We start from the raw sequence: 243,793 nt of genomic DNA on the forward strand, positions 1-243,793 counted from the left end.
ATTTGAAGTGTTAAGTTCTACTTCCAAGATAATACTTGTAAGGGTGACTAAATACTGACATATTATTGCACTCATTCTTGAAGACTAAGAATTTTAGGAATTGTCCAGAATGCTAACAGGACCCTAAGTACAAGCTCAATGATAAAAAGTAATGAATGCCCAAATAAATACATTTCTCATGCTAGAAGTCTTGCAAATAAGGTTTTTGGTTGCTTAGCACAATATAGCACAGGAACAGATGGTAAGGATCTTTACTCCATAACGTTAAGCTGTATACCATATGCTTGTTATTTCAGTGTGCCTCCTTTTCGGCTCAGCAGGCTTGAAAAGATTTTTCCGTAGTTCAAATTTTTCTTCCTACTTTGAGTTCATGTGTTGACTGGTTGCTTAGAATTCTTAAGCTGATACATTTCAAATGGTCTTACTTAACTTTAAAACGTTGCCACAATATCAGCAGCAATATAGATTTTCAAAGCTGATACAGCCCGTTTATGTGCCTATAACATAAATTCGGGAATTTAAAGGCATGTGACTCTAATTTCAGCCTTGTTGAAGCTTTGGTCCTAATTTCCCATTCGTGTTTCAGAATCAACAGTTCTATTGCGATTGTTCCTCCTTGCTGATTCCCAGATTGCTTCTGCCATGAGAACATAAGAAACAGCCCTGCTGAATCAGGCCAAAGGCCCATCCCATCTAGCAGCCTGTTCTCACTGTGGCCAACCAAATGCTTATGGGAAGCCATCAAACAGAGCCTGAGTACAATAGCACTCTCCCCTGAGAGCCAGTGTGGTATAGAGGTTAAGAGTGGTGGACTCGTAATCTCCTGAACTGGGTTCGCGTCCCTGCTCTTCCACATGCAGCTGCTGGGTGACCTTGGGCTAGTCACACTTCTTTGCATCCAGAAGTGAAGGTAGAACATAGTTATTATTATTATTATTATTAATAATAATAATAATAATACCCCACCCATCTAGCTGGGTTTCCCCAGACACTCTGGGTGGCTCCCAACAGAATGTTAAAAACACGATAAAAAAATCGAACTTTAAAAACTTCCCTGAACAAGGCTGCCTTCAGATGTCTTCTAAAACTCAGATAGTTATTTATTTCCTCGACATCTGATGGGAGGGTGTTCCACAGGGTGGGTGCCACTCCCAAGAAAGCCCTCTGCTTGGTTCCCTGTAACTTCACTTCTTGAAGTGAGGGAACCGCCAGAAGACCCTCAGAGCTGGACCTCAGTGTCTGGGCTGCACGATGGGGGTGGAGATGCTCCTTCAGGTATACTGGGCCCAGGCCATTTAGGGCTTTAAAGGTCAGCACCAACACTTTGAATTGTGCTTGGAAACATTCTGGGAGCCATCACACTTAGTAGCCATTAATTGCCTTTTCCTCTATGTTCAGGGAAAACCTGCATGCCATCATTCCTTAAGATGATGCAGTTGGCTCCCTTGTCAAACAGGGGACACATTGAGATGTTATTCTTTGTAGTATCTACCAAGTACAAGGCAGGGTCAGGAGAGGCTCTTTTGGTGGGACAGTGCCATGGAGCAGCCCCCTTTGCAGTGGCATCAATGCCGCTTACTTGGATGGCCTAGGTCTGTTCCCCCTGCCCCCCCGCCCCCATATTCACAAACTGTAATTCAGTGGCAAGGCCCATGAGTACATAGATTAGTAAGCAGGGCTTTTCTCAGCCAGAATTTGCTGGAACTCAGTTCTGGCACCTCTCAAGTGGGCGCCATTGCCATTATAAGTGAATAAGGGAGGCATTCGTATGAGTTCCGGCACCTCTTTTTCTAGAAAAAACATTACTGCTAGTAAGAGAGAATAGAAGTATAAATTCATGATGGGGAAAAAAGGTGTGCTAAGGGTCCTGGTGCTTCCGGAGATTAACATCAGCATATGGTTCCTTTCTCTTCCCAATTACCGGCTCAAATCCAGCTAGATCAGCATTTACCATCTGTTTTTGTTACCATCTGTTAATTTATTACCCCAGAGAAGTTAACTGGGGTTCTCAATCCAGTTTAGAATGGACAGGTGGTCATAATGACAGCTCAACTCTGCAGTCATTAACGTGGAGATCTGGCTCAACTTCCTTGTGGGCAGCCAAAACTGACCACCTCAGCCAGGAGGACTTTTCCTTAATTACATTTCGCTTTCTCCTGAGAGGCATTTTCCAATGCGTTTTTCCAACTAAATAGACATTTTCCACTGAAGGAAAAAGTTGCCTCACAAATCTATTAAGCTCTGTTCTTCATCTCCAAATTTAGTACTTGTGTCTCCTTAATGCTTTTGCCCCCAAATGATTTGAAGAATGGCCAAAATCTTTATATTATCAGAAGTCTGTACTAAATAATACTAAACACAGACATGGTATTGTATGAAAAACAGAGTGAATCTGAATAGTTAGGACTCAGGCTGAGTTGAAAGTGGGGAGCTCATATTGTGAAAATTATCTTTCGGCTATTGTTCAAGCAGGAGTTTGCAAAATAAGCTAAAATTTCAAAAGAAGAAAAAGAAGCACTTATTTGGTTTTGTGTGATCACCACAAAGCATAATTTGATGGTTTACATGAGGCATCAAAACAAGGCTTCCTGTCCTCACTCCTGACATTGTGAAGTTAGCATGTATCCAAAATTTTATTTGCTGTTTAAAAATTTGCTGTTTAACTCCATGTTGCCCACATGACCCCTGGATTGGCTGGGATAACCTCAGGAGGAACCTCCTTCCCTCCAAGGCTTCCTTTGCACATGAAGTCAACAATAATTATAGAATCATAGAATCATAGAATCATAGAGTTGGAAGAGACCACAAGGGCCATCGAGTCCAACCCCCTGCCAAGCAGGAAACACCATCAGAGCACTCCTGACATATGGTTGTCAAGCCTCTGCTTAAAGACCTCCAAAGAAGGAGACTCCACCACACTCCTTGGCAGCAAATTCCACTGTCGAACAGCTCTTACTGTCAGGAAGTTCTTCCTAATGTTTAGGTGGAATCTTCTTTCTTGTAGTTTAGATCCATTGCTCCGTGTCCGCTTTTCTGGAGCAGCAGAAAACAACCTTTCTCCCTCCTCTATGTGATATCCTTTTATATATTTGAACATGGCTATCATATCACCCCTTAACCTCCTCTTCTCCTATGAGAGGAAAGTGTTTCTGAAAACAACATCATGTCTTCACAATAACCGAAAGCGTTTGTATGGGAAGCCATGTGAAAAATCTTTCGATTTAAGTTCTCCCACCTGCTGCACTGTGCTATTTCCTCAGCCACAGCAGAGTACTTGCTTTTCACCTTTGCTGTTCACCTTTACACCTAGGCATTTTACCTCAACTATACCTTATTAAGAGTGATGTCAAAGCCAGGTGTCCTGGATAGTGGAGTCATTACTGATCTTTGGCTTAAAACCAAACAACCACACAACAGTGCTAGATTTAAGAGAGAGAAAATGCAATTGGGGGAAGGAACACCACACTTTCTTTAGTTTAAAGGAATTTAAAATTCCATTGGAAGAGATTAAAAAACACACCAAGTTGTCATGGTAACTGCGGAATAAAATCTCTGTTAAGCTGACAGGCTCTGTCCCCTCCTCTCCCCTCCTGAGGCTGGGAAAATGTATGCTGTATGATTTCCCATAAGTCAGATGAGCTCCTTTATCTCAGCTGATGGCAAATGCTAGGTTAAATATAGGCTATTGCCATGCCAGCAGCTATCTAACTAATCAAGCATGAAATTCAATAGGCATTTGCCACAAGTTGATTGATCCAAACATTAATCAGATGATGCGATCTCAGCAGTGATAAGTCGTAACAGAAATGTACATCAACTCAACGAACACAACAACAAAGGGATTCAAATCTTGAATATCTCATCCCACCACAACTGATATCATTAAACAATAAATAAATAAATAAATAAATAAACAGACAGACAGACTATTGTAAGAGGAAATGAAGCATTGGGTGTGTGAAAATTGCCTAAAAGTGTGAGTGCTTATTTAGATATGAGCTTATGGGTTTTTTCCCCTTCAACTGTGGGACACTTCTATTTGGCTGTGGATTTATATAAATCACACATAGGATGATTGCAAACTGTTAAGGATTAATGGTTGATATTTATATACCTAAACCAGCACAACTGGGCACCTTCATCTGCCCAGCTGCAACAAAGCATGTCTCTTCTGTATTGGTTTCTAAAGCCACAGCAGGCACTATAACTCTCCAATGGTTTAATGGTTTGGCTTCACCCCCAAAGGCACACACTTCCATTTTCTCCTGAACCAAATGGATGCCAACACCAGGGGGTGATTCCTTTTCTAGAAGGAGTTAACTGCAGGTTTCTGGACATCTGTTGCTGATGCAACGTGCTAAAGTCAGACTGTGTGGGAAGGGCTAAATCATGAGCTCACAGACAGGCCAAATCACCTTGGGTGACCACGGGCTCCCTTTTTGTCTCTCAGGTCCCCTGCCAAGAAGGAATTCCATCCAACTCCCACATTGATTTATGTATGGTAGCACGGTCGAAAGTAAACTGGGATTATGTGAACTGTCTGACAGAGAACGATCTAAATTCACTTATGGTTTGAGACTCACAGAAGAACAGAAAGCTACAAATGTTTGCTGTTTACACTAAAGTATATACTAAAGTACAGTGGTACCTCGGGTTACATACGCTTCAGGTTACATACGCTTCAGGTTACAGACTCCGCTAACCCAGAAATAGTACCTTGGGTTAAGAACTCTGCTTCAGGATGAGAACAGAAATCGTGTTCCGGCGGCACGGCAGCAGCAGGAGGTCCCATTAGCTAAAGTGATGCTTCAGGTTAAGAACAGTTTCAGGTTAAGAACAGACCTCCGGAACAAATTAAGTTCTTAACCCGAGGTACCACTGTATACTAAAGTTATACTAAAGTATATACTGAAGCCCAGTAGTCATGGTCCATAAGCTAAGTAGTTGCCCAGGAGCCCAGTCCTATGCTTCAACTCTGATTTCTACATCAGTAATAGAGGCTTTTTAAAATTTCAGCTACAGCAGCATCCCGTGCTAATCAAGTGGGTTTGAGAGTTTTCTACTTCCTATTGGACCTGCTAAACTAGATCTATACAACCCACTAGGTCCAAGACTCAGTCCACTGGTATGGCACATATGCGAATTATTCTAATAATTTATAGCCTTGCCATTTCAGGAGATTTTCTGGGGGCTGAGCACTGCAATCTATATCTATATCTATATGTATATCTATAATCTATATCTATCTCTATAAATATATATATATAAATGTACAGAAAATGCAATGAATATCAACACAAATATCAATACAGGAGGGATCAAGAATTCAAGATTTAAGTACTTGCCAAAATGTCTTCAATTTACATTGAAATTTAAGATCAGCCAATATTGTGGAGCCAGGTTAGAGAAATGTGGGTGGGTGTCATGTCATACGTCTCTAATTAGATATTACTGTGAGAAGAGGGCGAATGAGAAGCACGGCTGCCATTTTGGGTGACAAATTCTTAGTTAACAGAATGTCTAGGCTGAGCCTGTTGGAGGACACAGACCCCATATAGATCTTTTGAAGACCTTCAGTGATCACATTCCTCCATTGGTGTCTTTCATATCATCATGATTAAATTAAATTCGCAGTCTGACCCACAATTAATACTTGGAGTAATCCTGGTTGCAAGTAGAGAGCCAGTGTGGTGTAGTGGTTAGATCAACGTGGGGAAGAAGCAGGGAGGGAAGATCAACATTGGTAAAGAAGCGACTTTGGCTTCTCCTCCTCCTCCAGCTGCCACTCTTCTCCTAATTCAGCAAAAAGAAGGCAGAGTTGCTGCGCAGGGGTCTCTGGGCAAAAAGGAGGCAGAAGCTACATACAAAGCCAAGCTGGAAGGCAAGGCCAGAATAAGAAAGAGGTGGGTGGCAGATCTTGCCTCCCAAGGTAGTTACCTCACATGGCCTCACGGTCTGGCTGGTCCTGGACTTTGGCATGTTTTCTTGCTCCAGCCACTGAAGGGAAACAGGAAAAAAATATTACAGCTGGAAGAAAAACAAGTGGCTTAGAGGAACCTGCCTTTTCTTTTAAAAACCACAGATTTCTGAACATGCCAGCTTGCCATTTACGAACATCTTCCAGTTTTCCATTGTGACACAACAATTACTGGGAACTTTCCAACTGCATTGTCTTTTTTAAAAAGGAGCACTTGTCAGGAAGCTGTTCCAGGTGGCAGATTGGCAGAATCCCTGTCTTGAAAATGAGATGCAATTTAAGTGGCATTTGCTTTTTTTCTTCCTGTCCTGTTATAAGTACCAGAGATGCCACTGGGCTTCTGGAAGCAGTTCAGGGACCCTGAATTCAGCTGGTAAGTGCATAAAAATTGTAGTACAGTTCTCCCATCTCCACCAACACTGATTTATCTATAATGAAAACATTGTCACATTTCTTTCCCTTCTGTGTGTTCTATAAGAGTAAATGCACGAACAAAACCTCACTGTTAAAGTTGAAAGAGAATAGAATGCAGGTGAAATGCTGAATTTATCGACCACTGTTGGTTCAGCCCCTTTTGTTGCTGAAAAACCTGCTGCTTTTCCATATGCCGTTTCTGCTTGGAAGTCAGCAAAGGTCCACTGATCCTATTTAGGGAGCTCTTGCAATCAAACTAGATTACAACTTGTGTGCTGATGGGACTAAAGGAATTGTATTGCCTAGTCTTAGTTAAGATAGTTGTACAATACTGAGAGCTACTTAAGAAGGAGGACAATTAATTCTGTTACTGCTTACACATCTTGGAAGCCACGGATAATGTAGCTGATAAAAGGTCCCTTCAGACTAGTGGGGGCAGGGGTTGGAGATGTATTCTGCAGCATGATATTGATGCAATAATAGTGCATTAGTGGTGGACTTAAATGTTATTGCAATATCGCTGTCTGGAGGGTATTCTTTCACTTAGATAAAGGTAAAGGGACCCCTGACCAGTAGGTCCAGTCGTGACCGACTCTGGGGTTGCGGCGCTCATCTTGCTTTATTGGCTGAGGGAGCTGGCGTACAGCTTCCGGGTCATGTGGCCAGCATGACTAAGCTGCTTCTGGCGAACCAGAGCAGCACACGGAAATGCCATTTACCTTCCCACTGGAGCGGTACCTATTTATCTACTTGCACTTTGACGTGCTTTCGAACTGCTAGGTGGGCAGGAGCAGGGACCGAGCAACGGGAGCTCACCCCATCACGGGGATTTGAACCGCCGACCTTCTGATCAGCAAGCCCTAGGCTCTGTGGTTTAACCCACAGCCCAACAAATGAAGGACAAAAACAAATAAACTGGAACATTTGTGGTACAAAAAGTTACAAGCTTTCATCAGGAACTTAGGGAACACGCACTGATGGGAAACAAAGCACAATGTCTGCTCTGAAACTTTTGCAGGCAAGAACAACATTGAAAGGGATTGTGTATAAGTGTCCTGGTACCATCATGAGCACAAATAATCATGAATGCACAATAAAAATGGCATCTGAAAGGCACCTGAAGGTCCATAACTCTAGATCAGGAATAAAGGGAGAAATATGCTTGTGTTGTGAGAACCTTCACCAGTGGAAGATGAAGTTTGCTTCTACTTCAGTTTGCCTAGAAACTGTACAATCTTATCAAGTCTCATTTTGTGGAAAGCTGACAGAGCAAAGACAAAAAAGAATTTTGGTACTCAGAACAGATCAGTAAATCTCCACTTTTTAAAAAGCATGCTGGTTGTGCTAGGGCAGCTGAGTGCTTAAATCTACTTTAATCGAGCAGAATTGTATTTCCTGATATGCGTTTGATTCCATCCTGGAAAACAGTGACAGTCAGGAAGCACCCTTAGTCCCTATCCAAACTGACTGCAGCTGTTAAATATATTTCTGAATGCTCTTATTGCTGTGCCTTATAAATATTATTTTGTAGTGTCCACATGTTTAATGTTCTATGTACACATAATACTTTTCTGAAAATCACAGCATTGTTGGGGTTTAATATTAATTCTTTTTGGCATATGTTCTTTTTTGAATACATTCTTTAAAAACAATAATGTTTAACATTTGGATCCCTTCAAACATCTGTCCTTTATTTACAGCATCTCACTAGAGGGCAGTAGAAGCTCACAGTATTATATCATCTTGATCACTCAAATCAAGAGATATGCAAAAGTGTTAGCTTAAATGTATCCTTAGTATAGATCAGTAACTGATTCAGAAAAAGGAAACAGAGAGTAAAAATAAATGGACAGATCTCTCAATGGAGGATGTGGAAAGTAGTCTCCCAAAGATTGGTATTGGGACCAGTGCTTTTTAACTTGTAAATAAATGTCACCAGCTAATGTGTTTCCTCAAACAAGACCTGCAGCTGGAACTGAATTGCCACAACCATCTCCAGTACTTTGCCCCCAAAGGAGGTTTTTGCAACTGGATTGTTAAATACTGTCAGATCCAGAATGGTACCTCCTACCCCAGAAATGGCCACAGTACTGCCTCCTTCAAAGTGGAAAGCTCCATCCCTTCACACAAAGACATGTTCACCAAACCCTGGACCCACCAGTCATGTTCTTCTGACTACCATGTAAGTATGCGCACAGCAATGTTCCATCTTGACCTTCATAGCTGATTGGTCAGGATGGAACATTGTGCGCATACTCAAAAGCACCTGGTCAATGTTTAAATTTAGGCTAACTTAAGTTATTAGTAATTTTAATGAATACTTTATGTAAACTGCTTTAAGCTTTCAATGATGAAGCAGCATGTAAATACACACACACACACACACACACACACACACACACGTAAGATAACACCAACAGGCTGCAAAAACACAATGTCCCTGGTTTAGACATGGAGTCAATACATAACCAACCACCACAAGCCACAATTTCATTAGGCAACTCAACCATTTGATGAAAATAGAAGCAATGGACCCTCCCTCAAAACTGGAAAGTCTATGATGAATCTTGATACAAGGTAAACAAAGACTTTATAAGCAAAATATGACTCCTTTTCAAACTAAAACTCAGCTGCCTGTTTCCTGCTACTGCTCTTTTCTTCTAGAGGAAACCCTGCTGCAGGCCTGTGTTAAGAGACCTGCAAGGTAAAGGACCGACTCTGGGGTTGCGGCGCTCATCTCGCTTTATTGGCTGAGGGAGCCGGCGTACAGCTTCCGGGTCATGTGGCCAGCATGACTAAGCCACTTCTGGCGAACCAGAGCAGCACATGGAAACGCCATTTACCTTCCCACCGGAGCGGTACCTATTTATCTACTTGCACTTTGACATGCTTTCGAACTGCTAGGTTGGCAGGATCAGGGACTGAGCAACGGGAGCTCACCCCGTCGTGGGGATTCGAACCGCCGACCTTCTGATCGGCAAGTCCTAGGCTCTGTGGTTTAACCCACAATTCTACCTGTGTCTCAGTAAGAGCCCTGTTAGCGAGCTGTTAATAAATCTGTGAAATTATTGGAGAAGCTTGTATTCCATTGTCAATTTTCAACAGACAAAACAAGTTCACTGCTGGGAACCTCTCAGCCTCTGAGGGTCGGAGTATTGTTATCATCACAGCTTGCGTAAGGCTATGGCAACGAGTACTGTTGAGGACTTGGGGATGAAAAGGAGGAAAAGTGCTAGTGCTGTCAAACCCTTTTAATCAAGCTCATTTTATTTTTGCGCAATGTGGTAACATCTGTACATATTTGCAAAGGGCACATCAGGACATTTTATACTTTGTCTCAGCTTGTGCTATATAAGAGTTCTGGGTCTCCCCCCCTCACCCCCCGATTTAATATAATCATGCTATTATGGGAATGTTAACAAGTTAAGTCTCCAGGCTAAAAAAGAACAAGAAAATAAAAAGAAACTGCTCTAAATACCTTACTTATATGTAATGTTTCTTTCCATTCAGATACGATGGGTGAATGAAAAAAAGTCTCGCTCAAGTCTCATTTTAACCACGACACATTCTCTGGTTGTTCCAATATATCCTGGCAAAGAGTTTTATGACTTCACACTTTGCAGTTCTCAAGCGCCTAGCAAGATGATACGGAATTTTGAATTTGTTACTTGTGGAGAAGTACATAGAAGAATGTGCATTCCAGAATAAGCCTCTCTTTTCCAAACGGAATTGAATCTTTTGCATCAACTATGCAGAGGTTTTCAACCTTTCTGAGTCCACAGCTCCCTTAACCAACTACATTCTTTCTGTGGCACTCCTGTGGGGTTTATGTCACTCCTTGCCTGCAGAGCTGGCAGCCCCTCACTCCTTTTCGAACACCCTCCCTTGTGGAGTGTTCCCTCAGCCTCCTCTCCTCTCTCCTTGAGAGTCCTCTGGACAGCCGCTGCTGCAGTCCCTGGTCTCTGAGCTGCCCCCCACCCCAAAGAGAGATGCCTCCAAGAGGCACCATTTGCCTGTGGAGCTTATAGCCAGGGCTGCCACAACAAACAGCTGTGCAAGCCTTTGGGAGGCAGAGACTTGAGAGGGCATCAGAGGAGGGAGGGAGGGAAGGAAAGAGGGGCAGAGGCCAGTGTTGCCTGTGGCACCCCTGACCATCATTCAAGACACCTCAGGGTGCCATGGCACACTGGTTGAAAGCTACTGATGTAAGGAAATAAAAGGGCTGAGAATGGCACAGCAGTGGGTACTGGGAGCAGTAGAGAAAGATATGGGGAAAATATCAGCAAAGGGAAGGGCAGGTGGAGAAGATATTCAAATAACGATGTTGCCCACTGGCCCTTTATTGATGAAGGGGGATCTACAGCACAATTTGAGATCCTCCTATAAGGAAATCCATTGAAGCAGAAACAGTTTCCTGTTTCACTGACAGTGGAGGGAACTATGCGTTGCATTCCAGCCCAGTAAAGACGCACAAGGGGAAGGAAACAACAACAAGCCTTGCAGCATTTTGAGGACGAACATATTTACTATGACATCAAGTTTTAGGGACTCCAGCCCGCCTCATTAGACAAATGAAGTGTTATCCTGAGTCATGTGGTTGAAAAGGGGGGCTGTAAATACTGTGGTCAGAAGCAAAGGAAATGTAGAAAGTACTGCGATAATTACATTGGCAATGCTGAATTTTCAAGCACACAAATTGTTGATGAAACAGACATGCTAACATTGATAAGCCAGTCAACACATGTGGTGTGGCAAGCATAATTATAAAGATGGTTAATAGCACTGATTTGTACTGAATCAGTCCACACATGATGGCACTGAACCTCTTGATAAATTGTAATTGTGCAGTTTTATTTTCCAGTCTCCCTTTGAAGTTCCTTTGTTCAAGAATTGGTGGTTTTGAGGTCCTTTACAGAATGTACTAGGGGTTTTAAAAATTCCCCTACTAGTTTTTGCATATTCTCATTTCTGATGTCAGATACATGTCCATTCATTCTTTTGAGTAGAGACTGGCCTGTTTGCCTGAGGGAGAATGCAGAAGGGCATTGTTGGGAGATTTTGGCATAGATCCCACCAAAAGATGAGCAGCTGAATGAATCCCTGATGTTGCAGATGACATTATTGTATCCTGTAATAATCTTTCAGGATTAGACATGGAGACAGAGTGGGCATCTGAGTCTGCTGCGGGGTCTGGTCCCTGTGCCTCTTTCCATATATAAAACATGATTGTACTAAAACATCCAAACGGTTTGCAATAAATATTAAAATTATCAATAAAACAGTCAAAAACATTTCAAACCAATCAATGTATTTTATTTAACAGAATGTAAAGCTTCACACTAGTAGCCTAAAGCTAAACACCAGTCTTGCCCATAAGTGCTTATATATAAAGCAGCTGCTACAGATGATTAAAACAACTCCCATGCAGTATCCAAACAGGTGAGAAGGGGGGAAGCAGAAAATACAGAGTGGATGGAATCCCTGCCTGCCTACATGCCTAGATCACTTGCCTTAAATCTATCCTCAACACAGTTGGTTCCAAGCTGTATCTTCCATCAGTTACAAATACAATGCCATACTTATTTCCAATGAACCGTCCAAAGTTTAGGACTTCATCACTTGGCTAATACTTTGGTGCACTTGCCTTTTCAATTATTTGTGACTATCGGCAATTCTGATTGCAGTGCGCATAGCCCACAAGGGAAAACATCTGCCAGGATAGCCTTTCCAGGAAGAGATTTGTTCAGGCCCCTTCTTATTCCAGCAGGCGTGTTTGGGTTTCTGCTTGGTTTCATGATGGATTTTCATTCTATTTTCATTCTCTTTATGGTCATTTTTAAAATGTACACCACTTAGAAATGCTAATGATTAAGCGGTAGATAAATGCCTTAAATAATAAAAAAAATTAAAACAATCACCTGAGCCCTCTGAACTGTTATTCCCATTTCTTGCTGTTGCTGCCTGTTCCCCTTTAAGTGAATGAGGAGTGACAAGAGCAAGGAGGAGGAGCAGGAGGAGGAGCTTCCACTTGCCATGCTCTCTCCCTCTGGGATTGGGCCCAGAAGAGCAAGGCAATTGAATGGGCACCAATGGAAGAGAGGAGGCGGGGCTACTCAGGAGGCAGGTCATCTGAAGGCACCTTGCCGAAAGGACTCACAAAACACGGAATTAACATCATACTGCATTCTGCCTGAAAGCCTTCAGGGCTTGAGACAGGTGGTTGTTGGTTTACAGCACGCTGCAGGTGATGTGACATAGTTATTATTAGCCACTTTCTCCTATGCTAAGCAGGCATGATAGGAATTCACATACCTGCAAGTCTCTTTGAGCAGAAATGACAGTGCAGCCAAAGAAATGTATGTTGACTATGGGCAACAAAGCCTCTCTTATTCCATTTTCAACTCTCTTAAAATTGTTAGTCTGTGTCTAGCCCAGATGTTAGCTAGCTGTTAAGCAGAAGTCTATCTTCTACCTATCTTTCTGTTTCTCTTTCACTCGGTACATCAATAGCAAGTCTACCCAATCATGGTTTGGCATCAAATCACCTTAGAATATCGCCACACACAAGGGGGCAATTCTTGGTAACCCATTGACGGACCCTATGATGGACCGTATCTATTCTGTTTTGGTCAGACCCCACCTGCAGAACTGTGTCCAGTTCTGGACATCACAGTTTGAGAAGGATTTTGACAATCTGGAATTTGTGCAGGGGAGGGCAACCAAAATGATAAATGGGGGGGGGGTCCCATTGAACTTGTGGGACTTGTTGATTGTTATAATATGATTCAAGTAGTAATGGGTTACTTTAGAAGTCAGTACTTTAGAAGTATTGTAGACAGAGACTCAACATATCTGTGCTGTCTGTAAGATTTACTAGTTGCATAAATAATCTTTCTAGGAAGGCAAACCGCCCCCCTAAAAAGCAAAAACCCAACCTAATTTTTATATTTATCTGCAGTTTCTAAGTGCAATTCACACAGATCATAGATAGCAATGAAAACACTTCCATAAGTATGTTGGTAGGTTCAGATTGGCTTCACACTGTCATTCCATTCTTGTCCAGTATTTCATATTCATAACTAGTCCAATGTTCATCAAATTCTGCCTGCCTCTTCAAAGAAAAATCTGACTTGAATTAATCTTATGATTATCTTCTTTGTGAGTAAGATACTGCCTCAGAGGAAATTACATAAGAATTTCCTTTTTTCTTAGTGTGGCTGTTAGCATGATTACTTGAATGCATTTTATTGAAACCATATTGATAATTATAGGGTTGAACAAAAAAGGGGGTAATATCCTGCAAAGCAGAAATGATTCAGTCATTTAAATTATCATACTTTTTAATGAAAAAGTGTCCTATCAAGCTTCAGATCCAATTTATCACCCATCTTGTGTGTGTGTAGCTGCAGACTAGCTTGTGATGTACATATTTGCAAAAAGATAAAAAGATAAAAAGGGCCCTAACTCAAGTAAAGGGAAAATTAGAATGGATGCAAACAAGGGGAACAAAACATTATGTTGAACTCTGTTCATAACCATTCACTCTTCCGTTTTTCTTTGTATGTCTCCTTCCATGGGCATCTGCAACACATTTCTTTAGAGTGTAAATCCAGGGATTTTTATTTTATTTCAAAAAAACATTTCAATGAAGGCTGAAATAGGGTGATGATACCAGAAGAACAAATAAGGACAAGGAAGAAGTAAAGTAAAATGTGCGGGGCCACCTCAAGTGAAAATAAGACTCAGGACATCAGTATTGGGTTGAATTAGGCCACAAATTTTATTGATTACAGATGTAAGTAGGCTTGGGCAAAAGCATTGGGTCTGCATCAGGCAGCCCACCTGCAGGTTGATAAGAGGTTGGGTCAACCCTGTATAAAGAGTCACCCAGTGGCGAGGGGTGCGGTGAGGACGGCCCACCCCTGGTGTCATCTAGGATGGGGGTGACAAAATGCCCCCTGGGCGGATCGCTGCCCTTCCCCCCGGGACGCTCGCCTCGCCCCACGGGTAGCTAGCCCCACCCCTGTGTGCGCAGCATGTGCGCCACGCCGGGTGCCGGAGCAGCTAGCTCCGCCTCTGGAGTCACACTATGGCATACATCTAATTGGGATGAACCCAACAGGGCCACCACTTAGCCCTGCTTGGTCTCCAGGACAGAGGCACCCCTTCCCAGACCCACCCACCTTTTGAGATTATTAGGCAACCAAATGTATCATTCCATAACACCTCATACAGGAATTATTTCTTCCTGGGGAACATGTTTTTTCCCCTCCCAGATCAACTACAAGAGCAAGACCACAGCTTTAACAAAATGGCAGCCCAAACAGGATGACACCTGGGAGTAATGGTACTGCTTTGAAGTGTTCCGGATCCATTTCCTGTTCTCCCAGTGAGCAGGGCAGCTGTGGGCAAAATTGTAAAGAAGAAGTACAATACTGTAATGATTTCATTCTTAGTCTTAGGATCTAGTAAGCCTTTAAACTCAACAGTTGTAATTGCATAATTTCAATGCTTTAACCATAATAGGGAACATGTATAGTTAGAAAACAAATTGCTAGTTTTGTGAGAAATAACACTTCACTGAAGTGGATAACGCTTTGGCCAAGAGCTCACTTTTGGCAATCTTCTAGAACATGTTGCATATGTACCAGTTCTTTCTAGCTAGAGTGAAACTGAAACCTGACATTTACAGTATCAGATAGAATTGTTCTGGAATGTCCTGGCTGTGTCTGTAGTACAACAGTTTTGGAAATCTGTAGGAGAGCATCCCACCAATCTCTTGTCATACTTCACTGTTATCAACTAACAATCAGAAGTGCTAAAATTTTAGCTACATTGGCAACAGGTTGTTGGCTAGAAGCAACTGGAAACAGTTTGGTTTTCTGAAGCTAAAACTTACAATTTTGTTCTAGGAGTTACTTGCTCACAATATAGAACTATTTGTTTATTCCTTATGAGTTTTACACGTGATGAAAACGTATACTGAAGCAGATACTTTTATAATCACTGTGCTATACTGTAATACAGTGTATAATGAGCATCCACATTCAGTTAGTCTGTGTGTCATCCCCCTTCAGATTCAGCACAGAGTGCACCAAGTGACTCAGAAACAAATCAGAATTTTAAAAAGTCATGATACAAAATGAGTCTTGGGGCCTGTGTGCATACCTAATAAATGGATCATAATATACATTTATATACATGCAACTCCCACTTACCAAACACAATCCATTCCCAAGAAATCATTCTTTAGGCAAGTCTTTGCATAACAGGCTGACAATTTCCATTATCTCCTATGTAAACATTGTACTCCAACAATGGTTTCTTCCAAAAATAGGTGCAGCCCACCCGTAAAAGAGAAACCAAGTAAAAACTTTGTCAGATCTCCCTCCGTCCCTCCCTCCCTGCATGGTTTCTGCCCCTAAATGGCAGCCACCAATCAGCTAAGGACAAACATGTAAGGAATCTGATCAAACTCTGGCTGCTGGGATATCTGAATGAGTCATGCATATAATGAGGTTTAGGTATAATTATTTGTGTACAATTTGTGCACATTGTGGTCGGATAGTGGGACCTACATGTATTATTTTGAGAGAACTACATATATGAATACAGTATGCATTTTCAGAGAAAATACGCATTTAAATATATAGTAACAAATGTATTTAAATGGTATATTGAGGGTTTTTTAAAATTCAAAAATTAATGTAGGGGTGGAATAGAATTGTAGGTAAAAGCATGCAAAAGTCACGCAGATCAGAAATTGACAAATTAATTCCTTCTCATAAGGGATTGCTACTTTAATGAGTTTTTGCTATCCATCCTGGAAGAGTTTGATCATAATAGACTTAAATAATAACCATTACCACTTTTGATTTGTATAATTTATTGTAATTGTTGTCTAAAGCTGAGAATAAAGTATGGGGAATAAGCAAGTGATGTATTCTTATTGACCCTCGAAACCAAAAAAATGACAGTCCAATTACAAGTATGTTGACTTGGAACAAAGTAATTCTCCTGATTTAAGTAGGATCTAGGTGGGATTTCATAGGATTGGAGGCATCATAATAGATGGGAATGAAGAGAGAAAAGACATCATGATATTACATATACAATACAATACAGAGAAATAGGACAGTTCAGTAAATCTCCACTCTATTGCCCATTCTGAGCACTTTTGCCAATACTGCAAATCTTTACAAATTTACTGTCCAACATTTAGCATCACAAGAAGTACAACTTAAGTAGAAAAAGACAAAGTGTGCTGCCTTTCTGTAATACCATACCAGCTGTGATGCTCATTTATAGACTTGGCCCATTGCTGGTGACATTTACTGTAAGACAGCTTTCCAAATACCACTGTGATGGCCAACTTTTCCCTCTTTCTGTTGCAACCAGCTCAGTCTTTTATGACCCATTTTTAATATAAGAAGCTGATTGTTAAACCATCTTCTTGATATAGGTATCCTGGACAATGTCAAGCTCACTGTCGGCTAATTATTTTTGGGGTTGTTGCTTTTTTAATGCTGTGGCATAGTTAGTTGAGCTTTTCATTTTTAAAAGGGCAAACACTATGGAGGTAGAGGGAACTTCTAAGTGCTGCTCGCTGTACAGTTCTTCACACTTCCTGTGGGCACTCGACCATCCAAAGTGTGATCCAGTACATACACTCAAACGTCTGTTCCCTTCAACTCTGTAATTCCCAGTGGGTATGTGTAGGAATGCAACCTAAAAGTATTTGCCACAAGGGTGGTTTCATTCTTTGCAGACCTATCATATGGCAAACGTTTATTGGATCTATTTGCAGAGGCCAGGGTGGAATCTACACACATATAAAAAACATTCTGAAAATGCTTTAAAAAAAAGCACTTAAAAAAATACACTGATTTTTCCATAAGGCTCACCATTGTCATCTAGTATCACATTGTATATTGCACTTAAAACACACTTAAAACGTTTCATTTGCAGCTGTATAGCTGAGTCCCTAGTAATACTGGTCTTCCTAACTTGGGTTTAGCTACCTGACACTTGCTGTAAGAGAATCCCATAAGATGTTGTGTACTACAGTGGTACCTTGGGTTAAGAACTTAATTGTTCCAGAGGTCCGTTCTTAACCTGAAACTGTTCTTAACTTGAAGAACCACTTTAGCTAATGGGGCCTCCTGCTGCTGCCATGCCGCCGCCACGCGATTTGTGTTCTCATCCTGAAGCAAAGTTCTTAATCCCAGGTACTATTTCTGGGTTAGCGGAGTCTGTAACCTGAAGTGTTTGTAACCTGAAGCGTCTGTAACCTGAGTTACCACTGTAGTTGCTCCTTAGAATAAGCTCAGGGATTTAGTTAAGTGACATCCGATAGCCCTTTTGTAATGGCTGCCTGACAGCCGCCTCTGCAAGTGTTTGCTAATTTTTACAGATAAAGTGTGGATAAATGGACTCCAGAATGGATTTCTGAAGTTTAAGCTAAACTACATTGTTCAGTATGTGGCAAAGATTCCCAGAGTATTCATAGCCTTTGTAACGCAGTGACTCCTATGAGGTTGAACCAGAAATCCTAGTACAACTCTGATTCTCCATTATATGGCTCTTGGCATCAAGTAAGTTCTGTCCTCTAGGTTACCTGTGTTTAACCCTGGGAAGTGCCACAGGTCACTGGTAGAGCATCTGCTCTTCATGCAGAAGTTGCCAGGTTCAATCTTCAATCTAGATAGGGTTGGGAGAGGCCCCTGTCTCAACCCCTGAAGAGAAGCTGCTAGTTGGTATAGACAATATATGGACCAATGGTCTGCACTGGTGTAAGACAGCTTCCTACAGTCCTAACGTTTTCCCCAAAATGGGAGAATAGGAACTGTCCTCCTGTTTAGGATGTAACAGAATAGACACCACGTTTTGAAAAACATGGGAATTTCAGAGGGGTACCAAACAAGAAATCGAAAATAGGCTTAATCTCAAGACCAAGGATGGGGAACCTGTGCCATGTTGGCTTAGGCTGGAGTCTAACAACACCTGGCGGACAACAATTTTCCCATCCTAGCACAAGCAGGGAGCCTCTTGGGTAATATATTTACTTCAGGGTTCTACTCCTGTATCAGGTTTATACTCAAGCCCTGACAGTGACTCTAAACATTGTCAGTTGCAATTAGATGTCCAAACCCAATCTTTGTTGACCGCAGGTAGCCAGCCATGTCAACACTCAACAGACATTGAAGTAAGCATGTTGACTAAACTCAAAGATACAGATACCAGGATTTGGTTTATGATACTTCCCACTATAAATTTGCCAAACCATTTAACTTACTGAAACTCACATCAAAACAACTGGGTACAAAGTCATTTTAATACTTCTCTGAAAACAACTAAAGCCTAAAGAACATTAGTGTATAAAATCTGAGGTTTGAAAATGGTATTTTCTCCATATGCTAATATTTTATTCTGTAAGCCTGATGTGGATTCAGAAGCTGACATGTTAACGCTACTCTGTCTTCAGTTTGTGGGATGTTTTCCAGATGTGGAATCCCAGAATATGTTTTTTTCAGGCTCAGAATTCTCCTTTTTTAAAAAAGCATGGTTGTTGTCATCATCCTTGCTGTGATTAGTGTACAGTGCTCCTGTTGAGGGTTCCTGACAGCCACATCCTCTCCCAGCATGCTCCATTCCATTCCATCCATCCTCTTTTCTGTTTTTCCCCTCTCCAACAGACAGTTGCCATTCTGTGGCTCCTGAATATTCTCAGTCATCACTGGGTTGTATTGGATATTTCCCCTCCTTAGGTGTTTTACCCCAGTCTTTCTTTCATTTTCTGTGCACTTTGGCAAACCTTGGAGCTCCCCTAGGTCTGCTAAACACCACACTTCTGTGTAGATTTTGACTGTATAAGGATCAGATTCAGCGCTCAGTGAATGAGTTCAGTATTTGTACATAGGATTAACACTCGAGTTACTTGTGGAGAACAAAGAAGAAAGTATCAATAGACAGGAGAATATACTTATCTAATTTTTTAATAATGAAGACTCGCAAATGTGCACACAGGTTTTCTTTATTGAATAGATGTTCAGAAGAACTTGAGACCATCTCTGATCATCTTCACATATATAAACTTACTTCACCCATGGACCCAGCCCTGAGCAGGCCTTCTCTTCTATACAATTTACCTCTGCCCACATTAACAAAAAACTTCAATTTGAGGGGTTTCAAAACAGTGTATGACTCTTTTCCAGGAGATGTTGAATTTTCCCAAAGATGATGTTGGGTGGGAAAAGACCCACTCAAAAATTCTAAATATTAAAAAAGGGTTCTAGGCATATAATATTAATACATGACCTGTTTTGTTGTTGTTGTTGTTGTTATCTAGGCTCTGAAGTAAGACGTTTTGTGGTTGGGGAGGAAATCAATTTGGTTTAGCCTGACAGGACAAAGTGATAGTGCATGAAACAAGCAATAATTATTAAAGGTACTGAGGGAGCAAAGGGAGCCCAAATGCAGCAGCTGAAACAACACTGACTGGGAAAGCTTTGAAAGACAGGACTATTATAAATCGTTTACTTATGAGATGACCCTAACAGAATTCTGTTGCCAAGATAAGTTTCTGTAGCCCTTATATCCATTTGCATTGCTTACTGCTTTTCCTTTTTTTTTTTCAAAGCTGTATTTCGAGATAGTATTAAGGGCTGTTATGAAATTATTAAGCTAAAGCATTTCCCTCTAAAGATAGGTGATGAGAGGAAGAGTGAGAAACTTAATTTGTTTATGTGTTGACACATGCAGTCATTTTACATCCTGGTTTGCTTGTCTATGTTCTTCTTTTATGCCAGCCCTAGCGCATTCAGTTTACTAGAAAATAGTGCCCATGGAGCCACATAACTGCTCCAGGAAGAGCATTAAAACACCATGGCACTGTGGCTCGAGTGATACACCAGAGTAATAACAATATTTGAGAAGAAAATAAGAATGCACATGAATTCTCTCTTAAATTCATTTAAAAGAGAAAATTCCAATTGCTTTAAATCTTAACCTTAGTTAAAGAGAAACATTTTTACGTCAATACTTGTAATTTTTCATAAATGCATCTGGAGACTTCTGCTGTTTTCTTCTCTGCGATGTTAATCTATTCATTATAGTCTCTTTCATCTGCATTCACTTGTGGAAGAACAAAACACAATTGTTGTTAGTAGAGTATAATAGGTCTGTGACAAAAGCCAGGACATTTTCAAGGCTTCACTCATCCATGTCTTTGTTACTACAACACTGAATATCCGTTACACAAGGAGCAGACAGATCAGAGGACTTTGCATTGTCTTGTCAGTGGAGGAAATGAGCAGGTTTTTTTAAGGATACTGCTGGCTGCTGCTCCAACCGCCTCAAGGACTAGCACTAGGGGTCTCACTGCAACAGCCATGTGGCAAATAACAGGCTGGTGCTCTCGAGACTCCAGTAGTCGACAGCATCCTCCAGACTGTGGAGGACCTACCTCATAAATTACTGGGCAGGGGTGGAGTGGGAGAAACACCTTGTAAGTGACCTTTCTACTGGGTCTCCTGTATTCATACTTGAGAAATATCACAGTGTAGTTACAAACAACACTGTCTGGGGCAGATGGCAGCAAAGAATCCAACAGCACCTGTAGAGATGCAGGTTTCCCATCCCTATGCTACATAAATGACTCTCTGTTCTACTCCACTCTAGAAAAGTCAGTCCTAATGGAGTCACATCTGGGCTGGGCTGGTGGCACAACACCAGTGATAGTGCTGTTGACTGAGCCATCACTTATGGTGGATTCAGGTCCAACAAGAGGGAGCAAGTTGTGCCAGCATTGAAACACATACAGTAACAGACTGGGGTGAAGGTGCCTGCTAGTGCTCATGACAGGTGAGTTATTGCTGCTTACCAGGATGTGGGGGCAGCAGCAAGGCCAGTGCAGTGCAAACTCGCCAGCAAGAGCACAGGATTCACTTGGCTGGTGTGTGTGCACCACACTGCGCCAACCTTGCCCCTGGCAACTTACCTGCTGGGTGCTTAGATAAGTGTTATCTGCTGTTGGACACACAGGTGTGATTCTAGGAGCTGCAGCCTCAGTTACTATTGTGTCTCTACTGATATCAAAACTAAACCATATATATTGTCTGGCAGCATCCATTCAGTAGATAATGGAATTTATTACTAGATTTCTATGGCTGCACATCAACACATGTTCTCTTGGTGGGAATAATAGCTAGCATAGCTATATGGCAGGCGGTGGAATAATCAAGTCAGTGATAAATCAGGGCACAGACTAGGAAAAATGCGGTAGAAAAGGGGCATCTCCTAATCTGAATTGATTGTGAACAGAGCACATCCACTGGCACAGAAGAACGAAGAATAAAGAGAGTTTTACAATGGCTAAACATTTCAATATGAGACTTTAAAATGGGATTTAAAGTTGCTCCAAAACTGGGTAAACCACAAGGCTCCCAGGTTCTCCACAATGTCTCTTACAAAAATGAAGCAACGTCATTCATTTAATTTTATATAATTCACATAATTGAGGTTTTTAAATGCTAAAACTGTAAAACTGTCACACACTTTTTTCACTGCATTTCGAGCCATAACCAAGTATATTGATATAAAACTGGTTCCTTAGGAACACATTCAACATATACCTGAATAAAATATCCCAGGGACAATAGGCACTATGGCAGGGGTCAGCAACTTTTGGGGGGCCCATGGGCATATTTCAAAGTGGAGAAACTATCATGGACAACTGCCCCCCTCTCCCCCAATCTAGCACACACTGCAGTCTGTTCTACTGGTTACAATAGAATGTTTATTTCAAGCCTAATTTCAGTGTGGGCACCAGAAAAGGCCTCTGTGGGTGCACATGGCCACATTGGTGACCCTGCACTTTGGGAACTAATCTTTCCATGGTTCCCAGCAGCACTTGGATCCTGATGCACATGCTTGTAACAGGGCCTAGGACTTAACAGATCATGGCACCCATTGCAACCAAGCCATCAGCACGAGTCTTTGCCATCAACATAACCTCCAGGCAGGGATTAGGATCCTCCAGAAAATGTTGAATTGCAAATTTGCTTCAGAATTTTTCATGAACTGAAAATTTGTGATAACCTAGACAGTGATTTGTTTTAGTATGTTTCTTTTATTTGCATTTTGGAAACAAAGCAAAAACCTTTGGAAACTGCCACACCTGCCTGATACAATATCTGTAGTTAGCATCCATTCACTGTTACGAATGAACTTGGAAGATGGATATTTCATAGCCTCCAAATTTTTTACCTTAGAATCTGGGTCATAGCCCCACTCCCACATGGGTCCTGTCACCTGCACAGGATCAGGGAGCCTCAAAACATAGGTTTTTGGGCTAAATGTGTGGGATCACGACCTCACACAATACCATGGAGCCCAAAATTGGCGGTTCCATTGAACACTTAATATGGATTCCCCAGCAGTGTCGTCCACGATCTTCTGATTTGTTTATGCAAACAAGGTAATGGCCCACAAAATCCTCACCAGTGCGAATTAAACATTTCTTGTTTGCAGGGTTTCCTTCGTGCTTGGGGATTACTAATGCATAGCTTCTTAATCACCCCTTGAAGATCCTCATTCTGTTGCTCCAATGTCAGTTTCAGTTCCTTTACATTGGGTTTAATTACTGGTTTCCTTGCACTATTAAAAATTATTCGTATATGCGTACATGCATGTTTCCCTTTCTGTCGCTCGGTTCCAGGGGAATGATTCACAATGGGAAGATCAGCAGGGTGTGGGGTTTAACCTGCTTTCCCCTGCATGGCAGCCCTGACCCAGATCAATGGCTCCTGTAGTCACTATGGAAGATATCAGGAAATCTCATCACAGACCTTCCATGTCATGTATACTTTGACCCTTACAAGCAGAAATTATATTGCTGTTTCTGTATACCTTCAAAGTCTTGTGACAAGTGAAAGTCTGACCCAGTCCTTCTCCTGGAGGGAGAAACTGACTAGAGAAACTGACTACAAGCAATGGCTGGCTAGCAAGAGGAGCCAAAACTTGTAGACCCCTACTGATTTCAGGCACATCGAATTCAAGGCTTATAGGCTTATATTTGATATCATGTGCTTGAATAAAACCATCATATAAAAGTCTGAATTTATGAACCTGACATAAATCTCTCCTTTATATTGTGTGTCCCACTCTTTACATAGTTGTGGGTTTGCCATATTCAGCACTTTCCTATCCAAGCATGGAACAATCAACAATAAATTTGAAATGTGTGGGAGGATATGAAGAAACCTGCTCCATAATAAAAAAGGCTCTTTTAAACTATTCCATTGCTTACAAACAAAGGTTTTTTGCCAGGCTTTTCAAACTTCTGACAAAGCGGTGCCAGACTTAAATGGTAATCATCTGCTGTTTATAGCATAGTAATTCTTGAATTAAATAGGGTAGCTAAAATTTTAAGCCTCTACTAAGACAGCAAATGGTCAGAATGCAATTCTAGGAAAAGGAGCTGTAGCTCAGGCCTTTGCATGTGCAAGGTCCCAAATTCAAGTCCTGTAACTCAAAAGGTCTCTTTCTGAGACCCTGGAGAGCTACCAATGGCTAGAATCCAGTGGTTAGATAAACAAAGCATTTGATCTGATGAAGACAGCTTCCCAATTTTTGTGTGTAGCTCAGTTGGTAGAGCATGATAATTTCTCCTGTAAGTCCTTCTCTTTAGTGTTTCAGCTAGACTGGTAAAGAAAAAGTGATTAATATATGTGATTAATATATGCAATATAACATTGTGTCACCAGAAGGCGCGTGGAGTCCCGTTTTTCTCTACCTATTTTCCCTGTTTAAATTTACAATGCGTTTAACTGAAATGCTTCTTTGATATGTCCAGATCCAGCCTCTTTTATTACACATGCATCCCACATGTGACCCTAATCCATACTTATGAGAGGTGGGAACTATTGCAGGAATCAGACCTGACGCTTGTGTTCCAACCGTTTATTCATACCACACCAAAGGCTTCTTTAGACACAAGAAGCATCCATTTACTATAATATACCAAGAGGGTAGGACTCGAACCAATGGAATCAAGTTACAAGAAAGGAGATTCCAACTAAACTTCAGGAAGAACTTTCTGGTGGTAAGAGATGTTTGACCATGGAACTGACTCCCTCAGAACGTGGTGGACTCTCCTTCCTTAGAGGCTTTCAAGCAGAGGTTGGATAACCATCTTTCACGGATGCTTCAGATGATATTCTTGCATTACAGGGGGCTCGGATACCTTCCAACTCTACAATTCTATATTCTGTAACATTAATAGGAAGAGGAGCAAAGCTGTACTTTCCTCAGCTTCTCGTTAGAGCAAGCCTGCATTTGGATGAAAGGAAGGAGATCAGGAGCCATGGTTAAGATTGAGAATTCCATGCTATGAGAGTTAAGCTCACTGCATCTTCATTAACAGGCAACCAGGCAATAGAGACCTTACCCATTCCTTGGTCTGCTGTCCCCTGAAACATTAAAGCTGTTCCTTTGAAAGTGATGCAAAGGTTTGTGTTCAGTAAGCCATGTAAAACCTCGACCTTCCTCAGAAGATACCAATTCTGGGGGGACAAACATTTATTCTCTCATACCAAGGACATTTCTCCAGTGGGTAGCAGGATCAGAGTACTGGGTGATTTGATCATTAGGTACATAGAAGGTTGGGTGTGCAATGGGCATACAGACAACAGGGTGAATTGCCTACTTGGAATGAAGACTGTGGGTGTTGCCAGTTGCCTAGATAGCTTGAGAGTTAATGCTGGGGAGGAGTCAGTAGTCATGGTATGTGTTGGCATCAATGATGTGAGATAATGTAGCTATGAGGTCCTGGAAGCCAAATGTAGGTTGCTAGGTAGGATGTTGAAAGCCAGGAACTCCAAGGTAGCTTTTTCTGAAATGCTATCTCTTCCATGTACAGGGCCAGTGAGACAGGAGCAGCTTTGTGGTCCCAATGTGTTGATGTGATGATGGTGTTGGAAGGAGGGGTTTGGATTTGTTAGGCGGTAGGGAACATTCTCTTTGTGAACTGCTTTGAGGGTTGTTAATAATAATAATAATAATAATAATAATAATAATAATAATAATAATAATAATGTATTTATTCCCCGCCCTTCTGGCTGGGTTTCCCCAGCCACTCTGGGCAGCTTCCAACAAAACACTAAAATACAGTAACCTATTAAACATTAAAAGCTTCCCTAAACAGGGCTGCCTTCAGATGTCTTCTAAAAGTTTGGTAGTTATTTTTCTCTTTGACATCTAATGGGAGGGCATTCCACAGGGTGGGTGCCACTACCGAGAAGGCCCTCTGCCTGGTTCCCTGTATCTTGGCTTCTCGCAATGAGGGAACCGCCATAAGGCCCTTGGTGCTGGACCTCAGTGTCCGGGGAGAACAATGGAGGTAGAGACACTCCTTCAGGTATGGTAGAGGTAGAGACACTCCTTCAGGCTGAGGCTGTTTAGGGCTTTAAAGGTCAGCACCAACACTTTGAATTGTGCTCAGAAACGTACTGGGAGCCAGTGTAGGTATTTCAAGACCAGTGTTATATGGTCTCGGAGGCCGCTCCCAGTTACCAGTCTAGCTGCCGCATTCTGGATTAGTTGTAGTTTCCAGGTCACCTTCAAAGGTAGCCCCACATAAAGCACATTGCAGTAGTCCAAGTGAGAGATAACTAGAGCATGCACCACTTTGGCGAGACAGTCTGCGGGCTTTTTAATCAAGCATATATTTTATGCAATATAAATAAATATATTAACAAATTGGCTAAATATTGACTAATGGAAAAGTACCGTCCAAGCGAAAGAACTCTGACTTGTGTTTGAGACCAGCGAAAAAGAACGCTGGGATGCTTTAAAGCACTCCTGTCACCACAGCATGCACTCCAAGCTGAGATAATGGCTTTGAATAAAGTATGGAGATAGCAAGCCCTTTTGTTTTGTTAATTGTGAATACTGCCTGTCACAGGCTGGATGAGAACTGTTTAGTCTGAAAGGTGATTGCTTTGTCTAAAAGGGAAAATATTAATTGATGACAAAGATCTGAAAGTTTATTCCAGGAAAGAGAAATACCTTTGGCTAATATATGCATGTTCTTTTTTTGTTAATCTCTCTATTTATCTGCCTTTGCAGAATGTGATATGTTTGCTATTGACAAAGATGCTAATCGCTAATTCCAGGAAAAGAGAAATACATTTGCTAACACAAACAGTTACCATGTACCTTCTTTTTGTTAATCTGACCATACAGAGAATGTGATGTGGGCAGAGGCAGTTTCAGGGTGCCGTGACCACAGCAATGCTGTAAAATGGAGTGCAAGTTTCAGTGGGCACAATATTTTAGCGTTGCATAAGGCGCCCCTGAAATATGAGAGCCCAAAGTCTGCCATTGATAGGGGCTATCCATACTTCCTTAACAGAGCTTTATAAAGCTCTGTTAATGAGCTTCCAGAACATGATTAGTATTGCATGGAGACTGTGGAGCCCCCGAACTATATTTCCCAACAGCTCTTGCTGTGTCTATGACCTGGAAAGAAGAGAAGGCTATGCCACAGCTCCTAAGTTGGCCATCAAGGCCATTTGGCCAAGCCAAGACTCCTGTACTAGACCTGATGTCATATGTTATGTCCAGTGTGGGGCAGGTAAAGATGCAACTGAGTCAGAAGGGAATTGAATCAGTGGTGCCCACAAAGCATTGGACACTGGACTTGGCAAACTCCAACAATCAGCTGATTTTCAGTGCCTTCGCCTGTGTGGTTTGCTTTCAACCTGTGTGGGCGAAAACAGCATACATGATGTCATTGTGACCCCACCTGTGAAACTTGGCCTGCATGGTAGGCGGGTGAGGTAAAAATCTGGCCTGCCAGAAACACTCAGTTTCCTGTCCCTGGACTATACAGCTTTACAACAGCACCCAAAGAAGCAGGTCTTTAATGCCACTCTGGAAATACTTCAGTTCCACCTGGAAGGCAGACTTCCAGCCTGGATTTCACTCCATATCAAATATTGTATATTAAAAATGCAGGGTATAGTTTCTAAAACAAGATGTAGAAATTCCTTCCTGCCTATTAAAAAAAAAAAAACCAACTGGGAGCCATTATCACAGATTATCCATAATCCAAGATGTACGGATTATGAGGGAAAAGCACTCTGCATATGTTAACAGCTTTTAAAAATTATTAATACATTTTTTTACAAAGCAATGAAAACAGGTAACAGAGCTCGGCCTGAGGAGCCCTGGCTCAAATTAACCCATTACAAAACAACTCCAAGCTATCTTGATTTAGCAGCTATGAGAGAATTTGTACACCGTTCTCCAGGCTGATTTTAAATGACAGACACGAAGCAGCTGCTTGGTTTGACATGGTTTTCCTCGAGCAGCTGCTCCTGTGCTAAGAGAGTGTCGTTCTGCTTTGCCTCCCAGTGGAATTGTGCCATTTTATAACCTGGCACCCCTACTGTGCAGAGCTCTCTTGGGTACATGGATATATAGCACTGTGAAGCAGCCAACAGTTGCCTCTGCCTTGTTATGGAAAACATCTGAAATGTCGCTTTTGGTAGTTTACAAGTGCTGCACACCTCAGGCAGGGCAGGGCAGGGCAGTGTGTTGCTGTCTTTCGGCTTCTTTCATTCTCTTTCCACGTTTTATCATTCTCCTAAATTCTATTTTTAAGTCGTATGAGTTAAATTTGTTCAGGAGCGGGGCCAATTATTTTGTTCTGTTTGTAAGTTAGGCCTATTATTAGTAGGCAAGGGGCCTGTTAACATCCTTTGGGCCAACTGTGGCATTAGTGGGACTTACAAGCGAGACATAAAGACCGTGTGCAGCTTGGAAGGTTCTTCAGAGTGTGATTTGTTAGGCTCCCAAGAATTGCAATGCACATTTGTTTTAAAAATATGCCATAGTTTATAAAGTCCTAAAAAAAAAATCTCTCCCCTCCTTCCTTCTCAAACTTTGCCAGTTTAACCAGAACTAGCTCCCACCTGTGTCACAACTTTTATCCCACCCCTCTTGATACACAACTTTCTTTATGGTTGATGTTACAGTAAGTTCATAGACACCGTGGAGGCCAATAAAATTTAAACCAAGGATCGAAAACAATGAAGCTAATAAAAAGGACCATAGACTTAGTTTTTATTTTAGCATTCATGACTGTTGCACCACATCCATCAAGTGTTGAAGGAATAATTTTCATTTTTCTTTTTTGTATTTAAATAAAACTGTGTGTTGGGAAGCGGGTGGTGCTGTGGCTTAAACCACAGAGCCTAGGACTTGCCGATCAGAAGGTTGGCGGTTTGAATCCCATGACGGGGTGAGCTCCCGTTGCTCGGTCCTTGCTCCTGCCAACCTAGCAGTTCAAAAGCAAGTCAAAGTGCAAGTAGATAAATAGGTATCACTCCAGCGGGAAGGTAAACGGCGTTTCCATGCGCTGCTCTGGTTCGCCAGAAGCGGCTTAGTCATGCTGGCCACATGACCCGGAAGCTGTACGCCGGCTCCCTCGGCTAATAAAGCGAGATGAGCGCCGCAACCCCAGAGTCAGTCATGACTGGACCTAATGGTCGGGGGTCCCTTTATCTTTTATAACTGTGTCAGAAAGATAACATACATATCTGACATGTTAATCTCTACTCTGGTATAGCCAATGTGCTGAGAAATATAATGAATCAGGGCTAGAATCCCTCTCTCTGAAATACTAATTTTGCGTGAACAGGGATTACGTACAGAGGCAGTCAAACGTACATTCCCACACCTGCAGTCTCGTGTGAGTAGTCTGATGTGTGTTTGTGGCCCCAGCATTTTGTATTCAGTCACATTCCATGTCTTGACCATGTGCTAGGATTTTTCTGCTAACTTCAAAATAGATCCAGAGGTTTTTCTGTTGACCAGCTTCACAGCAACTTACAGTTTCCAGACCCAGTGAGAGAATTAACGTAGGGCTGGCTGTATATTGTAGGCTGCATATAGACAATTGCCCATGGAACTTAGACCTAATTTCTGATTTCCCCAAATTCTAAGTTATAGCCTAGGTGGGCAGCCAAGCTAACTGTACTGTGCACCACAATGTTTCTGTTCCTCTAGGACTGTTATTATTTGCCATCATGTACTAAAGAAAAAGAATAAAAAATAACCACTATGTTTGTGTGTATAGCAGACCCTCCAAGTGTCCCTGTTTTCCAGGGATACCCCTTGTTAAGTTGTGGGTGAACATCTCAGACGATTCTTCAGACAGCTCTTGTTTATTCACAGGCCAGAACAGAAGAGAACTATAGGGTTCAGCCAACCTGCTTATATAGAGCTCAACTACAAGGCAACAGTAACAACTTTCTGTAGCTATCCAATCACTGAACGTCACTTTCAATTCCTTATTTGCATATGTGGACCTGAGCGAAAACTATCTACAGTATCCCCCTGCTGGCCCAGGGTGAGAACTTCAGTACATAACACCCCTGATTTAGAGAAGCCATTCCGGTTTCTGATTTGATTCCAGAATGTCCTGCTTTTCCTTAGGATGTCCCTATTTTCATCAGAGAAATGTTGGAGGGTATGGAATTATCCGGCCCCGGAGCTGTAAGAAGGCAATCCTGTATAGGGAAGGGTTTTTTTAAAAAAATATATATATTAATGATTTATTATGTTTTTATTTATGTTGGAAGCTTCCCAGAATGGCTGGGGCAACCCAGTAAGATGTGTGGCGTATAAATAGCAAAGTTATCATTATAGAATGGGACGTCCCTATTTTCAACAGAGAAATGTTGGAGGGTATGGTATAGGCAGTGCTTTAGAAGAGGAAAGGGTAACGAGGTAGATATTTTTTCAGATCACTTTTTGGGAACTCTTTATTTTAATAAGCATCAAAGCCTGCTATGCTCATCACAATAACTGCAGAATAAGCAAACTTTTGCTTCTTATTGCAGGAAAAACAAGTATGCTTCTTTATTACTGGCTGGGTAGAGAACACAGCTGAAACTGAAAATCAGAGCAATGGAAAGTCCAAGGGGTGGAGTCTAACTCTAGCACATACTACAAAGTACTAATATTTTACTCTTCAAGAGTCATGTCAATTACCCCATGATTGTGATAATGAAAATTCCACTCTCAAATCAGATTGAGCAGACTTTTGGAGACTCTTCCAGGTGTGGCTTTCGTTGTGCGCTCTCCCTGCCTTAGTCACTGAATTTTTCAGAGGGTTTGATTCCTAAATTGCTTCTGTTCTTAAAACAAGCTGTCATTCTTTAAATGGAGGCTGCCATTGTATGACATATCACAAATGAAAAACACATGTTTTTTTTTTAAAAAAAAATTATGGCTGGTGGTAAAGCACAGCTCTGAGGCAGGGGTGCACCCATTTGCCTCACCCTGACTACATTGAGGGTTAGATACAATGGTTCCTGCCCCATATCCATTGCCCCAGTTTTCCAGATAAGTGGCAATATTTAATCGCATCAGTTCCAGAGACTCCTGTTTCCCCCTCTGCAATAGGTGGAGATTCTCGTACACAGCAGCCTCCTTCAGCATCTGATGGGCGGTGCCTTAAGATCAGAAGTGTGACTTGAAATATTTAACCTAAGATGGGTCTACCAGGTCTCCTGAGACAAATACTAGTCTTTAATTACCATTACTGCTACACAATGTTTTATTTTGAGGCTGAATTGGTCTCAGATTAACTTCCAGTTGCTGAATTCCATTTTGCTTGGAAGGAGCTGCTCCTGTCAGATGACTATTCTATGTTAAGAGCTATGCATAACATACCAGGATATCTTTCAGCCTAATATTTGATCAATTCTAGAGACTGAATTATTTAGACCTCTTATCAGCAAGTTTGTTTCTAGACTTTAAGGCTAAAATTATGCACATGCTTTCTGGGAAATAAATTTGACTGAATTGATTGGGAATTTTTTCAAAGAAAACATATATTGCAGATCTCTTATGAAATGATCATCTGCTTGATCTTATTTTCTTTCTTCCTTTTTTATTACTGTTGTTGTTTTAGCTGTGGGTTAAACCACAGAGCCTAGGGCTTGCCGATCAGAAGGTTGGCGGTTTGAATCCCCGCGATGGGGTGAGCTCCCTTTGCTCGGTCCCTGCTCCTGCCAACCTAGCAGTTTGAAAGCACGTCAAAGTGCAAGTAGATAAATAGGTACCGCTCCGGTGGGAAGGTAAACGGCGTTTCCATGCACTGCTCTGGTTCACCAGAAGCGGCTTAGTCATGCTGGCCACATGACCTGGAAGCTGTACGCCGGCTCCCTCGGCCAGTAAAGCAAGATGAGCGCCTCAACCCCAGAGTCGTCCGCGACTGGACCTAATGGTCAGAGGTCCCTTTACCTTTGCAATATGTGTGTTAGCCAGTAACAAAACAGAATTTTTAATTTATGTGGCAAAACATTTCAGCTTCCACTTTTAGCTGCTCTGATAAAAATGACACACACACAAATGTTACATTTTTACAACAGATGAAATCACTGTATGACATACCTGTAGATGGATATTCTGAAATTTATCGTTCCAAAATATAACAAACAAAGACCAGTTTTCTTAAAAATCTGTTAGCTTGTCTTCTATTACGTGTCAGCTTTGTTGTAATTACTATAGCCCAAATTTTCTCAAACCATTCTGAAATTAAGGGAGCAGTACTTTTTCTTCTGGACTTTAGCAATATACATATATGGCACAGATAGTAAATCTAACACAACTTCCACAATCTACCTACAGTCCCATATTTTTCAAATAGTCAAACAATAATATACTCTACCAATAGAGATTAATCAAGCACTTTCTGTTTCACCTTTTAAATGCCTGCTGAAACCTTTTTTATTCTGCTAGGCCTACACAAGCTGTTAATAACACATCATTCCTCAATGGGTAATTTCTGTCCGTTTTTAACATTTTAATGGTTTTTAGTCTATGATTTTATGTATTTTGTTGTAAATACTTCAGATATTTTAAATGAAATTATGGCCACTATGAAGTGATATTTCTTGGGGCTTGCTCACACCAGAGTTTATTGTGGATTTGAAGCTGCTTGTGTGTGTGTCCAGACTCAGCTACATTAGTAAACAAAAAAGCACTTTATATACATAATAACGCTATGACAGCAGATGGCGCTGGGGAGTCCCATCTTTCACCAACAGAATTTCCCTTTAAGAAGCTTACAACATGTTTAACTGAATTACTTTTTTGATGTGTCTAGATCCAGCCTCTCTCTCTCTTGCAGTATTCACATCACATCTTCTTCCTGTCAGGAGTGTGTGCAGGAGCTGGGCCCTGTGACCAGTAGGGTTTTGCAGGACTGGGGCCTTCCTAAGTTTGTTCTGGAGAGGCAAGTTGCGGCCGCACAGGTGAGGCCACTTGGTAACTCACTGCACCTGGTGGCTAGAGCCGGGGAGGGATATAAGGTCAGCATTTCCCTTCGGCTCTTTGCCACAGCAATATGTTTCCTGCCTTGCTGTGTTTTGTTTCTTGCTTCCTGATCCTCGGCTTCTTGGCTCCTTGCTTCTCGACCCTCGGACCCTCGACTTTGTGACTCCCTGCTTCCTGATCCTCAGACCCCTGGCTTCTGGACTCTCGTTCCTGCTCCCACCCCGCCATCTTGCCCCCGGTCCGACATCCTCAGCCAGGACTTCGATCACCCGTGGACCAGACCATGACAGTAGGTGTACAAATGCATACGCAGAAACATTGACTCAAATATGCATTAATGTCCTAGTGCAGACATGGCTTTGGTATGGGGGAAGTGTTGTGCTTTCTACCAGATTTTTTTCCCAATGAATCCGGGGACACTTCAAATAAACAAACAAATACATAAATATTACACGTTTGGGACGTTGATGCTGCAGCGATAGCAATGGCAGAGGGGCAGCCGCTGCCTTGACCTCAACTGCCACGTTTCCCCTTCATCCGAGGCTTCTATCTTCTTTCTCCATGAGCCTGGGCAGCCCCTGAGTTGTTGGTTCTTTGGTGGTGGTGGTGGGGAAGCGGTGTGCGGTGGGTCAGGAATGGAAGGCAGAGGAGGGCCAAGAGCGGCGATGGCAAGGGTTGGGCAGCGTGATGCCTCTTACCATCGGAGCAACCCCAATCCCATTCCTACTTGCGTGCAAGCAGGAGGCAGTGGGGATCCCACAGCTGGGAAGGGAGGCTTCCCGTTGCCTGAGAGATCCCTGCCCCCTCCGATAGACAGCATGAAGCCTCCCTTCACAGCTTAGTTGCTGGGGTCAGGGAAGGTGGAGGCAGCCTGGAAGCTGCATCTTAATGCCCCTGCACCACCATCATATGGGGACCTCCTAATAGCTCCTGAAGCCAGCCAGAGCCAACTGCTCTGGGCTGCTGAGGCTGCCGCTGCTGCATTTCCCGGGGACATTAGATGAAATCCGGGGACATTCTAGAAATGGAATTTGTCCGGGGACTTATTCACAAATCCGGGGACTGATCCTGGGGAATGGGGATGTCTGGTAACCCTACCTTAGAAGTGCAACATAGTATTTCTTTAACTGTAGCTCTCACAAGGCCTTTTTAGGTGAGAATGAAGTGGGAATTGTTCATCATAAATCGTGGGTGGAGGTGTTTTGGTCTGAATACGTATGTTGGTATGGCAAATACTCCCATTAAGAAGCATTTAACATGTGAGCTTAAAAGAGTTTTTCAAAACAAGCAAGGAATGTTCCAGGAAAACCATGCTATGTGAGCACAGTGTTTGTTTCACTGTGTGCCAGGAAGATTTCAGAGTTCTTAGTTGGAAAAGTAGAAAATCTGAAAGGCATGATTTAATTCTGTTTAATAGCTGTAATTGTCGTGGCACAAGCTAGTTCCAGAATTGTGGTGACATCATTTTCCTGTTGTGTAAAAAGAGACATTAGATGCTTCATCTTTTAGTATAGTAGCCTCGCCTGCTCTTTCTGAGTGTGCGAATGAGCTTGAATTGTATATCCATTGCTATATACATGATTTCTTTTGCTCTTATTTTTCCTACAAAATATGTCCCATGTCCCTTCAGTGACTTTGGAGATAGATCCATCAGTAGATAGATAAAAATGGAAATCCATTGATGTCCAGTTTGGGCAAGGCCTTGTATTACTGTTGGGCTTTTTAAACTGCTAGTAAGGTGAATGTGTTTCCAAGCTGGCTTGACTCTTCATTTTCACTGTTAATATAATAACTTCTCAGGCAAGTTATAAATGGATACCTTGTTGGATATGATTCTAAAGAGGAGAGTATAACTCATTTATCCTTAACATCAATCCATAGTGGATCTGGTTAGCGTCTGTCTTGCATGTCTTTGTAAACTATTCTGTTGGCACACTCTTCTGAAAGCGAGTTGGAGTCCTAGAAACAAGCAGTGCAATATCCATATGTTGGTAAACAGTTTAAATTACTGGCACATCTCTCTTTTCGCGGTTCATCATAAGCAGCAGGTGTCACACTCTGTAGTGTTAAGAAATTATGACACAATTTTGTCTCAGCTGCTGCTCAAAGCTTTTCTTTGAGCCTTTAGGATAACACTTTCAGAATAGAGCAAACTTTCAGAATAGAGCTTTGCGGAATTGAGAGGTAATGTTAAAGGCCAACCATGCAAGCTAATTTGAGTAAGAATGTGTGTGGCAGCTGCGCACTTGGCTGACATACAGAGGGACTGAAACACAGACCTCCTGACTTCATCTTAAACAAAAAAGCAGCAGGCTCTCTACGTTGTAGCACTAGAGGCACACTCGGGGTCAGATCATATCACACTTGTGTTCATGCAAAGTCCACTTAGTACTGTTTATTTTTATTCTGTGGTGAAAAAATGAGCTTGTGGTAGAATGGCTGTGTAACCAGCATAAGCACATCTTGGCTCTGTGTGACACTGCTCAATGTGCATTAGGAAAACAGAAACTGGTGTGCCAAACTGGAGTCTGCATTGTTCACTTCTCATATACCATACTTGACTTGCTAAGAGTTTCAAGGTACTTTCCACTTCTATAAGTCTCTCATAATGTAATGCAGGGAGTACCTTGTGATCCTTGAAGTGTCTCATTCCCGATTCAGGTGGGTAGCCATGTTGGTCTGATGCAGTCAAAATAAATTAAATTGTCCAGTAGCACCTTAGAGGCCAACTAAGTTTGTTCTGGGTATAAGCTTTTGTGTGCATGCACACCTCTTCAGATACACTGAAACAGAAGTCACCAGACCCTTCTATATAGTGGGAGGGTGGAGTGGGGTTTTTCTCAGAAGGGTAATAGATGGATGGGTATGGTAAACCTGTTGACGACTGTTGACGACAGTCAACACCACCCCACTATATATAAAGGTCTGGTGACTTCTGTTTCAGGGTATCTGAAGAAATGTGCATGCACACAAAAGCTTATACCCAGAACAAACTTAGTTTGGCTCCAAAGGCTCCTTTGGCCAGTAAAGCAAGATGAGCACCGCAACCCAGAGTAGTTCGCGACTGACTGGACCTAATGGTCAGGGGTCCCTTTACCCTTACCTTTTAAGGTGCTACTGTACAATTTTTAAGCCTCACTCCTGTCCCTTTTAAATTTATCCTAGTGTTTTGAAATGTTTTAATTCGTAATGCCAATAAAGGTATTGGTATTTGTATTTTGTAATGCAGGGCTAGCCAATTTGGTGCTCTCCCAATGTTGCTGGACTCTATCTCCCATCAGCCCCAGCCAGCATGGGCAGTGGCCAGGGATGATGGGAGCTGGAGTCGGACAACATCTGAAGGGTGCCATGTTGGCTAGCCCTAATGTAACATAATGGAAACAATGGGTGGACTCAGCTAACTTTTACTCTCCACTGAAATTAATCCATTAACTTAGGTCCACTAATTTCAGTGGGGCGTCTCTGTATAAAAGTTGCTGGCTGTGACCCAGAAGCCCCATGTGCTATGACGGATGGAGCTGAGTAACCGCAAATGAATCTTTTTTAGCAGAACAATAAATGAAAACACTTCAACAAGTAGCAGAGCTGGCCCACCAATGAGGTGGGATGAAACTCCCGCCTCAGGCTGCAGAAGCGCAAGAGGTGGCCCCCCACATGCCCTACCACTTCTAGCATGTGGCTCCCTCCTCCCCACGGCAGCTGAGAAAACAAGTGGCAATGCTTTGAAGAGTGCCCTGGCTCTTGTCAAGTTTGGCACTGTAACTGCAGTGGTTTAATTTTATTGGTTTTTAGAGAACCATTAGACACTCGTACAGCAGTACATCAAATAGGGTTTGTTCTATCCATTGGCTTTAGACATAAATTTACACATTCAATGTTCCAGCATATTACTTAATGTAACCTCTCTGTTGAGAAGACTGAACGGTTGGTTTAACAAGGTCTTTGTTTTGGCCATTAACATAGTTAAAGAAAGGGGTTCATGTTTCTTGGAAAGTGTCTCTTTTCGATATGTTTAAATTGCCCTCCTGTGTCTGGTGAGACACTCACCCAAATAGTATGCTGACAACAGTAAGAAGCCTAGTAGTTCTATGTGGTGCAGAGTGGAACCCAAGTCTATCCAAAGAGGCAGGATTTGGAGAGAGAGGTTGGCTTGTGATTGTGGCTATAATGGAGAATACTCTATTTCAAAAGTTTTTAACATGGGGGCATTCCCACCAAGCATAATTAAATTAACCAAGCTTTCCACAACCCTTCCAACATAGAGAAAAGGGATTAATTTTTGACTTGCATCTAGTACCAGCGGAGGATGACCTTGAACGAGGCCTCCTGAAAGCAAGCAGAGATGGCTTTAAGGTGGGGAGTGGCCCACCAATGGCCCACCCGTCCATTGTTTCTCTGTACAGATGGATGCTAACATTATGGCAAAGTTACAGATATCCCTACCTAAATTTATTAAGCTACAGTACAATTTTCAGTAGGCAGTAAACGGCATCCACTTCTCAGTCAACACAACTGGAGTGAATGTAAGTTTTCCTTCCCCAATGCAAATAGCAGGCATAGGGGCCCTCGGCCAGACTGAGATGGCTGCAGTGGACAAAGGGTTAACTTTCTCTCTATACACACACGCACACGCACACACACACACACACACACACCCTGCCAAAGGCCCTGCTACAGATTGGAGCCCAATAGCTGTGATTTACTTTTCAGCAGCCGTTTACACAATTGGTTGTTGCTTGAATTGAGCCTCATCTAGTCTTGCCCTGTAACACCTTTCTTCCCTGTACTTATCCAAAGTACGGTAGTTTCATGCCAAGCAAGTCCCTCGCATCAATTGTCACATATACATTTAATTGTTTTTGAATTGTTTGTTTTCCATAAACCCTTGAGGATTACAGCTTGACTATGATTAATGAAAGCAACTTTCTGATGGCTTGAGTGAGTTTTCATTTGTACAAACAACTTTGAATGATGTAAATATTTGTCCTGAAAATGTCTGCATCCTTTTTCAACTAAGGCTCAGAAACAGTACCATGTGTGCATCAGATTAACTACACGTAAGTAGTACAATATTGCTTTCATGTTTTTCCCAACTCTCTCCTGGAGCATAAAAAAACTGCAAAGTGGTTTGTCAAAAACATCTTGGTGGCATTCCATAACAGAAAAATTGGGGGAGAGGATATTAACCCCCCTTTTTTCTCTCAGATACCATCTCTGCCAATTACCAGTAAAAGCTGGGAATTTTATGAATGGAAATAATGGCATTTTTATGTTGGAGGAGCCAGAACCAAATTTTAGGCCCAGAGGTTTGGTCTGAACAATAGAAAAATGTGGACAGCCTTCCAGAACTTCATTTGCCTACTTACTCAGTTTGAAATTATTAGAAAAATGGGACATGTGAGAATTCCAGCATTTCCCAATTCTGGCCAAGTCAAAACCCAAATGGGAACAGCCTTTTAAGTGGCATTGTACTGCTTCCAGTTGAAGCCTCAACTGAACCCCATAAAGCAACGTTGTATAAGATGACAGTGGAAAAGAAAATGGCTGTTTTGTACGACTTTCCTATTAGCATGTATATAGTACCAGACAGTTCTGTGTACGAACTTTATTAAATATTAAATCTTAGGTTCAAATATCGAACGCAGATCTTGGAGCATTGTTATTATAGCCCACTCCTTAGCTTTTTAGTCTGGGCTTCTCAAATGGTTCACAATTCTAAAAAGCAAAATGGTTGCAGTCCTGTTGGCAACTTCCCTACCTAGCTCCCTTTGTTTTGTTCATCAGATCAGCTTTTTTACCACTTGGGAGTTGCTATTGTACAGGGCTATGGATGGCAGTCAGCCACTGATGGACAGAGCTATGTAGGGATTTTAACCACAGGCACAATTGGGCCTTGTTCTGCAGTGGGGCAGGGTTCTTCCTCATAGCAAAGGGGGAGAAGTAGACCTGCTTGACATTGTCGCAACTTCCTTCTGGTGGGAAGGATCCATAGTCAGATTAAGCAGGGGGTGGGCACATCCCTTTCCCAAGGGGGTGGATCCCCATAAGGGATCTTGGGTGCTGCCATATGCCCACAGCCCCAGCTTGGGGGTGGTGGTGTTGACTGGCTACAAGGTCACCACACTCCCAGGTTTCCTGAAGGCACTATGGAAATTATTCACTCAGTGATGGACTCATGAATCATGCTCACTCCCCTAAAGCTGAACCCCAGCACTTGGGTCAGTACTAGAATATTAGCCAGAAGTTGGGTCCTCATCCAATGCGATGTTAAACTTGTGTAGTTGCCCAATAAAGAAATGGCTGAGGTAAGCCCAAGTTTAACTCTGTGGTATTATTTCTTCTTCACCAGGGGTCGCCAACCCAGTACCCATGGGCACCATTATGCTCCTGAAGGCTTCCAGTGGAGCCCTTGGGCAGGTTCCCCAGACTCGGAGCTTTTTATTTTATTTTTTAAAGTTAACCCTCTAGCCATCGTGGAAAGGAGGTTATGGGGCAAAATGTGCAAGTACTTTCTAAGTGATTTCTGTGAAATGGGAATATTATGGCTACCTTGTATATTTTCCTGGGTGCTGATAAATGCTCCCTGTTGTTATTAGACAGGAACAGGAGCTCTCTCTGTGAACACGAGAGAGGGAGACACACACACACACACACACACACACACACACACACACAGAGAGAGAGAGAGAGAGAGAGAGAGAGAGAGAGAGATTTCCATAATTAAGACCAGCAGAATGATATAGCAGAAGTTATGTCATGAACTGGCAGGACAATGGGAAGGAGAAAGAGGAGGAAGAGGACCCTGGTGAGGGGTGTAGCCGGGACTGGGACACACTGGGGCAAGCTAGGGATGGGGAAGGAGAAGTTGGTGTGGGAAGTACTCACGGGGGAACAGAGGATGATGAGGAAATGGGAGTAAGGGCACTGGAACCAGAGCAGCAGGCCCCTGTCTCTAGGAACATGGTGGGCTCTGAGGCATAGGGAGCAGCAGGCAGGGTGCTCCAGGAGGTTGAGACAAGCAAGGGCCCACAACCCAACTCCTTAGCTGGCCATGTGGGGCTCATTAGCTCTGGGAGGCAGAGTGTGATTCCTCAGCTGGAGTAGGCTTGGAACAGGTGACGGTCACTTGCCTCATCAAGCCCAGATGCTGCAATCAGCATGTAAAGTCTAAATGGGCAGCAGAGCTGAGGTGCTGTGTCTACTCAACTGCCCATGTTGATGGATCTCGACTTGGATGCTCCTGGACCTCCATGGGACTGTGCTTCAGGTTTGACTCTAGGCTGCATTCTTTGCTTGTGTGGATCGACCCTTGGGCTTTGAACTTTGGACCTGGCCTACTGACTTGCTGCCAGGTAGGCAAGGCGTTCGGGACACTTTCTTTGGTAAACATAAGGTTGTTGAGGGTGGTTGTCTGTTTAATTTTGTGTCATGCCATTTAGTGGTGCAATGGCTCAGTGGGTCTGACTGTTAACCAGAAGGCTGGTGGTTCAAGCCCACCCAAGGACTGCTGTGGACAGGATTCTTGCACTGCAGGGTTTAGAATAGATGACTTCCAACTCAACAATTCTGATTCCTCATGGCACCCATGTTGTGACTGATGCCCACATTGCTCTCTCAAAATTCAGAATGTGTCCAATAGCCCCCAAAAGCTAGCAAACTCTGCACTACATCCTGCCTTTATCCAGGTTCACAATATGGTATCATTCATTTTTTGTTTTCTTTTATAGTTTTATATTATTGTAGGCTGCCCTAAACACTGTGACACTGTGATCTCAGTGGAAGAGTGGGATATACATTATTGTGATTAAACAACTGAACAAGGTGTATCACAAATCATACTGAAATAAACTAGGATAAGTGAGAAGTGCCTGGATGTCTTTTAACACACAAAAAAACAGCACCGTCCTATCCAAAAAGGTTAGTCTGTAGCAGAAGGTGGCAGAAGGAGAATTTGTATTAGAGAGAGAAATGGTGTCTGGCTGGATTTTGTGATAATTTATCAAAGTTTTGTTTAATAGGATTGGTCATATATGACAAAACGGGCGTAAGTAAGTTACCAGAGATGAAGATTTGGCCTGTGAGAGTCAAAATGAGTGATTATTGCCACATGGAAAGGTGTTTTCTTGTACTGATACTGCGGTTTAAAATATATTGTTTATATAGTATTTAACACACTGACGGGGAAAATGAACAGCGGTGCAGAAACGAGCTATGAACAAAGATCAACTCAAAACATTTTCTTAAATGTTCCTAATGAAGTTTGTTTTATCTTGCAGAATTCTTATAGTAAGATAGTAGCTAAAGAATTGCCCTTCCTGGATAAGGTTTTACTTCTCCTGCAGTGAAATGAAAACCAACAAAGTTTTAGCCTTTCAACACCAGCTGATCATGCTGTCATGTACAACACAAAGTAACAGCTGTTGGTGTTCGCGATGAAAAATATCTAGAAACCCAAAACGAATTCACCACAGTCCAGGACTTCCTTGTCTGTGTGCACACAAGGGATTCAACATACCTAATGCAGCTCTTTGGACTAAAGCCAATAGCTACAATATTTAACACCCTAGTCAGGGTACTTGCCAGAAGGGTTAATTAAGTCAAAACAGAAAGTCTAGAGACAATCATATAATTTTAACTAGAGCTGAATTTAAATGTTGTGTTTGTTTGAAAGTGGAATGTTTAGCAATGCAAGCACCCTACATTTGGTGGCCAACAGAAGAAAAATGCTAGAGTTTTGAGATTTTTTTGGGGGGGGAGGGAGGTGGTTCTCCAGAGTTGAGAGGGTGCTGCTGTTTGGGCACAGTGTGGGCTGTTGATGGCTGCTGCTTTTTGACTTCCCAGCATGACTTAGAAGCCTAGGTTGAATGAAACATTCTAGCAAAACTTAGGTTGTCAGAAACAGGTTGCTGACCTTATGCCATGCCACTTGACTCTGTGAAGCTGTATCCAGTAATGTTTGTGGCCATTATACACTCAGTTTCGGTGGCCATTGCATGTTTCTTCAAAGAGGCTTCATCCACCATGCTTCCGCCTGTGGAGCACAAGTAACCTGTCTCTGTAGTTCCTGTTAACTTTTATGCAACAGTTGTAGAACTTGTATGTAGAACTTGCTGTTCAGAACGTTGAACAGAATGTTAACAGTACAGGGTTTAAATTTAGAAACACTACATTTCCAAGAAGTATAAACATTTTAAGAAGTTGACAAATTTGTTTATCCTTGCATGCACTTTCAACTTTCCTCCATTAACTAGAGAATGAGCCTGCGTGTGTTGAAACTCTTATTTAAAATGTCACAATGCACTTTAAATAAGGACAAAAGAAAATTTAGGTAGACGTTAGCTTTTCAGAAATGGATAATTTTGGCTGCCTAAATGAAGGGCAGCTCAGTATGGCTCAGCTTTTATGAGCCTTCTCAGAGACTGGAGAAAAAGTTAAGTTGTTTTCTCCCAGCTAATGTTAGTATAACCAAGCTGGTGGTGCTAAATACATGCATTTTATAATATTCTCCAAGAACTTTTTTGTTTTACCACTCCTACCCCAGAGCATTTGCATAACCCTAACCCATATGCATATCTTATTACATTTTTTGAAATAGCCTTTGAGAGAACTGACACAAAGATATTCCCAAAATGAAAGGCTGCTATGAAGGATGGTCTGATCATATAGTGCATAGCAACCAATGAGAGCTTAATTTAGAGTAGTGGGTTAAAATTAAATAACTTAGGTGCATGTTCCCACATAGCAGTTGTCTAGTCTGCTGAATGAAGACAGGAGTGCCTGGCGTGCTCTGGTCCATGGGGTCACGAAGAGTCGGACACGAATAAACGACTAAACAACAACAGTCTGCTGAATGCTGATCACATAGGTGCAGAAAGTCCTTTAACATTCTGAGCAGGAGCTTCACGACCAGATGAAAAGATGTTCCGTTCATACTACACCTGAATTTGATAAATGGGACCATCACAGACATAAATGTTTGGTTGTCTTGACTTGCAATGTCTGAAATTAATAGAACGTATGATCGGATACAAAGATTTGTGAGGCAAATGAAGGAGACCACAGTGCAACAGGCTCTAAGTTCAAACAGGACACAACTTTAAGATATTTTACAAGCTAGTAGGCACACTGTAAGTGACATAACTCAGGTTCGCTGAGTAGCACACAGAACAAAGATAATTGAGTCTATTTTATTTATTAGATTTATATATAACCCTTCATGAAAAAAATTTCAGGGAGGTTCACAAGATCAAAACATGCAATAAAAGCACAAATAGTTAGAAACAACAAAATAATAACCACCCCCTTGACAAACACTAATTTTTATTTATAGTTTTGTGAAGTCCTAGCGTGTGGTAGGTTTGTCTACTTTGTTCAGTAATCTGACCTCAACAATATTGTGACCCAAGATCCAGTCATTGGAGTTTGGAAGAATTTAAACTGTGAATTAGTTCTTATGATATTGTCTTTGAATTGTCTTTGAATTCCTGACTTGTCTTCTGCATGCATGCCTCTGTGTTACATCAGAATTATGTTAGTTATGATTTCTTTATGGCTATTTGAAGAGACAAATATGACCTTGTTGAAGCGTGGAGCGCTCCTGTTCAAGGTGCCAGCCAGCCAGCTTTCTTCCAAGTTTCTCCAGTCTCCCCCTCTTGGTTTTTTCATTACCCTACCCTGACAGACAGTATTCTGTTCCAACTGAGCATGGTCAGTTATTTGGCCATTTTAAGGTTCCTCCCCTGAGTATTTTTTAAAAGGTTTTTGTTTGGGTACTATTTCAATTTTTTTGTTTTCCCTCAGGCCTGCTGATATTTGCCCCTTGTGCAGGGATGATAAAGTTCTGACTGCATAAGAGTCCACACTGGGGAAACCCAGCCAGATGGGCGGTGTATAAATAATAAATTATTATTTTTATTATTGGAGAATTTTGCTATTAGTATATAGGATGGTTATGGATCAGCTGTCAAGTGCACATTTAGTTAGACAGAATATGAATTTTGTCATACGAATTCTGCCAAAGCAGAGGTTTGTAATACTGCCTTTTAATGCCAGATGCATCTTGTGCTAACACATGTTGGCTGTCTACAACGGGAAGTGTACAATACATTTTAAATGAAGTTGATGGGTTTTGGATGGTGGAAGGAAATTTGATGTACAAGCTCGACTGGTAATATCCTTCCCTAGTAAGAAGATGCTATATACTGGAAACTAACATGGCTGAAATGTGAAGACGTCACTGTCAAACTTTTGGTTTAGCCATGTACGTGACTTACAAAGAGGCTCACATTCAAGCAGAACTGAATGTTTGCAAATATTTGAAATGTGCTAAGCATTACAACCTAATAATTCGAAAGTATTAAGCAAGGAATATGATATAACCATCCATAGGGAACCAGGGATTCTGTGGAAGCTAATTGGGAATTCCTTAATTAGGAGAACAACTGAAAAGACAGTACGTTGACCACATTTTTAGGGTCTCTCAGTTCACATTTGGCAATTCTGAGGTCCAACACTGAACTCTAGAGTCAACCTTGGCAGACATCAGTGTGGATGTGTTGCATAGGAATGTAGGAAGTTACCTTATACTGACTTAGATCATTGGTCCAAGTAGCCTGATACTACTGACACTGGCTGACAGCTGTCGTGGACTGTCTTGCTGCAGAGGAGTGGGAGGAGGCACCTGCTGGGGAACCATCAAGGGAACCCCCACCACTGGGAGGAGCGCAGAGAGAAGAAAAGCCATGGTGCAGCTGCAGCAGCATAACTGGGCGCCTTCATCTGCCCCAGCTGCAACAAAACATGTGTCTCCCATATCAGTCTCTACAGTTACAGCAAGTAACTTTGTGGTCAACTGTTTGACCACAAATGCGTACTCCTCCATTGTCTCCCAAGATACAGATGGCAACCGTGTGAATGTAGTGTTCCTTTATGCCACCCTCCCCAAAAGCACCTCCACCAAATGTTCCTTCAGTTCTTTCGTGAATGCTTGCGGCAACAGAAGTTAACTGTGTAAGAAAGCTACTATATCTGCCTTTCCCATGACTTCCAGCAAGAGCACAGGAAATGTAGGAAGCACTGGGCAGCAATTTGATTCCACTGGGGGTAGTAGTCAAATACTGAAATAAAATTATTTTATGCATGAATAAAGCATGGCCTCCCAAGTCAGATTCATGTGATATTTACATGGATTTGGGGAACTGTTTTTATTTTGAGCTTACTGAAAGTAATGTTGGCTTTTTAAAATCCTCCTTGACCTGTTAACTGTATTTCTTGATGTCAGTAACCATTACTTCATACAATGTCTCTATAACTCAGAGGCTTCTTTAACATATGGAGGACATTTAAGTGAAGCTGCTGAAGAGATGAAAGATGGTGTTCACTAAAGACATGGAGAAATAGAAATGATTTAGGAAAAGTATGAGGACAGGAACATAGCGACAATGGTGACCCTGTTGCCTACCCAACATGCAAGCTTCTTTACATCAAGATAGCTGGAAAATTACTAGTTGTAGAGCAGGGGTGAGCAACCTTTTTCAGCCGTGGGCCGGTCCACCGTCCCTCAAACCATGTGGGCAGGACTATATTTTGAAAAAAAATATGAATGAATTCCTATGCCCCCAAAATAACCCAGAGATGCATTTTGAATAAAAGGACGCATTCTACTCATGTGAAAACACGCTGATTTCCAGACTGTCCGTGGGCTGGATTGAGAAGGCGATTGGGCCACATCTGGCCCATGGGCCTTAGGTTGCCTACCCTTGTTGTAGAGCATATGCTTATTTGTTAGCCATACTTAAAATAAGCAATTGAAAAGACTTGGGCCATCCCAATATAATGTTGTTTATTATGGTTTCTGAAAACATTATGTGGGGGACATTCATAGAATTGTACCTGAATGCTAAGTTCAACAATAAATGTGGATAAAATGATTTCCTGGAACTGTTATGTGCTGGTTCTCCATACCAGTCCCTTCCTGCCGCTTTTGTGGAAGCTACGCTTTATGCAGGCCTTACTCGGGCCTAGTTTTTCACTTGCGACTGTTTAAAGCTCTGTGGAGGTGGTTATTTGCTGTCAGTTGTTGATAGCATGCAGCTAAATGAGACAGAAGACTTTCTAAATCCCTATTCTTTCCCACCACTGCCATCAGATTTCTTTTTTTAATTGGCATATCAGAACCCTCTGGCATTGTTCACAGATCAAAGCATGCTATTAGAATGTGTTAATTTATCATTCAAAGCTCTTTTATCTTTTAGGGATTAACATTGCAAAGAAGGAGAACATTAGAATTTGCAGTAAGTGTTTCTAGATGTGTAGGCTTTGACTTTTTGGAGGCAGGCCAGTGCTACATACAGGCCAAGAGGAGTGCAGCATTAAGACTCTCTGAATTCTTAAACATATTTTCCAGATGAAGATCAACAAGTGAAAAACAACAGTCTTAAAATGATTAGAGCAATTCATGGAGGATGAAAATAATACTTAACCATTACTCTTGACACTCAAGAATTTCTGCCTCTTCTTCCTTTCTTCTCCCGTTTCTCTGGTGCTTCACTTTTGTTGTCCTCCTGCTGCTGTTGCAGTTGCTGCATCCTTTTTCTACTGCGGTAAAAAGTGGTGGAGGTTAGATGGTGTGCTTAGAGTGGCTGCTTTTGTGGTATCTGCTCCAGCCACACCGCTCAATCTCAAATGCTCTCCCTCCCCCACTCTGTGCATGAAAATGGCAGGGGCTGTTTGGGCAGTGGGGGGAGGGACAACTACGGAGGGGACCCTGCCTGCAAGGTTGGGAGAATCTGCAGCTAATGAGGGCAGGCAGCTACTGATGCTACAATAGCATTAGGAACAAGCTGTTGCTGTGTGGTTAGGCACCAAAGACCTTGTGCAACCAGGGCTTAGAGCAAGAGAACAGGGGGCAAGTGAGAAATGGAGGAAAGAAAAAGACATTTTTGGGAGGGACAACTGGAGAGGAAACACGAGAAGAGTATAGACCCAGAGGTGGAGAGTGGGGAGGAAAGAGTGATCCAGGAGGCCATGGGGGTGGAACACCTGGATGAAAAGGGAGGGGCATAACTCTGCCTGTGAAATGCCTCGCTATAGAATATTTTATGTCAAAAACAGTTCCTATTGTGAGAAGTTTCTTACGTGGACTTACAATGAGACAAGGAGACACCGAGATAAGGTCTATTACTTCCCTTTTATTATAACGCGTTTGCAAAGGCGGGCTCCTCGTCCCAGGGTGGTACGAAGAGCCCCGAACAATGGACGGGCAAGTGTATTTATCCCTATTGCTGCCGCCCTTCATTCGAAGCTTGGCTTACAATCTATCTAATCATCAAAGACATGGTACTAATACATCATCCATTCTACGCTCTCTAAACCTAACCTTATTTAGAGACTCTTTCTACTTCCTTATCTTGTTGACCTGGCTCCCCTGCAGCTGAACCCACCGCTGGAATTTACAACAGCCCAACGCTGGAATTTACGACTGAGTTCGAGGCACACCTTTTTACTCCTTCTCACAATCCCCCCTCTTTTTGTATCTTGTCTCGAACTCACATAATAATTCTTGGGCTGCTATTTCTGCTTCCTCATCGGATGTGGGTACTGAGGCATATTGCATCTTCATAAAATATGTGGATACCTTCCGTTCTGCTAGGAGGGACAAAGAATTATTGATAGTTCTAACGAAGATTGGCAAAATGCATGGAATTAAAACGCATCCTGCCGCAATTAACCCAATTAGGGCCACTATGGCCTGCAGACCAGGTAATTTAGGGAACCATGAACCAAACATATCCTTAAAATTTAATCCATCCCAAGTCTGGACCGGTACATGTGCTAACTTTACCATACGGTCTGCTATGTCTTTCACCACCTTCCCACTATCATCTATTTCAATACAACAATTAGTAAGATTAAATTTTCCACAAACCCCGCCTTTTTTTGCTAATAAATAATCCAAAGAAAGCCTGTTTTGCATAATATATGTTCGGCTTTTAGCACTTTCCTTAGCTAATTTGGTTAACGCTGCGGCTGTTTCATTAGTAATTATTTCTACAACTGCCTGTAAACGGATAATGCGATTCAGCAAATAGATGGGATCTCTGCCAAAGGATCCGGCTGTGCCATCATTTGCCCAAGTGGCTGGACCATAATATTGGATAATTCTCTCTGGGGGCCATTCTGTATCTGTCCATTTTCCTATATGGATTCCCCGTTTTCGTCGTGGTCCTATTTCATCATATACTGGGACTCCTAGTTTTGCTTTAGTATGCAAAGGGAGTAGGAAGAAACTAGGTCTTAAGGTTGCCAATACACATGAGCTGACCCAATTTAAAGGTAACCTATTGTAAGCATAGCTCCCACAAGCCCAGTAAAACCCATCGGGGGTTTTCCATTCTAGCATTCTGTTCTCCGGGTCTAGGAGAAAGCTCATATTGGTAATATTTCCGAGGGGAGAGGGCCAAGTTTTATTATTATTCCCTTGACTCCACCACTGTTTGTCCTCCCATTGTCCTATACAAGGGAGTGTCCCCACATGCGTTCCATTTATTCGGCTGGTGTTCCTGGTGAAGCATTCTGTCCCAACTAGGTGATTAGAGATTTGCCATACCTCGTTACCCAAATGCTTATAAGTGTAATTGTTTTGTGTTTTATATACCTCCGTATAGTTTACTTCATGAGCCACCCATGGCCACTGATCCCCCATATTTGTTCCTCCACATACAAAACAATTTTTCACCGTTAATTCCTTGGCTATAGTCTCAGCTAAACTTAGGAACATATTATGGGCTTTAGGGGGTAGGGGAAGGGTATTTAAATGCTGTACTTCTTCCTCAAAATCTTCGAATACTGATATGGGTTGTCTTGTTACCTTAGTTGTGTGTATTTGTATGATGAGATATCCATAAGGATCTTTTCCAGTCCCATCAATGCCTATACCTATGTGCACAAGTTTAGGCGAAGTAGAAGGTCTCTCGCTCGCCCATAGACATACTGGGTTGCATTTTCCTGTGGAGCAGTCGGTGGAGGCAGCTCCCCTAGTGAGATTTATTCCCTCAGGGCCTCTATAGGTGGGCTGCTTATTAACTCCCTCTGTGTACCAATAATTATATACCCCGGCCCCAGCCCCCACGTTGCTTCCTTTTATTCTCTGGAAAAGGTACTTTCTTTCCTGTAAATATGATTGTTCCCATCCACGATTTCCACACCAGACCCCTGCCCCTCCATTTGGGCCCTGTCCTTTATCTATTGCGATACAAGCATCAAAACAGACCATAATCCTGCCCTCTCCCCTTGTTGTATTATGTGCTACATAACCCTGTCGGTTTTGGGCCAAGGAAAACATACTTCTCCCCTCACCAGCTTGATTAGCGGTTCCGCCCTTATATCCGTAAACATATATACTGGAAGTTATGGGTCCCACCACCAGGGGTTCATAGCATTCCGTCTTGTTTCCTTTTACCCTACATCTATAATATTGAGTTTGGTTGTGAACACAAGGATCTAACTGTTGAACACATTCTGGGGCTATATTATAATACATTAGGGTCTGTGTGATTTTATTGCCTGTTCGGGTTGTCTGGATGCATTCGGTGCACTGGGGTTCCGATTGGGTTGCCCATGAAGTGGCCCATCCTATTAATACTATTCCTAATACTTGCCAGTTACCTTTCATGTGTGGGGTTCAAATAGATTAAAGCTTGCCTCACCGTTGGGGTTTCTGCTAATTGGCACGTTACCTCCCCTCCTAATTTCACTTCACAATATTGGAGTATAACGTCCTCTATAAAGATGATGCTGCACCTTTCAGTACAATGCACACACTGCACACACCCTTCGCAATGTTGACAGCAACAGCACTCGAAAAAGCACACACAGGTACAAAACAAACACATCACAGTCTAGGTGCGCCCTTCTGGATCCCGGTTCCTGATTTGGTAAGCGTAACTTTCAGCGGATTATTTGGACTAGTCACTGCTGTCCAATTTTCAGGTGGAGCTCTTTTCACCCGGTGGTAATGGGTCCATCCATGCTCTCTGGTCCGTACTGCTGATTCGGTTGTGAGCAGGACCTGGTATGGGCCTTCCCAACTCGGGCTGAGTTTCTCCGTCCGCCAAGCCTTTATCAGGACCAGGTCTCCGGGCTGAAAGGTGTGCTGTTGCTCCAGGAGCGGGGGCCGCTGTGCTAGTATGCCTTGTCTGTGGAAAGATAACAGAGACTGGGACAGTGACTGCAAATATTTCCTGATAAACTGATCCCTGAACTCGATTTGAGGGTTTCCTAATACTACCAAATATGGGTGACCCATCATCATCTCAAAAGGGGACAGACCAGTGTCTTTTCGGGGAGCTACCCTCATCCTTAATAGTGCCAAAGGGAGATTTTTCGTCCAAGGCAGCCCATTTTCAAGATATAACTTAGTCAAATGTTTTTTTATTTCCCCATTCGCCCGTTCCACCTTTCCACTGCTCTCAGGGTGCCAGGGCGTGTGGAAACTCCACATAATCCCCACAGCTCTCATTACCTCCTGCATTGCTTTTTGGGTGAAATGAGTTCCCCTATCAGAGTCTATGACTTCTATTATTCCATACCGAGGAAGAATGTGTTCCAGAATGGCTTTGCTAACCACCTGAGCTGTGGCCCTACGGCTAGGGAAGGCCTCAATCCAACCTGTCAAATGATCTTTAAATATCAACAAATACTTCTGCCCCCCCCCCTTTCTGGCAGTTCGGTAAAATCTACTTGTACTCTCTGGAAGGGCCATACCGCTAGAGGCCGCCCACCCCTTTCAGTTTTCCTTGCCCGGGCTTTGTTAACCTTTTGACATATCAGACACTTCCATGCGATGGCGTGCGCCATCGGCCACATGTCTCTACTCCAATACACTGACTTCACCAAATTCACCATTCCCTCCGTGCCTAAATGACTTCCTTCATGTATTTTCTCCAATATATTTAACATAGTTGATTTTGGAAGGACCATTTGCTTTTCCGGAGTCTCCCAACTTTCTCCTTTTCTTTCCCATCCCTCCTTTTCCATGTATTCTTTCTCCTTTTGAGTGAACACTAAATCTTTTACATCCTGCGGGTCAATCACAGGTACTTGCAGGACACATTGTTTAAATATTTCCTTCCTTGGTTCCCCCTCCGCCGCTTCTCGCGCTCGGAGATCAGCCCATGCATTTCCCTGTTCCTCCGAACTGTGTCCTTTGGTGTGGGCGAGGATGTGCACAATGCCTATCTTCCGAGGTCCCATCAGGGATTCTAGTAGCCGCTCGAGTAAAGCAACGTGTTCAATTTGTTTCCCATCCGCCTTTATGAAGCCCCTTTCTCTCCAGGTCCGACCGAAAGTATGCACCACTCCCCATGCATATCTTGAGTCAGTCCAGATTGTCACATCTAACCCGGTTGCCAATTCCAGGGCTCGGGTTAGCGCCATTACTTCACATTTCTGGGCTGACCACGTGCTAGGGAGGGCCCCACTCTCTATCGTCTCCCCGTCTTCCTTGACCACTGCGTATCCCGACCTTCTTTTTCCTTCCCTCACATGACTAGATCCATCTACGAACCATCTTTCCCCTTCCGTTAGAGGTACCTCGCTTAGATCTTCCCTAACTTTGGCCATTAATTCTATATCCTTAAGGCAATCATGCTCCTCGAGTTCCCATTCTTGCCGCTCCCCTCTTAGGAATTCCGCTGGATTCAAATTTCTATCTGTCCCTATGGTTATATCATTTCCAGTTCTGAGTATCCCTTCATATTGCACTAGGCGCCTGTCCGTCATCCAGGTGGGTGCAGCACCTGTCAGTACTGCGCCTATCTGATGAGGGCTGTGCACTATCAGTGCTCCCCCAAAGGTCAATTTCCTGCTTTCCAATACTAATTCGGCCGCTGCAGCCACCGCTTGAATGCATGCCGGCCATCCTCTAACCACTGGTTCTAAGGTTGCGCTTAGATAAGCTACTGGCTGATATCGCCCCCCTCTTTTCTGAGCCAGGACTCCTACTGCCGTCTGAGCAGCCACTGTCACATACAAGTGGAACGGCTGCTGTAGATTTGGCAGGGCCAGAGCCGGACTAGTTATTAAAGTTTTCTTAATTTCTTCCCACCTGGCCTTATCTTCCTCGTCCCATTGCACCTCCTCTTGTTTTCCTGTCAGTTTCCTATTCAAAAACTGAGTCAACTTTGAATACTGATCTGTCCACAATCTGCAATATCCCAATAATCCTAACATTCTTCTTACATCAGTTTTATCTTTAGGTGGTCGTAGTTCCATGATCCCTTTTACTCTATCTGGGTCTAATTGCCTGGTTCCCCCATCTAAAATATGTCCCAGATACTTAACCCTCCGCTCAGTGAATTGCAATTTTTCTCTGGATACCTTAACTCCTAAATCACCTAGCCAATTCAATAGCCGAATAGAATCACATTTAACTTCCTTCTCTTTTTCCCCAATCAATAGTAGGTCGTCTACATACCGCAGAACCTTGTTGGATCCAGTGGGTTTAAACTCCCTCAATCTTTCCCCCAGTGCCTGTCCAAACAACAGAGGACTCTCTGTATATCCTTGGGGCAAGACCGTCCACCGGTACTGCCTTTTCTGACCGGTCTCCACATCCTCCCACTCGAAGGCAAACAAATCTCGACTGTCTTTGTCCAGAGGGCATGCCCAAAAGGCGTCCTTTAAATCAACTACTGTATACCATCGAGTGGAAGGAGGGATCCGGCTCAATAACGTATAAGGATCTGGCACGGTGGGAAATCGGGGTACCACTATGCTGTTTATATTTCTCAAATCCTGTACCATCCTATATTTGCCATCTTTCTTCTGTACGGCCAATATGGGTGAATTAAAAGGTGACATCGTAGTTTCTATAAGCCCCTGATTTAAAAGGGCGTCGACCACCGGCTGCAAACCTATTCTCCCTGCTCGTTTCATCGGGTATTGTGAGGTCCATAGATGAGTAATGCCAGGCTTCACTGTGATTTTTATTGGGTCCATTTCCATCTTCCCCATAGTTTTCCCATCTACCCACACTTTAGGATTGATTTGTTTCTCTTCTTCCAGCTGGAGTGTATACATTGGAGTTCCTTTTTCCTCATCCATTAATCTATACCCCAATGAAACCATGAGATCCCTACCTAATAAATTTATTCCTGACTCTGGTATGAACAGCAGGGATGCTTTGATTTCCTTTCCCCCCCGAACAATTTTGCTTGGTTCTAATTGGTAGACTTCGGTGGACTTGCCACTTACCCCTATCACTTTGACTGTTTTTAAAGTTTTCCTTACTCCTGGTATATTTACAGAAACAGATGATCGGGCTGCCCCAGAGTCCACCAGAAACACAACGGGTTTCCGAGAGGGACCCACAAACAAATTCACCAGTGGCTCATTCCGGGTCCCAGAGCATGAGCCGGAGCATCCCTAGTCTTCGTAGAGACTATACAATTCGGTCCCCGTGTCCTCATTATCTCGGGGAGGTCCTTGTCTCTGTCTGACAGGCGCATCGGGTATCTGGTCCCGCGGCGTCCTACACTCCCTAGCAAAGTGACCCATCTTCTGGCATCGGTAACATATTATTGTTCCGGTCCTAGGACCAGAGCCCCTGCCCGGTCCATAAGACCCCCTGCCTCTGTAACCTCCATTTCCTCGGAAATTCCCCTTGGTCTGAAATTCTCGGTTCCCATTCTGTTCTCCGATTTTCTTTTTCTCCTCTCCTGCCTTTTGGATAGCCGCTACCATCATCTGGCATTTTTGCTTTTGTTTGACTACCTCACGATTAACAAAAACCTGTTGTGCCGTTCTTACTAACTCTATAGTCGCGGCATCTTGCCAATTCATCTTTTGCAATTTCTTTTGAATATCAGGCCATGCCTTGGTTACAAATTGCATCTTTAACAGGTTATCAAATGCTGGAGAGTCCGGCGTAACTCCGGAATATTTAGTCAAATGTTCTCTAATCCTTTGTATAAAATCGCCTGGTGACTCGTCCCTCATTTGATTAACCTCAAAAGCCTTGGTTAAATTGGTACTTTGAGGCACTGCCCTCTTGATACCCTCCAAAATCATTTCTTTTAAATCTGTAAGCTGGACACGATGGTCTGGGTTATTTATATTCCAATTTGGGTCCCCTATAGGAAATTTGGTCTCCGGCGGAACTGCCGCCGGGGCCCCCTGGTTACCCGCGGGCGCAGCCACTCGCGCCTGTTCCCTTACTTCCCAATATTCCATTGCTGCCCTCCGTATCATTGCCTTTTCTTCTGGAGTGAATAAATGTCCCAATATATACATCAATTCTGTATATGTATATAGGTGTGGTCCCATCCACATTTGTAGGAGGTTTGCTACCTCCTGACTATTCTCATGTAGTTTAGGCAAAGTTTGCTTTAATTCTCTGAGTTCAGAGGGTTTTATAGGGCTGACCACATATACCATTACGGGCTGTCCGGCTGCATTGATTCCGCCAGGGGTTTCCCTCAGGGGATAATTTTGTACTATGCATGGATTTCTCTTTCTCAAGTTAGTACTGCTGTCTGAATCGTCATCCGGCAATGGATATTCTTTGTACGGTAAATTCTCCAAATCTCGTTTACACTGTTCCAATTCTTTTCGTAGCCTTGAATGCCTTAACATCTCATAAAGAGGGGGACTAGACATTACACCGTCGTTGGGCCTCAAAACATTTGGGCCGGATGACGGGGCTGTCTCATATGGGGGTGCGGTCGCCCTGACTGCGGGGGTCGGACTCACACGATTATAGTCCGGAGGCAAATCACTGAGTCCTCCACGACAGCCAGGCTGTGGTGGCGGAGGCAGTGGTTGGGGGAGGTCGGCCAATCCAGGCACTGCCAGGGGTGCACCGGTGGGTGGAGGTATCGCTGTCTCTTCATCAGACTCTATTTTCTTTTCTTTAAGTGGAAATTGTCTCAATGGTGGTGGATCTGGCCCGTAAAAAGTTACATGGGACCATAATTCTATGTATGGTCTTTCTTTATCTTTTTTAGATTTGATCATATAGAATTTCAACTGCTTGATCCAGTATGGGTTTGTTTCCCCATCTGGATCCCAACGATACCCTTCATCGGGTCCTATGGGGTATTCTGGCCACCTTACTCTACACAGATTAATCATTGTCTCTTTGACTAATCCCCTACTATAGGGTCTTATGTCCTTATCATCCCAAGCCAACAAAACCTGTCCCAAAGGACTATTGGGATCTATGGGGTCCTTGGTCCCATTACTGGGGCCCCTTCTACATGTACTCTGACTCTTTCCCATACTCTATTATGTCTCTTTTTCGTTCACTCACACAATCGCGCGGAATCGCCTGGCCGTTTCCCTCGCGGGAGAACGGAACCGCAAGCTAATCCTCCCGCCGGGGTCCCAGGCCCCCCGGTCCACACTCACGCGTCCGTTTGGAACCTCTCTTTCATACAGAGACCACACACCAACAACACCCAATATTCCCCTTCCCAGGGATATATTACCAAGATACTCACCCCCTTCAGTCTAGTGCCTCCTTCTCGGTGGCTGGTAAACTGGCAGGCGTCCCTGCAGGGCGAGGCAGTCCCCGACTGCGGCGGTCCCAGACCACCAGTCTTTCAGAATATCTTAAGTCGGTTCTCCGTCCTTCCAGCTCCCGGAACCTGTCACCGCGGGCCCTGAGCAACAGATCTCTCCGAAAGTCGGAGTGCCGGCTGATCCGTTCCCCAGCCCCCGCCGAGCAGGTCGTCGAGAGCCCCACGTTGGGGGGCGCCAAAAATTGTGAGAAGTTTCTTACGTGGACTTACAATGAGACAAGGAGACACCGAGATAAGGTCTATTACTTCCCTTTTATTATAACGCGTTTGCAAAGGCGGGCTCCTCGTCCCAGGGTGGTACGAAGAGCCCCGAACAATGGACGGGCAAGTGTATTTATCCCTATTGCTGCCGCCCTTCATTCGAAGCTTGGCTTACAATCTATCTAATCATCAAAGACATGGTACTAATACATCATCCATTCTACGCTCTCTAAACCTAACCTTATTTAGAGACTCTTTCTACTTCCTTATCTTGTTGACCTGGCTCCCCTGCAGCCGAACCCACCGCTGGAATTTACAACAGCCCAACGCTGGAATTTACGACTGAGTTCGAGGCACACCTTTTTACTCCTTCTCACACTATCCTTTGTCCTAAAGTCTAGATGACATTCAGTGTGACCTGGGCAAGCCAACCCACTTTCCCCTGCTGCCGAGTTTATCAACCATAAACTGGGTGGCAGGGGGGATTATGACTGTTCCTGTGCCATGCTGGGACAGTGATCTGACCTGCATTTGAATTGTTGAGGGGTGTAGGTTAAAACCTTCTCTCCCCAGCCATCCTGCGGCAGCTGTTGCGTGTGTACTGTTGGAAGGCTGTGTGGGTGTTTGTGAAGAATGTGGGGGTGTAACAAAGAAATGCTGGGCCTGACCACACCCACAGTCACCGCTGGCTCATCTGCATGTCCTGCTTGGGGTCAAAAAGGATGCCCACCCCACCCTAGTGTGACCAAGAAACACAATCCAGGAAAGAGCTATGCAGATGGGAGCAGCCTTTCATCTTTGTAACTATAAAAAAAATAATAAATTTTTATTTATACCCCGCCCTCCCCAGCCAGAGCCGGGCTCAATGTGGCTAATACCAATAAAATAAGACGCAAGAACTACCTACTCTGTAAGAATGGCAATCGAAGGTGACGGAATATATGGGACTGGCAGAGATGACCGGCAGAATCCGCGACCAGAGGAAAGAGACAGTGGAAGAGGACTGGGGGAAATTTAAAACATATTTAAAAAACTATTGTAAAATTGTGGACTGATAAGATGTGAAGGGGTAAGAAACAAAGAATTACAGCTGTAAATCATAAACTTTAAGAAAATTCAGAAGGGACTTGACTAAAGATCGATTGACGAGTTGCTCGAAAAAATGGCAAAACAAGGATGTGGTGAAGGGGAGGCATGGGGAAGTCAATTTTTGTTGTTTGTTTTTGATGTTTGTGTCTGTTTTGTATTCTTAATATGTGTAAAAACTAATAAAAATATTTTTTTAAAAAAATACCAATAAAATAAAATCACAATAAAAGCATAGGGGGAAAAGAGAGAGAAAAAAAAACCCAATTTAAAATACAAGTTAAAGTGCAATTTAAAATGCAGCCTCATTTTAAAATAGCTGATAAATCAAGACCATAAGGGGAGGGAAACATAAGGGTCAGACTGCGTCCAAACCAAAGGCCAGGCAGAACAGCTGTCTTGCAGGCCCTGTGGAAAGATGTCAAGTCCTGCAGGGCCCCAGTCTCTTGTGACAGAGCGTTCCACCACGTCGGGGCCAGTACTGAAAAGGCCATGGCCCTAGTTGAAACCAATCTAACCTCCTTGAGGCTCGGGACCACCAAAGTGTTGTTATTTGTGGACCTTAAGGTCCTCTGCAGGGCATACCAGGAGAGGCGGTCCCGTAAGTATGTGGGTCCTAGGCACAGCTGTCAACTCCCCCCCCCTTTTAAAGGGAGATTCCCTTATTCCAAATAGGATTCCAAACGAGAAAAGGGAAAAGTTGACAGCTATGGTGCTAGGCCATATAGGGCTTTAAAGGTCAAAACCAGCACCTTAAACCTGACCCTGTACTCCCCTGGGAGCCAGTGCAGTTGGTAAAGCACTGGATGAATGTGATCCCACAGCAAGGACTAGAATTAAAGGAGGCAGGAGCTGGTTGAACATCTATCCAAGTGTTGCCCTGAATGCAACCCTAAATAAATGTTTTAATTCCCAGCAATATTGCATTTGTGCCTTTTTCAATTGGACAGAAACTAAACTCTGCTAGAGAGCTTTTTAGGTATGGGAGAAACTGAAACACAGATGTTAAATGAAAACTGTGCAGAGTGCAGCATAGCTGTTGAACTAAACGACCAGACGCACTCCTGCCCTTCCAAGGAACTGACTCCTTCATCTCTGTGTCAATGAAAGTCCAATGCCATAACTCATTTGGCTGCCTGCGTTTGTTGTGCCTCTGACAAATCCCATTACTAACTGCAGGCTCTATAGTACTGTTCCCCTAATCATCTGGTGCCACTGACACACATTTCACCTTGACAATGCTGAAGTCTACTCATCATCATCTAGCCAGAACTATTGTAGCGTTAGTGGCCAGGTATCTCCTGCACCTCCCCAGTTATAGCTTTACAGGGCTAGGCAGAGGGAAAGAATTTAGAATATGAACAGCTATACATAAAGCAGAGCTTGAAGGGAAGAAGTAGATGTCATTGTTTTATTTAGAAAATAAACTATCGCTATGGTATCAAAACTGGATCTGGGTGAGCTTGGGCCCGTCTCCCACTTGTCTCCTGCTGAGCAAATCACTGGGAATACCTCCAAGCACAACATGTGGGATAATTCAGCTGAAGAATTTATTTCATGGATATATATAAAAAACCCAATAACCCCACAAACGACATAATTGGAAATCCCCCTGTCTTTTGCCAGTAGATTCCCCACTCGCTTCACTTCAGGGAAGTACAACAGTGCAATTATCATACTAGTACAATTATGGTAATGCTTTGTCTTTCTGAGGGGAAAAGAGTGAGGCTGTTCGGTCATATTTCAGGGATATTTTTGATGGGGAATGTTTCCCTTTCTGAGGAATCTTGGTGGAAAAAATAATTACTTCTATGCCCTTTCCATTTTTCTAAAGCTCATACTCTGCAATAAAAGAATGAATGTCTCAAAGACAGTAGATAATATTGTCTATTTTAGATTTTAAATGAGGAATAGTTCCCCAAGAATGGAAACTAGACATATAAAATATAAGTTATGGCATATTTGAGCAAAAGTTCTCAGTGTGTGAAGTGGACTTCTCCAAGTTTGTATATGTGGCTATATAGGGAAAAGCACAAGTGATTTCTTCTTAGATTTTTGAAATGAGTGATACCACAAAATTGGGAATCATACAACTGGATGGGTTCAAAATGCAATACAGTCAATTAGAATAGGCTGCAGAAAGCATGAGATATATGGTGGCCATGTGTCCTGGGTAAAGCCTGGGTAAAAATCCTGGGCAGACCCTGGGCAAATTGCGCCTGCAGCTCATCTCGCACCACTTGTTTGGGTGGAGTGTAACAGTACTGACGTTCTAGAGTTTGTAAAGTGGGATATCTCAAACAGAATCACAATAAGATGTGCTGACTGTGCATAACAAGTCAGAAGTGTTAAGTCACACAGGTCCTATTGAAATCCACATTAAAAACTTAGTCATAACTAACACATTCCATTAATTTCAATGGGACCTAAGTGTGGATAACTTTGTCTGGGTCTGAGCCATTGTATGAAATGGTCTACAAATAGCAGTATAGACATTATGTTACAGTCTAGCAAAATTGTTTGTTTTTAAAAAACACATATGTGATCAGTTATGCTATCAGTGCTTTCCTAAATTTGCAAAATACTGGCTGAATGCATCTGGATTAAGGGCATGTATCCATATGTTTCTCATATGAGCCACATATTTCCTATGCTAGTAAAATCAACTCCACAATTGCTTTTCAATTGTATTTTGAAGCAGTTCATACACTATAGAAATAGTGTGTGATATGTTACAGGAGCAAGGCAGTGCTCCTATAGTTAAGGTAGATAGATTTATTATTAATTTTTTTACTGGCACCGTCTCTCTACCACCATTTGGTGACTGGTAGACCTCAGTAATTTTTAGCCCCTTCTCAAGTGCTCTCTGGGGGTAGGAAGTATGGGAATCCCTGTTGAAGAGGAACAACCTGTTTTATGCTTTGTCTTAAAACGATGGCAGTTTGGAAAGAGAAGAAGCTCTCATTTCTAAAATGTTTCACTTGTGGATTTGTAATATATCAAAACACCACAGAACAGATAACAAATTATAAAACTGTTGCACGTCACCCCAATATCCGTGTGGTGTGAGATTCCAGGGGTTCCAGGCGCATACCCAGGGTTCATATTTCCTTTTGGAGCGATGGTGGTGATATAAAAATCTGGTTTATTTACACATATGTACAACCTGAGCCTATGAAGGAGAGGCTCACAGCATTAATACCCCTAAAGGGTCTTGTTTCTTCTATAGCCACAGTGTTGGATTCAAACAGAAATCAAGCATTGCTCTTTGCCTCACTGAACACTCAGCTCTTGCCTTTGTGTTTTTCCAACTACCAGCAAGGTTTTTTTTTGGGGGGGGGGAATGACACCCATTTGCCATCTCACACAGATCCACTTCCCTTGTTCCCTTTAATGGCCCATCACCCAGTCAATCACCTCATCAGGAAGCTAGCTGGCTTAACACTTGCTGTATCCAGGGTTTAGAAGCGTCTCGGCAAACAGCCTATTCCCCTCAAACTCATAGCAGTATGTTTTTTAAAATGGTCACAGCATTCGGGGGGGGGGAGATCTGTAGTTCACATTAAATAAGATTTTCCTAAAAAGCAAAATTGTAATGGCTCACTGGAAAGTCTCGCCTTACAGAATGCTGAGGCAAATGGCAGTTTGACTGACTGAATTGCCTCAGAGGTCCAAAGAGTTCTGAGGTAACTCTGGACATATAGCTCCAAAAGCCTTCAGTTTCTATTGGCAAACCATTTTTTTTTTAAACTTTTGTCTTTTGTTAATTAAGAAATAATTGTAAATAATATCATTTGTCTGTAATTCCATGACCTGAATACCAACCTCCTATTCTTTGTCCCTATAATAAGGATATCACTACACAGCAAACGATAAAAAAAATTATCACAGCAGGCAGCTTCCTCAGGATCTTCTGAGGTAAGTGGATATAGGGATATACGGACTGTTAGGTTACATTTCAGTGGGGGCGGGGATTAGACTTTTCATCCCTTTCAGTTCCTTTTGAATATTTACCAGGAAAAACAAATGCAACATCACAGCAATTGCATTCCCAGAACAGCTTGTAAAACAAATAAACCCAGTTTCATTTTTTCCCATAGTGTTATGTACAAGTCTTGGTTGTCACAAACAATTCGTTTTTATATTTGATTATAATTAACATATGTTATTTAGCTAGCATAGCTTTTATATTCTTTTTAAAAAATAAATTGAAGAAGGTGACAGAGTTCATCTTGACAAAATGGAGTTTCTTGCTGTAGAACTATTTTAAACCTTTTAGGGTCCATGGTACAGGTCCCAAACCGAAGAATTATTCAGGTAGGTAGCTGTGTTGGTCTGACGTAGTCAAAATATATTTTAAAAATTTAAAAAATTGTCCAGTAGCACCTTAGAGACCAACTAAGTTTGTTCTTGCTATAAGCTTTTGTGTGCATGTACACTTCTTCAGATACACACAGATACACAAAGAATTATTGTTGGTCTTGCATTATATTGGAACGAATGGGATAAGTTAGTCACAAAAGAACCATAGCTGCAGTCCTGAACCAGCCAAAGATCCTCTCAGGAATCATTGGATGTGACACAAGTCCCACTTCACAGTAGGAGTGGGCAGCCCAAAAGCGAGTTGACATTGAAGGCCCCATGGTACATTCATGGAAATTTCTGCTGGTGTCCTGCCAGCAGTGAGGTGTTCTTGAAGCAAGATGGATGCTCAGGATTCTAAGCCTCATTCCCCTGACATACGCACCTCCTGGAGCATTGTAGTCAATGGGGGAGAGGAGAATGGAAGGCTGAAAAAGGGACAGTTCTCCCACACCCGTTGTCCAGGCTCCATCTGCATGGCAGGAGATTGGGTGTGCCAGTTGCTCTGATATGGATTTCTGTCCCACCTCCATAGGGTAAGTCTCATGGAATTTAATATAATTTCTTGGGTTTGAGGCTATTTTGTAGTTTATTGCACTAAATCTGTTTTAGTGAGCTGTTATCATAACAGGGTCATGTGTTGTGTTATACTGATTGGCATGGGGAAAACATTGCGTGGGCTGCTGAGATTTTGTAGTCCTTGATGTTACAGATTTTTACTCTGGGCAATCAGTCAAGTTCTTAGAATTTATAGGAAGATGCTTTCTATATCAACATAAAGGGCTGCTGACACAAAACTTTCTCTTTTTTACTCTCATCGAAAAGTAATTCTATTTAGATGCAACACATGCTAATTTATAGGCCAAAGGAGGAGACACCATGAAACAAGATTTTTCTTGTGAAAAGTTATATTTTCAATAATTATTCACATTTGCATGTAAACTTGCATGCCACGATCTTTCAGATGGAATGAGATACTGGGTATTAACTTCATGTGGTAATATGGTGTCAGGCTGGAAAAGCCAACTGACACTTTATAATTGGACTTCTGCTTTGAATCATTTGGCCATTGGAAGCTTGGGTGTGAAAGTTAATAATTCAAGTATGAATTGAATGTGAGACATAAACAATTTTAAAGGCTTGTTACCCAACTTTAACGCCCATTCACATGTTTAGCTCTGCTTATCATTAGCATCGCCTTGGCCTTCAAATGTTTTTGTTGATAGACTAGGGATAGGTTCATCAAATTTATAGAATATGAAATGGGACTGGGACAGGACACCAGCGAGCGCAATGGCACTTAATTATTTTTTTCCCTATCACCATTGGACCTGCTCTCACTTGGTTATGTTGCACCCACCTCTCAGAACAACCATTAACCCACAGGCATACAAACATTCCCAGAATATAATGTTGGGGGACCTTCGTGAGGGGAAAACTAAGAATTGGAGTCTCAGTCGGGTTTTCTTTTTAAATAAACAAGAATGCTTTATTTAAATCCAAGGTAGCATAACAACATAGAGGGATAAAATTTAGGTACTGCTTTAGAGTTTGGCTCCTTTTCAGGGTTTTACTTCAGATACACACCCCTTTAAACAGTCCTGCTCCTGAGGTACCTTCCATATTACACTTAGAGTGGATGTTTATCTTGAACTTTCTCCTGACTGTCCCAAAATCTCGACCTATCTCCCTATCTAACTAACCTCAATTCCAAAACCCACCTCTGAACCAACCAACCTCACTCCCTTTCCCTCCTCACATCAACCAACTTCCCAAATCCAACCAACAACCAACCCTCCTTCCTGACCAACCTACTGTCTCTCCAAAATCTGTTCCTTTTATACTTTCGCTCCTGGAACCTCAGCCAATCAGAGGCTGCCATGCGTTAACCCTTTTTTAAACCAACTTTTCCGTCACAGGGGCAACCTGACATTTTTTAAAATATGGAATTAATACCATACACTTAAACCTTAGAGGTAAAGGTAAAGGGACCCCTGACCATTAGGTCTAATCGTGACCAACTCTGGGGTTGCGGTGCTCATCTCGCTTTATTGGCCAAGGGAGCTGGTGTACAGCTTCCGGGTCATGTGGCCAGCATGACTAAGCCGCTTCTGGCGAACCAGAGCAGCACACAGAAATGCTGTTTACCTTCCTGCAAGAGTGGTACCTATTTATCTACTTTCACTTTGACGTGCTTTCGAACTGCTAGGTTGGCAGGAGCAGGGACCGAGCAACAGGAGCTCACCCCGTCGCAGGGATTCAAACCACCAACCCTCTGATCAGCAAGTCCTAGGCTCTGTGGTTTAACCCACAGTGCCACCTGCGTCCCTTAAAAGGGTTAGAATAAAATTAATTAAAGGAACTTTAAAAACCAAACATTTTTCTCTACATATCTATGTGCTGCTGCTTTCATGGGCTGGTCTGTTCCCACCGCAAAGGCCATCACAACCAAGTGACTTGAGAAAAAGCAGTAGGGCCCCACTGCTGAGGTACAACATCTGGACCCCCTTGAACCTTTTGTCCTTTGGAGGGAACAGTTGGATGTTGGCAGATTGCAATAAGTCCTCAAATGGCCGAGACCAAAAGCCTGCAAGGCTGAGAGTCCCCAACTTGGCTCTGCCAGAAGTCCAGAAGTCCAGCCGACTCAGCCAAAGCTGGTCCAACCAAAGTTGGTGTAAGTCTCCCGAAGCGCATCCTGGAGGCAGGATAGGGTGAGACTTAGACCAAATTGAAACCTCTTTCAGCTCAGTCCCATGACCTGGCAAACTGGCAGAACTTAGCTTGGCAAAAAGGATGGTGCTGGCAAAAGGGAATGCAGCCTAAACGTTGCATTTTTTGCCAGATGTCACAAAACATGTTTCTCCCATAATATACAACCTAACCACAGAGTAACTAATGCTAGGCATATTTTTGTTCCCTGGCTAATATTCTTGTACTCTGCTTGCTTCTCTTTTAATGTCATGATTTATGGCTATTTCAACATGTGTATTTCTTCCAATAATACCATGTTAGCAGTTTGGATAATATTTCTATGTACATACACCATAAGCCGTGTGTGACTATAAGAGATTTGCCGCTTTTATTTGAACAAGAGTTAGTGACATGATGAAATGAAAAATGTACGTAATAGTGTTCTTTCCCGTCCCCTCACATTCTTTCCATGGAAATTATTTAAATGAAACACATTTGGAAAGTTTTACCAGTAAGCCAATACCTTCTTTTCCTGACTTTATAAGTTACTTTCAAAACAAATTTTCTTTCATTTTACTCATTTAAATCTAAAAGGTCACAGAATTGTAGGACAGTCAAATTCTTTTTGACTTTGTAAGGTCTCTGTATGGTACCCAACAGGATGGTATTTACTTGCACAAGACAAATTGGAAGCGTAGCAGGCAGATTTTAAATAGTGAAGGATCTCTGAAAACATTAAAAATGCAAACATAACACCAATGCATTATGAGATAGAACTATGAGGTGAATAATACCTTTCCTCTTAAGTCTCTATTCTCACTGAATAGTGTATGACATTATGGAATTATGAAAGTGCAGTTTACTGGACTCTTAGTTGTAGCCAATATTAGTCATACTCTGAGAAGACCCTTTAAATGTCAATAAATTTAAATGTCAGGCAATTTCAGTTTTGCTTTTGAGCTGTAGGTTTTCATTTTTCTTTTTTCAGTCAAAGAAACTACCGGTAAATTGGGGGGCGGGGGACGGATATGTTTATTACAAACTCCTCTGGAAAGTCCCTGTGAGCTCTGCTTGGTTTTTCTCTTGTTTCACTTGATTTTCAGAAAATACCTTCAAGTGTTGTGCTCACAATGGATTGTCAAAGGACTATTCAAAGGGCTGCGTTGTGTGGACTGAGTTCCATATCATGACCAAATATTTCAATACTTGCATGCATTTACCAACGACTTCCATCTGCAAACATAACATAATGTATGAAAGAAAACCCACATATCTCAATTTCTGTAATCAGCTTTTAATGCCATTCTCTTTTGGAGGACAGGGAGAATATTAACATTTCTATTTTCTATTCATTTTTAATGTTTCAGTTTTAAAAAAGAAATGAAATTGTGGGGTGGGGAAGGGAGGATAAATCACTCTGTTTCTAGTGAGGCATTTCTTTGGATACCTTAGTTTTTTCTTTTTTTTTTCTTTTTTGACCATGGTTGAGGGGAGGCTGCAAACCCCAAAGTGAACAGCATTTTCTGCAGCAGTGGGTCCTTTAACATAAGCACCCGCAAAATGGAGCAAAAGTTCTGTTCAGCTGTAGAGCAGAGATGAGGAACCCATGATGCCCTTCCCATGTTTTTGGACTCCCCTCAGCCAGCATGGCCAAAGATCAGGGCTGATGGGAGTTGGCTTTTGGGAAAGAGCTGTGGCTTGGTGGTGGAGCATCTGCTTTGCATGCAGGCAGTCACTGGTTTGGTCTCTGACAGCTCCAGATAAGGCTGGGAGAGATTCCATGCCTGGAACAGTGGAAAGCCACTGTAGATGGGCCAGTGGTTTGACTCAGTGTTGCGCAGCTTCCTCTGTTCCTACACCATTGTAAATGTATTTTAGGGTGCAGACAAATAGCCCAATCCAATGCATGTTTACTCGGAAGCATTCCCTACTGGTATCAAATGTGGTTATTTCTTAGCAAGTAAGCCATATAGCAACCATGGCTGCCGGACAGAGTCTTCCATTGCAGCAGAGGGCAGCAGGCTAGTTTAGGCACGGTAGGGCAACTTGTGTGGCTCAGTTGCTCAAGAGTACTGGCCAGTGGGCTGCTGCCCACTTCAGCATCTACTGCCTGAGGCAGCCACCTCACCCTGTGTAATGGTAGGGCTGGCCCTGTCAGGCACTCAGAATGAAGAATCTTGTCAAAAGTTTTGATAGAATAGTACTTTTAAAGCTGTTTTATGGACCTTAGATGGTATATTTTCCCATAGAACCATGAACCCATGTTGGCAGCAAGGTATGGACAGCTTAGGGGATGAGCTCTGCCTTTTCTTTGTTGGCTTTGTTGTTTTCTCCTAGCCAACAATAGCATGAATGGACAATGAATCATTCTTTAAGTACCACCATCCTTACAAGATGCCTTCAAATAGATTGTGATTCTTGGATGGAAAGAACTATAAATGTCAAAACTATATTAGTAGAATTTTACTATGTTAATATTTTAACATGGTCTCCAGAGATGCAGCAATGTGCTTGGCATATATAATATTTAGTTTTCGCACAAATTTACATAACATATGTTTGTTTTTTTAAAAAAAGAGAAGTTAAGACTGGTTTAGGCAAGTGTTTACAGTAAAATGATACTTTTGTGTTTGTTTTGTTTTATGTGGTAACTTTTGTTTTAATTCATCCAAATCATGCATGAGCTGTTAAACAGTAAGAAATATTTGTAGCAATCTCTTGAGAGAAAAAGGATGGGAATGAACTGAAAACTGAACGATGGTCAGGAATGGCTGCAAAATAAATTTTCAGACTACCCGCCACATTCTTTCAGAATAAACTAACCCCCCCCCCCTTGGATTAAAGTCCAGAATTTCTGGTTGCATTAGAATGTTTTTCAAAATTCTTCATACGATTGTTGGCCTTGCTTAGGAATATGTACATTGGTTTTATTTTTCTCTCTATAAAATCTTATCTTGGTTCTACCGTAGCGAAGTGCTTTGAACAGAAATGTCTGCAGAAGACATTTTCGAAGCCATGGCCATTCACAATGGGGAGGAGAGCACAGATGCATAATTTATCTGTTATCCTTGCAAACATCCATCATGTCTGGAGTGCGTCGCCAAGGAAATAATTTCTTTCTGGAAAGAAGTTTGGTCCAACAGTCAAATCATCACAGACATTAAGAGCCCCTTTTCAAATGGAAAACACTACGCCCCCCACCTCACCCAATTCCGTGGGTCTCTCCATTTTCTTAGTGGCTGAGAACTCCTTCTTGCCTCAATAGCAATTTACAGAAATCATGTTTGCATTTTGTTTTAGTCCATTCTCATCTTTTCACTTCCCCGAGATTCCGTATGCAATAACTTCCTTAGGGACTTGTTGCAGAATATCACATCTGAGCAGAATCTTTTCGAAAGCTGTTAGTTTGATTGTGTGAGTCACCCTGTACAGCAGAACCCATTTACTCGTGTAAGCCTAAGGATGTGACTCAGCCCAAAAAGAGCCAGTCCCTGTCCTCTTGCACTGTAGGGGATCCAAGTTTCATGCCAGGAACAGGGAGAGGCCAGAATATTTAATGGATACTCAGTTCACAATGGAGATGATTGTGTTGATATGGAAGAGTTGCAACTCAAACACCTTCAGCACCACTTACGATCTAGAAAGGCAGTTATGAAGGCATGAAGTGTAGCTAGTCACACATGCTGTATCTGCATTCATTGAATGGGTGGATGAATAGTGTGGGATCACATCCATTTCCCCCTTACTCTCCACATTCAGACAAAGGTTTGAATAGAAGCTACACCCAGATGCATGCCCACAGGCTACTTACATAAGACTGGGGATCATGTCCTTTCCAGCTTTCCCAAAATAGTTATCTACATGTATATATCTACATGTATCATAAGCATTCAGAGCTCAGCTTCAAATCAATGCAGATGTTGTGCATAAAGCCCAGTCTTAAATAGTAGAAGTGACAACAGCACTGTTACCATAAAGAAGCAATGCGGCAGCAAGCAAAGGCTGTAGCAGCTAAGTCAGCTGCTGGTGGCTGGAAAGCCAGACAGGATGTTTGTGACTGTTGCCATGGGAACATAGGGGCAGTCCATTCTGTACTGAGCACCGGATGTTAGCTCAGTGTGTGTGTCATATGACCCGTACTGGAAGTACATGGGTGGAGTTTTATTCTCACTGTTGTTGAGTGCAGACATGTTTCTCTGTACTGATGTAAGAGACAGAAATAAAGGATGTAAATAGATTTCTGTCTGCTTCTTTCCCCTCCCTGGGGATACCAAAGGGGAGAGAGAAGAAACGGTGTGTTCTTCTCATATCTGGGAAGGATCGCCGAGACCTCGCCTGCTTATCTGCCGGGAGTAGCAGCGGGGAGGTCGACAAGGAATATCTGCCGGTGCCTACGTTGTGGCACATTCCTCTGACCCAGGCAGAATTTTAACAAGCACAACCCCTTTCTTTCCACCTCTCCAATGGTCTTTTGTTGTTGCTGCTGCAAGTGACAGCACCAGCCATTGGTAACCTGGCCACCATTTTGTTGTCATTCCAAGGGGTGGGAAGGAATGGCAGCTGCCACAGAAGAACGGTGGCCAGTATCCAGATAAAATTCTGCAAAGTGACAATCTCAGAAGTTTTCTTGGAAAAATATATTTCAAGACATTGTCACTCCACTCAGATATATTTTATGTCTCAACAACCATAAAGGATTTCAACCAAAATAAATTGATATTTACTTTAATAAGCATCTTATAAATGTGATGAATTGCCTGGTTTATTGTTTTAATGTGTAGTTCAACTGAAACTAAAATTCATTTTGTTTCCTTTCATAAATGCATACTAAAATTTCCTATACATTCAAAACATATAGTTTAACAAAGATCAGTAATATTAATACTTTTCTTAAGCTTGCTGTGTTTATAGAAAGTATTTAAGGATAATTAATTAATAATCTGCAAGATTCTTTTTTTATGAGAACTGTTCCTAATGCCTAAATACTACTTTGATGTTGCCCTCTAGTGTCAGAAAAGCTTGTTTCTGTCTACAAATTTGATGTTATTGTGATCAGAATATGGAAATAATGATAAGCAAGTTCTAATTGATGACATAGTTGCAAAGCAAATACCTGGTAACAAGACTGCAATCAGGACATAGCAAAGAACTGAAAATAAGTGTTGAAAAACAGGTTCTTAACTTGGTTACCACACAGTATTCTCTGAAATCTCTTCACAAGCTATTCCAGGGGCGGGCAGATTTTAGGCTTTGGGGATTTGTTTAGCTTTTTTGCTAGAGCCACAAATTCTTTCAAGCAAAAGCGAAAGATGCAAAAGAAAATAGGGTGCCCCCAAGTACGTTCTGGGTCTAGGAATTTGTTTTCTGCACTAGTACTGAACTGAGCTCACAGTCCTCTCACACAAAAATCCACCCTAGTTAGCCTCCTTCATATCAGCAGCCCTAACATAGGTTGTTGGGGTTTTTTTGTTGTTGTTGTTGCTATTTGCTATCAGATCTTCTGCAAATCAGCCAGAAATCTAATAGTAGATCCTGATCTACCTTCAAGCTGGCTAGGAAATTTGCTTATGTATAAATGCACTCATTTGCTTTGTGTTTAATTGTCTCCACTACCACTAATACCTACCAGGCATGGCTATTGGCTGGTCAGTGGCATTGTTTATTTAGATAGTTGAGATCTATGTATGCATGCATGCTTTTCTGTCTCTTTGTGTGTAGCATGTATATGTCTAGTTATCATTAGCTGACAAACACAAAACTGCCCCATACTATGTTGCCTGCTAGGAGCCTTGTCACTGGTTGGTTGGCATCCATCTGTCTTGGGAGACAATGGAGAAGCGTGCCTTCGAGAGTGAAGTCAAACTGTGGGAAGGTTACAGTGCCTGCTGTGGCTGTGGAGACCGATGCATGAGGGACATGTTTTGTTGCAGCTGGGGCAGATGAAGGTGTCCGGTTGTGCTGCTGCAGACTCACCATAGCGTTTCTTCTTTCTGTTAGCCTCCCAGTGGTCATTTCTCCTCTAGTGAACAACAGAGAGTTAACTCACTGAATGCAACACAGTACATGCTTCCTGATGTAAAATGTTTCATCCACGTTAAGCAAAGCTGTTTACTTCCTAGGGTAGGAAGTAACAATGCTGGATGGAACAGTGTGCTAAAGTGACTCACTATGTGTGCACAGTTGGGGGGGCGGAGCCACACCCAGATTTCCAGCTGTAGCCCTGGGCAAGGCTTTTCCTTTCAGCCCTGCTCAGATGCACAACATGGATGAATTTATTGCCTAGCTCCAGAGACACAATTTTTCTTTTACAGCAGTTTTCCAAAGCGGCAAGTTTCCAAAGATGTGAGCTGTAGTGATAAAAAAAGAACCGCACAGCAAATCACAAAAGCAATTTATCCTGCCACCCTCCAATCCCCATGAATCATCCATGCCATCTCTCTGTAGAAGAAGACTATGCACATCTCATTTACGAGCCATTTCAAGTAAACATTTCCTCATTCTCAACAGCGTGGCCGTTGCAAAAGGAGGCTTTTAGTAAGTGATGCGGGCTTAATGGCAATTGACATTCCCAGAGCTAGGAATGCGGATCGAACCTGCTTGCCGGATGCATGATGGTGAAACCGAGAGTAAACGTGGTGTTGGCTGAACCCATTTTGGATTGTGCCAAATTCCTACATTGAAGGGGCCAGGTGATTTAAAGTGCAGTATAGGAAGCAGGAAAGCTAAGCTGAACCTTTCCCTGCATAAGCTTTCCTTCATGCAACCCAGTTGTTCTCCCAGCAGGATTTTCTTCCACCAGGATTTTCTTCCACCCTTGGAAGCAAAACAATTTGGATGAAACAATGAGGGCATGTGAGGGAACACAGGCAGAAGTGGGATTAACATCTCCTTTGCCTCTACTCCTGCTGCCCTTTAAAGGCATACTGCTTTAAATTGCTGTTTATATATATCTTGTGTAGGAAGTCAAAGAAGCTGTTTCAATCAAAGCAAGAGTTGAAGAAAGTAAGGTTTTGCTGCTTGTTGGCAAGTCGTGGTAGTCTTGGGCTGCTGCAAGAGTATGCAATTGCTTTGGGGAAACTTGTGGAGATCTGCTTTAAAGGCTAGCATGATCTGTCTGGAAGTTTTTCTTTGTCAATATCTCAGAGCCTCAGTTTCAGGGGCTAAACATGGCCCATCAGGCATCTTTCTCTCTGGCCTTTGGGCCATTACCCGTCCTCATGCCACACCTCTTGCCAGCCCTCTTCAAGTGTTGGAATGTGTCCTTGCAGTGTGGTAATCTATCTTATTGCCTGGTGGAGGACAGAACATAAGAAAAGAACCCTCTGAATCAGGCCAGTGGTCCATCTCACCCAGCATCCTGTTCTTGCAGTGGACACCCAGGTGCCAGTGGGAAGCCAGCAAGCAGGATCTGAGCACAAGAGCACTCCCACCTTCTGTGGCTTCCAGCAACTGGTACTCAGAAGCATGACTGCCATGGAAGGAATTGTGGCTCTCAGGCTGAAAAAGATTCACCAATGCTGGTCTACCTACTCCACCCTGCTGGCCTTGTATGCTTGTAGATAAACAGATAGTAAACATCACAAGTCACCAGCACTGTCATTGCAGAAAGATACAGATCTTTCAAAGCTGATCCCTAGTACTTACCACCCTGAGCAAGTGCAGAGCATGAAATATCAAACATTAAGATTGAATTATGATTTAAAAAGACAAAAAACCTGTGAAGGCCAGTTTAAAACCAGACAAGCAGCAATACTATGATCACTAAATCATATAGTAGGGTATATATACCAACTTTCCTGCCCTGACTGTTACCAGTGCTTAAAGGGGGATTTAAGGAGCACTTTTTTCAGAGCAGGGGCAGCAACGTCCTCTGCAAGAACCTCAGGGTAATTTATGGACCCTATTCTTCTGGCAAGTGAAAGTGTTAATGAAGAAAGTAATCAAGCAAAGACCTGGATACTGCTGCTTATTGGGTTCTTTGAAACTTGAAGTTCACATAGTAACACTTACTGGCAAGGTTGGCTGCATCTCTAATTAAAAGTTAAAGATCGCATTTCAGCTGGCTAGAAAACCTTTGTTAAAGTTGATGGTGTTTTTACATGTTGAATCTGTGTATAAGTTGTTCTAGCCAAAGGCCAGAATAAATTAACACTGGAGTCAGAAGTAAGCACCACTGAGTTCTATGGAGCTTCCTCCCATGAAGCTATGGGCAGATCCACGGTATACCTTGGGTTAAGAACTTAATTTGTTCTGGAGGTCCATTCTTAACCTGAAACTGTTCTTAACCTGAGGTACCACTTTAGCTAATGGGGCCTCCCACTGCCACCGCCACACGATTTCTGTTCTCATCCTGAAGCAAAGTTCTTAACCCGAGGTACTATTTCTGGGTTAATGGAGTCTGTAACCTGAAGTGTCTGTAACCCGAGGTACCACTGTACATTTAAAACATATGACTTCCCCCCAAATCCTGGCATCTGTAGTTTACCCTTCACAGAGCTACTTTTTTCCTGCACCTCTAACAAACTACAGTTGCCAGGATTCTTTGGGGAAATCATGCCCTTTTAAATTTGTACTGTATTCAGTATGCTTTAAATTTATTGTTTGGATCTGCCCAAAGCATAGAATTGAAGCCATGCTGAACCTAATAAATTGGGTGGCATACTGCTGCTGTCTTGGTGTATTATTATTATTATTTAAATATTATTAAAATTATTAAAAAACTGGCTAAACACAGCTCCTTGTGTTTTGAACTGCCCCTTTGGGGATGGTTATGATACTTGTCAAGAACAGCGTTTCCGTGCGCTGCTCTGCTTCGCCAGAAGAGGCTTAGTCATGCTGGCCACATGACCCGTAAGCTGTACACTGGCTCCCTCGGCCAGTAAAGCGAGATGAGCACCACAACCCCAGAATCGTCTGTTACTGGACCTAACGGTCAGTGGTCCCTTTACCTTTATGATACCTGTCATTAGAACACTAAATCACTGCTTCCTAAATAGCTTCTCCCCCCCCCCAAAATAATAATAATTCAAAAGGTACAATACAGAAACAATACAATACATTTTCAATCGATATATCCCCTCCACAGACACCTCTGTGATTATGGTGGCATTAAAATATCCTGTTCTTCAATAAAAGATAAAAAGGGAGCTTCTGAATCTGCCAAGGACATTGGAAGGTCATGCAAATCCCAGTGAAACCAAATGATGCGATCTCCAGCCTCAGTCTGGTAAAAGTGCTCTGATATCTGCTCCAGATGCAACTGATACAGAATGGAGTCTGGGTCAATCAGCTTTCCTGACTTCCCCTTCTGCTTCTTACTGTACAGAATGGTAACATTCTTAGAAGTGTCCGGCATGAACAGCTATGCGGAATGGGAAATATATTGGTATTTGCTCTGGCAGTATTTGTTCACTAGTAGAAAAATGACACCAAGAATGTGTGCATGGAGGGGGGAAGGGAGTTGCTCATGGCATGCTGCCATTAATCATGCCAGCAAGCCCAGCTTTAGAAAGTGGATGAAAGCTATGCTAAGATGCCAGTGATGCATTCTGCAGGAGTCCTATATAAATATCTCTGCAGGATTTATTGTGATATACTGCAGCCTTGATAAAATTTGGATGGAATATACATACACTGAAGAGGGGAAAAACAGTGCTTCTTTTTTCAATTATAGGCACATTAAGTTAAGGCAGACCAAGTTACCAGTATATAGGGAAGAATATCGGCTAATCCGAGGTCCTTCTCCTAGAGTATTTAGCCTTTATTTAATACTGTACAAACTCAAGGACAAGCCATATGACAGCTAATAATAATGTTTAAAACAATCGTGCTGTGGAATGTGCAGCTACTGAGCTTCCCTACCTATGATAGGGAGTTTGGAATGTCAGAAATTACCTTCGACTTTGTATTATGGGCCCATCCTGCTGTGACAGGCAATTGTATGAACACTCTGCAAAAGGTCTTGTTTCAGTTAGGATAAATGAAAGGAAATGTTCTACACAGTGTGTTGTAAGCCAATGGAATCCACTGCAGCGGGAGGTCATGGAATGCTCTGCTAGAAAGGGCTGGACACTTTTAATTGTGATATCAGTGCCAAGACTGACAAACATGTTTTGGAGAATGAAAAAACCAAAAACTGCCACATAGACACAGAATTAAGACAGATGATGTTCCATCTCTCCCCTCCTTTTTTTTTTTTTTTCTTAACGCGCTCAAAAATTGTCCATAGCCACTTTTCAGTCTGCTTAGGCATGCCATTATGGAGTCCTAAAGGATGTATATATTTCAAAAAGCAGAGCGAGGAAAATAAATGCAAGGCAGACTTTAGCACTGATAAGGATGAACTAGAAGAGGAAGTACTCACAGAAGGGAGGAATCTCTAATCACTACCTGCTGCTTTAGTGCAGAAGATATGACTAAGTGATCTTAATATCTCTTACATCCCAATGATGTTAGAAACAGGATGCTTGTGTGAGAACGGAAAGTTCTATACTGACTTTTCTAGAGATGAGAAGAAAGGCCTGCTTTCATTCTCAGGTGTAAAGACTGATGAGGAAAAATGAATGTGGATAGCAGCACTGCACCAATAGCAAATGTAAATTTCTCAGGAGAATATAATGGGAATAATGCTAGGCAAATAAGCTATTAGCGGAGATTTAAGTTGCCAAAAAGACAAGGGATGGCAATCCATTAGGATAATCAAGCCAAACATGTGATGAAAACATCAGGATCCAATAACAGGGCACACAAAAGTTCACAATGCAGAGCAGCTTCAGTAGGGTAAAGAAGTTGCATTTCAGTCCAAGACTCAAGGTCTGTAAAATAATTCTTAAAGTAACATCCTTTCTTTAAAGCACTTTATCAAGTCTATTTGTCCTTCCACCTGACAGTACTTTGACAAATCCATCTTTGTCATTGCTTGGCTGGTTTTCAGAGTTACTTCACCTCATAAGAATAAAAATATGACCTCTTCTGTCACTGTCTCCTTGTTCCATATTGTTCTGCTTATTCCTTCCTCTTATAATATTTGTGATACTTGGTTCAGAGAGTAAACACAAAAATGGAGAACACTCTCTCTCTCTCTCTCTCTCTCTCTCACACACACACACACACACACACACACACACACACACACACCTCTACCTTTTCCCCTGGTGGGATTTAAGGCAACTTACAGGTAAAGCCAAGAATTGCTGAAAACATAGAAAATACAATAGAACCTCTTCCCCTTCAATTCTGGCATTCTGGAAGGTCTATTGCATTAAGAGAATTATGTATCTCTGTGTGTTTTCCTGCTGTAAAGTAGAGCATATTCACACTTCCTCTTGTCTTGCTGCTTTCACCCAGGGAAAACTGCTCTTTAGCACTCAATCAGAGCAAATGGCAGTCGGGTTTTCTGCAGATTGCCATTTGCTCTGATGTATAGCAAAGCAGCAGGCAGGGGTGCCAACTTGAATAACATATTACAAGGGCCCAGGTAAGCTTCAACCCACATAATCATTCTCATACTGTTTGAATGGCAATGTCCATCAGGGGTGGGGCAGCCCTCTCAAATATTTTAGGGGGGGAGGAACCTCGGCCCCTAAGGGTTTGCTCCTATTACAGGGGGTATTACTGAGGTCTAAGAAATATTATTGAGGTCTAAGAAATCCGTAAATTTTACAACAATTCTGCTTCCACAAGTACTAGATGTAGCTGTGCAGTTGCTTAGAGTAAGGGAATAACGAAGCAATTTATGGATTTCGTTGTGAGCCTTTTTAAAGGGTTTTCTTTCTTTCTTTCTTTTTGGTAGCAGATCTGAGACAATGTTCTTTGGCATCTCAATTTTCCTGAAAACTTTCAACACATCTTGTGACAGATTTATGGCAAAGATAAGAAGTCCAATAAATGAGTCATATACTATGGAAGCCTCATACAACTGAATGTTTATTTAATCACAAAGTACCACAACATGTGGGATTTGTAATATACATAGAACAGGAAGTACAGTCAAGTCAACTTTGAAGGGACAGTGGCAGCCAGCTGGTAGATATCATGCGCAGCTAAGACGAAAAAAGGAAATCAACTGAGTGATGAGAATTGTACAACTTGTAAATTAGGTTTACTAACTCTTGAAAGATAAGATTAGGATACCCAGACAGGTGGACCTCAGGGAGATGTGTGTTAAAGACATGGTGTTCAGAAGGGATTGGGGGCAAGAGGCTGTTGGTGTCAAGAAGTAGAACCAAATAATAATAAAAAAGTAGAACCAAATGGCAAAACCCAGCATAAATGGCAGAGCCCACAGAAAATGCTGCATTTTAAGAAATCATTTTTATTAAATTTTTATACCACCCTTCACCTGAAGATCACGGAGAGGTTTAAAACATTCTCCCATTCTCGTGGCACCAAAGAACTCATCCAATATATAAGACTAGCCCCCAGGCCAGCCAAAGACATTTTGCTGCCTGAAGCAAAGGACAAGATGGCTCCCCTTTCCCACTCCATGGGCAGGCAGTTGAATCTCCAAGCCAGATTGGAGGCGGGGAGCAGGAAACAGGCATATGTGAACAGAAGGGAATCAGCCACCTGAGACCATTGCCTCACTCTGCCCAATGGTAGGGCTAGCCACGTTATGCCAAAGTAAACAGCAGTCAAGATCCCAGTTATGCCACAAGCATAAGGAGTAAAAGTACATAATATAAGCAGATGAGTTGTATATATGCTGCAGATTATGGAAGAACTAAGCATCTAGAAGACATTCTAGGGGAAAATATTTGGTGAATCCATGGACAGAACTCCATGTGCAAAGCTGCTAACTCCAATATGAACCTAAGGGCAAGACAATAGGTGAATTTATGACAGAACTGAAAACAAAGGCAGAGCAGATCACTCAAGAAACTGAGCCAATTCTTTAAGGTCCAAAACAGAAGTAACATGGGAAATTTATGATTTGATGTTAGAGCTTTTTAAAAGTGTTTGAAGCAGATGCAGGAAGCTCTGATTTTGATAGCAGTAGCAGCCCTGTTAGAGGAGTGGTCACTTAATCCCTTTTCACTGTGCCTTTTTGATGATGCTCGTTTCTTAACCCAAGTTGCTTTGCTGAAGATACTGTGAACCCCATAGCAGAAAAAGTATAGTCGTATCTTGGAAGTCGAATGGAGTCCATTCCAGAAGTCCATTCGACTTCCAAAATATTTGGAAACCAAAGCGCAACTTCTGGTTGGCTGCAGGAAACTCCAGAAGTCGCGGAAGCCCCGCCGGGCATTCAGCTTCCAAAAATAGTTCACAAACCGGAACAGTCACTTCTGGGTTTGCGGCATTCGGGAGCCAAAATGTTCGAGAACTAAGCTGTTCAACTTCCAAGGTATGGCTGTACTGCTATCTGGTAGCTTCTCACACAGGTAATAGCAGCTCAGGATAGCAGTTTCTTTCAAAATAATAGCATGGGGGAAAGGAGTTAAATGGAATGGGGAAAAGTTTAAACATCCCTTTAGCTGATTCACCGGACAAAATTGGGTGGAATGGGGTGGGGGAGGACAAGATTTCTGCTATATAATTTATACACACACCCCTCTCTTACCTCACCATCTCTTTCTCATTCATTCATACACACCCACCCCACTGTTTTTCACTGACTCATTTCAGCACACTCACACTCCTGAACCCTATTCCAACTCTGGCTGATTTGGCTGCTGGTAAAGATGTTTCGGCCTGTTTCCTCTTCCCTGGACTGCACAGCTTTCAGCTGAGGGCTAAACAGCAGGCCTAGCTCCCATGGCTATGGAACCTAAACACGAGTGGAGAAAAACTCCAGTAGAATGTAATCAAACACTGGTGAGGGCTCATCATTGAGTCTATTTAGTGGCAGTGAAGGTAGCAAAGAAGGCATGCTTTGCTGCCTCCATTGCATCCTTGCCAGAAGCAGTTTCGTCATGCTGGCCACATGACCCAGAAAGCTGTCTGTGGACAAATGCCGGCTCCCTCAGCCTGAAGCAAGATGAGCACCGCAATTCCATAGTCATATTTGACTGGACTTAACCGTTCAGGGGTCCTTTACCTTTACCTCATTGTGCCATCTTACAGAGCATTTTTTTGCAGTGCAGGGCCTTTTACAGTCTGGCCCGAAGGAGGTGACAGAACTGACTTGTATGCAAAGCATTTTGAGGATAAAATCACTTGCATCCATTGGGACCTTGAATCTCAACATGTGTCCAGAGCACAGTCTAGTCCTACTACAGTGGTACCTGTACGCTTCAGGTTACATACGCTTCAGGTTACAGACTCCGCTAACCCAGAAATATTACCTTGGGTTAAGAACTTTGCTTCAGGATGAGAACAGAAATTGTGCAGCGGTGGCACAGCAGCAGTGGGAGGCCCCATTAGATAAAGTGGTGCTTCAGGTTAAAAACAGTTTCAGGTTAAGAACAGACCTCCAGAACAAATAAAATATGTAACCCAAGGTACCACTGTATACTGGATGAGTAGTAAGGCTTGAAGATGTGGACAAGGTGCTTGGATTGGTCCAGGTTGACCACTTGTGTTCTGGACTCTTGCCTCTCTTGGCTGATAAAAACTGGTAAGGAGGGCTGGACCAGGAAGATGGTTAATGCCTTCTTTCAGGGGGCATGCTTGAAGGAAGCAGTGGTAAGATCATTCCTTAAAAGGTAAAGGGGCCCCTGACCATTAGGTCCAGTCGCGGACGACTCTGGGGTTGCGACACTCATCTCGCTTTACTGGCCGAGGTAGCTGGTGTCCGGGTCATGTGGCCAGCATGACTAAGCCGCTTCTGGCGAACCAGAGCAGTGCATGGAAACGCCGTTTACCTTCCCACCAGAACCATACTTATCTACTTGCACTTTGACGTGCTTTCGAACTGCTAGGTTGGCAGGAGCTGGGACCAAGCAACGGGAGCTCACCCCATTGCGGGGATTTGAACCACCAACCTTCTGATCGGCAAGCCCTAGGCTCTGTAGTTTAGACCACAGTGCCACCCGTGTCTGAAGACCATTCCTTAAGAAGCCCTAAATGAGGAAAATCTAAGTAATTATTGGCCAGTTGCCAATTTCATCTTCTTGGGCAAGGTTCCTGAGTAGTTGGTCTTGGACCAGATCCAGGCACTCTTGGAGAAAACTGATTTTCTAGATCCATTTCAATCAGGGTTTAGGTCTGATTTTGGCACAGAAAGTTCTTTGGTCACCCTGTGTGATGACTTACGTCAGGAGAGAGACAGGGGAAATGTGTCCTTGTTAATTCTCAATCTCTCAGCAGCTTTTGATACCATCAACCATAGTATCCTTCTGGAGCAGTTGTCCCTCTTTGCCATTTAGCTCTCTGGCCCAAGCTTGGGCCAACACTAAATGTGCTGGGCTGCTACTGCTGCCACCTATCTGCACTTCTAAATGTTGAGTCTGAAGCAGCACACATACAATAATATAGCTTCTTCTGGGCTAATTCTTCCCTATAAATGCATGACCATCCAACACGCATGCCTGTAAAATAAATAAATTGTAGGGAGGGAAAACAGCTTTCCCCTTTAAACCAACACCTCATTTGGCAATCAGTCTGTCTCAAACCTGAACAGCTGGCTATGCCAGTCAAAAGCATGGTCATTTGGGAACCCTGCTAGTTAAAGGATGTTCTCCAGCTCCCCAGAAACACATCATACCCAAAGTAGGAAAGGATGGAAGGTACCAGAACAGAAACAAGAAGAGGAAATGTTAATGACGCTCTGGAGACTCTTCATTGGAGTCAGCTAAAGCAGTTTCTTCAGAAGAATGGCTTGAACAGTCTGGTATACTCAGAGCTGACTGAAGACATTTTACTGCCTGTGGTGAACTCAAAAATGGTGCCTCCCTGGAAATCGTAGTTTGTTAAGGGTGCTCAGTTACAGCGTGGGTAGGGAATATCAGGCTCAGGGACCAAATGCAGCCCTCCAAACCTCTCTGTCGGGGTTCAGGCCACCTCAGTTCTGCCCATGCTGTTCTTTGATGATGGAAGACCATCTCATTGTGCTGAGAGGGTGCTGGTGTTCAGGAAGGCTACACTAAGTGAAACCTCAGTATCAATGCCTTCAGTATTATCAGTGACATTGAAATATCACCACCCAGCTCATCAGTTACAAAATCCAAGGCTAAGCAGCATTCCTCTTTTGGAATGACAACAAAAAGAGGGATACGTGTGGGGGGGACTTCATCAAGAACCTCCTTTTGACTCAGCTTGTGTTCAATTCTCATACTACATTCCCCTCTCCCTGCCCCTCACCAGCCAGTTCTGGAAACACTGAGGTGAGTCTGTCTTTGTTCAGCACCTACTCCTGGATAAGGTGGTGTTAAATGATTCAAATGACACCTAGGTGTTTGGGTTGATGCTCAAAGAGAAGATTGGGAACTCTCTGACTCTTACAGGTACCAGTCTCTGCCCTCTCCACTTGGCACATTTTGTTCACAACTCACTTGAGTCAAGGAGGTCTCAGATTTTGCCTGTCTAGTGATTATTACTATAGTTGTGACTTTGTACCTGACTTAGGTCTCATTGAAATCAATGAGTCTTTAGCATGCCTATGTTTTGGATTATGTTTATTAACTATATCTTATCTGGCTGCATGCTTCTTTTGGTTCAGAGCTCTAATTTGATGTTACTTTTTTTTTTTTTGCACAGATTGGTTGTTTCTCTTCATTTACCACTTCATATTAATGACTGTATTCATTAAGCATGTTGCATTGTTTCTTGAGCACATCTGCTTTGTATCCACTAATCCTCCCTCTTTCTTGTTAAATCAATTAGGTCAAGCTTTGTTTTCTATGTGCTTGAAAAGTCTGTTTCCACAGACTTCTACTTAGTCTCCTTAAATACAGTAACATATCTTCCTTGTATAATTATTCCTGCCAATCTAAACGGGAAGCACAAGTGATTGCACGTTAAGATTTTGTAAATCTCTGCGATGGAGTGCTCAGTTGACAGCAACAGGAATTCTGTTTCAGGCAAGAGATTGATAATATCATTTGTATTTTAATTCTCTTCTCATTTCAAGTGAGATGGTGTGATGTCATACTGTCTCCTCCCACAGTGTAAACTAAACTCCTGTCAAAGTTTTGCTGCCTCTGTGACAGAGAACAGTTTTGCAGCTTGCATTACCTTGCATGACACCCTCAGCATCTTTAACTGTACACGTTTGGGTTTGAAAGCATGATATCAAGGCTGGTCTTTCTCCTTTTCTGTGGAAATATTGCACTAAACCTTGGAAATGCTCAGAAATTGCCAAGAGGCAAGTAGATGTGATATTTTTATACTTTATTTGAGGGTGAGGGGGGAGTGATTGGTCTTAATGAGACAATCTTGTTTTCAGCATGTGTGAAAGGAAAGTGAGAAAGAAATGTAATGGGGGAAAGGGCAAAAATCATGTATGAGAAAATAGCTTAAAATTCTTTCTCAAAACAAAGCAAATGATTTGTAGTTTCATGATTCCAGTGAGGAAATCTGTGTTGCAAACTAATGAAAACTGATTTTGCTGGCTGTTTGCACATTTACTTCTTATTCACACTGGTGATGTGACCACTAGGAAATGTGGGTGGGGTGCACCCCATCTTTGTTAGAAATCTGTTTTTCAAAGTGCTTATGTTTTCTACTGAAATGCATGTTTGGAAGAGGCAAGGGGGTGTTACAAGAACTGTACTTGATTTCCTTCTCTATAGTCTGAAAGAAGATATGTAAAATCTAAGACATAACCCCAACCCCAATTAATTTAATTTTATCTATGTTGTTCAGGCAGTTGGCAAGTATTCTCTTGCTACAAAAACATCCAGCTGTAATGTAAAATTGATACCATATTTCTAAATCAAGATCAAGAAATACTTTGCAACACCTTGGCACCAAAGCAGCATGTTTCACTACAGTTTGTGGACTAGACATTTTTCTGTTGACTTTGCTGAAATGCTTTTTAAGTACACAGTGTGCTTTGCAGATGATTCAAGAAGACAATTTATACGAGAAACATTATTTTCTTTTTCTTTTTAAATGTTCAGTTGCTTAGAGGAATGCTAAGTCAGAGAACAGCATCCATGAAGATGTCTGTATGACCAAGTTGAGGTCATAACAGCAATATTCTTCCACCTGCAAAATACTGAATAATCCTTCATCTTGACTTTCCTTCTGAAATTTTGCAATTTTGGAATGCTATCCCATTTATCGTTGAATGGAAGTTGTGTTCATTATCCTTCCTGATGAAATATATTGAGTTGTTACATAGACTATATTTTTGCACTCCTCCTAGACAAGTATTCCTGTGGTGTGGGGCTATACCTCAAATTCTGAAGCATCTAGACATTAAAAAATACATGAATATAGGTTAGCAGTTAGCAGTGTCATTACACTCTGGAGTTAAATAGTATGTATTGTCTGCATTTGGAATATGGATCTTTTCCAAGGCACAAACCTTGCAGATGGTTTTATTTGTCTTTCCTATCCATTTTTGTGGGATGATAGCCATAACTATCCTTGAGTGTAGATTTCTGGCAAGGAAAAATGCTTTACATTTTATGCTCGAGTCACTGGAGGAATATTCCCCCAGTATAGTAAAACAAAGCCACAAGTCTACCTCTCAAATTATGTCAACAGCTGAGAAACTTGTGTATTATTCTTCATTTGGTTTCAAATGACTCTCCCTTTTGCAAAGAGTAAGTGTGAACAGCCACTCCAACATCTATAGCTGTAACATGAGATTATTTTTTATTGTTGAACACGCTGCACATTTTAAAAAATTATTATTTTGCTGTGTTAACTATTCAGAAATATACTGAAGGGTTGTGTCCTTTGTCAAAACACTTCAGTATGGCTGGAATTGCATTCTAGAAACAAGATTTGTCTCTTTGTTCCACTGTCTTGTCAAATAAAAAAGTCAAGGCACACTGAAGTGCAAACAATGCACACTTTTCTCAGTATTGTTTAATCCTGTTCACAAGGCACACATATAAATTCAGCATAAAGACTCCCACTGAAGAGAGTGCTTTCAAGTCACTTCATAATCCCTATGAGATTCTCTTGCCAGATTTATTTCTGGGTAGACTTAACCATTCCAGTGTCTGAACTTTCCCACTCTATGGTTGTAGAATCCCAGTACTCTGTTTTCCATGCCAGGATGTGAAATCTACTTCTTCCTGGCCTTATGTCATGAAATTGGATTTCCTTTCCCTGGTACAAGCAAGGAAAGAAAATTTGCTTCCTGCAGCTGTAGGAAAGTGAGCCAGTGAGACGTTTGTATGCCAATTGCTTGCAGAGCCATTGGAGAAGCTGTTTGCACAAATATGCTATTCCTGAAGCTTACAACGTGAAGGTTCTACTTTCTGAGGTGCTGCCACTTCCACAGGCACCTGACTGAATATCATGATGAGAAACATCTGTTTTAAAATGTCAGTTTTGGAATTGTCAGCAGGGAAAATACTACTTTCTGTAGGAGTTCTTGGAAAGTTGGTTTGTTACTTAGAGAAATGCAGTGGAAAGAGAATTAATAACTGCACTCGTCACTGCATGAAAAAACAAGTTATGTGACTGCAAAAGCAGGTGTGCAAAGGTTAGCTCATTATGTTTGCACGTGCATGATTTTGACAGACTATCCTAATGCCACATAACTGGTCTGTGACTTTTTGCAGTTAGAAATTACGGTGGTTAATGCTGGTAGAAAAAATTCTTTTCTTCCACCCTCTGCCTTCACTTTAAAAATATCAAAATCACTTGTGTCTTCTGACACTTTATTTTAAAACTCTCCTGGGCACCTATGAATAGGATGGTTCTGTTAAACAAATGCTTTGTAATTTACACTGTTATTACTTACTCAATTTCAGTCCTGCCCTTCCTTCTTCCCACAATAGCTCAGGGCAGCAAACACCAAAATGGTAAAACAGCAAAATTACAAGTAAACAAATCCATATAAAACAAGTAAAAACATTTTTTAAAAACATGTAAAACGACATAGCCCCACAGCTTATAATTTTAAGGTTGCCAGGAACACTATTCAGCCCTCAAATGGCTGAATAAATAGGAAAGCTTAAAAATTACTACTCTCAAAGTTAATAGTGAGGGAGACAGAGGCACTTCACCAAGGAGGGCATTCCATAAATTGGAAACAACCACCAAGAAGGCCCTGTCAAGTTCAGTGCCAACAGAGCAGCACCAGTTGAAATTTAAATATTTTTATGCACAGGCAAGGATTTTCAATTGAAGTCACACATAGTTTAGCTGTTTATGGGTATTTTGAAGCAAGATATGACTTTCTCAGAGGAATTAAGCAACCAGATAACACAGTTACCAGTCCAGAAAAGATCTCTGCCACTGTGCTAGTCAGCAAGCAAAGTATGTGTGTATATATGTGTGAGAGAAGTAGTGGGAAGGCTGTATGAAGGCTGTCAGGGGCTAGTTTGGTGTGTGTGTTAATGGCCCCACCCACCATTGGCCACACTCTGCCCATTGCCAGCCACACCCTCTCGCCACTGCATGTCACCTTCATGGGCAAAAAGCTTGCCTAGTCCTACTTTACATAGCTATGATCAGAGCATCTTTCACCAAGACCCTGAGCGCTTGCAGGCATCAGCGTAACTAATAAGCCTGGTGAACCATGTGGCATTGCAATCTACGAAATGTTGACTATGGTATGCCATTTATTTAGCTTTTGGGCATGCATTAGTGCCAGCTGCTCTCACTTATAGTCATGGCAGCATTCATGCTGAGCTCACCATTGGCAATGCTGGTGCTGTTGCGTAAACTTGGTAGCAGATAAGGCAAGTGCTCTGTGCACAATGGAATGCAGGTAGCTAAGTTGGGTGAAAAGAATTGATTTAGTATCTTGGTGCCACACAGGTTTAAACTGGCAGGTAGATTTTATCAGCTGTTCAGATAATTCAGGAAGAGAGTGTCGCCAATAGGAATGAGGTGTGGTTTTCTCCCTAAGCTATTTTGGGTTATGACAGAAGGGGACATATTGCTGCCATTCTGAAAACCGAGGTGACACAATCACCAGCTCTGGCCATTTTTGCAACATCCTACAGATTTTGAGGAGCAGTACTACCATTGCTTTTAGATGTGGCCATTCAAGCCTTGATGTCTGCCAGCTGGATGTGTGCATGAAGCAGAAACAGCTTGTAAATATGAAGGTGTGGTGACAAATAAAAAAATTGGAAAGGCTAGTGCTGGTTGCTGTCGTAGGATTAAATGTTGGCTGTATGGACAACAGAAAAGGGGACCATGCAGGGATACTTTTTCTCTTAATTTTAAGGACAGGGTTTCCATTAGGCAAACTGTTACATCACTCTGGGTGGCAGAAACAGGGATAGTCCTTCTTAGAGCAAGACATTTTGATTGAACTGGCCTGGGATGAAACAGTTGCTTTTCCACAGCAGCTAGAAAATCTCTTTAAAAATCACTTAAAGGTTCAAAGTGAACTTTGCAACTTTAAACTAAACATAGATGATAATTTCTCACACTTGCAGAGAAATGGAAGTGTTGCAGACACTCCCCAAGGCCACCTTACCCCAAATGCTTTGCTGTGAGGAAGGACCCTCCTTGGGAAAGCAAGGCAAAGAGGGAAGGGAAAGCAGAGAGGCAGTCAGTGTTGCCACACATTTAGCAGCAGCAAACCACTTTAAATAAGTATGGGATGTGGGGAGAGGTGCTGCAGGGGCAGTGGCAATGTCCGGCATCAGCCCTGATGTCCATACTCTCCCAGCTGCCAAAGCTAGCAATAATATTAAGAACATACCATGAGCCTTCTGGATCAGGCCAGCGACCCATCTAGGCAAGCATCCTTTAGTCACAGGGCCAGACAGATGCCTGTGGGAAGCATGCAAGCAGGACATGGGCACAGCAGCACTCCCTACCTGCAATTTCCAGCAACTGGGAAGAATTCCTCTGGCAGTGGAGGAGGAAGATGGTCATCAGGGCTCGTAGCTACTGATAACCTTATGCTCCATGAATTACTTCTTCATGCAGCACATAGTTATAATGTGGAGCAGGCATCTACAGGAGGCAATGGTGAACCCCAACTTGAATGGCTTTAAAAGAGAATCAGAGGAATTCATAGAAGATAAGTCTATCCATGGCTCCTAGCCATGTGTCCTGAGCCCAGGGGTAACCCATGAAATGTGGTCCAGGACCAGTCCAGAATCCGAAGGTTCTGCTGGGAGTCAGGCCGTCAGGGCCAAGGCAGGACAGCTACAGGATCTCAGGCAGGATCTAGCATACAGCAATATTGCTTCCGCAACCTGGGGCGGGGTCTGACAGCCTTTTATCTTTGTTGGGGTAGCGGCCGGTCCTGATCCGCCAGTGACTCACCTCCCTGTTTCGCCCAAAGGCGAGCACTCCTCCTTTGAGTACTCAGGTCTCTCCTTCTCTCAGACCTTAGTCTCTGCAGCTGGGGAGACGTCAGTGGGTTACTAGACCCAGGGGCCGCCTCAGCCTCCCCTGACCAAACCGGTAGTGGAGCAGCTGTAAGTGATGGCCCAGCTGAAGGCAATGAGGTAATCCCCACATCTGAAGCCAGGGCAGGCTCAAGCCCCTGACTCGGCCCAGCTGGTGTTTGTTGTAGGGGAACCTGTGCAGACTGGGACTCTTCAGGATCAGGCCCCAGACTTGGTTCAGATGATGCCTGAGGCAAAGGATCCAGTGCAGAGCCCGAGTCCCAGGCCATAACACCATGATGTAACCTATGCTCTGCCTGCATGACCAGAGGCAGCATGCTTCTGAAAATGAGTTGCTCAAAACTGCAGGGAGGTAGAGTGTCCTTGTGCTTGGGTCTAGCCTGCAGGTTTCCCACAGGAATCTGATTGGCCACTGTGAGAACTGGATGCCAGACTACCCTGATTCATCAGTCTCTTCTTAGGTGCTTATTCTGGAGGCAATTTTGCCCCACACCTTCTTGGCATGGAATGAGGCACCATGGGATCTTTTTGGACAGGGGCCACCAAATTAGTGGTAAGGGAGCTAGCGTTTATATGGTCTATCTTCTCCTAAATGTGACATCTTCATCAGACACTTCATCCCATTTGTAATTGTGGGTGTAGCTGGTTGCCTTCTGGAGGTCGTATGATTTTATAAATAAATGATTGTTGGTTTTTCCATGGTTTGGCGGCAACCATATCTTTTTGCTTTCTCCATGCTGCTTGATTCAGCTGGGATGCAATGGCATATTTCACTTGCCATTCAGTTTTGTCACTTGTTGGCAGGTAGTGTGGGCAAGTAAGAATAGGCGTTGGTGAGCACTAGGAGGCATCTCACAGAAGGTGGAGAGAAGTCTTCTCAACCTACCTCTTATTGCTGGCTTGAGGGGGGGAGGGGAGGCCTTTTCTCACTGAACACTGAACAGTGGAGGTGAGATGGAACAGCATAAACACAAACTCAGGTTGCATTTAAAGCAGACCCACAATGTATCATCCAGCCTTACAGAGCCAGGGCAGTGTTGCCCAAGGCAGAAAATCTGGGCTTCCTTGGAGTTTCTTCCTGCTATTTATTCCTGCTGGGAAGAGTTAGACTTTGAGTCAGCCCATTGCAGATCCTTGATTAAATAAATATGATCCCTTAATTCCAATGGTTGTCTAGTGTCTTCATTCCAGGGGTGTGGTGGCAATGAAACCTTTAGCTGAATTGATACTAGAGCACTCCTTATTTTTCACATTTTGATTTGATGATTCTTTATTTCATTGAGAAGGTTGATCACCTTTTGGGATTATTTTGTCAGCAAGTTCAGGTAGATCTTCTGAACTGATTATGCTTATTCTGCACTGGTGCTGAAACAGTGTTGCTCTCTGAACAGTCAAAAAGGGCAGTCTAATTCTGATGCCAAAGTGCACCAGAAGGAAACTTTGTTATTACATGTTCCCCAGTGTATTGAAACATTACTGTGAACAGTTTGAAATAAAAACAAATGCTCCAGTTTTTCCATAGTGCCTCATATTCTTATTAGCCTTCAGGCTGTTCTTACAAGGGTACCTCCCAGAACTGTATTCAATAAGGCAAGACTAACTCATCCAACCCCAAATACTTTCTGGGTTTGAGGGGACCAGTCAGCAAAGTAGATCAGATGACAGATTTAGCTTTACCTGACTACAATGACAAAAGAGTTCCAGGCTTCTTGAATTAAGTCTCAAACAGTATGCTGATTATATGCGACTCTGTAAAATAAAAACATTCGCTTATTGACAGAAATATAGTGAAACAGAAAACACTTGGCATGATATGGAACTTGGTACACATTGCAGAGTAAATACTATGCAGCTAAAAAAAAAATCTGTGATGTAGAAACAAGACCAAACAAGTTGGGTCTTAGAGTCTGTTTTAGACGCTTTATTGTGCAGCAGACTATTGCTCTGTTTCCCATTTCCTGGAGCTTATTTTGTAAAGCTGGTGAACTTTACCAGGTAAAGAAAACATAATGCTTTTGCTTTTATGGACGGCGTAGCAAAAGATGAGTTTACAGATATTCATTCTCTAGTGTATTGTGGATGTTGTGTGTGGTGGAATGAGCCAAGATGCTGTCTGGAAGTGCAGTGGAAGGCAGTCATGTTAGAACTGGAACCCATAGGCAACAAAATGTAGGTCAACTTTTTTCTTACTCTCCCCAAGGACAAGAACCAGCCAGCATTTTAGAATTAACACCAGATGACTAGCCTATTCCTTTTCTCTTTTGTTTGCCATAACCTTCCATTTTCATTGCTATTCCACATACCCCTTTCTAGCATGGCAAGAAATCTATATTGGTGTTAACAAATGCTCTTAAACTTGTATCATCTTAACCCTTTTCACCATTTTGCAATGTAAACAAAAATGTGTGTGAAGGTGCAGCAGACTCCAACATATGCGCCTTCAGTCTGAAGAACCTCCTTATTCAAGAAGCCTGTAAAAGCAGGTTCCCAAAGGCAGAGCCCATTATGCATGTATGGAGATGTCTTGTCAAATGGTACAATCAGTGGGTTGTATCCAATGTTGCCATTCCACTCACACAACAGATTTCCACTTGCACAATGGAACTTCCCCCTCTCATTGCACACAAAGGAAGGTAATGGATGGTTGGTGAAGGACCCTGTGTCAAAGGCAGGGAAGGGAAGCTCCCAGGTGAGAGCTGGGAGGGTTCACCTCTTTCTGTGTGGGAAAGATCTACGAGAGAGAGAGAGAGAGAGAGAGAGAGAGAGAGAGAGAGAGAGAGAGAGAGGACTTTGTTTGTTTTTTATTGCAATATACTATGAAAACTCTTAATAAAATCTTATTTTTTACAAAGGAACTCTCCCCCCCTCTATATTCCCTGTCCTGTGCAGGCCCTCATGGATCCTCAAAATCTGCCCCAGAGGGTTAGGAAGACCCTCCAAAGCAGCTTTGGAGGCAACATGATGAAAAGAAGGGAAGGTTCTGCTGCACAAGTTGAATGACATTTGCACAGCACTGGTCAAAATCCTATCAATATACATAAGGGAGATACAGTTATGAGGTTGCCTTCATTACAGGCATCTTCATTGTTGTTGTTGTTTAGTCGTGTCCGACTCTTTGTAACCTCATGGACCAGAGCACCTTCATTGTACCCATGGATAAAAGATGAGAAATTACCTTGTGGTGAATATAAACCTAACTGATGCAATGGTTAACTTTGATTTTAGCAAATGGAGCAAGGTGAACTGTGTGAAATAATCAATATAAATAGGAGAAAGGTCAGAATGGATTACCTATGGCTTTCTCAGTGAAATTACCAAGTCTAATGCTATCCAACAGTATTTCAGTTTACTAACTGGGATATTGATGGTGCACTAGAAAATACTCTCAGGCTGAGGTGTGTTTTGTTTTTCCCTTTTGAAAGTTCAGCCTTTGCCCCAGTCGCTAACCCTAGAAGATGCACTTCTGTGCCAATGCCTGGCAGCCCTGTGCCACCCACTGTTCTCCATTACAAATCGCTTGTTATTTGGCTCTTTCAAAGAGTATAGTTAGTTGTAATCATTTCTACATTTGATCATCTGTGTTGCATTAGGTAACACTTGCCCTTAACCTCAACATGTGCTTTCATTTATTTTTGTCAAACAATGTAATTTCTTACAGTGTATTCTGTGGCAGCTGATAACTTTGACTTTTTACATTTATTTTTTGCTAAAGGTTTTCTGGCTTCCACGTAATATTTATAATAATTGGTGGCTGTAAGCCATACATGATCCTATAAAATTGCAGCACAACTGTATTCTAAACACCAGCCCCAGCAGTACAAAAGTCATACAGAATTCCATGGATTTGCCATTTACTGATTTGAGGGGAGACTTTTAAAGCAATGTCAGCTTCCTGAAAATGGGCATTAGAGTTAGGAACATAGGAAGCTGATACAATCAAATGTAATATAATAAATAAAGGAAGCAATACAAATGCAATTAAAAATCATACAGCATCTAGTACAGCACAATGCAACTATACAGCAGGCAGAAAAATAATATTAAGTAGTCCTCCAAGACCATCAGCAGTTTTCAAGGGTCCTTGCGTGGGGGCACTTTTGGGAGCCACTGTCCTCAGTCAACCTGAAAATGCTGGGAACTGCTGACATGCAAAGCTGAGCTGCAGCCCTTTCTGTTAAAATTACCTTGATTATTAGTTCCATGGCAATTGAAAGAACAATCCTATATAAGCTTACATAGAAGTAAGTCCTACTGTATTAAGTGTGGCTTCCTTGCAGCTAAGCATGCATAGGATTTTACCCTTAGACACAACATTAATCTATATCTTTGAAATGAAATCATTGCTTATTTCTGAACTGCCTACTTTCCATTTCCATTTTCAATTTTAATCTATGCCTAGTTTTGCAAATTATTTGTTGAAGGTGAACTGCAAGTGCTCTTCGATGTGACACTATACTGCCATTAATACTGCAGTTGAGTTGGTGCCGAAGTCCATGTTACGTTCATTTATTGGAACACAAGGACTGTTATTCTGAGCCTGAGGTAATCTAGCTGAGGATTTTCTTTCTGGCTAAGGATAGCACTAGATGTTTCAGAGTAGTCACATGATGAAGGAATGATTTATCCCCTCTTGTATGTGCTCCATGAAGTATTTATTTAAACTTGTCCTGTGACTGAATGCTGAACTTGAGAAAATGGCCAAGAGCACAAGTAAGAACCTTTTCCAGCAAGGTTTCAGTAAGAAAGTGCTAAAACTTCTCTTGTTAAAGGTATTCCAGACACTGCCAAGTTGAATTTGAAGAAGCTTGCTAGATCAGCATAGGAAGAAGCTTGCTAGATCAGACCAAATGTCCATCACCTCAAGCATCCTGCTCTCCACATGGGGCAGGCAGATGCCTCCAAGAAGCCCACAAGCAGGGCATAAGCTACCCACTCTGCAGTTGCTTCTACCAAATTGTGGGCATGACTCATTATGACCAATTGTCATTCAGGAACCCGTTAACCAAATATTTGTGTAACCCTCCTCTAAAGCTATCCAAGTTGTTAGCTGTCACCGTATTTTGTGGCAGCAAAATCCATAAATTATGAGTTTCTTTGTCTAGTCTGAATCTGCTAGCAATAAATTTCATTGAATGACAGGGATTTTCTAGTATTACACTCCACCAGCTTTTGTGCCCTCTTTGCTGTGTGTCTCCAATTAAAATCGCCCACACAAAATTACAGCAAAGCAAATGCAGCACCATAAACACATGTCCATAATTGCTCCTACCAGAGATCTCTATAAACTTGCATGCCACAAAACTGTGACATGCAGTGACTTTACAAAGGCAGTTTGGATTTGATATCCTACTTTATCAATACCCGAAGGTGTCTCAAAGTGGCTAACATTCTCCTTTCCCTTCCTCCCTCACAACAAACACTCTGTGAGGTGAGTGAGGCTGAGAGACTTCAAAGAAGTGTGACTGGCCCAAGGTCACCCAGCAGCTGCATGTGGAGGAGCGGAGACACGAACCCCGTTCCCCAGATTATGAGTCCACCACTCTTAACCACTACACCACACTGGCTCTTGCATCCTTTGCAGGGAACCCTTGAGTCCTTCCCTTATCAAGCAGAATTAGGCCCTTTAGAGTAATGCTCTTATAGCTTTGGAGTGGCAAGTGAGACAAAGGCAGGCAGCTCTGCACCACTTCCTCTGCTTTATTTAAGATGATTTCCACCCTTCTCTTTCCTACAGTCACTGGACTCAGGTCAGCTTACAGCAATTTACAAATCAATAAAAGCATCTTCAAAATAATCAGGATCAGTTTTCTATTTTTATAAAACCCCACTCTGCTTGCCCTACAAGTCCATGCACCCCTTGCTCTGCAGCGGTCTTTCAGGCAGGCCTGAGGCAAAATAAGACAGTTGCCTCTGGTAACAGAAGCTGGGAATGGAGAATTGGTGCAATCAGCCTTTGCACACTTCCCTCACTATCTGGCCAGCCGCTGATGCTCCTGCCACCTGCACACCCATCCTGTGAAACTCCTGTTCAGTATGGGAAACTCCAGTGCACCTGACCAATCCCCATTCCTAGTTCTGAGGAAGGACCCCATTCATTGGAAGTGAAGGATGGTTCTACTCCTCCTACAGCTGCTCCCACACTCCTCCGCCTCCTGTAATAGTTGTTTTGCTTTTGCTACCATGGCAACCCTGCCAACATAAGCTCTCTTCTCTCCTCCTCAGAAGGGGGTCCAGATTGCCTAGGAAGAGACGTGTCTGTGCTGCTTTGCTGCAGCAACTTGAAACATCTTTTTACAAAAAAAATTCTAGCTACAGCAACAAAGCAACGGCAGGTCACATAATCTTGTTGGCTGCTTCACCGACACAGAACACTGCTGGTGTGGCCACCATGTTAGCAGCAGCAAAATGGTTCATTGTAGAGTAGGATCAGGGTGGTGAGGGGCAAGGGTAGCAGCAGGAAGTGGTTAGAGACCATGAAGGACAAGCTTTCCCATCTACTCTGCCTCCATCTCTCTGCCTTGGATTCTTCATAGCTGCAGGGAAGAAGCTGTGTTGCGATGATCAAAGGCATCACCTCTGCAAGGATGCCTTTCAGAAAGCTATTCCTTCAGCTCTCCCTTGATGGGGCTTAGCACAATCTTGCCAATTTAGCTGCAGTAGTGTCAGCCTTCTTTTGCTCCAGTACAGTTTAAGTGATGTCTTGGCATGCGGCTGTAATTCAGTTTTGGTAACGCTACTATTACTATAGCAACAAGATAAGAAGTTAGCACTGAAGTTGTTCCTTCCTAGCACATAGAGCCTGGCTTTGGATATGGAAAAATGTAACTATTTGTTGCTGGGTTAGCTTAGGGAAATCTCTCTTATTATGTATATTCAGTACATTCCGTCATCCACATTTTTGTTATTACACAAGACTGCTCCTTTTTTCGGATAAAAGGAAATTGTGGTTAGTACCAAAACACACACACAAAACCGAGAATTCCTAGAAATGTGCCTTCTCTTTTTGAAGTCATTTACACATGTGCTGGAAAAGTTTTGTTTATTCCATGCCTCATTTCAAGCCTGAAATTAGCAATTAATAAGCACATCTTTGTAAAATACTAGCTAGTAAGTATTCGGGGAAAATGCTGGCAAGGATGAGCAAGCCAAAATAAATCCAGGGAAGACAGGTGAGTGCATCTGTTTGGGAGAAACTGCCTCCTCGAAACAGGGTCACACTTTCCATTAAAGAGCAGGCTGAAGGTGGGATGTGCGCCTAGATATGGATTGCTTCTGTGTGTCCTGATGACAACTGTGACAGGAGTACATTTTATCAACTCGAATTCACTTGCTAGGGTTGCCATGTTTTGAAGAGCTAAAAAGAGAACACATTCTGACGTCTACTTTTAACTATGATCGCGATGACTCTCATTTTAAATACCCCTACTTTAATGATAATAATAATAATATAGTAAAAATCCAAATAAAAATTAATTGTAAGTTATATTCCTGTTTTATTGATCCCGTATAACTTCAACATTTTGTAAACTGTTTTTGAGAGGTTGTGTACTTGAAAAATGATGCATCAATGCTTAAAAGTAAATCATGACATAAACTACAGTCATACCTCTTGTTGTGTTAGGTTCATGTTGTGTCTTTTCATGCGCACGCACAGAAGTGTTCCGTGTGCTTCACACATGCGCAGAAGCGCCGCTCTAGTTGCGGATTTTTCAGGGCGCGAAAGGCATCCCGGAACTGATTGTGCTCGCAACTAGAGGTACCACTGTATTGTGGTGTAAAGCCCCCTTTATCTGATGCATGATGTGTTATCCCCAACTGACAGATTATACTCACATATGTGAGTACAGTCAAAAGAAGGATGGTGGGGAAACATGGTTAGAAAATGAGTCCACCAGACTCTCTGTTGTTTTTGCTGACTCATACTAGCACAACTACCCCTTTTGAATTCGTTGTATTCAGTAAAAGTAGCGCTCTACATATTGTGTGAAGGTTTGCTGAGATTTATTTTATCTTCACCACTTTATTTATTTAAAACAGTAAGTTCCTTACAGCAAACATAAGAGGCAAATAGCAAATTTTGTAAATGGTGAATTGATAGTGAAGGACTGTTGACTCTGCCAAGGACAGAGTATATGATTGTTCAGCAACTGCTGTCTGGATTCAATTCCAATATTTTATCACACTTGCTCCAGTGCTAGAACTGAGCAGTTGCTTCCTTGGCCTTATTTTTCTTGTTTATACAGTTTATTTACAACTATTCATATCCTGGTGTTTCTCCCTAAGGAGTTTAGAACATTGAAACACTATAAGATATATGTAAACAATAGCCTTTTGACTTCTACTCAGGCCCGGAGCTGAGGAATGGGCTGTAACTCAGTGCAAGATCTGTATGCTAAAAGTCCCAAATTCAGTACTTGGCATTTCCAGGTAAGGCTAACGAAAACCTGCCTAAAACTCTGTAGAGCTGCTGGTCTTTCCTTCCTTCTTTTCATTCTCTCTATTGAGGGAATGGAGGAGAAATTTGCTCGGTCCACATCTGACTTAATTCATTATTCACCAGTCCCTGATTTCTGTGCAGATTGTTCAGTGTTTCTGTCAGTCAGATTAGGCACGTTACTGAATTTTGCAAGGCAGTTTTGGTTAAAAATATATGTGCACAAAATGTGTATTTTAGAGCAGTGGTTCCCAACCTTTCCCCCCCTTCATTGACCACTTGAAAATTGCTCAGGCCCTTGGCAGACCACTTAATGATTTTTCTGCCTGTTGTAGCAATTGTAATGCTCTGCGCTAGATGTTGTATGAGTTTTAGTTGCAATTCTTTTACTGTTTGTGTACTGCATTCCATAGTGTTACAATTTGAATTCCAATTTTTAATACAATAGAATACAAGAAATAAAGGAAGCAGTAAGACTGTGGTTAAAAATCAATAAGAAATTTAGTGCAATAGATGTGCCATTTCACTACTTCAACCACAAATCCACAAACGTGCAATGGTAAAGGTAAGGTAAAGGACCCCTGGACGGTTAAGTCCAGTTGAATTCACTTTCAGGCCAAGGGAGCCAGCATTTGTCCACAGATGGCTTTCCAGGTCATGTGGCCAGCATGACTAAACCACTTCTGGTGCAATGGAACACAGTGATGGAAGCCAGAGCACATGGAAATGCTGTTTACTTTCCTGCCACAGCGGTACCTATTTATCTACTTGCACTGGTGTGCTTTCGAACTGCTAGGTTGGCAGGAGCTAGGACATAGCAATGGGAGCTCACCCCAACGCAAGTATTTGAACCACCAACCTTCCGATCGGCAACCCCAAGGGACTCAGTGGTTATCACATGAGTGAAGCTCATGAACCACCTGTGGTCCAAACAACAGGAACCTCTACTTACAGAAAGGCATACAAAAACACATGTTTCAATGCATATACAATGTGTATAATTTAAAGACATATTTTTGTGAGTTTAAAAAGAAAATTTGCAAAAACAGGCCTATGATTCAGTGCCTATGATGCTGTTATGAGACGGAAATGGGCTGATCCATCCATTGTTTTCCCTGCTGTCACAATGTAGATGGTAAACTTGTCAGGGCAGAGATATTTCTTTATCTTCTTTTTCTTTAAAGCTCTGTGTGCATGTTGAATAGTGCTACATAAGTAATAATAATAACCTTTTATCTTGCCATCTGGTCTTTTCTCTGTCGAATGGCTGAAAACCTGTCTTTCTCCCCCTGCCCCATTTAACTCCACTTAAAGCGAGATTTGTTCATACTTGATTATTTCCTGCTGCTAGATCCAACCTGCATATTGTATGTGAATTGGAAAAATATTTTTCGCTCTAAGTATGAAAGAAAACATTGTCACTGAAACAATTAACTTTGTTTCTCCAGAACACTGTGTTAATTCCTTTCTTCAGTTACAGAGTAATAGTACTTCAGGTTTACTTAATTCTTGCCTACAATAGTTTCTTGGTATTGCAGGGTTTTGATGTGTGTAAATTTCACAGGAATAGATTAGAATACGTAGAAGAACAAAATGGTCAACTCTCATTGTCTTACCTGCAATTTATCTAAGAGGCCAGGTCATCAGTATTCTGGGACTCATTTTCTCTTATGCAAGATGGAATAAATTCTTCCAGCTGTTAGAATCATAAGTATTTCAAGCCAACACTTACAGAACACAAATGGATGCAGCACATGTAATTCATGTGTGAGTAGATTCAGTTTAATGGAGAGACAGATTAAGTTTAATTTATTTTGTAGTTACCCTTGGAACTACAGGGTAAAAATAAAATAAAATTTATATTCATAGGACCGTAGATGTACAAACATTCCACTAGTGTACTTACTACAACCTGAGAGATCTAAGTAAAAAACAGATCGCTGCTTTCATTTCAATATTATTTCATTTGTGGGTTATTATGATAGAACTGATAAATCAACCAAGCAGAAGTAACTTGTATTTTGCCAATTTTGAGATTTCACCAAGATCAAATTCAAAATGAAGATCTTTCACATAGAGCTAAGAAGTGTAATTGCTTTATCAGAAAAAAAACTGAATTAAAAGTAGGACACAATGTCTCAATGGAGGATATGACACACCACCCATATTAGTGTCATCATGCTTGGGGTTTTTGTGTGTGTGTTTTGAAATGCAGCAAAAAGAAGTAATAGAACTCAAATTGCTACTGGGACTTGACCTTATTCCAGTAAACGTGCAACCTGTGCTTGTAGTCAGAACAGCAGAAAATTCCTAGACATTTCTGGAAGGCAATAAATTTTAATAGCTACAATCTCTTTGCTTTCTTCTCATTTTCCAGCTACTGTACAAGTTTCCAAACCATGAATCTTGATAAAGCAGGGGTGGGGGTGGGTGAATGATGGGCAGATATGGATAAGCATTGCTTGTCTCTTGCCAGGTATCAAAGGAATTCTTGAAAAAGAATGAGCCCCAATGAAGGACGAATGAGAGTGAAATGTCAAAACCCCCAGAAAAGATAAATTACCAAGAAATATCTCCTTTGTGGTCAGAAATAAGTAGTCATAATGCTTTCCAAAGAAGCATCCCATAGGCAAGCATTGTCAGCCAGGCATCTTTTCTTTAAAACCTTCATGTCAGCTTATTGCCAGATGTACCTGGGGAACAACGATGAGTAGTTAGTGGGAGAAGAGGTAGCAGACTGGGAGGAGGGGGTGTCGGAAGCCGAAGAAGTAATGGGGTTTAGTGAGCAGGAAGAGGCTGTGGCAGAGGCAGAGATCAGGCAGGCTGCTGAAGAAGCCTGGGGGCCTCTCCCTACTGCTGCGATCAGCTTCTCTCCCTCCTGGACTCCCAGAACACGTAGAGAAATGAAGAGGGTGGAGTAATGAGAGGCAAGACAATGAAGCCTTAGGCTGCTGAGGAAGGAACCAGGGCAGGAGCCTTAGAAAGCAATGGGAAGGTGGGGACCTTCAGTCCTCACAACTGCCTCATTGAGGGCAAGACCTACTAGGAAGAGTTGCTGTGATCACCTGCACTGTTTTTCAGTTCTTTGAATAAAGAGTAAACTTCACCAACACCAGTGGGTTTTTTTATTGCTGACCTTTTCCTGGCTCTGGCTCCTGACAATTACTCATGTAGACTTGCCCCTGGATTAATCAGACATTTAAGAATGGCACCAGGTGAACCTAGTTCTCTCAGATGAGCTGGTTTGATCGGTTTAGAAATGTCATTTTTAAAGAGAGAATTCCAGGGTGGAATCAGAATCTGAAACTGGTATCAAATATGTGGATATAATCCTGGAGATTTAGGACAGGCAAATGGAAGTACGTAGTAGACAGAGTTAATTTATGGGATTTGCTTCCAGAAGGATATGGTGATGTCCACCAACATAGATAGCTTAATCCTCCACAAATTTCTCCTTTAAAAGCTATCAATGACCACTGGTCAAGATGGCTACATATAACCTGCAAGATCAGATGGACCATGCTCTGGATACCAGTTCCTGGAAAGAACAGCATTAGAATGCTATTGCCCTCTCATTCTGCTTGCAGGCTTTCTAGAGATACCTGGTTAATCACTGTAGGTCTGATCCAGGAGGTCTTCTATGACTTAAGGCATGGTAAAGATCAGTTTAGTTTCCTGGGCAGCAACTCTTAATTATGTCCAAATATAGATATGCATAGCACAAATACTCAACCCATACTACAAGATGATTCAGCTAAAACAACAACACAAAGTTGGAACTGGACCTAAAGTTGTTTACCTAAGAGCTCTCATGCAAAGCTTTAGGTGGAGCTGCTTCAAACCACATATGCTGTTACTTAATTGTTCGTTGTTATTATTACGAAATTCAGAGTTGTGGAAGTGTAATTTATTGTGACAGCGCTTGGGGATAGAGATCCTATAGAACTTAAAGGAAAGAAATTGGAAGAAAGGCTCCATTATGTTCTGGAAAACACTTTTTGAAAGTGTGCGTACTTTCTAATATCATATGACCAAAGTCTGCTTTCTAACTTAGTGAGCAGTATATACAGGATCTCTCCTTTGAAATCATCCAATTTACTTTGAACCTATACCAAAGAGAGAGAACATTGCCTTTCAAATGTACTGCACCATGGATTCTAAAAACTGAGCTAAATTTAAACTAATGGAAATGAGATCGGTGAATAAGAGTTTAATCTTGAATTCAAGCAAAGAGATTTCCATGCAAGGTTTTTCCACCTTCATGAAACTTATGCTAAGTGTTTCTGTTGAAAACCACCCAAGGCCCAATCCTCTCTTGTGCTCCTCTGTATTAATCCCTTGTGTCAAGGACAAAGATTTTCTGGCACGTTGTGTTAACTAATACCACATGTTCCAACTCCTTAGAGAGAATGTATCTTGTAGCACTTGTTTTTAATGTTGGGAACTTTACATGCTGTTCGTTTTGTTTAACAAAAAAGAACAACATTACATGCAGAGGGTAAAACTGTGCTGTTAAACTTCTGTATCCTGTATGTGAAATGGATGCCATGTGCCAAAATAATGTGCCAAGACTGGTGTTAGTGGATGAGGCCACTAGGCAGGAGCAAGCTGCTGCTGTTCATGATAGAATTTAAACGAGGACCCCCAAAATAAATGCTGTGCTTAATTTGAACTATTTTTACATCTGTTCACTGTTTGTAAAAGAGCAAAACTGCTGTGAATGTGGCGTCATGAATTGTCCTACCAGAGACACTAACTGGCAAATTCCTTTGCCCACTTTTTAAACCCTGACTGCTCTTTAATGCATGCAAAACTGGCAACATCTTGTACCTGAGATTGTGGTATACTCAAACTCATAAGCAGAGCTGGCCTTCAGGTGGCTTCCTCATGTGGCAGAGGGTAGGAGGGAGGCAGGTAGTCATGGTGAGTTGCTGGAGGTCAATGTTGTGTGTCAAGAGGTCCATGCTGCACTCACTAGCCTGGTGCCCTGGAGGCAGCTAGTTCCAAAGTGAGGTTCAGCTGCTGGCTTTGGTTGCCCTGATGGATGACTGTTACAGGGAGCAGGATAGGTTGGGGAAATGGCAATCCCAAACATCTGGAGGACCCCAGGTTGAAGAAGGCTGTTTTAACAAAGGGTGGGAAATGTGTGGATCATGTCTATCTATAATTGTGTATCTAGGTAGCACTGAACTTACTGTATTTGGATGGAGTTGGGCGTTTCCTGCTGTTGCTCTGCCTTTTTTGTTCTTGTCTAGCTTCCTATTGGTGTGCCCTAAGCCTTCCACAACAGAAGACTTGGACTACATGCAGCAGCCAATGAACTAAATCAGCTATCGTTGCCATAGAGGCATTTCTCCCCACACCCCCCATTGCTCATGCAGAAGTCAAGCAGAAAGAGAGTGGTACTTTGGGCCCAAAAACTGTTGCATGCTTCTTGTTCTTTGGAGCATATTGTGGAAAAGCCATCGCAAAGACATCACCCTATATTATTACAAATATACTAGCCCATAATACTACTATAATTAAAAAGCTGGAAATGGGAAATGGCAGGAGCAGTTTCCTCTTTGACTATGGCAACAAGAGGAGTCCTCCAGCAACAAGGAGCCACAGGTATTGTGGCTTCTGTTTGCTGGACTTGTTCCACAGCTGTTGTCTCTGCTTGTGGCTCCGTGGTTATATACTTATCATTGTAAACAAAGGATAATATCTGATAAGAGAAGGAATGGTGTGTGAGTTAGAAAAGAATGCCACATACGCATTCCCAGTATGCACTTTGGTGATGTGTATCTGCAAAAATGCAGATATGTTTTGAAAGATTTTAAGAGAAGAGAGCTCTTGCATCAGTTTATAACATTAGGTTTGCAGCTTGGTTGCTAGATTCCAAGTTGGAACAGGATCAGTTTTCCATCACCTAGGTAAACAATCCTTAAATAAATTCTAACAGTGCTAGTAATATAAAGTTACCCGCCATGTAGAAAACATGGAAATAGTTAGCCTGAAGTCTTGCTTTCTGCTATAGACTGTGCCTTTCTTTATCCATTTAATTGTGTTCTTGCAGTCCAGATAATAATGAACCAATTTCAGGGTATAGTTGAATGAAGCCACCAACCTGTCTTTTCCCAGCCTTTGATTGGTTGCAAGAATGGAGTTCTTCAGTTGGGTCCTGGGTTCTCATCCTAATATTCAGAAAACTGCCGGTGCTAGCTTAATTACTGTAACTATCCTATACTGAGGTTTCAAGTAAGTGAAATTTACTGTAGTGCATTAAATTGAATCCAGATTTATAAAATGCCTTATGTTTTCAGTTACATATAAAATGAAAAAAAATGGCACAATTCAGGCTGTTAGTATCCATAATTAGATAACTATTTGTCATCCATGTTTCAGTGATGAGGTATGTTCTAATTATAGCAAATAAGTCTTCAGCAGTTGTTAATATCTATTTAAATACAAGGCCAAAAATGTCAAATGGGGAATTGTACGCAGACTATTAATATTTTATTTACTAATGGATTTTGAGCCTGCCTTTCAAGGCATAATGGTCCTAAGGTGGCTCACAAAATTAAAGCAGCATAAAACAATGAAATGCTCAATAACTCAATCAAAATCTAAACTCCAAAAACAACAGCAATTTAAAAACCCAACATGCCACATGTCTTTCTTTCAGAAAGAAGACAGAAATAAAAACCTCTTTCAGAGTTTACTTAAAGGCCAATGCAGAATGGGCCATGCATTCCTTTCCAGGGTAAGAAATCCTTACATGTGGGAGCACCATCAAAAAGGCTCTGGAAGCCACCCACATAATGAACCTTACTGTTGTGCTGAAGAACAAAGCCCAGGAGGCTGGATTTGAGACCTAGGCTAACTCATACGTACAGTACATGGGAATCCTTCAGATAACCTGCTGTCAAACTGCCAAGGGCTTAAGACCAACACTTAAAAATGGGAATGGAAATAAATAGGCAGTTATTGCAGGTGGCAGGGTGGCCAATTTAACATTTCCAAAAAAGAGGAAAACGTCACCAGAAAAAGGACATTTGCATAAAATGCACATATTCTAATACATATGCACAGATGCAAATCTAGAAATAATTATGATGGAAGAAACAATACCAGGAAAGGCTGTGACCAGGTGACCTGTAGGCCTGCTCAATCTGCTCTCCATGTGCTATCTGCAGATAAGCAACAACAAATCCACTTCTTAGGATTCTTTATCTTTAAAACAGACTTGGACCAAGCCACCCATCAAATAGCATAAACATAAGAAGTACAATCTGTACCACTTGACATTCCTAAACCATCTTTAAAGACAACCCTGTGTAGAACACATTACAATATTTCAGTCTGGATGTGATAGGAGCATGTGTAACTGAGGCCAGGGCTACAACTGGTGACACCATCCCCCCACTGCATGGCTATAATATCTGAAGAGCGCTACTAATTCTGTACTGTGTTACCAGGATTATGATTCAGTTTGTTTGCCTTCATCCATCCCAAAACTGTCTCCAAACACCTGTTAGGAATTTCCACTGCCTCTCTGGGATGAGCTGATGGGAAAGAGAGAATGAGCTATACATTCAAGAAGGATCTCAAGTTGACTTTGAGCTGGCTCATGAAAATGTTAAAAAGCATAGAGGCTATGAGGTGGACCTGAGGTCCTGCAGCACTTCTTTCTAGGTTTATCTCTCCTGAAAGAACCAGTCACCATAACACCTCCAAGTGTCATCTTGGAGAGAGACTCCAGAAGTAAACCATGGTTAATGGTTTCAAAAGCCACTGAGAGGTTATTAGAACCCAACAAGGTTGCACTTCCCCCAACGTGGATGGTCCACCAGAGTAGTTTCTGTCTCAAAACCAGAGCAAAAGCTAGGTTCATCTTCTCTCCGATTCTGAATCAGATGTTCTGCCACCTCCCCTGAAAAACAGGTGGTTGAAGAAGTCCATTTTTGAACCTCACAAGACTGAGTCTGATATCTCAGTGTTCAGTAGAGATATCTAGACCCTTTCTCTCCTATTTGGTAGTTTTTGGTTTTAACTTGAAATGTAGGATTGTGTCCTGGATACACTTGTGAGATTTCATGGTAGCAGCTCTGTTTTTAAAGGAGATTACAAACTAAGAGAAAGCCAAACTGTGGAGTTAAACCGCCTCACTTTGTTCAGTCTGTTAAACAGATAGCATCATTTACTGATTTGGTGTGTGGTGTTAATTTATTTCATACTCGGCTGTACAATAGGGATCTTCGGAGAAAAGGCAGAAGAGGAAAAATGCAAAAAGCCCCCAAATCTTAACTACAACATGAACTTTAACATGCTAATTTCAGCTATGATCATGGGAATTGTACAGATGGACTGAAAGTGATGTACAAAGTGCAGATGTCCCTTTTGTTCATCTGGCTCTTCGATGACGAGGTAGTCACAGCTGGACAAAATTCCCCAATAATTTCTTTTCAGTGATTGCAGGCCAGCCCCATTAAAATGAGTGGGAGTTTTGCCATTGACCTCAATAAGATGTGGATTGAACTTTGCATGTTTTTGAAGAAATATGTCTTGGCAATAATATTTTTTTCCAGCGGGTGATCAGCTACTTGATTTTACATGCAGGTGCAAAGGAAATGCAGGCAGGCCTAGGATAACATAAAGCTGAGCACATAGTCTGGATTGAGTTAATTGGAACTTCAACTCAAAGAGCCAAGCAGCTTATAGTATATTATTAATTAATTAATTAATTAATTAAGGTATTAATAATAAGATTTTATTACTATAAATTACCTTGGTCCTCCTGATGCTAGGCTGGACAAGGGGCAGCAAACAGAATGAATCCTGCTAAGAATGAGATTCTGCAGGCAGGCACTTCCCAGATCCAGGGGTTAGGGAATTCACTAGTTCCGGATAGGGTTGCACACCCATTGAAACATACGTTGTGTAGTTTGGGAGTGCTCCTAGATCAATCTCTGTCACCAGGGGCTCTGGTGACATCTGTCACAATGAACACCTATTATCAGCTTAGGATGACATGCCAGCTATACCCTTTCCTTGACAAGGATAGCTTAGCCATTCATGCATTGGGACAATTCTGCCCATGAAACCACACCCTACAGAATATTGTAGGTCAGTGACCCCAAGCAGACATTTTCTGCTGTTGCCCCTCTACTGTAGAATGCCCTTCTCTATCATTCATGAACCATCATTTGCTTCAGATGCCTTGGGAAGACTTATCTTTTGGTCCATGCTTACCCTGACCCATAAGATTCGACCCTGTTTTGCATGTTTGGATCCTCTCAATTAGTTTTATTTGTTTTTATGTGCTTTTTATGGGTTGTTAGACTGTTGTTTTATTGGTGCAAATTAGGTGAGTTAATTTTTAAATGTGAACTGAATTGGAAGTTTTACGTGTAGACCACCTGGTTACAGTCTCCCACACTATGTTTTTGCATTTATATTTAAATTGCCATTGTTTCTTAGTTTGCATCAATACATCTACATTATGCAATCAGTGCCCTTTTATTGGTGAAGCATTTTCCTCTTTTTGGCAATAAAAAATAAGTGACCAACCTATAAAGAACAAAAATTCTTCTTTAGCAGAAGTCCTGCTTTAACACTATGTTCAACTGATTTAAAGTGGTTAAGTAATGACTTATACCTGTATCAGATTTGTCCACTGGAGATTTTAAAAAATAAAAATAAGCATTAACCAGCTAGTATGAATTAGTTATTTCTCTCTGGGTCATCTTGACATAACTGTAAAGTTCAAAAGCAGAAGTCTGAGGAAAGCAAGGAATCTGACATAATTTAAGACACAATATTTGGGGACATGCCAGAAGTGGAACCAAATGCCTTATACAGTATCCTTAGAAAGCTTTCTATTGACTCTGTGTGATTGTGTGCCTGAAAGGGGAGTAGTGCCAATAAAATCCTAATACAGCAAAATTATCACCTTTTAAGAGTAGGCTAGAAGACCTAAAGTGATTGCTACCTTAGAAATGTTTTTAGCTCTTCTGCAAGGTAAAGCAGGTTATTCCAATTGGTACCTTAATCAATTTACTTATTCAAAATATTTATAACTCTCCCTTCATCAAAACTAACGCCAGGGCAGGGCATATCATGCTACAACTACAGTGGGTGGAGCTTTAAAGGGAAACCATGTGGAGCTGTGAGAGAAGAAAGAAATGAGGAAATAGAATGACCAATGAGCAAAAGGAGAGCTAAACTGGGAGCTGTCCGACTGGAAAGTTGGAAGCCAGGAAGTTTTGCAGTAGGAGGAAAAAGCCACTGGTGAACACTGTCCTTGGCTGGAGGACTATTAAAAGGCAGGAAAGGGCAGAGAGTGTATCTGTTCTTATTTAAAGTACAACTGAGATGAAGACTAAGGAGTTATAGAATGGAAGGAGAACTAAGCCAATGATGCAAACTTACCTGGCAGAGAAAGTACTTTAGTTGGGCCTTCTTATACTTACCTGTGCCCTGATGTCCCCAGAAAAGAGAGAACTGTAAAAGAAGGAAGAGTGGAACATGTGTGACTCTTACATTTCACTGCATATGTCATTGCATATGTCAGGGTTGCCTTTACACTCTTTTTGGGAGCTTCCTTGGAGCTTCTGACTGGCCAGATGTGGAAACAGAATGCTGGATTAGACTCCTGGCTCTGACCCAGTTGTTCTCTTATTTGTCCTTGTTCCCTGCTGTAGCTCTTCAGATTGCAGGTGTGCAGCTGTTATATTTTTGAATGATTCTATGTTAAAAAACAAAATTTAAAAATCTCCCTGCTTTATAATAAATTTAGCATATTGGGAAGAGAGTTACACCAAACCTGTCTCTCAGATGTATTATTGACTTTACTACATGTAGGGAATTTTTACTTGGGATAGTAGTCAAAATTTAACCCCTCCTGTGTAATATGAAGCGTTGCATTGCAGAATCCTGCCACTTCAATGCAGCACTTCATTTTTGCTGTATTCACCCCATAGTTTATTCCATTTCCCCGTTTCCTAACAGTTAATATCTGCATTATATGTGAGCTTTCACATGATGTAAAAACCGCTTTCAGAAAACTAAAGGACTACATAACATGTTTAAGTCTGGTATCCTTTTTAGTTGATTCCAGATAAAAATCTGTTTGCGCCTTAAAATGATGGTGCACATTTATAATGTGTATGCTACACATGTCAAAGAAAACGCATAATGAAGAGTTGAGCTGAACAATGAGAGCACACTGGCTTGGACTTGGCATTTAAGGACTTCAGTGTGATGACTATACCGCTGTTGGCAAGCACAGTGACATTTTGACATAGATTGAATTATACCTGTTTTATGACAAGAGCATTTTCTAGACGAGTAACTGTGACTACCTGTCATTTTGTTAATAGCAAGCAGACTCCAATGATTTGTAGGGTGTATGTGACAGCATATTTTAATTAGCATGACTGTTTATGTAAGCACTAGCTAAGATGGGGTAATGTTACTAAGAATTACAGCATTGGCTCTGGACAGGGTAATGTGTCAGGATGAGGAATCTGGTCACTGTAATGCTATTGTGGTTGTTTATCAGTCCGGTTTTGATGCCACAAAGCCACAGTTGCAGTAGTGAAAATATAGCATACTAACACTGTTTGAAACCCACTGGTATTTTGTTTTACTATAATTTGCATTTTGTTAAATATACAGTTTCATTGGGTTTGTTTTTATTGACCGTACATCACTTCAAGCACCCAGATGGTGGGAAATATGACTGATATGTGGATATATAGCAAAGAACTCAGAGAAAAAGTGGCAAAGCTTAAAAACTATCAAGATCAGGCTATGGCTAACACTTAACTACAGTTGACAAACACAATGGAATGACCGCTCCCCACATCAAATGAGGGAGGTTTTGTGTGGTCGCGTGCAGCCCCCCAGATCCCATGCGGCTCCAGGTAGTTCGGGCTGGCTTCGCCCTCCCCAGGCTGGATACTTGGAGATCTCAGCCTACCTCAACCAATTGCCCAATCCCACCTGCAGAGGCGTTGGCAGGGGATCAGCCACTTAGGGGGAAGGACGGTCCTGCCCACACAACAGAGGGTGGATCTTAACTGAGAATCATCAGTTGGCTCCAGAGCTTCTCCCACCCTGCCCTCCCTCAGTGAAGCTTTCTTTTGCAGGTTAACCTCTTCTCCACAGGTACGCGGACGCTGCTATATCATGGTCACTGTTGAAGGGCCAGAAAGGAATTTTCCTGCATTGGCAGGTTTTGTCTTCCCCATAGCAAAACGTCACAGCTTTGGCAGTTTCAGGCCTTGGGTGGAATCCTTTAGTCTATCTTCCCTAAATGGGGGGTGGGGCATGAACCGGTGACCCACGCCCCCCTTGCGGCGGTGATCCCAGGGTTCCCCATTAAAGGGGTCTTGAAGGGAGGCATTGGCCATATGCCAAGAGGTTGTCATTGCTCTCCCCTGCGACAGTGGTGAAACGGGAGGCAGGGTCTCTGCTTGAACATGTGTTCTCCAGAGCCAGCCCAATCCCCACACATTCTGGATAACCCTGATGTCCCCCAGGTCCATTGCTGGGAACTGGGAAGGATAAACACCCAGTGCCTGAGCCAAGGTCTCCCTACATCTGAAACTTAATAAAGTTGTGGCCAATTTTAATCCCATAGCATGTTGTCTTGAGTGATTCCACTCCGAGTGATTCCACCTGGGGTTGGGGGGACTCTGCCTGTCCATGCAATGACATAGTGCTCTTTTTAATTTCTCGACTGTTCACACTGAGTGGACTTAACATAAAGGACAAACAGAATTGGGCCTTTCTTAAATAAATTTTGGGTTTCCCACAGGCATCTGGTTGGCCACTTTGAGAACAAGATGCTGGACAAGATGGGCCATTGGCATGATCCAGCGGGCTCTTCTTATGTTCTTAATGGGACCCACTCTATTCTTTCTCAGAGCACATCACTGCGGCACCATAACAAGATTATTGTAAACGATTGTGATGCAACGGTGAAATCACTGAAGACTTTTGGGAAATTACTGCAAATGGCTTCCTCTAGGCTGGCTTTCATGTGATTGCAGCTGCCGCTTTGCAGATGTTTGCTTGCTTTACAAATGTATTATCTACTCCACTGTGTAAGACATAATACAAATAAGGTAAAATACAAAAAAACCTACAAATTCTAGAAACAATTAAGACTATTCCTACAGACTCTAAACGTGCCATCCCTGTAGATGGCCAATTAATATTTCATAAATGGCGGGGGTCACACCTCAGAGAAAGCCTTCTTAACTAAAACAGTAGGCATCTAAACATTATGATGCAGGGTGCCTTTGTAATTTCAGCTGGCCATTGATTCCAGAAAGCTGTAGCTTCAATACTAAAAGCCTGATTTCTAGCACAATCTAGTTGCACCTGTGGGGCATGTGGTACTCTCAGCTGTGCTACTACATGATGCCACTCTGAAGCATTAGTTGAGACAGCATTGGCTACCACACCTTTATGCTGTTGAAAGCATGTCCTATATGTATGCTGAAATGTTTGTTCTGCTTGAGTTGGTAACATCCCATATTTTTCTGCTTTCTCTCCCCCAACCTCAGTTAAGAGACAAAGCCTGAAAGTTCAGATCAATGCAACTGGTGATGCAGTGTGCATGAGATACATTCGACCCAGTCCAAGCACCAAACTGGAAGGCTTCATCTTGGGGTACGGCAGCAGCTTCTTCTCTAACCAGTATATTCCTCTGCCATCAGATGGGAAATCTTACATAACCGAAGTTGGTAAGCCAATGTCCAGATCTGAATCTTGGAGAGATGGTTGTGGCGTCTGAAATTGCATTTACTTGTGGTCTGGATGGGGATACCGAGGCTTAAAACCAAAGGAAATATCGAATTTCAACAGTGGCAAACACGTCTGTATTTTCTGAATTGTTTGTTATTTTGTTCCCTTCTTTGCAATTTTCAGTTACTGACATTTTCCAGAGGCACTGAATATGTAAATGAAAGAAGCTAATTTGACACAAATGTAATTGAAATGTTGAACAGGCCATCCAAACAGATCTTTAATATAAGCACTGCATGTTAGCCAGTTACTTGTTGATTTGTAGCTAAAGCTGTGGGTCTTAGCACCATAATCCTTAAGAAGTGAATCTAAGCTTTTAGATCATCATTCATTACTATTAAGTCAGCTTGCATATTCTTTTTTTCACTGTTCAAGGATCTGTTATTTCAATATTAATTCTAATGTGGAATGAAATATCACCCTCCAAATTTTGCTGAACTACAACTCCTATCACCATTGGCCCTGCTGGCTGAGGCTGCTGGGAGCTGTAGTCCACATCTCCTAGCCTAGCGTGCCAAAAAGATTGGTGTAGTCAGAAATGTCGTTGCTTGTTGTTGCTGAGACTCAGATCAGTGGGCAGCGATGACAGTAGCCAATATTTGGGAGAAAGGCAGAGAATAATTTAGGGAATTTAGTACCAACAATTAAAACTATGTGAATTAGGAGAATGGGGCCCTGCACATTTGCCCTGTGCTCACCCCCAATGCAAGTCCCTCACCAATGCCATACTTAAATACCTATTTTATTGCAAAATAGGTTTTTTTTTCCTTTTATCCCACTGTATGTACTTCTAACTGTATGTTATCCTGAAATGCACATTTTTATGCATTTTGGTACATTTCTTGAACCAAATTTTGGAGAATTGAATAGTATGAATAATAATTCTAGTCTGCTCCATGTATTAGTCTTGGGAGAAGTGAATTAGCTCAGTTCATTTATGCCTGTGGGCAAATAAAATTCTCCCTCGCTCCGTAGTTGCAGCTCACAGGAACTGTGCATGTTGGCACATTGCCCTGCTGCAAATATACTTCCAAACATGTGATTAGTATTGAGGAGGGGTGTGGGCAAGCTGTAACCATGGGGACCAGGTGGGAATGGCCTTGTTCTTCTGCCTCACATGTTAATTGTATGGGCTGATAACCCAAATAGAGTTGTTAATCCTACTTGGTACAAGGTAAAGGTAAAGGACCCCTGACAGTTAAGTCCAGTCGCGAATGACTCTGGGGTTGCGGCGCTCATCTCGGTTTACTGGCCAAGGGAGCTGACGTTTGTCCGCAGACAGTTTTTCCGGGTCATGTGGCCAGCATGACTAAGCCGCTTCTGGCAAAACCAGAGCAGTGTACTGAAACACCGTTTACCTTCCCGCTGGAGCGGGACCTATTTATCTACTTGCACTTTGACGTGCTTTCGAACTGCTAGGTTTACCACTAATTTGGAGTTTTGTCTACTAACATCAGCTTGGCTTTCAATTCTAGATGCTCTTACCTAAAGTGCTATAAATAGTGAATTTATTCATTAGAGATGTCTTTAACAAAGGCATGATCTCTGCTTCTAGATGAAAGTGCAGCTGCTTGAAGCAGCTCTTGTTCTGGTTATTTTGTTCTGGTGCCTGCTAGGACTAGTTCACACATGACATTTCTCTTACATGAAGATAATCTATGCAATGTGTGAAGGGGGGAGAGGAGAATTTTGTTTGGCCCACCTTTTTAAGCAAGCAGAAGTAATTTGCATAGTCCCACACTAGTTTGAATATAATTATCATTTGGATTCTGCACATCTTTGAATCCGGCAATACAGTTCTCAGCCCAAGAAATATATCAAAATGTGTATTTTTAAGGTAACTTAACAATGCATATACTGAGATAAAATAGGTATTCAAATGCAAATTTTGGTGGGGATGGAACAGATGTTTGAATGACCATGTGCAAAACTGACACAGTCCAGAAATAGGCTGATCTATCCTTCCTTAGTGAAGAACATACAAGTATTTATTTTGTTGCACTTAGATTTTGGGAAGGCAAGTCAATCATTCATACATATGTAAAGTAACCATGTGGCAGGAAAGTCTGTGACATCGTTATTCTAGGATAACCCCAGGAAGAACAAGGACATGCGTCAAGATCATTCCTAGGAGAAAAAAACAGAACATAAATTCAGAAATGTAAGACAACAAGAAAACAGGATAGTAAAATAAAGTACTGACTTAATGAGGATATTAAAATGGTTGTAAGATGGGCCAAAATCATTTGGAAGCTCCTAAAGTTTATTTTACTTAACACATGGCTTCCAAAAAGCAAATCTGTTTCTGGCTTAAAGATTCAGTTCATTTGGATAAGCTGCTTTGTGTCCATAGAAACAGGTACAGCTGAGCAAAACTGATCACACCCTCTGTGAGGAAAACAGGCCTTTAATGGGAAAAAGATTATTTGACCATACTGTCACACTTGTGCATGTCCAATTACAAAAGTCATTGCTGTTATTTAGTTTGCACGTTAGACACAAGAAGAGTAAACAAGCTAAGGAAACTCTGGTTGCTCTTATAGTCAATCACCTTCATCTGCCATTCTTCCACGGTGGGTAACTCCTGTGTCTTCCAGTATTTTGCGATGAGTATTCTTGCTGCTGCTGTGGCGTACATAAAAAAAGTTCTATCTTTCTTTAACACCAATTGGCCAACCATGCCCAGGAGAAAGGCCTCTGGTTTTTTAGTAAAGGTGTACTTAAGTACCTTCTTCAGTTCATTATAGATCTTTTCCCAGAAGACCTTAATCCTAGGGCACGTCCACCAAAGGTGGTAAAACGATCCTTCCATTTCCTTACATTTCCAACATTTGTTATCGGGCAAATGGTATATTTTAGCCAGTTTGACTGGGGTCATGTACCACCTATAGATCATTTTCATAATATTTTCTCTCAAGGCATTACATGCCGTGAACTTTATCCCGGTGGTCCATAACTTTTCCCAGTCAGCAAACATAATGTTATGACCAATGTCCTGTGCCCATTTAATCATTGCCGATTTGACCATTTCATCTTGTGTATTCCATTTCAACAGCAGGTTGTACATTCTTGACAAATTCTTAGTACTGGGTTCTAACAGTTCAGTTTCTAATTTTGATTTTTCCACCTGGAAGCCAATTTTCCTGTCCATTTTAAAGACTTCCATTATCTGGTGATAGTGAAGCCAATCTCTTACTTTCCCTTTTAACATCTCAAAGCTTTTCAATTTCAATCTGTCCCCCTCTTGCTCCAACATTTCCCAATATCTCGGCCAATTAGCCTCCATATTAAGTTTTTTAACGGCTTTTGCTTCCATTGGCGACAACCACCTCGGAGTTTTACTTTCCAACAGATCTTTGTATCTAATCCAGACATTATATAATGCTTTCCTGACAATATGATTTTTAAATCCTTTATGAACTTTAACCTTGTCATACCACAAATATGCATGCCACCCAAAGAAATTATTAAAGCCTTCCAAGTCCAATATATCAGTATTCTCAAGGAGTAGCCAATCTTTCAACCAGCAGAAAGCCGCTGATTCATAATACAGTTTAAGGTCTGGCAGGGCAAATCCACCCCTTTCTTTCACATCAGTTAGTATCTTAAATTTTATTCTTGGCTTTTTGCCCTGCCAGACAAATTTGGAAATATCTTTCTGCCACTTCTTGAAACAATCCATTTTGTCCAATATTTGTAATGTTTGGAACAAAAACAACATTCTGGGCAATACATTCATTTTTATAACAGCAATACGACCTAACAAGGAAAGCTTCATATTTGACCAAATTTCTAGATCTTTTTTTACTTCCGTCCAAGTTTTCTCATAATTATCTTTAAATAAGTTCAGATTTTTAGATGTCATATTTATACCCAGATATTTCACTTTCTTAACCACCATTAACCCTGTCTCGTTCTGAAACTTTTCTTTTTCCGTTATTGTTAAATTTTTCTCCAAAACCTTCGTTTTACACTTATTCAGTTTAAATCCTGCCACTTGACCGAATTCTTGAATTAATTCTAAAACTCTTTTAGTACTGGATTCAGGCTCTTGTAATGTAAGTACCAAATCATCTGCAAATGCTCTCAGTTTATAATGTTTCGCTCCGACCTGTATTCCTTTAACCAACTGGTCCTTTCTAATCATATTCAGCAAGACCTCCAGGACCGATATAAAAAGTAATGGAGAGATTGGGCATCCCTGTCGTGTTCCTTTTTCAATGGTAAACTCTTCTGTGACCACATTATTTACAATTAATTTTGCCTTTTGTTCAGAATATATCGCACTTATACCGTTTTCAAACCCTTGACCTACCCCCATCCCCTGTAGATTTTTTATCATAAAACTCCAAGAAATATTATCAAAGGCTTTCTCCGCGTCCACAAATATCAGAACTGCTTTAGTGTTAATGTTCTCTTCCAACTGTTCCAAAATATCGACTAAGTTCCTTACATTGTCTGATAAATGTCTTCTCGGGAGAAAGCCTGCTTGATCCCCATGAATCTCCTCCATCAAAACTACTTTCAGTCTTTTTGCTAAAATGTCAGCAAAAATTTTATAATCCACATTCAATAGGGAGATAGGACGGTAGTTTCTAAGTTGAGTCTTTTCTATCTCAGTCTTCGGTATAAGTGTGATAAAAGCCTCTTTCCACGTATCTGGTGCCCTCTTTCCCTCCAATATATCATTACAAACTTCCTTCAAAGGTTGTATCAACCACTCTTTCAACACCTTGTAATATTTGGAAGTCAGTCCATCCGGTCCTGGAGATTTGCCTATAGCCATATTCTGAATGGCGGCTTCTATTTCTTGCTCTGTTATTTTCTGGTTCAAGATTCTTTTGCTTTCTTGTGTGATCCTTCTCAGTCCGTTTTTCTCCAAAAACTGTTCTATCTCAGTCTCTTTCTGAGGCCCTTGTGTGTAAAGTCGTCTGAAGTATCTCTGGAAGCAGTCTCTAATTTCTGTTGGTTTATAGATATTCTTTCCATCCACTTCTAAATTTGTAACAGTATTCAATTTTTGTCTCTTTTTTATCTGCCAAGCCAACAATTTGCCACATTTGTTAGCTGATTCAAAAGACTTTTGTCTCATTTGTTTAATTTTCCATTCTATTTCTTGGTTCGTCAGTTCCAAGTATTGTGATTGATAATATTTAATTTCTTTCAAAATGTCCCGAGATTTTGGATTTGATCTCAATTTCCTTTCTCCATCCTTTATCTTTTCCAGGATTTTTTCTTTCTTATAATTCTGACTTTTCTTTTTAATTGTGTTCTGTTGTATCAAAAATCCTCTCATCACTGCTTTACTTGCATCCCAGATTATTCTTTTTTCTACTTCAGTCCTCATGTTAATTTCAAAGTAGTCTTTTAATGTTTTTTGGGCCTTTTTACAAAACTCCTCATCTCTAAATAATGAGTCATTCATCCTCCATCTGAAGGTACCAGTTGTTGTAACATCCATCACCATCTTTACCGCATTATGGTCGGAGCATGTTTTGGGGCAGATTTCAACTTTTTTTATCTTCGGTGCCATTTCTCCAGTAATCCAAATCTGATCAATTCTGGTCCAATTCTGACTATATGAGCCTGGCGGAGATGACGAGTAGAATTCGAGACCAGGGAAGAGAAACCGCGGAAGAGGACTGGGAAAAATTTAAGGACTATTTAAAGAAATATGCAAAAATTGGTGAAAGATAGGTTGGTGCTGAATGGGAAGATAGGGGTTAATTGCGGTAATAGATAAGAGAATGAAAATGAGAGTTATTAAGATTAAGTTGAAACAAGCTGGGGATTTGCTTAAAATTTATTGACAGGAGAATGCAGCAAGGGGAGGTATGAGGAAGTCGAGAAAGTAAGGCACATGAAACTAAGATTCAGAAGTATATCTGTTTTACGTTTAATTGTTTTGTATTTGTTTGTGTTGAAAATGTTGTGGAAACTTTAATAAAAATTAATTAAAAAAAAAAAAAGGAAACTCTGGTTGCTCTTATCAGTCCTCATCTCAAGAAGAGAATTGTATTCCTGCCTATCAGGAATATGGTTAAAATTGACCAAAAAGTCAGAAATATGTACTTAGAATGCCTCCTGAATAAGGGTGGATTTGCCACTCTTTTTAAAGATGTCATTTGACTCTTCATCCCTTTTAGCTATACTATTGCAGTCCAATGCTGTTATTGCCTACTCAGAAGTAAGTCGCATTGAATTCAGTGGCACTTATATTTCCAGCTAAGAATGTATAGGATTGTAGCCTAAACTGATTAAGATATAACTTTTCAGGAACTATAATCTCTCTGTAGATAAAAGTGTTAATGCCATTGGGCTCCATTGGAGAGCTATGGTACTGGAGCCAAAGGCAAAGGCATCCATATTGTTAGGTGTACTCAACACCATTTCGTTCAGTGGATTTAAGAACACCTGACAGTGTTGGCTTGTATTTTCCATAATCCTTATAGCCTATCCAGTTGGCTTTAACAGAACATGTCATTTGTTTTCTCTAGTAGGAATCACAAAAACGGAGAGAAACTACATATACAGTTCAGCAGCCGACTCACATTTGCTTAAAACTATTGCTGTTAAAACAGATTCATGGAACAGTGAAAATTCAAAACAAAAGATTAAAAATAAAATTACACAAAGAGTTTGGAATGAAAAGCTGTATACTCCCTAACCTAGCCAGACACAACAAAGCATGTTGATGACCTTCACAAAGTGCTTTGTTCTGCTTCAGTTATAGAGTTTGTGTGGCCATGCTTCACTAAGATTAAGTGATACACTCTGATATAATCTGGTGGTGCACTGCATTTTGTTTTGAAGTTGTGTTTTAAATCAGCTGGATAGCTCAGTTGGTTAGGGCATGGTGCTGATAACACCAAGGTTGCAGGCTCGATCCTGCATATTCCTGCATTGAGTGGTGGCAGGAGTTTGGACTAGATGACCCTCAGAGTCACTTCCAATTAAAGAGGTAAATTAATATACACTTAATATACAGTGGTAACTCGGGTTACATATGCTTCAGGTTACAGACTCCGCTAACCTAGAAATATTACCTCGGGTTAAGAGCTTTGCTTCAGGTTGAGAACAGAAATCGTGCTCCGGCGGTACGGCGGCAGCAGGAAGCTCCATTAGCTAAAGTGGTGCTTCAGGTTAAGAACAGTTTCTGGAACAAATTAAGTACTTAACCCGAGGTACAACTGTACTTGTTTATTTGAATATAAATACAGTGGTACCTCGGGTTACAGACACTTCAGGTTACAGATTCCACTAACCCAGAAATAGTACCTCGGGTTAAGAACTTTGCTTCAGGATGAGAACAGAAATCACGCAGCAGTGGGAGGCCCCATTAGCTAAAGTGGTCTTCAGGTTAAGAACAGTTTCAGGTTAAGAATGGACCTCCAGAACGAATTAAGTTCTTAACCTGAGGTACCAGTGTATTCACGTTTATGTTTCTTATTAAAAAATAGGCCTATTGAAGTCTTCCCTCATATTGCAACATGCCTGCTTAAAGCAGATTACCCTAGGCCAGGACTCAACGCTTGATGCTCTGTGAGATAAGGAAAACACATAAAAGATTGCTAATCCTAAAATCAGCTGCTGGCACACATTAGAACAGCCACAAGGATGTTAATAGCTTGAATAGTTGCCTGCAAGGCTGTATCTGACATTTTTTTCATACATGGAAGAGCAGCTGGTCTGGAGATTTTTAATACCCTCTGGTGATTTGGGGCAATTTTATGTCTTTGTACTCCTGGGGTGGGCTTCCTACACACACAGTTTCTGGGAAGTGACTCCCACTGAATTTAGTTCTGAGTAAACACATTTAGCATCACACTGCATGTTTCTTAATCCTGTTTTGTATCAAAATGGTGAGATTGCTCACAATCTTCATAAAGAATGCAGATTGCTTTGCTAGCTTGCAATTTGAAAGTGCTGCAAGTCCCTTTCTAGTAGAAATAGCTCTACCATGGTACGTTCAAATTATTTCCATGAAGAGAGCTCATTGTCATTGCAAAAACATCATAAGAAAGTATCATTGACAGGTGGAAATTAGAAGAGCACAAAAGCTTCTAAAGTCTCCTGCTGTGTTTACATTTAGGACAGCAGCATGATTGAAACTGACACTAAAAGGAAAGAGCTGTGTTGATCTTTCAAATATGATTCAGTCAGAAAGAGGATGCCCAAGATCGGATTAAAAACTACAATTAAAAACTGAAATAACTTGAAAAAATGTGATAACCTCCAATTTTAAGACATGTCTTTAAGCCTTATTAAGCAAAATGTGCAGACTTCATGACAGCATCTGTAGCATTTTTTACATTGCACTCAAAAAAGCCATTAGACAAAGTTTGTGTTTATGTGTTTGTGCACACACATGCACAACAATGTTTGCTTCAATGTAACAACAGTGTAGTCTGTAGTTGTGCCACCTTTCTGCCCTTTACAGAAGTACAGTGTGAATCCACAGAGAAGTCAAATTCAACCAATTCAGTCTTATAGTTATTTTCCAATCAAACTCAATAGGTTTTGTTTCCAGGAAGATATCAGGCTGAATGACTTACCTGTTTCTTCAGTAATGATCATCCCATCTCAAAAGAGATCCTGGAAGCATGGAGGAGTCTTAGAGAAGAGAATGTAACAAGTTTGAGGACATCGTGAAATACTCATACGCTGTTCCCTGCCAAGTCTCAAGATTTTCTAGATGGGATAGATAGTGATTAATGTCAGCTTTGGACAAAACTCAAGCAGAAATTGTGTGCTTCTTCCAAAGTTGGAAGTCAACCATTGTGAATTGCTCAGAAACTTTAGTTGATCAAAGTCTACAGAATGCTGTGTTTCATACCTTTATAGTTATTGTTCTCACAAACATTTACTGACATGACCTGTGCACAGTTGAAACTGTGCGATTTCCAGCTCTTTATGGTTTGATATGCATATATAATCATTGAATTTTGTGTATCAAAACATTTACCCCTTCAAAAACAAAAACAAAAACAGAGAGAGGAAGAATTGGGTCACTGAATGAATTTATAGCTTGCACCCACCCATTCTTATGAGCAACAGTGTGTGTGCTGTTGCATGCAAGAATTTCTGCATAAGAATCTCTTAAACTGGCAGGTTCTATTATGCTGGGTTGGGGATGGAGAGGTTTCTCTAGGGAAACCTATGTCCACAGTCACTGCTAGCAGACAGGGGTGCAGGAAGACAGGGCAGGAGGGCAGTCCACCCCAGGTGCCATCATGGAGGGGGGTGACAAATGAACAAGGAAGCATTACTGCCCTACTAGGGCAGTTCATAAAAAAATTAAAAATTAAATGCCTGCTCCAAAGGTCTTATCTTACTACACTAGGGATTATATAGCTACATATGAAATTTCATGCATATCAGTTAATATCTTGACCCTTCTCCACAAAAATAGCTGTTTACTTGGCCATTTTCCTATGTCATGAAGGCTGAAATTTCAACAAAGCACGTTCCTTTGCCTAGACTCTTTTCAGTCGTCCACTAAAAGCATTCTTCTTTAGGCAAGCATACCTAGATGCTTAGGAAGTTGAAGTAATTTTAATCTTAATATGTTAGCTTTTGTTTGTTTTAAAGTAGGAATGTTAATTTTTCTTTATTTTACTGCTGTGGTTTCTTTTGTTTTTTGTTTTGGTAAACCACTTTGTAGGTTTTTAAAAATAAATTTTATTAAATAAAAATAAATAAATAAATATAAATAAAGTAACACAAGCCAAAACACAATCCATCCTGTGGATTTAAGTATCTGTCCATAGTCGCCTACTTGTTATCAGAGGCTCAGAATCCACATTCCTTTGTAAGAAAATATGAAATAACATAAAACCATTTTTGCAGGCCAAAAAACCCCACAACAAACCATGTGGGGGGGTTGACAATAAATTTTCCGCACCGGGTACCACCTGACCTTCCTACGCCTCTGCTACCACAGAATTAGCACCTGAGCTTAGCTGACATGCTTTCTCCTCAACAACATGCAAGCATGGCCCTTAGAATAATACTAATATTATCACTAATACTACTACTAATAATAATACAAATAATACTCAGTGGAAGGACAGATCGTGAAGCTGAGGCTCCAACACTTTGGCCACCTCATGAGAAGAGAAGACTCCCTGGAAAAGACCCTGATGTTGGGAAAGATTGAGGGCACATGGAGAAGGGGATGACAGAGGACGAGATGGTTGGACAGTGTTCTCGAAGCTACCAGCATGAGTTTGACCAAACTGCGGGAGGCAGTGGAAGACAGGAGTGCCTGGCATGCTCTGGTCCATGGGTCACAAAGAGTCGGACATGACTTAACGACTAAACAACAACAACAATACTAATATTGCCCACTTATCTCTCTGCTGCTGTTCCATAAAGTGCACTATGGACAGATACTGAACAAAATGTGAAAATAGTAGAGTTCCTGCAAAAAGGTTTACAGCATAATAAAAACAAGACTCAGAAGGATAATAATAATAATAATAATAATAATAATAATAATAATAATAATAATAGACCTAGTTGAAGTGATATAATTTAGAGATGGTGAAGATTAGTTACAAGGATGGAAGCTGGGTTGTTTAAAAATTAGCTTGCAATCTTCTAGAATACTTCAAGAAGGAACTGCAAGGAAAAATGTTGAATTGCAGCTTGTAATAATCATTTCAAAAGGACAAAGAGCTGCAGCACTGTGAATGTAACAATGGAAAGAGTTTAAAAGACGCCGAGAAGCACAAGAAAAGAGTGAACATGAATCAAAGTGAATTATAGGACTGGGACAAAAGTTGCTGACAGATTGAAGGGAATAGGTAGAAGAATGATGAGAAATTAGGATAGACAGAGAAGAACCACCATATAAGTATTAAAAGGTAAAGGGGAAGATACATTGAAAATGAAAAGGAGCATGAAAACAATGAAGAAAGCAGCAATTGATGTTAGCAGCAGATCAGAGAACAGAAATTAAAGGTTTGAGTTGTGAAACATGAAGCTAGTGTAAATAATGTTATACTACGAATGAAAGCCTTGGATAATGGTTTTACATTCCTGTTTTGTCCTGTAAACCGCCCTGAGACCTGTGGGAATAGGGCAGTATATAAATTCAATAAATAATGATGATGATGATTTATTGGTTCTGATGGAGACAAAAGGATGAATTGAGGTTATCAAAGGAGAAGGGATCAAATAGTTTTAGCAGGTAGCATTTATTAACCTAGGAGAGGGAGGAGGGAGAAGAATGTGGCACCTCACAGTGCCAACAATCTTCTTTCTGCCACCTAAACAGATGCCCATAATCTGTACTGGAGGGGAAGGGTCATCTGGGCAAGGCCCCTCCCTGCCAGTAGAAGGAAAAGAGGGAAACTGGGTTAGCCCTGAACAGTAGGGCGAGAAGCGTCTCCCTTCCTCATTCTGCAAGAAAGGAAGAAAGCGAATTGGTATTCAGCTCCAGTCCTACATGAGAGCATTCTGGACCTGCGTGCTAAGTCGCTGCCCACATCTGTGATTTTTCACAGATTGCATTTTTCTAAAATATTAATCAATGAATAGATACCAGTTTAAAACTTTCTTTTATTGTTTTGTTTTTTAAAATCTGTTTGAGGTTTTGTTACACTCAAGTCTTTTAAAATTCAGTAGTCATAGAATCATAGCATTTTTTTATATTCAATTTTTAAAAGTCTGATTCAAATATTTACACCTTGAAGACTTTGGTTAGGCCAAATAATTTTGAATTTGCACAACTAAATATTTGAAAAGGCCAGAAAGATCCTTTTATCAATGGAGGAAATAGATATATTCAAAAAGCAAACAAAAAAACCTTATATTTTTGCAACAAAAAAGCTTTTCTCATAAGCATTGTTTTAATCAGTTTATTATGATCAACTCTTGGATGAAGTTAGCTGGTTTTCACTAGAAACATTTACGTGAACTTATGGCCTCTAACCACAAAAGCATGTGTTCTTCCAGAGCATATCAAATGTACTAAGAATTTGTTAGCTAGTGCGTAAAAATATCAGTGAGTTTGGCTTTCGTTTACTTCATTTCATTGTTTCCGACAAAGAACAATGTTTCTGAAACAATTGCAAGCTGGTTCTCAGAAAATACACCCAGACAGCAATTTATTCTGACACTGGAAAAAATGTGGTTAGGTTTATAAAAGAATCCTCTGCTTATGCAAATTATTACTATTGTAACAGAGTTGTAAAAATATCGGTATGTGTGTATTTTGACATTCTCATGTGGCCTAATTTATCTGCAACTGTTTCTAAAGAATTATTAGCTATCTGATTTACAGCTTTATCTTTATAGAAATAACATTTCCACAGCTAAATTATATACCATCTATAAAATACTCTAAAATTTAGCTTTTTTCATGCTTCCTTATGTGTCAGTAGCCCAAAGGGCAGCATTTTATAGAGACCAAATCCACACAGAGTTAGGCATGGTCCCATTGAAATGGACTTAAGCATGTCTAACTCTTTAGACCAATGTGTTTTCAGCAGACTTGGTAATAAAGAGGTGAGATACTTTGTTGGCAAAGAGCTGCAACGGATTAATTACTGCCTATTAATGTTAAATCCCAACTTCCAGTATGGGTAACTATTTGCTGTAGGCATCATTTTACTGCCAGTAAAGCCCAACTTTTACAGCAAGCTCTCCTCAGCTCAGTTGATTGATATATGCCCTGATCCTAGCACCTTCAAGGCCCACGTGCTAAGGTGTCATGGGAGGGTCCTGTCCTCATCACTGTCCCGTGAGCTTCAGATGAGTGAGTTCGAATGAGCTCAAGAAATTCATGTCCCATGTTGCCCCAAACTATTAAGACTTTGGCTTATCCACTTAAAAATTGAAATAATAGTTAATTGACTCATTGCTATATGTCACAATAGCTGCTTAATTCAAAGGCATAAATCTCTAAACTAACAAAACAGTCCTGTTTTAATATCTTCAGAGCTTGTTGCTTTAGATGTTCTTTCCTTCTTTTTCTTCTTACTTAAAAAATTTCTTCTTACTTAAAAATGTATGCAGTGGTACCTCGGTTTTCGAACATCTCCATTGACAAACGTTTCGGTTTTCAGACTCCCAAAACCCAGAAGTAAATGCTTCGGTTTTTGAACACGCCTCAGAAGTCGAACATGCCATGCGGCTTCCGCTGAGTGCAAGATCCTGAGGCCTAGCTGTCAGCTATTGATTTTTTGGTTTTCAAACGTTTCACAACTCGAATGGTTTTCTGTAACGGATTACGTTCGAAAACCAAGATACCACTGTATATCACTATTGTGTTAGTTCAGGTATTTCTATTCCTACTTAACCCTCAGCTTTTTCCCTCATACCTTTATTACTTGCAGGAAAATGACATGACTACTTATAATGAGGTTGATCTAGGGAGCACGGTGAAACTCTGCTTGTGCAGTGGGGTTTCCCTGCGTCCTCTCCCTCCTCCTCGCAGCCCCCTATGTCCCTCAAAGTCAACTCCTAGTGGTTAGAGGATGCTGTGGAGTGGTATAGGATGGAGTGCAAGGGGTTGCAGTGGATTAATCAGAATTGAAGGCAAGGAAATGCCTTGCCTAAGTGGTAGTGCCCTCCCACTGGTGAAAGGCACATTTGGATCCAAATCAATAAGTAGGTATGTTTTTGTTTTTAAAACATATCAAAATCTTGTCATCTCATAGACTGGGAACAGAGAGAGTGGATGTTCTTCTATAGCTCTCATCATCACTAACCATTGACCATACTGACTGGGACTGATGGGAATTTAAGTCCAACATACGGTTCTCCATCCCTGCCATACGTAATAATAAGGTGCAATGTACACTCTTAAGTTTGTTGGATTTTACAAATGATCATCCTAATGCTTTCCAGACGCAGAGCCAAGATACTTGATTGCAGTGAGGCCAGCACCTGTTCCAAATTACAAGAAACCCTGCTCAGGTATTGTAACAGTATTAAACATTTTTTTCCATAAACAGTTAGAAGAGAAAACATTTATTTGAGATGGCAGATAATAATTCTGCTAGTTCTGTGTGTTTATGTCAAGATATCCCCTGAGCGTTGAGATAGTGCCATGAGGGAGTCAGGGAGTGTGCCTGTGGTACAACACATTTCCGCAACGGCCTTTAATGTTCAATGATGATGATGAAATGTCTATCTGCCATAGATAAACAGTGATGGAATATGTACTTTCCTAGGCCCCTTCACTCTGAGGAACGCCATGTTGTGCTTCCTCTACTCATGCATGTAAATTCATGGGGGGGGGGGGCAATGTGAAGCATTGGAATGTTGAATGGTGATCCTGAAATTTTAGATGCTATGGAAATAAATACTTGAGTAACGGAAGGTGGTATTAACCTTCTAACCAGGTTACATGGTTATATGCTATTGTAGTCTTTCTGGCAAGCACCATACACATCAAATTGCATACAAATCTATTAGGTGACACACTAAACTGAATTCAGTTTACAGCTATGCCACATTCTACACACACCCACACCCACACACACCTGTTTGTGCAGTTTTGGGTGATCTGCCAAAAAAATTAAAAAGGACCGGTGAACTGCTGGAAGACCACAGTACATGGTTGGGTCAAAAGTTATGCAGGCCCTTCAGATACATCTTCTAATATATAAAATTGTTTAAATTTTCTATGTTTTCTTACATAGGTAAAACAAATACACCAAAGCCCCTCCAGCTGGTAATAGGCACTTTAACTCCAACTTCGGTCTTCTTGTCCTGGGGGATCTTAGTCAACCCAAAACATGATTGGACCACAATGAATAACTGTGCAAATGACAGGTAATCAACTGAAAGATACAGCTAATGAAGATTAGGGGATGGTGTTTTGCCCATTTGGCTTGGATTCCAAGTTGCTGCTCTTTAAATGGAAGGATTCTGCATTCACAGAAGGATAGTTGAGCTTGTGGTTATGCCACCTGCTTCACACACACTCTATGCCGTTTTTGATGGTCACTCAGAACAAAACAACTGTTGAAGGGGTTCTTCCATGGGTGCACACAATGCCTGTTGGCTGTGGTGGTCCACATTATTTTGTCAACAATGCTACTGTGGAATGATAACGTTACAGGTACTAATAAACAAATTCACATTGCTCATGCCAGATGAATTGGTGTGAGACTAAATGAGGGCTGTGAAATGAAGATGAAGGAAAATGGGAGCATTAGCTGAGCAGTAGCAGCAAAAAAATGTGAATGTATGGCAGAGTAAGTATTTTTCAACAGTCTGATCAGCCATGGCAAACATACTACTTTTTGAGATGACTATCGAAAGTAGAGAACATTGACACAAATAATAGTGTTGGAATAATTCCTGTAACAGTTTTGGACTTGCTGTCTCCCTTTCCTAAGTCACAATTCTATGTTATTTATAGTTTAATTTATCAGGTGGCTGTTGCCTAAGAGCTGTTGGCACATTTATCCATATTGCTTTCCTTGTATGAACCTCATATTGCTCTCAAAATGCTGCCAGGCTTGATTTTAATCTCAATTAGATCAAGCTAAATCTGTAAGAACTGCTGAATTAAGTGGCATAGTTGGAATAAGTTGAGAGGACATTTAAGATTCCTTCATGTTTTTATTCCTGGAGGCCAATCAGTTATGAACATGATGCAGTAACAACTAAAATCAATGCTGATTCTTTCCCCCCTTGATTGATTGATTGATGAGTTCCATGGAAGAAATAAAATAAGCATATTAGAAAACTAGGGCATATTTTTAAGGTGGGAAATTCTAGAGAAGTCATGTAGTTGAAACAGATTTACATCAAGCATTAAAGTAAGCTTTAAACAACTATCATTCTGTTAGAAAAGTAGTTTATGAGAGCTGTTGCTTTACTTAGATTTTCAGGTCAAATTTATCAAAATCAAAAATTCTAATTCTGGATTTCTTAAATGTTAAATCTGTGATATGTTGCTTAATGGTGTCTGTTGATTAGACAGTACAACTGAGTAATGTTTTAAACCCATATTTGTTTATTCTAATGAACTGTGGAGCTTGGTTTTACTATAGTGGCAATAAGCAAATAGTCATTTTGGCTGCTCAGAATAGTCACTTTCCAGTGACTGAAATGAGTCTAAACTAACAGAGAATCAAATATTTGCATAGAGAATCCTCAGGAAGGCTATAGTAAATTTCAGTCTTGAATCCCAGAAGCAAAATGATACTGACTACATCACCTATTGTTCCTTAAATGAAAAAAGCACCACAGTACCTTATTTTAAATTGTATTTCCCCCTTTGATTAGAGGTATCCATTTTCTTTTTCTCAACTAGGTTTTATACAGTCCGCTACAGAGAAAAGGACAAGAATAAGAAATGGGTTCTCCAGCTTTGTCCAACAACAGAAACTGTGGTGGATAATCTGAAACCCAACACAATTTATGAATTTGGAGTGAAAGACAATACAGATAATGGGGTCTGGAGCAAGATTTTCAATCACAAAGTGGCTGTGCCTGGTAAGTAATGTGTATCTCTTCCTGAGCAGAACAAGATGCTACAGGGTAGGCATTTATGCACATGTCAGCTCTTTTCAGACATAAAGTAGGTGTGGCTTCTATTCTTTACCCCCCAAAAATGAGCACATGGGTGAAAGAAGTGAAACCTTCCATTTCCTGCCTTGCTGTACTGTGTGCTATTGCTTTCAGCAATCTTCCCTCTGCCAGGCTCACTTCCATTATTTAAATGCAGCAGAGCAAAGTAAGGTATGGCCAGGCTGTGCATGGGTTTCACTCACATCCCCTGTGCTCTCTTTTCTTATTGCAATAATAGACTCCCTACATCTATGCATGATGCAGACTTAAGCACAGCTGTCTCATCATGTCATAGTTTGGCTCTATGTTATTGAAGGGAAAGGTCAGATTATTGGCATGTTATGCAGTCGTTAAAATTATTAATGTCAAGACTTGCACTTGACTGTACTGCATGTTGAGAATCAATAAAAATTTAGAGATGGTTTTAAATTCTTTTTTTTACAAATCTGACATCACAGCATGCCTCCAAACAGATTTAGTTTGCTCTCCAGTATTAATCTGCACTATGAGACATTTCATGAACTCACACCTGCCTTTTTCTCTAGGGTTTCTTGTAGTCAAATCAGTGCAGTGCAACATGTCATATTTTAATAACCTGCTTCATTGTTGTTGTTCGCAATAACATGTAGCACTAGCCTGTCCAATGTGAACAAAGTCCTGTTGAGGCTGTTCAGGGTGCGTGTACCTTTAATTAGAAGTTTCCTGTTTGCAGATCTTTCTGGATTTCTTTCTTTCTATTGATCACAACTAGCAGATTAATGTTTTAATTGCACTTTGAATAGCCTTTCTTAATTTGACAACTATTGATTTCTGCTCCTGCAAAATCAGAGTGGATGTCTCTAATTCCTGTTCTCTAATTCCCTTGGATTGCTTTCTCTCCCATTTTATGTGGCAAAATAGCATCATATCCATTTTGTTACATCCATCTATTCCTACAGTACTAGCATTTGTTAGTGCTTGGCATTGTCTTTCATACATAATTGAAGATTCCCTTTTTCTGCTCATTCACCTGAAAAAACTACCGTACTTTTCCGTCTGTTAGACACCAGGTGTATTACCCCCCCCCCCATTTTGGGGGACTAGGTTTTAAGAAAATGAGGGGAGATGGCCCAAAGTTGTAGAGCCTCTCCCCCCATGCAGCTGCGGACAGGAAACACTCCCTAGATCGTTTCCCCTGTGCAGATAGGGAGTGCTTCCCTTTCTCAGCAGCATCGAGGGAAGTTGTGCTTCAGCCAGCCAGCCAGCATCCCCAGATCGCTCTTCTTGCAGCAGCATCTCCCTCCATGCCACTACAGTGGTACCTTGGGTTACATACGCTTCAGGTTACAGACTCCGCTAACCCAGAAATAGTGCTTCAGGTTAAGAACTTTGCTCCGGCGGTGCGGCAGCAGCAGGAGGCCCCATTAGCTAAAGTGGTGCTTCAGGTTAAGAACAGTTTCAGGTTAAGTACAGACCTCCGGAACAAATTACAGTAATTACTTAACCTAAGGTACCACTGTATCTGTGTATTGGATGACCCCAGTTTTTTTACATGATTTTTGTGTCAAAAAACCTCGTCCAATACAAGGAAAAATACAGTAGGTTCTGAAGCAGCATATTTGCTTCCTTAATTTGGGTTATGGTTGTTTCATTTTATTTATGACATGCATTTTTGTTTTATTCTGATTTAAAATCTTTCATGCATGCAGTAGAAAACCTTTTGTGTTTGTATGGAATGTTTCTCAAGCTGTGTAATGTCCTCTATTTTCTATATTAATTGCTGAGCCCACACTACAATAATCTACATTAATTCAGATTAAAATAGAAAATTTACAAATACTTCAAATACAGTTTACAAATACTAAACCAAAAACAGGTCTTTGGGCTTCGTCCCAACCAGCAAACCAGCCACATGTATAGAGCTCCCAATCTCTGCAGGCCTGCATGCTGTCTTGTCACTTGTCACTTATATGCCAGTTCTATAGTTAAGCTTTCAATGTGGATTTTGTGTGCAAGAATAAATATTTTGATGGAGCAAGAGGGTCAATTCCCTATCCTTGAACTGTTCTATATGTCTGAACTGGACAAAAAGTGGGAGCTCTATACTGTTGAGAATGTAAATAGAAGGAGAATAAATAACAGTTTGATCGTTAACAGCCATAAACACTGGGGACCAACTGGAGTAGATCTCCCTATGTTTGAATATTAAAAGGGGTTTTGTGTGTTGAAAAACGCAGAATAATTTTGTTGTGTTTTTCAACCAGGTAAAAACAAAGAAAATGGACAACTCCAAAATAATTACAAAATACCAAGAATCCCAACTCAGGTATGAAACTAAGCTTATTTTAGGGTCTAATACTGTATAAATGACTAATATATCAAATCTGGTAGTTCTGGGGGTTTTGTTTTTTCTCTCAACTAACGTTATGCAAACAATATTATTACATCCTCTCAAGGAACACACAAGTACTTCTCACTTCCTCAAATCAGAAAAACACCCTGTCCATCGCAATTTCACAGAAAACTGAATTGTCCTAGTAGCATTTTTGGGTGCAGTTTATCAAATTTATACCAAATCCAGCCTTGGCAGATGAGAATTATTTTTGGAGATGGAAAAACGTGGTATTTAATTGCTTTATCATTGCAATTTGATACACAAATACTGTTCTCTCGGGGGCAGGGGGCTTTTACAGTGTAGAAAGACTTTGTTTGATTCTATTTCTGCAACAAGCATGGATAACAGATATAGATTATATCAATTTCAAAGTTTTCCCCACTGTTTCTGTCAAAAACATTTGAGTTGTTGATAGAATCAGCATAGCTGTCAATTTACAGATATGAAAATAAGGGACCAGCAGCCTTGAAAATAAGGGACCAGCAGCCAAAATAAGGGACCTGCAGCCTCATCTGTTCCAGGCACTCCAGTCTTCCTGTCCTCCTGCAGTCTGGTCAAACTCATTTTGGTAGCTTCGAGAACACTGTCCAACCAACTTTGTAACCAGAGGTTCAACTGAATAGAATCTGAATCACATGCACCACAAGGCCTATGCAGCCTCAACTTAAGATGGCTCCCCGGCCTGGCTTTGCACTGCAAAGTTTGCAGCAGCACGTGCAACAAAATGGCATCCAGCATTCAAAACCCCCCTCAGCTTGCATTAACTAGCCACACACAAGGCATGCAAGCTCCACCTCCAGTCGTTCTTAGACTTCTTATTGGGTGAGCAACACAGCCAAGCAACACAGTTGGAGCCTCCCTCCTCCCTGGACAGCAGGGAGGAAAGGAGAGGAGCTGCTTCCTTTGAAATTTAAGGGACATCATTTAAGGGACATTTAAGGGACATCCATCAATAAGGGACAGCAGCGGGACATGGTTCTGGAATAAGGGACTGTCCCTTCAAATAAGGGACACTTGACAGCTATGAGAATCAGTGTTGGGAGTAAATTAGAAAATCAGGTGTCAAACTGATTTTACTCTGCTTTTCTGCCTAACAATGCCAGAACAGAATTGCATAGTTAGATAGAACTGCTAATATCATAATCAAAATGAATTTGCCATCATTACAAACCTACTGTGTGACTTCACTTGGAATAGTATGTACGTTTCCAATCACTTCACCTCAAAAAATATATCGTCGAGCTGGAAAAGATTCACAAAAGATCAACTAAAATGATCAAAAGGGTGGAGCAACTCCCTTATGAGGAAAGTTTAAATATTTGGCAGCTTTTTTGTTTAGGTAAAAAGCAAGTAAGAGGTGACACATAAAAGTGTTTAAGGTTATGCATGTGTAGAGAAAGTGGATAGAGCAAAGATTTTCTCCCTCATAATACTGGAATTCACAGCAGGCCCAGCACCAGTGATTGGTGAGATTAGATCATTCAATGATAGATAGGCAAATCTCCCAACATTCTATCTCATATGTGGATTGGCTTGTTAAGAATACTGCTTATTGCAATGTTCACTGTAAATATTGCATTTTCATACTATTCTAACAATTAACTAAATGTAACTAATAAAGAACTAAAGAGAGTGCCATTGCATGTGAACTGAATTTCAGCTTCGTGGCTCATGTGGGAAAATGTTAAATCATTTTGGGATGTAGTTTAACTCAGAGGTTTGAACCAGAGACATGTCCTATTTTTCAGTGTGTGGTTGTGCATTTTTGGAATCGGGGTACGTTTGTCTGCATGTATACAAAATGTCAAGTTTCTAAGTTGTGTGAGAAAGAATTAAAACATTCTTCATCCAGTTCTGCTCTCTTAACCTCATTGCAAGCCAGATACAGGGTCATAAAGGTAAAGGGTAAAGGGACCCCTGACCATTAGTTCCAGTCGTGACCGACTCTGGGGTTGCGGCACTCATCTCGCTTTATTGGCCGAGGGAGCCAGCGTACAGCTTCCAGTCATGTGGCCAGCATGACTAAGCCGCATCTGGTGAACCAGAGCAGCGCACCGAAACACCATTTACCTTCCTGCCAGAGTGGTACCTATTTATCTACTTGCACTTTGAGGTGCTTTCGAACTGCTAGGTTGGCAGGAGCAGGGACCGAGCAACGGGCGCTCACCCCGTCACGGGGATTCGAACCGCTGACCTTCTGATCGGCAAGTCCTAGGCTCTGTGGTTTAACCCACAGTGCCACCCGCGTCCCTATACAGGGTCATAGGAAAGCTGTAAAAATTACATGCCATCCTTTGGTCTGTTGTTTATTTTATTCTATAAGCCATGGGTATGGAAGAGGCAGAAGGAAACAATGTCAGAAGATGTATTTCACTTCTGCTTGATTCTGATGCAACAGTCTTATAATGTCAAGTTCCAAGGTGGAGTCCTTTACTTGATTCTCTGACCAAGAAGGCGGGAACTTTAGTTTCTTCTGTTTGTTTATCTCCAAAGAAAAACAAGATTTTCTCAAAGATTTGTCCAGTCAAATGGAGCAGGCCTGACTTAAAAGAGATGTCTTGCATCTTTAAAATGTATATATGTTATTTTGGCCGTTTCCCAAAAAGTCAGCAAAAAAGAAAGAAAGAAAAGACTGCCAAAAACTACATGGCTACTTCCTACTCTTCTATGTTTTTGCCAAACCAGAGGAACGTGAAACATAGATGGTTAAGTGCATTAGGCATACAATCAGGAGTCAATATGTCTGGTTTCTGGCACTGCTTGTACAACTAATCTTCTCTTAGTTATGCAGTGCTCACTTCCATTAATCTCCCATTTTTCTGTCACATATAATCTTATGGCACATCAATCTCCGTCTGTATTCTGTGTAGGACAGATAGGTCAGCAGTCCCTATGCAAATGAATAAAAGAACACAAATCTTACAGTAATGTTTAGCCAGCTCTAGAATCTCAGGCCTGGGACTCTCCCCAGGCAAAACACCCTCCTGGGCCACTCATCAGTTTGTTTTGCACCTTCCATAAGTGATTTTGCCTGGCTGGAATGTGTCCTTTGACAATGCTCCTTGCTTGTCTGAGTGGAGGATAGAGAGGATAGTGAAGAAACTCGTAGTGTTCAAAGCCAAAAATCATATTTATTGCTCCAGCTACATTTGCCTTTAGCCCTTCCCATCTCTGGCATGTGGCCCCCAGAAGGTTATCCAGAAGGGATTGTGGCCCTTGGGCTGAAGAAGGTTCCCCAGCGGAATGGATGTCTGGGGGGAATTTCTGAGAAATTGATGTTAATAATTGTTTAATAATTGTTTTATTACTATTATCTTTTGTTTTTTAAAAAAACAACCAACAACTTTTGGGGTGTCCTGGTTTTTACTTTTTGAAATATGGCAACCCTGTTTATGGCCATCCTTGAACAAATGAACTTCAATAGGAAACACCAGCATGAAACTGCTAAATTACAGCTAGGAGAAATTTGATTCAGTTTGCATTCAAACCTAAATCCATGCAAGTCACACTTTGAAACAATATAAGAACTGAAACACAGCCATCCAAAAATCACACTTGAATTTTGCAGTGAAATTCTCCAGCCAAACAAGATTTACAAAAATGGATATATTGGGTAAAAAATTATGCAACAAAGGAAGATATTCGTGAAAATATACAAAAATGGACTATGTTGTGAAAAACCACATACAAAAATTGTGGGTTAGGAGAAATTCACACTCAAATGTTGAAGAATTTTCATGAGGTTTTTTTAAAAAAAAATCACAGAAGTGATTTATCCACATCATAGAAATGTGAAAAATTAATTTAAGATCAGAAATATAACAAACAGAGAGAACAAAAATTGGCAGATCCTTCCATCCCTAATTAAAACTTTTCAAAGATTCTATTAATTTGGTCCTGAATATTTTTTTTATAATAATAATAATAATAATAATAATAATAATAATAATAATAATAATAATTATTATTATTATTATTATTATTTAGTATTTATACCCCGCCCAGCTGGCTGGGTTTCCCCAGCCACTCTGGGTGGCTTGCAAAAAAAATATTAAAATACTGTACTACATCAAACATTAAAAGCCTCCCTAAACAGGGCTGCCTTCAGATGTCTTCTAAAAGTCTGGTAGTTGTTGTTCTCTTTGACATCTGGTGGGAGGGCATTCCACAGGGAGGGCGCCACTACCGAGAAGGCCCTCTGCACGGTTCCCTGTAACTTGGATTCTCGTAGTGAGGGAACCGCCAGAAGGCCCTCGGTGCTGGACCTCAGTGTCCGGGTAGAATGATGGGGATGGAGACGCTCCTTCAGATATACTGGACCGAGGCCGTTTAGGGCTTTAAAGGTCAGCACCAACACTTTGAATTGTGCTCGGAAACGTATTGGAAGCCAATGCAGGTCTTTCAAGACCGGTGTTATATGGTCTCGGCGGCCGCTCCCAGTCACCAGTCTAGCTGCCGCATTCTGGATTAGTTGTAGTTTCCGGGTCACCTTCAAAGGTAGCCCCACGTAGAGTGCATTGCAGTAGTCCAAGCGGGAGATAACCAGAGCATGCACCACTCTGGCAAGGCAGTCCACAGGCAGATAAGATCTCAGCCTACGTACCAGATGGAGCTGGTAAACAGCTGCCCTGGACACAGATTTGACCTGTGCCTCCATGGACAACTGTGAGTCCAAAATGACTCCCAGGCTGCGCACCTGGTCCTTCAGGGGCACAGTTACCCCATTCAGGACCAGGGAATCCTCCACACCTGCCCGCCTCCTGTCCCCCCCAAAACAGTACTTCTGTCTTGTCAGGATTCAACCTCAATCTGTTAGCCGCCATCCATCCTCCAACTGCCTCCAGACACTCACACAGGACCTTGAACGCCTTCACTGGTTCTGATTTAAGAGAGACGTAGAGCTGGGTATCATCCGCATACTGATGAACATCCAGCCCAAACCCCCTGATGATCTCTCCCAGCAGCTGCATGTAGATGTTGAAAAGCATGGGGGAGAGGACAGAACCCTGAACCACCCACAAGTGAGAGCCCAGGGGTCTGAACACTCATCCCCCCCCCCACCACTTTCTGAACACGGCCCAGGAGGAAGGAGCGGAACCACTGTATGGTTTTTACTCAGCAATGCTAACATACTGTAGTTATGTTATCACTAATTACTGCTACTGTGAAGGGTTCACTCAGGAGGGTTCTTTTTGCATGAATCTAAGTTCTAATTTAATTGTCAGACTGTACTTTTTCAATTTCATTGCCATTTAATTCCAACTTTCACTTTTTAATATGTGCCTGAGGATTACATTTTATGCATCTGATGAAGTGGATTGTAGTCATGAAAGCTTAAGTCATAATTATTTGTTACTCTTTAAGATGCCACAGGATTCTTTGCTTTTTTATATACTTGCAGTAGTGTCTTTAAGTCCTTCATTTCTCATATTTGTTCTCTGTGAAATAAAAGCTTAACAAACCTCCCATCAATCAGTAAAGCTGTCAGTTTAAATTATGATATTGCATAATGTATCCTCTCTTTGCGATAACCATGTTTGTTTAATTTTTAGATGTCTTCTGAACATCAAATCATGCTTTCATTGCACCTTATATTGTAGGTAGACTTAGTTACACAACCTGATTTATAGTCTGGGGTTGAGTCAGGTAATTCTTACAACTACAGTATCTACAGCCAGGCTGGTGCCTGATCCCTGGGAATGCCAAAGGTCTTTTAACATTATGTCAGAATTTCCTTTCCCTTTAGGAGGAAATGAGATAAGTAAATAAAAATTAGGAGCTGCTTCCAGCTTTGTTACAAAGTTCCCTAAATAATATACTTAACTATCAACTGGGACTAAGAATGAAGGAAACATTTTCAAGATTGAAAGAGTCTTTTGAGCAGAAACTGGGTTAACACAGATACTTAACTTCTGCTCCAACTATTGATATATAATTCTTATTATTTCTAGTGTAAATAGTTGTTTCCTATGCTTTTATCATTTTTTGAACCTGCGGTCTCATAACCTAGCTGTTTTGGAAGCCTTTTTGACAAGCTTCTGAAAACCAGATGTAGAAAAACAACCATTTCCCTTCTGCCCATATGCCTGCTGACCACAAATAATTATATTAGATTCTTGTACAATTATCACCAAGTTATGTGGCAGTTTTACTCTCATTCTGTGCTGGGGTCTAACCATTTCAGGCCTGTTTAAGATCAAATTGCAAAATCTTGATTCTTCTGTTAAAGCTGTTTTGTAATTGAACCTGCCACACCCTTTGCGCCTCCTTCCCAAAGCCAGGTGCCTCCTTGCCCACCTGTGGGTGGGGGGCAGAGTGAGGGCAGGGTTGCCAATTTTGGACCATGCATGGGGCACCATAATTCCCAAGTCTGCCACGTGGAAAAGTTAATGAAAAGTGTAACAAGTGCCATACTCCTGGTGGATCATGCCCAGTGCACTTGTTTCCAAATTATGGACAGGATCTAAAGGAGCACCTGGGCTATTCCAGATCCCTTTACCTCTGGTACCCCATAAAAAGCTGCTCTTCAAGGCCAGGACAGGGTCTGTTTGGACTGCAAATCCATATAGAATTATAGTTCTGGTGCATGTGATAAGTTTGCCATTTTAATGTATACACATCCCCATACTGAAAAATGGACAGAATGCATGTGTTCCCTTACATTCTTACATTAGCCTTATACTCAGAGAAGAGTTATTGCTGTTTTCCACATTTCTGGCATTTCTTGTATTTTCCAGACTTTCTACAGTTAAAATGTTGACTGTGGGAGCTGCCTAAAGCAGTGGCTATCCAGAAGGTCCAATAGGAGAGAGCTGAAGTTTGCCACTTCTTTAACACAGAAAGCTAGTTTTTTAAGACGATGGATCTTATTTTCCTTGTAAAGACAAAGAGTTTTTTATTCTGTTGGAAAGCAATCATTATCAAATAAAAACACACTATACAATTGCCAAATCCAAAATCCAGTTTCTATCATGTCAGGTGGGATGTTGCCTCTGTGTGGTTGAAACTTCAAAGCAACAATATATTCCTCTGCCTTGTCTAAATTGGGTGGTAGCATAAGGTTACCAGACGTCCCCGTTTCCCAGGGACAGTCCCCGGATTTACAAATCAGTCCCCATACAAAATCCATTGAAGTTGAAAAGTGTCCCCGGATTCATTGAATAAAATCTGGTTACCTTATGGTAGCACTTGGGTATGAAATGCACATCAAAATTTGTTTTCTGGTGCCAAAGCTGAACCCCTGTTTTTATGGCTATCCACTGCATGGATAGTGCATTGGCTTGGCAGATTCAGCAATCAAAAGCCATAGGTTGTCCTGCTAGGCTGTTAGCAGCCAGGACAGCATGGGTCATTTGTATTTATGAAGTTAAACATGTACTGGCTGTATAGCTAGATAAAACTGAAGCAGCAGTATTATTTTGCTTTGCACTTGGAAGATATGTCCATTCTTGGGACAACTGAGCTTTAGGAAAAACTTATTTTGCCACCTCAAGAAAAAGCGAGTAACATTCGTATTTTTATAGAATGTTTTCTTTTCCTCTCCAGTTTATACCAGCAGATTCAAAAGTTCAGCTTCCTTACACAGTAATCAAACAAGGTAATGTGTATGACTTCTCATACTTGATTTCCATAGAATGGAAGACATTTCTTTATACATGAAAATAATTGGGGTGTGTTGGGGGAGGGTCCGTGAACAGAAAGGAATATTCTTGTTTTAAGACTGGAGGAAACATTCTGAAAACTAATCCTTTTAACCGAATTCCATTGTCACACTGAATGCAAGACTTAACTCATTCTGATCAGTTCTTATAACATGACTTCTTATCCCTGCAGAAAAGAAAAAAAAAAATCTTGGGTTAAATTAATATTTTTGGCAACAACCAAGTCCATATCCTGTTGGCAGTCTGCATTATATCTTTTGGCTGCAAAAAAAGGAAAGATTTTGAAGATGCACACCAAACTGTCCTAGGGGCACAACCCCAGGGCAATACAGCATTTCATATGGCTAAATCCATTCCAAGAGCCCAGTTCTGTATAGGTCAAATGGAATTTTGGAACCTGGAAACATATTGTGGGACACCTAAAGTTAAACCTTGAATAGGAACAGAGTAATCTGGATTTGATTCCTTTGAGAGGACAGATTACTGGAGAATAAAAGCATTATGATATACTTCAGTTTATTTACACATGGGACATAAGTAGAAGACCTCTTAGATACTCCAACAGCAGTCACATTGCCCTACATCAGTCTCCCAAAGAGGGAGATCCAAAAGGCACTTTCCAGAACCGAAGACTGTTACCTCTTTTGAAGACCCACTCTCTAAAAGCTGCTTCTTTGTTTCTTTCCATGCACAGGCTTAGATCACATCAGTCTTAGCTGGGGTACTTGAAACCAACAATGTATTCCTTTGCCTTCTCAAAAATGGGAGGTATGAAGTGCACATCAAAAGCTTGTTTCTGGCACAACAGCTGAATCACTGTGTTTGTGGCTATCCAACATGTAGTCAGTGCATTGACAGCTTCAGCAGTCAGTGGCCGAAAACTGATTGCAGACTGAGGCTCATGGAGGAGTGTCCCGTTTCGCCTAATAGATTAGCCTCTACTGCCCTTCTATCCAACAACAACTTTATTGATGATCTCATGATGCTAACGTCTTTAGGAGGAAACACAAAGGCTTGGCCGCCTGTCCATTTTAAATTCCTACTCTCCTTCTCTTGGCCAGGCAGCACATTGATCTGTGCATCATCTAATAATAATCTATGTTTCTTCTCTTCTTTTGATGTCCTGTGAAGGGCCCACAATCTGCTTGGATCCTTGTCTCTTTCAGTTAAAAAATGAAGTTATTTGTATTAAGCTCTTTACCTACCTTTCTTACTATATTGCTCCTGCCTACTAGCCAGGATGGCTATGGTCCACCTCCATGGGAGAGTACTCTTCTGCTTTCATCCTGCTTGCAGGTTCCCACAGGCATCTGGTTGGCCACTATGGAAGCAGTGTAGATGGCCTCATCCAGAGAGGTGTTCTTACAATCTTGGATTCCTTCTGAAAACCCCGCCATCTCTGAGAACCATTTATTCCTTGTATGGTCAACCTTTTCAGACCCAGGACCAGCTTTTAACCCAAACATGTATTTTGGGCCCCATTTCTTAATATTTTCTCATGTATTTGCATGGTGGTAGTGCTCCTGTTGTGATGGCCACACTTGTTCCTTAGTTTAATCTGTCTTCAATTCCCCTTGACCCTTTCCACTCCTATCAGCCATCTACTCTGTGGTTATTCCACTACCACACCAGCAACCTGTCTCTTCTCTCTTTCCACACTTCCTTCGAATACACCACCATTTCCCCCATTCTTATGACCCCCCTTCAATCAGTTAGAAGGGAATAATGGATGGAGTTAATGAGGTTCTATCTGCATTTATCTCAAAACACCTGACATATGGTAGTGTTTTATGGAATATCTCCCCCCAGAGAGGCTCACCTGGCATATTTGCTGCCTTTTCATTATGAGCCATTGGCACTTCACTTGTACACCAAGTTTCCAATTGCTGGTTTATGTGCTGGTTTTAATTGTTTACATTTTTTTTAGCTGCTATGTTTTATGTTGATTTTAGCTGAAGTCTTTCTCTGGACTTTTTTTGCTTTGGAGATTTGTTTTGGTTTCTGTATTTTTTATTTGTGAATTGTATTTTATTTATGTTAATTGCCCTGATAATTGTGGTTGGATCGGTGACATGCAAATGTAATAAACGAGCAAATTTATGCAGCCTTGACTTCCTCTCTTCCAACTCTTATTTTGATCCCTGCAACCTGGCGTCTGCCTTTTTTTCTCTCCACTGAAACTACTTTCATTAAAATCCCCTGTGGTTTCCTTATTGCCTAATCAAATGGACTCTATTCTTCTCATTGCTGACATTTAGATCTGTCTCTTTACTTAACTTGATGGTATTGTATTAATGGACCTTACTGAAATTGGCTGCATATTGTCACAAGTACTGATCATGTGTGTGAGAGAATTTGATTTGTAATTTTGCAGCAACTTAGAGACAATGTAGATAATGAGAATTGTTCCATTCCATTCTTGTTTTCACAGTACTTCAAAATGTCACACATCGGGCACAATCTAAAATCCCAGAGAAGGCTCCATTAGCAGGACCAATACTAGGTATTCCAGAATATTCCAGACAGGTGCACCAGGGTTCACCTTCAACCCTTATCTTTTAGAGTTTTCTCTTTTCTTATAGTTATTTGCTTTGCATCTTTCTTACTACTACTGTATCTGAGCAGAGAGAGATAAGGAAAGGTATATTCTTAAAACTGCTGGTAGCTACATTGTTGTTATCATTCTTTAAGAGTAAAGTGGGGACAATCCTTTACATGTCTTCAGCAAGTAAGTAAAAAATGTTTTCCATAAAGGTAAAATGCTTGCATGGGAACTTGGTTGGGGCTGTTAAGGAGGTTGTAGTACTTACAATATGAAACTAGTACCTTCGTCATGATTATACTTCTTTCCCTACTGCTCTCTCTCCACACCACTAACACTTTATATTAGTTTTTATTCAAAAACATCAATTTTTAAAAAGTACTCCTGAATGAACAACTCCTTTACCTTCCTGTGTAGTGCACCTTATTGTACCAGATTTCAATGGAACACGACAGAAACTGCCATCACTGGATATCTCTGAAAGACCAGAGAAAAAACCGGGTAAGCAGAAACAAGTAGCTGGATTTGGGAAGCATGTAAATCAGGTCTGCCCAGCTTCTGACGTTTCAAGATGGCGAGACATCCATGTTTGGAAATTGAGTGGGAATGTTTCACCACTGTGGGTCTTCCTCCATTGGTCACTGAGACCATCACACAGCCTGTTAGCCTTGTGTTACCAAGTATTTGAAAGTGCCTAGGGGGCAACTGGAGCTGATCCCTGCTGAAAGTGGAATTTGCAGCTGGCACTGATTTGGCAAACCAGACAGGGATTGGCCGCGCTCAGGAGTTCCTGATCCGGAATCACCAAATGGAGCTGTTCCCTGCCTAAAGCAAAGTTCATAGCTGGCACCAATGAGCTGATCAAAGGTGGCTGCAAAGGGGTGTACAAATCTTTAAAAAGGTAAATAAATTGGAAAGTTTAAAATATAAATCTCTTTTTACAAAATTAAATTGTCTAAAATACATGAATGGTCTAAATATATGTTGTCCTGTTTAGGACCGTATATCAAAAATTCTTCCCCCAAAACTCTTCTTTTTCAGGTAAACCCACTTGACCTGCAAGATCAAAAGCTTAGTAGATGACAGACTGTCTTAACTAGGAGGAAAACAGACTAGGCAAAAAAAGCACCATTCAGAGATTTTGCTCATGAAAGATGAGGAATACCGAACATAAATGGTATCACGATGCCTCACACTTAAAATAATCCCTTGATGGCGCATCACATTTGCCTGTTAAATTAACTAAGTCAATAGATTCAAAATGTTTGGAAAGACTATGGAATCTTAGGTGAACATACCCTTTATTTAGTCAATTTTGTCTAAAAGATTTTACGGAGATGGAATTATATTACAAGACAACATTGTTGGGGCTCCACATATATATTGCAGCAGAGTACAGAAATAAACAGTCTGCTAAGAATGCTGTTTGAAGGAATAAATAAACAAGGTTTATTACTCCTACATTCTGAGTAGAAGCTTACATGTGGAGTTATGAGGTTAAACACCAACTGACTAGGAGAAGAAGCAGGAAGGAACTAAATGTCTGAGAAACAATACAGAAAGATATTTTGGTGTGAAAGGACTTACAGAAAAATAGGGGTGAATCCCGGTGATTAATTGACTCTACAGGGTTCTTGAGTTTGTTGTGGTTTTCTGAAAATCAGTAACGTGTTTTTTTTAAAAAATGACAGTATTTGGGAAGACCATCTTCTGTTCAGGCTTCAAAGTTGATGAGACACTGAATTGCCATTTAATGAGAAAATTCAAAATAATAATTTGCAGATGAAGTTCAGTATCCTGAAATTTGTGGTTGTGGTATCCTAACTTCGTTTGCTAATGCTTGCCTTCTGAAAAATTGAAAATTAGTGGTTTTGAATTTTTCCTTTACTCACTTGTGCATGTACCAAGGTCCATCAGACTAGCTAATGTAAAACACTATTATGATGTGGTCTGGTTTGGAAGGGGTGTTCAACTGTCTCCCATTTTGAGACCACTGGCGACATCAGGGATGTTAGTGTTTATGGTAGTCATGCTGGGTCAATTATTATTAAGAAAAGCAGAACAATGAGAAGTTGGGAAATTTACTTTCCAAAGATTTAGATCCTTTGCTTCTTGTCACAATCTCTGTAGTTGTAATGGATAATATATGTGTTTACTAAATCCTACATTTTCTTTAAAAAGCTAAGAATGAAACCCAGGAATGGCCTGCGGAATCCAAGACACCAGAAGTACAAGAAATCTCTCCCCAATCCCAGCCTGGTGATTATTTTTTTCTGTTTATTTCTATTGTTTATTTTATTTTAATTAGATTGTGTGCTCAATTAACAATTCATTCATTTATTTAGACCACATTAATAAAATACTACATAAAACTGAGCTTACATCAGTTAGGCAAAATGTATTGAAGTATTCTCATTTTCCTGCATGTTAACTATTTCCCTCAGCATCTCTATACAGTGGTACTTCAGGTTACATACGCTTCAGGTTACATACGCTTCAGATTACAGACTCCACTAACCCAGAAATAGTACCTCAGGTTAAGAACTTTGCTTCAGGATAAGAACAGAAATCGTGCTCCGGCGGCGCAGCAGCAGCAGGAGGCCCCATTAGCTGAACTGATGCTTCAGGTTAAGAACAGTGTCAGGTTAAGAACGGACCTCCAGAACGAATTAAGTACTTAACCCGAGGTACCACTGTACAGCCGTATTCTTTTTATATGAGTTATAAACTTCAAAAATTTTCTGATTTGGAAGCTCATTTAATATTCTGTTGGTGTGTTGCACTTATTAAACCTTTACAGAGGTCAACTGCACTCCCATCTAATACTCTTACACTTCTGTATACTGAACAAACTGTTACAGATGGAACAGCCTGCTTGATAGCTGAGGTGCCTGCACTGCTAGTTGTTTCAGTAACATGGAAGAGGCAAACTATGAAGCAGAAGATGATGGATATCTTTTAGAACACTGGTTTAAAAAAGGGGTATACAGGGAAATTGGACACATTAATCAGACATAAACAGCTTGCGGCTGGTTTTTAGATCCAGCATTGCCATTGGTTATGTAAATAACATCCAATAACTTGGTAGTTATTTACTTGGTAGTAAATAACTTCCAATAACTTGGGATATAGCTGCTGAACCAGCTATATCCCTTCTTGGAGATGGAGAGGTGGGCAGGATGCACTGTTCTATCTTTTCTACAGAGTCTTAGGTAGCCACTACAATTATCCAGATATTTTTTCTTTAAGGGGAAATTGAGTGAATGGTTTTCAATCACAAGCTGAAAAAACTATTTCATGGAGTTTCAGTGACCGTACATTTCTGGTGAAATACTGTATACAGTGGTACCTCAGGTTAAGTACTTAATTCATTCCAGGGGTCCGTTCTTAACCTGAAACTGTTCTTAACCTGAAGCACCAGTTCAGCTAATGGGGCCTCCTGCTGCTAGCACGCCACCAGAGCATGATTTCTGTTCTCATCCTGAAGTAAACTTCTTAACCCGAGGTACTATTTCTGGGTTAGCAGAATCTGTAACCTGAAGCGAATGTAACATGAAGCATATGTAACCTAAAGCGTATGTAACCCGAGGTACCACTGTATGTGCTTTTATGCTCAGTGTAATATTCAGTTCACTATCAAGTTTTTAAACTTATATGAAAATGATGTTGGTGACCTTTCATTAGTAGAACAATTTCATCCTTTTCTTATTTGTTTTTCAAAACACAATAAATGTACTTTTCCATTATTTGATCTCTTCACGCTTTCTGATATTTCTTCACTCCTCTAACTTGGTCTCTTAAATTACTCAAACCACCAATGAATTGTTCCCTTGCATAAATCCAAAATGATCACTGGAATGGTTTCTATTTGACTTGCATGACAGTGGGACTGGCTATTGTTAGCTATACCCTTGCCTATTTACAAGGAGAAATTACTTTGAAAGAAAGCACAATATGCTGTGTTTTATAAATACTTGTACATGCCCTTACTTGATTGAATGATCAAAGGATTTTAAATGTCTAACAATGATCTTATATTCTGAAATGAGGTTTCTTTTATTACATGCTGCTTGACCTAATTCAATTATACTTGGATATCCTACCCTACACTAAGAATTATGCTGACTTTTTAAAATCTTGCAGCTATGACTGAACTAGACTGGGGAAGCAGCAAACCTACAGCTGCCAGTGCCTCAGAAGAAACAAAGAGCTCTCCAGGTAAAATACAACCTTCCTGTGCTGCAAGTACTATTTAGTGAGAGAGCCCCTGCAGAGATTTAAAATCACAAAACATGCAGCAAAGTAAAGCGTGAAACTATAGGCTATTAGATCTTTTAAATGTTCCCTTCTAAGTTTCTTTCAAAACTCCCCACTTCCCCTTTGCAGAGAAAGAGACTACATGTTTGGTAAGTTAAAAATGGTTTACTTACAAACTCTTCAAAGGTCAGATCCATGTGCTTTTCCATACAGCAGCAAAAAAAAAAAAAAGGACAGTACAACTTAGTTTCAAAAAGTGGTAAGAGTTTCTATATTTTTTGTATAGCGACACAAAGATGGCTTGCAGAAGCCTTGCTAAGTCAGAGCATCCATCTTAGACATCCTTACTGGTCAGGTTCATATGGTGGAAGTAGAAAAAGAAGAAGAATTTGGTAACATTTCCTCCCAAGGTGAGGGAATGTGACCTTGCTTAGCCTGGCAGGACAGCTTACTCTATGGTCTTAACCCCTTCATGCATTAATTACAGTTAAGCATGTTGGTTATATGAGGCTGCATAATACCCCACATACTCAATGTGACCAACTTTTGATAACAGCGCTTTAGGAACATTATGGTAGAATTGTAACTGCTGTGCTAGCAGAATGTGGTGTCCTCGTTCCAATAAAGAAATAATATTAACCCTTTTCTCTTTCTTTTTTAAAGCTCATTCTGAAAGTGAACCAGAATCCTCAAAACTTAATAAAACTCCTTTGCCTAAATTGCCACTTGACACACTGGGTAAATACTTTGTTTATGGCATTTCCATTGCAGACCTAGGGCTACTGAAGGCTACCTCTGATATGTGTGGGTGCATACATATGAAACAGAATCAACTGCTACATAATAGATAAGCAAGTAGTTACTGCCATGCAGGGGAATGCAATCAGTTTTGCACCAGCTTCCTGTATTCTTGGAGCATTCTTGAAATATAGTTGTGATCCTATACCTGTTTGCTCAATATTGAATTTAGTGTGACTTAAAGCTAAGGAAGCATGCATAAGATTGTGGTCTCTGATGCTTTTTAGTGTCTTCTTCAGTGTTTCTTTCAGTGATTTTGGAAAACATGCTTGCTAGCTGGGAGAGATATTTAATGTCTTTTTGTATTGTCAACTAAAAAAATAAATTTTTCTTCAGCAAAATACATCATGGCTATTCAAGTAGTGAGACAAAGGATGCTTCTGGGTGACCTGTTTATTGAACATTTATCCTGATGTGTTTGCACATTGCAGACAATGTTGGCTATTTATTGAGTATGCGTTGTGATTTGTTCAAAGAGTTGCATTAAGCAATCATTATCCTTCCTTGTCGCTAGCAGTCTGGTTTATTTTATTTTTTGAGGAGAGGAGCAGGTTTGTTACACAAGAGTAAAAAATCAGCTTTAATTGTGCAACCTGAATCTGCAGGTATGTGGCTGAATACCACCCAAAGATAGTGGAAGTCTGGAAGCTCCATTGAAGACAAAATATTATCTTTGTGAAGTTGTCTTCATCAACCTGTCCTGCTTTGCATAATGTGGCCATAGTATCCTGTCTAAAGAAAGGATGTCAACTCTCTCTTATTTAGCTCACACTGAAAGGGAAGTGGAGTCTTCAAAACCTTTGGTTGAATTGCCACTTGACACACAGGATAAATACTCTGTACATAGTATTTCTGCTGCAGACACAGGGCTGCTGAAGGCTACCTCTGGTATGTGTAGGTGCATATATGTTAAAGAGATTTTTTTTTATTGTATTACTGAAGTCATGACTGTTGTATAATAAGCAAGTAATCACTGCAATGTGGTGGTGGGCAATGTATGGACATCAATAAGTAAACCTGTTTCAATTAAAGCTGATCATCACAACTTTACAAAGCCTGCAAAGCACCTTTCTCATTCATTATTTTAAAGATAATTGTTCTAGTTAAATAAGATGAGTATATAAAGAAGAATATACTTTGATGGAATTAAATGTGAAGCATAATGGAGAGTTAGGAATCTTACGAACAAGTGGCCTCTGAGAAATTAATTCAAAGCTATTATTGCTGAATGGAAAGGAAAGCTTTGGGTATCAAGGTGAATCTATGGTTCCTTACATCATTGATGTCAGACAAGAAAAATAAGCTCATATAATATATATTGCTAGCACTTGTTTAAAATTGTAAGGAATTATACTGAGTATGAACAGAAAAGGATTTAAAGTCAAGCTCACTGGTTTTTTATTGCTCACAATAGGAAATAAAGTAATCTCCAAGAAAGGTATGCCCCTCTAAAGACAGAATTGGCAACATTTATACATAACAGTTGGATTCCATGTATATTAGCCTTTAATATTACAAAAAGATCCAGCAACATTTTACTTGCAAGTCTGTCTATATGAGCTATTCTATAGGCAATGATCTGAATTCATCTGCTAATTTTCCTTTTGTTTATCTATACTACTTTTTGTCACAAAAATAATATTATAGAAACCTTTTTATTTTATGGTTGACTTAATAGAGTATTAAATTAAGCCAGAGGGAGAGGGAGGACACTGTGGACCATAAATACCATGCAGATCACAAAGGTTCACTCATAAAGAAAAAATCATAAAGAACCAAAAATAAGGTTTAAGAGGGTTATGTGTTAATTCTTAAGAAAAGGTGTCTGGAATCATTAGAAAATGTAAGACATAAGCCATAGAGTACATCTATAGGTTTCTAGATACATATGAAAATAATCACAAATAACCAGATAATTAACTTCCAAAATGTGTCTGTGTTGTTCTTATATTTATAGTAAAAGATAATGGTTTGGGTATATATTATCACAATCTTTCTCACATGCCACATCATCTTCACCCTATGGCAGGTTTAGGGAAGTTTGTAATGTTTAATGTTTTGTTGCAGCATTATTATTATTATTATTATTATTATTATTATTATTATTATTATTATTAACATTCTGTTGAGAGTTGCTCAGAGTGGCTGGGGAAACCCAGCCAGATGGGTGGGGTATAAATAATAAATTATTATTATTATTACTATTGGCACTTTCAGCTATTTTGAATTAAAACCTCAGTTATGATTCATACCTGTGTGATCAGTCCTGTATTCGGCTCAGTCTTTGTAAATTTGCTCCTTGTAATTTGGTCAGTCTATATGTGCAACTGGTTTAGGCCTGTTTTGTCTTGCTGTTTGGTATTGATTCAGTGGAGCTTAGCAAACAAAATAGTTGCTTACCACAGCCTAATCAAGCGAGGTTGTCGACCATCACCGAAACATAGAGATGAATAAGATTTTCTGTCTGTTTGTTACACCAAATTACAAAATAGTAAGTATTTATTTTCAGTATTTTGAATACTGATACATTGGGCTTCTTTTTCTTTTTCCAACTTCTAGCTCCACACGAGTTGCCAGAAATTCCTAAAACTAAAACACCTCACACACTTCAAATGCCCACGGAAACATTGGGTAATGGCAAGCTTTTTAAATACAACTAACAATCATTTTAACTTCACTTCTTTAATATTTCATTAAAAAGCTATATTGCAATGGTAATGTTTTCTTTGGTTCTGTACATGATGGATTATGATGCAACCAATTTCCACTTCTTTCAATTATCTTTCTATAATTTGCAAAATTATGTCCCCAGAAGGCCCTGTATGACAATGGGGTCTTACAGACTTGTAAGGTGAATTTTGCACCGATGCTCTTTATAAAGGTTTGGCCATTTCTTTCACTATAGCTTCAAGTGAAATGCTGCCAGTTCCTTCAGCACCCCAGCCACCTGCTCCAAAAGCCACACCAACAAGGCTGGGTAATTATTATTATTTTTCTCTTATGTTGCCTTTTTCAGGACAGATGTTATTTGAATAGTTTGATGCTCTGGACAAAAATAAATAAGTAGGTGAAATGCAACAATAAGCCTAAATCTCTCAAGTTCATATGCACATAAGCAAAAGTAATATGAGGAGACCACACAAATTTGGTGCCCATAATCATAAGCACATTCAGCTGATCAGCACTTCCATAGTTTCTACACATTGTGGGTAATGCAGAGGAAGAGGACAAGATTTCAGTAGGCTCAGACAGGATTTCTGGGCAATTTGTGGCAGCTCAGCTGGCAGCGTCAAACAAGCTGTCCAGACTAGATTCTACATTAGCTCCACATCTTTGCCCTTAAGTACAAAATTGCCAGTGCAGGAGGAGCAATCTGGATTAGAATTTTAGCATGGAGGGGGTAGGTGAGCTTTGATTTCCCCCCTCTGATATGACTCTGATGCAGATTGGTGGCCCCACACTATCAATTTGCATAGGGGGAAAATTCTATACATAGGCACAAATTCAGAAGGGAAAAAATCTAGAATTTAAATAGAAATACATTACATCTCACCTTAACGAAGAAGACATTAGATGAGTTGTTTGTCAGTCTGCTGACCAGCAAACTGCTGATGGGCATTGTCAAGAATTTTGCTCTCCCTTTTTATAATTACTTATCTTTGAACCAGATTTGGACTAGACAACCCTCACCTAGCGGGTGTCCTAGAAACAGAGGGTTGTCCTCCGGCAGCCCTTCCAATAGAGGACCATCCTCTGTAAAGTAGAATACATGGCTACCCTATTAAACAGTTTTTATCTGCCTGCAAGCTGCTTCGGTAGAAAGAGCTGTAGGTCTTTGAGACACCTTATCCCTTACATATTGAACTGGCAAGAAAGAAGCCACCAGAATGCTATTGTTGCTGTGATAAAAGTCCTATTGAGGTATTAAGAACCCCCTTTTATCTTAGAAGGGAAAACGGTATGTTTGCAGAACATGCTGAACAGGATCTTAGTGCCCAAGACACAGTTTCAAATAATGTGATTGAGCATGGGCCAAACGACACAACATGCAATCACATGTTTTAACAGTGCGTGTATTGTTTTTATGGTAAATAAGAGCCACTGGAGAGCCCAGTCAGAATCAAAACCTTTCCTCCTACACCTACCCCACAAAGCTGTACTTTAACATTGGAGGGAAACTCCTGGTGGTGCCAGTGGCCAATAGTGGGAGCCAGCACATCTGGGTGGGTGTGTTCCATCAGCGCTCCTGAACTGTTTGTGAACTGCTAGTCTCGCGCTTGCATGGAGGCAAGCTGGATTCCATGCCCCTTTTACATCCCAAAGAGGTGATCATCATTGTCAAATATGGACATGCCGACAATCTGGCAAATCCTTGAATGGGATCTCCTAGTCCTTCTGGCTTATAGAAGTTATGGCTTATTTTGATTACAGATTTTTGGTATGTTCAAGTTTCCAAGGCAGGCTTTACTCTTAATGTGGATATTGCTCAGATAACAGGAACAATCACCTTCATAATTTATTTTTTCTTTTCTTAAATTAACTTACTTGAGTCTGAGATCCACAAATTCCTTCATAATTTCAGAAGTCAGTCCATCAGGTTTTACTATTTACCTGGCATTTTAGTTACTATTTCAAGCACAATTTCTTGGAAGGCTTCATTGAAATTTTCCCTGGATTTCCTCTGCAGCATTTAAAGTATACCAGAGGGAGACATTTCTTTTCATTTAGAAACACTCTGGGTGGCCAATTTATGGTGAGGTTTAAGTTTCTGAAAAGATGCCTTTGTTAAGATGGTTGTTATATTTTGCACAGAACTCTGATAGCTCTTCATTTATGCAAAAAGGAAAAACCTAGTTCCTTTAGCCAAGAGCTATGAATCATACAACTTTTTCCTTGTAAAATCTCCAAGGTTGCTTGTGTACTTTCTGTTGGCAATGAACCATTTATCCAAGTTTGCCATATTTGCAAACAAATCCTTTAATTCAATTGACATAAATTAATTTGGTTTGCGGATGGTGGGCATTTTCTGTATAATGCATGCAACATTATACAGAATTCTCCCTTCCATATGTTTTTAGAGTTTCTTCTAAAAAAAAATTAAGATTTTTAAAATCACTTTTTCCTCTAAAAATAACAAAGTAGACATCACCCTAAAATTATATGGAAAAGGGTTCCTATTTCATGTAGTGTACATGACTTGTCCCCATAATTTTTTCCTTGTTGGTCATCCTATTGATGAAATTATAATGTTGGAAGGACTCACACTCATGTCTGCTCATGAGCCAAGCAAATATATGTTTCTATAACTCTGGCTTATGTCTAGACATGAGTGTCTGTCCTAATACAGATTTAATCATGGGAGTAACTTGTAGCTTATTCCCAGGAGTGAAACTGGTAATATCAGATGTGACCTAAAGTCTATTCTTGATGTTTCTTGGACGTGACCCCTCAACACAGGGGCTCCCATTCGCTTCTATGAGGAGCAGTGATTTTTTCTGGATGTACACAGTACCAGCACCATTTTTTTCTAGAAAAAAGCAATGGTTAAAGTTGTGGCACTTAACTGTAACAACTTTATGGTGAGTACCAGCACATTTTTTCTAGAATAAAAGGACTGATGAGGAGGGAAATGCTCAGCACAGTATATGAAGTAGGAAATATTAACTCCAAAAGTTAGTGAAGCAGATCGTGAGTTTATGTGGTGGACTGTTTAGTTTTTTATACCACTGAATTCAGATTGGAGATGCATTTTTAAATATCTTGCTGTCTCTTGTCAAACTTAAACTTTCTTTGCTTTCTTTATGGAACATATTATGAAATTTCCTATTAATAATAATAATAATAATAAATTTTATTTATATCCCGCCCTCCCCAGCTGAAGCCGGGCTCAGGGCGGCTAACAACAATAAAACAGTACAAAAGTACAGCACAAACAACACTCTAAAATCATTCATTATAAAATTAATTAATTCAAGCCGCTGGCAACCACTGGGCCAGAGCTCCACGAAGATTGCCGAGGGAGGGAGTCAGGCTGTGCCCTGGCCAAAGGCCTGGTGGAACAGCTCTGTCTTGCAGGCCCTGTGGAAAGATGTCAAGTCCTGCAGGGCCCCAGTCTCTTGTGACAGAGTGTTCCACCAGATCGGAGCCACAGCCGAAAAAGCCCTGGCTCTAGTTGAGGCCAGCCTAACTTCTCTGAGGCCTGGGACCTTCAAGATGTTTTTATTTGAAGACCGTAAGTTTCTCTGTGGGGCATACCAGGTGAGGCGGTCCCGTAGGTACAAGGGTCCTAGGCTGTATAGGGCTTTAAAGGTTAAAACCAGCACCTTAAACCTGATCCTGTACTCCACCGGGAGCCAGTGCAGCTGGTATAGCACCGGGTGAATGTGATCTCGCAGCGAAGACCCCGTAAGGAGTCTCGCTGCAGCATTCTGCACCCACTGGATTAATTATTAATTAATTGTATTAATTAATTAATTAATTAATTATATTAATTAATCTGTTCCAGGACACATAGAGAACACACGTATTCTGTGACTCTAACATGGCACATGGTTTTCTGATTTTCAATATCTCCATTGTATGGTCTTTGTGAACAGCTTTCTGTTTTCCTAAAAAACAAAAAACAAACAAACCCCTGACCATTGCAATTTGCTGATTGCTCAGAACCTAGCCTCCTAGCACTAATTAATTTTGTACAGACATGTTGTTCTGAGCAGACATTCAATTCAGGTTGCATGTAAAAGTGCACCTACAAAATTCACACTTTCCGAAACAACACGCAAACTGAAACACAGCCATCTTTCAAAATTTGCACTCCTCCAAATTTTGCAGTGTAGTTCTCCAGCCAAATAGCATTTACAAAAATGCACATATAGCAAGCCTGTAATGTATGTGCATTTAACTTGCGCACATTCAGCTTTACATCACAGGACAAAACCAATGAAAATATTTCAATAAAACAGTAATACCAAAAAAGAGAGAGAGAGAAATATGGTTAATCAACCATGTGAACGCTGGGATTAAACCAGAGGGTGTTTGGATAGGCAAACTAGTAGAGGATTCTTCAAATTCAGAGGACAATGTGAATTCAAGGCCTTTAACAGTGTGCATGGCAGAGAAGAGAGGTAAAATTTCACAGGTACAGGCACAGCATTAAAGGAATAGTAGGTCAAGGATTCTGCATGGAAGCAGGAGCAATAGCTGGAAGCCCTGGAAACTGGGTTAGGTGTGACAGAGATTCTGGAAGGAAGAATAGACACCATTTCTGAGCTGCCTTAGTCAACATTGTTATTTTGATTTCCTTGATGCCAAAAATGTGTCTAAGGACCTCAGAAGGCATGGTCTAAATTTTCTTTTGGCTTTGTGGTAAAATACAGATGCAGAGCCTCAGAGTGACCACAGACTGTATTTGATAATTGCAGCCTGCTAGTTCTAATGGGTCATTATCCTTTAATTCAATTTTATATGCTGAAATTTGTTTTTATAGTGAATTACATCTGAATGAAAAGTTAAAACATCCCAATGGTTTGGGTGGAGAGTTGTTTTTTGTCAGTAGGCAATGTTTGTAGCTTGATACAAGAAAATTGGTTCCCTTTCCACATCAGCTAGTATGCTGATGAAGTCCTCGGCATGAATTAGTTGAGATTCCTGCATAGCAGCAAACTGGACTAGATGACCCTAGGGATTCCTTCCAGCTCCACAGTTCTGTTACCTCCATGTGCTAGATTTCCCTTAAATAATCACCGGTTATTAGTGGTGGTTGTTTTCCTTTTCACATCTGACTTCATAAATGAGAGTTATTTATAGGATATATTCTCCTGTCCTGAACATTATTTATTCCATTAATATAGTACTTCCCTACACTGTCCTCAGAGTGAACCTTTTCTTGGCTTTGTGGTACAAAGGGCTTTTTTGTTGTCCTCTGATTTTTGTGGGTGGTTTTAAAGCCAAAGGCCTGCGGTGTTGATTGTAATAAGGCTAGCCAATCGCTACAAAAACATCTGCATGAAATGAAAAGGAGGAGTAACTTTTCGGCATGGAAAGTATGCAAAACAGTATATAGCATACATGTTTTTAACAACTAAATACTAGGTAATGATAGAAAAGAATGGTTGGCTGCATTTGTGGTGAAAAATGTACTGATACATGGTAGGAGGCCTGCCCCATGGGAAAGTGAAGGACTTGAAAAAAGGAAAACACAATGCATTTTCATTCAAGAAATGCTGAATTCCTTCTTCAGAGTTGAAATGTCACACAGCAGTGTAAGATAGTGAGATGCAATTAGTGCCTTTTATTGCTTGAATGTTAGGTGTATCAATAACCACATCACTGACTCAGTCACCATAAGACTATGGAGATGTTTATCATAAGCAAACACAACCACTGGGGGGCCGTAACCTTGGGGGGAAAGCACTGGGTTAGATTTTTTGGTTGTTGCTGTTTTAATCCTGTAAAAGGCATTGGGCCACAACATTGGGTGTCCAGTCCTTCCCCAAATAGCCGCAGTGCACCTAGATGAAAGGTCCCCCTTAGGGCTCAGTTCAGGTATTTATGTTCCCCTGTTCTCAGCACAGAATAGCCTGGAGAACAGGTAGTCTGTGCAAACCTGCTGCACCCCATCCAACTCTTCCCCACCATTCCAGATTGTGTATAATTTGAATGCTAGATGGGGCTAAGAGAGGATGGGAACAGACATGCATACACCACACAAACGCATACCCTAGAAGCACATTGTGGCTGGAATCCCAAGCCCTGCACAATGAGTTCCATGTCCGCATGGAAGCTTCAAACTTGTTTTTCTAGTACAGCGATTCCTCCTGCCAAATGGCAATCTGGTTTTTGAAAGTGAGGGAGCTGCTATTCCCTACAGAGATCTGCTATTCGTTTTTTTAATAAAGGTTAAAATTTCCACTGGGCACCTCAAACCCCTTTGGCATGCCTAACAGAGTTCTTTGGATCCCACCCTGTATAATTTACTTGCTAGTTGAATAGTACAAAATGTAATTCTAATATGTAACTCATGTATAGAATATTCTACCCAAAGGTAAAACTCACCTGTCCCTTTGCATCACTTCCTAGTAGGCAATAGGGCACTATGTAGGTTTGTACAGATGATTATTTCTGTTTCACTGTAGTTGACAGATAGGGTCTAGGGACTTCTGTAACTCCTACTTAGTGCCTTCTCCTACCTGCCATTTGCAGGGCAACATAGCACAGGTATCATGTAAATTGCTTTCCACAAGAGAAAGCAAAGTGGATCTGATGTTGCTCTCCTGAAATTAATAAGTATTTTAAATATAAATATTCAGCAAAAGATACTGACCTCAACATGTTTGTGAAATGTTTAGAATATCCTATGGGTCCAAGTTCGAAGAAGAAGAAAAATATTGGATTCCCCTTTTCCGTTTGTGAGAGATGAGTGTAGTTTTTCAAAAGAAAAGGTATTCCCCTTAGTTGAAGATCCTCAAAGACATCTTCATTAAGATGTTGTCATTTGTGAATGCATTTAAACTTGATTAGTTAAAAACCAACCAAATCGAAAGCTTTTTCCAAAAAATTACTCTTATTATTGATACTAGCTACATACAAGCAAAGCCACCTCCGAAAATAAAAATTAGATTTAAAAGAAATCATAATTACAACTGCTATCAATTTATTATTTTTAGTTTTCAGCAAAACACAACCTGGTCTTTCAAGCCCCAGAAGATCTGATGAGATTGACATATCAGACTCCGAACCAGGTATACCATTGCATCCTATACTTACCACCCATGGAATTAAGACTGCAGCCTTCAGACTGCTGTACTTGCTTCAGAATAGTTTCACTGAAATCAGTAAAACTGTTCTTTAATGAGAAGCTGGGGGATGTGTCCTTAGGCGCCAGCTCTCAATAGTCTCAAGATTCTGTTTGCAGAATCTTCTGAGGAATGAATCTATCTGAAACTGAATTTAGAGAGCAAAATCTTCTGAGGAATGAATCTATCTGAAACTGAATTTAGAGAGTAAAATCTACAGACTACAATTCCAGATAACGCCATCCTTACAGTCTGGCAAATTACACTTGCACAAGGCGAATTGCATCCCCCTGACCAGGTGTCCTCTCCTGCAGTCTCTTGGTTTCAAGAGTGTATCTGAAATGGGTGACCAGGATAGATTCTGTTTGTCTACCACCCACCCCACTGATCAACAGTCTCCCTTCCTGAGCTAGCTGGTGTGCTTTCAGGGTTGGTGTTGGAGTCCCCCTGGCTAGTTGTTTTGGAGGACTTTAATTTTCACACTGAGGTTCCCCTCGAGAATGCCTCAGGATTTCATGTCCTCCATCACAATCATGGTTCTGTCCTAAGTAATTTTTCGCCCTACCCATGCTGCAGAGAACACTCTGGGCTGGTTTTCTGTGTTTGATTGTATGATGGTGATCTTAGAGTGGAGGGACTCTATAGTTCTGTTGCCATGGTCAAACCACTGCCTTGTGGGGCTTAGAACTCAGAGCCTCTGCAGGGGTGGGGGACTGATTAAGATGGTCAACCCCAGCAGGCTGATGGATTCAGATGGTTTCCTGGTGGCTTTTGGGGGAGTTCTGTTGTTCTCCCTTATACACCTTCTGTTTTTCCCAGTGTGTGTTGTATGCTGTAAATTCCTAGAGGTTCAAAGCCTGCCTATTTGGGGCTATATTTAAGGCCCCCTATATGATGTGGATAATAATAGTACAGTCGTACCTCAGCTCCCAAACGCCTTGCAAGTCGAAGGTTCCAGCTCCTGAAGGATCAAAAACCGGAAGGGAGTGTTCCAGTTTTCTAATGTTCTTTCGGAAGCCGAACATCTTACGGGGCTTCCGCGGCTTCCGATTGGCTGCAGAAGCTTGCTGCCACCAATCAGAAGCCATATTGTGAAAGTGGAACATTTTGGAAGTCGAACGGACTTCTGGAACGGATTCTCTTCGACTTCTGTGGGATGACTGTATTAAAAATATTTTTATATTTATTTATATCTCATCTTTTTCCCAGTGAGAAAGGCAGCTTATCCAGATAAAATAGATAGATAGATAGATGATAGATAGATAGATGATAGATAGATAGATAGATAGATAGATAGATAGATAGATAGAGATAGATATAGATATAGATAGATATAGACTAGATAGATAGATAGATTAGATAGATAGATATAGATAGATAGATAGATAGATGATAGATAGATAGATAGATAGATAGATAGATAGATAGATGATAGATAGATAGATAGATAGATAGATAGATGATAGATAGATAGAACAGAACAAGTTAAAAACATAGGAAAGAAAATAGAAAATAAATAGTATTAAAGTCTTATGTCTTAAGTCTCTTCTACTGAAACCAGTATGGCCAAATGCAAAAGAGAACAGGACTTCTGTTCCTGTAATGCCATGTAGAAGAGGGGATTTCTGCTAATATAGGTGACCACCTTAGTTGACCGGAATGGGACTTCAAAGTGCCCCATATGTTCTCACTGCTAGGTTAAGGCTACACAGTTACCTGGAAGCAAGTCACACAAACTATGAGATTTTCTGAGTTTATGTGTTTACATTGCACAGTAACCTTTAGTAGACTATGTTGCTTATTACAGTGTTGCTGCTTGTGGTATTCCACTTTGCTTGGATAATGCCACTTCAGTTGAGTCGTTAATAAAACCTTAAGTTTTTCTGTGTGGCACTGATCCAGATACCAAGATGTAATCCAAAACAATTACAGTATGGGTGGGCAGGCAGGCAGGAACTAAACAGATGACCACGCAGCATTTGTTCAAATCCACATACACTACGAAGAAGGAAATCTTTCATACAGTGTGATTTAAACAGATGACTTCATCTGTAACACCTACTAAACTGGTAAACTAAAAACAATGGCCAATAGTCAAGGAAACCCTTCAGGTTTTTCCTACAGAAAAATAGCTTTCCTCCTTCCAGAAACATTTCCCCCCACCAAGCTGGCTTTTCTTCTTATACTTGTCAACATTTCTTCCAGCAGTAACAAATGAACCCACCCTGGAATCTTTCACACCAAAAACATCCAAGCCTCTTGACTGGCCAAAGACACCACAGGGTAATGCTCTTTTTCAACGTGAATGGTCATACTGTGTGTCATGTTTCATCAGAAACATTTTCATTCCACGTGAATCCATTTCTTTCAGAATAAAATCATCACCATCCTTTCCATACTCACCTTTTATCACACTTCTAGCTTCTACAAAGTCTCCAAACCTTTGTAGAAACATGGTTCATCCTTTTATTTTTAGTTTCAGTTACGAAAGCTGCATGGGCTCCCTATCATTTATTATTATTATTATCCATCTCTTTGCACAACTGTCTTTGAAGGAAATTGACACTTGTCATTGGAGCACTGAGTTATGCTTAAGATCAGTGCAATGTGGTCTGCAACTCCATCACTTTCATCAGCCTTGCCAGTCCATTCCATTCTGTTCATCATTGCAAGAGTGTTGCATGAACGGTTTGTTTAAATTTTGAAGGATTTTAAATGTAACCATGATGCTCTTTTCAGCTTCATCTGAAACACCATTTATTCCTTTTAAATGGAAGACTTCTGCCACTCCAGAAGGATGGCATGTGAGCCCCGGTAATTAAATACTCGCTTTATGTATACACTACAGATGGCATTTTTAAAACTCTTCTCTGTTCAGCTGTGCAATAGCTACTAGAGCATCAATCCTATCCCTACTTACAGTACCTGGCGGTAAGCCTCATTGAATTCAGTACGAGTAACTTCTGCATAGACATGGTTAGGATTGCATGCTAAATTACTATCAGTTACTACTTTTCTGTAATAAATCTGAGTACTGTGATAAATTTTGATTCACACCAAAAAACATTTATTCTGCTTATTTTTTTCTCAAGAGGTATTGAACCTGGGATTGGTAATGAAATGCAGATTGTTCACAAATCTATATTACAATCAAAGAAATTTGCACTTTTGTTTTAGATACATTATGAACATGAAATCAATGTATGCAACTATTTATGATTAATTTGAAATTTATTTCTAGCTTTTTCTGCTTTCCAGATCTCATGCATTAAGAGTTTATTTTCCATTGAATAGTCCATGTTGTATTACTGGGGCTTATACAATCAAGCCCAGAAGAGTTTGTGGGTGTGTCCTCTTCCCTTTTGCCATCTTTCTGTTGAAATAGGGGCTGTTGCTGCCAGTTTCGTACATGAGTCGTTATTAAAAATGTGTTTAGTGTATTTGGTGATAACAGACCTTCTGTTTTGAATTTGATAGGTTCCCACCCCCCCCAACCCAATCTTCTCTTTTCACATTAAACATTTTTGTTTTATCAATAAATAGGAAATATTTCACTTCAAGATTGGTAACTTTTAGTTATATTTGTCTTTTTCTGTTCAGTTTGAATTCTCTTCTTTTTCTAGCCACTAATCAACCACCTTTGAAGCAGAATACACCTAAAACTTCTAGAATTACTGAACAATTAAAAGCTGCTCCAGGTAATATTCATTTCCTGGAAAAGTTGTATAACTTGCATTAAAATTCAGTCCCTGAAGAGCCCTGAAAATATTTTTATTGCCATTTTTCACCACTGCAAATAATAAAAACAGAGTGTACTTTCAAGTGTAGTATTTGGCTTACAGCTACAGCATTAATTCTTGAAATCTGAAAATGTTATTGCTCTTAATTGAAATTGCTCGTTGAACTGATGCCCATTGAAATATCTGCCCTTTGATCAATTTAACAATGAGCATTTGTGAAACAGTGTGGGCAAATGTGCTTGCTGTTGTTATTTGAAGATTTGCCTCATAGAAATTATAGACGCAGCTATTTCCTGTTTTCAGCAAAAGTGTGACAACTATTTTAAAAGGCCAATGGCAAATTGAGCAAATTGCTTTTCTGAAGGAAAGTAATGCTTATCCACATAAAAAAAAAAATTATTTAAAAAATATTTATAGTACTTGAATTTGGATGATTTTTAGATAGCTTTCCTTGTGGGCAAAGCGGTTGTGAGGTTGCGTGTTGAGTTCCACAGTGCCACCCCCCAAATAATTTCACACTTCACACATCAATTTTGTTTAAGGTTTTTGGCATAGTTTTGGCCACAACTTTTTTATTCAAAATACAAAAATTGTGAGTGGTTGCTTAGGCATTGGTTATGACTATCTGTCCTGGCCCTCAAGGACAGAGCTGGTCCTTCCGGACTCCACCGGAAGCCAGCGTGGGAAACAAGTATTGGATGAGAAGTGAGGCTGGGAAACAGACCCTCGCTTCACACCCTCATGTTCCGGTGGGGCTTGCACGGCCCAAGTCCGGCTCCACGGTCAAGGACGAAAGAATGGCAAGCCCCTGGATTCCTTTAATGGAATTCCCTTTCCGCATCATTTGGAGGGATAGGCACTTACCCCTCCAAGCACCAATTAACCAATGCCTAACCGCCAACCTTACAAGTTGTGACGATTTGCTACGCAGTAGGCAAAAACCAAATGGCACCAGCCAATCAGCCAGATGGCCAAATTCCTACCAGGCCCCCGCACCAAGGCGGACGACCCCATGACAGGCATAGCAAGGTCAAGCAATCAACTTAAATAACAAGCCCCCCTATTAAAGGGAGGGAGGGCGGGTGATCCGATGCAAAACGTCCAAGAAGGACGTCCCTACGTCCGGCACATCTATTTATATCTTCTGACTCCTCCTCCAAATTGGTAACAATCAAAATCCCCCAGCAACCCAATTAACCCTTAAGGCCAGGGTTGCTGACAATTTGCCTAGTCATGGGAGGGCGGCCTGTTCCCCAACCGCAACACGTGCTCTCTGCTAGGGAGAACACGCTTTGCGTGTTGAGTTCCACAGTGCCACCCCCCAAATAATTTCACACTTCACACATCAATTTTGTTTAAGGTTTTTGGCATAGTTTTGGCCACAACTTTTTTATTCAAAATACAAAAATTGTGAGTGGTTGCTTAGGCATTGGTTATGACTATCTGTCCTGGCCCTCAAGGACAGAGCTGGTCCTTCCGGACTCCACCGGAAGCCAGCGTGGGAAACAAGTATTGGATGAGAAGTGAGGCTGGGAAACAGACCCTCGCTTCACACCCTCATGTTCCGGTGGGGCTTGCACGGCCCAAGTCCGGCTCCACGGTCAAGGACGAAAGAATGGCAAGCCCCTGGATTCCTTTAACGGAATTCCCTTTCCGCATCATTTGGAGGGATAGGCACTTACCCCTCCAAGCACCAATTAACCAATGCCTAACCGCCATGGAGCCTCCAGCTCCCCGCCAAACCACTCACTAACCCCACCAAGACCTCAGCTTGGCCATTTCCGCACCTATCCAAGCCTCATTCCCTGAAGCAGAAAGGTGCACGCCATCATCTCGGAAAAAGGATGGCTTCTTAAAAAGAATCGCAGGGTGAGAGATCACCTCACGCACCAAGACCTCAGCTTGGCCACCACTGCACCTATCCAAGCCTCATTCCCTGAAGCAGAAAGGTGCACGCCATCATCTCGGAAAAAGGATGGCTTCTTAAAAAGAATCGCAGGGTGAGAGATCACCTCACGCACCAAGACCTCAGCTTGGCCACCACCGCACCTATCCAAGCCTCATTCCCTGAAGCAGAAAGGTGCACGCCATCATCTCGGAAAAAGGATGGCTTCTTAAAAAGAATCGCAGGGTGAGAGATCACCTCACGCACCAAGACCTCAGCTTGGCCACCACCGCACCTATCCAAGCCTCATTCCCTGAAGCAGAAAGGTGCACGCCATCATCTCGGAAAAAGGATGGCTTCTTAAAAAGAATCGCAGGGTGAGAGATCACCGCACGCACCAAGACCTCAGCTTGGCCACCACCGCACCTATCCAAGCCTCATTCCCTGAAGCAGAAAGGTGCACACCATCATCTCGGAAAAAGGATGGCTTCTTAAAAAGAATCGCAGGGTGAGAGATCACCGCACGCACCAAGACCTCAGCTTGGCCACCACCGCACCTATCCAAGCCTCATTTCCTGAAGCAGAAAGGTGCACGCCATCAGCTCGGAAAAAGGATGGCTTCTTAAAAAAAAAAAAAAAAAAAAGAATCGCAGGGTGGGAGATCACCTCACCACCCAGCTCAGCAATCCGCACAGCCACAGCCGAATTGATGCGTCTTCTAGCCCTTTCAGTGGCCACTGGGCAACGACTGCCCCTCCACACGCATCGTTGCAAAAGCTGAGACCAAAAAATCTTAGCCGCAGGCACCATTGCCCGCAATGTATCCAAGTCCATCAAAATTGCAGCACGCAGGGAAAAACAGCCCATGTCCACCAGGTCATTCTCTCCCATCTGTATCACAATGGCTGATGGCGGCCCCTCACGGAGCAACTGGCACCGGATCCGTGGCAGGAGCTCCGACCACAGCATTCCACGTCTGGACAACCAGGACAGCTGCACATGGGGAGGAAGGCCAAGACCTGGACCAACACCAGCCTGCCGTGCTGCGACACCAGCCCAATGGATGATGCTGTGCCCCACCATCCACACGCGGACAGGCGCCAGACCTGGTACAACATAAACAGACAAAATACATCATGTTAGCGAACATAGCCTCTGAACGCATTTGATTTCCAGCGGCCCAAATCCTTTATCCTGGCCGCTGACAAACCCCAATAAGCTGCCACCGTGGCAGCCCCAATCCGGAATGAATGGGGAGCATAATCTCCAGCTGTGCCGCCACAGGCCAGAATCGCTTTTCGCATCACTCCTGTAAATTGTTGCCTAGTTAGCGGCAACCCATCCTCATGCCGGAGCAGAGGCCCATCCCCCCGAGTGCGCACAGCCAGATATTTGCCAACGTCTTTTACAGGGCAAGGGCCCGCCTCCCTCGTGGCAGGGAGACGAATGAGCGCACCTTTACCCCTCTGATCCGTCTTAGAATGTCTAACCATGATTCTCAATTCGGCAGGGGATAACTGCACGTCTTGGATGAAGAGGCCCCAAGAGCGACCATCCCTATGGTCTTCCACCACTATTTCACCCACTCTTAACGCACCAAAAAAGGCTATAGAAAAGGCAGCCGAAAATAGACGTGCCTCATACCCCGACCAACACACCACCCGCAGCTTCTTCGCATATTGCTCAGCATGTCAAAAGAGATGGGACGCCTGGATACCGGCCGGGGAGGACACAACCTACCCCAGCCTTCGAGGGCCTTGCGGACAATAAACTTTGCGCAAGGATCCTTATCATAAAATGTTTTGCAGAAAAAGGCAATGGCAGCCGCTTGCATTCTAATTGTCTTAGCTGCCCGCCCCAGCTGAAACAAGTGTGCCAGATACTTTAAGACCTGCGAGGAGGTGGGTGGGGCCCCCCGTATTTTGCTGGCAGACTGACGTATAAACGTCAAAAAATCATCCCAAACTTTTGCATAAGATCGCAGGGTGGAAGGGGAAACCGATGCCGCTACTCCCTGCAAAACTAATTGTTGCCAAGGTTCCAGAGATGATCCGGGAAATATTCCGGAAGTATCCGCGCCTCTGGAACCAGGAGTCTGAATCGCTCCATCTGAAAACGGGACAGAGCATCAGCAATTTCGTTAGACCCCCAGGAATAAAACGAGCAGAAAAACTATATTACAACGCAAGCAATGCAGCACAAAAACTCGCAAGAGGGCCGACACCCGAGGGGAGCGTGATGACAGCTTGGCTAGGACCGTCACCACCGCCTGGTTGTCAGTCCAGAAGCAGACACGTCGGTTCCTGAACTCCTCGACCCACACATGCACTGCCACTGTAATGGGAAAAAACTCGAGAAAAGTAAGGTCCCGCGTAATATCTCCTCCCCTCCATTCAGAAGGCCAACGCTTTGCACACCAACGGCCCTTCCAATAAAGACCAAAGCCCAGCGAACCGGCTGCATCTGAATGCACCTGAAATTATTATGCAAATTTAACGTGTCCTGCTATAATGAGACCCCATTGAATTCCTCCAGGAATTCCAACCACATGGACAGATCAGCCCTCACCTCACTAGAAAGGCGCACCCGATGATGTGGAGCCTTCAAACCTTCTGTAAGACGAGCTAGGCGAGAGCAGAAAGGGCGCCCAGGAGCCACCACTTTACAAGCGAAATTAAGGTGCCCTAATAGCGACTGGAGTTGTCTAAGAGACACCTTCCGCAAAGGTAACACTTCTTCTATAATCTGTCTTAAGGCAACCAGCTTGTCATTCGGCAAGCTAGAAGTTTGAGCCACCGTATCTAAAAGAATACCCAGATAAGTAAGCTGGGTCGATTATAACAGCACGCCCAATCTGCAGCAGGTGGACCAAATACTGCAGGATATGCTCAGAGGATGGGGGCCAATTCATCTGAATGGCCGAGGACTGCCAACTTAAGGCTAAGAAATCCATCCAGGCCTTCCCATAAGAGCTAAAAGCAGAAGGGGAATTGGAAGCTGCTGCTCTCTGTAACTACTAATTGTTGTCAAAATGCCACAGGTGGTCTGGAAAAGTCTGGCAACAGCTGAGTCTGGAGCCCAGGATCTGAAGCGCTTCATCTGAAAATGGGATAGTGTCAGCAACATCATTAGAGGATCCCGTATGATTGCCTCACCACACCGGGCTTGAGGCCATAGCGTTGCACACCATCAGCCCTTGAAATAAAACCAAAGGGCAAAAATCCAGCAGCACCAGCATGAACCTGAAAATCCTTATGCGGGTTCAAGGTATCCTGCCATGCCGAACTACTATTGCATCCATTCAGGAATTGCTACCATCGCCTGATATCTGCCTTCACCACACTTGGTAGGCGTACACAAAGGTAAGGGGACCTCAGGCCGCAGGCAGCCTGGCCTAGTGGGAAGATTAATTAAGTGACCCAGCAAGATCGGATCTGATGAAGCATCACTTGCTACAGAGGAAGTATTACAAAATAACTTCCTTCAAGGCAGACAGCTTCTCCATAGGCAAGTGGTTTGTTTTAGCAACGATATCCACTGGATCCCTAAATAAAATGGGAATAAGGGCAAAAGGTATTGAGCTATTGCTTGCCAGCTTCCAGCCCCCACTTGGGCAGGGGGCATCTTGTGCTGCCATCGTGATATGTAAATTTACAGGGCCGACGCTGGCCAGAACCCCTAAAGAAGTCCTGACAAAGCTGCTGCCGAGCCAGCTTCCTTTTCCGACACACACTCTGCAATGCAACTACACATTCCGTGCAATGCAAGAAACACACTCCGTGCAATGCACACACAAACCCTCCAAGCAAATGCAACTACACACTCCCTACAATGCAAAAAACACGCTCTGTGGAATGCAACTACACACTCTGTGCAATGCACACACTCCGTGCAATGCAAAAAACACCCTCCGTGCAATGCAACTACACCCTCCATGCAATGCACACATTCCGTGAAATGCACACACACCGTGCAATGCAACCGCACCTTCCGTACAATGCAACCGCACCTTCCGTGCAATGCAACAACACACTCTGTGCCACGCAACAACACACTCCGTGCAATGCACACACACCCTCCGTGCAATGCAACTGCAAATCTCTCATGCAATGCAATGCAATTGCAGCCCGTGCAGCGCCGTGCCCTGCAACGCACAGAGCAAACTGCAATGCAGGCACACAAAGGTGCTTTCTCCCACTTGCATATTGCAAACGTGGCGCCCGTTACATCCCTCGCAGTGAGGTAACCACCAAAAGGACCTAAGTGTCCAGGTAGAGCAATGGGGGAGCATGCAGCCGTCCCATACAGGGACCAATCCTGCAACCTAGGCATTACCGGCACTATGCGCTGACCCAGTGAAACCAATGCTTCGTGGACATGGGGACACTATTCAGGCCGGAAACACTTCCAGGCCATTGAATTCTAGGGCAAAGCCCTAGGATCACCTGCTAGGCCAGGCATAATTGTTTCCAGTGAAATAGCAGAGTTGAGGTAGCCCACAGCTTGTCCAGGTACCCCTGCTAGCCCTTTTTGAGGGAAGCACCCCTTCAAGAAACCCAAAGTTCTTTTATCACAAATGGGCAGAACTACCCAGCAACAGAATAGCCCAAAAGGAGCAGTTAGTTTTGTTTTGTTATAAAGGTGGCTAAGAGGGGGATATGAACCCTGTCTCCCAGGTCCTAGTCCTACACTTTAGCCACTAAGCCACAATGGCTTGTCTCTAAAATGGCAGTCACCACTAACAGGGCAAAAAAAAAAAAAAAAAAAACTTAAAGAAAATAAACTTGCTCAGAAACGGCATAGTTCAAGAGCATATACAGAGTGCTCGTAGTCCTTGGAGGCACAGAGAGCCTCTGCCGCCCTCTGTCTGCCTCAGATATACATTAGCAGCAACTGGGCCTGCAAGCAGATACATTCCTATAGCTAGAATGAGTCACATGTCAGAGACTTAACAATTAACTGCTACCTGTAGCAGACTTAGGCTTGGAAGTTAATGTGCAGGCCGAATAGGCCTCCCAGTTTCTGCTCTTGAGAATCTTAGTCTCATAGCAATATTAAAGGAAACCAAATTAGTGCTCCCACCCAAGGCTAGCTTAAAATTTGGCCAACAGCGCTGCACACACTCAAAATAAAGCCAACCTATGGGGATACCATAAACGCAAGTGATTCCAGCTAAGCTGGGAACAGCCCTGACTAGCCCCACAATTTCAACGAGAGAAATGGGGGAAACCTTTTTTTGCGAAAGAAAGCCCCTAATGGGGGCTCTTTCCCTATTGGGAAAGGCATGCCACGGATACAGGGAGAATCTTCCCACAGGGCAGGGTAAGGGGTGGGGTGGGAAATAGAACAGGAAAAGGGGGGAATTAAATTATTTAAGGGACTAGAGAGGATTAAAAGGAAAGGGGAATTATAGAAATAAAGAAATGTAACCAGACAATGAGAAGATTGTCCAAGTGCTCCATGTGATCCGATGCAAAACGTCCAAGAAGGACGTCCCTACGTCCGGCACATCTATTTATATCTTCTGACTCCTCCTCCAAATTGGTAACAATCAAAATCCCCCAGCAACCCAATTAACCCTTAAGGCCAGGGTTGCTGACAATTTGCCTAGTCATGGGAGGGCGGCCTGTTCCCCAACCGCAACACGTGCTCTCTGCTAGGGAGAACACGCTTTGTGAGGTCACAGCTGCAGAGATACAGTGGGGGAGCCATACCAATTCTCCCCCTGGGGTATCAGCACATGTCCCATTGTTCCACTTGCCCCTCCGAGTAAGCAGCAGCCATGCTGTTGTTAGGAGGCTACTACTGCAGCTACACCCCTCCCCCCAGAAGCTGCTTCTGCCCGTGGTTTGGAACAAACTACAGTTTCCCTTTGTGCCAGGGAACTTGGTTTATCTAAACCATAGTTAGTTAATCCAAGGACCAAACTGTGGTTTTGAACTACACTTTGAAGAACTTCCTGTATGAAATCTGAAACCGCAATTTGCTCCAAACCACAAAATGAGCCTTTAAATTTTCTTCCTCCTGCAGCATGTTCACTTCACACACAAAAAAATAATAATTTATTGTTATATCTGTACAGTGGTACCTCAGTTTACAAACTTAATCCATTCCGGAAGTCCGTTCTTAAACCAAAACCATTCTTAAACCGAAGTGCACTTTCCCTAATGAGGCCTCCTGCTGCCGGTGCCCTTCCACCATTTGGATTCCATTCTTACACCAAGGTAAAGTTCTCAAACCAAGACACTATTTCTGGTTGTGCGGAGTTCGTAAACCGAATCGTTCGTAAACAGGACTGTTCTAAAACCGAGGTACCACTGTATTTGACCTAGCATTCTAAATTTGTTATCCAGAAGTATATGGAAAAGTCCTTCTTTTACCTATGATTATGAATTGGCATGTAGTATTCTATAATTTTTAAAGCAGCTTTACTAATTTCCTCCACACGTATTTCTTGTGAGAGCTACCACAAGCCTTGTCAATTATGCATCAATTCCAGCATTACATAATCAGCATAATCAACCATTACATGAGTAATGAAAATATTATTTAACAGTATATGTAATTGATAGCACTTGAGAGAGTCCAAAGTACTTAACATACGTTATATTTGTAATCCTTAAAACAACTTGGTAAGGTAGGCTAATATTGTTATTCCTATAGATAGATCACCTGGGCATGAGGGAGAATGGCTTTCTTAAAGTCATCTGGTGAGTTACTGGAAAAGAATAGACAAATATGATTTTGCTGTTGTTTGAGGCTTTAAGAGGTATATTTTTTGCAACAAATTTACAATTTTTAAACATCCTGTTTCACCTTCACTTTAGTTTATTTGATTCTAATTTCCTAGGAAGAAAATTAAAAAAGACAGTAAGAAGCAAAAATCTATAATACAACCTGTGTCTTTCAGCTCTGCCAGAAACAGAATTGGTTCCTTCTACACCTAAACCTTCTGCCCATCCCAAAATACCAGAATCTAAACATGGTAATAACAATTCATGCCATGGATTGTAATTATTGATGTTGTTTGAATTCAAAGTTAGCCTGTTTGAAAAAAGCTATGTTGTTGGTTTGAGGAAATACAAAACCCTTTTGGGTCAACTTTGTGTAGACTTCAGTCTTTGCGCGCTACCTCATATATTCATATTCATAAAATATTTCAGTGTAAACAGTTATAATAAGAAAACCATGCAGGAATCAGAAAGAACCCTATTTTTATATTAATATATTTTATATTATATTAATTGCAAGTAATCATATACTGATTCTGGGCAATGGGAAAGCGTGTTCTCCTTCATGGAGAGCACGTGTTGCGTTGGGGGCCGGAAGGACACTCCAAAGTTGGAGGGCGGGCTAATTGATCGTTGGCCACTGATGCGATTGGGGCTTCCCTTGTTGTTGGGAAGAAGTTAATGTTGCCATTTATTGATTGACAGCCAGAAATAGTAAAACTCCTTGCACGAGGCTAGGGCTTCCTCTTTTCGCCCGTGCATTGGATTGCTCGTCCCTCCCTCCCTAGAATAGGGTTGTTCGCTTTGACCTTGCTATGCCTGTCATGGGGTCGTCTGCTTTGGAGCGGGGGCCTGGTAGGAATTTTGTCCATCTGGCTGATTGGCTGGGGCCATTTGGTTTTTGCCTACTGCGTAGCAAATCGTCACAACTTGTAAGGTTCGCGGTTAGGCATTGGTTTATGGTTTGGTTGGTTGAGGGGCATGGATTGGCTGTGCCTGCCCCTCTAATGCTGCTGCTGCAAGGGATTCCGTTAAAGGAATTGGGGACTAACTATTGCTTGTCCACTCTGTCAAGGGGGCTCGGGCCATAGCAATGAGCTCCTGGTTGCATTTGGGGTGAAGGCAGGTTTCCTGCTCCGCGTAACCCCCAAATGTATTCCCCCATTCTGACTTTCGCATCGTGCGGAATGTCAGTCTGTCCCCCATGGTGGGGGCAGATAGTCGCAACCAATGCCTACGCAACCACTCACATGTATTTTAATAAAGTTGTGGCCAAAATTATGCCAAAAATCTTAAACAAAAATTTCTGTGTGATGTGTGAGTTATTCGGGTGGACCTGGGGACCTCGACACGCAAATAGATCTAACTTTAAACATCTTTTATGAATAACTGTCTAATTCCCGCATGATTTATTGCTCTCTCTCTTTTCTTTTTCATCAGCAGAAAAAGAACCTCAATGGGAAGCCTCTACACTTAAAATTTATAAAACCCCTGAATTGCCAAGAACAACACAGGGTAATAATTAATTAGGTTTACATGAAGTGACAGATGAATAATTGTAATAGTTAAATAACTCTGTATATGCCTCCATTTATTCTATAGATGGTTGGTCTATTAAATATGGGCCACATGGAATGGGCTGCGAATAGACACTGTTGAAAGCTACAGAACAGAGTCGGTTCTTTCCTTTCCCCTTCCTCTCCTGTGCCACTCATCTGCCTAGTTAGAACATTAGAGCGGAAATGTACTATGGACTTTTTCAGCCCACCCCCTGGGCTGGAAGTCGGACTTTCCATAGCTCACAAGCAGGGCGACAAAGTCAGGGATGTTTCAGTTTAGTCCTAACCATTCTACATGAATGCAAAAAATATGGTGAAGCAGACTTATGTATATGCATCCCATGTAGGATCTGGCAAATGCAAATGTACACAGGTACTTCCCAGTGTTGGTTCTCTGCATGCATTCAGTATTTGGGAGTCTGTCAGGGTGCCAAAACACTGGAGTGGGACCTTTGAACGCAGCACAAAACACAATATTGGTGCTTCAGTTTTTTTATGATGCTTACTATCTCTGGGGTCTGAGAAAAAACAAAACAATACCCCCCCAACCCTCCAATCATAGAAGAGGAGTGGGGAAGGCAAGGTTAGCATTCAGGACCTTATCTTTGAAAAACAGGAGATCTGTGCTGTTTGTTGGACAGGAAACTGCTGAAAGAAAAATGCATAGCGGTTTGCAGGCATCCCAGGGAAATAGATTATTTTCTTCAAATATTGATCAAGTTCCAAAAAAACGGTGAGACTAGTTCTGTGAGCCCAAGGGGCCATGCCTTTTAACCCTGTGCAGACTTACCTGTCTGACTTGCTAAGATTTGCTTCAAAGTATACACAGAATATTTTTTTAAACTCAAGTAGCAGCCCCTCCATGACATTTGGCAAACTACTTTTGAGTCTCCCAGACTAGTTTGTAATATGGCTTTATTTTTAAGGGGAAAGGATCGAAAAGAAAATAATCACACAGGCATAGCATAAGCCTGTTGTATATGTCATGCAGTTCTTGGTATCTCAGTAACTGTTTGTTTGGGATACTCCTATGTAGTTTTGGACTTAGGTGAGCACACAACACTGGTCGTGAAGGACTCCCCCTCGTTTTAAGTTCTCAGTGCTATCTGAGCTGCTTTCTTAGGGCACATACAAATGACCTTTTCGTTTTTATTCCTTTCAGCTCCCAGTAAAACAAAAATCCCAGTTTCCAAGCCCCAAATCCCTCCCCATCTGGAAGAGCCAAAGATTGTACCGGGTAATTGCTATGTACTTTCCTATAACTATTTTATTCCACAGCATGGATCAAGCTTTCTTCTGACGGACTTGGACATGCAGTTCACAAAAACAGAACATGTGTTGTTCGTGTGCATTCATTCTTATATAATCTTAGAACATGTAATGCAATATAATTCCATTTGTAATCGCAAGTAACAGTCTGAGATTAAAAACAGCTTCTAAACACCAAATTAGATTTTGCTGTCATGTCAAAGCTTATAGTTCTGTTGTTTTGTAAGTTAAAATATTGTAATGGGGTGAATTAAGTTGCCATTACCTAATTTGTTTGAAATCTGGCTCAGGTTTGACAATTAAGTTAATGTTGGTTGATTTGCTAGCTCAGTCACTACTAGCAATAAATAATGACAGGGATAAAATTCTGAAAGAGGTTTCAAGAAAAATACCAACGAAAACTCAATGAAAGAATATTTTGACTGGAAATAAATGCTATGCTACTTCTATTCCATACAAAGAAGTATGGTACTATGGGTGCTGGGGCTCACCTGACCTCCTGGCAGCTGAGCTACAGCTATTTATTGGAAGGTGAGGCAGCAGGGAGATTTGTGTGGTGCAAATGTACCACCAGGAGAGCTGTATTGGCTGTGCCAGTTCATTTGCCCAGCACTGATCTCCCTGCCTCCTCGTCCCTCTCCTTCCTGATCAGCAGCAGTGGCTCAGCAGTCAGGAGTTCAAGTGAGCACCGCTGCCCCCTTCTTATGTAGATATTTCAGATTTCAGACCCAAGCAAATATTTTTATTTTTATTTTTCATGCTACCTCTGTTCATGAGAATTTCTGCAGAACTAAACAGACTTATGTGATATATGCTAACATTTTGATATTTTTCATATTACAGCTTTGATAAAGCACAATTAAACCATTCAATCTTAATATGTTCCTCGAAATCTGGCACTTTAATTTGCATTAACCAGTTTCTTCAACCTGTGATGGCAAGACCCACTCTAGCCAAGCTGCTTGGGTGCAATTTCCCATTTAGCTATGACTTAATCATCCTCTCACAGTACTTTGACCAGAAAAGCCCTTACATTTCCCCCACCCCCCTGAAAAATCTAGGTATGTCTCCAATGTGAAAGCAGGGACTTCAAAAGCCTCTACTAGGCTTGAAGTAAAACACATAGTATAGGAAGGTGCCATGTGCAGCCCAAGGACTTTGAATTAAATATAGAGAATAAACACACAGGCACATATAGTTGGAAATATATTTTCCATTCAGATATACTATCAGCTTTCAGACAATAAGAAGTACAGCTGTGCTCTGTGCAACATGTAGTCTTCTCCATCCATGTATAAAGATTAATCCAGAGATTTAAATGAGAGGCAACAGATGTGCCTTTTGCAATGTAAACTGAAATTTCCATATTGTTTATTTTCTTCATGCTTTTGTAGAGTTGAAGGAAAGTCACAGAATTTCACCAAGATTGAAAGGGGAAACTGGCCATTAAAATGATGAGATGCTTGGATAAGTACCATGCATCTATTTTTAGTTATGAGTCAGAAGTAGAACGGGGTTTGTGTTACTTGATCTATACCCTAAAGCTTGCCCTGTCTCCTATAGGTCAGCTACTCTCTGGTGTACTCAGCTAAACATACAAATCTGAAATATTAGCACAGGGGAGTCAAAAGCAGTTGGACTTCCTGTTGGTGACACAATTCCCTTGTGTACTGTTTGCCTTAGCACTAGAGAGGCTTTAATGTGCCAGGTTGACAGTGTGTGTGCCTTGGAATGGATGTTGACGACTGATGTATTATTTTTCACTTTCTTAGGATGGATAATATATGCTGTATGCTAAATATAACACGTTCATATTTCTATTAAATTAGCTTCAACATTCCTTTCCCTCTTGTTAAGCAGCAACCTGCAGAGTTGGGCATTGTCTTTCCCTTTTAAAAACTTATGGAAGTAATGAAACATTTTGGTTTCATGGATTTGTAGACTTTTGCTCTTATCCTTAAGATATTCCACTGGAAGAAGCCTCATTTTCTCCACTTGTACTGGTACTGGATCAGGCTGTATTATTCCAACTTTAAAACAGTACTACCTTCTGCTTTTCATTGTGCTTGAATAACTCAGCCACATGATCTTCTGAATGCTCTGAAGCAGGGGTGAAATATCTGTGGCCTCCATATGTCATTGGAATATCATCAGCTCAAGCCAACATGTCCAATGGTCAATCCAACACTGTCTGGAGGGGAGGACTAAAAATTTCCTGCTCTGTTTTAGAGAACTATAGGTGCCACTTCAGATGTTTTGAATTAGTAAAATGACAGCAAATATGAATCTGCTTCCATCTTCTAATAACTCGCTTTGGAGGAGGACTTGATGTTTTGTATAATATCATATTTGCCTTTAAATTATTTATGTTTCTCAGGGCAAAATACATCAGACTAAACTATTTTATCTGCACGATAACCTTGAGTAAAATAGGCTGAAATATGGATTTGTCAAAGACCACTAAGTTAACATTAGAGCTGAGCAAGGATTCAATCCCACAAGAACATAAGAAGAGCCCTACTAGATTAGACTGAAGTCTACCTAGTTCAACATCCTGTTTCCCACAGTAGTCAGCCAGATGCTCAAGGGAAGCCCATTGGCAGGATGTGAACCCAGTAAATAGCCTATTGCTGCTGAGTATCCAGCAACTGATACTTGCTACCTCTGAACCTGGAGGATAGTAAATATAGCCATGCTCTCCATGCATTTTCTGATCAAGGTCTCCCAAATTAAATCCAACAGTGATACTACACTACTTGATTATATTTATGATTAGGTAGACAGTCCAAAAATGCCGTTAAAACAGAGTACGCCGCACATTATTTGAATACACATTCTAAAATCCTGAACTCTCGGATTTTCCTTTCTTAAGAGACTATCCTTTACTCCAACAGTTACCAGCAAATTGATTCCAGTTCCCACCACAACTAAGATTTCTCACACTGTCGGACATCCAGGGGCAACAATGGGTAATATATTTTACTTCAGCTAATTGTCTCTATCCAGCTGGTTCTTTTAATTTCTTCTCATTACTACAAGGAACCTTTCATTTACTACAAGTGCATTTTCTACCACAATTTCATCTTTAGAATTTTGCTAGCCTTTCAAATTTTAGGGTTAGTCTACTATAACATCCACCTTAGACATTGCTGCTGCTGCTGTTTTAGGAGAGTAGTTCCCACGTACAGTATGTGAAACGTACCCTATCCTACTAGCCCCATATTTTCTGCAAAAATCTTCAAGAACCTTTTCTTGCATGGGTGAAACTCTTGACCACTAACACATGAGAAACCAAGTCTATGACATGGATGCTACAGTTGCCACATATTGCAGACATTTGTGACATACCAAGACTGGAGCAACAGGGACCATGAGCATGACAGAATCAGGTCTATACGTCTGCCTGTCTCTTCTGCAAAGCTGCCAACTCCTCAGGTCAATAGACTGCTGACAAAAAAACCCACACCAAAACCCAGTGCTCCTATATGATGTACCATAGTGCTATCAGTATCTCAGACTTGAGACAGAATCTGTTGCAACACTTTGCCTTCCCTCAAAACAACAACACATTTTTTTGGCCCACTTTGCACTAAAGCATGTCATAGGAACTCCTGCTGAGTATATAATAATTCAAACCAATGCACTGGAGTGGAATGTCATATCCTATTAAGCAAAGCTTGACAGTTTAACTTGGTTTCACTGCTAGGAATTACCGTAGACACATCTAGTTAGCATCTGAATCCCACAGCCCCAGTCTTCCTCCCAACTGCCAAATCCTCCAGCCTGTCAGCTTTTATCATACTTCCACAGTCATTGCCAGCAAAAGTATTTGGTAACCCAGCTGCGAAAATTTGTAAACTCTATACATTAAATTAATTTTAATCTCAAAATAAATAGCGCAAGTACACTCAGTCTGATTGCCCTTTTGTTTTACCATTAAATCCCATAAGGAATCTTTTAGGAATATTTTTGTTTAAAATGTTGAACTGACACAAAACCGTCATATAAAACCCTCCAGAATCAAATAAACTTTCATAATTAGGTTTGAATGTTGATGGTTTGAATCAACTGGTTATTCAAACCAGACTGGCTCAGAAATTTCTGTGGAATCGTGGTTAAATAGATGATGCGCCTGAGAAGGTACAAGCAGACTCTGTAATATATTGAGTTCCGATGCTTTAAAATAAGTCATACCAGATAATCAAGGGGAGTAGTTCCTCTGAATGGTGGAGTCTTGCTCAGGAAAAGGAGCTTGTAAAAGAGACCATTTTGCTGTGGCTCAGCAAAAAATTAAAGCTGAAACAATGCATCTATAAAACAAAAAAAAAGGTGTTTGTATGTTGGGTATAACAGGACAGACTTCATATAGAAAAACGTCTTCTTTTGAGCATGACCATTAGGAGTGCTTCCATCCTTGTGGAGTACACTTGAGAGTTCTGGAGAGATGAAAGGTATGAGATACTGAATGTTGGCTCAGTGCATCACAATAACATGTTGAGTAAGAGACTAACCCCACTGAAGGCAGCAAACTTACTTGTGAGTAAACATGCAAAGGAATGCACCATCAGTCTTTAAGATAAATGTCATCTGAACCATAAGATACATCCTTTGAGTTGGCATGCGCTTGAATTATTTACCGATCTTTTTCCCCAGCTGTAACTGAAGCAGATCAGTTTCCTTTTAAACCATCCACAGCACCAGAACCCTCATTTACTAAATCTGGTAATTATGTGTTTTTTCAAATGGGCTTAATGAAACCTTCTGTGATGTCATTGCTGGTAGAGATTTTGTTGGTGCTACTCATGTAGGCATTCCTTGTTCAAGCATAGTCCCTGAACAGAGCTCTGGTGGTATGACTGCAAATATACTGCAGGTGCCATCTTGATTGGTCACTAGACTGTTTCCTGTCTAGACTCCCATCAATCTAGATCTCAGCATTTTGGCACTTGGGATTGTTAGATTGTGAGCAATTGATCCTGCCTGCTAGGCTGACGGTCTGAAACAATCACAAACATGGCCTCTGGTTAACAGTTTGACTATTCAACTGTTTTAACATTTCCAGATGTACTTGAAGAATGTGAATGGGAGGTCTGATTGAATAACAGAGCAAATTCCAAATAAAAATATAATAGGCAGTAACTGCCTCTCAGAGAGGTACATTTGATTGTATGTATGTATGTATGTATGTATGTAAAATATCACTCTAGTCCACCTTTCCCAGTGTCAGAAAACTATTTTGAAAACCAATACAATAAATAATCCATTAAAATTATATGACTGCAAAAACAGAACGATAACCGAAATAATAGCAGCAGACATCCATCCAACTATCCCCAGCCTTCGCAAACAGGATAGCCCTTACAGAAGCAAGTGAAGCAGGAGTGGTTAACTGTTTACAGGCTGAAGGGCACTTTGACCCATGGCCAACCTTCCACATCCTGCATGGTAAGGTAGGAATGACAAAGATGGGAAACCACTCCCCCCCCCCTATTTTTTTTTTAATTGTAAACAAAACACTGCAGAATTATTAGACCCTAACAAAAATCTCTTGGTTGATCATATATGAGCCACAGATTAGCCACCCCTGACCTAAAGATTAAGAGGCAGAAATGGACTTCCAGATTGTGGATCTTCAGTAATATTTTCTTGCGTGTATGTTTCCACTGTTAACTCACTTGATTCTAAGATTTTGTACCAAACTCTGACTTTAAAATAGTAGCGTAGCCTTATGTTTATAGGGTAATGCAATCATTACATTCATTCTGAAAGGTTTTCCTCATTTTAATCGTTACCTTTTTTTCTGGTGCAGTTTCGGAGCCTATTACATTTAGCAATGAACTTCCAATAGTAGGTAATGGTGTTTTCCTCGTGCACTGACTGGTCTTGTTCACTTTCTTTTCTCAAAAACCATTTGCATTTTCTCCTTCTGAAAGGTCATCTAACACCATCCTTCCCCCCCCCCATTAAAATTCACCCTTTCTCTAGGTATGTTGATCACTTAGCACATTTGTAACCATTTTCATTTCCACCCCACAGAATTACTTTTTCTTTCCTCGCACAGTGATTCTGTCACCTTTTGAAAACAGCTGGAAGTAGCCACATTACACTGCAGTCAAGTCTTTCGTGTGTGATTCACATTCCTTTTTTAAGCTAGGCTCCAGAAATGGCCGCGAATCATATGAATCACTTTAACCAACCTTATACATGTATTATGGCAACTTTCCTTTCGAAGTCTCTTGTGTTGTCTGCCTTGGTGCACTTCTTTCCCACAGCATGATTTTGTTTCATCACCTTCACCTTCGCATCTGAAAAGCCAGAGCCAAACATATTGGTCTTTAACAGCTCCTAACCAAGTTTTCTCTTTCAGTTCCAGAAGTCAAGCATCGTGTTTCAAGTCCTAAGACAACCATTGGCCCTCATGTGCTGCATACTAAACCTGGTAATTTTCCTCAGTTGTCACATTTAAAATGGTCTGTGTATGCATCTCAGTAACATTCCATGGGTGTAGTTGCCTTCGGTAATACATGAATACACCCCATTCAGTTTAAAGGAAATTTTGCAACCGAAACAAAGTGCAGGATTTCATTCTAAGCCCATAATAGCTGGAATTCAGTGGTGCCCTAGGAAGAGCAGAAGGGGCAATTTCAGACCCTCTCCTTCACATTGCATAAAACACCAAACCAGAGGGTCCTCTGAGGGCTGCAGGTGCTTTTGTGGAAAGACGTGTTCTGCAAATGGAACTCTTTTTACAGTTCTTTGGATCTAAGACATTGATAGTAATAATATATACGTATCGCTTTGGGGTGCTTGAGTGTTTTGTTTGGTCTACATTTTTAAGCAAACTGATTGATCTGCACTTCCAGGACTAATATTATCTTTACACAGAATATAGTTAAATGTTTCATTCTCACACACGTCTCCGAATTTTGCAATAACAGTTCTTTGCTCAAAAAATTACCAAAACGCACATGTAAAAGCACGTTTTGAGTTAAATTGCATACAAAGATTGAGGAAGAAATGGAACGGAACTGATTCATGAATCAGCACGTGCAAAAAATAGAATGATTCCTCCATCCTTAGCATTATAAAACCAGGTCTATTACAAGTATGTTGTCAAGATAGCCTCTTGTTACCCACCCCACAATTGCCATTTCACATCTCCGTGCATAATCATCACTGTTGATGTCTGACCACTTTCCTTCCTTTCCTCACTTTGCTCATTAGCATGACATCTAGATTATCCTTTGATTTGATACAATTTTGGAAAGAAAATTACTAAGAATACATGCATGGACATTTTAAAGGCACATAGATTAATAAGTATTGATTTATCTTTAGTAAAATTTAATAATTCTTCTGATCTACCAGCAGACATTAGTAATATTGTTTTCAGTGTAAATTAAGATTTTTTTCATATTTTATTTTATATGTTTACTCCTTGTTATGTTTTACTATTTTTGTTTGTCATTGTTCTTATGATTTTGTTCACCATTTTGGCAAGAAGCATCATTTATTATATATAAAAGTTTTGTTTTGTTTTTGTATAGACATGAAACCTGTTGCACATAGAACTGAGCCACCCAAGTCTGAACTAGGTAATGATGCTTCGCTGAAATTTACATTCTTCTGTTTTTTATTTTGATTTTTTTATTGTTGATGCATGCCGCTCTGAGTACACTATCAACAGAAGATACAAATATGTAAACATTAAGTAAAACCAAGTGGTATTATAGGAAATGCATTTTCTTTTCTGAAATGCACATGTGTCTTGTTCTTATCTCATATGTGACTCAGACAAGACAGGCCTAATCTCAAATCCACCCCACCCCCCGTTTTGTTTCCAACAGTACCATTTATTACAGACTTGGACTCAATTAACCTCCATATTCATGTTTTCAATGGTCCCAAAGCTACTCCGGGTAATGGATTATTTACTTCATTGAAAAGTATATTTAATCTGTTTATCCTTCTTACAACTTTATGAAACACTAATTGCACTTTGATTCTTCTGCTTGTCATTGACTTCCAAACCATTTCTTTGCTGTTCCATCAAAGAACAACCACCCCCCCAAAAAATCTTCTTCATAAGAAGATTGCCATCAAACACAGCTTCCACACTTCTCTATACTTTTTGGTCAAACTTCATTCTATTCGATTTGAACAAGGCACTGTGTACACGCCAGCTCCCTCGGCCAATAAAGCAAGATGAGTGCCGCAACCCCAGAGTCGGACACGACTGGACCTAATGGTCAGGGGTCCCTTTACCTTTACCTTTAATTTTATTAATGTGTTAATGTTTCACTTGAATTTATCCAGTATTTTGAGTGTTTAAGCAGCTCCTTTTGCATTCATTTTGTCTTCATATTCTAATAGTATATATAACTACTCTCAGTTTTACTTTTATGTAAGAGTATTTGTAATCTTCCCTTCATCACAATGCAATACCAGGGCAGAGCAGGAAAATAAGAAAATCACATCAATAGCAGTCCTCAACAAAAATCCAGAACTCATCCTATAGATAGAAGTGGAACCACTGACTCACCATGCCTCCAACTCTTGAACTGCAGTCAGTCTAGCAGTACAACAGTTGAGAGATTAATAAAAAACAGTGTCCTACTTGTCTCTCTCCAAATCCATCTGATCATATATCTGAGTGACCCAAATCTGTTTCATTCCCAAAGCCAAACCTAAAGCAAGACTGGAATGGGTCCAAATAAATCACTTCTTCCAAGAGCACCTGAAGTTAAGCAGCTACCACCTTCCCTAAGAAAGAAAAAATTGCAATTGGGAGATTTGCCACAAACCTCTTGATCCACGAGGGCTTCTTAATTAGTGGTCAAGCCATCACCTCTTGCAGTGCACCACTCATTTAAGGATGATTTCAGCATTCCCTGGAACCATCCCTTCAGCCCCTTCCTGCTATGTTGTATCAGTCAAGCTTTGTGCCATTGGCACAAATTTCCAAGGGTCTTATCTGCCTTCTCCAGCCATAAAACCTGAAACTGATCCAATGACACCTGAGCAGATGGCGCACTTCTCTAATCCTGCCCCTGATTCAATACCTAGTCATGGAGCTTTGCCAAATCAAAGTAGTTTGGGTCTCTCTGGATCAATATTTGTGTGTTTAAATGTCTGTCAAGTTTCCAAGGGCAGCCAGCCTGTTGTATCCATTCTTATAATCTGCACCTAAAGTCAAAACATGCTTTTTAAAAATTCCTTTGCACGTCTCTCTTTTATCCTTCTTCATTATCTTTAGTAGGAAGTAAGACAGAGGCATGTTGTACCCACATTCATTGCATCTGATCTCACAATAAGATTTCTGAACAATGTACCAATTTATAACTTGCATGCTCTATTTTGTTTCCAGAAGAAAGAGACCCTGTGCCTTCCAGACCAAAAACTTGGCTCAGCCCTGACGTGCCCCAGACCAAGCCTGGTAAATTCATCTTTGTTTTGTATGAATTCATCCATCAGTTTTGCTTTTTATCTATTTTGGCACAGCCTGGAATACTTCATTCTTTTTCCTAAAAATGCAGTCAAATATTCTAAGGGGGCAGAACAGGGTGTTTGCAGGCTTTTATACATGATTTCACTGACACTTGCGGTGCCTCAGAACGTAACCCCTGCATAAACGGGGGGGGGGGGCACTGCCAGTACTTATTTCATTTTTAGAACCCTCTTCCTCCCAACTGCTAGTCGCTAGGACGCACCCCACATGGTGCAGTCTAGAGAAACTGCACGGAATTACAGTGCAGCTAGGCTACCAAAACTGAAAGAAGCATGAGTACTGTGGTCTACTGGAAATCCACTTCTCTCTCTTCTTAAGGAAAACAGCCTCTGTAGTAGCTGCACTTGGAACTTCATCCTTGGGAAAATAGTAAAGGTAAAGGGACCCCTGACCGTTAGGTCCAGTCGCAGACGACTCTGGGGTTGTGGCACTCATCTTGCTTTACTGGTCGAGGGAGCCGGCGTACAGCTTCCGGGTCATGTGGCCAGCATGACTAAACCGCTTCTGGCAAACCAGAGCAATGCACGGAAACGCCGTTTAACTTCCCACTGGAGCGGTACCTATTTATCTACTTGCACTGCATACTTTCAAACTGCTAGGTTGGCAGGAGCAGGGACCAAGCCAGGCAGGAGCAGGGACTCACCCCATCACGGGGATTTGAACCGCCGACCTTCTGGTTGGCAAGCCCTAGGCTTTGTGGTTTAACCCACAGTGCTGCCTGCATCCCATGCAGGGAAAATAGTTAGAACACACAAAATAATGTACATTCATTGCCACTACACTGGAAATACTTCCACTTAGAATTATCAGAGGACAAACTTGTATCGACTTGAAGTTGTAACTTGAAGTTAATCAAAATAAAATGCATTAAATGAGTGCTAGCTTCAAATGAATCAAAGCTGTGTTTTTTCATGTTATGCTTATAATGACTTGTAAGCTTTTTATTGAATACATGCCTTTTTATTTACTAATATTATTGATGATGCAGACATGGAAGCAGTTACTTTTAGAACTGAACAACCAAAGTCAACAATGGGTAAAACATTTTAATCATGGATGATCATATTTGCTTGCCTTCATAATTTGCAATAGAATTTCAAATCCTTTCTGTACCATACTGTACTTTCTTCTTCATCATTTCACCTTGACATTCAGCTTTCTTAGCTGCTAGTGTCTCTTCCATAACATTACTAAAATCACCATGCTGCACTGGGTCTAGAAAAGGACGACATTGCACTGAAACCCCACATCTTTCAAAATTGGACTCATAAAAGATTTAGGGGACCGGGGTCTTGCAGAGTATATGTTCACAAGAAATCACAGCAACTCGAACCCAGAGATGCTCTTTGGCTGGCAAAAATCTTCCTCTGCTCTTTCTGACCTATCAAAGTGACCGAAATATAATGAAGCCATTCCAGCTGCAGAAGACAGTTGCCCTCTTCAGACGTTCTATATTTGTGTTAAGTACACATGCAAGAGGAACACCCAATCTCCACTCCCCATCTGGATAAAGCCATTCCTGTCGCTCTCCATGAGTTGGAGGGCAAGCTTCACAAGTGGAGGTTCCCCATGCATTTTATGGCTCTGGGAAGTCACAGCTTCAAAATATGAAGGGAGATTGCAGGAGCATAGGAGGCTACTCCCTTAAGAAGATCGCCCTCAGCTGAAACGGTGATAGGGCTTGTGTTAGCTCTAACCCCCTGCCCCGTCCAGCCTTGCATGTTCACTTACGATTGAGTATAGAATGCCTAAAGAGGTCCTTTGCACAAATACTTTTAAAGACCTTTCAATGGCCCACTAGAGCCTATATGCTACAACCTGAGACAAAACAAGATGTGATGAAAAATACCACTGAGGTACTGGAAGCCTGTTATATGAGATCATGTTGATTTGTTTTCAACTGCCTCAAATTATTTTTCATTCTGTATTTTAGAGTTAGACTTCAAATCTCTCTGAACTGCTAATTTCATCAGTAACTTTATGCCTCCATTTATTATCACCCAACTCCATTCAGCATGCACACTCTAATGATCACTGGTGGCTTATTGTTTGTTGTTACTTCTTATGCATATGTTTTGTAGAAGTGATGCTTGTGGGCATCCACTCCTACTTGCATTTGGCAGCCCTGTAGTATTATAGTAAAATGGCTCATGTTCAATTCCTTTTAGTTCCTAAAGAAACTCGCCGTGTCCCTGCCAGACCAAGAACGTCTCCCAGCCCTGGTTTAACAACAACCAAGCCTAGTAAGTGGTTCATTATTTTGAGTTTCTGCTCAATTATATTCAGTGTTTGATTATATTCAATGTCTCCTCTACTAAGAACTATTTAACATATAGAGGTGCATCGTGAATATCTACTCAGGGAAGAGTCCTCAAAATAAATGCCATAATAACAATAACAATAATAATAATAAATTTATTTGTACCCTGTCCTCCCCGGCCGGAGCTGGGCTCAGGGCAATTAACATCATAAAACTAAAACAGTATACAAAGAACATAAAAACAGGCAATCAGTTAATTAAAATACATCTTAAAATTAGTTCAGAGCAAATTAAAATCTGGACAGATGGCAGTCCACTGGTAAAATTGAGAGTGGTTAATATTCTCCGGGGCCAACTGTTACCACTGGTCTTATAAAGGACCTGTGGAGGGCTAGGAGGCCACTTTAATGCTTGTTCTTATACAGAAAGAAAAGAATCCGACTGAACCCCAATCAAACACCTGGTGGAACAGCTCCATCTTGCAGACCCTGTGGAAAGATGTCAAATCCCACAGGGCCCTGGTCTCTTGTGAGGGAGCGTTCCACCAGACTGGGGCCACAGCCAAAAAGGCCCTGGCTCTGGTTGAGGCCAGTCTAATCTCCCTAGGGCCTGGGATCTTCAGGGTGTTATTACTTGCCTTAAGGTCCTCCATGGGGCATACCAGGAGAGGTGGTCCCTGATCACTGAAATTTACTAGCATCTTAAAATACAGGAGGAAATCGGTTTAAATTTTGTTTTTTATTCCTTTTACTTTCTTGCCAAATGGAACGTTCTCCTACCCCATACATAAAAATACCATATGTACACCAAATATATACACAGGTGAACACCTTTCCCCATAACAGTCCTGCTTGTACTTTGAAATCTCCTAGGGAGGCCCTTTTGGCTATACCATCTGTACATGAGGTCAGATGATGTATTAGTTTGCCGGAGGGCATTCCTGGTAACAGCATCCCGATTGTGGAACACCCTCCTTGCTTTGGTTCTGTTGAGGCTAACACTGTCCATCTTTTGGTGCCAACTGAAGACCTTCTGAATACGTAGACCTTCTGAATCTGAAGACCTTTGGTGCCCTTCTGAATACGTACATTTATATTCCTCACTGATACACAGTGATCACTGTATTTTTATTCTATTGTAATGGATTAGTTTGGTGGTTTCAACTGTATCATATTTTATTGTATTCTATTTTGTTGTTAACGGCCCTGAGATCATCTATGATGAAGGGAGCGATATGGATTTTAAGAATAAAAATAAAAACTTTATAAAACAAATAACAATTACAAAAATGTTATAAAATATGTACATTAAAAATAGCCATATATATCTATGTTGAGTCTCCTAGCAGTTGGCATGCTCAACAGATAACACAATATCAAAGCACGGGATGAATCACTGCTTAGCAACCAGAACAATGTTTCCCCTTTCTAAACACACTTTTAGCCAACTGAACAAGTCATTTATCTTGTACTGCTTTCTGTAAACAACATTTCCATACATAATGTGCTATGTCTTTTATTCCACCCATGTAGCCATGTTCTACTTCTAAGAGTCAGTGTTATTCAACCAAACAATGCAAGTTGTTGTCTGGCTTGAGCGACTTGCAGTAACAATTTGGATATTGGCCAAGTACAGATATTATGGGTTATAAGGGGGCCATACACAACTTATTTTATAATCAGCATATCATTCTGTATCTTGGTATCAATACACATTGGATTGACTTCCAGCTTTTCTTTCTGTGTGGGAAGGCCTTTTGTATAAATTTGTTCTTGTTTTTTTAATCTTTATGAACACCCACTACATGCATTTTAGATTCTCTGCTTGTTGAATAATTTTTTTCTCCTTTTTAACCAGCAGTTAATAGTTAGCATTTGTCCTAAGGTAGTTCGTTAAGCACCCTTCTCTGCCAATAGATCTGTTGGAAATGCAGGAAGAAGGAGGCAGTAGCTGCAGTTATTAATGCAAGGATGGGAGAACCAGCGGCTCTGACCAGTGCTTTTTTTCTTTAAAAAAAATGCTTAGGGGTACTCTCATTTTGACTCAAGAAAATCACCATTTTATAGTTCAAATTGGGAAAAATAAATACAGTAAATGGACAAAAGTACAAAGAACATACATTACCTCATATTACACAGCTGACAGATCACAGTAACTTCACACATTAAATGCTCGCTTCCATCTGAGACTCAGGAAACACCATGACAGGAAATGAGGCTGCCATCAGGAGTAGCGACGGAACTGACGATTCACCGTGCTAGAGAATAAACTAAAACATTTTAAATTTTTAGTTTCTTCTCCCATTAGATTCACAAAATATTTAGGGGTATGCATACCCCTGCGTCCCCCCAGAAAAAAAGCACTGGCTCTAACCATTGGCCATGCTGTCTGGGGCTGATGGGAGTTGGAGTCCAACAACATGTGGAGAACCCCAGTTTCACCATCCCTGCCTTAATGGCATTTGCAAGGAAGGGCTCCAGCATGACATGTGGATCTGCTGCAGGGCTGGTTCAGCAATGCAAACTGTAGCCAGGCCTACTTTCCCAGCAATTCCATTTGTGTGGGAAAGCTTTATCCTGTCTTGTGGCCAGAGCACTTTCCTGAAAACATGCAAAAAGTAGCACAGAAACGTAATGGGATCCAGACGAAAACTCAAAGGTGATAGTTTGTTGCGTCAAGAAGAAATAAGCTGGTATAGATGCAACTTTAATTCAACTTTTGCACCTTTCAGGTCAAAAAGGGAGTCGCCATGTTCCACCCAAGCCTAAAACGTCACCCAGCCCAAAAACACCTCATACAAAACCAGGTAAGCACATCACTTTCAACAATTATTTTACATCAAAGTGTGTCTTTGGCCAAACCTGTGTCATTGAAACTTACTTTTGCTGTAGTTCACGGTTTATGAATGTATAAAACTGTCGTATACTGAATCAGGCCATTGGTCCACCTAGCCCAGTATTCTCTACTCTGACTGGCCGCAATTCTTTGGGAACCAAAGCAGAGGCTCTTTCTCATCCCCGGTACCTGATTTTGTTTTACCTGGAGATGCCAGGGATCGCACCTAGAGCCATATCCAAACGCATGCCCTAAAATCAAAGGCGGATCCCTGCTGGATCACACCACAGACACATACACTCTAAAACATCCTGCTCTCACTGTGGCTGACCATATGCCTATGAGAAGCAAAACCTGAATGCATAAGAACAGAAGCAGAGGCTGCTGGACAGATGGCCTATCTAGTCCAGCATCATATCCTCACTCTGGCCACCAAGATGCCTGTGGGAAACCCTCAAGCACCAGAGCACTGTCCTCACCTATGGTTTGAATCCACATGATGGAGTGAGCTCCTCTTGCTTTGTCCTAGCTTCTGCCAACCTAGCAGTTCAAAACCATAACAATGCGAGTAGATAAATAGGTACTGCTGCACTGGGAAGGTAAATGGAGTTTCCGTGCGCTCTGGCTTCTATCATGGTGTCCCATTGCGGCAGAAGCGGTTTAGTCATGCTGGCCAAATGACCTGGAAAGCTGTCTGTGGACAAACGCCAGCTCACTCAGCCTGAAGCAAGGTGAGCACTGTATCCCATAGTCAAATTCGACTGGACTTAACCGTCCAGGGGTCCTTTACCTTAGCCTTATCTTCTATGAGTGCAACAGTAAAAAGGTAATCAGTGGCTAGTTGCCAGTTTCTGGACATGCCTGGTTCTTCTCACAATCTATTTCCAAATGGATTTCCACGATAAGCTGACTTCAAAATGTCAGTTTACGTTGGGGTGTGAGGGGTGATGGCAAATGTGACATGAGTCATCCAAAATTCTGCTGAATCAATGTATATGTCACTGAACCAGGTGATAAGTTTCTTTTTTATACGGATATTTATAACACATCATGGCATGACAGAGGGTTATATTCAGTGGTGTTTTGGATCCCTTTCACCTTAAATAACTGTTTTTCTAATGCGTAGACCCGTACAATAAACCTCATTGGTTTTGTCACAGGACTAATGCAAGATCATTTCTCGTCGGTTAAGATTTAGAGCTTAATTTGACATATAGCTCACAACAAAGGATAAGGTGCATGGGCAAAGTGCTTTTTCCTTTACCACTGAGTGTCAACCACCAGTTCTGATTCATCTGGAATTAGTTCTGTGATGGGCTTGCAGGGCAGGATGTGGTTTCTAATGAGGCTTGGAATGTTTCAGAGATTATGTGGTTAAAATTGAGAGATGGAAAGTAGAGGGTATTTAATGCTTAAAGGCTTTTGTTGCTATAATTCAGCTCTCCTTTTCTGTGGATTGTTTGAATGGAATGTGACCGTACAATATTTACATCTTATATTAAAGCATTTCATTTTCTAGCACATTTGTCTTTTAAAGAAGCTTTGTGTATATAAAAAGATTTCCTGGTGAGGTTTGAAATAATGTCGAAATGCAGTAGAGCTGATTTACATTCTGTGGAGACTGGAATTATAAATAGTGTCACTTTTTCCACTATATAGTAGTCTGAAGAAGGCAGCTCTTGAGCATCCTCCTTAAAAAGAAGCATTTGTTTCAATACATTAGACATATGAGAGTGTTTATTTTCTGAGGCAATTGACTTTCCAAAAAGAAGGCTAAGGCACCAAGAGCTATCAAAATACAATGGTGGGAATCAAGCCCTGGCTTTAAGAACGAAACTCTCCTGTCTGTTGGGAACAAATGGTTCCTGTCGACACAAGTCCCTTGTACAGTGCTATCTTCTGTTCCCTACAGTATCAAAGTTAAGAATATATCTTCTGAGATATCTTGGGCAACTACTCAGGCGTTTTATTTATTTGGGATGCTTGAGCACCCTTAGAACTCTCCTGTCAGAACTTATTCTCTATGTGGGAAAGTTGGGATGGGGAAGATGAGTGTTGAGGACATGGGAGCTGGCACATCCACCCTACTTTTACAGAGTTGACGCCCTCTCACATGTGGCTGTATGCCTCAAAGGAGCTTTAAAGAGCTCCTGATGTGTGTTTAAGTATTCTGATTGCAAAGAGGGCAGGAATTACAGTTTCTTTGGGATAAGGTAGAATTGAAAACACAAATTTAGAGCACATGATTTCACCCAAAGAGTCCTGGGAATTGTAGTTTCCTCCTCAGCGTTACCGTATTGGCCTGAATATAAGCCGCACCCAGACATAAGCCACACCTTTGAAATTGGAGGGGGGGAGAAAAAAATAAAAAAATACCTGAATATAAGCCGCTCCATTCCGCGCTGCTCCTGGCTGCATACTGGGGGGGGGGATCTGTGCTGCGTTGCCAGCGGCCTTTCCCCTTCCCCACTCTCTCCCGGCCTTGGGGGAGAGGGTGGGGACTACACACGGGGTGGGCACCACTTTGCCCCTCTCCTGGCTCTGTTTGCCCCATGCTCCCGACTGCATACTGTAAGGTCGCGAATGTAAGCCGCACTTTAACCTTTCACGTGGAAAAAAAGTGAGGCTTATATTCAGGCCAATACAGTACAATTAGCAGCACCTATGGCCTTGCCCTGCCACTGCTGCCACTCCCGCCACTACCATATCTGCCACTGCCTACGCCACCCATTCTGCTGCCACCACACACCTTGCTGCATCCGGCTCTGGGGAAGACGTGGTGCCACAATCAGTATCAATTCCAGGCAAGATTGCGCTGCTTGGGGGTAATATCTCATGTGATCTCAGGCAAGATCTCACCCTAAGTGGACGTGATCTCTCCCAAAAATCAGTGATGGTGGCAACACTGCTTCTGCACTACTAGCAGAGGGGGCTGGGCAGGCAGGAGGCACAGGGAGTGCTGCCTCAGCAGCTCCTGCCACCTGAGGCAGTGGGCTCATCCTGCCTAATGGCTGAGCGGGCTCTGGCAGCATCCTTAACAAACAACTCTTCACATGATTCTCTGGGATAAGTAAATGCTCATTGGATGTGCTTTAAATGTATGGTGTATCTGCCCAGAGAGTCCACAGCAAATTTGCTGTCTCACATTGGGAGGAGAAAACAACTTGCAGAAATAATGAAGCAACCATCCTAATTTTGCTCTCATTAAAAATCATTATTTATGGTAAGAATTGTTTTAACAATGAGAACATTTATCTCAGCGCTGGTGGTCTTTCCATTTTGCTGGAGGCTTTAATCAGATGCAGGGCAGCCATCTATCAGAGATGCCATGACTCACATATCTTCTAAGAACAAAATATGATTCCCCCCATTCAAAATATAGTTTTATTCAGGGGCAAATTCATGCAGACTTAATTACTGATCAATTGGCTGAAACAACTGGCATACAAACAAGTGGCTGAGATTTCCTAAGAGGAGGAACTCGCCAATTTTAATGTATTCTTGAGTTCTTGTCCTAATTTATGTTCTTCAAACAGGATCAGGTTTGTTTTCTTTTTGTTATTGCTTTCTTAATGTTATTAAAAGCAAAACTGTCTTTTCTTTGTTTAAAGTTTGTGTATATATCAGATTCAGTGTTCTTTTTTTATCCAGATATATTTTCTTTGCCTGTGGAAGGACAGACACAAGCTTTGTTGTACAGACACACACATTTCTGTTCCAGGAAAACATTAAAAAGTATAACACTCCTGGTTATTTTTTTCAGTTCGAAAGGAAATGCGGCCTGTTCCTTCCAAATCTAAAACCTCTTCAACCACAGACACCCCACAGACTGGACCTGGTAAATAACTTTTACATCTGAACATCTTAAATGATCCAGTTTAGGAGATGGAATATGATATGAAAAGCTTTCTTTTAATTTCATTGTTGCAAAGAAGCAGACTCCTTGGAAACAGTGACCTCAAAGTTGTCAAGCTCAACGTATATGTTTATGCAAAATTTCCTCAAATAGCGAATGCTGTTCAGGATAGGGAGTTAGAAAAAAAAAAGTTGGGATATTTCAAATGAAGCTGAAAGGAAAAGTCTGGAAGGTCAATCATTTCAGAAGCTTAGTGGCTATTTCAAAAGCACCATTATGGCTCAGTCAATAGGGTCAGATAAAATCTCTACCACCAGTTAGAATGGGCACAAACAAGTGCCCAAAAATTCCTATGTGGTTAAAGAACATAGTCTTATAAAAGTCATAAAAGGCAAAAAAAACTTCATCTGTGGAATAATGTCATGCCAGAGCCAGTGTGGTGTGGTGGTTAAGAGCGGTAGTCTCGTAATCTGGGGAACCGGGTTCGTGTCTCCGCTCCTCCACATGCAGCTGCTGGGTGACCTTGGGCCAGTCACACTTCTCTGAAGTCTCTCAGCCCCACTTGCCTCACAGAGTGTTTGTTGTGGGGGAGGCAGGGAAAGGAGAATGTTAGCCGCTTTGAGACTCCTTCGGGTAGTGATAAAGCGGGATATCAAATCCAACTCTTCTTCTTCTTCTTCTTCTTCTTCTTCTTCTTCTTCTTCTTCTTCTTCTTCTTCTTCTTCTTCTTCTCTTCTTCTAAATAAGAGGCTGAGGGGAATCTGGCAAAACAAATATGTGACCAATACAGCAAAGTGTTAAATAACAATAACAATTTATTATTTATACCCCACCCATCTGGCTGGGTTTCCCCAGCCACTCTGGGTGGCTTCCAACAAAATATTAAAATACAGTAGTCTAATAAGCATTAAAAGCTTCCCTAAATATATGAAAACAAACTATATATTACAAAAACACATCACAAGTAAGAAACCTTTCAGAGAGCAAGAAGGTAAGGATCATTACAGCAGTAACTGGTGAAGTAGTTTGCTTGTGGGACCTGACAGAGGCCATTGGTTGGCAGTGTGGAGGAAAGAGAGCCTATCTTTGCCAATAATCATTGAGCAATAAAAATGGAAGCGGCAGCAGTTCAGCCAGCACTATGCAAACCTGCTGTTGTTGTTGACTAACTAGCAGCCTTCTGGTGTTGGAATGGGCTGCTGTTGCCAGCCAGTCTGTAACTTCATGCTTGCAAAGTGGTAACCGAATCATCTGCCGCCTTCACTATCACTGCCCTACAATTGCTGTTGTTAAATTTCTATCCTGCCTTTCCTCCAAGAAACCCAAGGTTGCATAAATGTTTCTCTTCCCCATTCTATCCTAACGACAACCCTGTGAGGTACATTAGGCTGAGAGACAGTGACTGGCCCAAAAGTCACCCAGTGAGCTTCAAGGGTCAGTGTGGATTTGAATGCTGGTCTCCCTAGCCAGAAGCTACAGCACACTGACTGTTATCCCCTCTACCCATCTGCAGTGGCAGCAGAAGATTCCCATCAGAGAATCATTTCATTAGACACTGCTGATGGCAACGGCTTTAAATGGGTTCTCAAGGAAGACAGCCAAATAGCAAAGGAAACAAATGGTTTGTCTGCTCAGAAGTACCATTCTGTTCAGTGGGGCTTACACCTGGGTTAGTGAGCATAGCATTGCAGCCTAATTAAGTTATTTGCATCAGTACTCTCCGCAGTGTTGCCTAGGGAAGTGATGGGGCCATATCATGCAATCCAGCCTATTGCCGAATCCTGACTATACTTCGACCCTAATATAAATCAAAGGCATTTCTTCTTCAGCACACCAAAATCTTTTTTATATAAATATGTAGCTTTTTCCTTTCAAACTACAGTTTAAGAAACATAATAAAAGTCTCCGCCGAGAAAATTCTGTTATCGTGCAGCTTACAGATCTTTAGAACGATCTGGGCACACGCACTAATGTAAAACAAATAGTTGTATTAATCTTCTCCAGTTCTCTCATGATTTGTCTCAATTTTTTCCCTAGCAGAAATTATTCCATTCTCTCAAGGTCCTGCCACCACCATCATACCTCATGTTCCTGAAAAGGCAAAGGCAATGCCGGGTAATCCTATTATTTACTCACAGTCATGTTTTTTCTCATAATTCTCTCAGGCAAAGGCATTCCCTGAAGAATCTTGCATCATAGTATTGCAGCTAGTAACTAGCCTCTCTTTCCATTTACTCAACTGCCGTTTGGCACAAAACACACAATAATTTTGAACCTCACATGAAGAAATTATTAAGTCGATGGCATTTCTGCTTATTCTCAATCTTTAAGACATCAAGATTAATTTTGCTTCAACACCATTTCTGTGTGAAAGTTACTCCATTGCTTTCAAAAAAACACGTTATCATGATTTCCCTTGAACAAGAGTACAATTCGCCTTACTTGGATGTGATGTACTTTATAGGAATATTTAGAACAGACTGCAAAACAGCAAATTATGGCACCATGCAAGACTGAGGTTACAATTATAGTGCACCCTTACCTGGAAGTAGGATCCATTGAGCTTATCATATATAGGATTGCAGCCTTGGCCTGGAAATAAGTATCATTGAACTAAATGATACTTCTGATACACAGGATTACACTTTAAAGCTGCAGCCTAAAACAATATATATACATAGGTGACAGGGAGTAGAGAAATCTCACATGCAAACAAACCACTGACATTTTACTACAGCAGTTCCTCTGCCAAGGAACCATTGCTTCTGTTCAATTTCACAAGTAGTGAGTCTTGCCACTACTGTTGCTGTGAAAATGTCAAGTAAAGGTCTGGCTGAGTGCATACACTGTTCTTTCTCCTATGAAGCCTGAGTAGTTTATCATAATGTAAAACCCTACTTCATCAGGTACATGAAGTGAAGAGACATGGTGTTGGGTATGTGTACCTGGTCTGGAGTACAAAGAAGGAAACCATGACTAAATTGATGCTGGTAATTAGGGCATGAAACATAAATACACAGCACCATCAAACTGATCTGTATTCGCTTGTGCGTACAAACATGCTGTGGCACTAAATTAATGGGGCACGTGTATAAATTTTGCTGCAGAGACAAAGCATCGCTATTCTTGCCTGGATTTTTTAAAAGGGACTTGTTGGATCTTACATTTCAGGCAGGCAGGGTAAGCATTGGGAAGGTTTGATATCTCTGTTCTCACAGAGATCTCAGCACAAATGAAAATATCAGGTTAATCATCCTGTGGATGGTTAAGTTTTCTTAATTTTGGTTTTGGTTTTTTGTATTTTTGTTGTTGTTGTTGTCTGCTTCTCTTCTCCCTGCACAGGGAATACTGCTTGAAAGAATATTTGTTATTCAGAAGTTCATCCTCCTCCTCATCATCATCATCATAATCATCACTATTGTCTTCCCTTTTGGTCCTCTTTCCTAGTTGGCTTCTGCATTTTTGCTTTCACATTCTTAGCTTCCTTCAGGCTGAGAGACAAATATGTTCTTGCGGGTTATAATCCAGGTTTGCATTTTCTCTCTCTCTTCTATTTCAGCTTCAACAGTAGAACAGTTCATTCCTAATAAATCAAAACCAACTACCAGGCCAAGAATGCTAGAGACCAAACCTGGTAATTGAGTCACTTTTGTAATTCTATACATTCATATAATTATATTGTTAGCCAAACCTCGCTTTCTGTATTTTCAGAGGAAAAATAGCCAAATTCCTCCTGGTTATTCCTGAGCAGCTATACTCATAAGGGGAAAATACGATACCATGGCCCTTGTTTTCTGTGGAAACTATTATATGGTTGCCAGATTTAGCAAAATATCCCAACCTGAGAAGACAGAAATGTCAGGGGTATTATCATGGATAGTCAGAGCTTTCTTCTTCTTGAAAGGGTATCTTAATTGTTACGTATTTATTTTGTTACTGAAACTAACAATAAAGACATAAATATAAGCGGCAGAACATTTGTAGCGACTGGAAGCAGCTGCAGTGGTGAATTAAAGCCTTTGCTGTTATCAGCATCCTTTTCACCATACCCAGTTAGCTAAGATACTGTTTGGAACACAATATGCAGCTAGTGAGCCATCGCTGCTAATATTGTTGACTTTCTACACTTATTTGTGCTCACACATTCTGAACAATCACACAGCTTGTGTGTGGAATCTATGGGTTGCATTCAGCTCAGCTTTACTCAGAGCCATTGAAATTAACGAGTAGTCATTAGCCATCATTAATTTCAATGAGCCTATTCTGAGTTAGAATTAGTTGAATATACGCCATTTGTGACATTTTGAAGGACACAATCCACAGAGCTCCCTCAGTAAGGGACTGTGTGGATGCAATGGAGCTTTACCATTTCTTATCAGTCCCCAGATCCCACAGCAATAATAATAATAATAATTTATTTTCTATCCCGCCCTCCCCAGCCAAAGCCGGGCTCAGAGCAGCTAACAATAGTAAAATAATACAGCATTCAAAATCAATTTGCTATGTGTAAAGCTGTATGCATTAAAACGTTTGTAGATACTTCAATAATCACCCTTTGTCTTCTCTCTATAACGCTGGAGATCACTGAAGTTAGAAAAGAAATTATATCAAATAACATTTTCCAAGCAATTGTTTCCATTTCAGTGTGCTTTTCATTTTCAACCTTATTCTTGTACAAAACGTACCCTGACTGAATATGATGTTAAATGCATCTTTGCAGTTGTGTGTGCAAATAGCTGGTCTCACTTGGGACTGCAAGGTAGTGGTAACTGTTTGCGCTATATGGGAAGCTGTTCCTATTCTCAATATTGTTTTGATTTGTACATCCTATCTTTTATATTTCCTTTATTTCAGCTTTGTAAAGATGTTCACTTTTTCCTTCCAACAGCAGTACACCGAACAACCCCACAACCACTTATAATCAAACCCACCATATCATCTGAACGACAAAAGTCAACTATGGGTAAAAACTTCCACATTGAAACTAATGCTCTGTTTCTTCCCTCTTCAGCAAAAAGAACAATTTGCGTCATTATTTTGTGTTGTGACATTCCATTGTTTTATTTTCTGCTTCTCCATATATGTTGCTTTAATCTCTCATAGCTACCTTAGAACTGGTTTCCCAGGAGCTGAAAACACCATGTTGACCAGTGGTATAATGGTAAATTTGAAATGCACAAACTCATTGTGACAGCTATGAGTCCATAGTCACACCTCAGGGAAGAGTAAGAAATGCATGAGCTAGGATAATAGGATATTATCTAGGATAATATAGTAGATGGCATCTTGAACATGGCTAGGGAAAGACATATGTTTGCATACGTGGTCAACCCAAGAAATTTACTAGGTGACTTTGGGCCAGTCACTGTCTGTGCCTAGCTATCCCAACAAAGTGATCATATGCCAGGCAATTCCTATTAGAGTTGTACAAAAATAGCCACAGTGAAGGTACATAAATATATTTTTCCCCTCCTCTCATAATAGTAGAACCTGGGGTCATCCATATTGGAATTATCAGAACAGACAAAAACATCACATAGTTACACTGTGCACTTTGCTAGTACAAGATGTAATGATAGCCACCAACTTGGGTGATTTTCAAAAGGGATTGGACAATTCATGGAGGATGCGGCTGTCAAATTATGGCTGCTAGTTGTGATGGCTATGTACTATCTCCAGTATCAGTTGCTGGGGGACACAAGTATGAAGAGTCCCATTACACTCACGTCCTCCTTGTGGGCTTCCCATAGACATCCCATAGGCTGGCCACTGTGAGAACAGGATGCTGAACTAGATGGGCCTTTGGGTTGATTATACAGTGCTCTTCTTATGTTGTCCAACCCCAGAGCTTACACCAATGGCAAATACCACCCCAACAGATGGCATCATCACTCCTGTTGTGAAAAAATGTTCCAGAGCTGTGTTCCCTCATGTTCCTGCTCCATTATGCCACTGCTGTGGACATCCTGTTTTCTGTCTTTCAGACCTGCAATAGTGTTTTCTACAGAGCTTGACCATTCTTCATTATCATTTATTTGTATCACACTTTATATCATCACACTCTTCTAATTTTCAAAGTCTTTTTTTCATCAGCTGTCAGAAACACATGGAATCATTGTTTTTTTTGCTTAATGCTTTTAAGGCATGTACTCTCACTTGAGCTAAACATGGCATGAATCTGAATTCTAAAGACTATAATAACAATCCTACTCCTTTTTTCCAGCTCCAAAAGAAACACGGTTTATTCCTCCTAAACCCAAAACATCTGGCAAACCAGAAGTACCCCAGACAAAACCTGGTAATTGCATTCTTTGTAACATTCAGGGTAGGTAGGATTTTAGCAGACTTCGAAAATGGTGTCATCGTGCTTTTAGACTTAGCACATGTGATATCTTGGAGTATATTAGTCGCTTTTTTCCAATATATTGTGAATTGTTATAGAAATAGACTGAAAGCTGAATTAAAACAACAACAACCCCCCCAAAAATTAGATGTAAATCTGCCACTGGTCTGCTCCTAGAATCCAAAACAGATGGAGATTTCAGTTTTATTATTGTATATGTTGCTTCAGTATCCGTTGCTGTGTTTGTTCTCTGTTCAATAAATAGTAATGTCAGAAAACAGTGGTAAGGAGAGAGCTGGCCTTCCCTCTCTCTGCCTCACTCGTTGGGAAATACTGACAGAGTAGCAAAGGAGCAATTGGATCCCTGTGTTGTCTCCTTCCATGAGAGGAGACAGGCAGAAGGATCCCACATGAGATAACTTAACATAACATGACTTTTTAAAACTTTGCAGGTGGCTAAATCCACATATGAACTTACATAACATCATATTTTTAAAGTTTTAGCAGGATCCCAAGTATTAGTACACGTTTTAACTTCTTTATTAGTTGGAGTGGGTTATTAATTACGTCTTTTTATATTGATTTAGCTTTGGGTTCTTTAAGAAAAACATATTCAGGGTGTGATCCCACTGCCCTCTAGCATGGTGGGGCTTTATGGAGTAGATGTGGTAGGGGGTTGGGGCAGAGGTAGGAGGTTTGCTGGTTGAGGGAGCTGGCGTTTGTCCGCAGACAGTGTTTCCAGGTCATGTGGCTAGCATGACTAAGCAGCTTCTGACGTAACCTATTTGCAGTTTGATGTGCTTTCAAACTGCTAGGTTAGCAGGAGCTGGGACCGAGCAACAGGCGCTCATCCCATCACAGGGATTCAAACTGCCGACCTTCCGATCAGCAAGCCCTAAGCTCAGTGGTTTAGACAACAGTGCCACCCATGGGCAGAGAGACATAGGTAGGCTTAATATAAATAGCTACTCCTTTAGTCTTAGTATCTGCCCTGGAGGCATGTTGTTTTTTAGTCATTTAGTCGTGTCCAACTCTTCGTGACCCCATGGACCAGAGCACGCCAGGCACTTCTGTCTTCCACTGCCTCCCGCAGTTTGGTCAAACTCATAATATTGGTAGCTTCGAGAACACTGTCCAACCATCTCATCCTCTGTCGTCCCCTTCTCCTTGTGCCCTCAAGCTTTCCCAACATTTCCCAGGAGGCATACAATGTACCTATTTAATAAAAATATCAAATGTTACTTTGTAATATGTCTCTCCTGCAAGAAAATAACATATTGTGTCTTACTATTCTAAAACAAAATAAAGAAAGACTCGTGCTTGTTCTCATCTCATGTGTGACTCAGACAAGCTATGCCCTAATCTCAGTTGGCAATCCTATGTTGTTCTCTGTAGCACCAATTGCAACGGACCTGGGGTCAGTTAACCTCCACATTCATGTTTTCGATGGCTCCAAAGATACTTTGGGTAATATTTATTTTATATTTTCTTCCTTGGCTGAAATTATTTCTTTACCTTTCCTACAGGTTTATGCTGGGGTTGGGGCAGGAGGAACAATGTTAACTTGCTTGATTTATGTCTTAAATTGCTTCCAGGCCAGCTTCTTTGCTGTTCCATTTAGAAACAACCACCTCATGCATTAGCCTTGATTGTCATCAAAACACTACCTCATCATTCTGTTTCTCAATCTCAGTCTTTTAATGCTGAATTTTCTCCTGGTCTCAAAATTCCCATCATCTATGAATGCATGACTTTGTAAATGGCTTAAAGGTTTTCTTGCAATCAAGCAGTATAAATATGTTGTTAAATGAATAAAAATAAATAATGCCTCTTTCCAGATTTCCAGCAACGAGCATTTTAATTTCTGCGCTGCTTTGGAAAAGAGTCTACTTTTGTTTGAAATCCATAGCATTCCATTTAAAGAAGACACTGTGTACACTAATTCAGATGTTTTCTTTTTAGCCTCATCCAAGCCCTACAGAGGTGTGACAGCAACTGAAAGTCCACATTTGAAAACTGGTAATCTTGTTTATTTGATGCTGTTTCATTTGAAATAATTCAGTATTTTGAGTGTTTGCTAAGCAGCTCCTGAATGTTAACCATATATTTCCCATTCGTTGTATTATAATAATACAGTGGTACTTTGGGATGCGAACGGGATCCATTCCAGAGCCCTGTTCACATCCCTAAATGGAACGCAAGACACGACGGCGCATCTGCACGTGCCGCGTTTCGCCGCTACCGCGCATGCGTGTGACGTCATTTTGAGCGTCTGCACATGCGCGAGCAGTGAAACCCGGAAGTAACACGCTCCATTACTTCTGGGTTGCCGTGGAGCGCAACTCAAATGCACTCAACCCAAAACACATCCAACTCGAGGTATGACTATACACACATTTTAACCCTCCAAAAACTACTTTTTAAACATTTGATTGTAACAGAGATAACTCTTCCCTCTTCTTCCTCCATCAACATGCTCAACCTTCTAAGAGCAAGCTCACAGGTTAGGAGAGGGGTGGCAACTATTTTTCTACTGAAGGCTGCAATCCCCAAATTTGGGGCCTCAAAGATAATCTGTTAGGGGCTGCATGCTGACAATAAAATAAAAGTGGATAAAGCCATTGCCGACAATAAAAATGAAAACAAACAAACCCTTCAACCATTCTATGGGTTTCAGTTTTGGCTGTGGAACTGTTGTGCCCCCCGCTCAGCTCCCAAAGTGGGGTTTGAATTATTTTACCTATACCTTAGCTGCAACATTATAGTATCAACATTTATGTATCATATAAAATTATAATAAGGACCACTGAATTTATCTTGGTAGGGTGAGTGATGTCTTGAGATAACACCTGAGGTTTTTTTGGTTTTGTTTTTTAAAAAAATCAAATGTCAAATGTTGGAATAATTGCTGAAATTGCTGAAATTGTGGATTTGGTTATATAAATGCTTTGTAAGCTTGCATAATCCTCTAAATCAGGTTTTAGATGATGCCAGACTTTTTTAACATAACAGATTCCTATTTTGCCTTTAGTTGCAGTACCTGGATCATCTCTTGCGCTGCATGTTATCTTTACTGTACTTCATATCCTTAGAAATTAAACTAGTTTTGTTTTCCTTCTAACAGCACCTCATAAAGTATACTTCACTACTGCAAAACCCAAGATGACTGATAAGTCACAGACCAGACCTGGTAATATATTGCTTTTTGAATTTAAAAAAAAGTTAGTCAAATGCTTACAGATCAGTATTGTTACTCATAGCCCAATCTCTAAGCAGTCAGGGATCCCAGCACATACCAGCAATTTTGTTTCCTAAGTTTTGAGGGAATCACATGTTAAAGTTTATTTCCTAAAAAGCTTTTTGCAGCCTTTCCCAAAGAGTAATATTCCAGTTCAGGCTGTTTACTTTCTTAATTGTTGTATTGATAGTATTGCTTCTTTTATTACTTTGACTTGGCTTAGATGCTAATCACTACAAAAGACTGAAGCATTGTTTTGCAATTCTAACATGCATATTCTGAGATAGTCCAGATATTGGGGCTGATCTCATTTACAAAAAGTTCTAGTCCAATTTTTGGAGGGTATCCAATGATAATTAATTCAATATGAAAATACATAATTTAATCCACACATCATTATTGATTTAATATACATTTAATGTATAAAAAATAATAATCTGTTGGCCAGATTCTTCAAGTAAAATGTTCCCTGGAAAGAACTTGTATTTGCAGTTATCTGTATCTGCATTGTTAGTACTTTTTTGAGAAGCAAAGTTGGTGGAGGAACACACATGTATGATCAGTATTTACCTTTCTGATATTTCCTGATAAATTTTATTATTACTTTTTCAGATTTTTACAAAAGCAGGGAAACTAACAGCCATAAAACCATAACCTCAGCTCCCTTCTCTGCCTAGAAATAGTCGGCAGTGGAAATAAATGTATCATTAGCTTCTATTGATTTCACTTTTCTTTGCAATTTCTTTTCAGTTGTTGGTAAAACAACACCAGTCCCTGGCAGAACAAGAACATCTGGAGGCTTGACGTGGGATAAAGTACCAAAAGGTAACAGAGGTTTTCATTATAATGGTTATTATTGTTAAGGTTTAAATATAAATATTGTTTGCGCCCAGGATGAGCAACAAATTATTTATCAGTTGCATATTTAATTTCTTTTGAAAGACATTTAGCACTTCAATTATATGTACACTTAAAGGTAAAGGGACCCCTGACCATTCGGCCCAGTCGTGACCGATTCTGGGGTTGCGGCTCTCATCTCGCTTTATTGGCCGAGGGAGCCGGCGTACAGCTTCCGGGTCATGTGGCCAGCATGACTAAGCCGCTTCTGGCGAACCAGAGCAATGCACAGAAACGCCGTTTAGCTTCCCACCAGAGCGGTACCTACTTATCTACTTGCACTTTGACGTGCTTTTGAACTGCTAGGTTGGCAGGTGCAGGGACCGAACAACGGGAGCTCACCCCATCACAGGGATTCGAACCGGCGACCTTCTGATCGGCAAGCCCTAGGCTCTGTGTTTTAACCCACAGCGCTGCCCGCGTACCTGGGACCAAACTCCACTTAATTCAATGGTATTTACTTCAGAGTAAACATCCTTAGGATTCCATTGTGTTTTGCATATTTCTGTTTGTAGCCCTGTCTAGGCTTTCATATTGAACTGCCTACAAACCAGCTGAAAAGGAAGGTAGAAAGATGATATAATTAATATTTGCATGATATTTATACAGCTAAAAAGATAGTGTATTGGCTGGAATCCTAAACACACATACCTGAGAGAAAGTTTGATTTAAATTATTTTGAAATAATGTGTTTAGGTTATGGAGGCGTAGCAATAATCTCCAAGTGAATCGTTTTGGATTGAACTGGATGATGGAATGTATTGATCTTGATCCCCACTACAGTCCCCTGTGCGCTCCCAAAATCTAGTTGAGTGGAGGACTGTCAGGAGCAGATTCTGAGGGTGTGCAGGGCTGATGATAAGTAGGGAGGGGAGGAAAGAAGAAGTTCTGCTGTGCAAGTGGAAAACTCCATGCACAACATTGGATTCTGCACATTATATGGTGAACTAATAAAGATAATCTGTGTTATGTAGGTCAAGTTTGAGTTTTACGGTTTCTTTCAAACTGTGTTCAGTAAATTATTCCAATCTCTGAAATGTAGTAACTGTTTCTGCTTAACAATTTGGGTAGTGACCTTTATGTAGACTTTTTATGTACTGCTGCCATTCAGTAATAACCCTTGCCAATTCAAAGAGTATTTCACCACAAAACATTTTCCAAACAACAAATCAAAAACGCAATCACATGAGGCTGCTTATATTGGTTGAGGCATCAAAGAATTGGCTCATTCAGAAGCAATGTGGTTATTAAGTGGTAGGCCAAGAGAAGACAAATTCGTAAGTGTAATAGACATGACAATTTTATTTTCATGGACTTTGGAGGAAGTCAGCTATTCAAACACAGCAAGGCCTTAGTCAACTCTTGTAAGGACCATACAGTTTTTGTAAGAAATCTCTAATATTTATAAAGGGTATTAAAATAGTGATAAGCCATGTGTTTGAATTCCCTCCCCCCATATTTCATCTGGACAATGTCTATAAATGAATTAAATATTTCCCATAATCTGGATTTTCATGTGAGGGTTTAACAGTGAAGGCCAAATGTAGAAATTGTTAAAAGTCCTTCACCCACCTCTTGAATTATTAAAATTATGGATTTACAGGAATGAATGTGTAGTATGGTCACTGGATTATTGACCAGACCCACTGACCTTGGGCATTTTACCAGATGTCTGGAGGAAATCCCTTATGTTTCTTTGAACATGTGCAATATGACATATGCATTTTTAATGTTATTTCACAGGTGACAAACTAATAGACCAGGATGCTGCTAGGCTTCTTAGTACAAGCTCTGGTACGGGTTCAAACACATCAGTGCATTCCTCAGTTGCAAGAAAAAAACCAGACCCTGGTAAGTAAATAATCTTCTATTACTATGTCCAGCAACATTTACTGGAAATAATTTCCCATTTGACATTCATTAGCTGAGAAGAGTATCTGGGTCCTAAAGTTGGGGGCATTGGATTATCACCCTTTTTATCCCACTGAAGCCTTCAGGAGGGAATGGGTACAAATCAAAGTACATACAGATTCCTGCTAAATTTTAAACTAGAGACCCAATACTAGAAAATTACATAAACACACTTTGTCCAGTCACTCTATGAAGAGGGCACAGGACAAGGAAATGAAATAAGTTGTAACTATTCCATGGATGAATTAATAAAAAGTCTCTGTCTTCAAAGCCTGAAGTGTCACTGTTATCCTACACATTATACTGTGCATTAAGCATATTTAAATGATGCATTTCCAACAATGTAAAAATGCATTTTGGCTTGGATTTATTTGAGAACTTAAGCAAATGGAGGGCCCTTTTGCTTGTGTAAAAGGCAATCTTGGGTTCCTGGCCATTTTTCTTGCTCCTGCCGCCCAGGTTTCATCAGAGGTTCCTCCAATCCCCAGTAGGGCTGGTGAAGACAATTTGGTTTGTTTAGGATCTTAATGTGAACCTGCCTCCACAGGTTCCAAAATAATATGCAAATCAAAATACTGCAATCCTTTGAATTTTGCACTTTTCTGAAATTTCTGATGTGGTTCTGCAACCAAATAATATGTACAAAAATGAATGAATGTTTATTATTATGGCTAAACAGCCAGCATAGTTGTATAAAAATTGGTATATTGGGGAAAATTGCATAAAAATGGATACACAGTACCGTATTTTTCCGTGTATAAGATGCCCCCATGTATAAGATGACCCCTATTTTTTGAGCCCAAAATTAAAAAATAATTAATTGCAACATTCCTTGTATAAGACAACCTCCAATTTTAAACTTAAAAAAATTGGGGGGAAATATAGTCTTATACACGGAAAAATACAGTATTTCATTAATTTAATTTATTTATTCATTAGATTCACGTACTGCTCTTCATTATAGGATCTCAGGGCTGTTCACAAGATTGAAATACAAGGTGAAAACAACAAAACAAAAACCACTCCTCCCACAAACATATTTAAAAGGCTATATTTTATTTAAAAGGCCTGGTTGAATGGCAACGTTTTTGCCTGTCACCTAAAGATATATAATGAAGGTGCCAGACAAACCTCCCTGGAGAGAGCATTCCACAAACAAAAATGACATGAAATACATTAAATGAGGGGAAATTGCTTGCAAAAATGATACCTTTTTAATTATTATTTTTTTTAAATTTCACAAACTGATGAAAAACTGAAGAGTGAGAGAATGAGAGCAACTGGAACTGACAGATGTGTTTGTGTCCAGTCCATAGGAGCTGCTTTCTAAGACAGGCATAGGCAAACTCCAGCCCTCCAGATGTTTTGGAACTACAACTCCCATCATCCCTGGCTAATAGGACCAGTGGTCAGGGATGGTGGGAATTGTAGTCTCAAAACATCTGGAGGGTCGGAGTTTGCCTATGCCTGTTCTAAGAGATGCCAGGAGCAGCAGAGGAAATGAGGAGGCAGGGAATCCCCATTCCACAAATGGAATGTTGCTCACTGTTTTTAGCGTTGAAGGCACTTTTAACAAGTAGAAAAATTCAGTTAATAAATTAACCACCCAGTCTTAAACTTGATAACCTAAAAGCAAACCCCACCGAGTCCCAATGGAACTTGCTTTCCAGTAAGTGTGCATACAACTGAAGTTTAAATTACTTTCTATTTAGAGGGAATGATTGATAATCATCTTGGGAATGTGTGTGCTCCTGTCGAAAAGAATGTATACATGATAATAATTTGCATTCATCACAGTAGTCCATACTGCTCAGTGCTGCTTTGGCATCTCTGTTTGCTGGCCTTCAATTCACGTACTACAACCTCTCTGAAGCTATGCATGAGCTTGTTATACTGATGTTTTTGAAAGTTTCTCCCTTTGAATTCTATCTAGCATTAATTATGTAAATCTTGGAAAGAATGCATGGAAAGAAAAGCTTTAAAAATATAAGATTATAAACTACAGAATGCTTTTAACCCTGTAAGGGACAGTGGGCTTTAATTTACGTGAACATAAAAGGGCTGGTTACTGCAGTCTTGACACCAAGTTAAATAAAATAACAATTGCAACATTTAACAGATAGGCACCCGAAGCACAAATGGAATTAAATTATCCATCAACTGACTTTTCGTAGTATCCATTATAATAGTTCTGAAATCAGAGTATATCCAGCTAATATTATACAGTCCACCTGCATTGTATCTAGAGAGTTCTTACATTCCAAACCTAGGAATATATCCTGCGTTAGCATGGGCAACTTACTTTTTAAGAGCTGTGTGTTGAGCCTTCCTCCCTTCACCAGCCAACACATGGATGGATCAAATGCTTTTGGCATGATCCCTTCCAACTTTACAATTCTATGGTTCTCATTAATTCACAGTGGATTTCTGAAGATCACCGCTCTCCCACTAGGGCCATCATCTGATGTGGGGAGAGCTGTGGGTTCTGCTCTAATGTTTCCCCCTCTAGTTTTAGGAGAGATCGGGGATGTCTTATTTTATTCCTTTGACCAATACCAGTGTTATATTAGTGGCCAAATCCCATATTTTTGCATCAGTGGCAACAGCCTTATTGCGAGAAATCAATGGGTGTTGTGCTCACCTTGACCTAACTGGCTTGTCAACGCCACTTAATTCTGCTTTCTATCAATGTAAGGTCATGAAAGAAGGGTTCTCAACTGAACAGGGGACATACATTTTTATGAACTAGCTTAGCTGCCTTGCTGTGCTGTTGTTTTGGTCCAATGCTGGAAGCATGCATATTTTCATGCAAGAAATGTAAAAGCTCAAAATAACTCCTTTCAGCTATTCCCTGTCTTGTGTTTTGTGTTCTTTTGCAGTTCTTATCGCTGAAGCTCATGCCTTAAAATTTTGCTTGAGAAGTGTAGCTATTAGCCATTTTTCTCTTTCTGATTACGTGGTGTGCGGTTCCTCCGTTAACAGTGGTGTCTTGTAACGTTATACAGTAGCTACACCACCTGACTCTCCGCGACCTCCCTTAGCTCCTGCCAAGCCTACACCAATGCGAAGAAAACCTTTGCCACCAAACACGGTGACCGGTAAACCTGGAGGTTCAGGTATGTTGTCTCATGAGGCAGTTGTTCTACATTCATTCATTCATTAATTCATTATTTTATTTAAGGCACTTCTAGGCCACTCTTCACTAAATTCAGTTTCAAGGCAGGGTGCAATATATTAAACACCATGCATAAAACTACATTATAAATTAATTCTAAAAATGTTGTTGAAACAAACAACAAATTAGCAAGTCCAGCAAGGGCTGGGCTCATTTCCAACAGCAACAATTCAGTCAAGCCAAATACCTGGGCAAATAAATGTTTTTGACCATGGGCATAATCTAGAAATCTCGCTTTTTTTCATATGCTCAAGCACTTGATTACATCTCATGAGGCTTTTGCAATTTGTTTCTAACAAACTCTGTTTTTCTCAGTGTTGGATCAGTTACAATTACCGAATGTGTCAGAGGTATCCAGAAAAGAAGGATTCCTTTGCATTCATTTTGAACTATGATAATGTTTTTTACAGCTATCCTGGGAATGATTAAAAGTCCCAGTCTTGATTATAAGCCCCAGTTATCCCAAGAAAGGAAAGGAGCTGGTTTTCTAGGTTGATGTTCCATTGCATACTATAGTACAAGCATCTGGGTTCTTTCCTGGAACAGCAGCAATTAAGTCAGAAGATTTACATAATCAATTTTGTCCATGTGTTTGTGATGTACACACACCTGCACCCACCCACCCACCCACAACCACCTGGATATTACCATAGAACATAGTTCAGTGTTCACATGAAGATGCATTTAGTGTTTCTGATGTATGCATGAAGTTCTAAATGCACCAGGGCTTTCTTAGTTTCTTCTATGAACATTGCAGAGAACTAACCACATGTGCAGTAGAGAATCTGAATGGAGTCTTCACAACTATAGCATATGTGAAGGGGGTCTTGGATAACGGCATTCCACAAAAAAATGGTGTTTTAACATGTCTCCAGTTGTTGTTGTTGTTGTTGTTTACATTCTCATTAAATTTCATCTGAGTGTAAGATACTAAACTGCTGATAAAGGTAAAGGTAAAGGTACCCCTGCCCGTACGGGCCAGTTGTGTCCGACTCTAGGGTTGTGCGCCCATCTCACTTAAGAGGCCGGGGGCCAGCGCTGTCCGGAGACACTTCTGGGTCACGTGGCCAGCGTGACGAAGCTGCTCTGGCAAGCCGGCACCAGCGCAGCACACAGAAACGCCGTTTACCTTCCTGCTATACAGCAGTACCTATTTATCTACTTGCACTTATGGGAGCTTTCGAACTGCTAGATGGGCAGGAGCTTGGACCGAAAGACGGGAGCTCACCCGCCACGGGGATTCGAACCACCGACCATGCGATCGGCAAGCCCTAGGTGCTGAGGTTTTACCACAGCGCCACCCATGTCCCTTAAACTGCTGATACCTTTTTATATTTCCTTTTTTCCCGAAAACTGAAGACAGTTTACACATGAACTGGAAGCTATAGTAAATTCTAGAGGAGAAAAAGAAAGCCTATTAATATGGGAATTTCATACTTTTTTAAGATAGGGTATTTCAAGACTCAGCATAATTTTGTGTAAGGAGGGTTTTTAAATAATAATAATAAGTATAATTATAGACTTCTTTAATTTTATCTTTCAAACTATCTCATTTTTCTTGCTGGCATTATGTAAAAGTGCTTTGTTTGTGCCCTATGTGACATGATATCATTAATCACTTAAAATGGAAGGAGTAATCAGACATGTTAATAAACCTGCTGCAAGCTGCTGAATGTTTACTGGCAGGGCATAACTGTTAATATATCCCCACATCCATCTTCAACAATGAAAAGTGCCAAACAGCTTTTTAAGCAGAATGTCGGTTCTTTTGAGTATACAGAAAAGTACTTGTAATAACAAATAACAAGCAACCTTCTTTGAATTTGCTAAAAGAATTAAGTCTCTCTAGTTTGGATAAATTCTACCAACATTTCTTCAATGCTCACTGAATTACAGGACAGGAATAACAGTTTGTAATTGTCTCCCATTTTTAATGGGAGGAAGAAATTAGATTTCTCATCGTAACTAATCTTTTTCCATTGATAATTCAGCACAGAAGTGGGAAAATAAATAAAGGCAAGCCTCAATGAGGGAAGAGTGCATATATTTCAGTAACCTCTACTTAAGTTTAATTTAAATTTAGTTGCAGTAGGCTATGGAGATGAGGGCATTGTTTCAAAAGCTTCACGGAAAAGATGGGTCCTGAGGGGAAATTCAAAGAATGTTAGAGAGGTGGCATCACACAGGTGTTCTGGAAGGCAATTCAAGGCAGGAGGGGCAGCAGCTGAGAAAGGCTTTTGTCCTTAGAGGAAGCCAAGCAAAAGACCATGGGCAGAGATGCATTGGAATGGACGAGAACAGACATAGCAGGAATGGTCAGGGAAGGAGTTTGTCTGGATTGAAGAGAAGAAAGGAAGCCAGTTAGGGATTTACAAAAGATATTTTAATTGTTTTCCTCATTCTCCCAGAATGTGGATGGAGATGCACATTAAGTATGAACATTCCACTGAAAGCTATTCATCCTGGATAGACAGCATTTATGCCTGTGTTTATATCAATTTATGCCTGTGGGCAGACCCACACTATATACTTAAAGCCTATTCGATTCATAATTTAAGCACATGTCTTTCTTCCCAAAGTTCTGGAAACTGGAGCTTCACCCTCACAAAGCTGCTATTTCTAGCACCCTTAATAAACTACAGTTCCCATGATTCTTTGGGGGTGAAATGTGCTTTGAATATACTTTAATACATGTCTGGATCTCTCTCTTTCTCTCTCTCAGCTGAGCCTGATCCAGTCTACCGTTGTTTATCCATTTATCCCTTTCAACACATAGAGTATGGCACAAATGAACCAAGAAAAAAACCACAGAAAGTTGCATAGATCTGCAATATAAAAATGTAAATTTATATCTAAATCATTTTATCACTTGAAACTGACATAAGAATTCATATCTGCCTGTACATCTCTAGAATCAAGCAAGAAGGTTACTTAAAAAGTTGAATTTCTTCAATGAGCTGTGAAATGTTGTTTTTTTTAGAATCAATGCTACATTAATTCTAAGTGGACATTCAGATTTGTTTCTGTTTTTCAATAGGAAATGTCTTGATGCCACGAGCCTCTTCATCTTCCACAGCAAAGCCTACAGGGCCAGCAGCTCATGGGAAAACAAGGTCACATAAAAAACCCCCTACAGCATCATCATCTCCAGATTATAGTAAGAATTTTAGGTGTACATTTGTAGGTTGTTATTATTGTTGTTGTGGATTAAATTTGTTTACAGCCCGTCATCTGTAGATCTCAGGGTAATCACAACATAAAAATACAAGCTATATAATATCTTGTATACAAAATACATAATAAAAAGAAGAACAAAACAAAACAATGACCCCCTCCCCTAACCACAAACACGTTTAAAAAAGTAAAGGGTGTTAATCAGGCAATGGCCTGGTTGAAGAAGAATGTTTTCGCTTGGTGCCTAAAGGTGTATAATGGAAGTGCCAGCTGATCCTCCCTGGGGAGAGCATTCACAAACAGAGAGCCACTTCAGAAAAGACCTGTTCTTGTGTCGCCACCCTCCAGATCTTTTGTGGAGGAGGCGCACATAGAAAGGCCCCACCTGGTGATCACAGAATCTGGGTAGGTTCATATGGAGAGAGGCAGTTTTCTCTGGCTATTTTATTATGTCAAATTAGCAGCATAAATCATAGGTTAATATTCCAGCAGCACCAATAGCCGTTTTAGCAGTACAAGTAATGTTACTTCGTTCCAAATATATATCAGACCCTCCAAGTGTCCCTATTTTCCAGGGACATCCTTGATTTATCCAACTCCCAAGCTGTCTGAAGGCAATCCTGTATAGGGAAAGTTTTTTTTAATGTGTAATGTTTTATCATGTTTATATATATGTTGGAAGCTACCCAGAGTTACTGGGGCAACCCAGTCAGATGTGTGGGGTATAAATAATAAAATCATCATTATGGAATGGGACATCCCTATTTTCATCGGAGAAATGTCTGAGACTATGATATACGCATTGGAGTTATAGCACACACATCTTGCACCAACCTATCAAATCCCACATAGTAATACTACAGATAGCAAGAGTTACTACATGGCTGAAAGAGTGCAGAATGAGCAGGTAAGATGGAGGAAACCTCAGTACTGTAGACACAACAGTGTGTGCTAGTTTATGCTTAGTTCTTTGGAAATATTACAGCTGTAAACTATAGTCTGCACACTGAAGGAGCACTCAGAAAAGTGTCGTCTGATGGGCTATGATCTCCAAGGTTCATCAGATGACAAGAAACCTACAGTGGATATCTGCACTCCTGCATCATTAAAACAAAGCAAAGCAAAAAAGAAACCTTATATGTTCCTGGTGGCAACTATGCTTTTCCTCTACGGTGCCCCAGAGGTCAACTCAACTTCCAGGGCATTAAAGAACATGGCATGCTATGGAAAGTGGAATTGGCTCAGGTTTCCCTTCCACCTTTTTAAAAGTGTTGCTAAGTACAAGACCCATGTGCCTCCCTAAGGACTGGAGCATCAGCAAAACATAAAAGAATCTTTTTTAGAATTTCAGAGAGGGTTTTGTATATTATGCATGAAATGACTCCAACAGCAATAATGAGCTCAGCCATTTATTTTATGATTATCTTTGTTTTGGCAGTGCAAAGAGGCTTTTATTTTCCATCACAGCCAAATTCAGCTCACTCCTAATAGGAAGTGAACATGATTCCAAACATGCACTAAGGAGTGGATTGAAGGTTAAAATGAGAGATGAAATATGAGGTGCCATTTCAACTTTACAAAGAAGTGCTTTTATTAAAATTGTGTTGTGGTTTTCCTCTCCTTAGGTAATAGAACTTTGTTCAATTCACAGCCTACATCAGATACTGATGCTTCTGGCAAACGAAGGTTCACAGGTATGTCTAAAATAGCTGCAGTAATGTCAGATTGTGAAAATGATATTTAACCATATTAATTATTTTTGCTCATCATCCAAGTTCCCAAATTAAAAGCTCTTTTAATCATTCTCGCTCTCACGAACTTAATCCCTGAAGCTCCTGATGTTCAGTGTGCAGCTTTTTGATGATGACTTATTCAATTTGTATACCGCCCTTTATCAAAAGATCCCAGGGCAGTGTACAACATTAAAACACATTTGTTGTTGCTGTTTAGTCATTCATTCGTGTCCGACTCTTCGTGACCCCATGGACCAGAGCACGCCAGGCACTCCTGTCTTCCACTGCCACCCGCAGTTTGGTCAAACTCATGCTGGTAGCTTCGAGAACACTATCCAGCCATCTCATCCTCTGTCGTCCCCTTATCCTTGTGCCCTCCATCTTTCCCAACATCAGGGTCTTTTCCAGAGAGTCTTCTCTTCTCATGAGGTGGCCCAAAGTATTGGAGTCTCAGCTTCATGATCTGTCCTTCCAGTGAGCACTCGGGGCTGATTTTCTTAAGAATGGATAGGTTTGATCTTCTTGCAGTCCATGCGACTCTCAAGAGTCTCCTCCAGCACCATAATTCAAAAGCATCAATTCTTTGGTGATCAACCTTCTTTTTCTTATTTAAAGCACATTACAGAACATTAACATTACAGAACATTCAGTTCTGGCCCAATGATTGCCATCAGTTTGATTTGAGTTAATTTTATAATGAATGATTTTGGTATGTTGTACTATTTTATTGTTGTTAGCCGCCCTGAGCCCGGCTTCGGCTGGGAGGGCGGGATATAAATAAAATTTATTATTATTATTATTATTATTATTATTATTATTATTATTATTGATAAAACATAGTGAAAAGCCTAATAATAAAATAGTCACATAATAACAGTCCTGTCCAGAACACTTTCACAGCCCATAGATTATTTAATTTATCCAGCCCGTATGTGCAAAAGCTAGGAAAGGCAGGTTTGCAGCTGACCATAGCAGTACTGAAAGCCAGGGGGACATCGCAATGTCAAAAGATAGCATTGCAGCCCATACCAGGGGATTTACTCTAACAAAGCCTTGTCCTATTGGGATGGATGATCATCTAAGATTTGCAACCAATGCATGGTTGCAGGCATGGCATTTTTTCAGTCAGGACGTGCCAGAACACAGTTCCGGCACCTCTTGCCACACCACGTCTCTGGCTCATGAGAAGACTCTCCCCAGAGCAAAGAGGACATCCTTGGTGGGCTTTGGAGAAGGTCTTCTCATGAGCCAGAGGCACAGTGGAGCTTTACAAGGCTCTTCAGCCGCCCAGGCTAACAGCTTTGGTGCAGAAAGAAGCCTTCCTGTGCCTCAGCTCTGCAAGCTGCCCTGCTTCTCTGACTTGCACACACAAGAAGAAGGGACAGGGCAGCTTACAGAGCTGACATGCAGGGAAGAAGTTTCTCTGTGATTCGGTTCTGCCCATCCACAGAGCTTCCCTTTATTAAACCTGAAGAGCATTGTCCTTTTTCTATGTTCCTCCTCATGGAAACATGCAGATGGGGACAAATATACCCCTCCTTTAAGTCATTTACATACTGTCTTCTCTTGTATATTATTTACTACAAAGCTCAATGACTAAGCTCTTTAGTGACGAAACGTCAGACTACCGGAACAACTTCGGAGCACTGAACCACTAGTATATTGCAAGTGGACTCTTTATTACTGTATTTGCAATTGTTCAAGATAAAAATTATTTTGGAAAGAGGACGTTTATTGTTTGTTTACAGAAAGTTGCCTTGGTGATATTACCTTGTGTCAATTGCAGTAGTCATCTTCCATGTGGCAGCCCTTCAGATATTTGAAGATGGCTATCATATTGTCTCTCAGTAGTCTCTTCTCCAGACTAAACATATCCAGCTCCCTCAACTGTTCCTCATATGGCTTGGTTTCCTGACTTTCATCTTTATCGTTTAACATATCTTTAGCTTATGAGTTTATATTGTATTGAAGTAGTTACCAGAATGAAAATGAACCAGAAAGTCTCCAATTTAAGCCTTGCTCTTTCATGAATTTCCTAAGTGGCCTTAGGAAAGCCATATCCTCCCAGTCCCACCTGTCTTAGAGTTTAGCCTGGATTTGTTAAGCTAGCTCTCACACCTGATATTGTCCTACATGTAAGTAACTTTCAAGAGTCTCAAACTTCTACTTGACTTTTCATGCAGTTGATCATCACTTATATGACTACATTAAAAAAAAAACCCAAGAACCTTAAAAATCGACATCAGGAGAGATATCTGACATGCTAAATTACTTTCAGGGTTTTTTTATGGAGAAACATTCAACTGTGGGCCCTACCACCTGAAATAGTGCAGTTCTGACACCACCACATTTGCTACTTGGATATTTTTTTTAGAGCACCTTAACACAGATGCTATTTTTCTAGGTGAAGGTGTGTTGTATATAAAGAAACCAGAAGATGTGCCATGCTCCATCACAGACACACTCCAATACTTTCCAACGGAAGAGGGGGACAGCACAGAGGTAGCTACCAGCCCTCCACGAAAGCCTCCTACCAACCTCACTGTGGTAACTGTCGAAGGCTGCCCAACCTTTGTCGTACTGGATTGGGAAAAACCACCAAATGAAACTGTTACAGGTTAGACTTTGGTTCTCTTAAAGTTTAGAGCCTGAACAATATTGTTAGTCTTTCTTTACGAGCCTGCACTTTCCCCCACAGCTATTCTTGCCTGGTTCTAAAAACTAGAGGTGTTACTTAGGCCCCTGAATATGTCATATTATGTAAATATTATTATTATTATTATTATTGTTATTGTTATTATTACTATTCTTATTATTGCTCACCCTGACCTTTCAATCGGTGAGCCCAAGAGGCTCAGTGGTTTAGACCACAGCGCCATCCACTCCCTTTATTATTATCCTGCTCATCTGGCTGGTACACTAACTAATGCCCTTTAGATTGTGTTTTCCCTCCCTTGCATATAATGTCAGGATTATTTGCTTTTGGGGATAATTTGTATTCAGTTTTCAAATAAACAGAAACAACAAAGACTAATCAAGACACCATTAACATACAAAGGAGTTAAGAAGGGTGGAGTCTGGAGATCTGCCGCACTGTCTCTAAGATCTTAGTCTCAGATTATGGTTCTGACACCACTTGAATTCCAACCCTGCTTAGGTTCTCCTCCTTGTGCATAGGAAGTGTCAGCAGGAACTCTGGAATTTGTAGTTCTTGCTTGAGGGAATGTGTCACACCACATAACGCACATCTCTCTTTCTCTCAAAGGTCAAGTCACTGAGTTTCCTACACAAGCTCTCATTTGATCTCCCTGTTCTGGGCTAGCAGTTTGACATTCAGAATGTTGTTTGCTTTGTTCTATTACTGTTTCTGATTCACTCCAGGAGATTAAAGGAAACAAATGAAATTGACAGGATAACAGAACACAAATCTTCTTCATCATTTCAGAATATAGAGTTGTATCGACTGAAAATGGAAGCCCTGCAGGAAAGGACAAGACTATTATAACGACAAATCAAACTCATTCTACTGTAGAAAACCTGAAACCTAACACGAGGTAATACAATTAGGAAATTCTACCATGTGATATATGAAGGGGTTCTAAGCACCCAGCAGTTGCTTCTTTTAAGGTGTGCTCTCCCCAAGTCCCACTCTGGACTTCTGCAGTAACTCCCCTTTCTGAATTCCCCTCTGAGAGTGAGGGGAGGGGAGAGAGAATGTGTTTTATAGTTGATGTCTAGCATTTCAACATTATATTTTATAAGATGCAAACAGCCAGTTGTACAAGCAAGCTGACAAGTGTGCACGTTTGCATATATGATTTATGCATTAGAGAGGTGCTACTATAGTCACACCTAAGGATGGGGAGAAATTTAATTCAGTTCATGCTTAAAGGCAAACCTACCTCATTCACACTTTCTGAAACAATACATACACTGAAAAACAGCCATCTTTCAAAATTTGCAATGCTCAAAATTTTGCCAAGGAATGTGAACAAAATGCATATATTTGAATAAAGTGTGCACAAAATAGTATACATCAATGAAAACAGCATTAAAAAGGCATTATAATATAGGGAAATTGCTTAAACAAAATTGCACATAAAAATATGTATATTGAAATAAATTTGCACTAAAATGCTGCTGAATTTTCACAACACCTTTTGAAGAAGAAGATTTGCAAACCGATGTGGAAATGTGAAACAAGACTGGGAAAATGAGAATCTGAAGGAAACTGAAATTCACAGATTTGCTTATCCCTACTTGCCCCCTCATCTAATGGCATATCTAGTGCAAATGAAGGTTATCTACATAGATGCATCTTCTCGTGTCAGGAAGATATCAGGAACGGCGTCCCAGGCCTTGTTTGTTCATTATGGGCAAGAATTTATTGTCCTAAACATATCTGAGAATTTGTGCTGTAGCCGGAATTGTGAAAGCTGCAAATGAAGGCTAAATCCACTAGAAACACAAAATGAAATAACTTGGATGGCTGTTGTGACAGGGCTAGTGGTTGCCTGTAGGCTTCCTGCCTATCTCTTTATTGCAGTCCTATGCACACTGAACAAAATTACCACAATGAGGTTTCCTTCCAAGTAAGCAAACTTTGTAGGAACTAGAAGGGTAGAGACATGACATCATGAGCTCATTCTTCTGCCCCATGGTGTTGCTTTAAGGGATATTCATACTGTCCATTACCTGTTTAACACAGTTACAGTTTTTAAACTTGCTGACACTTTCTTGCCTTTTGATTTTGTTGGACAGCTGGATTGCTGGAAAATTCCATGTGCTTTTTGCAGACCCGATGCAGGTGTTCCATTCTCTCATAGTAACTCATGTCTGATAATCGGTCCTTTTCATTGGTTATTTTGATTTTGTTTTCCATAGGTGAGGAGTGTTTTGGCTTTTGAACCTGGCGAGCTATCAAAAATAATGTGTGCAGCATTTCAGAGTGGGGAAAAATAACATCTTTAGACTTGACAAAATGCAAGCAGCTAGGAAAATACAAAGCATCTTACCCCATAATTTGGTTCACAGCATTTTTCAAATTATTAAATGTTGTTGGAGCGAATAGCATTTGGCTGGATCATCAAGCAAAACAACATTTGTGTATTATGAATCTTCCTACTCAAATGTCTTGATCTTTCAACAGTTGCTTTCATGTGAGGAGTTTAAAGCAAATCACTCACAATAAATAAAAACTCCGCATAGAATAAGTTATGGTTGATCAACTAACAATAATAGTTGGACCACCATTGAATACTATGCACCCATAGCAAGCCGTGACTAGTTGTATACTTTGGCTACAATCCAACACAGACTTTAGCATGTTTGGGTCTGTGTTGGAATGGAACCTATGCTGTTAAATCCAGCTTGGATAATGTTGGCTTAACTAGCATGCAGACTCTCCTCCGGATGAAATAGAAAAAAGTCCTTGTTGACATATTATGTTACCGTGGATTCACAGGCTTAGCAGCTATCCAGCTGGAGCCATTGGCTGAGATTTATCCATATTGCCTATGCCGCCCCATTATTTTTAGTAGAGTTGTCAAGCATACACTTTCCTGTGTGAGGTGATTATGTACTGAGAGGTGTGGCAGGTGGCACTGAATCAGCCACAAGCATCACTGAGCAAACAGGCCAGGTAAAGGAGGGGTCCATGCTCTTACCTACTAGCATCCCAAAGCAGCTGTGGAGGCAAGGGGGCTGCAACATGCAAACAGCTGCTAGAATCTAGTCAGCAGCACCCAGTGTGATCTGATGATGTCAGAGGTGATGGAGATGCCTTTCCAGTTAGCAACGATATGCTTGCATAGTGCTGACCCAGACTCCACCACCAATATGTTCAAGAGGTCTTCATGATCATTGTAAGAGCCATTTATTGCTCTCTGTCCCACCGTACTGGCCATTGCTGGTGGTTATTCCATGGTTGTCTTCCTCCCACAATGTATTCTTCAGAAAGATGCCTTTTCATATTCTGAAATCCACAATTTCTTGCCCTTTTCACATTTGAGTTTACTCAGATTATGGGGCTTATGCTTAACTTTTGCTCTTGTTCCTGCAAAGTTCTCCGGAGTATGTAGCTTTCAACTATCACTTTCCTTATGTTTTTGAACGTAAAGTCTCAGGTTGCCCATATGTTGATGTATATAGTTTTGAATCTCTCCATATGCCATCTCCATTTCATACCTTAGCTAGAATTGGGTCTCTAAAGAAATTTATGTGTGCCTTCTTGAGATATGAAAAATATTTCGAGGTTGTTTAATACAGGAGGACATCTGCCCTCTTCCAATCCAATTAAATTATCCATCTCTGCTACCCTTATCTAGTAAATGGCCGGTTCTGTGTGCCTAAAGATTAAGGGAACATCAATGGAATTGGTCTCGCTGAATGCCTACTCAGCTGAACTGCTTTGACACTGAACCGGAAAACAGGTTTCTTGCTTTGGGCCATAGATTAAAAGCTTTATGCTCTAACAATTCACAATTTGTCTATATAATCTGAGCACGAACAATAATAACACTATCTTGTCATTTCCCCAGGTTTGCAACAATCTGTTCTTGTTTTCTTAAGTCCAACCAACACCCATGGGTTTTAGGGAAATGTTATCTCACTTACACAGGCCACGCATACTTTTCCTGTTTCCTTGAATCTTTTTTTGTTTTAAGGACACTCAAATGCACTCAACACTTCATTAAACGTCAAAATTGCAGCAGCATTTTGTCCCTAGTAGCACTATGGGTCAGGGTGTCTGGCTATTAACCTGAAGGTTGGTGGTTCAAGCCCACCCAAATACTAGTAGGTAAAATAGTGTACATGCTCAGCAAAGTGGTTAGAAAGATTTTCTAGTAACTTTCTGAATATGCCAATAAATCTAAATAACGAGATTTCATGATAGATGTACCTTTTCTGCTTGAGATTTTAAGCCAGCAGCTCAACTGAAAACTGCATATTGAGAGGGGTTTTTATTCCCCTTTCCTTTCCTTTTCTATGCACATACATTTCTGCACTGTTGCAAGATCTGGAAAATAGTGCCATTCCTTCTGCTTGCCAAGATTCCATATGCGATAGCAATTTCCTATGGAAAAAGTCTTTACTGCAATACAAATAATGTTCACTTAATCTGTGCGAGAACATTTTTCTTATATGTGATGTGGTGGACTTCTTTGGTCCATAACCTGTTCCAACAGTTGAAGGCAAATAACTATTTGGCATACACTGTTTAGGGATTCCGTGGCCTTGTAATCTAGCTTGCACTTGAGTGCTGATTGCATATCTCTCTTAGGACTTCAGGCAATATACAATACAGTGCTTGTCTCAGGAGTTGCATAAAGGTAAAGGGAGCCCTGACCGTTAGGTCCAGTTGTGGATGACTCTGGGGTTGTGGCGCTCATCTCGCTTTACTGGCTTCCAGGTCATGTGGCCAGCATGACTAAGCTGCTTCTGGCGAGCCAGAGCAGCACACGGAAACGCCGTTTACCTTCCCGCCGGAGTGGTACCTATTTATCTACTTGCACTTTGACATGGTTTCGAACTGCTAAGTTGGCAGGAGCAGGGACCGAGCAATGGCAGCTCACCCCATCATGGGGATTTGAACCGCCAACCTTCTAATCGGCAAGCCCTAGGCTCTGTGGTTTAGACCACAGCGCCACCCACGTCCCCAAAGAGCTGCATAGACCACACAAAAGAAATGAAGCTAAAGGCTGTTTCTTGGCATTAAAACACTAGATAGTAAACATGTAGAGGACACAGTGCACTGTTTTATGCATCTTTGACATGTTGATTTGGGACCTGCACACTTCTACTTTTTCCACAGTCATTGTCCCTGATGCCTGTGTTTCCACAGCTTTCTAGTGGTGAAAAAATATGTAATTACATTACAAAATAGAAGTAGGTGCATGATAACTACTATAGCACCGGAAGTGGCCCTGAGGCCTGTCACAGAACCACTTGAACAAGCTTTGAGGGTGTGTTCATTGTGTAAGGAATTCCCCTCAAGAGGAGAGAGAGGATCATATGCACTAACCCATATGTCTTAAATGTTTTCATGAAAACTTACACATTCAGAGAGGCTTCGTACAAAAGGAGTTTCTAACGCACAAGTCACTAGGATACAGAAATGTGCTTTCATCCTGTTTCCAAATAATCACAAGTAACAAATGCGTGTTTGTGTTTTGTGCTGTTTGTGTATGCATATACAGAAGGATTGCATTGCAATGTATATGTGGCAAAATATGCATGTATGCATTTGGTCCATGTGATTATATATGTGCATCATTTGTGCAATTTTCAATGTAGAAATTATAGCTATGTAGCAAAATAATAGTATTTGCTTAGCACCTTTCTTAAGTGGTCAAAACATTTCATGTACAGTGGTACCTCGGGTTACATACGCTTCAGGTTACAGACGCTTCAGGTTACAGACTCTGCTAACCCAGAAATAGTACCTCGGGTTAAGAACTTTGCTTCAGGATGAGAACAGAAATCATGCTCCTGCGGTGCAGCGGCAGTGGGAGGCCTCATTAGCTAAAGTGGTGCTTCAGGTTAAGAACAGTTTCAGGTTAAGAACGGACCTCCAGAACAAATTAAGATCTTAACCTGAGGTACCACTGTATTCTCAGGAATACTTACAACAGTCCTTTTAGATAAACCAATGCAATTACTTTACCATGCAATGCTTGATGTTTGCAATAAAGAATTTGGTGTATCCCCCCTCCCATTTTCTTCCTAGTTATGAATTTGTTGTGATACCTAGCAACCCCCTTGGTGAAGGACCGAGCACCGAATCAAAGCCATTTAAAACTGAATCAGGTAAGAGTTTCAGTAAGTGTACCAATTAGCCACAAGCCTCTATAGCTCTTTACGCATTTTAATATCTACTTGCTGTAGGAAAAATCAGCAGATAAAGTGAAAGCCATATGGGAATTGTGCATTTACGCAAACTTCCTCAAGAATGACATTTTAATCTGCTACCTGGAAATGTTGTTAATTTTTATTTTATTTTTAAATACAACTCCCTGCCTGGTTTAAAATGCCATTAACTAATTACTCTCAAAACTGCTATAACCTCATTTAAAGCCTTGTTATTGTTTACAATGTAAAGACACAAAATACATAAGAAAGTAACAAAAAATATACCCCCCTGACACATTTAAAAGGTCCTAAAATAGACCAAAACATCAGATAGACAACACTTTTAAAAGCACAGTCTTAGGTACAGTGGTACCTTGGGTTACATATGCTTCAGGTTACATACACTTCAGGTTACAGACTCCGCTAACCCAGAAATAGTGCTTCAGGTTAAGAACTTTGCTTCAAGATGAGAACAGAAATTGTGCAGCAGCGGCGCAGCGGCAGCAGGAGGCCCCATTAGCTAAAGTGGTGCTTCAGGTTAAGTACGGACCTCTGGAATGAATTAGGTACTTAACCTGAGGTACCACTGTACTTCAAAGCACAGTCTTTGGTATTTCAAAGTAGTCATGAGCAGCTTATTAGTTTAACGTAAGCTCACAAGTATTCTGTCTTGATTTCAAACCACGTTGCAGTTGTACAGATTACAATTCATGTCAACTGAAGAAGTAAACCCTTTTCCCCAGCATACTTCTGAAATGCTAGAAGTTATTTTGCAGTCTGACCCAGCACTTGTTTTTTCTCCTTAGCGGACCCAAGAGTGACGGAGCCAATTTCAAGTAAGTCCTTTATACATTATAGTATACTCTGGTGAGAGCATTTTTCTGAGGTGAGATAATGTACTGCTGTATGACAGAGTGGATTTGGAAGAGAGAGGCATTTTGCATATGATTTCACGGATTTGGGGGGGGGGTTGGTTTTTTTGACCTGTGCTGTTTGCAAAGAGTTCCTGCCAGTCTAAATGTTTACCTGAGGCCTGCTCAATCAATTGGAGTTGGCGCTGCACTGGCTCAGAACCAAGGGGTAGAAATGAGCCAGGCACAGCTCATATTTTCTCGGGCCTGTCATTAAATTAAAAGACAGCTCTCTGAAATGAATAGGCTGTTTCTCACTTAATAAGTGATTTAACAGAGCGTGCAGCAGTGTCCAGCCACTGCTATAGAAAATCTGCCATCAGCTTCTGCAGCTCTCTGAAAAATGTTGGCTGCCCTCAGCTTTATAGTGGGCGACTGTAAGCTCCGTATAAGGTCTTTAACTAGGAGGAAAGGATCTGATACAGTTGAGGGGTGGGTAAGTTTCTTAATTCATTTAGGAGACTCATGTTTAATATGGTGTAAAAGGTAGTTTTCCTTTCTGTGGTTCATCCGCTGCAAAAATGTGTTTCTCAGCATTTATTTTAGTTACAAAACCCATTTTTACCCCACTTTTGAGCCCCCAAAGGGGCCTCCAATGTAGCTTAGATCATCAATTGAAACAATAATATAATCAAAGCAATAAAGTGAATAGTGCCGGCTATAGCAACAGCAGAAACACAAACTAGAAAAGCTCAGAACAAACCGTAATTTAAATGCAGTAGGGAAGTTACCAGACATTGGTATAAGGAAGGGACCTGCCTGGCTTCCTTAGGTACCAAGTTCTGCAATCTCAGTGCTGCATCCAAAGAGACCCTTTCACACATCCCATATTTCTCTTGCTACAACGTATTAAACCTTTTTATTGGTTGAAACCTAAACTTCAAAGAAATGTACAAATTGGTGTCCCATCAATTCCACTGAGCAAATTAGAGCTGTTATTCCAGTCTAACTGGTTACTATGCTTTTGTGCCTGAGTTCTGATCAGAAATTGGTGTAAATACGAGACCTTTTCATAACCTTTTATTTCCTATTTAAACCTACTTTCCTTTTTATCTGCTAGTTCTGCTGGTTTATCTTCCAACTCTTGTTTATTATACTGTTTTGTTTTATTATTGTGAGCTGCCTTGAGGCCATTTTATAGTGGAAGACAGGGTAAACATTTAAAAAATGTTCCTATATGTCTTTTTCTTTCACTTCATTCCAATGTCTACGCACATATTTTTGCACATAGATTATTTGTTGCTCCCTTACAGTGGGAAAAGATGCCATCTGGACTCAGATCAAATTCAATTCTGATTCCCATTCTGAATGCAAGGGGAAACAGTTCGTCAAGAGGACTTGGTACAAGAAGTTTGTTGGTGTACAGTTGTGCAACTCCCTCAGATACAAAATTTACCTCAGCGATTCACTTACAGGTATGAAATTGAGGGCAGCAGTATGGGGTGGTTGGTGCTGTGAGCTGACCAGGGGCATCATGCCATCAGAGCACTTTGTCAATGCTGCTGTCTGGAGAAAAAGCTTCCCTTAACCGCTTTGTGTGGCAATGCTGGGCAGTGACTGACTATGGCTGTCAGTGCTAGCAATGACTCATCTCTGTGCTATCAAAAAATCCAGAAGCCATTCCAGCACCAACTGCATCACTGTGTTGTTTTAAGGATTGAATGTGATGCACAGCATCGTAGGCTAGATCATCCCCATTTGCTTCATTCAGTGCTTCACTGATGGTAAAGTGGAACAAAGATTCCTGCCTTCAACTTTAAAGGGCATGGAATCTGTAGTCGCCTGAAAAGACTGCTGCCAACTTAGCAGAGATTCTCATTGACAGGGTACATTCTTGAGATGGCAAATGATCCAGGTAGTGGACCATATGCCCATGGAACAGGCTTCCACAGATGTACGACCAGCTAAATGAGGACCAGCACACACAGATGTGAATGTGCAAAGCTATGTAAAGTAAGTTGCAATTGGGTCGGTTAGCTTTTTTGGGGTGGAGAGCAGCAAATTGGATTTGGCCAAACATGTTTATAGGGCTGTAGGCATGGTCTACTAGTCAGGGACTGCTCAGTTTTATATACTTCTTGTCAAATTCTTTAGGACGGTCATAAACACTCCTCTAATCTTTATTTAATGGCATTTGAATTTCACTCATTGTTTAAAGGCGATCTTCATGTTTTCAGGTAAATTTTACGACATAGGAGATCAGAGGGGGCATGGAGAAGATCACTGTCAATTTGTGGACTCGTATTTAGACGGAAAAACAGGGCCACATGTTCAGTCGGATCAACTACCAACCAAAGATGGTATGTTTTAAAGGGTTTGTGTCTTGACTTTTTGGACATGGATCCACAGCCAAACCTGGCTTCCCAAAAGCTTGTTTAGGACACACATTTGCAAACTAAAATTTGCTCATGCTCATGTCTTGCCCTATGGGCTGAATGCCTCCGGGCCTCTCTGGTCAGCTCTTCAGTTTCTCCTCAGGCCACACTTCCAAGTGGCCTTGCTCTATGCCCTACCTGAATGCTTTTGGCTGGCTGGAATGCATCATTCAACAGTGATAATGGTTGCCCAAATGGAGAAAGGGGATGTATCAATCTCAGACTTTTCCATGGCTAAAACACAACTACTGCACTAAGAGTCACTCTGCCCACTTTTGTCTGTAGCTGTACCCACGTTTGCCTCTGGCCCTAATCGCCACGGACATGCAGTTTCCCCCAAAGGTATAAGGGAATGTGTCCCACAGGTGGAAAAAGTCCTTGCTTTACACTTTTAAATGTGCACTTTAAAAATCTTAGGTGCAGTGGTGCTGTTGTTTAGTCGTGTCTGACTCTTCGTGACCCCATGGACCAGAACACGCCAGGCCACTGCCTCCCACAATTTGGTCAAACTCATGTTAGTAGCTTCAAGAACACTGTCCAACCATCTCGTCCTCTGTCGTCCCCTTCTCCTTGCGCCCTCCATCTTTCCCAACATCAGGGTCTTTTCCAGGGAGTCTTCTCTTCTCATGAGGTGGCCAAAGTATTGGAGCCTCAGCTTCAGGAACTGTCCTTCCAGCGAGCACTCAGGGCTGATTTCCCTAAGAATGGATAGGTTTGATCTTCTTGCAGTCCATGGGACTCTCAAGAGTCTCCTCCAGCACCATAATTCAAAAGTATCAATTCTTCGGCGATCAGCCTTCTTTATGGTCCAGCTCTCACTTCCATACACCACTACTGGGAAAACCATAGCTTTAACTATACAGACCTTTGTTTGCAAGGTGATGTCTCTGCTTTTTAAGATGCTGCCTAGATTTGTCATTGCTTTTCTCCCAAGAAGCAGGCGTCTTTTAATTTCGTGACTACTGTCACCATCTGCAGTGATCATGGAGCCCAAGAAAGTAAAATCTCTCACTGCCTCCATTTCTCCCCCTTATATTTACCAGGAGGTGATAGGACCAGTGAGAGATTTTACACCTAGTGTACACCTAGACAAATGTTAATACCAGAACCAGCATTTCAGTGTTCAGCTTCTGCTTTCCCTCATTTTGTTTTACCAGGCTTTTTTAGAGCGGTGCGACAGGAGCCTGTCAAGTTTGGGAAAATAGGTGCGGAGACGCATACTAACTACGTCCACTGGTATGAGTGTGGAGCAACAATACCTGGAAAATGGTAGAGCAAGAGATAAGACAAATGGCAGAGCAAAGGATGATACCAAATGGCTGCAATCCAGCCATGGCTAACCCAGGCAAGCTGAGAGATGGAAATGTGTTATGGTGTAGTATTGTTCATTCTGAAATCTAACAATACTGTGTTAACTGTTTGATAGCATTGGCTGCTTAATTATAGTTGTCCAGATTTATGGATCTGTTGTAGGAACTTAGAACATGTCATAAAATACTTGGGAAGCTGGCTCCCTCTTAAGTCTCTTCTGGTGCCTTCTACATATTTTGAAAGATGTAGTTTATTATTTATCATTGTTTGAGGCACCTTTTATGGAAAAGTATGTATTCTGAATTTTATTGATGCATACTGCCAAAGTACGTGTTCTGATTTATTTTTCAACTCATTTAAGTTATTCTGTCAGGTTAGCTTTTCTGCTACTTTATATGCCCAGGCTGCAAATATACAGTTCTCTATTTGAACACTCTGGAAAGCTAATGATGTTCTCTGTACAGCTCTGTACTCAGATAGCCTGTGTTTTTAAACATGGCAGCCATATGCCAGAGAACCATTTGACTGAGCCCATGTCAATAATCGTTCCGCCATTTGAAAGTGTGGCAAAATGCTCACCACTTGGCCTGAGGTAGATTGGATGCCTGCATCATTTTGTGGAGAGCTCACCTAAGGGTAGGTTTTATTCTCTATTCGTTTTAATTTTGTATGTCCAACAGGACTTTGATTTGGCAAAAGCAGGTTACATCTTGCTTGTAAGGCCTGCTCCTCAAGACGCTTGTCTTGCATAGATGGAGCTGACTATTGAAGGGACTGTATACACATGCTTCTATGGTGCTTTTGGAGTAACTGGAAGCTATGTCTCTGCAGATTATTGCCTCTCTATAGTAGATTGATTTCAGCTCTGCTCGAAAGGTAGAATGCAGCCACCTAAAGGTAAAATCTGTTGCTACAGCAAACAACAGGGAGATGATCTGTACAAACCTTAACCTTGTGATCACTATCATTATAATGGAGCAAAACAGGATGTTGCATTTCAAAATATTGTGTGCTCTAATACTTACCAAGGTCATGTATTTTAAGCACAGTGTTTGCCTTTACATTACAAAGCAGAGAATCATTCACTGCTTCCAGGGAAACCTGCCTTCCCAACATGTATGCAATATTCATAATTTATAAAGTGCTCCCAAAAAATCAAGACATAAAATCAAGAATAAGCAGGTTTAAATGGACCCTTAACAAGCTAGTATGATTATTAGGTTTAAACTGTGTTGAGTAAAGATGAATGCAGACTTCAGTCAAATACCATGTAGAATATATTACGGCTGAAGCATACAAAAATCTTTATATACAGTTGAAACAGTAATGTGATCTGCTTTGTAGAATGGAAAAATGAAGGCTGTTTTTTAAAAATGGCTCTGTGCTTCCCCTCTACACAAAGTGATATATTTGTATTGCTTAAACATTTAAACATTATATATATAAAGAGATGTAGGTTTTTAAAGGTGTTTATTCAACGTATTAAAAAAGAACACAAGGAATATTGGATTGGTTGTTTATAATAAAAAAATCTTTTAAGTACATTGCCGGTACACTGTACTCTTAATAAAGTATTTTAAATCATAAGTAGTATTTGATCCATTGGTATGTTTAGCAGACACAAAACTGAAAAATTCTGAAAACAATCCTAAATTCTCTTGAGAGCTGCTTCAAAGACTTTCCAGTAACCTTTAGTTGCAATTTTGAAATTATAACTGAAATTATCGGATAGTTTGGGGAACGTGGGGGTGTCCTGTTTCAGATTGACAGCAAACTCAGAGTGTGCCACATCCTTCCTTAACTAAGATTTTGTAAACAATGTGAAATAGAGCATCTCCCTCAATATGGCTTAGCTGAGAGGCTCCATAGCCTCATGTGGTTGCCTAAATGAATGTGCTGGGTTTGTCTTACATGGAAGCATTGTGTGACAGATTGTGCTCCCGTACAGGACATGCACATGCAACCTTAGCAAGTTGTGCATTTGTGGCAGCAGCACATATATAAATCAAAATGGTTTTGCAGTATCACAAGGAGCTATTGGTTCATACAGTTCTAATAGCTGGGTACCTTAAGTCTATTATTGGTTGAAATAGTTAAATCACGTTACTTTATGAACTTTAGCATATATGGGGGCTTTTGAAAATGTAACCTCTAATAGTTCAATTGCTTCATTCCACAGAACTAAATGTGAATGGGTTGTCTTCAACGTTAATCATGAAATTAATGGGCACGACTTAGAGCAGACTCATTGAAATCAACAGACCTGAGTAGAATTTAGCTGGCTATAACCCAATCTGTTTCAATATATGCTCTTAACAGGTTATGGTTCCCATGCACTATAATAAGCCTGTCACATGAGTACTTCACAGAACATTCACTGTCACATTAAGTTTGTGAATCCATTTTGATAGAACCATTAATTTGTTGTTCTTGAGTCAGTAAACAGCTATTTCCAAGATTCCCTTGGATGGTGAAAAGGACATGGTGCATGTGATTCAATAGCTGTGAATACCATGAAGCAGACATCAATCCTTCCTAGTCTAGTGCACATGCTCAGGTAAGTGCACAGGCAGTGCCTCAGGCCATTATAGGGATTAGCAGTCACTACACCTAGGACACAGGTATGATGCCTTACACAGTGACTATCATTTCACCTAGTAAACTATTATCTACACTTGCTGGTAACAATTTGCCAGCATCCAAGGGCTTCTGCAGCCCCCACAGGAAATGCTGGGATGGCTTACATGAAGAATTATATCGGTTGAAGCATTCCTGATTGGGGTGGGGTGGTTTTTTTTTTACTATAGCTGCAGATGTTGCAATGGATGTAGTAAAAACGCAATGCCCGGCAATTGAACAAAAAAGGATGGTTTGAATATTTTATTCAATTTCAGTGTGCATGTTACAATTTAAACAACATACCTAGTTTTAACAAGTGGGTCTAATTTAGTACATTTTATTAGTAAAAACAAGCCAGATTTCAGCTAGATTTTTCACCTAGTAGTTTAATATGGCAAGTCAGAATGTCATTACTTTACAAACATTTAGGTAGTGTTTCCAATATTAAACTAGAAAGCCAATACAATTTAAAGCAGGAAACAAGATTCATTTGGTCATTTATCCCAGCAAATTATACAGCAACAGTGATACCATAGAATATTCTGCCTTTCATTAGTTTCCATATTTTAGTTAAAGAACCTTGGAGTCTGTATGGATGGAATAGCAACGGCAACAGCTTGGACTTACTTGGGGGCCCATCAACAGCACAGCTTCCTTATCGATAGCCAGGACCTGGCTGAGTGTAACCCTGGCCAAAAGGAGGGCGATTGCGTGCATATGGATTAGGGCCACTTGGAGGGGGTGTCATAGTAGTTCCAGGCGGTGGAGTGAAGCCTGGTCTTGGCTGATAAGCACCTGGCTGGCTGGGAGCCATTCCAGGTTGCGAAGCTGGGGTCACATTATAGCTGGCCGACTGTGAAGCTTGTGTTGTGTAGTTCTGTGCAGGAAAGGTGCCTGCCTGATACTGCTGGGGAGCCTGAGCTGGCAGCTGCTGAGGTTGAGGCTGGCCAGGAAACCCAGGAGCTGGAGCCTGTGAGGGCTGCTGGCTGTATGCTTGGAACTGCTGTGCTTGTTGAGGAGCAGTCTGCTGGCTGTAGCCTGCTGGAAGAGCCAAACAGCAATGCAGATAAGTGAAAGTAACACAACGGTTCACTTTGTAATGCATTCTTAAAAAATACAGACATTCCAGACAAAAGCTAAAAAACATACATGAAAAACAACAGGGGTGGGGGGTAAAACATGAATTGCATTTTTAATGTAAAAAAACCCAGCCTGGAAACATACTAGCCAACTCCAGTGCACAAAAGTGCGGGTGGAGTAACATTCTCCGATAAGTGCTGCTCTAAAGCAGGAGTGGACAACCTGTAGCCCTCTAGATGTTGTAAGTCTCTATTTCCCACAAGTCCCAACCATCATAGCCAAAACATGTTGGAAATAATTACCTAAATGGTTGTTGGGTTAAAACTCCCATTTTAATCCAACAACCATTTCAGCAATTATTTCCAATATGTTTTAAAATCTTTCTTTAAAATGCAGTTATATTCAGTGATGTCTTATTTTACTAAAGTGCAATTTCATAAATAATCAAGCTATGTATTATTCTTAGTTTGAAACAAGTCAGCTCACACAACTAATTGAACATATTTAGTTCTGCACACACACAAAAAACTAATCTCAAAAGTAGATGCTGGCAACAGTTTTTGTGCTTCACTATCAGTCTGAGTGAAAAGAATTTCAGATTGCAAATGTAAAAAAAAAAGCTGATACAAAGACTGATACTCCATTTATTTCTGGCATGAAACACACCTGAAACTACTTGCAATGAAACATCTCCATTGACTGGAATCCTGTTAGCATTAAACACCAGATATATAACAATTATTAAAAAGGCAAGACCCTGAACAGAAAAACAGAAAACAGAAAAAGCAAGGAGAATACAGTGGAGTAAATTTTGAACTCACCTGGAACTTGGGCTCAAATTTACTGTTTAAAACAAGAGCACTACCAAGCTTAGGTGTGCTTCGGATAGCTCAGTCTAGTCCTACCAAAACTGACACGTGGCGATGATCATGAGAAACAAATCCTACTACCTGGTATCAATATACAAGCAACTGCCTCGTATTGGAAAAAGCACATACGACAGCCAAATAAAAAGGGAAGGGCTTCACTGCAACAACACCAAACTCAGAAACTTCTACCTCAGGAAATAGTTAACTTTGCCTGTAATCACTTGACTTAGTAGCATCTCTGTGGTATTCACAGGGAATTGGGCCTCAAAAATTGCCCTGGTGCGAATAAAAGCAGCTTATAGTAATGACTTCAATGGGTCAATGTTCGAGGCAAATGTAAACACCAGATCTGAGTTTTCTTCAGAAGAAAAAAATGCATTGTTTTCTCAACCTCTCCCAATTTATTGAGCATTTTAAGGGAGTATTTGACTAATTTCACTTCAACTGAAGAGTTCCAGATGCTTTCTGGAGGCCAATCAGGGGAGAATGGGGAAGCAAGAAAAACCTCATGCAGGCCTTTTCTTTTGATGCTCCACATGTTAATGCAAAAAAAAACCCACCGCCCACCAGCTCCAAAACAGTGTGTTCTAACTGGATCATCTTCAGTAAACTTTGGGGGGCACAACCTCTTAGCAAGAACAAGTAGGATTGAATGCTATTCCTCCAATAACCTCTGAGATGCCCTTCATACTTAGAAACAACTATTTAGGAGCTACCTTTCGGTAAGGTTATCCCACATTATCTGGGGCCTGTATCAAAACGGTAATCGTTATGTGAACGATGCAACCACTTGGAAAAAACTAATCTGCCCTGTCCCCATGGTTGCATTATTCAGATGTTGTCCAAGATCCTCTACTTTCTCTCTCACACACACAAAGGTTTCATGCTTCTGCAACTGAATTGTACCCAAGAAGATAGTTGCTGAGTAAAGTCTTAAGGTCCCTTGCGCAGTGGTATTTTGCAAAAAAAATACTGAAAATTAGTTTGATTTCAGAACAGAATTAGAGAGCATGCATTTCAGGGTACAGTTAAGTGAACACATTTTGTACTATATACAAAAAATTTGAGGTACTTTCCACCTGCTTACCTTGATACTGCATACCATACTGTGGCTGAGGCTGAGGCTGCTGAGCAGGGTATCCAGCTTGTTGTGGATATTGTGGATATATCTGGCCTACCAATTTAAATTAAAAGCTTTAAGAAATATGACCAGCTCAGTCTTACCTGCCTCAAATATTTTCTTAAGGTTAACTATATATTTTTAAAAACTGAGAAGCTACTGAATCTAACATGTTTTCCTGAAGAAATTGAGATTTCCCAAGAAAACTGTTTATCTGGTGTAACAAAAAGTGAGGTCCCCTCCAACTCCCTTTCTTTTCTTTTATATTTAAAAAAACTCATATTATCCAAACATGATTTGAAAAAGGTTATTGGCTAGTAACAGTCAGGTCTTTGGGAAGGCTTAAGCGTTGAAGGCTTTCTTGTATTTGTGCATGTACTTTATTTATTTATAGAAATATTTATATACCACTATCATAAAAATATATCAGTGGTTTTCAAGAATATAAAAACATACCAGTAAAAATCATAAAAAAGTTAAAAGCAAAATAATTAAAAATGTATCTGAGATATTTGAAGTCTTTCCTTCACTCAAGAATCTCAGGGCATTGAACACCATTAAAATCATAATTAAGAATAAAAATTAAACACCAAGTTAATCAACCGTTCAAGAAGTTGGTTCCCACAACTCTCTAGAGCAGATTTGGGGAAGGTATAGGGGTGCACAAATGGGGCAAGAGGGGAGGGAGGGGAAGTTGTGCTGCACAGCCAGAAATCCTTGCACCAACAGAACTATTCATTTGATAGCGCCCAAAAATTGTTATTTTAATCTACAATATAGAATGCATGCTTTTCGAGGCAAACATTCATTTTATAGTTGCACAGAACCTAGCATGAGGAATGTAAACACTGCTCTCTGCAAAGTCAGTTTCTACACTGTCCAAGGGAAGGTTTTAAGTTTTCTGGAGTATTAATAACTGGACAGAGCAGATGTTTCCAATACAAAAATTAGCTGTTTGACAGTACTGCTAAACAATATTGAACTGTCACTTCAACCCTTTTAAACCATTGCAATAATCCTGCAAAATACTTTTCATATACTGTATGTTTTCATTTTATAGGACTGCCTTGCTAGCAAACACTGTAGCACCATCTACTGTTTTAAATGTTGCATAATCAGAACTGGGCCTTAATTTGTTTTAGCATAACGCTCACCAAACAAACAGGTATAAAACTACTAATGGAATCATCTGCAATGTTATTATTTATTTTTAGTAGTTATTTATGCAGTGCTATCGGTATACATAGCACTTTGCCAGGGTAGCATAAAAACAAGTCCTTGCCTCAAAGGAGCTTACAGTCTAAATTTTGACAGAAGACAAAGGGAGGGAAGATAGAAGCATAGTGGGTGATGAATGTGAGATGTGCAGCTAAATGTAATTAGGCTTGGTTAGAGTTGGAAATGAAGGTCTGGCAAAACAGCTGCATTTGAGAGATTGTTGGGGGTGTAGAGAGATGGAGCACATGGAGGGAGGGCCAGCAACTGACAATGGATACAATAGTTTAAAAGAGCAAGACATCTCTACGCAGATGAGAATGGTAGAGCTGAAGAAGAAAAGAGCACAGGCAGCGTCGTATTAGGAGAGATGGGTAGGGCAAGTAAACACCCCATGCAGGATAATGGAGCACAGGTATTGCTCACCTTCCATCTGACCAGTTTGTGGCTGAGTTCCTCCATATGGTGGCTGCTGTGGTTGAACTCCAGGTGGATGAGCTGCAGAAGATGAAGAAGCAATGCTATCGGGTGTTCCGGAACGTTCTTCTACAGGGGCACTGGGGGGTCCTGGGGAAAACACAGGCACAGAATTCTAGTGATCTGTCTGACTTTCATTAATAAAATTTGGTGTACCATTTCATGTTTCCACATTTAAAAGGCGTAATATACAATCTACTATACTCCAAAAGGGACACGGGTGGCACTGTGGTCTTAACCACAGAGACTAGGGCTTGCAGATTAGAAGGCTGGCAATTCGAAGCCCCGCAACAGTGTGAGCGCCTGTTGTTTCGGTCCCAGCTTCTGCCCACCTGGCAGTTCGAAAGCACGTCAAAGTGCAAGTAGATAAACAGGTACCACTCTGGCGGGAAGGTAAACAGCATTTCCATGTGCTGCTCTGGTTCGCCAGAAGCAGCTTAGTCATGCTGGCCACATGACCTGGAAGCTGTCTGCGGACAAACACCGGCTCCCTCAGCCTATAGAGCGAGATGAGCACCACAACCCTAGAGTCGTCCGTGACTGGACCTAATGGTCAGGGGTACCTTTACCTTTATACTCCAAAATCTGGCAATTTCTTTCAGCAGCACAAACATAACTGAACAAGTTCCCAATGTGTTTTAAAACCTCTTTACCAAGAGAAACTCTTAATCCTTAATAAAACATCTTCCAACAGGTCTGTACAATTTCTCTGTGTGTCTGGGCTAATATTATTGTTGTCATTTTCCACAAAGTTACGGCTGGTTTATACTGATGTACCTGCTTTAAAGGCTTTGCAGTTTGAATGCTAGCTATACTCAGCTTAATGATATCTGAATGAATGAAGCTTTTTTTTTAATTCAAAATGTTCAGAAATGCCAATTTCAAGGGCACAATAAGCAAACATCCCTGTTACTACAAACATATTTTTGCCAAAAAAAAAAAAAAGACAATCTATATGGAAGCAACTACAAGACCATGATGTGAAGCCTGGGATGATTTAAAAATATTAGTTCAATAACTATTTAATAAGTATTTCAATTTCAACACTCACACACTGTTTCTGGTAATTTGCTCAGATTGACGACAAATTATCAAATCTAATGCCCTGAAACTTCTACAGCACCTTCCTTTCCCCACATTCTTTCATTAGATGTCAGGGCATCCTCCCTGCTAATAAAACCATTAGTCTATTCAGCAAGGAAACCCCCAAGTACAGGAGGTGACCATTTTGTGTGCATGATCGCCGACATGTGCACTGCTTTCAACCCCAGAAGGGGAGTTGAAACGGGTTGGCGGCAGCACAGGCTTATGCACGACCACTGACATGCGTAATGACCCAGAATGCAACCCACACATGAAAGGTGAGTTGCCTGTACATAAAGGATATCTAGATTCCAGGTTAGTCATTTTTATACTATAGGCTGAGTAGAGATGTTAACTTTGAAGGAAGCCATGACTGTTTAAGGTAGCATCATAGTGCTTTTAAATGTATGATGTGAATGTGGCCATAGTAGCACTAAAGGGTAATTATTGCCGTTGCTCTTCAGAAATCATTTATATATCGACACGAACCCTCCAAATATATCCATATTTTATAGAGCCAGAGCACCAAATTTACACAGCCCGAGGGTAACCTAAGCATGTAGCAAATTCAAACCATGCAACAGCTATGGCATGAATTCATCATCTGACGGCTTGGGGGCAGATCAATTTTCACTACTCAAAGTACAGTCTACATGGACAGCTGTAACATGCTAAATTTGCCTTGCACAAGGCTAATTTTGTATCAAGAAAACCAACTCAACACCCCATTTTCTCTTGAGAATACTTTTTTGTTTTTTACAGTGAATATACACAGGGATTAGTCTGAGCAATGGGGCAAGCAACTTACTCAGCACTATGAAACATTATAGCAATGTAGCAACTAAGTTCTCCCTATTTATAATTAATGTGATGATTACATGCACTTGTAAATTACCAGATCACAACTTTGGAGTATGTTTAATCCCTTAAAGGGACACCCTATGAGCCACCTACCACAGTCTCAGGAGTTTCCATTTTGTATTATAGTTTTCACACAGAGAGAAAAGCTATCCAGTCATTACTGTTAAGATACTATTGTTAATGTATCACCAAAAAAAACTCTTACATGTATTTTATGTTTTCTGACTCTTTCAGACATACTGCATTCCTTTTCAAATTGTTATGCATGATCGCAAGGGCAATGCTTTTACTTTTACAACATAAAATACTAATCTCAATTCTTTAAACTAAGAATGAGCACAATTTAACCATGGGTTGTATGTCTTTAGGTTGGCCATCCATGTGGCATTCATGTTGTAAGCACATAAAAATCCAGAAACAGCACTTTTCGTGTACATATGGCATGATGGTTCTAGGGCTTTGGTGTTGTCCACATCTAATGATCCTAGTGTAAAATGAAAATCAATACCTCCAGGAAGTGCAAGCTAAATTTGGAGCATACTAATCATCCAACCACTTTTGCAGATGACAGAAAAATAGTCTAAAACAAGAATTATGCTACTGAAAGAAGCAAAGGTAGTATACTATGCAAGAATGCCACGCTGTGCATACATTGTTTCCTTCAAATTAAGATCACAGACAAGCCCTTGGAATGGATTAATGATGCCACAGAAATCAATGTGTCTAATTTGCTGTCACATGTCTGGGGGAAAATGCTTTGGGGAGGAATTTGTTAAGTCCATTTTTCACAGTGGTCCTAACCGATTCAACTTGATCAACTTGCTTGCAGATCGGAACACCACTATAGTAGGATTACTTGTCACCAAAAAAAATATGGATATTTATGGGGGGAGTGCATTGAAAGGCCCTGAGAAGTGTGCATTTTACAGGAAGAATACATACAAAGGGCATAAAAAATTATAGACTTTTGTGCATTTGGGGCAAGTTCATGAGACTGTAAGACTGAGTATCAGCTGACACCAAACAGATGTTAGCTGACCTACCATATCTAATTACATCTTGGGAACTGTCAAGGCATTTCGGTATTGGAAAAGTATTGTTGTTTAATTGTTACCAATGTTTTTAACTATAATAAAATAAGAATTATGTAACTCCCTCACGTTCATTCTACAAGATCCTCATGATGCATGGATGATTTTGAAAGGTTCAAACTTCAACAAGGGTTTCAATAAAATATGTATTCTTACCAGACACCTGATCATCTCCCAGCCCAAATGCTGACATGACATTTTTGTTGATTTCATCTTGATTTTTTAATGGATCAAAAGCAGACATACTTGCTGCTATAACTTGAGTAGAAGGCTTGACAGTGGAGTCAGTAGTAGCAGGCTTATCTTCCCTACTCTCTGCAACATCTGCAAGACAAAAAATAACTTTTTAGAGGCCTTGTTGATTGGAGTATCCAAGTTTGTTTCAAGGACTATGACAGATTGCTTAGCAGCCTCAAAGCCCACATCAGAAATGTTACTATCTTTTACTAAAATTACTCTGCATGCAGAAAGGCTACTTTAACAAAAAAAAAAGTTGCTTCTTTGAATTTTAACATTTACTGTCAAATGTTTTTCACAAGAAATATCAATTATACACCCCACCCCCCAAGATGGTACAAATACATTCCAGTACACATCACCATCTCATGCTTTCGTTTGCGTTCAACAACTCTGACCGAACAGAGCATGTAAAGTTCATTTGACTTTAATTGCTCATGCCTTGTTTATTTAGTTCCTGGTGATGAGCCATTAAGGGAAACAGAGGCTGGCAGTTAAAAAAAAATACAAAGGTGAGAGTTGAGGGTTTGCAGTGATGTGGGCCAGAAGCAAAGCAGAAAGCTGGAGAGAGAGTTCATGGGGTTTCCCCATGGTGCACAAGAAATGTTTCTCTCTCAAAAAAAGTAACTGGAAGTTCATATATGAAGAAGGTTCAATATACACATGCAGGGGCTTGATTGCCGCATGTCTGAATATTTCAAATAACACCTGACTAGGCAGCTGACAAACTTTTACAAAGTTATCCAGATGTTGCCTTGTTATAACACCAACCCACTGCCACACACACACACAAAACCAATGCTAAGATGCTGGAAATCTACACTGCTGGGCAATTATCATTCTGGCACAGCGTATAGACAAATATAGTTGTCGCAAACACACATTCAAAACTCTCAGGATTTTCTGATTCAGTCATCTCCCTCTTCCCACAGAGGATGTGCCAGACATGCCTAAGAACCACTCCTGACTTCTCCCCAGAGATAGGGTCAGCATGAAAGCAGTAAACTGAAGTTATTTAAAATGGGGATTCCTTAGGGCACTTGGTCATGTTGCATATTAAGGTGATGACTTTTCATAAGTTTTATTTATTCAACAAATTATACCCCATTTTCTTTACACCTTAGCACAACAAATTTGGTGTATGTTGAGCAAGATACTAGCACAGGATTTTTACCCCAAGCCACAACAGAGATCGTAGAAAAGATATCCAATATTTAGATACTTATTTTTAAGAGAGATAGCCGTCAAGATTACAGAGTCTTATTAAGTAGAACTCTGGTTGGGAAAAGGATGGGGTGGTGGGTTCTACGTGGGAAATTAGATTGTAGGTGCATTAGATTGTGTGTATATGCACACACAATTGCGGAAGCTCAAGCAATTATTTGGCAGTGCCAATCGTCAACCTACCATTTTCAGGGAGGCTTGTGGAAAGTCCTGGTTCAGCTGGGGGCTCTAGGCAATCCAGCAAACGATTCACTTTGTTACGAAGTTCTATCAGCTCTCGACGGAGGTATTTCACTTGATTAGATTCTAGAGGCCTTGGCTGCCCATTCACTGTAAAATAAATATTATACTAATGAGTCTTTATGGCACAAGAATTTTCAGTTGCCTTCGTGTAAGAATTAAGGTAAAAGCATTGCATAGCCTGAATGCAGCCTTAACTGTGAAAATGGAATGCACTTTGTAGAAACCTGCCTTAAGATCTTACAGTAAAGAGTGCCTATGAAATCAAATTTACTATATTTTGGGAAATGGTTTGTTCGTCTGCCCATCCATTTGTTCGTTTGCTATATATTTGGACACCTGTCAAGATATCATCCCCAAACTTGGCATGGGAATTCCTGAGGTGGGGGCAGTGCTCTTTGTCAACATTTGAATCCTAGATGCCATATTGAATAAAGATGACGGACTAAAACTTCGGGTAACTTTGCCTCCTTTTTGGCTTAGGCTTAGCAGTCTCTCAATACATATCAGCAGTCTCTCAATACATATCATCATTGAACTCAGCATAAAGGTTTCCTGTGGTAAGGGTCTTTCCTGGACTCCAATAACCAATTTGAATCAAGATGGCAGACTAATACATGACTTTGGCATAACTTTACCCATTTTTGTGTGATGCATCCAAACTGACAAATTACCCTATCCATTTAGAAAACAAAATGTTTTTTTGGTTTCTAAAAGTTCCTGGGGAGTTCTGGGTACTCCAAGCTAGCAAATAAATAAATGCCCTTTTCCAGGACAACGTGGCTTATGCCACATGTAAATGCCTGAATTGCTGGGGGGGCATGAAGGGAAGTTTATTACCGAGATGCATAATAGCTAAGGGAAAAGAACTAGTTTGCTAAGAATCCCCCCAAGTACAATAATTTCATGTGACTCAAAAATCATTAGTACTTACCAAACAGTGTCAATTTCAGTATCCTACTGCACTGAATTGCAAAAGAAAGATCTGAGCTATCAAAGATTGTTATAAGATCTCCATCTGTTAATTAAAGAGAATTAGGAATCAGATCTAATGCACATTAATAAAAATAATCACTTTACAAATTGTCACTTGCATCATACAGTAGTGCACTCAGGACATTAAATTTTTGTTTGCAATATGTCCATGATGACAGCTTATTTTATGCACTCCAAATAATACTGTGACCATTGTTAAAGAGCTTCAATTAGAGGTAAACACATCCTCCTTTCCACAAATAAAGAATTTGTATATGAAATGAGAAAATGACTCTGGATAATAAAGTTAGCAGGTGTGTCCCCCACTACATACCTATAGAACAATTTCTGGCAGAATATTATTTAGCCTCTCCTATTCCAATTTCCTCTAAAATATTCACCGGCATTACATCAACTTTACATAGCAGTTACTTATATAAATAATAAATGGAAGTAATGCAAAGACTATGTCCACAGAATCTGCTCTCTAAAGCATGTCCAGTGACCACCTCACAGTACTTGGCGCTACATTATGAAAGCTGCTGGCTGATGCCCCAATGCCCTGTGGTAAATAAGCACATCTGCTAATTTTGTAGTTCCTAGGGAGCCCCAAAATCATAATGCAGAAGTACCTGTGGAAAACATACCACCTCAATCTTAATGGGAGTCATTTCCCCCAGTAAATTCCAAAGCAACAAAACACAGTTTTTCCCTAAATGTAGATTATTCCATATGAGACTGAGCCAGGAGCCAAAAGTCTTGTTCAGTCCCCAAATGACGAGTAATTTCAAGAAAAGCTAAGAAGCAGAGAAACACTTTGGGCGTGTTCAGACAGAAGCTACTTTGCAAAATGCATGCCAACATGCTCTTCCACTTTACACTGGTGCTGCTCTCTGGATTATACTGCAGATATAGGCGAGACTTGCCCAATCCCTTACTTCAGGTAATTATAGGAACTGTGTGCATACAGGCCTTATACGGTATTTATTATATAGCAAATGTCCTTAGGGATACAAGTCAGGTGTCTGGAGAGTCACAGCTCCACTTGCATCTTAGTTCGGGCTGCAAGCCTCCAATATAGAACCGTATGAGACCCCTGGGACTGCTGACAGGATTCAGCAATGTCAATTTCCAACTTTCTCCTGTTGGTGTCAGTATCCAGTTGTAGAACAAAGCCCTAACCCTTTCCTGTGCTAATGAAGGCTCAGAACCACTGGTTCCCAGAGTCTCACAGTTGCCTCCCTCTTGACTCTCTACAAATATTAATTCTTGGGCTCATTCAAGACAAGCATCTGTCCCAGACTAGTTCTAAATCTTCAGGGAGTGCCTTTCCTTTTAGGTTTTTGCTGGAAAACCCAAGGTAGTTATTAAAGTCCCAGAAAAGGCTGAAATTTCCTAGGTTGATGGAACTCCCCATTACGTTAGGCAATATTGAGAGTAGAAACACTTAAGTTCATTGATTTCAATTTGTATTCTATGTATAACTTAGTTGGAGATCACTCACAGATACAGCATCACAGAATGCATCACTTTTAAGCTCAGCATTACCACCTACACGGAGGTAAGAAACTCAGTTATACAGTGAAATGCACAATATACTGTATTTTTCGCACCATAGGACACACTTTTCCCCTCCTAAAAAGCAAGGGAAAATGTGTGTGCGTCCTATGGAGCGAATGCAGGGGGGAGGCAGGCGGGAAAAGCCCCCAAGAGCTGCACACAAGCTCCGTGCGCTCTTGCGGGCTTTTCCACAGGAGGGAGAAGGGACTGACTGGCCGCATCAGTCCCTTCTCCCACCTCCCAGAAAAGCCAGGAGAAGCCGCAATCTCTTTAAAGGAGTTGCGCGGCTTCTGCCGTTTTGCGGGAGGTGGGCGAATTCCCCCACTTCCCAGAAAAGCCAAGAGAAGCCGCAATCTCTTTAAAGGGGTTGCGTGGTTCTGCAGGCTTTTGGGAGAGGTGAGGGAATCCCCCCACCTCCCAGTAAAGCCAGGAAAGCCCTGTGCAGCGTCTCCCAGCAAGGAGAGGCTGCACGGGGCTAAAGGGGAAGCCAAAACAGCAAGCGGGATCCATCCCGCTCGCTGCCTTGGCTTGCTCCATAGCTGTGCGCAACCCCTCCGGCAAGGAGAGGCTGCACGGGGCTATGGATTCTCTCCCGGCAAGGAGAGGCTGCACGGGGCTAAAGGGGAAGCCAAAACAGCGAGCGGGATCCATCCTGCTCGCTGCCTTGGCTTGTGCCATAGCCGCGTGCAACCCCTCCGGCAGGGAGAGGTTGTGCGCAGCCTGTACGCTGCTCTTTGGGGCTGGGGAAAAAATTTTTTCCAAGAAGGAGAGGCTGCACGTGGCTATGGATTCTCTCCCGGCAAGGAGAGGCTGCACGGGGCTAAAGGGGAAGCCAAAACAGCGAGCGGGATCCATCCATAGCCGCGCGCAACCCGTCCGGCAGGGAGAGGTTGTGCGCAGCCTGTACGCTGCTCTTTGGGCTGGGGAAATTTTTTTTTTTCCTGATTTCCCCCCTAAAAACTGGGTGCGCCCTATGGTGCGAAAAATACGGTAAATAAGCAATATCTATGACATGCTGCCGTAACTTTTGTTTCCTACCACACTTCCTGCAGGATACTAGCACTGTGCTGACATACCAAGAACAGCTCTACAATGGTCAGAAAAAGAAGAGAAATGTGCCATAACAAAAACAACTGGAACACCAAAAAGATTTTTGTACTATTAGTTAACACTCAAAGTTCAAAGAAATCCTACCTTCGTCTTTGTATTTTATTGTAACTTCATCATTGCTCAGAAGCTTTCCCCTGAAAACTCTCTGCATCATCAGCACTAACTCGTCATAGGTGATGTCCTCATTGTGAATGGGAATTCTTCTAATATCATCACCCATTTGAGCTTTAATTATAAGCTTTCCACTCAAATCCAGTTGTCCATTCATGGTTAACTCTGGCCTTCTTACACAGCTATTCAAAATGAAAGACATTTACATTAGTATATCCTGGGAAACAATTACACGATTCATTCCAGCCAAAGCACAATTTTATGTTACTAGATTAGGGAGGAAAATAATATACAGTGGTGCCTCGCAAGACGAAATTAATTCGTTCCGCAAGTCTTTTTGTCTTGCGAGTTTTTTGTCTTGCGAAGCACGGTTTCCCATAGGAATGCATTGAAAATGGGGAGGGGCGAAAGTCTTTGCTTCCCCCCCGCCTGCCTTCCCAGGACAGCGGAGACTTCTCCGCTGTCCCGGGGCGATCTTAAAATGCTGGCAGGCGGCAGCGAAGGCTTCCGGGGGAAGGCAGGTGGGGGGGGGGAAGCAAAGCCTGTCCCGGGGCGATTTTAAAATGCTCCCGGACGGCTTTTGAAGGCAGGCGGGGGGGGGAGCAAAGACTTTTGTCCCCCGCCCGCCTTCAGAAGAGGTCCAGAGGGCTCTCCAAGCTGCGGATAGCAGCCTACTGCCCCATGCGAGGGGCGCTCTTAAGCAGAGCGCCCCTCGCGCGGGGCAGACATTCGCAGCTTGGGGAGCCCTGCAGGACCTCCCCGCAGGGCTCTCCAAGCTGCGGATAGCAGCCTGCTGCCCCGCACGAGGGGCGCTCTTAAGCAGAGCGCCCCTCGCGCGGGGCAGACATTCGCAGCTTGGGGAGCCCTTAAGCAGAGCGCCCCTCGCGCGGGGCAGACATTTGCAGCTTGGGGAGCCCTGCAGGACTTCCCCAGAGCGCCCCTCGCGCGGGGCAGCAGGCTGCTATCCGCAGCCTAGGCGGGAACTCTTCTGAAGGCTGGCAGGGGAGAAGGGCTTTTCTTCCCACCGCCAGCCTTCAGAACAGCCTTCTGAATGTTGGCGGTGTTGAGGAAAACCTTCCTCCCACCGCAAGTCTTCAAGACAGGTCCGGGAACAGAGGAGAAGCGCTGCGCACCTTCCCCTCTGTTCCCGGACCTGTCCTGAAGGCTTGCGGTGGGAGGAGGGCTTTCCTCCCCACCGCCAACATTCAGAATGCTGTTCTGAAGGCTGGCGGTGGGGAGGAAAAACCCTCCTCCCACCGCAAGCCCCGGGAACAGAGGAGAAGGCGTGCTGCGCTTCCCCGCTGTCCCCGGAGATTTCCCTATGGGCTTTCGTCTTGCGAAGCAAGCCCATAGGGAAATTCGTCTTGCGAAGCCGCTAAAAATCGGAAAACCCTTTCGTCTTGCGGGTTTTTCGTTTAGCAAGGCATTCGTCTTGCGGGGCACCACTGTATTCCTGAATGGTGTGATGCTAGAAAGAAATGCACATAAAATAATGTATACTACCTAAAACAGATTTAAAAACTGTTAACAATTCCAAAAATGCTCTAGGCATTCAGAGAGGAGAATGAAATGAGGGGTAATGGTGATGCCAACTTGCTGTGAAAAGACATGATCTATATGCAGCCTAAGATAAGCAGAGGATCCAAACCCAACAAATTTGATCACTCCTTGATACTTTACACCAGGTGTGGCTAACTCCCAGCCTGAAGACCTGAGTCAGCCTCCATTTTTTTCTGACCCCTGAACCCCCCAATTGTGGTAGTGGCAGAAAAAGGGCAAATAATCAAAGGAGGCATGGCACTGGTGCCATCAAGCTGAAGGGGGTGCAAACTGCTCAAATGGGAGAGCACTGTTTGTTCTGTACAGTCTGTGTGGTGTGAGTACAAGAGTGTAGGGCAGCCCCATGACTTTTGGTCACATACTCCACTAGCATGCACCCACCAGAGGGTTGGCCAAGGCTGAATATGATCCTTCAGCAGACCCCCTGCTTACATTCTAGTAGGATCTTCACAAAGATTATGCGGAGGTAATGTTTTAGGGTTTTTTTTACTGTAGGGTCATTCCACGTCATTTCAACGAGGTTATGTCAACCTGTCTCAGATGTTGATGAAATTTGGGGTATCTGGTGTACACCCTTCCCTTATCGTTGAAAGAAACCCCCTTAATTTTTTCCCCTCTATCTCAAACAGTTTTACTTTTATAGGAGTTCGAAGTTTTGTTAAATTTACGTTGTCTGTCCCTCTTGAGACTCTCCGCACAAGTTACCCTTGTGTACATTTTATTTTTTTCTCCATAACCAATGATCAGATCTCTTTGAAATTTTACACAGAGCTCAATAAAACAACGAAAATTTCAGAAAAAAACACCAGCACTCAAAAGATTTTATAAACAAAAAATATATATAAATGTACTTGTAGCCTAGGTTTTTTTGTGGAAAAACTAGGTTTAGAAAACCTGAATTTTCAGCGTGTAGGCATGATGGAACCCAAAGTTTTTGATGTTGGAAATTATTGCAAAGACATGCTCTATCTCGACAAAGAATAAAATTTATGGGTTTTTTATTCCTTGTAACGAAAATTTTACATTTTTTGGACATCTTGGGGTGGGGGATGGCTTCTGGGCAGCCATTTTGTACAACTTTCCTACAATCCATAGCTGAAATAGAAAAAAAAATATGAAACAAAGTTGAAGATCTTAAAAATTAGCATAATATTGGTGTGGTTTTTTTAAGAGCATACTTGTTTTAATTTTGGGATATTTGAATTTGAAGTTAAAACTGGCTATCAGGAAATCAATAAAGGGAAGTGTGTGCACCAAGTCTCATCAAAATCTGAGATGGTGAGTAACAAAACCCTTGTTTTTTGCATTGATTTGATGTGGAATGGCCCTATAATTAAAATAGTTGAAGCATTATTTTAATTTAACAGATAAAACTAAATGGCTATTCTGAACTATCACCGATAACTTTTCAAAATGACATTTTCAGCGTGAAAAAGTGAACACGGTACTAAGAATTTCCAGACAAAGCACTATCACTGTGAACTTTACAGTACAATTCACTTTCTTTATCAATAACTTTATTTCATCAAATATTAAGTGTACCTGTCTTGTAAAATGTATTGAGTAGCTGGGCAGATTATCCCTTTTACTTTCAGCTGGAGGTCAGATGTCCCGCCATGCAGCAGTGGTTAGTAAAATATAACAATAGGCAGCAGTGTGTGGAATCTGCATTAAAACACAAAGGCAACTTAGTTAAGTCTCAGTCACCATCAAAGTCTTTCATTAATTAGCATAGACATTCATTCTTATATTATTATTATTATTATTATTATTATTATACAGAAGGCAAGTAACACAGTAATCCAAACCCTCCTTATGCCTTTGCCCAGCTGTCTGGGCTAGGCAGCCTCTCACTGTGCACTACAGAAAGCATCATTTATTTGTGCGGCACTCCCCCTTCCACCCTACTGATCATGTGGGCAAGAGTTCCACTGGCAGGATACTGCCAGCAGTGTCCAACAGAAACTTCAAAACAAGCAAGCACAGTAGATACAATAATCCAAATATGCCCTTGAAAGAAAAGAATTCTTAGAATGTGATTCATTCTAAGGGACCCCTGACCATTAGGTCCAGTCATGACCGACTCTGGGGTTGCGGCGCTCATCTCGCTTTATTGGCCGAGGGAGCCGGCGTACAGCTTCTGGGTCATGTGGCCAGAATGACTAAGCCGCTTCTGGTGAACCAGAGCAGCACATGGAAACGCTGTTTACCTTCCCACCAGAGCAGTATCTATTTATCTACTTGCACTTTGACGTGCTTTCGAACTGCTAGGTTGGCAGGAGCAGGGACCGAGCAACAGGAGCTCACCCCATCGTGGGGATTCAAACCGCCAACCTTCTGATCGGCAAGTACAAACCCTAGAACCGTGAGGTGAAGGATGCTTAAGAATCTATGAATAATAATAGATATTCCCAATATGTACACTTAAAACTGTTGAAACATTTGTATGACGTGCTTTCAGAGCCAGAGTATTACATTCTGCTGCACTAATTCTACAGAGTCTAGGCCAGATAAAAGTGAAATCTAAAGTGGCATGTGTCATCAGCTTATTTGTAAGGTTTATCGGGGATCTGCTACAATTATCAAAGACAAACAAAGCTGCTTTGAATATGTGGTTCTCTTTTTCATATCATTATGCATGTTCTCCTTTGGTTCAAAGCCAAAGCTTCTATTTTCCATAAAATAGTTGTAAATTTCTAGACTATACCATGAAAGAGACAATCATTTGTTCCTATACAGCTAAATTGGAGAATTAAGATTATAAGATTAAATGTTAAAATTGCCACTTATTTTTTTTAATAAACCCCCCCACTACATTTCTTAAGTAACACAAATTTGTTAAAAGTAAATGCACCGTAACAACTTTAAGAACAGAATCTTTAAACAAGTGTGGGATTCAAAGCAGTTTATGCTTTATAGAAATCAGACTTAATTTGACCTTCAAATCTATTTAGCAATAATTTCAGTTGTGAAGTATGATACACCTACATATCACTAGTAGCTCACTAGTTAAACTGTTGCTGGCAATATCTTTTATTACTACAGCCACCAGATTTTCCTTACAGCAAACCCTTATGAAGATGCTTTTGCTATGCTGTTATGAGTTACTTTATTAACTTAAACATTGTATTCTTTATTGTAGTAAAATTTCTAAGCTGTTCACAAGCCTCTGTTGAATGTAGACTCTCCAATATTCCTGTTCCTGTTGAGTGTATGTTTTACTTTCAGTTTGTGATACATGTTAAAAAGATATTATTAAATGATATTGTTGTGATTTATATTTCTGTTTGCAACCCACCTAGAGACTGATTTCATAACATCATAAAATTGTAGTTGGAAGGGATCCAAGGGGTCATCTACTCCAACTCCCTTCAATGCAGGAATCACAGCTAAATAATCCCTGGCAGATGAATTCCTAAATACCCTTTGGTATTTAGATCCCTAAATACAAATACCATTTCAGATGCATCTGATAAAAGTGGGCTCCAATTCATGAAAGTTTAAATTAAGTAAACCTGTTAGCTGTTAAAGGTACAATAAAAACTGGCACTTTTGTTGCAGTAGATTAAATTAGCGTAGAGGATATTTGAGAAAAGTAATTCCTTTAAGGATCATTAACTTTGTAATCACAAGAGACTACCAACTATCTTAGTAACTGAGCTTCTAGTGCTGGCTATGTATCAGTTTATGAAATTTCAATGGCAGAAATTTTATTTAGAAGCAGGCAACTCAGTTGTGTCTCTATATCTATTTACGGTTTCAATCCTATATCATCTTATCTAGAAGCATGTCCTATTGAACTCAACAAGGCTTACTTCTAATAGACATGTACCAACTGCACTGCACAAATATTAAATGAATTTTTCCAAGTATATGTACTTATGAATGCAACTGTTTTGCAAGAACAGGGTTTCCTTCCACCACTGTCATATCAGCTATGACAGATCTCTTCAACCTCAATGACTTGCCCTGATCACACCCCAACTTCTCTGAAGGAGTAAACAAGACAAAAAAGCAATGACAGGAAGAGTTGCTGGCTCATGCCCCAGCTGACTCAGAATGTCAAGTAACTAAATACTGACAGCAGGTCTGAGCACTTTTAAAAGCTGCATCGCTGGGCTAATAACAATATCTTTGCATGAACGAAATGAACAGTACTCGAACTTTTGAGATTCTGAACCGTGAACATTTCCACGACTTCTAATTATACAAATTAGAGTAGAAGACATAAAAGAATTAAGAGTCCAGCAAGCCAGATATAACAACTGTCCCGTTGGCCTCTTGGGGTGACCTTGGATAAACAACTTTCCTCCTCACAAGACTCCAAGTACTACGAGGCTGAAGAAACAAACAAACTTCGAAGGTGTACAAAGAAGATGCATTTACATAAAGGGAGCTGTGTGTGTTCTGCAGAGCCTTCCTCAGTGACAAAGAATCAGAAACCCCAAATTGACCTCTTCCCATTTTGGGCTCTCCAGCCCTGGTGGGGCCGAGAGGGAAGGAGAAAGAGAAAGCGGAGGAGGCAGGGAAAGAACTTTTCCCTCAGAAATGGGAAGTGCATCTTTTCCAAGGGTGTTTTTTTTGGGGGGGGGGGGCAAAACCTCGTTACAACACAATTAAATCTACACTGCTTTGGCACTGCTGTTTGCTGCAGTAGGCTAACGCAGCGCCCACAAACTAGAAAATGAATTATGTGGGGAAGAACGGGAGAGCAAGAACCAGGACTCAAGGCCCATGAGCTGATTAAGGTTGATGTGGCAACAGCTGAGCCAGTGCGTGGCCTTCCCCTGTCTCGAGTGGACGGGGAAGGCCGCGGCCTAGGCCTCATCCAGCCGCCCTAAGGGCCCCCCCCCGGTCGGCTACCCGCTCCTTCCCCGGTGGGCAGCGGCTCGGCCTCTCCCATTCAAACCGGGGCAGCGGCTCCCCCACCCCCCTCGCTCCGTTTCTTCCACGAAATGGAGGCCGCGGCGCCAGCCCACCCGCCAGCCCCACGACCCTGTACCCCCCTCCCCACCCGCTCCCCGCCTCCTCACTCACTGCTGCCGCCGCTGCCGTACGTGGCAAAGAGACTCGGCCAAGGCGGTTGCTGCTGCCGCTGCTGCTGCCGCCGGGCCGCCACGCATGCGCACTCCTCCCATAACCTGACGGCGGGGACTGCTGTACCGAAGAGCTTCGTCAGAGGAAACCGGTACCGCGCAGGCGCGAAATGAAGGTGTGGGGCACGCACGCGTGCTTACGTACAGGACAGCGACGTAGAGCGACCCAGATTTTTCTTGACCTTAAAAAAAATAAAAAGGCAACGCGAGTCCAGTTAATGCGCATGCGCGGAAATGAATGGGCCTGATTCTAGTCTCCCTTGTTGGTTTCTGGTAGTCAGTTGCGTGCAGTTGGCATCTCTTCTGGGCAGAGGAACGTCTTGGCAAAAACGTCATTCACGGGTCCTCCTCCTTCCAGGCCAAGCCGTGTTCAGTGGATGAGGCTGCTCCGCAATGCCTGCCCCGATGTTCGTTGATCTCAATGGGGTGCGCTCTCAGGAAAGTAAAGGACTGGACCCAATAGGGCTTCTGAGCAGTATACAGCAGAGGATTGCAAATGTGCTTTACCGTGCTAAGTTGTGAACATAGAACCAATGGAAAGCAAAGAAAGGGTCACTCCCCCCTCTATCAAGCCCCGAATATCTATCTACTTCCTCATCTACCATCCTGAAAGCCAGTCTGCTGCAGTCTATGGCTTGTCTAATTACTCACAGATACCTCAGAGGACTGGCCTTCACATGCCCTATTCACCTAACCAGTTAAGCAAAGTGTTGTTATATTTATATGCCACCCATCTGGCTGGGTTTCCCCAGCCACTCTGGGCGGCTTGCAATACATAAAACATTGTAAAACATTAGACATTAAAGAATTCCCAATACAGGATTGCCTCCAGATGTCTTCTAAAAGTCATGTACTGTAGTTGTTTATTTCTTTGACATCTGATAGGAGGGCATTCCATAGAGCAGGTGCCACTACCAAGAAGGCCCTCTGCCTGGTTCCCTGTAACCTCACTTCTCACAGTGAGGCAACCACCAAAAGACCCTCAGAGCTGGACCTATACACACACACACATGGAATCAGAGCTGAAAGGGATCTTGAGAGATCAGGGCCTACATTCTCCATGTTATTCCTGATAGCCTGAGTGCCTTTCTTGATGTATATGTGCTCCTGGCCATCAAGAAGAAACAGTCTAAAGTTCGCATTGCATGGAATATCAAAGTTCATGAGGCTTTACACTGCGCAGATAATATTAATTATGCTTCTTGAACTTAGGTCTTTTGTTGAACAAGGCAGATACCTAGTTACTCACTAGTTATCCATTATTAGTAACAGAAAATTGATAATCCTTCAGTTGCTACAATGAAACACGAAAGAAACAGATTGTGAAAAGAAAGAGATTGCACCAATGTGTCAATATTTGCTCAGATTGACCACACACCCTTCAACCTACCAACTCAGCATGGTCACTGCTGTTCATAGTCACACCTGTATGCAAGTCCTGGAAATAAGACATTTGGTAC

At 41.2% G+C, this 243,793-nt stretch overlaps 2 protein-coding genes across 42 annotated transcripts; one reads left to right on the top strand and one right to left on the bottom strand.

Moving 5' to 3' along the window:
- The first annotated feature begins 80,712 nt into the window (after positions 1–80,712).
- Positions 80,713–221,392, top strand: ABI3BP (ABI family member 3 binding protein). Of its 36 annotated transcripts, none has more exons than XM_081908358.1 (52): positions 80,713–80,908; positions 108,042–108,221; positions 122,140–122,208; positions 122,937–123,069; positions 124,562–124,743; positions 127,062–127,123; positions 134,738–134,789; positions 137,285–137,356; positions 137,813–137,896; positions 139,577–139,654; positions 141,539–141,613; positions 142,316–142,390; positions 143,216–143,338; positions 145,010–145,081; positions 145,356–145,427; positions 152,116–152,190; positions 154,450–154,527; positions 154,984–155,058; positions 155,868–155,942; positions 164,780–164,854; positions 166,041–166,115; positions 167,322–167,396; positions 170,323–170,397; positions 172,082–172,150; positions 173,238–173,279; positions 173,796–173,867; positions 174,976–175,023; positions 175,276–175,347; positions 176,796–176,864; positions 177,925–177,972; positions 179,105–179,179; positions 181,928–182,002; positions 185,795–185,869; positions 187,925–188,002; positions 189,447–189,521; positions 190,776–190,850; positions 192,111–192,212; positions 193,626–193,697; positions 194,193–194,249; positions 195,355–195,420; positions 196,219–196,293; positions 198,109–198,216; positions 201,318–201,392; positions 204,489–204,608; positions 206,251–206,319; positions 208,763–208,975; positions 209,804–209,912; positions 215,087–215,166; positions 216,015–216,044; positions 217,373–217,534; positions 218,297–218,419; positions 219,652–221,392. In XM_081908358.1, exons 1-52 carry the CDS (start codon positions 80,830–80,832, stop codon positions 219,765–219,767), a joined length of 4,461 nt encoding a protein of 1,486 aa, XP_081764484.1. In that variant the 5' UTR covers positions 80,713–80,829; the 3' UTR covers positions 219,768–221,392. The 36 variants fall into 36 exon arrangements, with proteins under 36 accessions (XP_081764484.1, XP_081764452.1, XP_081764463.1 ...); XM_081908326.1 differs by having other exon boundaries at positions 80,714–80,908; positions 201,282–201,392; XM_081908337.1 differs by having other exon boundaries at positions 80,714–80,908; positions 187,928–188,002; positions 201,282–201,392.
- Positions 221,393–222,657: 1,265 nt separating this feature from the next.
- On the bottom strand, positions 222,658–242,409 carry TFG (trafficking from ER to golgi regulator). Of its 6 annotated transcripts, none has more exons than XM_081908505.1 (9): positions 242,275–242,409; positions 238,780–238,902; positions 235,651–235,859; positions 232,856–232,939; positions 231,865–232,011; positions 230,377–230,544; positions 227,135–227,275; positions 225,461–225,547; positions 222,658–223,465 (listed from the first exon to the last, which is right to left on the bottom strand). In XM_081908505.1, the coding sequence occupies exons 3-9, from the start codon at positions 235,832–235,834 to the stop codon at positions 223,080–223,082; spliced, it is 1,197 nt and encodes a 398-aa protein (XP_081764631.1). In that variant the 5' UTR covers positions 235,835–235,859; positions 238,780–238,902; positions 242,275–242,409; the 3' UTR covers positions 222,658–223,079. The 6 variants fall into 6 exon arrangements, with proteins under 6 accessions (XP_081764631.1, XP_081764632.1, XP_081764630.1 ...); XM_081908506.1 differs by lacking the exon at positions 242,275–242,409 and adding an exon at positions 240,536–240,662; XM_081908504.1 differs by lacking the exon at positions 238,780–238,902 and having other exon boundaries at positions 230,467–230,544; positions 242,275–242,397.
- Between the last annotated feature and the right edge of the window lie 1,384 nt (positions 242,410–243,793).

The sequence above is a fragment of the Podarcis melisellensis genome (genome assembly GCF_964234715.1).
Source record: "Podarcis melisellensis genome assembly, chromosome: 4".
In the NCBI taxonomy this organism is placed as follows: Eukaryota; Metazoa; Chordata; class Lepidosauria; order Squamata; family Lacertidae; genus Podarcis; species Podarcis melisellensis.

What these genes read in the sequence shown, in the direction of transcription:
- ABI3BP (XM_081908326.1), top strand. Translation starts at nt 80,830, where the DNA reads ATGATATCAAGGCTGGTCTTTCTCCTTTTCTGTGGAAATATTGCACTA. An exon ending in TGCTCAGAAATTGCCAAGAG is followed by an intron (nt 80,909 to 108,041) that starts GCAAGTAGATGT and finishes CCCCAACCTCAG; the next exon opens with TTAAGAGACAAAGCCTGAAA. An exon ending in CCTCAGCGATTCACTTACAG is followed by an intron (nt 217,535 to 218,296) that starts GTATGAAATTGA and finishes TCATGTTTTCAG; the next exon opens with GTAAATTTTACGACATAGGA.
- TFG (XM_081908501.1), bottom strand. Translation starts at nt 242,375, where the DNA reads ATGGGAGGAGTGCGCATGCGTGGCGGCCCGGCGGCAGCAGCAGCGGCA. An exon ending in ACTGAAATTGACACTGTTTG is followed by an intron (nt 232,012 to 232,855) that starts GTAAGTACTAAT and finishes TTTATTTTACAG; the next exon opens with TGAATGGGCAGCCAAGGCCT. An exon ending in CACAAGCCTCCCTGAAAATG is followed by an intron (nt 230,545 to 231,864) that starts GTAGGTTGACGA and finishes TTTGTCTTGCAG; the next exon opens with ATGTTGCAGAGAGTAGGGAA.